Genomic DNA, 288,358 nt, shown 5'->3' on the forward strand with positions numbered 1-288,358 from the left:
CACATGTAATAGAAGTTGTTTGTGATACTACTCAGCTGTAAAAATCTAGTCTTTTTCTATCTCAATTAACAGAGATGGTACACCTAAAGCCACTGGGGAAGCCCCCTGACATTACTTGGGTGGTCCTTTCACATTAGTGTGGTGTTATCACCCACATCTCTAGGGTGGGTTAATTTATTATTATTAGTGGCCACCCCCTGGCTCCGCCCCTGGTGATAACACTGGTGTCACGGATGTGATACCCCTCATTTTACCCGGATAGTACCCCTAAGATCACTGGAGGTATACTCTTGTCCCTGGGGTGGTCTCCTCGCATTACTGGAATGGTAGCACATATTTTGGATAGTACACTCCATATCACTTTGGTGGTATGCTCAAGGGTATATCCACAGTAGCATTCTTTTATATTTATTTGGTTATGGGATGTTTATAATATTCTGTTGCAATTTATATTGATTATGTAATCTCACAGCTTTGAATCTACACTATATGTTATTCTTCTGTTTAAATATTATGCTAAATTTCTACACTTTACATTAACAGTGTTTTTGGGCTATACTGCTGCTTGCATTGTCTACTTGCAGGATCAGATGTTCTCCCTGAGGAATTTACAGCCTTTGTTTACTTCATGATTTGAAGTTCCTACAGACAGCAGTACTGCAGTAGCAGAGCTGAAAAGAAACAGATACACAAACAGTATATCCTTTTGTTTATCATAGGGAATATATGTTGCTGGCAAGAAAAAAAAATGACTTATAGTCTGATTCAGACACTGAGGGAGTACCATGAGTGCATTATAGTGTGCTATGGTGTTTAAGGAGTCATGGCTGATCATGAACCAAAACAATCTGAAATCTCATGTTCACAGGAACAGAACTAATGTGAAGGCAGACAATAAGACCTGTAAAAAAGATAGAAGGGCTTGCTGTGTTTGTGAACAACTGTTGTAACCCTTGTCAAATTATATTTGAAGACATGATCTGTAAATTAGCCATTGAACTATGTGTGGTGATGTCTTCCATGTTATTTTCAGCAAGAATGTATGCATATATGTATGCTATCTATATATCTTCTTTCGCTAACTTCTATCTATACAACCACTGTGAGAATGCAGAAGCAAAGCCCCAGTGCATACATTGAAGTGTCTGGAGATTTCAACCTACATTCAACCAGTACTAACCAGTAGTAACCAGTACTAACAGGACAGAGAATAAAGGCATAAAATGTCCAGGGTGTGTGATCATAGATTAGGAAAACAGACTAAGCTAAAACACTGCTGCCTCTCATAGCACTGCTGAAGCAGTATATTAGTTTTGAGAAGTGCCAAGCCCAGAGCCGAGGTCCTGCCTGTCATCCCGCCTTCTGTCCTATCATTTCACCAACCCACAGCTGCCAGGTCTACAAACTTAGTGTCTTGCAACAATGAAATGACCAAGTGAACAGAGTTAGTATTATATTTTACCTGAACCAAAAAGCCCCACTGCCCTTCTAAAAATCTCCATGACCAAAGATGGAGTAAAATGAGAGGAAATATTGGCCTTGTGTTTGAAATGTGGAGGCAGTATAGAAGTAGCAACACTACATACAGAACAGTCCTGGGTATTGTCTTTCTTTGTTTTGAATCTTGTTCATTTTATTAAAAATCTTCTGCATCTACCTCTGCCTCCTCATGCTCAACATGACAGGTGGCAGTAAATTCATGACAAAGGATTTCCTCAGACATTGGTTTGGACATCACAGAATGAATAAAATGTGGAACAACCATGTAAGAATTAAATGCAGACATTGCTTTTGTTTCTTTCCTAGAAATAAGAAACTATGCTCTGTTTGAATAGCACCCTACTTCCTACATAGTGCACAATGCACAATGGTGTCGGGCACATGCTACAATAGAACAGAAGGATAAATCAGCACTTAGGCTGTATAATCATTGCATTGCTGTTTTGAGGCCACCCAGTCTGTTCAAATGGGTTTTTTTTTAAAGACTACATAAATATGCTTGTGAATTTTTGTACCCTCATACACTATTCAGTGCTGTCCCAGGAACAAGCAATAGGTTACAATCTCCTGAACCTGAACAAAAGGTCCTGAAGGACCGGGAACAAAGATGAACTGAAGATGGTACAAAACATTCCCACAATGAAAAGGAGTAAGGAAGCCAAGGAGGAGGATAAGATTAAGCTGAAGGAAAAACTAGAGGACAGGAATGTGCTGGATGTGTAGACCATCTTGAATGACATTACAAGGTTTAGGCAGTGTAGCCCTAGAACAAAATCTGAGGAAACCACAGCGATCCCCCTGCCCCATTGTCCTCTTTCTTCATCAGCCTTATTTAAAGGGCATCGCCCCATTTATGTGAGGCGATGCATTAATGCAGTATTTAGGAAGCACACTGGCTTAGTCATTAGTGCATTCACCTCTCAGCGCTGAGATCTTGGCTTCAAGTCCCATCTGGGTGGAATTTCTGTGTTCTTCCCGTGTCTGTGTGGGTTTTCACCGGGGTCTCAGGATTCCCGCCACAGTCCAAAAAACATGAAGGTTAGGTGAATCGGCTTCTCTCATAAATGTCCTAGTGTGTATGTGAATGTCTGTATGTGCGTGAGTGAATGTATGTGCCCAGATATGGATTGGTGCTCTATCCTGGGTGAAACCCTAGTGCCAGATGCAGTGTTCCTGGTTGAGAGTACACCGTGCGCATTTGACTGCCACTTCTCGCCAATGTGTGTGTGGATTGAATGTTGAGTGTCGATTGTAAAGTGTCCTTGGGTTACTAGAAAGGCGCTATATAAGTGTAACATTAAAAATAAAGCATTCAGATGACATCTCAAAAACCACCTTCACACTCAAGATCAGTCCAAAATGCACCGTTTGACCAGGTGAAGTCACTAAAACTGTATGATTTGCAGCTGTGTGGATTTCTTTAGGGGCGGCACTGGAGTGCAGCAGGTAGTGTCGCAGTCACACAGCTCCAGGGACCTGGAGGTTGTGGGTTCGAGTCCCGCTCCAGGTGATTGCCTCTGAGGAGTGTAGTGTGTTCTCCCTGTGTCAGCGTGGGTTTACTCTGGGTGACGGTCTGTGAGGAGTTTTGTGTGTTCTCTCTGTGTCTGCGTGGGTTTCCTCCAGGTGACTCTCTGTGAGGAGTGTGGTGTGTTCTCTCTGTGTCTGTGTGGGTTTCCTCCGGGTGCTCCGGTTTCCTCCCACAGTCCAAAAACACGGGTTGGTGACTCAAAAAAAGTGTCTGCAGTTGTGGATGTGTGAGTGTTGCCCTGTGAAGGACTTGCGCCCCCTCCAGGGTGTATTCCCGCCTTGCACCCAATGATTCCAGGTAGGCTCTGGACCCACCGAGACCCTGAACTGGATAAGCAGTTACAGATAATGAATGAATGGATTTCTTTAGCACATCTTCAACCTGAGCTGCAAGTTAAAATGTGTTTCCTGTCCCCAAGAAGAAGCAATTAGGGCTTCTGATGAAGACATTGGAAAGATTGATCCTGGCTCACACAAGACCACTAGTTACACCAGCCCTGGACCACAACAGTTTTCATATCAGGCTTGCTTTGGAGTAGATGATGATTATCTACTTGCTGGTCAAGTTACACTCTCAAATGGATACAGTTGGCTGCACTAAAAGGATCATGTTTTTTATTTATTTATTTACGTTTTGCATTCATCTCCATTAAGACCGTGTTACCAGCAATTAAGCTTTCGTGGCTGCAGGTGGAGGAACCTGTCATCTCATAGACAATAGACATGACCAGTCAACTGTGCGGTTGCCTAGCTGTACTTCAGACATGGCCATGTGGAACAGTGGGGCTCCCCAGGGCACTATAGCAATTTTTCATTTTTTTATACATTAAATCATGTTACTGACCTGTTGCTAATTAACCTTAAGTTGTGAGATTGTCCACTAGATATGGGTTGTTTTTCACTTGTGCAAAAAAACTGCTAAAAATGTTTCTGGAGGCAACGCTGACTTTGAGGCAAAAATAATATAATTGGTTATCATCCAAAAGGCAGGGATAAACCTGATTGCTTACCAAACGTTGGGCAGAGATTTTCAAATACAATGGCATAAACCAAAAAAAGCTCTGCCTAGTCCAACCTGTTTGCCTGCTCTAACAGCCAGAAATAGCGCTGAAAGAAATGTGTACAATATTCATTTTTGTGACTGTAGGCTTCTGTTTTATAATTTGTTGGTAGTGTTACAAAAAGCTCAGCATTTTGTTTTGCTTGAATTGAGGATAATACTGTAGCTTGCTGTCTACGAGGCAGGTTCTGAAGTACATACCTGAGTCAAGACTGCTGCCTCTGAAAGAATAATAAAAATCTTTCTTTGTTATGTGCTTATTTAAACTCTGTGATAGAACAGCAGGGCATTGTAATATTTTGCAGCATTCTCAGAGGCATTGACATGATTCTCCATTCTGCCATACTAAGTATCATGAGGCAGAGGTAAACATGGGGAAGTTTTATTTTAACCCTTTAAAGCCAAACGTATCAAATATGGCTCTTTCATCATATAATGAAAAGAAATATCTAAACAAACTTTTATCCTTTTAAGACAAGTGTTCTTAGTTTTCTACTGAACGATGAATGAAGTGGAAGTATTTCCATGCATTTACCAAAGCATTACAAAATTTGTTGCTATCTTCATGGCAACACAGGTGAAAATTTCAGAATTTTCTGAAGAATTACTGAAGCATTTTCAGGTATGACTTGAATGATGTTACTTGTAGTAAAACTAAGCATTTTTGTTCAATTTCATAGGTGTAGTGTATCTATCTGTCAAATGCTAATTAATTATAATAAATATTCTGAAACTTCCAACTGTTCTTTACAGCAGCAAAATGCATTTAGACAATTTAAAAAAGTATTTTTTTTTAAACAAAAATGTATTTTTAGTTTTCCAAAAGCCTTTTTGTTCAATATGTGTTGGCTCAGTTGATGACATTTTGTGAGACAGATTTAGAGGAAGATGATGATGATGATACAGGTGAGTGTGGGAGGTCTGTTGAATGACTTCATTCCTCAAGTCAAGGTTCAGACAGTAAAAGAAACACCTGTAGTTTCTCGAAATATGTAAACACAGTTGTGCAGATCAACAAAAAAGAGCCTTTGTGGTTTTGGTGTTTTTATTACCACCAGTATATGAAATGTTAAAAGGTCAAAGAGAAGAAGAGTACTCATAGGTCAAGGACTTCTGGAGCAGTGTTTCACATTGGCTCAGTGTAATGTTTTCCTGATAATTTCTGAAGAACAGAGACAGTAATTTGCTCTTCATTGTTTGATTGAAATCAATCAACATTAATGAGGACCCAATGAGCCAACAGGGAAAAGGAAACAAAGGAACCATGTGGGGAGCAAAACAGGAAATAAGATGGAAAGAGAACTAAACAGGAACATGGTAGGGCAGACACATTCTGACATATTCAAGCGAAACAAGACAAAGTTTGCAACACTTTTACAAATTATGAAACAGAACTAAGTCTACAATAAAATTAATAAATTATATTGCACATATTTGTTCTTCCAAAGACATTTCTGACAGACAGAGCAGGAAAACCACTGAGGTCTTTACCGGTTTATGACATGGTGTTTGACAGGCTCCGCCTAATTAACATATAATGAATTATATTATATAACATTATATAATTTTGTCCCAACATTTTTAAAAATGTGTTGCTGGCATCAAATCTCAGTTTCAACATTTATGTTTTCTTTGTATTTTCAACTAAACATAGGGGTTTAAATTATTTGTGTATAGTTGCATTGTTTTTACTGACCTTTTGTCGACTATCTCTAATTTTTTTAAAACAGGGTAATATATGTATTTATAGAGAATATATTTATATTATGAGTATTTCACTTGTTGTTTGACCTGTTTCATTTCCAGTTTTTTTGCTGATCAGGCTGCATTCATGCTTTTGTGGTAACTAAATTGTCTTACCTGTGATAAAATTACTGCAGTGCATGGCATATGGCTATAATGGGTGAGGAGCTGTAGGCCCAGCCAAATACACAAAGGAGCAGATAGAACCGTGAGGGAAAGGTCTTTGTTTGTTTCTCTTTCTCTTCAGTGTGATGTATGTTTCTCCAATACTTCACCTTCATCTCAGCAACTGGGTTCCAGTGTGACAATCCTATCAGATGGGCAATGAAGAGAAGACTCTCTCTCCTCTCTCTCTCTCTCTCCTCTCACCTCGCACTCTCTCTCTCTCTAGGTGATGAGACAGGCAGGTGGATTACCCAGAGCTCCTGAAACTCACTCTAAGTTTCTCCTAGATTGCTATCAGACACGCGCGCACACACACACACACACACACACACACACACATATTCTTCATTCAGTCTCACTGTGTTATCTAATCCATGGGTAATCTGCCTCTGGTCTCTGTGGCGACATGACAAATGATTATCAAATGCGTATTTTATGACTGCTCAAAGCAGGAGAAGAAAAAAGTACTGTTTTGCAGAGTCAAGCGTTTTTGTTTACACAGTTGCAAGACACTAGAAAGAATGTAAAAATGAAAATAACATAAGAAAAAGCCACCAGAGTTCACATTAATCAAGCTACGGACACAGGCTCATATCAAACACACTTCAGCCCACAGCCCAAAGAAGTGAAGGATTTACTTTCACAGTAAAAACATTTAATCAGTTCAAACTCATGTGGTAACATGCATATGAATGTGTTTATTGTTATTATTATTATTATCTCACAATGCCTCTTCCCATAACTCATGAACAGACCCAAAGATACATGAATACTTTTACTTGGGTTAGGTTATTAGCCCCTACCTGAACAATGCATGTCATCTTTGTTTTTTTTTTCTGTCAGATAACCATGGATTCAATCTTGATGTTGATCTGCATGCTGACCACTTCACACTCTGCTGCACTCAAGTACACACTGGAGACCTCCATAATTAAAAGGCAGAAGGACAATACAACCTCCTGAACACCACAAAAGCAGTCCTCCTGTCCCAGACTGTCTATCAATATCATGAACATGAACATTTACAGGTGAGAATGTGAACACAGCTCACATTCTGAGATTAAGAGTAAAATTACACATCTCAGTGTGCCTGGCACCATGTATTCCTGGGGCACGTCCTAGCAATGTGTCGGAGTATCAAACACTCATGCCCCCTCCATTATCTTGGTTAAAAGGTAGTAAAATGTCCACAACCAGGAAAAACCCACATGTTCTTCTGATGTCGATTGGATTCTCCTTTCCAGATTTTCCCAAGAAGGCAGAAATGTGTACTGACCTGACAAAAGGCATGAACACTCCAGGCCCTTTTTCTAAATTGGGAACCATCCCTTTGGTTTGTCAATCCAAAGGCACTGTTCCCAATGTCTATGAAATATTGAAGAAGCTCTAGATATAAGACAGCCCTCTGTTTGGTTAAAAAATTGAACTAACAACCTCAAAAGTGTTTTAAGGCTATTACAAATTCTTGTAAATATCCTGACTATAAAAACACTACATACCAACCCTGTCATACAAAAATACCATCCATGGTAATAATAATTTGAAAAACCGGCCTTTACACTCTGTCAAAATTCTATAAAGAAGGGGCCAGTAAAATGCTCCACAATTACTTGGAATGGAGAATGCAATGATTAACAAATTACCAAAAAAAAAACTACAAAGAGTTCAGATGTTGAAAAGTATGGCAACGTTTAAATAGATACTGTCACATTGTGCTCTTGTCCTGTGCTTTGTTTCGTTTTTGCCTTGATTTAACTTTGTGCTTGTTCTGTCCATGGCATGTGTTGTTAGTTGGTAATATTCCATGTGCTCTGTTTGTCTAGTCTGGCGATGTTCTCGTGTGATCTCTTGCCACACCCCCTCTAAGTGACCACTTACAAGTGTTGCCCATTTGCTAGTAGTTTATAAGCTCAGTTACTTTTCTGAATAGATGTTGCTTATTTGTGGCTCATATGTTACATTTTCCTCAGTCTGTGTCTCCTTCGGTCTTTGTTTCAGATTTAGTTTACTTTGTTTCAGATTTAGGTCTTTGTTACTGTTTCTGCCTTTGTCACAGTCTCTGTATTAGCCATAGGTCTTTTATGGTTTTAGTTCAGTGTTTGTCTCTTGGTTTATCATTGTTAGTTCTACTATTTAAGTCTTGGATGTTCCCTGTCTTAGACAAATATTATTTTCTTGTATCTGTTAGATTTCTGTCTTTATTTCATCCATCCATCCATTATCTGTAACCGCTTATCCAATTTAGGGTCGCGGGGGGTCCAGAGCCTACCTGGAATCATTGGGCGTAAGGCGGGAATACACCCTGGAGGGGACGCCAGTCCTTCACAGGGCAACACAGACACACACACATTCACTCACACACTCACACCTACGGACACTTTCAAGTCGCCAATCCACCTGCAATGTGTGTTTTTGGACTGTGGGAGGAAACCGGAGCACCCGGAGGAAACCCACGCGGACACGGGGAGAGCACACCAACTCCTCACAGACAGTCACCCGGAGCTGGAATCAAACCCACAACCTCCAGGCCCCTGGAGCTGTGTGACTGCGACACTACCTGCTGCGCCACCGTGCCGCCGTCTTTATTTCAATGTTAGTTATTTTGTCGTTAACTCGCTAGTCTCTGCACTATTGTTTATATCAGTCTTAGTCTCTGTTTTATTCCTTCTTGTTCTGTTCCCTACCTGGTTTATTTGATTCATTTCATTTTTGTTATTCTTTTTGTTAGTAAATGTGTATCTTCGCATCTACAACTGCCTCCTAGATTCCTCACTTGTTATAAAAGCTAGCAACACATTTCAAAACACTTTGGACAGTAGCATGTTCATCACTCTATTGCATTACATTTGAAAATATCTGTATATATTTGGGACCTGAGGAGACCAATATGTATTTTATTAGCATTAGCAGTTCACAAGGTAAATATTTTCTCCAAGTAAAGAAGGAAATGTTGAATATATTTCTTAAAGAAACATGTGTAACCCTGCTGTGTAGAAACATTTGAAATATGTCTGCAACGTTTATGCCATTTAGTGGATGCTTTAATCCAGAGCATCTTTTCACAAAATTTTAAAGTAGGTAGTGTCGCAGTCGCACAACCCCAGGGACCTGGAGGTTGTGGATTCAAGTCTCGCTCCGGGTGACTGTCTCCCTGTGTCCACGCGGGTTTCCTCCCACGGTCCAAAAACACACGTTGGTAGGTGGATTGGCGACTCAAAAAGTGTCCATAGGTGTGAGTGTGTCTTCCTGTGGAGGACTGGTGCCCCTTTCAGGGTGTGTTCCTGCCTTGCGACCAAAGATTCTGTGTAGGCTCCAGACCCACCCTTAACTGGATAAAAGGTTGCAGACAACAAATGAATGAATGAATCCTCACCAGTACAAATAGGATTGCTGCCCAAACACTGGATTGAATTTTGAATGCATAAACTGTATGGACATCCAGTTGATGTTCTAAAACTGGAAAGCACGACAAGGTTGCTTGTCTCCCAATAAAATAAACATGTGACAAAGCAATATTTACAGTTTCTGTCTGAATTATGAGGCTATCGGTTGTAGTTAAACAGACAAACCAATCAACCACTCATGCTGGTTAGGCCTTCAGGAGCTGGACTGAAGTCCTTTGGAAGTTAACTGGTTGCTGGTTCTGATAGATTGGCTTGAGTTGAAGGCCTTACTTTTATAGTTACTCCTAAAAACCCATTTCCTAAAAAGTCGGGATATTTGGAAAGAAGCACTAAAAACAGAATGTTATTTGATCATTTTTTGAACATTTATTTTACTGAAAAATGTACAAAGAAAATATTTCCAATGTTTACTTACAAACTATCCTAAGTCACATATGGGTATTAAGTAATTTAGTATTTGATGTAATTGTGCTGTTGTTTTTTGGGAATGAACACAGCTCTCCACCCCAGTTCAGACAGATCAGTGTAGTTTTTCCATTAATTTTTTTTTGCACGATCCATCACTGGATTCTTTCTTTGACCAACAATCCTAGGAATTTCGGACCACAACATAATTTTACAAGCTGGCATTCAGAGTTGGATAAATATAAATGTGAAAAAAATATTTTACAAATGTTGAATTTGTGCTGGGTGTCTGCATGTTGTAACTGACAATTCTCTCTGGCCAATTAGCACTCTGCAAAGTTGTCTGGATAAATCCCTATTCAACTTGCTTGGAACCAGGAGTGAGCAGGGACTAAAAAATGGCTGAATCCATGTATCAGGTACCAAATTTTCCTAATGGAAAAGCAAAAAGAGTTGAGTAGTTGGAAAAAGTATCATTTGATAGACAAAAGCTGCCATAATGTTAACTTCTTCTCCTGGGCAACTTATGGTTATTTCACCAAGAAAATGCTAGGCTTCATTCTACATTTGCTACAACAGTGTGGTTTCATAGACACAGAGTATATGTGTGTTTGACTAGCCTGCTTGTAGCCTTGATCTGTCTCCTGTATACTGCATCATGAAAAGAAGAATCAGACAGTAACAACAAATTGTCAAACAGCTGAAATCTTGTATCAAAATTTTTACTTTATGTTTATATTTAATATTTTTCAAAAGCATTAGAAGCATCAAATTCTAAATTTGTATTTGTTTACAAAACACATCAAGTTGGTTTGTGAAATATTGGAAAAATTTCTTTATGTGATCAAATCACAGATTCTTCTTTTTCATTGCATTATCAAAATGTCCCACTATTTTGGAAAATAGGTTTGTAAGAATTAAAGGACAAAGAAGAAGAAGCAAAAAGAAACAGATTGCACAGTAAACAGATTGCACTAACAGTAACCACAACAGTGTAGTGTTTCTCGAAGCTGCTATTTCTGGTATCCATTCTGGGAACGAAAGCAGAAAACTACTTTGAGCATTTCAAACAGAATAATTCCTCCTGTTGGTTCCTCTTACAGGATATGAACACAAACAACAGGAAACACACTGCAGACGAGAAATAACCATGCTTTTCTCTTTTGCATCCATTTATAACCTTTTTGAAGGCGTGTCTTTACTTGCTCGTCTATAAATATTAATGTCATTCCAAATATAGAAATGCTCCAGCTCATTCATTTTTCTTTTTTAAGCAATTCCTTTGGATATGAGGTTTTAAAATGGTGAATAAAGGATGTGAAGTGATACTCTTAGGATTTTAAACAGTTTGAATTGCTGGTAAAAGGCAATGTGATATCTGTGACAGAGGATATTGCTTTTATTTAAATATCTTCTCCTCATTGGCCCTGCCATGATAATGTTTTTTTTTTAACTTAAAGGCATTTAAGAGGAATATTCCCAAATGTTGCTGGAATTCATAGCCAAATTTTCTTCTCTGCGGAGAAGAGTAAAAGGTTAGCACAGCATTAATGTAAATGCAAAAAATGTGTGTGTGTGTTAGTTTGTTTTCATGCATTTTCAGGACTTTGTTTTTTAGCAAACCAGACTACTGAGGCTATTGAGAAAGTAGTTTTAGATTTAAAACATTCCATTACTTAAAAGCATGTATTTACTGTATAATAACTATAAATATGTTTCTTTTTTGTAGGTTTGTGTAAGCACTGGGCTGTGGAGCAGTGGAACATCATTCTATGGATTTTTCATTTTCATTCCATTTTTTGGGATTGGATACATTTTACTGTTTGTGAATTAATAATACTAATAATCAATACCTGACCTCACTAATGCTCTTGTGGCTGAATGCAATCAAATTCTCAATGCAGCGGTCCAATGTAGTGTGTGCCTTCCAAGAAGGTATGAATTTGAATCCGCAGCAAAGGGAACAAATTTACTAAAAATATCACAGATTTCAGTAAACATATTCAATGAGCAGTGTATTTGCAAACTTTTTAATTTATGTACTTACATTAATAATATATACAGACACTAAAATAATTATAAGTAATTACACAAACAATACATAAATGTGTTTTTGTCACCTCATGTCTAATCGGTTCATCTTTGTTGGAAGATGAACATCTAGTGTTAGAGAAACAAACATTTTGTCTTTGTGAAAACATCTTCCTCAAATATGTAGCTTTTATTCAAGTAAGTAAACATAAACCCAAGTTGATGTTTTGGTTAATATATTTTATGGTTAGAGTTGAGTAGGTTAAGGTAGAGCACCACTTTCCAAGCAGAAGAGCATGGAAACACCCACAAAGACAGGAATACACACTTAGGCCTCTGTGTGAGTGTGTGTGCTGGCCCAAATGAGAGCCAGAAGTGCTGGTGCGTTTCCTCTGGAGTTTGTGGAGGCTGGGAGCAGGAGGTTAGGAGTCAGCCGGAGGACAGTATGACAGATCGAGGAGAGGTGAAGCAGGGGTCAGCACAGCAATGGCCATTTCCTCCCTGATCCCTATCTCTTTCTCCATTACGCTACACAACACCTGGCACTAATACACATACATAGATGTAAGCTTGTTTTTATACCTTGTCTTGGCAGGTATATATATATATATATATATATATATATATATATATATATATATATATATGGTGTTTGTTAATATACATACATATATGTATATATGTATGTATGTATGCATGAATGTATAACAACATTTCCAGAAAATGCATTTGGGAACTGAGGAGACCGCTTGCTGTAGTTTAGAAAGTGAATAGATGTAAGCTTGTTTATATACCTTGTCTTGACATGGCAGGTGTATGTGTCAAGACATACACCTGGACTCTTTTACTAAGGGGCCATGCTGTTGTAATCTATGCAAAAAGTGATTTGGCATTGTCTCATTGAAATAAGAAAGAACATCCTAGGAAAATGATGGTAGCATGTTGCTCCAAAACCTGTGTGTATCACAGCCTTCTCCATTCCTCAAAGGAGCGCCAGCTAACACGGCCAACCCCCCGTACAGGTCAGTCGAGGCTATTCTCATCTCTGGTACCACACTGGTGGAACGAGCTTCCAAACATTATCAGAGCAACAGAAACCCTCTCCGCATTCAAGAAATCTTTGAAAACCCAACTCTTCCGAGAGTATCTTTTGCACTGAAAGTCTTTCTTTAATGCACTTATTACTTCCTGGCATATTGCACTCAATGTAAGGTATTTTGTATAAATTGTGCTGTAGTTTGAATGTTAGATCCTCTTTTGTAAGTCACTTTGGGTAAAAGCGTCTGCCAAATGCATAAATAAAAATTTAAAAATATCATTCAGCATTAACAGTGCCTTTTCAAATGTGCAAGATACCCATGTGATTTGCATTAATGCAGCCCAGATACCATCATTTGCGTATAAAAAGCAAAATGGTCCCTGACCTCTTTAGCCTGGAGGATTTGGCATCCATGATTTGAAAAAAAGAGAACATTTCCAAATGTTATTGGTCAGCCCACAGATTACTTTGCCACTTTGCCTCCATCCATTTTAAATGAGCTCAGTCCTAAAGAAAGCAGCAGAATTTCTGGATCCTGTTAATATAGTGTACCTTCTTTGCATTTGCGTGTTTTAATTACGATTTGTAGATGAAGCAATGAACTGTGTGGACTTGCATATAGAGAATTCTCACTGTGCTTTGAATCTTTTAATGATCCCCAAGTTATTTACTATTTTAAATTGAGAAACGTGATTCTGTAATTGTTTCATTATTTGCCTACAATCTTTCATGGTGCTGAACTATCTTTATTTCTGAATAACCGATTTTTCTCTTCTTTTATTAAAATACATTTATCTGTTTTGATGTTTGAAATGTCTTTATATTATTACTTTTTGGATAAAATATGAAAAATAATTCAAGTTTGTCCAATACATCAATAATGTTGAGTAAAAAGTAAATACGTTTTTCTCATGTATTAGTCTGTGGACGGTTTAACTAACCAAAATGGCAGCTAAAAGCATTAAAAATCTGCTCATTCTCATATCTCTAAATTTTTCTGTAGTGTAACTCTATGTAAGATTATATGGCTGTAGTGTGTCCCTCAATATTTCAGTGTGTTGTAATGACAGAAATGAATAATCATTTTTTCAAAAGGACTGCTGTGTAAACAGATATCCTTATTGCTTTAGGGCTGTTTTTGTGTAATTACTAAAAGTAATAAATACATTCTGAGGAGGCTCATTTTTATCACCCTGATGTCTTTAATTAAATGCATTTTTTAAAAACAGAAATATATTGCATTTAACTACAAGGAGGGATTAAATTAATTGCTGGCTCACCAGATCCCTTTAGACTAAGAGCTGATATAATGGACCCCAAACAGCCAGACAAAGTGCTAAATAAATAACACAGTTATATTTACAAGAGGGAAATTAAGAAAAGACAAAGTTACCAAGGGTGAAAATAGCAAAGCAGCTGTCAGTCAGTCATAGCAGTGGAACACAGAGGTTCTTTTGGTCTCCTTCTCCAATGAAGCCCCTTGCGGTGCATTTATTATTCAAATTCTAAAGGCAGTCCTGTTAAATTTTGGCTCATGATTTGTTAGACATTTCTATTAGGTAATTAGATCATATTCTCACAGGCTAAAGAAATTATGATCCTTTTTCATTGGAAAAAACATACAGACCCTAGTGGAAATTAAGAAATTATTTTAAAATGAGTGCATAAAAATGATATCAGCCTGAAAATGATTTTTGTTAGAAAATAGGAACAGTTGGCACCACTTAATGTTGATGTTTAAAACTGCAGATAAAAGAAGTGAGATGTTCCAGCATCACTCGATAGCTATAGACAAAGAAAAACTCAAAAGTTTGCTTATTAACAGCACAAAGCACTAATATAAAGAATAAAGTCAAACTATAATCGTAACATATTGATTAGCATCTTTGTTTAAATGACATATCTACAGAGGCTTCTTAAAATAGGAGTTTCTGATTAATAATTTCATAGAATGAAAGCAACAATAAAATTCCAGTAAAATATCCCTCTAGAATGACCCTAGATATTCTTGCTGATTGAGTCCAAGAGGATTTTACTGTGATTTTAACCTTATACAGTATGTATACATAGTGAAATAAAACATGCATATGCATGGTGTGTTGTTATTGTCAGTGATGGAGGGGAGCAATACAATTTTGAAACCAAAGAATTCAATCAGCAATATGTAACACTCCTCTTGTCTAACCTGGTAATCTGTGTACTATACAGCAACAATTAAGCTCAGTAGACACAGGAAATATAGGAGTTTGCTACTCTAAGGACCAGTATGTCTAGGCTTGTTAAGGAGGTGGGGGTGTGTGTCAGCATGAACCACAAACAAGAAAAAGTAAAAGTAAATGATTGGCTTTACTAAAAAAACATACATATACTATTAAACATACAAAACACTAGTATTGGCTTGTGAGATATTATTGTTGTTGTGAGATATGTTGTTTACACCTTTAAATATCAATAACCCAACAAATAACAACTAATCAAGTAATATAAAAAATAATAAAATAAAATAAAATTGTTAAACCATTAGGTGCAATGAGGAAAGAAAAAATAAATGTGTCTCAGTCTCTCAATTGTAGCCCTACCACGTAACCAGGTAGTTCAGCACAACACAAGAGTGGTCAGATCTGTCAGTTCTTTTGGGTGGCTCGCCATCAATTTCACAGAAGGGTTCCAAGATGAAAGGGGAAATCCACTCTCCAGGACTTCCAATGCCCTCTAAAAACCTGACCTGCTTAAGCAAAACAGGTACAGTAAACTTATCTAAATCACACTGACCTTCACTCTTAGTTATATTCAATCTCTTGTGATTACATCACGTAATAATAACATTACAATACACAAAGTTTCTTACTAACTAAAACAACTTTTCTATTACAGGTCTTCAGAACCATAACATACAAGGTAAGTATTTCACATTTTCCATGTACTTTCCCCATACAATAAAGTTAACATATTTTCTCTTTTCTTTGCAGATATAAAACCCAAAAAGATACTTCATACACAACATATATTACATTCAATAAAATTTTCTATATCCAACCAATACAGTGATTTCTCTTTAATTATGCACAAACCCAATTTAAGATTTAAATGGAATATACCTCTGGGATGAATGTACAGCTGTTAGTCAGCTTTCCTCAAAAGCTCTAGAACCAGCAACTGCTATGAGAAGAAAACATTGATTTATTTGACATTTATTAATTTAATTTTGCTTTAAACCGAGTTAAAACCAACAGTTTTACTATATTTTATCTTTATTTAAACTTATATCCAGTTTTTATTAAGTAATCTTGTCCATGTATATTACTGAACTGAGTATTATATTAGACCATGCGGTCTTGTAGCATAGCTAGCGAGAACGCCGTTAAACTCACCAAAAACTGTGTTTATAAGTCAGTTATAAACCACAGAGAGTCTTCTTGACACTGTTTCAACTATTGGTAGCTGTATCTTCAACCAGGTACTTTTTTAACAACAAGGAACTGTGATTTTAATTGTTATCTAGGCTAACTGGGAGCTACAGCTCCTTCCTCCAGGGCATGAAGAGAGAAAAGAACAAAAAAAAAAAAACGCTATTTGCTGGATTAGCTATCACCAATAAGCAGCAGCTGAGGCGGGACAAACTAAATTGTCCAATATGATTGGCCACATCTTAGTGCATCACTCAGCTCAACCAAATTAACCCCTAAACTGCTGAGCAGCTTTAACTGTGAGTTATCTGTATCTCACATGAAATGGGGGTTACACTCTCCCCGACTAAATATATGCACGTCCCGTTGCATATGTCATGGGCTGAGATGTTACTGGTACTTCTAACTGCATTACCATCCTTGGGTCAAAGTCATTAGCCTCAAAGCCATTTAAAGATCTTGTAATAGCAGTATTTAACCCCTGAAACAATGAGGTTACTACTGAAACTAGGGGGTTCCCTAACTCTGGATAATGAAATTTTCTAGCCGGTACTCTGTCTCTATTTGATCTCCTAACATGGTCTTCTGTTTCCGCTTGGGACTCAGTATTGTCAGTATTACCCTGTTCAGGGTTCTTCTGTTCAACGGATGAACTTCTTTCCCCTGCAGATGAAGCGTAAGTAATTTCTGGTCTCTCACTACTCTGTATTACATCTGCATTATCACATTCAGGTTCTACTGTGTTACAGACCATGGACATTTCTTCTTCACTAATGCAAGAATTCTTCATTGGACATTCAAAAACAGGTGAGTGCTCTATATCTTCTGGTCCAGGTAAGTTCTCAGGTAAATGTGTGACTCTTTCTTTCACATGATCTCCCTCAGGTAAGTCTGCGACTCTTCTTTCTTCACCAGGGGTCTCCACAGGTAAGTATTGTGATGTTGGGACATTCTGCAACTTTGGTGAGCTGCTTTTCCCTTGTTTATCTCCAGTGCAAGGAGCATCATACTCATATATAATCCTCATAGTTTCCGAAGGCTGAAAATGACTAAAGTGGTAAGTTGGCATCTGGTCATCCGTCTCATCCTCCAGATCACTCATGTCATCATTGGTGTCGTCACACGGGTTTTGTCGTGTTCTTGGTTTCTTGGGTTTTACCGATGAGTTAGGAGGGTCCACCTCTGTAGCTGGAAGAAATCCACAGGGAAGCAGCAAATCTCTGTGTAGAGTGCGAAGAGGTCCTTCGTCATTCTCAGGCTTCACGGTATAAACTGGGAGTTCACCAGCTTGTCTAACAACAACATACACAGTAGGTTCCCACTTGTCAGAGAGTTTGTGCTTTCCTCTGATTCGAACATTCCTCACCAGGACCCTATCACCTACATCAAGTGTAGATTCTGTAACCAGTTTGTCAAACCTCACTTTGTTCTTTTGAGCAGTTTTCATGGTTGCTTGGGAGGCTAATTTATAGCTTTCTTCTAGGTGGGCTTTTAAAGTGGTCATGTACTGTGAATGGGATTGGTTCCGATTGTTCTTCACAGGTAGTCCAAAAGCAAGGTCAATTGGTAATCGAGGCTGTCTTCCAAACATTAGCTCATAGGGGGTGAAACCCGTGACTTCATTCCTAGTACAGTTATATGCATGAACTAAAGATTTCACATAGTCACTCCAGTGGGATTTTTCTTTGTCTTTTAATGTACCAAGCATGTTCAATAAAGTACGATTAAACCGCTCGACAGGATTGCCTCTTGGATGGTATGGACTTGTCCTGCATTTCTGAATTCCCACTAAGTTGCAAAGCTCTTTGATGAGGATGGACTCAAAATCAGTGCCTTGGTCGCTGTGCAGGCGTTCAGGTAGACCATAATGGACTATAAAAGTATCCAACAGACATTTCGCTACTGTGCGGGCCTTTTGATTTGGTGTCGGCACGGCCACAGCATATTTTGTGAAATGGTCTGTGATAACAAGGACATCCTTTGTGTTCTTACTGTCAGGCTCGATGGAAAGGAAATCCATACAAACCAATTCAAGTGGTCTTGTGGTCAGAATATTTACAAGGGGGGCCGCTTTATCAGGAAAAACCTTCCGACGGACACACCTGCCACATGTTCGTATCTTCTTCTCGACATCAGTGGCCATTCTAGGCCAATAGAACCTGGATCTAACAAGGTCTAAAGTGCGTTCTACACCCATGTGTCCCATTTCATCGTGTAAGCTCTGTAGAACTATAGGCCTTAATTCTGAAGGCAGCACCAATTGATAGTGGGTCTGGGTCTCTTCCCGTCTACTTCTATACAGAACACCATCTCTCAGCTCTAACTTGTTCCACTCCCTTAACAGTAAAGAGATATCTGGCAGCTCTTGGCGTAATGTAGGGGGTGGTCTCTCTCCCGTCTCTAACTGACAGATTACTGGTGCAAGCGTTTGATCAGCTCTTTGTTTTTCAGCTAACTCTGCGTTGGAGAACTTGGGAAAAGTATTGTATCCTGGAAGGACTGGTTCCTCTACTAAATCCTTAGGAATGGCATGTGCACCTAGTGCAAGTGACTCCACTAAAGCGATGCCATTCTGTCTTGTGGCCAGATGCTTCTCACAAATAGCTTTTACTACCTCAAGGTCAGACTTCTGATTAAGTAGCTCTTTTTGGTGGTACTGAGTGAATTGTCTAATACGCTCATACTCTTTCTGAGAAGCAGGATCATCAATGAGCTCCCCATGAGGTCTTCTTGACAAGCCATCAGCATCTAGGTTTTGCTTGCCTCTCCGGTACTGCAAGTCAAATGAGAATGTTGAGAGTGCAGAAAGCCACCTGTAGCTAGTAGCATCTAGCTTTGCTGAGGTCAGAATATAGGTCAGTGGATTACTGTCAGTAACCACAGTGAAGGTGTTTCCATACAGGTAATCACTGAATTTATCCACCACTGCCCATTTTAATGCAAGAAACTCTAACTTATGAGCAGGATATCTGGCTTCACTGTGAGTAAGGCCCCTGCTTGCAAAATCAATAACTCTCTTTTGACCACCTTGATCTTGATACAAGGCTGCACCTAGCCCAGTTGTACTTGCATCCGTGTGGAGGATGTATGGTAGCTTAGGGTCTGCAAAGCCAAGTACTGGTGCTGTGGTGAGTTTCTCAATAATGGATTCAAAGGCTTGCTGACATACCTCTGTCCATCTACCCTGAAAAGGTTCTTTGGGGTTCCGATAGTTCTTGTATGTGTCTGGTTTCTTGGCTCCTTTTCTTTTTGGAGGGTACCCAGATGTCAGGTCATTTAGAGGCTTTACTATCTTGGAATAATCTTTAACAAATCTCCTATAGTATCCTGAAAATCCTAAAAATGATCTGAGCTCTTTGAGATTTTTAGGGTTTGGCCAGGTTTTCAGAGCAGCTATTTTATCAGGATCCGTCTTGACACTATTCTCAGAAACTATATGACCTAGGTAGCGAACAGAGGTCTGGAAGAATTTGCATTTTTCAGGTGACAGCTTTAGTCCATATTCCTTTAGACGATTTAAGACCTTGAGTAGTCTTTCCTCATGTTCTTCTAGAGACTTGGAAAAAATAATAAGATCATCCAGGAATACTAATACTTCTTTCAAGTTCATCTCCCCCACACATCGCTCCATCAGGCGCTGGAAGGTACTGGGAGCATTTGTGATACCCTGTGGCATACGATTGAACTCCCAGAAACCTAGGGGGCAGACAAATGCAGTCTTAGCCTTATCATCCTCTTCCATTTCAACTTGATAGTAGCCTGACTTTAAGTCAAGTACAGAAAACCATTTTGATCCAGTGAGGTTGGCAAAAGTTTCCTCTAAATTAGGGAGTGCATATGCGTCTTTGATCGTCTGGAGATTAAGTTTTCTATAATCAATGCACAGTCTTACATCTCCATTCTTTTTGCGTACCACTACAATGGGTGATGAGAAGGGGGATTCTGACTCTCGAATGACACCACCATCTGCCAATTCTCTAAGATGTTTGCGAACTGCTTCAAGATCTTGTGGATGGATGGGTCTAGCAGGGTGCTTAAAGGGAGTTTCATCATGAAGTTTAATGTAGTGTTTCACAGCTGTTGTATGACCAAAATCCAGGTCATGCAAAGCAAACACTTCAGGCATGCTGTTCAATTTCTTCGAGATTCTTTCACACCATTCCTCAGGTAAGGAATCACCAAATTTAAAAGAGAAATCAGTACTTTTACTTTTCTCCTCCCTAGCACTGGCATCTTTTGGCAATGTAGGTTCAGAAATAATGCTTGTAATGGAATGTAGCTCAGCTATTATACTGTTATTTGGTATTGTGATGTCATGACTAGTTTCGTTCTTCAGTATTACCGGTAACTTATAAGAAGCACGTGAAGGACTGGTCAACACACAACTGGACACAAGAATGCCTCCAGGTAAAGAAGAAGTTGGGGGTGCTTCGATTATTGCCCACTGTTCGGCATTGACTCTGCTACGAACAACTCCTTTAAGGCAGATGCTTTGATGGGCAGGTATGACTTGTGTTTTTTTACTCTTCCACATAACTAACCCGATTCGACCACTTGCAGCTTGCTTCTCGCGAAGGGAAAGTGCCTTTAACACAGTCTTATATCCATAAAGGCTAGGACAGTGATCGGGGTTCCTTAGCTGATAGTACTGACTGTACAAAACATCAAGGGTGTTTGTTCCTATGAGCACCTGAGAATGCTCATTAAAGCGGAAATCTGGGACTCTAAGTGCTAAGGTTGGAACTTCAATTTCTCTTCCAGAAAGCTCTCTAGGGAATGTGATGTTGACTTCAATAAAGCCTTCATATGGGACAGGCTGTCCATTGGCTCCTTCAACCTCAAGCAGGTTAGTCAGTGGTTGAATAGGCTGTTCTGACAGATGAGCTTCATAAAAAGAATGTGGTATCGTGGTGACTTGCGAACCTGTGTCTAAAAGACAATTACAACTTCTCCCAGCTATGAGGAGTTTGGCTGTGCACTTTGTTCCTACAAGTCTATTTGGTAAAATGACCTTTTCATTCTTCCTTTGTGTCTTTCTATTCAGATTGGGACATTTGTTATTCTTAGTCCCTGTCAGTCCCGCGACAAGGACTGCCTTAAGTTTAACGGATGCTTGCTCTGTTCCTCCCACTGCTGCTGCTTTTCCTTGAGTTCTTTTCTTTTTGCATTGACTAAAGATGGATTGGGCGCATTCATGCAAGACCTAGCAACATGCCCATCTTCTCCACAGGAAAAACAATACCATGGCTTTGGCTTGGCAGCAGGGTTCGTGCTACTTACAGATGTTAAAGTTGCTTGGGGTTGGTTTGTGTTAGAACTGGAAGACTCATTATATTTAGGTGGAACATTTTTAACTTTGTGGGATTTGGATGGAGTCAACTTGGCTAACTGAGCTTTGAGCTGAGCAACCTGTGCTTTAAGCTGTTGCGTTTCTGCAGAAAGTTCAACATGGCTAGGTAGCTGACTGTCACTAGGTGGGCTAATATAATTTACCTGTGCACTGGTCACAACTTTCTGCCGGGGCATACCAAGATGTTGCTTCATTCGTCTTGCTTTGGCAGCCTGTCTGTCCTCCTCTGTACGCAACATCAAGAGTAGCTTTGGGAAAGATGGTGGACTAGCCCTTTTCTGCTCTAACTGGAGCTCTGTAAGAATGGACTGATCCCAACAGCCACGACAGAACTGCTTTAAAAGCTGATCTTCAGGCTTGTTAGCTGTAATTCCTCCTCTTTTTGTGGCTTTCACTAGTGCGACCTGAAGTCTGTGAAGGTATGATGAGGGTCTTTCACCTGCATTCTGAAACATGTTTAAGAACTTGGCAAAAAGCTCATCACCATCCTCAACTGCTCCAAATGCTGAGTCAAGCAATTCCAGGTAAGTATTGGGTAAAGCAGAAGGACCTAAAGGTTTGACTACAGTTGCAGCTGGTGGTGATAGGCTGTCAATGATCCTTCTGGATCGGTCTAGGTCTGAAATGGATGGATCTTGAAGCAACAACTCAACATTTGTTCTCCATGTGTCATAGTCTATTTCATTAGAAGGACAAGGAAATCTCCCTGAAAAAGTTTTAAGTCTGCTGTAAGCATGTGACTGTGATGCCACGTCTCCAGTTTTCACTATATGCTCTACTATCACTCTTTGGACTTCTGGTGGATAGACATTAGCAGGCTTTGGACTAGCTTCACTTGCTTTGTTCAGTGGATCGAAAGTGAATGTGTCTGTAATAGGGCTCTCCTTGTTAGGGGAAGTGGACTGAGAGAACATGATAGGAGTAAACTGGTGAGTACTGTCAACGTTAACCATGGATTCTAACTTATTAGCATTGTCATCTTCACTAGTGCCCAGTACTTCCTCTAGGGTTTGAACCTGGGCTGCTTGAGCAATGGACTCATTAACTCTTGTTAATTCTTCCTGCAGTACTGCAGTAAGGCTCTTGCCACTCAATTTGGCAACACTCTGAAGTTCCTCGAGATAAGACTTGGTTGCTTTATTCCCTGCCTTGACTGCATATACAGAGGAAAGGGCTTTAATCTGTTAAGTAATCTCGGAATTGGAAGTACTTTTATACTCAAGGGGCAGCAAAGGCTCTAACGACTTTATTGCTGTATTGAAGTTGTACTCTACAATTACCTGCTGGTAATACTCAGATACTGTGTTTTCAATTGGTACTAGTCTAGCAACTGACCCATATTCTTTCAGATAGTCAAAGAGTTCCTCATCTACACTAGTATGAGTTAAACCACTAACTATGAGGGAGTTTGGAATATTCACATTTTCTGTCTGTATTATCTCCATTTTGCAATTGTATTGTGTCACAAAATTGTTTCTATAAATTCAAGATTTGAGAATCACAAGATGTATTGTTATGCTGACAACAGCGCCACCTCCTGGCTGGCTCGCCACAATTTGTAACACTCCTCTTGTCTAACCTGGTAATCTGTGTACTATACAGCAACAATTAAGCTCAGTAGACACAGGAAATATAGGAGTTTGCTACTCTAAGGACCAGTATGTCTAGGCTTGTTAAGGAGGTGGGGGTGTGTGTCAGCATGAACCACAAACAAGAAAAAGTAAAAGTAAATGATTGGCTTTACTAAAAAAACATACATATACTATTAAACATACAAAACACTAGTATTGGCTTGTGAGATATTATTGTTGTTGTGAGATATGTTGTTTACACCTTTAAATATCAATAACCCAACAAATAACAACTAATCAAGTAATATAAAAAATAATAAAATAAAATAAAATTGTTAAACCATTAGGTGCAATGAGGAAAGAAAAAATAAATGTGTCTCAGTCTCTCAATTGTAGCCCTACCACGTAACCAGGTAGTTCAGCACAACACAAGAGTGGTCAGATCTGTCAGTTCTTTTGGGTGGCTCGCCATCAATTTCACAGAAGGGTTCCAAGATGAAAGGGGAAATCCACTCTCCAGGACTTCCAATGCCCTCTAAAAACCTGACCTGCTTAAGCAAAACAGGTACAGTAAACTTATCTAAATCACACTGACCTTCACTCTTAGTTATATTCAATCTCTTGTGATTACATCACGTAATAATAACATTACAATACACAAAGTTTCTTACTAACTAAAACAACTTTTCTATTACAGGTCTTCAGAACCATAACATACAAGGTAAGTATTTCACATTTTCCATGTACTTTCCCCATACAATAAAGTTAACATATTTTCTCTTTTCTTTGCAGATATAAAACCCAAAAAGATACTTCATACACAACATATATTACATTCAATAAAATTTTCTATATCCAACCAATACAGTGATTTCTCTTTAATTATGCACAAACCCAATTTAAGATTTAAATGGAATATACCTCTGGGATGAATGTACAGCTGTTAGTCAGCTTTCCTCAAAAGCTCTAGAACCAGCAACTGCTATGAGAAGAAAACATTGATTTATTTGACATTTATTAATTTAATTTTGCTTTAAACCGAGTTAAAACCAACAGTTTTACTATATTTTATCTTTATTTAAACTTATATCCAGTTTTTATTAAGTAATCTTGTCCATGTATATTACTGAACTGAGTATTATATTAGACCATGCGGTCTTGTAGCATAGCTAGCGAGAACGCCGTTAAACTCACCAAAAACTGTGTTTATAAGTCAGTTATAAACCACAGAGAGTCTTCTTGACACTGTTTCAACTATTGGTAGCTGTATCTTCAACCAGGTACTTTTTTAACAACAAGGAACTGTGATTTTAATTGTTATCTAGGCTAACTGGGAGCTACAGCTCCTTCCTCCAGGGCATGAAGAGAGAAAAGAACAAAAAAAAAAAAACGCTATTTGCTGGATTAGCTATCACCAATAAGCAGCAGCTGAGGCGGGACAAACTAAATTGTCCAATATGATTGGCCACATCTTAGTGCATCACTCAGCTCAACCAAATTAACCCCTAAACTGCTGAGCAGCTTTAACTGTGAGTTATCTGTATCTCACATGAAATGGGGGTTACAAATAGTAAACCCAATAGATGATATTCTTCAAAATGGATACTATCTATATGAATCTAGACATTCTTTTGAGTGTTCTCAACTCTCTCATTTAGCCTCAGTGTCACAGGTTAGAAATGCAGGAATAAGTCTAATTTAAGCCCATATACAGAAGGATGTATAATAAAATGATAAACAATGAGAGGATGTGTGTTACTGCAGTTATATCACAGGGAAGGTTGTTTTAGGCAAAACACAAAGCAGAGTGTATATAACTCCATTCAGCATAATAAAATCACTATAAAGCATGATTTTTAGTGGTTTATTACTTTTATAAAATGATATATAAATATTGTAAAGTGCATCTGTGTTCAATTCATAGATGTATTTATTTACAGAAAACATAATTGCTGTCCGATTAAAAAATCGATTTTTGTCGATCTTTAGTTTACTCATTGGTCCTTTACATCGTGTGAAAATTTCATAATAAATGAACCAGTAGAAGAATGTTAGGCAAAGTGTGAAGGTTTAAATATATTAAAGTGGCATAGCAACCCCATGAAACAAAAATCTGTTCATTTGTATTGAAGATTTTTATGTTGAGTAGAAAGCATAGACTTTTGACCTCTTGCTAAAAGGACTCTCATAATGCCCATATGAATGATTAATGAAAACATTTCAAATCGATTAATTACCTTATTTACTGGTCTACATTTAGTTTCCTAGTAGCTGGTTCTGCATATACTAATTATGATTAATAATTAACACCCCTACTGAACATACATTTAGCCTCCATGCGTCTACACTCAATGGCAATTTTACATTGTAGTTCCACAATTATATTCTGTAGTCTGCCTGATGTTTTAACACTTTGTTAACCCCCTCTTATTGTATTTCAATGGTCAGGACCCTATAAGATCACTCCAGCGTAGGTATTGTTTGGGTGATGTGAACATTGTCAGCACCTGCAGGCTTCTGCTGATGTTCTTAAACAGTTCAGTGTCACTGCTGAGAACAGTACACCGGCCAAAACTGTTCAGTCACCACTGATGTTCTAACACAAACTGTGCAATAGCATATGACCTACTGTCTCTGACTTTGCAACAACAAGTTGGACCAACATGGTAGGTGTTTAATACAGTGGACAGTTGGTGGGCACAGTTTTTAAAAACTGCAGCAGCACTGCAGTGTCTGATCTACTCATACCAGCCCAACAAATTATAACACACATTGCTGCAATGGTGAAAAATACCCCATATGCAAATAATATCTATTCTGTGGTGGTGCTATGGGAGTCCTGACCATTGAAGAGCATTGAAGATTCTTGACTTGGGTTACAGCATGTTTGGTGTGGGCCAGGCATGGGCCAAATGTGAAAACCAGACACTTGGCCCATATAAGGTGGACTTGCGGCTGAGTTGAGACAACCAGATTCACCCTGAATCAACCCTGTCTGTCATTCAAGGGCTTCATAAGAGAATTGCATATGTGCCTTATTTGAGCCAACCATTCATTGCTATCTGGAATCCCATATGTAACATGTATGTATTATTGATTTGTAATAATACTAAGCCTAAGCATAACCATAACCATACCTGATTTTAAAGTCACAACTAATAAAGAAATAAGACTGTGCTCTTTGGGCTATTGTAAACGCTGTTTGATAGCCCTGTTTTCCTCTTCTTTTTTTTCCAAATATTTCTTCCCCCTACTCTTAAAGTCAGAATATATTTACTGCAAATATATAACAGTGGAAAGGCATAATAACACAGTGTTATTTTAAATACCTGGAACCTTAACAACATACCAAAAACATTGTGGCTTTTTTAAATTTATGAAAAGAAACATTCAGCTGTTCTACCATCATGGATTATTTATGGCCTGTAAACACACACAAATACAGAAAAACAAGAGCGCACACACACAAACACACTTCCCTCAAACCCTCGATCCCTTGATCCTCCAGCCCCCTTATCAACACAATACACATTCTCTCATGCATCATACATCACACAGTTTGAAATAACAACTCACACTATGAATGAACGTGGCCACTCATTTTAAAAATTGTGTGTGTATATGTGTGTGTATTTATGTGTGTGTCTTCTCATAACCTTCCTCTGATTGCGTTGATGTGTGTGCTTTTTTTCATCTCTTCAGTTTAATCAGGCTAGAACTCTCTAAAGACAGATTCAATTATCCTCCACACCTGAACACACAAAGCCCTGGCCGGTGGATTGTTGCTGTAAGCATCAGGCAGGCTAATGGGAAATATTGATTTAAATTTTCTCTCCTTTAGTTGCTCACGTTCCCCCCTCTCTCTCTCTCTCTCTCTCTCTCTCTCTCTCTCTCTCTCTCTCTCTCTCTCTCTCAGCTATGGGCTCCTTTGGATTGTAATCAGAAGTGGAATGGGCATTTATTTCATACCAAGTTTATTTCCCTGCGGATTGGCGGTGGATGATGTGAGCTGATGTTTAGAACGGATTCATGTTCACTCACTCACTCACTCACTCACACACACACACACACACACACACACACACACACACACACACACACTTGTGCACACAAATTCAAAGAAATCTAACTCTGGACTATCCATGACCATGATACATGCTCAATACTCATAGTAAACCACATCAATAATTCACACAGCTCACAGAGAAAATGTCTTCAATTAACAAGGCAAGCTGATCCAAAAATGACATATAAAGTGCAGAAAAAAACGGCAAAACATGTCTAAAATCAATCCTGTGTTCATTCTGTCTTTCTTGGCTTTACTCCCTTTAGTACTCCATTGCCTTTCTATTTGCCTTCACTCTGTCCTTCTTATTACTACAATATTCCTATGACGTTTTTACACACAGTAGTGTTCAGTGTCCTATTTTATTATTAATCAAGTATGTTTTTATATCTATTCATCTTTTTACCCAATTTGACTTTGTCTTAACACTTTCATACTTTCTGTATCTCTTTTTTCTTTTTTTTTTCCTTTTAATTTCTCTGTCATTTTTTTGCACTATGCTTTCTATCCTTTGTATCTGTTTGGTTTATTTTTTCTTGCTCTCTCTCTCTCTCTCTCTCTCTCTCTCTCTCACTCTCTCAATATGTGGATATTAGGCTTCAGCAGTCCAGCCAGTGGAGAGTTGAGTAGATTCATCATAATCCTGCCCTACACTGCTACTGTCCACACAAATGAGTGCAGAGGAGATCAGTCCATAAATCTGACCTTCACTCGTTTAATGAAGCTCAGATTCCACAGCCAGAAGAGGCATCTACTTCTACACACATTTTCAATTCACACATTTAACAACTGTCGCTCATGTACGAACAAACACTGGACGTGTGTCTGTGAGCATGGGCCATGACAATCCATTTTTAGATTAAAGTCTTTTTAAACATAAAATCCTGTCTCTTTTACACACACACAAACAGCCTATCTCTCTCTCTCTCTCTCTCTCTCTCTCTCTCTCTCTCTCTCTCTCTCTTTCTCTCTCTCTCTCTCTCTCTCTCTCTCTCTCTCTCTCTCTCTCTCTCTCTCACACACACACACACATCAGATAGAATCTTTACAGCTTCCCACTGCACATTTGTTTACTGCACCTCATCATACTACCATACTAAGGGAAAGTCTACAATTGTGGGGAACTGCAGTTCTCTCTGGTTTGTTTACATTCAGAAGCTATTAAGCTTTAAATGTGGAACGATATGTTTGAAGAGAACAGCGACTGTTGGTTGTATATGTCTGAAGATTATCTTGTCTGGAAGTTTTATTTCACAGTTTGAATTACCACAGAAATTTGTAAATCTTGTTGTTTAGTTTTTTAGTTCTTTTGGTCTGTGTTTACTTTCGTGCAGTTAGCAGTCTTTTGAATTTAGAGTTCCTACCTAAATAATCTGAAACAGCAAAGGTAAGTCAATATTACCCACATATGGAGCAGGAATACAGCAATATCCTCATCTATTTTTCATGATTTTCAACATTTGGATGGCTCTTTGCCATATCTCTGCTGTGAGTAGAAAGAGGGGAATTATTGCATTCATTTTTTTTATCATTTACTGACACCAGGGTATTTTAAACACATTAGACTGGTTTCCAGCAAGCAGGCAAACTGGAGAGCTAGCCTGAATCTTATAGACTCTTTTTAAAATTGTTTTTGTTTATTACAATTGTGAACATTGCCTTTAAGGCACAATAGCAGTACACAGGTAACATATCAGATGCATACACAGGTTAAAAATAAAGATAATACTAACAAAAATGAATAATAAACATAACATAGCAAAATACAATTGGACATAATGTTTCTGGTAAGAAATGTACAGATTCTCCTAATAACTCCTCCCTGATTGCTTGCCTAAATTTGCTTATTATTGAGATATCCCATCTGAGCTTATTTTAGGCCTAAATGAATTACTTAAGCTAATTATGCATTATACATTCAAAAAATCCTATGACACCAGAGTATAACTCTATAATATACTCAGACTTTGAGCTATGTAACAACCTGTTGTACAACTAACGCTAATGCTAAACTAAAACTAAACATACACTAAATTCTGCACCATATTCTAATCTTATCCTGTACTACACCTGAATGAAAAACTGCATTAATGATTTAAACCTTATATTTAATTGTATATGGACAATAATTCAAATGTTGAAAAAAATCAGTTTTATTAATTTTGAAAAATACATGTCCATTTGGAATTTGCTAAAGTTATTTGAAAACAGGTCAGTGTATTTCTTAGATTTGTTCCGTGTGTTATTTTTGTTTTTATTCCTGGTTCCTTGTCTCTGTGCTAGGCTGCCATTTGTGGTATCTCTGTTGCTAAAATATTAGTAATTCTCTGGTTCTTTGTGGCAGTTTATATATGTGAGTTTTTTTTGTTTAGGTTTTTTTTTTTCATTTGTATTTGATGTTAGTGTTGTGGTTGTTTTCCTGTTTTCAATGTATCTCTAGCTCTTTTAGTATTCTCCTGGTTTACTTCCTACTTTTCTTTCTCTTTCTCTCTCTCTCTCTCTCTCTCTCACACACACACACACATTCTGTTTTTCTCTGTTTCTTCTCTACAAGTATCGTTGTTTTGTGGTTTATGAATATGTCCATTTCATTTTCTATTTATTATATTTTCCTTTTTGTTACTGTTAATATTGGTGTATTAAATGGTGTATTACTTCTGCCTCCTCATCACCTTGCGTGACAGTCAGCAACATGAATTATTATTATTATTATTTTTTGTTTTCTCTGAGCATCTCAGAGAGGCTGAGTATTTCAGACGTAAAGGGGTTCACCATTCTGTGAAAGACTGCAGGTGCAAACAGTGCAACAATTCAAAAATGATTCTCAACATGAAATGGTAAAGAATTATAATTTATTTATCTCTGGTACATAATATCAATAAAAGATTTCAGATATTCCTGAGAAATCTCTATCTATAATGGACAAGGCCCAAAACCAATATTGGCTGACTGTGATCTTCAGCCCCTAAGGTAGCACTGCATAAAAAAACCTTTCTGTAGTGAAAACCACTGTATGTGCTCAGAAACTCCACACAGTTTGTCACTTCATCCACAAATGCAGCTTTAAACTCTATCATGCAAATAAAAAAAAATGGACTGAGATAAAGTGGAAAAGTGTCCTTGATTAAACAAATAAAAATTTGAATATCTTTTTGGAAATTATGAGTGCTGTGTTCTCTGTGCTAAAACCAATTAAATGGATGCACATAGTGCATATGATATGGCTGACTTGCACATCTGTGAAGGCACCATTAATGCTGAATGATATATAAAGATTTGCAGCAAAATGCTGCCATTGTGACATCATCTTTTTTTCTGGGAAGGCCTTGTTTATTTCAGTAAGACGAAGCCAGTCCACACTGTGCATAGATTACAACAGCACGGCTCTTGATTAAAAGGGTCCGGGTGGCAAATTTACTCGAGACCTGCCACCCATTGAAAAACATCTGGTGCATTATGAAATTAAAAAATATTATAATGGAGACCGTAAGCTGTAGTGTAGCCAATACCAATCAAGAATAGGAAAACATTTCACTTTCAAAACTACAGCAAATGGTCTCCTCAGTTCCCAAATGTTTACACACAGCACATTTGCTAGTGTTAAATCAACTGTTAATGTTAAATCACCATTAGTGTTAAATTAACACGGTAAGAGTTACAACTAACTTTGCAATCCTTAACATTCAGTGTTATCACTAACAGTGTTGATTTAATACTGGCTAATTTGCTGTGCTGAGTGTAGTTAAAAGTTGAGTTGATGCAACACAGTGATAAATATGCTGCTTTAATTATTTTTTTGGAACGTGTTTTACATTCACCTGTTTATAGTGTGATATTAATTGTCTTTAAACTTTAAAAATTATTTTTCCCCGTCCCTAAATTAGGGCGTTGCAGATATAACATTTAAAAAAGAATTATGTTTACAATACACTAGCATGAAGTATGTCACTGAAAATTTGGAAATCTTTTCTTTGTATGTTTGTCAGTTAAATAAATGATCAAAAAGGAAAAGAAGATTCTTGGTTTTATTTCATTTTGCGTAGTCTTTTCTGGAATTGGGGTTTGTAAATTAACTCAAATCTTTACTGAGGTTTCATGAAAGGGAAAATAATTTAATGCAATAACTGATCAAGGTAACAGCTCTTATAAAGGTTATTTAATATAATAACTTACTATGATGCATAGTATTAATTACATACTGTTCTCATGTAAATATTAATGCACTATTATATGAATATGATTAATCATTATTTCACTTTTACATATTTACATGATCTTCCTTAAAAATGAATCAGTACATTTTCTTGTTTCTAAGATGCATATTCTCTCTCTCTCTCTCTCTCTCTCTCTCTCTCTCTCATTCAGTGGTGCATGCAAGCTCCTTGGACTGCTATCGTACCTGCCAGAGAGAGAGAGAGAGAGGGAGAGACACATACAGAGAAAGACACAGAGGAAGGAGGGAGAAATGGAGGGAAGGAGCGAGGGAGGAGTGGCTGATCTCCTATCACGGGTTCAGAAGAGCGGAGCGGGGGAAGATTGATGACACCCTCCGGAAGAAACAAAAGATGGGCGCGTGGCGGGCAACCGCTCATGAGCCCTGATAGACTCGTCTCTTAATAAACATCACTGATATGTCAGCCACGCCATGTTTCACCCAAAGCAGCTTCCCGCACTGGGGAGAGAGCTAGAAACACTATCTCTTTCTCTCACACACACATACACACACACACACACACACAAACGCACACACACACAACACAGTCCAATATACACCACAGCATGGGCCAGGCATACATTTCCAGGTCTTTTGCAAACCCCATATTTACAGCATGTAAAGTAGTGAAGTACAGTTGCATACAGAAATATACAGCCATAGACAAATTACATGGTGTCGATTTTTTTTAAGTGAAATTTAATTAACACATGAGCTCCTGAGTGGTATAGCATGCGGAGCGCAATCATTACACCATCATCTGGAGATATTCAGATCAAAACCTGCTGAGGCCTTGCTCTGAATATTCTGGACATTTCAGTTAGTGTTCTCCTCAAAGTGCGTAGAGCTTTCTAGTGGTAGTGTGTTTGCAGCATACTGAAAGAATGTGTGGTTGCTTTCACATGTCTCATAGTAAACATGTGTTTTCCTCAACTTGTGTGTCCAAGTCCATGTCCAAGTTGAATTGATGACAGCAGAAGAGGTAAAAAATAAAATAACCCAAAGAAAATAATTGCTCCAGGTGTCTGTCTGTGAGGAGTTTTGTGTGTTCTTCCAGTGTCCGCGTGGGTTTTCTCTGGGTCAAAAACCACACGCTGGTAGGAGGATTGGCTACTCAAAAGTGTCCATATGTGTGAGTGAATGTGTGAATGTGTCACCCTGTAAAGGACTGGCACCCCCTCCAGGGTGTGTTCCCAAGGTGTTCCTAGAGAGTGCACCCAGTGATTCTGGGTAGGACCCACCGTGACCCTGAACTGGAAAAGCAGTTATGGACAATGAATGAATGAGTGAATATAAATAATTGCCTTACATTTTTAAGTTAAGTGAATCTTAATAATAAATTGGTAGCGCAAAAGGACACAGATTTTTTTTTATTGTTGTTGTTGTTTGTTTGATTTTATACTATTATATTTGCTATAGTTCAATTCATTTACAATATTAAGGCAGTCCAGCTTTGTTTTGTTTTGATTTTTTTTAAAGTTAACACATCTGTTATACAGTGTATAAATATCTTCAAATCAGCCAACTTCTGCAAACATTACTGCACGATTCTATATATTTGCTGACTTTTACTTACTAAAAATACTTTTAAAAATGACACAGCATTTGTCTATATGCCACACTGTATAGTTAATTTCTCACTATGTTAAATTCATTTAAAAAATAGTGATTGTGCTTCACACGTGTAGAAGTGTGTTCTCGGTAGTAAAGAGGGGGCAATCGTTTGCATAGCAATAAGTATGAAAAAAATAAATAAACAAATACATGAACAGGGACTGTGTATTCTTTCTTCCTTTCGCTCAGTGTGCACTAAATACCATATACAAAGTGGTTCCGATGATAAAATGCGCCATCTACAGGCAGTAATATGTAACCACTACACTACTGAAGGTGAAACTGGATATAGTGATACGCCAACTTTACCCTTCCATGGCTCTGTCGTGACTGACGTGCTTGATGACTTCCAGGTCTACGTTGTTGGGAGCTGTGGGCTGAACTGGAAAAGTCTGGAGTGAAGACCCAAACACAATCTAAAACATAATACAAAATAAACCTTTATGATTGGCATAAGAAAGAAAAATACAGTGTACTCTGAATGAAAAATGTGTTTTCTGGGACATATCCCAAGAACCCGATCTGGGGTAGTGTCAGAGTGTGAGTATAGTGGCTGGGCAGCCCTTGTAACTTGGCTAAAAGGCAACATGGGAGCATACAGTGGATCCACCACCCATAAGACCCTCAGTCTTATGCAGTGTGGTGCCCATCAAGCACAGGGCCTGGGAGAAGTCGACTCTGGCAGCAAGGACCTTAGGGGCAGAAACTGGCTCTTGGTACATTGAATGCAACCTCACCGGGGGTGGGTGGGGGTAGGAGCATGAGCTGGTGCAGGACAGTCAGAGAAATCAACTAGACATAGTTGTGCTTACCTATATGCAGAGTGGGCTGTGAATGGTGGAATCCAGGTTTGTTGTCCCAGTAAATAAGAGGGCCACAGGAATATCAACTGAGGTCATTGATTGACCTTGAGGTTGTGTAATCTGGCCTGAGCCTGTATGTTTTGAACCCTCATGTAAAGAGGGGCGCTGAGCTGTCAACTGATCACCATCTCGATCAGTATAGGTGTAACATATGGCAAAACTGTCCAAAAAAACGACATTGCAGGTATACATATGTACATACACATATAAACATACATATACAGTATATACACACACACGTGTGTGTGTGTGTGTGTGTGTGTGTGTGTACACCTGGTATTATCTTTAAAGAATGTTATTATTATGAAGTGGGATGCTCTGGAAGTTAAAGTTGACAGATGCAATGCCATGTACCTGTCAGAGGGGTATAAACCTGTGCCTCACTGGGAAGTATTGGAGTGGCATTTGTTTATTCAGAGCTAATTATCAAAAATCACTAATTTGCTTATAGTTAAATGCAATCAAGTCTGCACAGAAATGTCTCAGCATCTACTGTAAAACTTGCCAGAGGAGCAGAAATTATTACTGCAGAATAGGGGCACAAATTCACTATTAGTACCCTTATAAATGTTTGATAATATACTGTATATCGTTGGAGTAAATATGAATATAATAACAGTATAACAATGCATACCTTTTTTTATTTTTATTTTTTTAATAGAAGGAACTTGATTAGAAGAACACAGAAAACACTGGTTTAGTTCCTCACTCCTTTCTGCACTCCAGACATAGTATAGATTCTTTCAATTTCATCAGCAGCTCCTGAATTAATGTAATCAAGGACTGATTTGCTGAAGTAAGTATTGGATTGGAAATGTAAATACTGGACTTCCTCCAAATTTGGAAATAGTTCAGCCAATACAGTGGCACGCATAGCATCACTGTCAACTGTTTATGTGTATTATTCATTCATTCATCCATTAGAAACATTTTTCCCTAAAGAAATGAACATTTACAGACTAACGATTATTATTTTCTGCATAGAGATATATGCACAGGTTTGAACACGCTAGTACCAGTGACATTTGATTACCAATGAAGTGAAAATAACCTGTGTAAGGTTTCTTTAATAAATTAGTCAATATATAAATACATTTTAAAAACAGTTAATAAATACCTCTTAAGCAAATGTATATGGAACTATAGCACAAAAGACTACTGTGTGTAGCATTGATAGAGCATTTTAGATACGTTTTAAGTGTTACGTTATTAACACATATAAGAATAGTTTATTACCATAGATGTTTTCACACCAAGTGTCATTCATGCACACACAATAGCACCCACTGGTGGAGCAACCCCTGTGTGTGAATGAGTATGTGCAAAACAATGACTCTTGAGTGAGTGAGTGAGTGAGTGAGTGAGTGAGTGAGTGAGTGAATTGCAAGAAAATTAAATGAAAAACAGCAAAGAATAACATTCTTTTTCATTTAAAAATGTAGATTTCTCCTAAATACCGCATCCATATTTGTTATGCACAGAAATAAAAAAATATTTTTAAATTTAGCACAAATGTGTGCCATTAAAATTTTATTGTGTTAATGTTCCAAGCTTGTTTGTGATTAATTGCAATTGTTTTATTTGCTCATATTTGATATCAGTTAATTTAATTGTAGATATAAGGTTTTATCAGAATCTTCTGAATTACTGCTTAATTAATGTCTGTAAAGTGAGAATGTGCTTTTAATCATTCAAATACTGTTTGTAAATGCATGCAGGTATTTACTGTAGTTCAGCTGTCCAATGAGACTGGGTGAGAAAAACACAACACAGCATAACATAAAATTAACTTTGGAAAAAAAACAGTATACATGTGTGATAGCTATTGATTCCTTCACTTCCTTTAACATCCATGAGCCTTGGTTGCTGGTCGTTCTTCCTTGGACCAATTTTGGTCAGTACTATCAACTGCAAACCAGTAACTCACCACAGGACCTGCCATTTGTAAGATGCTCTGACAAAAACAAAATTACTATCACAATTTAGTCTTTGTCAAAATCAGTTTTTTTCTACTACCAACATATCAACTGCTGTACATTACGTAATAAATAAAAGATTATTAATCTTTATTAATGTTTTAAAGTGAGTAAGGTGCCCACACACCTCCCAGGTGTTTTTTTTTCTTTTTTCTTTTTGGTGTTTTAGTGATATTCCGTTCGGTTCAATTCAGTTCAAGGTGTAATTTAGGATGAGTCAGATCACATTATTTGAAAAATTAGATTAAATCATTTTTTTCCAACTGGAGTGTTCAGGGTTTGTGGGGAATCCCTGTACACGTTTGACTCTATAAACATAGTTGAAATAAATCAGGCCCGGAGGCAGTTGTTTTTAATACAGCTATTCTATGAGTATTCACACCAGAGGCCAAGGCTCGTCAAGTTTCATGATAGAAATAAAGTTTAACGGTACAGAGGATCCTTCTTTCTGTACCTCATTAACATGCCTAACAACAGACATGTGGTATTTGCTGTGTAAGATCAAAGAAAGATTAAAAGAGTGTTGTACACTGTTAATATCTGCAGGTAGGAAAGAGAGGTTACATCAGTATGAATCCAGAAGCCACAGTATAAATGGAGTGAAATACGTAGATTGCTCATTTTTAGGGAAATAAATGTGAGGAATTCATGGTGGAGGATGGCATATATGTGATATTATTTCAAAGGGAGAGAGAGAGAGAGTGAGAGAGAGAGATGGTAAAATCCACAGAGAAACCAAATAGGCTGCAAAAGAGGAGAAGAAAAAGACGGGGGGTAAAAATGAAAACATTTTACTGCAAACTCTGCCAGTTTTATGGAGTCTACTATTTACAATATTCTGTATTTTCATGGTGCAAAAAAAAAAGGTTGTATCTGTCACAATTCTATCTCCCAGACTCGCCCTCTACACTGTATAATGCCTTGTTAAAGCCAGCCGTGTGTGAAATGGTGTTTTGAAATAAATGAAACCGACCAGGAAGAGCCGGAGAGGGGGAATATTGCCGTGTCAAACTGACAGGCAAGCAGGGAGAATGTAACAAGTGCCATCATCTTAAGGAAAAAGCGGATTAAATAAAAAACCCAGCGCATCTCTCCCTGGCTCATATTGACACGCCGGTGCTGGGGCCATTCTTCATTGTCTCATCAAGACGAGGCATTATGGCGGAGCATCAGATATTGAGGCCCTAGCGTAAAAAGTGTTGGGTGAAGATTTTTATCCCCCCCTCGTTTCCTTTCCCCTTTCTTTTCCTTTCTGTGGATTTCCCACAAAAACCCCCAGCAACCCAGCAACACATAGAGAGCGAGGAGCTGTCAGGTTTGAGTTTGAAGAGGATGATTCGGAAAAAGTTTTACAGCTACCCCTCCACAAAAAAAAAAAAAATGGAACAACAACAAAAAAAAGGAAAAAAATATCTAAAAATCTAGACTGACGCTGTCTTTCCAATTCTCTTTTCTGATCCCCCCTTCCCCCACCCACACTGCCAAGACTGCTCTGATGTCTGTCCTTCCACTGACCCCCTGACCTATGTATTGTTAATCAGTGAAATTTGTCGGCAGCTCAGATGGAGCTGTGATCAACGTTTTAGCACAAATTCTCCAAAGGCGAAGTGCTGTGTTTGACACCCCCCTTTCATCCCTCATCTGTTAAATATCACACCGCCGGCAAATGTGACAGTATTGTGAATCGATGCCACGAGAGACAGAATAATTGGACCTCTTCTCTTTAAAAGGCTCTGTTTTTTCTGTGCTTTTTCTTCTTTCTTTCATTTCACACAAATGCAAGGCGACCTTCTTCATCTGTCTGCAACCACACACACACACACACATACACATACACATACACACACACATACAAAAACACCCAAGCCTAGGAAAACAAAGCCTAAACGTTATTCTTTTCATATGTGGGAGCTGGTTGGAAGCAAGCAGCCAGCCGGCCGGCTGGTAATTAGACGAGCAGAATCATAGATCATGTCTTTAACCTGGAGAGCTTGTATATCTTTAGGGGTCATTAATTTTAAAAGAGTGCCATTAACCTGGGGTGAGGTGGAGAAAAAATAAAAAAGAGTGGGAGAGGGCAGAGCTTTATAAAACAAACGCATGCAGATGTGACCAGAGGGACAGGAGAGAGAGAGAGAGAGAGAGAGAGAGAGAGAGAGAGAGAGAGAGGGAGGGAGAAAGAGAGGGAAAAAGACGGATGGCTGGCCGTGTGTTTGCTTTCCTCTCCTGCTCTCTGACTGGGCCCTGATCCCTTGTTAGGTGTGAGTGTAAATCATTAAAAATCCCCAGCTGTGGGAATGGTGCAGTGATGTAAAGCAGTTGTTTAAACCACGTACCCCTCGGCTTGAGTGTAAGGCGTCAGCAACGATGCTGTCACATCAAAGGCCTTCTCCCAAATTTAACATCCCACTCACACCTCCAAAAACAAGATGCATTTTGTCTTGTGAAAAGACTGGGAGTGAGAGACTGAAGTGAGGGAAATTAAAACTTGAATCAAAATGATTTCAATGAAGAGGCATCTCTGTTTTAGGGGCCAGTGGGGCCTGGGCTGTTTAGATGTGGCTGTGCGGCATTGCACGACATGATCTATAATTAATTGTAACAAGTTATATATAGTTATTTCTTTTAAGGCTAACAATGTTGCATGTTTAGTGTATATGCAAACTGCACCACTGCCTGTTATGTTCCTATACATTTCTGCTTCCCCTAGCAGGCTTTGTTTGGGCATAGAGCCGGCCCATTAGCATTCAGCTAATTTAGTGAGTAGTCGTAATTACTGTGTGTATGTTTAACACCATTTCTCCATTTCTCTAATGAGCAGTGATCATGCTAAGATCCGATAATAAAAAATAATATAATGGTATGCATCATGACATCATGGTATTTTGGAAACATACTTTAGGCTATTGTATTGCTACACAGCTAAGCTTTGTTAGAGATACCCCTGACAATAGCCTGAAATTCTTTCTGAAAATATTTTTTCACCCCTCTTTTTGGCAGAGAACAGGACATGAGGCTAATTTTTGTTGCTTGAAAACAACTTCAGTGAATGCCTTTGGGTAATGGTCAGTTATTTCTGCCATTTCTCATATTTACTGTAGTTAACAACAGGAAATTAAAAGAGGTTTGATAAATATTAACCAAAAAGGTGCAATCAATTTTTTCCAATGACTTTTCCTTTTCAAGCATTGAACCTGTTGTGATTTGTTTGGATTTATTCAGCCATTTAGGTTGATATCACTAACGAGTCAGTTGCCGCTCATGCATATTCTAACTCACAGGAAGTTCCAAGGAAGAGATGCCACTTGTTGATTGTGATAATCGCTTTCTATGTTCTTGTCTATGTGGCGCTAACTTGCACAAAAGAAAAACAAAAAGAAAAAAGGTTCTTATAAAATCCGGCAGACCAAGCATCAGGGTCATCAGCAAATTCTTTGAGATCTTGTGTACATTCCCCTTCCAAATCATCAATTTGCAAGTGGTATTTCTAGGCCTGTAGAGTCAGAGCTGTGGTTTAATGCTTTGAATTAAGTCTACTTGGCCAAGCTATATTAGTGTCAGTAAATGAGAAAAGACCCAAAGAGTCTCTGTCCTGTATGCTAGGCTTTTTGTATCTTGAGACCTCCAAATACTGAAAAGCAGGAACCAAGATGAAGACATTGCTCTGTTCCTGCTGGGTGGGAAAATATGACTTATTTTTGCTGTAGAGTTAACGGACTCTAATTTTGGGTGAGCGCTAAATGCATGAAAGTAAACACAGACTTAAAGTGCTACAAATGAAAAAACTTGATGTGTTTCTGTGGTAATTCAAACAGTGAATAAAACTGTATGGAATACTTCAACTTCAGCCACGTACAAACAACCGTCATTTTTTCCCCCTCAAAACATTATTCCACCTTAAAAGACAATGAACGTAAACAAACCAAAGAGAACAGCAGTTTCCCACAATCGTAGACATTGCCATTAACTAACAAGCTCAGTTATTGTTCTTTTCCAAGTGTACTAAGCTGTCTTGGTGGTATCATGTGATTGATGGAGACCTAGCAAATGGGTGAACTTGACAAAACTAACTGAAACTAAAAATAAAAATGGTGGATAGCAAAATGTGTAAAAGCATCAGATAGCAAGAAATAAACCCTGAAATTAACTTAGAATTACCCATAAGTTTGTAGATGAGTGATCTTAAGTAGTTGAAAAGAATTTGTTATCTACTCTATAGCCCTGAAAAAGTTATTGGATCAGTAACTTGATATTCACCTCTGGAATTACCCCTGAAATGTACCTGGACTAGCTGTATGTGTGAATGCAAACACCTGCAATATTTGCCACAGACCGTACATGAAGTTTATCCTCCTAGACTCTGGGTAATCCAGAATAGATCAGGGAACGTTCTGAAAAATCGCATTGGTATCTCATGCACACACTGCACACATCCCATGCCTACAGTATGCAGAACCTTTGCCGCTGCAAGAACGTGTCTGACACTAAAAATTTCCTGCTGTGTGCTACTACAAGAGATATCAAGACCTGATACCAGTGTTTCTCTAGAGTTCATAAGTGAAAAGTCCAAATTAGTTAGATATCATTATGGCTGCAGGACCTCATCTCCTAAGTTGCTGCATTCTTATATCTTCCTAGCGCCTAAAAATGCCACCAACAGTATAGGGTAATCAGAACCTTTCAAATCCATTTTTGGCATACACTTGATTATGTAAACAGAAGCAGTTTCAATTTCCTAAGTATTGCTAACATAGGAAAAGCATGGATTCCCAATTGTTTCATGTCTATGAATGGATTATTTATTTATTTAATTTGTTTCCCCCGTATAGAAAACAGAAATTCAGGAGAGTCCAAGCAAATCTTGCATGAGTGGCAACCCCTAAATAAACAATTTTAATTGGCTTCATTTCCCTAGAAAACCACTCTAAGTCTATTAAGCAATGTCACAACAGCAACACATCACATATTATACAATGACACAATATGTTAGTGGGCCACTACATGCCCTCATATTGCAGGTCAAACTGCAGGCTTAGAGCAGCTGCTGGCTTGCTGCAGATGGATCGATCTCCAAACATGTCTTGCTGAAGAATTGGACGTCTGCTGGAAGATCCCAGACCTTTCTTTAAAGGAGTAGTCCTCATTGCTGTGTTTCTGGGGGAATATAAATATTTTTCTCTGTGTCCCTGCTCAGTGTTTGATTCTTCCCCCGAGTCTGTGGCCCAGCAGTCCAGCAGAGAGAACCCAATAGCCCCAGAGGGAGGTAGTGCAGGAGGCTGCTGATTGCTGTTTGGCCTTTCCTGTCCTCCAGCCAGGCCAGCATGTCACACTGAAGAGGTTTATTTTCCTACATCAGAGACCAGCGGGATCATTCCTCACCCAGCCATCACAAGCCTGGCGTCAGGGGGTCATTTAGAGGGGCAATGCCCCACCACCTCCATCATCATGCCCCAATAAACACTGCTGATTTTACTCGTCTTATTATAACTTTTATGGAATTTGACAGACTAACAATTTTTTATTACATTACAGACATGTGCAAATGAAGCCTTAGGTTACTTGTGCATGGACTCTTATTGGTGTAGCGTGCTGTTGCTGCCTAAACCTGTAGAAACTGAATGCATAAGTTTGAGAGAAAGCCATAAATTTACCCGCAGATGTATACAAACTGCGTTTGCTCAACTAAGCTCTGCAAGCTTAAGCCCACGCCATTTTGAGCATTTATACTTCTGCGGTGTCTGCGTCGCTCTGCAATTACACCACCACAAGACTAGGGATGAATCTCAAACGTACACAGTGTAGTAGTGGAGCAGAATTACTTCTATTAATTTTAAAGTGCATCATTTTGGGTGTAGGTCGTTGTACGGACTGAGCTGTGTTTACATGAGGTGCCAGAAAAGTAACTAATACGAAGTCGGCACGATTTTCCCCACGTAGCATTGCTTCTCGTTGATTTTTTTTTATTTTTTATTTTTCCCGGAGACCTCTGTGTTTTTCCATTGTTCAACACTTTAATTCATCCATGAAGCCCACACCATGTCTGAGGAAATATGCGTCTCTGTTTGTGGAGGAGAGGAGTTCCTGTCTCTGTACTACTTCGGTTCGTCATAAACAATGTCGGTCCGATTCTGACCAATCGCGTTCGTTGCGCGACGCGTAGTTACATGTTTTGGGGGAGGGGCGCGTCAGGGCGTAGGGTCGACGCAGAAGTATAAATTGGGCTTTAGTTTATTTTTCTGTCATGGTGGGTACCACTGGTCTGCTTTTATACAACTACAGACCCAGACACCCAGTCTCCCAGGTACTGTGAAACTCAGGAATTTGAAGACTGGTACATCCTGGCAACGGAAAACTCCAACCTGGAGGAAGAAGGCCGCTTTAACCCTAAGTGAGAGGACGACTCCCTTAGCAATTTAAGGGAGGCATTTTTAAACCAAGTTTGCTCAAATGGTAGAGCATTAATTATCAGCGTAAAGCGAATGTGACCAGCAAATTCGCCAGTGTTAAATCAACACTACTAGTGTTAACTAAACACAGAGAGTGTTAAATTATTACACTAACAGTGTTCATTTAACACTAATAGTGTTAAATTTGCTTGTTTTAATTTGCTTTAGTTTGTATGCAGCCTCCAGCACGTCGATGGGTGTACACAGAACCTCTGAGCACAGCAACTTCAACTTTTGATTTTGGGAACTTTTTGGAATTAGGATTTATTTATTTATTTATTTATTTGTTGGTTGGTTGGTTCATTATTAATGCAGGGACACTGAGGCCACAGTTATGAAGGCCAGACTATATAAAACAGCATTAAGAAGCACCATTTAAAAACAATACATTATTTTTGCATTCAAATGATGCTTTGTTCAGAGTTCGGTATCATTAGTGTTGGAATATAACCCTTGATTTCATTTTCAGCCACTTTTTTATTATTATATTATTTTATAATATAATAAATATATTTATTATATATTTTTTATATTTTCCTTTTCTTTGTGTTTAAATTTCATGATTAAATGGTCTGAGTTAAGAAAGTATTTTTTTTCCTTTTTCCAAATAACATTTTATGTTATTCAACACTCTTTAGCAAGCTAACATTGGTTCTACGGCCTAATGCATACATTGAATGAATGAATATATGAACGGATTAATGAATAGCCCCACCATTTTTGAGCTGGAGGTAAACAACAAATGTTTTGTAGCCAAATCAATTAACGTTATAAGATGTTGTACTTAAAAAGATAAAAAAAAAACTTCAACCATCACATGTGCTTAAAGGTAAGAGTAATTAACAAAGTAAAATCTTAGGAATAAGAAAATGTTCTCCAAATATGAGTTTAATGTGAATTCCCATGCATTTGTAGTGTAGGATCTTGTGACAGCTCATAAAGGCTACTTTAAAAGTTTCTAATATACACTGTGAGTGAATCCTACTCTTTCCAGCTGGGTTTCTATGGATCTAGCAGGAGAATTGATGCGCTTGGCCAAAGCACCATGTCATAGAGGTACAAGACAAAGCAGCCCAGAGGAGGTTGGACAGGATTAAGTTGTTTGAAGAGCGAAGCCCCTGACCGAGACGCTTTCTGACCACAATAAACACTGGCCTGGACTCACACACTCGCAGCCCCCATACAGAGGATAGAGCACAGCATCAATCACATACACATACGTGGCCAACAGTCCCTTAGGCATACACACACACTCACAATGCTGTGATACATGCATGCCAAAAATACAACACAAGCCAGCAAAACCATCACAATAAGATTTTACACGCATGCACAAACACAATTCCATCATACATTCATGCACATACACAATACCACCCTGCGTAACACATATCTTATACAGGCACAAAATATGGCATAAATTGCTTTAACATATGCGTACACAACCCACACAACCAGGGATTCACATTTAAAGGGACAGAGTGTAGCTTAAATATTCAGTAAATATATATTTTACACATTTATTGCCTTGCAGGTGTTATGTCTTCTGTTTAGTGTCTTACTTGTTCCTATTTATTGCTTGTTTTCATAAGATTTATGTATATTTTAAAGCACCTAAGGTTAGAAACTGCAATCTCTTTATATGTATCAAATAATGATTTTTTTTTTTTTTTCGTGAATCACAATTAATAATGTCTCTTAGAAAATATTAATACTGGTGCATGAAGACAGATGTGGATTTCAGATGCTGACACACACAAACACATTTGTCTTGATGCACCACTATTAATATTTTCTAATAGACCTTATTAATAGTTATTCATGAACAAAATATTTGTGTGTGAAAAAAATTTCCAGGAGTCATTTTAATAGCTTAACAAATGCAATTGATACTTTTATTACTTATATTTTATTCTCATCTATAAGCTACCTTTTCAGTTGACTATTATGGAAAAAAAGGCATATTTTTTAGCATAAATGTCCCCCATCAGTAATACTGAGGTCCTCTGGCTTTTTAAAGCCTGTTTACCCATTGTTCACAACATTTACCACACTACCCCCTGCTGATCAGGACCTGCATCAACACCAACACAATCCATTGTAAGCTGAGAGCAAAATAAGTATGATTTGTGTTATTTAAAAATCAAGCTACGATGTGATTATTAAGTCAAATCTCAAGTGTTAAAATCAGCTAGTTTAGTTCAGGTTTATTTACACACAAAGGTAGGTACATTAGCATAAATATATATCTAAGAAAAAATTACATGGGGAAAGTAATAAATGAATTTACTATACCCTCCCAAACAACAGCTGGTGTAGAAGTATAAAAATGCAGCTAATTTATTTTCCTGAAGGACAGAGTAACATAAAGGACTGCAGGAGAAATTAGTCCATACCAGCACAAGAACGCAAGTTTTCTCTTTTTAAGAATGTTGACAAAGTTTTTTATTTTGGTAGGGATTATATATTTTAATCAATTTTTTTTAACAGTTAAGCGACACTCTCATCTCTTATTTCATTAATGACAGATAGTGATGCATCATATTAAAGCTGGGGATAGACTACATATTGCAGTTTGCAGATAACTCAGTTCCTTTAATTGTACTACACCGTGGAAAGACAGCATACTCACAAAATTACAGTGAGGAAAAACTAAAAGATGTGTTGAACTTGGATGAATGAACTTTGTTATAACTATAAAGCGATACAAACAAGTGAAGGCCGTCAAAAGTGGAGGAACAAGGCAGTTGAACCTTGATGAAAAAGACTTTTGAGGACATTAAATTGATGGCTGAAAATCATTTTTTTCCCCCTAAAGGATTTTGTAAAAATAAAATGCTTTCATATTATCATACTATTGTTCAAACACTGTGGAAGAGCTGTATGATCAAACTAAAGTTTCAATTTTAAGCCTTCAACTCTGTACCAACTCAGAAAAAAATATCTCTTCAGAAGAACAAAAAGATGGAGATTAGTCAAAATGAATGAGATTCACCAGGAGTTTGTAGATCTGACCGGAAGTGAGACTGAGACTGATGAAGGTACTTTAAAAACTGATATGCATGAAACTTTAAAAATAACAGTTCAAGGGGCGAACGTGGAAGTTGTGTCAGTGCAGAAATCAGTGAGAGATCTTTTCCAGTCCCTAGATAAAATGACACCACCCTAGACAGCAGTTGTCCGAACTGCTTGATTTTGAAAAGACTTTGAAATGTCATCTGTGTTGACCAGCACACCCTGCAAATTCTCATGTGAGTTTGCACAGGATCAGGGTTTGTTAGGCACATGTTCTGATGAAAGTTTTGTTTTATTAGTTCATTAAGTTTGACAGTAACATGATAGTTTGTTGTTTGATAAGTTGGTTGTTTTTCGGTGTGCTAAACTTGGATCAGAAAACATTTTGATTATATTACATTTTAGAACCTTAGACATTTATACATTTTACATTGTTTAATGTAAATGTGATTAGGTCTTAAAAATGTTTAAAATGTGTAAGCAAATATGCAAAGACAACAGTAACTTGTTATTTCTGAGGCTGAGTAAACTCTCACAACAATATATGAAATATCTGAGGTCAAATAAGATCTCTAAAAGGTACATGCAGTGCTTTGAAAATGTATTTGCTTCCTTCTCCATTTTTCTTTTTGCATATTTTTCACACTCGAAGACAACACGAGTAAAAACAAAATGCTGCTTTTAAATGATCATTCCATTTAGAGAATAAAGATTTATTCAAAATGTTTATTATTAAGGAAAAAAAATTAACCTAACTTTGTGTAGTTAAATGTTTGCAATGAGTTACATTTTATTTTATTTACATTGCTGTGAGGATCTTATTATAGAAAATTGGTGTTAGATTTACATCAGTTGTAATCTCTTCCAAAAAGTTTCACCTTTGACTTGTTAGTCCACAGAATACTGTAGCGGTTACCAGAGGCTGGGCGGGGTTGTGACTCTCAGGGGAGGTCCCAGCATGCCCCACAGCTCCTCCTGTTTACTGTTTTGACCGTATCCACTGTCAGGGAGACTTATGTGTTGGTGGATAAGGCTCTGTCAGTCGTTGTCCCACACAAAGCCCAAAGCTTTGTTCACTTGCTCCTTTTCCATAACAGTGCCCTTCTTAAAACAGTGTCTCAATTCGCATATTCAGAGGCTATTACAGTGGTGTCAGGAATGGAAGGTACAGGGGCGTAGTCACGAGAGGGCCTGGTCCTACCCAAATTGCGGACACACTCTTTTCTCTTTGTTCAGCACAATTAAGCCAATCAGAAGCCAGATTTTGCTGTCCATCATTTAGTGCTGCAGCCAATGGAGTCACAGTCCCGCCTACAGGGTTGTGTTTTACCGCGGCTGAAGTAAGTGCTGAAACACCAGAAGTTACAGCTCTGCTTTTAGTCAGAACTAAAGTGTCTTGGAGAAACTACATTTAATACGCCCTCGACACATCTGTGATGACAACAGAGCTGACAGAATTTTAGGATCAAGTCATTCTCTATCCATAAATATTAAATTAGAATTTCATATAAGAATATTCTTTCTTTGCAGTGGCATTATAAGGAGAGCAAAAAGGTAGCTAGACACTGATGATGGTGCCACGAGGAGCATGAAGGCAGTGGCCAGCAGCAGATACAGCTGTGACACTTTGGGGCCGGCCAGGAGATCAGCGGCAGCACACGCTTTGATGGCAAAAGTGACTGTGAGGCCTACGAAGCACAGTTCCAGGTTAGCATTACACATGGACAGAGGCTGTCTCAGCGACACACACCTGTACAGTGTTACAAGGAAAAGTCTTGAGAGTGTTAGTGGTATTATAGCCACACATGCAAGGTAATTGGACAGAGCTGACTAGAGATTTGTGGGGGCATTTTGAACAGAGCTTCACTGACTTCACAGTTAGAGAAGTGCTATGGCTAAGAGGTGAGGGTGGTGGAGTGCTAGCTACAGAGATGGCTCTTGTATTCCGACATGCATTCCCTACTTTCCAATGGGTAGCATGGTGGCGTAACAGGTAGTGTTGCCTCCTGGGGTTGTGGGTTTGAGCCCTGCTCCAGGTGACTGTGAGGAGTTTGGTGTGTTTTCCCAATGTCCACGTAGGTTTCCACCTGGCCTATTTTAAAAGTAAAACCAATCACAATATGGACGTATGATATCTGTGTGTTTTCTGAGAGTCTTTGTTAGTTTTTTTTTTTTGTTTTTTTCAATTCTCCTTGTCTCCTCCCTTGTCTGTACCTTAGCTCATCTTTGCCCACGTCTTGTCATTAGTGCCTCCTGTGACTCATTTGTGGTCCTGCCTTCTCGTTATGTTCCTAGTCTGTGGTCCTGTGTAAATATTGTGTCTCGGTTTCAGTGTTCCTTTGGGTGATCTTGTATGCCTCTGACTGTTTGCTCATTCCCATATTCTTGATTGTTTTCTGTTAGTTTCTGTCCAGTTTTGTGAAGTTTGTTTTAGTTTGTGTATTCCGTGTCCTGCTCGTGTTTATTTTCTGATTCTGATATGTGTTTGGTTTTGTTTGTTTGAATAAGTTGGTTACTCAACCTTATGTACTCCTCCTCCTCATCCCTTATCTGACTGTGACAAAGCCATGAATGTCTATATAGATATTTGGCAGAATAGAAGCCTGGTTTTAGCTGCAGTATACATATAAATATTTCACAATACAGAAGACATACTGCACCATCACTGATTCTTCCATCAATGCAGTCTGAAAGTGCTGCCCAACAAAACAGGCAAGTTATATCATGAGCTACTGTGCAATGATCATATATGTTCATAGATCAACCCAAGCAAGAAACACATTTTCTGTGGTAAATTGGTAAGTTCATCCATTACAAGACTGCCCTATAAGATGATCCTGACTCTTGAAAGTTTCAGTTAAGGGGATGCCTGGTTTTGGGGCCCATTGTCCTCAAATCAGAGAAACCCCAATGGAATGTCCAGGAAGTCTGCATCATCATCATCAAAATCCAAGAGAGTGAAAAAAAAAAGTCAATGTCAGTTACAACTTGTCTCAAAATATTTGTAAGGCCTGCGTGTAACTTTCAGAAAGGATATGGTTAAATCATTCATGGAGAACTGCAACATCTCCCTGCTCTTTTCCGAAGTCCTGATACTAAGTCTTTCCTTTGGTTTTGTGCTGAGGAGTTTTACTCCCTCTAGAGAGGACAGTCATCAGATCATAGCTTATTTGTCATTTGTCCTTTTAGACATGTGTTTTCATCTTGATACGGTACATCCCATTTGTCTTTCTCATGCAGGTTCATCAGTCATCTAAGGTAAAATAATTCCAGCTGTTGCCATTCTGTCACTGCTGCTTCCATGACAGCAATAAAGTGGTATTATTTTAGTTTTAGTTTAGCACATAAAGTTTTTTTTCTTCTGTAATATTGAGAAAGTAGATACAAGTAAATAAATAGATGAAAAGACCACTGTAGATGGACAGATAATATCCAAAATATCCAAAAAGTTGCTGTCCTAGTCAAACTGGAAAATATAATGTTTTATATTTATTTGAGTTCATTTTAAATGTTTAAATTAAAAAAGAAAATATAATTTTCACTTGTGTACACCTTATATATTTTATCTTTCCTTAAAATACACACACACACACACACATATATATATATATATATATGTGCAGATAAAATATTATTTTAGAATAAACCATTATAAGGTTAAACAAATACATAAATAATTAATAGGACAGTTAATGACACACAGACACAGTTATAGATATAACCTTTCATGGTGCTCCCTCAGAGAAATCTGACTTAGGTGGTTGAAATAAGATATTGTTTGATGACTTAAATGTCACTTTCAATGAACGGCTCCTACTTTTGACCTAGAAATTTGACTCACTAGAGCTAATTAAGGTCTAAAATGAAAACTGGTCAGGCCGCATTAATTAGGTGACCCCCCCTCCACATCCATACGTCTCTCCATCATTAAGATTGTCCATTCAAAGCTTATCATGTAATTGATATTGTGAAACATTATCTGCTCTATCTAAATCAAATGAAAACAGTTAATTGCTAGAGTTATTGCACTGGAGGTCCATCATTAAGAATTTCATTTGGAAAAAAAACTCTTTATTCATTTCTTCCCTGCTGAGGTAATTGAATTCCTGATGAGGAATTTGCGTTTTCTTTTTCCAATTACAGCCCCTTTAATTGAAAAAAAATATATATTTTTTTCTCTCCACCTTCATCTAATAGGTCTTTACACTGAAGGAGAATAGCTCAGTGTAAGGCAGTATTGACTCCTGACACATGTCAGACATGTTCCCTTCACACACGGCTCTATGTCAGCAGAATCGCAGTCCAAGCCATTTAATATGACTGACTCTGACAGTGTCAAAACAGAAGGGTGAAAGGAGCTGTGCTGTTATGGCATCTGAGTCGATTTTAGCAGACATGTGGCTAATATGGCTGTACGCGTAATGTTCACGTCAAGGAGCAAACAGTTCAAATTCAATAAGACCAATTGAATGATGTGTGATAGAAACATGTAAGGACATGCGCTGTGAATGTAGCCAATGAAATATTCATTGAGGAAAAAAGAGGCAATATTCATATAAATGAGTTGTGTATTCCTCTGTGTATTTAAAAGCTGTTGTACATACAGAATAAACCTAATATCAAGTGTCATAGGGTCCAAATGTTCACAACATTCACTATTCTACTGAAAATTTGAAAATTTGGAGGGGCATGTTTCTAAAAACTTTATTAATGGAACAAAAGTAAAATAAATTAAAAAAAGATATTATACAATTATGTTGCCTTACCAAAGTTACGTTGGAAGCACCTCAGTATTGAAATTGAATAAAAATGTAATGTAAATTTAATTTTCCCATTAATACATGCAAGTAATTTAATAGACATCTAATGATATTTCATTTACATTGAGATTTGAATGCTTTATGAGGATCTTTATTAGAATGAAAATGTAGTTCCCAATTTGAATTAACATGTTACATGTGTTCATGAAACAACGCTTTCAAAATGATAATTAAAATGTTATATGCGTAATATGCACACAGTGACTGTGAATAGTTATAATAATAATAATAATAATAATAACTACAACAAAAAACGACTTTATGTAGAAAGAAAACCCTCTATAACACTAAATCACTTAAATAAGAATTTCTAGGGTTTTTAAATTCTATTTTATTTTATTTATTTATTATTCTTTTTTTTTAACTGCTTGGGAAATTACCTTCTGTTTAGTAGAAAAAAACAATGTGCAATTTCCACATTTAAAAAGTGTTTTCTGCATTTTTATTAAATAAATACATTTCTCCCATATTACATGAGGCTACATGATGCAAGCTGGTAGAATTGCGTCTAGCTCATGGATTATCTGATACATGCCAGCCATCACATCTTTTCAAAATATTGCCAAAGCAAATTCATTAGATAGTGCAGTACACTAAAAAAAAGTCAATTGCACAACTTGTACACCACATCTTTTTTCATTCCTAAACCCCTGATATGCTAAAACACACACAACCACCTACATGTTTAGAGAGAAAAAGAGAGAGAGAGAGAGAGAGAGAGAGAATGTCAAAAAAACAGGACAAAATACACATACAGGAATACTGTCACTCTGTGTGGGTGTCCTTGGCAGTGGGCTGTGGAGGATCTATTATAGCTGACCTCACTATACGCATCTTCATTAGCTCAGTGGTTAAAAGCTATTAGTGAACAAGGTCAGGTGTCACTAGCCACTCAAAACTCATGATAAAGAACCATGAAAAAAAGCCACCAGCTAATGGAAGCAAACAGAAGCTCACACATCACACCTCGAACAAAATACAGTGAAGAAAAACGTTCCTTATCATCTTTATCTGAGTTCTTGGTTTATGGTTATACAGCATTTGATTTTATTTGTCTGTTTGTTTTGCACTAAGGTTTATGCAAATAATTATAATTGCACAATATAAGTAATAAGCATTGGCGGTGTTTTCAAGATTGCTGCTACTTTTTAATGAATAACTTTGTCATTGTGTCAGAAACCGCACAAGCAACCCTGTTCAAAACTTAAAGAAACCAATAAGTCTCTTCTTAAAAATACATGTGTTGTGCTTTAACGTCTGGTTGCAGTCAACAGAGATTATTATGTCCCAGTACAGGTGATTATGAATATATTTATGTTTACCAGTTCAAATGGGAATTAAGTGCTCCTGCTGGTGTGAAGTCCTGATCACACTGGAATTAGACACTGACTTACAGACAGTCATAAAGTTTCAGCTTGAGGACCCCATCAATAGTGACAAACAAATATCAAACCTGCGCAGGAACCATCTTCACATCCGTGTCTTTTTCAGTTCTCCCACTCTCCCCCTTCTGCCTTTGCTTCTTTCCATTTTCTGGGCCATCTGGTGGCAGATAAGCTATATGCTCTGCATTTGTGTGTAAAGTGCTGGGTGCAGAGTGTTCTGACAGTGTGAGATAGACACTTCAGAGACTAAGCTGCTTCTAATGAGGAATATGTGAGCCAGATTTTGTGATGAATGCCAAAATATCATATATCATATGCTTGCTTAAAAAAAAAAAAGCTAACTGTTTGAACCAGTAAGTAGCCCCAGATGTGATAATACAGTTTCTGAAATAATTTTACATTCTTTATTCTTTAGTTATTTATGCAAAATACACAAAGGTATGTCACCTGGCTATAAACAATACAGAAGCCAACTTGAAGCTTGAATTCTATTAGTAAATTTCCTGTCTTTTGCCCAAAGCTGGTTATGATTTTATTACCACACATTATACCACTTATCTGTTATATGCTTTGGGGAAAATACTACAAGGATCAAACAAGGTGTAACTGTTTATACCCTGTCTAAACAGCCCTACTCAAAACAACCAGATTCAGTAACTGTTCCTTTAAATTAACCACAGCGCAGTTCACAGGGAGTGAAGAGAGAGGAGCAGAAACTGTTTTTACAGTCTGTTTTTCATTTGATTCCCTTTCTTCTCTATTCTCATTTTCGCCTTATTTAATCAGTACATTTCTTCCTCTGCGCTCCAGCATTCTGATTGGATTTACTCAGAAGAGGTAGCAGGATAATTGGCAGGACAGTAATAAAGAATCTGAACTATATGTATAAAGCAGCACAAAATCAGGACTCATTTCATCCCATGTTTGCAATCTTAGCCAGCCCACAAAAAAATATTAACTGAGTGAATTTATTTTACAGTTTGTGGGGTGATAGGCTCCAGATGTCACTTCAGAAGGCTACACCTATAAAGCTTTATATTAAAATATGTTTAGGTTGTTAATAGGTATTAGGTTGTAAACACATTAAAAGTGATTAATAATCATTTATGACACATAGATAGAAAGGGTTTTCCTTTTCCAAATCCAGATCCATCTACACTGTTAAACCTCCGATCATGCAAAATATTGACCTTGCATTGTCTTCTCCATCGGTCGACATTAACCCTGTCAAGTTCAGCACGTATTTGTTAATAGGTTTAAGTAACCATTTAACCACCAAGTTTAATCAATAAACCAATGACAGTCCAATTAAAAACTTGTATTACCATTTTGTCCATTTTATGTTATTACATTTGAGCACAGCATCTGCCCTTCACATTTTTCCCTTGAAAGGTTTTTCCCTTCACCTGTAAATTTGCTATTTTGGGAGATGCATGTGACAATATGAAATGACTACATTATAAGTTATATAACACTTTCAATATTAGACAAAAAAGAGGTCACTATTGCTCTTTAATCTCTGTGTTAAAAAACTTGAAAGGAGGATATAGTCCAGGACTATCCCTGTCTGGCAAACCACTCCAATGTCCAACTGTTACTCTCTTACATACATTTTAGTATAAATAGGAACTGTTCAGGGTGGCACGGTGATGCAGTCACACAGCTCCAGGGACCTGGAGGTTGTGGGTTTGAGTCCCACTCCTGGTGACTGTCTGTGAGGAGTGTGGTGTGTTCTCCCTGTGTCTGCGTGGGTTTCCTCCGGGTGACTGTCTGTGAGGAGTTTGGTGCGTTCTCCCTGTGTCTGCGTGGGTTTCCTTCGGGTGACTGTTTGTGAGGAGTGTGGTGTGTTCTCCTTGTGTCTGTGTGGGTTTCCTCCGGGTAACTGTCTGTGAGGATTTTCCACTGGAAAATTAAATAAGTTAAGGGTGACTGGTGCAAGAGTGCTGTCTCCTCCCTCAACACCCATGGCTGATTTGCCCTTGAGCAAGGCTCCGTGTGTGTGTGTGAACAGGTAGTGTCGCAGTCACACAGCTCCAGAGACCTGGAGGTTGTGGGTTCGATTCCCGCTCCGGGTGACTGTCTGTGAGGAGTGTGGTGTGTTCTCTCTGTGTCTGCGTGGGTTTCCTCCGGGTGACTGTCTGTGAGGAGTTTGGTGTGTTCTCCCTGTGTCTGCATGGGTTTCCTCCCACAGTCCAAAAACACGTTTGTAGGTGAATTGGTGAATCAAAAAAAGTATCTGTAGTTGTGAGTGTGTGTCACCCTGTGAAGGACTGGCGTCCCCTGCAGGGTGTGTTCCCGCCTTGCACCCAGTGATTCCGGGGTGGCTCCAGACCCACCGCGACCCTGAACTGGATAAGCGGTTTCAGACAATGAATGAATGAATGCGGAACTGTTCAGTAATATGTACTGATTCTTATGGAGAGGTTACACCGTATGTTCTGGGAAAGGACAATGTCTAACACAGCATGTTATACTGTAAATACAGGGGAAATACAATGTAAATACAGTGATAGTGCACTCTAAAACACAGGCTGTATTACATTGTTATCATTGTTTTACGATTATATCCCATTTTAGTTGTGGAGGTTTTCCTTTAGCATCTTTCTTCATGAGTGTTGCTCAAGAATTTTTGCTTTTGAGTCTTGGCTCTCCTCAGCATTTTTTTTCCTCACTCTCTTTCTGACTTTTACCTTTTGTGTGTATTTCACATGGTCTAAGGGAATTTCTCCTAGTCTTGACCCTTCAGTGATGCTCATTAGGGAGCTGCTTTGGGACATTGTGTATTGTACAGAGCATAATACAAGTAAAATTGAATTGATCTCTCATGATTTTAGTGACAGTTATAGTGTGTTTGGGAGATGCGGCCTGGGAAATGAATAATAAGGCCTTTCGTAGCCATTTGTACACGTATAGAGTACGCACTCCAAGCCTTACTCTCTACTTGTTTCTCCAATTAAGTCGATAAAGTGGAAGCACGTTTCTCCAAGCCGAGCCAAGATGAGATGTGAAATGGGAGGGGATGTTTATTTGTTGCTCGATGGCCAGGCGGTCCAGCTGGAGCAACGTCAGGATGGGAATCAGCTTAATAAAGTGGGCCCGCCAGTGCTCTGCTGAGGGATTTATGTCAACCTGGGGGTGTGACCTCCAGCGGCGTGCCTCTGAGGACGTGTGACAGCAGCAACCGGAGTGTCAGTCGCTCGGTCACAGCAGGGAGGGGAGAGGGAGGCGGGCAGACTCAAGCCCACAGCCACAGTGCACTGTCTCTCCCAAACACAAACCACACACACAGCATGCTCACATCTGAACTGACACCGCCACTGCTATTCTTAACCACACACTCCTGTGGCACTTCTCCACCGGCAATGCATGTTGGGGGGGAGGGGGGTTGGGGACAGAGAGAAAGAAAGAAACAAAGGAAGCAGGGGAGATAGAGAGAGAGTGGGAGTGAAAGAGCAAGAAAGGAGGAAGAGAACGAGAGAGAGTGAAGAGGCAGACCAAGTGTATGTATGTGTGTATATGTCAGTAAGAGAGACAGTGAGAGAGAGAAAGAAGGATGGAAAGAGCAAACAGAGGTCTAAGAGCCTTTTGTGGCTTATGGCCGTTGCCTGACGAAGACACATCTGACATTCTCAATGGCAAGAAAGAGCTCTCTCTCTCTCTCTCTCTCTCTCTCTCTCTCTCTCTCATTCTCTCTGTCCCTTTGGCTGTGTTTTTCAGAATCTATACATCTGTGAGAGCTCTTCCCCTCTGAGAAACAGATGTTTACAAAGCCAGCATCATCATCAGTATCACAATTAGGAACAGCATTTAACATCACAGCACCTACTATACCACTATCTGCCTCACTACCAACATCCATATTTCCATCTTACACAAGATCTGTATCTAATCGCTATAAGTATCACTTAAACTCATTATACGAATTGGGTACAAATGTGGACATCCATGCTAAAAACAATTAGCAACACAGATTCATCAACAGCAGTTTTTTCTCTTTGAAAAGCATGTATTCAAAAGAAATTTGAAAGACTTTAGACTTTTAGATTGCTCTCAGGCAGCTGGTTCTTTGGGTATAGAACTAGAACAACAGAGGAGACTAAGACTTATAGAAAACAGCGTGGACTTGAGTATACCTATAAATCTAAGCTAGCTGAATGAAAGATATCAATTACCATGACAGAAATAATTTTTTATATATTTTTTACTGAAATGCTAAACAAAATTATACTTAAGTGTTCTTGGTTTATATTGACAATTATACAGAGTATTCTTGATTGAAGTTACATATTATTGCCTTATACATAAAGTTTAAGCCTATTTGGCTTGTAGTTTAGGGTGGAATAGCTTAGATCAAAGAGTATGGGATGAAACTGTACACAATGTTAATCAATTAACACAGAAACAAATAAATCTTTAGCTGATTATACTGACAATATACTTCCAGGGTTGGAGTAGCATGATTCACTAAGTGAGGCCCCCATCCACTGATGGCGCTGTTTCACTGCATACATTCACGGTCTCTTATGTACCCAAAGAAGAGTAATGAAATCATTTTTCTGTCAGCAACTGCATTACACAAACACAACACACTGCTTTTCTGGACACTGGAATTAAATCTTCAGGATAAGTTTAGAGTTAGGTTTAAGTTTAGGCTCACGGTTAGAGATAGGCAAAATTTTAAGGCTGGTTTTTCACTCGTGGTTGCCAGATATTTACATCTGTTCCATACACAATTTAGAAACACTGGGAATGGTCATTTAGTTCAATATGTACATTTTCACCATGATACCTTGTTGGATTTTAGAGACAAGGTTAATTCATATTATTATCCATTACAATTAGAAATGGGATAGATCTATATAACTAGTAAAGTATACATTTAGTATAGATGCAGTACAAAAAAGTTGTATATGCAAAGTTTAGTAAGCTTACACCTAAAGTACACTTGGAGTACACGTTTATAAACTTAAAAAGTGGGTAATTTATGTATACTACTAGGGCAACACGGTGGCGCAGCAGGTAGTGTCACACAGCTCCAAGTCCCACTCCGGCTGACTGTCTGTGAGGAGTTTGGTGTGTTTTCCCTGTGTCCGTGTGGGTTTCCTCTGGGTGCTCTGGTTTGCTCCCACAGTCCAAAAACACACACTGGTAGGTGGATTAGCGACTCAAAAGTGTCCAAAGGCGTGAATTTGTTTGTCGCCCTCCAGGGTGTGGTCCCGCCTTGCGCCCAGTGATTCCAGGTAGGCTTTCAGAAAATGAATGAATGTATACTACTAGTACACTGGTAGTATACTTGGGAAATGTACTTCATATTAAAGTCTACTTAATAAAATAATGAATTTTAGGATTTTGTTTGTTTTGTAAGGGTGTGTCTCACTACTAGCATCACCACCATCAGCATCCTTTCAAAATATTACTCTCAGCATAAGTTATTACTATCATTATTGCATTAGCATCACTTTTGCCATCACTATCTGCATCAGTACTACTGATTTTATCACCAACACTATCAGCATCACCATCACATCACCATTATTTTAACTATCAACATCAGTATCTTTCAACCTCCTTTACTCAGTGCCACTCATACCACTTTCCTTTTAGCTTTGTGAGTTGATTAATGGTAAATGTAGCATGTAAGAACCGGATGCTTGAATGTGTTTATGTGCAATGATGTGTGTGTGGATGTGTGTGAAATATAGAATTTGTGTAATTGTGTGTGTGAAGCTGATGTGCACTGACACTCGACAGACAGCTGTTGTAGCTGAAGGCCAGCTGCCCACTGCAGGCTTAAAATGTGAGAGAAACCGCAGGCCTCCTGCAAACTGTGAGACAAAGAAGCTTCCAGGACAGCAACACACCAACTACCAAACTGCAGGACTTATTAAAGCCTGTGATTCAAGGATTCAAGACACACCACAATCTTCTACAAATCCCTGCCATACCACAAGAGGAACGGGAGATCCATTTGCTACGTTTTACCGGTGTTTAGCTTGTTTTCTTTGAAGTAATAATCAGAATTAGAATCATTACCTTTACGTTCATGTTCAAATATCTGACATCATTTGACATTAACAGTTCATGTTATTTTATTAAAATGTAATTTACATTGTTTATATTGAAATGCTATTAATTACAGCCAGAAGGCGAGTCAAGGTGTTTTATATTTGAAGATTTTTGAAGAAAATAACAGTAAATTAACGATACAAATAAATACAGTTCAGAGCTAAACTCTATGGATGTCAGCAGTGTGATTAAATAAAATCAGGTTATACTGAACATTTTATAGAGTATATAAAGCTTTCAATATGTCTTAAAATCTCTTTAATAAACTATAAATCTATAACCCACAATCCAGACAGCAAAGAAGGATCAATGAGTTCATTAATTTGATCAAATTTAAATAGGATTTTTAATACAGGTGTGTATGTGTATGTGTTTCTTTGTAAGACAGAGAGAGAGAGCATAGGGAACTGTAGAAACAGGCACCTCTGCCTGGATATTTGTGTGTGTGTAAGGTAAGACTTAGTGTACTGTACAGGCACCTCTGCATCGGTCTGCAACAGAATTGTGTGTGTGTGTGTGTGTGCATTTGTGTGAGAGAGATGCAGTAGAGAGAAATGTTTGTGTGAGTGTGTGAGAGAGATGCAGTAGAGAAGTGTGTGTGTGTGTGTGTGTGTGTGTGTGTTAACCCGCAGGCCCTGTGAACATTAATGAACTCTACATATGGGAATCGCGCCACTATCTCTGTGTCGCCATTTTGCAGGCCCACTTGTTTTAATTAAAAGAGCACATTTTAGAGAAATAAACTGTCAGTCTCTTGCCCCTGGGTCAGTTCACACTCAAGCTGGGGTCAAATGACATTTGGTTGATGCGTGTGTGCATGTCTGTGTGTCTGTTTACGGGGACAACAACTCTGATAAGTTAGAGACAAAATGATTGTCTTTAAAATATCAATAATGGTATTGCAAGTTATATTTCAATCAACATCCCTTAACTCACATTCAGAGCTTTAACAAACTGAAATCTGGAGAGCATAATTATTACATTATTATTATTATTATTATTATTGAGCCAATATTTATGCTGCAGTCAATATATGTAATTGCAGGTGAAAATAATTTCTCATTTTAATTTACAATTTTAAACCTTTGAAATAAACAATATGGCATTCATCTTAGCATATACGCAGTCTATATTTAAATCACAAATATGATTGAGGATAACAATCTCAGAACTATCACAAAACAGGTGGAAGCCCCACACAACATTTTTTTCTGTCTCTTTGTGTAGCAGATGACAGATATCATAGAGCTCTGATTAAGCAATTCAAATTCAAAAGAAACCACAGGGATAAAGTGCTGGCCTCTGTAAAGTTATATGTAAATAAGATTGTTTAGTCAAACATTTTTTTATTAAAAAATACAGGGGTTGGATTGAGAGAGAAAAGGTACATTGTTTTTACATTATCCCTCAGAACTTCTGTAGGATTTCTGTAAAAGCTCATGAGGCAGCTTTTCACCCCAATAAATACCTCAAATATCTGGTTCTGACTGGTATCACGACTATGACCATGAGTAGTATGATCATTTCATGTCAAATCACTCTGAACAACTTCGTTTACATCTTACTATTTGAACCATGCTGAAATTTAGAAAAACCTGGAGCTTCCATTTAATTTGGCAACATTTAGTATAGTGAAGCTCTGATTAGCTACTGGAAATACCAGGCATCTATAAGGAGACGTCTGTAATTGATTAAACTAATACACTTAAACAAATCAGAATACAGTATATTGCTTACTTTGATCTATTCTAAGGTCGGTTATTATGGGATTTTCCATTACATTTTCTTTGCATTTTTCCTATCATTGTAATGTATACAATATTACAATATTAAAATAATGTTTTTCAGTTTCTGGGTTATTTGTTGTTGTTGTTGTTGTTTGACAGAATATGAAACTTTGTAGTAAAATATGAAAAATATGAAAATATGTAACTACTTTGGATATACAAATATTTTGTCTGACTGTCTAATTGTCTTTGTCTAACTGGTGTATTTAGATATTATACCAATATTATACTATTTCCTGTGTGATGTAGGATTGTTATTTACTTAAAACTGTGGTATTTCACATACCTCCAAGTGCATACCCTGACCTACCTCAGCAGTGACTTCTCCCAAAAAAAAGGGGCTAATTTTGCCGCAAAAGTGATGTCTGCGCCTGAAAAGATCAGCTTCACAGTGCTGATAGAGACAGGGCCTACGGCAAGCAGCTTCACACTGCAGAGCGTCATTTTTAATAACTCTGACAAGTTATCACATACACTTAACTTCTCCCTAATAATAACGCAGATAAACAGGGATTTCCATCCAGAGGAATTAGTGCTGAAAGGCCACAGTGCTTTCTTGCTCTGAAACCATTCTCTCTCTCACACACACACACACACACACAATGACACACACAGCAGGCAATCGTATTCACATAGGGGACACATTCACACACACACACTCACACACACCCTGCTCATTCACAGCCACCTTTTCTCCCAAAGTGCTGCAGAGCTGACAATTTTTAGAGAATAGAAACACACACTCAAACATTTTTAATTGCCTTCCATTGGTAGTAACAAAGGGGGCAGGAGGGGGTAATTTTAAAGGGAGTAAAATGAACCAGTCCACATAGTAAAAGAAAAAAAACGATTCTCTACAGAACTGTCCTACTTATTCAGTGTTGGAAAACTTTTAATTCAAATTATCAGTGTAGATTAATTTTCTGATACATAAAGAATTGTTCTGCATACTAATTTGACACATTTTTTTCTATTGTGCTATGCCTGTCTATTCACAAGGCTATAATTAAAGGGGGAAGTTAAGTCTTTTTATTACATGTAACTGCTTGAAGTGATGTAATTATGATTTCTGAATGCCAAAGCAAATGGCCTTCTCTTAAAAAGGTCTTCTCTCCACTTTAAAAGACAGACTGCTGTTGGATTACATTGACCCTAGTTGAAGTAGTTCACTTTTGGAGAGGCCAATACCTGACGTATATGATAAGTTTTAAATATGAGAGTTTGAGTCTAGGCTGAAAGATAAGAAACGTACCAATTATTAATAATAACCTGTAATAATATCTATTTCAATACAGTTAACCGTAGTAGGTCATGAGAGGTAGGCAAATGCAACATAAGGAGTCTTATTCAAGAACTTGTACACTTGGTATAGTGTTGTTCCTGTCCTAGCTGGGAATTGATCACTAACCTGCATGTAGAAAGTAACTGCATTACCCATTGCATAATTGTTTTCACAGAAAATACACTGTGTAGTCTTGTAGAACTTAGGTAGTCTTTAACTGTCTTTGTGTTTACCCTGCACACTGTAGGATAGAATATATTAGGAAGCATACAGTGGCCCTATGTTAACACAGAAAATGAAAGTTTGTGAATTATGTTTTCAATTAACTAATTCAACTGAACGGTTCAAACGGCCTCAGTACTTAGGAGATGATGACCTCTGTTGTTCAGGGCGAGTATGGCACATGAGATTCCAATAATAGTGATATGGTTATAAATGCTTCCTAAAATCATCTCAGGAATCTGCTGAATGGAGAATGGACATCTGAAACTCAACCTCTTTCTTTTACTGCATTTGCTTGTATTTAATTTTACGTAAAAGCATGTTTTTACAAGCAGAAACCAGATAAATAAGAATTATTCGCATAGGTAACCACGATTTTGCACAGCGCTGTATAATATATATATATATATTAATTCATTGACTTTTCCAGTTCAGGGCTGCAGTTGGTTCAGAGTCTAACCGGAATCACTGGGCGCAAAGCGGAAACAAGAGGGGGCGCCAGTCCTCCACATGGCGACACACTCACACATACAATCGCCCCTATGGAGATTTTTGAGTAGCCCATCCACCTACTAACACGTGTTTTTGGACCGTGGGAGGAAACACAAAAGTATAATAAATTTCACTAACATTTAAATTGATATTTGATGTATTCAGATATTCAGAATTTTAGACAATGGAGAGAACTCCAAACATTCAAAAGCATCTTCAGGAGATGGCTAACTGCATTACTGACAGTGCTCCACAACTAAACAACTCGAGTTACAAATGAGGTTCTTTGATAATTCAAACTTACTGTGAACAAAAAATTTACAGACAGGTTAAACTTTTCAAACATAGCATTCACCTTAAAAGACAGCGATCCTGAATGTAAACAACCTAGAGAGATTGCATTTCCCCATAATCTTTTACGTCCCCTTTAAATATCTGTTAATCTAAATATCTAAAGATCAATTTTAGTAGATTTTCATAAATAACTTTAGTAAATAAAATAGGGACCTGGAGGTTGTGGGTTCGATTCCCGCTCCAGGTGACGGTCTGTTGGTGTGTTCTCCATGTGTCCAAGTGGGTTTCCTCTGGGTGCTCCGGTTTCCTCCCACAGTCCAAAAACAAAAGTGTCCGTAGGTGTGAATGTGTGTGTGTCTGCGTTGCCCTGTGAAGGACTGGCGCCCCCTCCATGTTGTGTTCCTGCCTTGTGCCCATTAATGATTCCAGGTAGGCTCTGGACTCACCGCGACCCTGAACTGGATAAGGGTTGCATATAATCAACGGATGTTGCTACTTGCATACACAAACAGAAAGGTGAAAAAGTACACAGAAATAAACTTGATTTAAGCATATTTTGTATATATTGTATTAAATGTATTTATGAGTAATATCTAGGTATTTTGGTTGTATTATAAATAGATTTTCTATATTTTATTAATATATTAACAATTATCTGAAAGCTGAATTTATATACTTCAAGTTGAAAGAAAGTATATATTTTTGTTTAATTCAGATTGAATAGAAAAAGATGCACTTAAGCATATTTAAATGCATCTTAATTGTGTCTCAAAATAGTACAGTATGTAAAAATAGTTGTATAAGTTGTATGACCTTGACTTGCTGAGATAGTGTTTTTGATTTTCTAGTACTTCACTCATTGTGCATGCTCTGAGCCCAAATGACTATTTCAGCACCCCCTTTTAATTAATGTCAACCAAAGTTTGCAAGCTGTTTTAGGACGTTTACATTTGTAGCAAGTTTATTATTAATAATGTAATGTATACTTATTATGAAAGTTTACATTGCATTAGGGCTGTGCAATATCATATTGTGTGCAATAATATCGCAAAAATGTTTTAAACGATAAAAAAAATCAAAATCATTATTATCGAGATATTCTGACTTGTCTACTTAATGACGTCATGCAGTTGCACATAATATGGCGCACACTCATTACGTGAGTAATTAAGGCACAGAGACAGGTTCGGTGGAAATTTGCTCTGCGTTCAAAGATTTGCTCTATAAGACGAGTGTGGAGGTGGTTTAGAAATAAAATATAAATTCATTCATTCATTATCTGTAACCACTTATCCAGTTCAGGGTCGCGGTGGGTCCAGAGCCTATCTGGAATCATTGGGCGCAAGGCGGGAACACACCCTGGAGGGGGCGCCAGTCCTTCACAGGGCAACGCACACTCACACATTCGAAATAAAATATCAATATTCAAAATATTTTTTATACAATGTCAGAATCTTGGTAAGGTATGATTTTATTATATGATTTTATTTACTGTAGTGCCACAGGAGGCAGATGAAAGCAAATGAGGCACAGGAGGCTACTGAATCATCTGCAATCCTTCAATCGTTGATACGATTTTTAGACTCATTTTAAATATTTCATTATACATTGTTTAAAGCATCTGTTTGATATTCATTACAGCACATGTGCAAAATCACTACTCAAAATGTTTCTGGAGGTAGCCCTGCCTTTGAGGCAGAAGGAAAATAATTTGTTAACAGCCAACAGGCATCAGGGATGAATGTGATTGGATAAAGGCATTGGTCATTTCAAATGCTGTGGCATAAACCAGTAAAGCTCCACCTAGGCCCGTGTGTTTGCCTGCTCTGACTGTCAGAAATAACTTTGGAAAATATAAAAGCAATATAGAGTAGACTTGCTTCTGTTTCAAAATTTGTTAGAAGAATTGCAAATCATTCAGTATTTTGTGGAGGATGATATTACTGTGCCAGAGAGGAAGCTGGAGAATGTAATAATAATTTTAAAAAATGGTTCTAAGTTGAGATTTTCTGGTTTATGGTGCAGTAATTGAAAATCTCCACCCAATGCATTTTAACAAATCACATTAATGATGTGTTTGCTAGTAACCAAATATGTTCCTTCTGACTCAAAGGAAGTGCTGCCCCAGAACCATTTTGAGTAGTGATTTTGCACAAATGGTTCATTGCAGGGAGCTGCTGTCAGGTCTTTGCATTCAAATTTAAAGTTTTAAAATGTTAATATTCACAAAGCCAAAAGGTTCATGTTTCTCTGGTGATGTCTTTTCTTTTTCAACCAAAACTTTATATATTGATATTTAAATTTTGGCCATATTGTCCTGCCCTAGATTTTGTGGTGTGTGAAATGGACTAACTATCATTTCTGCAAGTTAAAATGAGATATGCATCTTTTTCTTGTTGTAAAAATCAGTAGTGCCAGTCTTTATGAATCTGAGGTACAATTGTATTTGTGCTATTTTTGGAATCAAAGCTCTGTGTGTTTTTCAGGCTGGAATTATTCTAAATCTCTAAGTGGGTTGAGCTTACGTGTTCCATTGATTTATTTGAGGAACATGAGACAAGGATTGAGGAGTGAGAATTGTCTTACATGAAATGAACCAAAAGCCATTAAGCATAACTCTAACCCCACCACTGTCCCCACTAAACTAAGCTCAAGTGCAGTAAGTAGCAGAAAGGGCTAATGCCAGTAGAACACATTTCCTGTTAGTAGATCTGCAAATTTAGTTTTAAAAGAAGAACAAACAGAAGCACTACAAACGTGGATCCCTAAAAAACGTTATGTTCTGCTGTCATCTGGAGGTCAGAGCTGGAAACTACAAGACAACTTAAAATGATGCACACTACATCATATTCCCTAAAGAACGTCTGCATTTGTCTTACTATATATTACTATACATTTGTCTTTACTGTACTCAGTGTTTGCTATAAAAGCTGAAAATGTATTTTACACATTGAAAGGACAGCTTCTGTTAATCTTCAGCAAAATATTCAGACTTGGTAATTAACACATTCCTGTAGTGTACAAGCTCTGTTTTCACAGTTTTAGTCTACACACACACACATATACACACACACAGGATTCCAAAAAAGTTGGAACACTAAACAAATTGTGAATAAAAACTGAATGCAATGATGTGGAGATGGCAAATGTCAATATTTTATTCGTAATAGAACATAGATGACAGATAAAAAAAGTTTAATCTGAGTAAATGTAACATTTTAAAGGAAAAATATGTTTATTCAAAATTTCACAGTGTCAACAAATCCCAAAAAAAAGTAAAAAAAAAAAAGGCAATTTTTTAACACTGTGTGGCATCCCACCCCCCCTTCTTCTTACAACACTCAGACGTCTGGAGACAGAGGAGACCAGTTTCTCAAGTTTAGAAATAGGAATGCTCTCCCATTCATGTCTAATACAGGCCTCTAACTGTTCAATCGTCTTGGCCCTTTTGTTGCACCTTCCTCTTTATGATGCGCCAAATGTTCTCTACAGGTGAAAGATCTGGACTGCAGGCTGGCCATTTCAGTACCCGGATCCTTCTCTTACGTAGCCATGATGATGTGATTGCTGCAGAATGTGGTCTGTCATTATCTTGTTGAAAAATGCAGGGTCTTCCCTGAAAGAGATGACATCTAGATGGGAGCATATATTGTTCTTGAACCTGAACATTCTCTGCATTAATGGTGCCTTTCCAGACATGAAAGCTGCCCATGCCACAAGCACTCATGCAACCCCATACCATCAGTGATGCAGGCTTCTGAACGGAGCGTTGATAACAACTTGGGTTATCCTTGTCCTCTCTGGTCCGGATGACATGGCGTCCCAGTGTTCCATAAAGAACTTCAAATCGTGACTCATCTGACCACAGAACAGTCTTCCATTTTGCCACACTCCATTTTAAAAGACCCCTGGCCCAGTGCAAACGTCTGAGCTTGTGGAGCTTGCTTAGAAATGGCTTCCTCTTTGCATTGTAGAGTTTCAGCTGGCAACAGCGGATGGCACGGTGGATTGTGTTCACTGACAATGCTTTCTGGAAGTATTCCTGAGCCCATTCTGTTATTTCCTTGACAGTGGCATTCCTGTTTGAGGTGCAGTGACGTTTAAGCGCCCGGAAATCACGAGCATCCAGTACAGTTTTGACCCTTACGCACAGCAATTGTTCCAAATTCTCTGAATCTTTTAATGATGTTATGCACGGTTTATGATGATAACTTTGCTATTTTATGCTGGGTAACACCATTCTGGTATTGCTGCACTATCTTTCTGTGCAACATTTGCGGAAATGGTGATCCTCTTACCTTCTTGGCTTTAGCGAGACACTGACACTCTGAGAAGCTCTTTTTATACCCAATCATGTTGTCAATTGACCTAATTAGTGTTAATTGGTCTTCCAGCTGTTCGTTATATGCTCAATTTCATTCTTCCAGCCACTTATTGCTACTTGTCCTAACTTTTTTGGGATTTGTTGACACTGTGAAATTTTGAATCAACATATTTTTCCTTTAAAATGTTACATTTACTCAGATTAAACTTTTGATCGGTCATCTATGTTTTATTACAAATAAAATATTGACATTTGCCATCTCCACATCATTGCATTCAGTTTTTATTTACAATTTGTTTAGTGTCCCAACTCTTTTGGAATCCGGTTTGTATATACACACACACACACACACACACACACACACACAGGGGTTGGACAATGAAACTGAAACACCTGGTTTTAGACCACAAAAATTTATTAGTATGGTGTAGGGCCTCCTTTTGCGGTCAGTACAGCGTCAATTCGTCTTGGGAATGGCATATACAAGTCCTGCACAGTGGTCAGAGGGATTGTAAGCCATTCTTCTTGCAGGATAGTGGCCAGGTCACTGCGTGATGCTGGTGGAAGAAAACGTTTCCTGACTCGCTCCTCCAAAACACCCCAAAGTGGCTCAATAATATTTAGATCTGGTGACTGTGCAGGCCATGGGAGATGTTAAACTTCATTTTCATGTTCATCAAACCAATCTTTCACCAGTCTTGCTGTGTGTATTGGTGCATTGTCGTCCTGATACACGGCACCGCCTTCAGGACACAATGTTTGAACCATTGGATGCACATGGTCCTCCAGAATGGTTCGGTAGTCCTTGGCAGTGACGCGCCCATCTAGCACAAGTATTGGGCCAAGGGAATGCCATGATATGGCAGCCCAAACCATCACTGATCCACCCCCATGCTTCACTCTGGGCATGCAACAGTCTGGGTGGTACGCTTCTTTGGGGCTTCTCCACACTGTAACTCTGTGGGATGTGGGCAAAACAGTAAAGGTGGATTCATCAGAGAACAATACATGTTTCACATTGTCCACAGCCTAAGATTTGCGCTCCTTGCAACATTGAATCTGACGTTTGGCATTGGCATGAGAGACCAAAGGTTTGGCTATAGCAGCCCGGCCGTGTACATTGACCCTGTGGAGCTCCCGACGGACAATTCTGGTGGAAACAGGAGAGTTGAGGTGCACATTTAATTCTGCCGTGATTTGGCCAGCCGTGGTTTTATGTTTTTTGGATACAATCCGGGTCAGCACCCGAACATCCCTTTCAGACAGCTTCCTCTTGCGTCCACAGTTAATCCTGTTGGATGTGTTTCGTCCTTCTTGGTGGTATGCTGACATTACCCTGGATACCGTGGTTCTTGATACATCACAAAGACTTGCTGTCTTGGTCACAGATGTGGCAGCAAGACGTGCACCAACAATTTGTCCTCTTTTGAACTCTGGAATGTCACCCATAATGTTGTGTGCATTGCAATATTTTGAGCAGAACTGTGCTCTTACCCTCTGCTAATTGAACCTTCACACTCTGCTCTTACTGGTGCAATGTGCAATTAATGAAGATTGGCCACTAGGCTGGTCCAATTTAGCCATGAAACATCCCACACTTAAATGGTGTTTCAGTTTCATTGTCCAATCCGTATATATATATATATATATATGCTGCAGGTATTCTGAATAGGTTCTGTTTATCAAGGTCATAGTTCCTGTTTGTGAAGCTCACTTGGCACTAGTGTCTGTTTCAGTTGTCAAATCCTCACCAGTCTGTATTTAATTATTTTCCCCCAAGTTGTAGTCACATATTACCCACTTAAAACAACTGAAATAATGTGAGTTTATGGCAAACCACAAACAGCTGCACTGTTAAAAATGATACCATTCAGTACTGATTGTCTTTTTCTCTGCCAAGTTGAAATGTTCAAAATCTACACAGGTATCAAAATGATAACTGAATTTCCCACTAGAAATTAACCTAATTCTGATAGCATGTGAAGGTAGCATCAATCCCAAGGGACCCAATCTCCAGCTAGCAGAGTGCTAGCGGTTGGTAATATCAATTCTATCTCCAGCTAGCTGCCTGCTAACACTGCTACTTCTGTTAAAATTGATTAAGGGAGCTCCTCTTTGTGATTGTTATAGTGATTGGTAATTTAATGAGCCTGTACTACATTGTTAACCTAATTTCATGAGAGTGATGTAAATATAAATTACACTCAGCAACTGTAGGGGGAATCCAAAAGCAAAAATGCCAATTATGATGTAGTGGTACTTTAAAAGCAAATTTGCCGCAAAACTGGGCATAGCCCAGTTGAGCTAATTTATTATAATATCTTATTCACTAAATAAAAAGATAGATGTGCACATGAAAACTGCAACTGCTATCACTGGATAAACATATTTGCATATGGGACTCAGTTCTCCTCAATGTTCCGACCACCGTTTTATATAAATGAATGTTTTAACACCAATACACTGGACTAATTTGACTCTGTATGCCTTTTTAAAAAGTTTATCTGCACAGCTTTTCTGTGTAATTTTCACAAAATCAAACAAAATCTTGGTTCTCATTAAAACCAGAACACCAAACGGTGTAGTTTGCTCAATAATTTAAACCACGCTGTGGCTAGACCTACATTTCATACAGCACCAATCACATAAATGACATATACTGTATGTTACTGCTGGTTAAAATAAAGGTTTAAAGTACAGTTAAATGTAATTTCCTGTCATGATCATTTAAGGTTTGTTGTGTAAATTAGTTGAATGAATGTCATTTCAATATAGCGATTTTAATATTGTATATTTGTAAAAACGGTATTTTCATGACCATGCACTTTCCTAATCTGCCTGCTTTATATACTTTTATATAACTATGACAAGTTAAATAGGGTTTTCCCATAATTTCTGCAATTTTTTAAAAACATTATTCAAACCAGGATGGCACAGTGGCGCAGCAGGTAGTGTCGCAGTCACACAGCTCCAGGGACCTGGAGGTTGTGGGTTTAAGTTTAAGTGTGAGGAGTTGGTGTGTTCTTCACATGTTCGTGTGGGTTTCCGGTTTCTCTGGTTTCTTCCCAACACACGTTGGTAAGTGGATTGGTGACTCAAAAGTGTCCCTAGGAGTGAGTGTGTGAGTGAATGTGTCGCCATGGGAAGGACTAGAGCCCGCTTAAAGGTGTGTTCCTGCTGTGTGCCCATTGATTCCAAGTTGGCTCCGGACCCTGAACAAGATAAGCAGATATAGACAATGAATGAATGAATGAATGAATTATTCAAACCATTCATTCATTCATTATCTGTAACCGCTTATCCAGTTCAGGGTCGCGGCGGGTCCAGAGCCTACCTGGAATCATTGGGAGCAAGGCGGGAATACACCCTGGAGGGGGCGCCAGTCCTTCTCAGGGCAACACACACACTCACACATTCACTCACACCTATGGACACTTTTGAGTCGCCAATCCACCTACCAACGTGTGTTTTTGGACTGTGGGAGGAAACCAGAGCACCTGGAGGAAACCCACACGGACACGGGGAGAACACACCAATTTATTCAAACCATGTCAGTCTTAATAAAGAATAAGTTAAAAGATCCCAACTACACTTAACACTTTATTGTTTTCTTGTTATTGTTTTATGTGACGAATGTCACAGGCTCACAGTGGAACATTGGTACTTTTCATTCATTCATTCATTCATTCATTCATTCATTATCTTTAACCGCTTATCCAGTTCAGGGTCGCTGTGGGTCCAGAGCCTACCTGGAATCATTGGGCGCAAGGCGGGAATACACCCTGGAGGGGGCACCAGTCCTTCACAGGGCAACACAGACACACACACACACACATTCACTCACACACTCACACCTACGGACACTGTTGCGTCGCCAATCCACCTACCAACGTGTGTTTTTGGACTGTAAGAGGAAACCGGAGCACCAGGAGGAAACCCACGTGGACACGGGGAGAACACACCAACTTATTCAAACCAAGTCAGTCTTAATAAAGAATAAGTTAAAAGATCCCAATTACACTTAACACTTTATTGTTTTCTTGTTATTGTTTTATGTGAGGAAGGTCACAGGCTCACAGTGGAACATTGGTATTTGCCTTATTGAAACTAGGGGTGGGTGATATTGCCATAAAAAAATATGATATTTCAGGGTATTTTGGAGATAACGATTTTTTTATTTGGTGATATAAACAAAACACTGAAAATGTTTTTTATTAATTTCAAAAACACACTATTGCAACAAAACAAATGCTATATTACTATTAATTATATACAATAAAATATATTTTTACACAATACCACGGTTATTTTGCCACTTTCCACCGTACTTCATTGTGTCTAAATCACTCATGTACAGAATGTAGGCCATATTATGGGTAACTGCATGATGCCATTTCCTAAACAATTCAGAAGATCACTATTATCACAATATAGATTTTTTATAGATCGTTTTAAAAATGATGATGATATTATCATGAACAATATGATATGGCACAGCCCTAATTGAAACTGTCATCCGATGTGGACTTACGAGAGTGATGCATCAAGTACCCATAGGGGACACTCTTGAGAATCTTTGTTGGGGGTGCAAGTGCAAGTATTGTGATGAGGGCATTTTTGGAATACAGAATTAAATGTAATTTCATATTCAACTTATAGAATACAAATTCAAAACTTCAAATACATAATTCAGAACTGGGGGTGGGGGCAGATTTGCAAAATTTTGTTTTAAATCCTAATAGTACACAAATCACAGAAAAGACACAAACTAGTGGGTCAAACTCTCCATTCCTGCATCTGACAAAATTAAATGGTAAATGTCCCATGCTGTTTAATTTTGCAGCACTCCAGGCTGCACTTAGCATTGAGTATAACTCTAATTTATATATAAGGTCAATAAATAAGTAATACATGACTGTCTTGAAATGTGACAAATGTTCACTTACTGCACATTGTATTTAAAAGTATGGGTTTTAAATATTTAAAGGCAACATAAATATCATTTCTGGGGAACTGCTGTTCTCTCTTGTTTGTTTATGTTCAGAAGCTCTGCATCTTTAACACTACTATTGTTTGTATTGTGTTGTTTGGCTGAAGTTTACTTGTCTGTAAATTTTTATTCACTGTTTGTATTACCACATACAATAATTTGTAACTGGAGTTGTTTCATTTTGTTGCATTTTTTGGCCTGTGATTACCTTCATGCAGTTAGGGCCCTTACAAATATAGAGTCAGTTCTCTTAAATAAATCTGAAACATCAAACATAAGTCAATATTACCCACCTGTGGAACAGGAATAGAGCTATATCCTAAACTCAGTTCATGCTTGTCAACATTTGGATGTATCTCCAAATGTATAATAATGTATGTAAATGTATCTCTTTATTGTATGATAAATTACAGATTTTCTCTGACGTGAGCAGAGAGAAAGAAAGCCTGGCATATTGGACAGAGAACCTTTTTTTAGCCCTTTACTGACACCAATCTACAATCTTGAATAGCCAATTCACCTACCTGCATGTCTTTTTTGGCATCTGACACCTGTTATATATTGCATAGATTCACAGCAAAAACTCTGTACTTACAGATTGGATGTGTGAAACATATCTGCAAACAAGAACACTAGAAAACTTTGTCTACATGGAGCCAAATATGGGCCAAAATATTTGTTAAATGAATAGCAAGGTTTAGATTTTTTTTTTCCGTATGTATATAATTTTGATTAATTCAGTTTGATTAATAAAGGAAGTCTTTTGAATAAATTATAAATTGATTATTTTCATGCGGCATGATGGCGTAGCCGGTAGTGTCGCAGTCACACAGCTCCAGGGATCTGGAGGTTTGTGGGTTGAAGTCTTGCTCCAGGTGACTGTCTGTGGGGAGTTTGGTGTGTTCTCCCCGTGTCTGCGTGGGTTTCCTCTGGGTGCTCTGGTTTCTCCCATGATCCAAAATCACACGTTGGTTTATTGGTGACTCAAGTGTGTGTGTGTGTGTGTGTGTGTGTCACCCTTCTTGGCATTTTAATATCTACACACACACACACATTGCAAAGCTAAATGTGAACAAATAAGACTTGAATCTGTCAATAATAAATAATTATAAATAGATAAAATAGATAAATAATAAAATACAAATTTACAACAGAAGTAATTTCTTAAATTCAAAATAAATGATGTATTCAAAATAATCTCTTTAACTGTCAGTTTCAAATGATACATTTTTAATTACAATGATTTGTTTTGTTTTGTTTTGTTTTTTTCAAATGGATAAATCCTTTGGCCCGGATTTTGCTCCACATGCCTGGTGCTTACGTAATGCGGTCTGGCTCGAAGCCCCGCCCCCTGGTCCAGCCCACTTGGACTTGAATGAGGTGAGCGCAGAAGTGCCCCAGTCAGTCAGACAGTCAGCCAGACGGGCGGAATGTAGAAAGCACCGCCTGCTAATAACATCAGGAAACACTGTAGATCCGAGGCCAGACTGCGGCCCGGGGGGTGGGTGGGGGTCAGCGACGCCAGCTTCGAAAAGATTCTTCTTTACACTGGGGAAGAAGAAAAGTATTCGCTTTTTTTCGGGGAAGACAAAAATAGAACCACACATCATCCATGTTTTCGTTTGATAGCGACCTCTCTGAAACAAGTGAAGTGATCATTGAACTGCTGTGTGGACCTAAAGCGGCGTTCCTTCAACTGATCTTCACTACATCTCCCGATTTTAAATGTTCAGCTTCATGGGTCTAATAAACGGGACCGTGGACATTCAGACCAATGTGTCCTGTACGTGTAACTGCAAGCGCTCGACTTCCTACCAAAGTATGGCGATCAGTAAGTATTCAAATTTACTTTTGTATTTTCCCAAGCTCAAATCTCCAGTGTCTGCTGCTACGGTCTGTAACTTGTAACGTTAAGTTAGCTGTCTCGTTCAAGTTGGCTAGCTGGTTTGCTAGCTTTAACCTACATCTGAGGCTTCTCGCTCAGCTAGCTAAAGCCAAACTTGAACATTGAAGGCTCTTTTGTAGTTTGTAAAGCAATATTAGTCAGGGGCACGTCACTGGCCACTTTTGTTTGTTCACAGGCGTTGTTTGGGTTTCGTGAAAGTCGTTTTGTAACCCAGCGGTCAGCGAGATCTAGTTTTTTTTTTTTTTTGGTCCACTTGACGTCGTCACAACAAAGTTGACTGCGGGCCAGACGGACAGACAGCTCTCAGACTGTGTTCAGCTGATCATTAGCTCAGATTAGGACACGCCAGACTTGTTGCAGTTTAACAGTGGTTTGTAGATAACCGAGTGGCATATATTTAAAACTAACCAGCTCCTGACGTTACGTGTTCTCGTTAAGACACCGTTAGGATTTTGTGAATTCTCCCACTCTGTCTTCTTTACATTTCGACCGATTACAAGGGCTGTAACTGCGAATTATTATTATTATTTTCCCATTTTAAAAATGTCATGTGTTTGTGGAGTTGTCAGACTCATCAGCTGACTGTATGTGACGTGCTGTCTGCTCTCAAATCCTCGACTGCTGGGAGTTGTCTGGGTAAAAGCTTGCCTTAATCTGCACTGACTCATTTGTCGCTCAGACGGTATCTTGCGGTGACTCGCGAAGCTATTGAACAAATACAAAAAGGTTATGTACTCGGATACTGATAAGGTTAAAGGAGCTCGAGATCGTGTACCTGCTCATACTAGTTTCTTTTCAGATGAGAATTTTCGTTCTCGCTTCTTTTCCTTATCTGATTGATAGCATGGAATATATACGTGTACAAACATGTAAATAAGCGCCCCTCTCTGTTCTTTTCACCTAAAGTTGTTTACTCTGTCCTACCCTGTGCCATTTTCCTTCCTCTGAAACTGTGTTTAATAGGAACCACACGCTGTAAAATGTGAGGACAGGAGGGTTAAATGATGACTACTCTTTTTGTTTTTGGTTTGACTAGACATCCTTAAATATGCTATGACATTTCCCTTAAGGTGAAGCAGCCGTATTCAAATACAGTTTACTTACCTGACAAGTTTTTAATAAATAATAAATTGAGCAGTTTGGAGTATACATCACTAATGAATGTTTCGGTGTTGATGGTGATTTAATGGGGTGCTACAAGGAGACTGTAGTTTCCTTTTTAAAATAAAAAACCTCTAAACCAAGGCCAATAGTTTAATTAATTTTGGGAGACACGTAAAACATCGTAGAGAAAGTTTATACAAACTAAAAGCAAATTTATTTTCTGGTATTTCTTGAAAAAATATTAATTATAATTTTTTTTCCTTTTCTTAAATATTGTACTATTTGAGGGATTTATTTTTTGTTTGTTTCAGAACTTTTGTTTTCATTTTGTGTATTTGTATTTGTTTGTTTTTGTGATTGTTTTATTATTATTATTATTTTGGCAATACTGTACTTCCAGTCATCTTGGGTTTCCTGGAACAAGAGCTTCCAACTTATCTGTTTTATTAGGTTTACCAGTTTAGTTCAACAGTGACTAACCAATTGGATGTCAAAACATTTGTCTTGTTTCTTCCTGTTTGGGAAACACTCATTCTTTGCAAGCAGGTATATCCAGAAGTAGTGTAGCTTTGAGGAAATGCAAAATAAAGTCAATAATATGTAACAGACAACCGTCCCAACCCCCCAAAATCTTGATACTAGGAGCTACATGTTGTAACAGGAGATTTATTAGGGGGATATAGACTTAAGAATACTTTAAAGACTACTCCAGAGGATTATGTTTAAGGGCAGTGAGAAGCCCAGTGGATTTGTAAGTTTCTGAGTACTAAAGCCTTTGGCAAGGTTTTGTTGTACACTGTTATAAATAATAGGAAACTCTAGTAAAAATATCATTTTGTTAATAAACATGCACATTATAAATGTTTGATACATGACAGCAAAAGAAATGCTAGCTCCTGTTCAGGAATGTGTACCACATTTGATCTACTGTATTCAACACTTACAGCATTTTCCCAGGGTTTACAGGCACAGAATCAGAATCACTGCTGTTGGAAATGGCTCGGTCATTGAAGATGCCCTGGCTACTATGTACAAGCCATAGCATGTTTTATAGTAATATCCTGGTCTATAAGATGGTCTATACCTGTTTGTTTTCTAGTAAAGAAGTGAGAAACCAATTCATGTACATTTGGTGAAGTGGAGGAGCAGGGCTTTGTGGTTTATGAGTCTTCTGTTTTTGAACTTCCCTGTGGCTTTCTCACATGGTCCCTAGATAATGGTGCATGGGGGTGGGGTTGGGGATATGGCAAGACCCATGAGAGCCCTGACACTCCTGACCCTGGTTAAAACCACCCCCTCTTTCACATACACTTTCAGACATACATTTCATTACGCATTCGCCATGCCATATGCTGGACAGGGAGAAGGAGGGGGTGAATGCCAAACACTGCAGACTTTTTCTGTCAAATTGTCTTAGGTTTTTAATTTTCCATTCATTGTATATATCTCCAATGTAAGACTTCTGCTTAAAAATGGTCTTTTTGTTCTTCAACGACCTACTGCTGAAAGATGCATCAAAGCATACATTAGCTGTACTGGAAAGAGTTGTAAACAGTGTCTTGAATTGTTGTTGTGGATATGTATGGTCTTATTCACATCAGTGAAAACCCCTTTGGACTTGGGTGTTCTGGACTTAAATTGAGATATTTCTTCTGTTTTTTTTCTTAACTGCTGTAGGAAATATTGATAAAGCAGCAGATTATTAGAAATCCATTTCAGAATTCCTTGTAGTTTAAGATATGAGTTCATGCTTGAGGTTCTTGCATTGTTAACACATTTACTAGTAATCACAGAGTAATTAAGGCACAGAACAGTATTATTATAAAAATGTAGTTGCAATCAGGTTAGATTCTTTAAGACATTCTTGTATCACTTAGAGAAGGCAAGACAGAAAGTATTTCTGACCTCTGCAGATGAACATTAGATTCCCACATTTCTCTTGCTCTAATGATGCACTGGCACTTCTCCCCCCCTGTCTAGACATGATGCAAAGGGGAATACTGTGAACAGCTGACTCCAGAAGGCAGTCAAGCAGCAGGGGGAGTGCATTTAGAAAATGTCTGTGGCTGTGCTCATACAATTTTGCTTGTAGTGGATCATATGTCCTGCCATTTCAAACAAACTAATTTGCTTTGTTGGGAAACTAAAAAGTAAACATAAAATAATTTATAAACTTTTGATTACTGCTTCTTTTTTTTGTAGACATAATGAAATAGTTCCACATTTTGACATCACTGATGCTGTTTACGCTTATATATCTCTTATTGTTTTTACATATTATAATTGCTGAACAGCCAAAATGTTAACAAAAAGTAATTTAAAGTAAATTTATCAAGAATTTTGAAACAGATGGCCTCTTGATTTTGGACCTGGGATATGATTTGTCTTTAGTCTATGTGATATTTCCCTGTCTAGCAGTCTCAGTCAGTGTATAATTATTTAAATTCAGATTTATGTTAATTGAAGTTTTGCATATGAAACAGTACTCGTCTGCATGGGTGTAGAGTGTGAGGAGGGGGTCTCCATGGTTACTGTGCTCTGTCTGTGACACCAAGGTCAGAGACCAGAGGTCAGCAACTCCTACCCAGGGTGGAGCTCCAGCTGAAAGATTCATTGTCATTTCTAGATGGGGGCTTTTTTTTGTGGTGTTTGGGGTTTACTGTCATCCTTCAGACAACAGATCTGACTCTATTGGGATCTGCCAGAATTGCCTGGCTGTACATTCGTATATCTACAATTAAGTGCTATAGTTTCAAACAAGCTACTTTTTTTTTTCTGAACATCTTTAGTTCAATGCTGGCTGCTGTATTTAATAGTCCTGCAGATGCCTATGTAATAAATGCGGTTCAAAGACTTTACAAGGCACATCCTTTATGCTTACTTCTATGCAGAGTTTAGTTGTGCTCTTTTGTGCCTTGTATTTATGTTCAGCTGTGGCCAACTTCTTCATTTCTTTTGTTGTTGTTTTTCTCTCTCTCTCTCTCTCTCTCTCTCTCTCTCTCTCTCTCTCTCTCTCTCTCTTTGTATTAAACACTTTATCATATTTATAAAAACAGATTTTAACCATTGCATTCTAACTTTTTATTATTATTATTATTATCTCTTGAGAATGGTACTATTTCAATATTGTGACACTGCAACTTTCCTTTTGTTTTTTAAAGTTTTGACTTATGTAAGATATTTAATTCTGAGGTTAGGGTTATCAGGTTATTTTTGTTTCACATATCTCATACCTTTTTAAGGTGAAGAGCAAACAAGTAGAAGATGATAAATGTCCTACTCAAAATGTTTGAGTCACAGTCATAGTCCAAAAATATACAGCTACTGGTACCTGCATAAAAAGTGCAACTATCATAAGTTTTGTCAGGTAACTAGTGTGTTAGTGTGTGCCCGTTTGGAGATTACGAACAATTTGAAGATTAGAGGTCTGTAAATTAGCCTTAACTATAGAAGCAGGCTGTAATAGGTTCCTCCATGCAGCACAGTGACAAACCAGCAGGAGGTTGTTGCTGAATGAGTGGTTGTCCAAGAAGTAGCCAGGCAACATTATGTGCTTTATTGATTATTTATCTGCCCTGGAGGGAATGCCTGATATATTTTTCCACATTTTTAGTAATACAACACATGAGAAGAGACTTCTCATGCAATTGGTATTTGCTAGGGGATGGTTTTTTTAAGCCGAGCTTTATATCTGGTTAGAGAAGTCACTGCTGCTGTCAAGATGTATGTGGTTTGTGCATGCATGTTTGTCTCCTTGCTTGTGTGGTTTTATTGTCTAAATACAGGCTGTAGTACATTATTACCAACCCTTCACTGTCTGAACATGTAGCGAAGGCCCAGGGAATTTGTTCTTTTCAAGATACTGATTATAAGAGTTGCAAGCTACCAAAGTAAAATATGGTGTCATATGTGATTCAACCCGTTTAAAAAGTTGTAATGTTTGAATGAAATAAGCTAAGTTGTTGATAATTATTAGTTGTGTGTATGGATGTCCAGATGTATCATAAGGCTGTAGTGTACTGATAATATCGTCAAGTCATCTAGTGGTTAACGTGAAGGCAGGTAGTGAAGTATTTTCATGACAATCATTTATAACCTTGCTGACAGTAGTATTTTGAGTTTGCATATTTGCCTTAAGCCAAAACTTCCTTTTGGTTTCTAGATAAAGTTTAAGTAGCAAACATGCTCATCTTGTTCCTTGTTGACAATATTGGCCTCTCTTTTTCTTACCTCTTAAATGGCTCTATCCTATCCTCTGTCATTTTTCATTAATCTGAGAAAAATAAATTTTCTCACAAGGACTGTTTTACACATCGTTTTTCCTTCAATTGCATTTTTCACCATTATGCTCAGGGGGCGTGTACCTCAGCGGATTAATGAGTCAATATGGCACCGGCTGGAAATTGAGTCACAGTATCGTGGCCTTATTTGTATGTACCTCCAGGGCTCAATAATAACGATTGCTTGAATGCCTAAAGTAAGTAAAATGCAATGTTTGAATTGCAAAAAAATGTTTGAAAAAAAAAAAAAAAAAACTTTATCCAGATGGTTTGTAGCTGATTCCAAGTTAACCAAGTTAGTCACAGACTCGATTAAGAGAGAAGAAAGACCTTTTACAGGAAAATGATGACATACCATTTACCAATGAGTCAATTTAGTATGTAAAGCCATTCATGGTGACTTTTGCGTTTATAATGAAACTGTTCTTACTTATCCAAAAAAAAAGGAAATAGTTCAAGGTATATTATACAAATCTGTACTAGAGAATAAATAACATTAACAAAATGCATTAGCATATGTTTGCTTATTCGTCCTTCAATTATACATTAAAATACAAAGACGTTAAGCATTCATCTGATAGGACAAGTTGGACAAAAGTTTATGCCAAAGCCTGACCTAAACAAAGAGATTCTGAACCTGGCCCTGAACCTCAAAATAGCAGCTTTGTAATAGCTATACACTGGTATTGTTTGGTTAAGGCCTGATCCTACCTGCTACTTACACAGTGCTCTCCATGAGTCTTAAAATACTGGCTCCTTCACCCAGACAACTTATGATTTCTGTGTCTAACAAAGAGACATTAGGGAATCATTAACTCTACAGTAGACATAATGCTATATGTGGTGGAATAAGGCAAGAAATTATAACTCATGTAGTACACTATGTAGGGACTAAGGAGAGATTTGGGATACCACCCGAGTCATATTACAACAAGAGGCAAATATTCACAGTTTGAATTACAAGCTGTATGCAGTTAATTTTGTAAGCCGACGAAACGTTGGAGCAAACTGTAAACAGATTTAGAGTTCAAAACAGTTCAGAAGCTCACACATGTAAAATAAAGTAGTAACTTACAGAAGATTACATGCACAAATTCAGCATTTGTTTAATATGGGACATCAAATATCACTCTAAATGAGCAGGAAAAAGTAGGCTAATATAACATTTACAGAAAGAAGGAAAAAGTACTTGTGTGTTCTACAGATCTGTATTTGTACGATGTTCATATCCTTTGCTATGTTTAACCCATTTTAGTTCTTTTTGTTTTTGTTCTAAGATTAAAAGGTCTCAGTCTGTTTGCCTTTATAGTTCACCATGGACTGAATGCCATGGGAAAATAAAACTCAGATGCTATTCAGCAAGTAGTTTGGGTTTTATTGGGCTTGTTTGCATTTGGTGTCAATTTGTTTTGTCTGACCTCCTTCCCTGAGCAGCAGGCAGGCTTTTGCTGTCAGACAGGTTGGGCCATGTCCATATGACACACAGACACTTGTATCTGTAGAAACAAAGAAGGGCATGGAGGGAGGAGTGGTTTCAACTTTGTTGTGTCTAGAGCCGCAGCTGCTGGGAACAAGTATGACCACTTCTCAGGACTTGAGCAGAGGACTGGAGGCAATATTCACAGTGGAACAGTGGCAAAAATCTTCAAGGCTTTATGCATATTTGCAACTGCTGTAATGCCAAACACAGGCATCAAATGTAAAGGTTGCATTTATAGTTCTGTATATATTCTGTAAAAACATACGACTTTTACTTGAACATGTAAAAAAGTTGTAACTGTTTTTCATGGGGCTTAACGCTGAGACAGTATAGTAAATGTCTATTTAACAGTGAAATAATTGTATTTAACTACATATATTTTTAATACTGTACACAAATATGGCAGAAGTTAAAATGATGCTAGGTCACAATTCTAAAGTCTAGGTGTGTTGTATGTTATAGGTCATATTAGGTTTAATATCAATCATTATTATTTAAAGATGACATGTCATAGTGATGGACCCAGGTTTATGTGAGAATACAAAAATTAGGTTAAATGAAATAAATCCGAAGGAAATTAACTGATTAAATACGATGAGAACAGAGAAGAAACATAATCAAGGGAGCATTCCTAAAACCCAGTGATTCTGCTTGCGTGCCTCTCACTCTTGAGCTGTTTTCACACACAAAATTCACCACTGTGCTTTCAAACACTCTACTTTCAAGGGGATGCATAGTGCAGACATGGATTTTCACTTCATGGACCTCAGAGGCAAGGGCAGTGCTAAACAGTGCGGGGTCAAATAAAGTGCAAATGTTTTCGGCTTGGGTGAGATGCAGCGCATACCGAGTTGAGTGTTGAAAGCAGCTTTAGGCACTGACAGTGAAGTGATCTGTGCCTCAATCTCATTTTAAAGGAACAGGCACTGAAACCGTTAGTTTTAAACAGGGCTTTCTTTCATTAATGCCTCTGGGAATGGATTTAACTTGTGAAAAAGGTGTATATGTTAATATCAGAAGTTCATATACCTTTAAATGGCATTGTATTATCCTTTAAAATAATTGTTTTATGATTCAGCTTAGCTTAGCTTTTTAATGATATATTGATATACTTTCAAAAACATAGCAATATAGAATAATACAATGCCATTTCAAGTGATATGAACTTCCAAGGGTGTTGTATAGAAGTGAGTTTAATTAACTCCCAGCTCTGTTATCTCCTGCCTGGGTTGAAGACAGCTTCGGGTACAGTTCATTTTGAAGCCCAAGTTGGAGATGTGGGGCATGAGCATGTCTGTTTCTCACTCTGGCTCTTTCAGAGTGGTTATAATTGTCTCTATAGACAGAAATATTGAGGACTGCTCCCTAGAGCTGCTTCCACACACTCCTTGAAGACCTGTGGGGTGAGTACTCACCTGAAAGGCAACCCATGTTACTTTAGCCTTCCATCAGGCTGGGCAAGTATGACACACAGATTTTCTAGTTCAAAAGAGGAGGCAAAGTGCTTAAACTGAGGTGGAATGATTTGAAACACGGGATGCCAGACAGAAAGCTCAAGGCATTCTAGAGGTTGCAAGGCAGTGATTGCATTTATCTGGGTTGGCTAAAGTGATATTGTTACCTGCCTTAACACAATAGCAACAGAAATTAGCTTGTAGTTATATATAGTTAAACCAAGTGTTCCTGACAACAGGTGGGAAGCCAACATCCACGTTCCATGACGAGTAACTTGTCTGTGAACAGTAAGTTGGAGCTAGCCAGATTCTGTGAGGAAAGCTTTCAGTTTTGGTCTTCATGGGGAAGTGTATAAGTGAGTCAGTTCTGAAGAAGCTGAGCAGTGTGTGTATGGGGGTAGGCACTCCCAGATCACCCCTGTGTTTGGCCTGTGAGTCACCTGCCGACACTGTAACTTTGGTACTTCTATGATCGCTCATAGAGAGATAATGTGTCACCAAATACAATGGAAGAAAACCCTGTTTAGATCACAGTCTGTAATAAAAATGCTTGGGACTTCTCACAAAGTCATGACTTTAACTGAACACTAGGGGCAAGAGCATACACCTGGAGTGGTGGGCAGCCATGTCAGCACCAGGGAGCAGTTGGGAGTTAGGTACCTTGCATTAAAACCACTGCAGCCATGGTTACAATACATTTTTCCTGTCAAATAAATTAACACCCTTAATATCTGGTAGCACACACAATGACTGAAATCAGTAGCTTCCTGTAAACCGGAAAAGGTTTCTTACACTTGTAATTCTACTGGAAATTTGGACCAGCTACTTCTACCAATTGCTATTTTCAGATCTCTCCAAAAAGGTTCTGTATGATTAAGATCTGAACTCAATGCTGGCCACTTATGAACTCTCCAGCTTTGTCCTAAACCATTTCTGGGTGCTTTCTGAAGTGCACTTTGGATTTTCCTCCTGAAAAGCCCCTTACAATTTTTCAAAAGGTGTCAATAATTTTATCCAATTTAATACTGGAATTCTGTGTATAATATATATTTTAGTGGGAATTAAATCTGTGATTTGCTGATTGCAGACTAGATATTTGCAGTCTATTTGCTCAAGACTTGTAAGCATTTAAAGGCTTTAAATTTTGGGAAACTGCAGTTCTCTCCACTTTGTTTACGTTCGGAAGCTCCATGTCTTTTTAAGGTGGAACAGTGTGTTTTAAAAAAAAAAAACAGTTTGTACATAGCTGATTTTTAACATGTCTGTATATTTGTTGTTTGTTTGTTTAGTTAGATGTTGTTTTTTGCCATTGTAATCCATATATTTCTTGCAATTTTGAAAAGGTGTCATTTTCTGAGCATTTTTCTCATTGTTTTTCCAATGTAAACAAAAGCAGTAAAAGTGAATACTAAACCATTTGTAATTGCACGTTTGCACATTTTGTAATTCTTGCAAAGAATTGGTGCATTTTCTGAAGGAAGTGCAGGGGTTACAATATTTCTGGGCTTTACCACCATTCAGCCTATAAATACAGTTTTGTATGCAGTGTAGGATAGTACAGTTTTTCAACTGTGAAAATTGCTGACAAAGTTTTAAGGTTTCTGAGTGTATCTCAGACCAAGACATGAACCCATCTTTTTCTTGAATGTCAGCCAGTTCCGTTTCTTTATTATACAGACCCCTGAATGCTACTTAGCTCTAGAGCCTGAAGGTACAGCTTTGAAATTTCCAGAACTTTCTCAGTATCAACAAAAGTGTTTCACATCAATGTTTTTTTGTTGTTTTTTTTTAAATATACTGTACGATTGCAGCAGCTGTTGGTCCATCAACTCATGGGTGAGCAATGGGAATAATTGTGGTTCAGAGGTTTATATTTTGTTATTTCATTCAAGACATGCTTGATCTAATACCTGCATGCACACACTTGCAGGATTTGTTTCAGAAATGGCCAGCATCCTTCTTTTCTGTGGACAACTGAGCAGGGTGGCAGCATATTACAGTTCTATGCGGGGGGAAAAAAATCATATATCTTTGCACAAACTGTATTTATGAATGTTTAGCCATATTATGTGTGGATAAAATATCTTAGTATATAGACCAGACCATGAATTGCCTATAACTTGTGTAATCCTGTTTGTCCTCCACACGTCTTAAATGACTTATTTGCCAGACAGATTTTTTTTTCTCTCTCTCAATGAAGTCTCCATTCAGAAGATTCTGTAGTCTAGATCTAGGTTTAATCTCAGTCCAGGAAACTAGACTGTAATGTACTAATCTGCAGTTAGTCTAGACTAATTGTGCCATTTAAAGGCATTAATGTATAATGGATGATAACTGGGGGATTGTTAGCATTTTTAACATTTATAGCCCCACCAACCTGTTACTGAATAATTTGCATACACTAGCTTGTAAAAACTTTTTTTCCCACCAGCTGACGGGGCAGACACCCCAAAAGTTCCCACGCTTGTCCCTGTGACTTAGGGCTGTGAGTGCCCCACTCTCAACCCCCACCAAAAAAAGAGGAAGAATCATCATTCTCTCTTGCAACCTCTTTTTTCTGCCCTGGGTCATTCTTATGGAAATGTGCTCAAAGTCTGTACTTGGCCAATTACAATGAAACCAAATTTGATTGCACAGTTGTGTTATTGTACTATTGTCTTGCCATGACAAGGGACAGTCTTTACTGAATTTGTGTAGTCACTTGAAATGAAATCTACATGATTCAGTGGTCCTGTGTGTTAGCATTTAAAAGCAACATTTATGATTGTGGGGAACTGCAGTTCTTTCTGGTTTGTTTACATTCAGAAGCTCAGGGCCTTTTAATGTGGAACGGTGTGTTTTAAGAAAAACAAAAGACTGCTGTTTGTATGTAGCTAATATTTAACTTTTATATAAGTTTATTTTTTTATCACTGTTTGAATTACCCCAGAAACTCATTTGTAACTGTAAGTCAGTTCCAACATAAATAACCTGAAACCACAAAAATAAATCAATATGTAGAAAGAATAAAGCAATATCCTCATCTCTTCATAATTTTCAACATTTGGAGGTCTCTCCACGGTTATTCTGCAGAGAGGGAGGAAGTTTAGCATGGCTGACTGAGCCCCTTTGTTTATATTTACTCCTTGACACTGACAGTAGGGATTCTTGAACACATTAGACTGGTTTCTAGCATGCAAACAAACTGGAGAGCTAGTAAAAGGTGAGGAAACATCTTCCGAACGTGATAAAAAGTATTTTTTGATTAAAGTCATGAATATCACCTTTAAACTATAAATATTATGGAAATTATGGGCTCTGTTAAATTCACATTAATGCAGAATGGGAACAGTCCTCAATAAAATCAGCAGACCTAATTAGGAGAGATAATCTTTTAAATCTGCTATATCTATTTAGTCTGTGAGCCATAAACTCATAATGCACTTAGTGAAAAAAAAAATGTCTTTTAGCTTGACATTCTTTTTATTGGCATGAAGAATTTTACTACATTTTTAAAGAAATATTTTACCAGTAGATCAAAAATGAGAAATTGTATGTTTATCATTTTTTTAGGCTTAGGAATCTAGCAATATGATTTTTAATAGCTTCTTCGCATGTATGTTGTAAAATATTTGTCTGTATATACGATGAGAGAGCTGCTGAGGGTTAAGATGTTTAAAGTATCAAGGAAAAAAGGGTTTCCAAACAGACTTAAGTGCAAGATATATACACACGTAGCGAGTACACACTGTGTGTGTGTTTGTGAGAGAGAGTAATTAAGCTCCTCCCTCAGTGTCTGCATGTTTTCTGCTGTCTGGTTTATCTGTGACCGGGAGTGACCTTGGGTTGGGGGAGAGGGTTCAGTAAAGGCCATGTCACTGCTTTCAAAAGAAACCCCTTTGTCTCCTGCTTCCCCTTCTTTAAGGGGAGTATCACAGTATAGTGAAATGGCAGAGTGCGTCATGATTGTGGGAAGCCCCTCAACACACACTGTGATAATGGCATAATGCCCAGTGCGGTATAGCTGACCTTGCCAGTTACAACCATCAGCTGTGTCTGTGTGTGTGTGTCTGTGTGTGTGTCGGTGCTGCCTATCAAAAAAAATTGTTTCTTTTTAAAATTGAATTCCCTTGGTTATTTTTCAATTAATTTTTAAAAATACTTGGAAATAAAGAAAATTGGAGATTTTCTTTATTTGAAACAGCTGTATTGTATTGAGTATGCAATCATTTCATTTAGAAGAACTCCCAGTGAATTATATTAATTCAGTCTTTAATGAATGTATATTACATGTAAATGGTCCCCAATAAAATTATTGCACAGTCAATTATTTTTTCAGTCATTACTTTAAAAATGGCCAAATGCAATTCCTTCTGATTTTTTTCTTAGCTCTCAGTGCATCTCCCAATGTCAAGGCTCACACACAAACAAACACACAAACTGACAGAGAACATGCGCTTTCTTTATGGTTTTAGAAAATATTTCATAGAACAGCATTTTGCAGAGACTTACATTAACTTTAACCATATCTAATACAAACTAATCCCAACCTTACTTTTACACTATTCCTAACACTTCTGACTAAAAAAATACAATCAATTAGGTTGTAAGTGACATTATATATATATATATTTTAAACATACAGGGATTACAAATACACAAATTTGAGTGTGTAAATAGATTTTGACTGAACAAACTTATACATACTTGGAGTACACACACGCACACATACATAAAGACAAACATACACACACACAAACAGCTTGGCACGCCAGCACTAGAAGACTTCATGTCCAAAACCGTTCATCTGTCTCAGATGCTTTTTTTGTTCTCTTATGCAAACTGATTGACTCAGACAATTCAGTCTAGACTGACTTGGGCCCCATGTGGAAGCTGCCCCCTTCCCTCCCCCTCTGCAGGGAGGGGTGTGAGTGGTGGGTTGGAAAAGTAGAAGGTAGTTGGTTCCCACTGTTGTAAATGTGGTGCTTTGTGTGCACTCCGGAGCAGATTTTTGGAGTGGGTTTTTAATACTTTGGATGTATTTTGGTACTGTGCCATGCAGCCACATCCTGGAAAAGGTGAATACTGCAGACAACCATGCACTGGTGAGCCTCAGCACTTACACTGCACAATCCACCTTCAGTAACTGGTTGTGATGTCTATTTTTTTATTGAATTCTTGACTGTGAAATCTTAGAAAGTGGAAACGTCTTTACGATGTATTTATGATGCTACAAAATATTGTTATATAAATTATAATTAAAATAAATTGTTCTTGGGACGTTGTAGAAGTTGTTGAAAACAAACAGACAAATGCGCCTGAAGAAAAAAGTTGGACTTATTGGAAGTAATAGACGATAAGGTCTTATAGAGATGTTAGCACATCACAGAGATCTGTTGCAAAATGCATTTTGAACCTAGGTTTTCTTATGGCTTTTCAATTTATAAATTGAAGTGTGTTATGGTTTTGTTGTGGGATTGAATTGGGCTCAAAGCTTATTATTGTTATAGGTAATGTTACATCAGCTTATGTGTAGACATTACATTCATTTTGGTCATTGTCAGTTGGTTTCTGTGAGAAAGTAAGCAAGGAATTGTTTAAATGTAGTTTGTTTTGCTGTTTTAATAAACACATAGTATATTGTAATCTGTCTCACTGCTTTTAAATAGAGGATGCTTCCTTAAATAGTGAAATTGTATGTGGCTGTATCCAACAGAGTTGGATTTAATGCAGTTACATTAAATGCATGTTCAAGTCGAGTCTAGTGATTAATGGTGAATTGTGTTTAAATAGCAAATGCTTTCTTTATTCTAACTTTTTCTACACACCATTTATCTTCAGCTTTGTAGACTGAAGCTTTGACAATGATCAGCACTTGCTATTGTTTTTACAAATATATATTGCCACAGGCTTAATTGTGCATTGCGCTATGCAGAAAGTCTGGCCTACATATGGCTATTTTGAATATAGACAATGTGCAGTCTATATATGTGAGGGGGGTGAGGTGGTGGTTGGGGTGGTTCACACGAGAGAATGTTGATCTGCCCCTTAAAGGAAAAAAAACAAAGGATGGTGTGTGTCTGTGCGCACTCTGACTGATGACCTTGCCCATCACAACACAGCTGCTGAGACTGCTAAGGCTTCTGCTGAGAATGTGGGGGTTGATATTTCTTGAAAAGAAGCACACTCCTTGGCCATTTACAGCTTGAAGGCTGCACATTTAGCCCAAACTCCAGCACAGTCTTATCTTGGTTTTGTAATGTTTTGTGTTCATTTTAAGAATATTAACATTGCTGCATGCTTGTTCTCAAATTCTAAACGAATACAAAATTTGTGCTTTCCTTTAGTCTTTAAATGAAATGCAATGGCTCCAAAAACATTGCACCAGTGGGTGCAAAAACATTTATTTTCCAATAATATCCTCCTCCAGCCACCCCAGCAAAATGCTCAGCTAGGTTATTCAGCTGTCACGACACAATCACCTTCTTGTTCTTCTTCTTCTTTCGGCTGCTCCCTCCCATCAGGGGTCGCCACAGCGGATCAACCACGATCCGCACCATCAATCTGGCACTGTTTTTAGGCTGGATACCCTTCCTGACGCAACCCTGCCTATTCACCCGGGCTTTGGGACCAGAGTTGTAATGAAGTGGCTAGGTACACACATTCACACCTACGGACAATCTTCCAAGTCGCCAATATGTGTCTTTGGCCCATGGGAGGAAACCGGAGCACCCGGAGGAAACCCACACCGACACTGGGAGAACACACCAAACTCCTCACAGACAGTCACCCGGAGTACTACTTGAACCCACAACCTCCAGGTCCCTGGAGCTGTGTAACTGCGACACTACCTGATGCGCCACAAACATAATTATAGTCAAACACACACTTGACTCATTTGTGTTCTCTCTGTCCCTCTGTCTCTTTTTAGCCCAGCTGGAATTTGTGCAGATCCTGGTGATTGTCGTTGTGATGATGATGATGGTGGTTGTGATCACGTGCCTGTTGAACCACTACAGACTCTCAGCTCGGTCCCTTATTTCACGACATGGACAGACTCGCCGTCGCCATCAACCTCTAACCTCAGTGAGTGTTAAACCCACACAAACACGTTTACACACACACACAAACACACTCCGATCTGCAATAACATTACAACCACCACATTGTTTCTACATTTACTGTTAATTCTCTCCGCTCCACTGAGCAGTTTGTAGTTCTGCAAATACAGACTGTAGTCCATCTGTTGCTCTGCATACCCCCCCCCCCCCTTCACCCTGTTTCTTCAGTGGTGTAGTCCACAAACCAATATTATCCAGCCAACAGCATCCCGTGGGCAGCATTAAGTAGCCACTGATAAAGGACTAGAGGATGACCAATAGTTTATGAACTCTGAAGTGTCTGAACCACTCTTACTAGCACAGCACACACACACCACCCCCACCGTATCAGTGTCAGTGCAGCACTGAAAATGGTCATATTACCGCCAAATCATACCTGTTCTGTGGTGGTCCTGTGGAGGTCCTAACCATTGAAGAACAGGGTGAAAGGGTTACAAACAAAGGACGCGTTACAGTCTGTAATTGTAGAATTATAAAAGTGCTAATGTAGGGTGAGAGATTGTACAGTGAGATTAGATTAGATTGAACAGTGTATAGGCCAATAAAATACATCAGCTGATTTGTGGGGAGCCCAGAGCCACACACATTCCAACTTTGTTGTGGTTATGTAGACTAATTACATTTCTGTGTGTGTTTTTTTTTTTTCTTTAAAGAATCTTCCTTTGAAGGGAATTGTGTGAAATATTATTATAATATTTATTATAATATGAGTATTAGATGAGACAACAAAAATTTGTGGGATTGAGCTGAGCATGCAATATGTAATTTCTTTTCAGCTTTATAATGGCAATTTGACTTTCTAGTCCATATATACCTTCCCTTTGTTGTTAAAAAGATTGAAAGATTCAGACTGAATAATCAAAAACTGGCCAGAGACTAATTGTGGATCAGAATTTAACTTCTGTTTTCTTTCTCTTTGATAGGAGGGGAGTTTGTGGTCATCAGAGGGGCCAGGGTCATTTAGTGGAGTGAGTGAGGTAAAGTAGATTGCCTATTTTGTATTCCTATTTTGAGCATGTCTCTGTCATTTTCTCATTCCTAATCGTATCTTTTTTGTACTAACTTCAGCAGGTCTATGCTTCTCGGCCACCAGATCGAGTTCCACCGTACAGCCAGCGTGAGCGCATGGCCCGTTTTCAGCCCACCTACCCTTACCTGTCTGACACCATCATTGACCTGCCCCCAAACATTCCCCTGTCAGATGGGGAAGAGCCCCCTCCATACCAGGGTCCCTGCACCCTCCAACTCCGAGACCCTGAGCAACAGCTGGAGCTGAATAGAGAGTCAGTCCGTGCCCCTCCTAACCGCACTATATTTGACAGTCCCCTTATTGACACTTCCCTTTGCCCTCCGAGTATAAACGCTGGCATAAGCGCTACCAGCTTGGAAAGTGCCCCGCCGGCCTACAGTGAGGTCATCGGCCACTACTTCCACCCTTCATCCATGCCCCACCACACACAGACTGCCCCAGGAACAGGCATGGGGCCTCTTCCTTTGATCCAGGGGGATCTGCAGCCAGTGTTACCCCAAATCAACATCTCACACAGCCAAAACAACCGAAACAAGGAGAAGCACAAAGCACAGCAAGTCTGACCATTAACTCTGCCTAGCAGTAGTAAGTCTTCGTCTACACAGCCTGCACAGGATTCTGGGAGTTCTAGCTGGCGTGAATGGTTGTGTAGCCAGGCGTCATTGCCGGTTAGTGTGATACTGCATTAACATTAGTGGCCTTGCTTCTTCCCTTCTCCTTATGGACTATAAGGGTAAGTGAAGAAGGGGGGGGATGAAAACAGCACGGTATGGCTAATGCACAATATACTCAAGAAATCATGAAATATACCCTCTAACTGTAGCCCTGTTTTCCTCTGTTGCTTCAGACATATTTGTTTGAGAGCGAGAGCAGTTAAGCAGTAAACTGTTCATGTGTAAATACTTACTTGGTATATGTACCACAGACCTCTATACCCAAACCTTGAAACCCATAAACAAGAAACACACTTTCTTTTATGAGCATAATGCTTCATAGTTTGTTGTTTGCCTTCTGATAGATTTTTCTGAAGGACAGTTCTGGAATATTGAAAGTCTACACAATGACCAGGAATATAGTAATGGTGTCTAAAGTGTCTTGTTTTGGTCCGTTGCTGACATGACAAGTTGATTCCCCTGGTTTCAATTCTGTATGTTTTGGTCACTGATTAGATACTTGTCAGTTATCACTACCAACAACAAGCCAGAAACATGCTTTTCCATCCAGTGTTTAAGCTGTAGACAAGAATTTATAATACATTAAGGAGACAGAAGTTGGAGTGGGGCGGTGGCTTGGAAAAAAAAAACACTTATCCCTTCGAGTGCCAACACACAATGTATTTGATATTGAGCTAAACTTATACTACGTGTGTGAGTATATGTTTTAAGGTGTGTGTGTGTGTGTATATGTGTGTAATTATATAAACTAAAATATACACATGCCGTATATATTTTATATATAATATATATTTATTTACACACACACACACATACAGCATATGTTTATGACAACAACTGAAAAAAACTTAAAAAGCACCATTTTAGTTAGTTATTTATATAAATGTCTAAAAATTGCACTATTTTTTAAAAAGGTAACTGAATGGTAAGCCAAGGCTTGTGAGAAGTGTGAGAGAACTATTGAAATGATTTGAGTTTGTGTGTATGTATGTAACAGAGAAACCATTTAGCCCTTAACCCCAAAGTCTTTCTTTCATAGAAAGACCACAAAGACCGAGGAGAGTGATCAAACGCCTGCACGTCACAGCCATGCTGAAGAAATCTAGAACTTGAGTTGAGTTGATTCTCTCACCTTATATAGACTTAACCCGACTCCTCGGTGCATTTCTTCGGTTTTGCTGTTGAGCACAGGCTTGGGTTCTCACTCTCTGAGTTGCAGAAATGGGCATCTCTTATGGCACTTTATGGATAAAGGGAGAGACACAATCCTACCCGTCAGCTCTGGTATCATTGAGAAAAGATAAGACAAAGAACTTTTATGCAAATCCGCCCTCATTGGTTTGTAATTGCAAATGGACCTTCATAAAAAATAAATAAATAAACATGAAAGGATGTGGAGAAAAACACATAGGGATGTCATGATTTTGTGATATTTCGGAACATAAACATTGGCACTTAACACATGTTTCCTTGTAGTTTATTTATTTGCTATTTGCTTTAATGTATTCCTGTAAAACCATACATTATTTTGAAGATCAGGGTTTGTTTTTCCTAAAGTAAAATAATATAATCACACCATGACATCCCTTAAATATGTGGATCGTTTCTATAACAAACAGTCCATCCAAAGAGGTTCTACTGTTTGTGTTCCCACTGTAACATAATCTGAGCATCAGAAGTCACTCCATCAATCATTATTGAGCACAATCCTCTTCAAAATGCTGCCAAATAGTGACTTACCGTATGACTCCAAGTACAAGATTTTTTCCCCCATCTGATTAGCACTTGCTGCCATGTCTCAAAAGAATCACAAAACAACATCAATCATAAAATGTGTTTGTATTTAAAAATTTCTGACCAATGTGGGTATAGGGTATTTTTAAAACTTTTTTTTTTTAAACTGGATTTGTCCAGTCTTACTTCAGGGAAACCAGAGCTTACTGGGGCTTTAGTTTGAAAGATGGAGAGAGAAGGGCTTTTCTGGAGCCAAATCACAGAGAGGGGAACAATATACAAATATCCATAGTATGGCTCCAAATCTAATATTCAAGTGCATTCTCTCATGACTTTCTTTCATGTACTTCATGACCGGTTTGTCTAAATTTTTAAATTCAGCTTATAATTAAGCAAATATTCAGCTCTGGAGCTCAACCTTTTGGGATCTTGAGATTTATATAAAATTTGGAGTTGTATATTTCACATGGAGCGTTGAAAACTGTGCCCCTTTCTGCTATTCTTTTTTTTTCTCCCTAGCAAGAGCTCTCCCTGTTCTAGAGATGCCTATTTTCTGCTTTCTAAAATGCCAGCGTGGCCTGATCCTACTGTCACTGACCTGGGCATACAATCTGCCAATCAGAAAGGCCAGTGGTAGACATATTGTTAGGAGGAGGAAAAGGGGGAGGATGATAAAAGCAACAACAACAAAAAATGGTAATGTGGTACAGGTGTTGTGGAGAGTGTTGCAATATACTTACTATTTGCCTTTTGATAATAATTGTAGTTTCTTATTGAACCTAGAGTATACATGTAATGGATGTTTTGTTCTTGTTATAATTGCTGTTGTTTATGTTGTTGTTTTTGTTATTATATTTGCTTTGATAAATGTATTTTTCTTTGCTTATCCTGAAACACCTATCCAAGGTATTTATGCAGAAGTCACAGGGCAAACAATATCACTTGATTTTTTGCTTTTCAATTCTTTGCTTCACACTGTCCTTTGACGGGTCCCCTTCTTTTTGTTTTTAAGAAAGTATTCATCAGTGGGGGGAGAAAAATAATTTTCTTTTCTAGTTATTTCTAGGCCTAATTTAAGGTTTAGCTTTAGAATATTTGTTGTTATAAATGTTTATTCTTATTTCTTTTCTAATCAGAAAATTAAAGTAACTTATCATTGTAAAGAAAACAAATTCTTTCATATACTACTCGATTTATGACGCGTGCCTTGGAGTAGTCTGTGTGATTGCTCTTCTTTCTGTTGCCTTCTCGCATGAAGACTGACTCCTATTTTTTCCCCCTGTTTGAATCCCATACCAAAAATAAACACATCTTGGTGATCACATAAAACACACAAAGCCACACATGGTTTGAGTGATAACACTTGGCTTGAATGCATGCAAATTTGAAGGAACTGAACTTGAAGATTAAACCAATGAGATTACATGGATAAGTACTGTTCTCAGCCCTGTAAAGGGGATCTGAAGTACCAATAATAGATTCCAGACTATACTGTCATCATTTTCCAGAGTTTTCCTGCATTAAGCAAGCATTCCAAAACTCGTCTGATCAGTATTTGAATCTTCAAACTCCAAGAACACCAGGGGTATTCTGGATTACTCTAGTACAGCTTTTTATGCAGTTGAAAGTAGGCTGAGACATTCTCTGCCTAATGAGTCAGTCATCTGAATGTTTTTCCATGTGCAAATAGACACTTCCAAAGAAGGACTCAATCTTTTAAACATTTTCAGGTCAAGATCAGCTTGAAACAGATCCATTTATTAGTTTTATTTCATACATGCATTGTTTTTTTTTTTTTAACCTGTCAATGGGAATAGACAGTAAAGATTACTTTAAGGTTGCAATATGAACTTTATGATCTGATTTTGAAGTCTTTTGCCATTTGTGAATTGTGTAGTAAAAGAGACTCGGTCTTTCCTATTTAAGGTCATTACTCTCACAATACTTCAAGCATGACTCAAGCTCAAACATTGCAGTGAACGTAGAGACCCCTTTGTCTGTTGACTATGACATACATTGTGACAACTTTTGTTTTTTATTTATATCAGATATTTAAGTGTTATAAGAAGTGTATATCTTATTTGACAAATGAGCAGGGGACAGTGCCCATAACACATGCTGTAAAAGACATTTCAATTAAACAAATAAAGCATTTTATATAGTACTCTCTGATTTAGTGTCTGTTCATTCTTCATAATATACTGTCGTGTGTGTGTGTGGCAGTCACACAGCTCCAGGGACCTGGAGCTTGTGGGTTCGATGGGTGACTGTCTATGAGGAGTTTGCTGTGTTCTCCCGGTGTCTGCGTAGGTTTCCTCGGGGTGCTCTGGTTTCCTCTCACAGTTCAAAAACACACGTTGGTAGGTGGATTGGCGACTCAAAAGTGTGAATGTGTGTGTTACAGATTTTTGTGACTGAATGCTATTAAATCTTACAGAAATGTTCCAACATTTCCTGGATATACGAATATTTCATCAAATTCATAATGACTGCATTATACTGCATTTTTTTACCACTAGGTGGAGGTAAACCTCAGCAATTGAGGGTCCAATATCCAAGCTACAGTATATGAGAAGAAATATTTATGGCTAACAAGAAGTAGACAAATATTAAACCCTATACTGGTGATGCTGGCCGGTTAACCCGCTCTTGACCAGCATGTTTGTTTTGCATTGTTCTTGGTCATGCTGGTCAAGCTGTTTTGTCACACTGTTGCTAAGCTTGACCAGGTTGATCATGCCCATAGAGCTAGTCTAAGTCATCAAACTCAAACAAAAACATGGCCAACAGGTATTTTTATTTATTTATTTATTTATTTGTGACAAGTATAATATATAAAAGATGCTATGAAGGATGAAAGTTATATACATTAAATCATAAAAACGGAGCTGATAAAAATACATGTGCATTAAAAATAGTCAATAATGACGCACGTGAATTAAAATTCCAGAGATAAATAGATATTTGACCAAGTCATCTTTAATTTTGCATGACTGATTTAGTTTTAAACAGTGATTTGATAAAATACTTGTTATCAACTCTCATGTTCTATCATTATTGACCAAGTTGGTTTTTGTATGAGAATGGAAGTAATGCAAAATTGAATGTAATATGAAAACAAGATTGTAAACAAGTTTTATGCATTAAAAGTAGGGTCATGGGTCATTTTCGTCAATCCACATTTTGCTTAATTTACCTTTCAGATCAATAAAGTATTTGTCAGAATAGTTTTCAATTTACATTTTTGAAAACTAACTTAAATGAATACATAAATTATTACAAAATTCCTCTGTTTCATCAGATAAATTGTTTTTATATATATATTATAAATTAGTTCATTTATAGTTTGTTACTTCCAGCTGTTTTAGATTAGATGACTCAGAGGACAATGCTTTTATTCACAGAAAATTATGTCATTTAAAAAAAAAAAAAAAAGTATTGACAGCTCTAAAATAACGACATATATTATACATACATACATTTTCTTTTCCGCTTCTCCACTTCAGGGTCGCGGTGTCTTTATATATAAATTATCTTTATATATAAATTATAAATGACATATATAACTTATTTTGTAGTTGTAGCATAGTAATTTAATCTTTAATCTTTAATTGTGACGCTTCATGCTCGATTTGAACAATCTAAAATTATTTCTGGAAATTTGAGGGTCAGCGTTGGATTATTTTTTTCAACCAGTAGATGGCACTGTTAATAAAAATATTCACATATTACACGTAGTGAAAAGTTCCTTCAGTTATAGAAATATGGAAAAGTTGTAATTCCATTTGCTTTGCAAATTACCCCACATATATATTTTTAAGCATTGATACTCAAAACAACCAATCCATAGTCTCAGACTCTGCCAGTTATTCTGCCACTTTAAACATCTTTAAACACGTTTCCCAAATTGCAAATTTCCATACATTTTTGTACAGTGCTTTACACAGGTTGATTTGTGCATACGCATGTTTGTGTGTAGTTTTTTTGCCACTGAAAGCCATTTAATGAAGCTGATAATAAAGCTCCAAACACTTTTCTTTTTGGGAGTTATTGCTGCTCATGTCCACTTCCATTTCACAATAACAGTTTCTTGCTTATTCCTTGTTTGACTTCCCCTCTGGTCAGCGTGTATATAATATATATAATATATATATATATTTTAATTCAATCAATTATTCATTGTCCAGTCCAGTGTCTCGGTGGGTCCAGAGCTTACCCGGAATCACAAGGCGGGTCCGGAATCCCACAAGGCTGGAATACACCTTGGAGGTGGCGGATCATTAATGACCATCCCCTTTTTTACATTCAGCCTACTGTCAATTTTCTCTGCTCCACAGACCATACTGGAGTACTCTACTCTTTTGTACTTCATACTTTATAAGCACCCTTTTACCCTACCCTTCAATGATCAGAACCCCTTGGGCACAAGAAGGTTTCTGTCTTTTTGACATAGTCACTATGTTCTTGTAGTTAATACAGATTTATATTTTCACCCACAGGTACAGAGTTATGCCACACGCAGCAGCATCACACAAAGAAAATATTAGGGCTTACATATTAACTATAAAGTTATGAATTTGTGGGTTTATTGTATTATGTAGAATTTTAAAAATCTTAAATATATTACTGAAAGGAAAAGTTTTTTTATTAGTTATTAGTATTTGTGGATATCATATTTTACATTCTGTTTAATTTATTACATGCTGCCTGAATGAGTGTGATGACTGAATAAAGTAATTCACTACTTTTTTCTGTGTGTGTGTGTGTGTGTGTGTGTGTGCTAGATATCTTCATTTTACTAAAGCAGTAATTTAAATTACTACTGTTACTACTGTTCAAGGTATTGTTTTAATGTAACGATAATCCTACTTGAGAACAGAATTTGGCAAATCTACCCACCTCTTCATTTTGTCATTAATAGGTGTAAGCCTTTGTATTTTCATTTCATCAATTGCATATGTACAGCAAATAGCATGTGAGAGAAGTGCTCACTGAATTCATGTTGGTGCATAAATGATAGCTGTGATGTACTCTTACTGTTTGTGTTTAGAAATACTATAATGTAGCTTATGTGCTATTATTGGCTGTGTTCCACTGTCAGCAGTTTTTTTTTAATTAATATATTGTAACACCGAAAGGTCACATGTACTCCTCTGATCTCTGCACTTTTGAAATATTTGAACCCCATTCCTGCATATTCTGGGCCAGGGATTTCCTAGGGCTCCAATTTGGTCAGGGTCATCAGACTCACTGTAACAATTTGGCTGACGCATTTAAGCGTTGGGAAACATCACACTGGTTCAGAGTTTGTGTCTCTTGGCATAAGGTCAATGTGTTCTGTCACTGGTTTGAGCTAGCACCAAGTTTTGACGTTACATGGAGGCCGTTGGCCAACCGGCTGTGTCCAGCGCATGCTCAATTGAGCTAGTGTGGCCCAGCTGATAAGCGCTCACCTTTGAAAAGCAGGTTTTCAACACTGGGCAATGTCCAAGGGAAGATACACTTTGGAATCCTACTTGCTGATATTACATAATTTTGCAAAGAATGTCATTCATGATTAAAATGAATGAACTTGATCAAGGCTTTCGATTGCAAGAGTGATTGCAAGGGTTATAGTCCTCAACTGTCTCAACAATGATTCAGCTGTTATCAAACGTTAATATCACTGGCCAAGAATATAAATGTTCTTTAGTCAGATAAGCTATTGGTATATATTTTAATGGCATACACTATACAGACATATGATTCTTTGAAAATGAAAGGTGTTGATAAGGTGTTGGTTGTCAGTTTGTTGCAGCAACTGTGTCTGAGAAGTCATTTTATTAGATACTGTTCCATAGTAGTACTTCTGTGAGGATTTGATGGCCTTCAGTCACAAGAGCCTTAGCAAGTTCAAATACTGATATTTGGTGATTATTCTGGAACCCCGACTCCTGAAAATGCAGTTCCACAATTTTACAGGCCAATCCCTTTCTATGGAGATAATACAGGCTATGTCAGTGCAGCTGAATAATTGTCAGTTCAGCTGCGTGAGCAATGGATTTAACTTAAAATGACAGAGTACCCAAATTTCTAATTCATTAGTATGAACGTCCAGATATATATATAGTGATATACAATATTGCTGCACCTGCTTTATGTCCAGTTATGTCCAAGAAATACTGTGTGAACTTTTATTTTATAATGCTAATAAATCTAAGAAATAAAATGTAATCAAAGCCTGTGTAATAAAAGCTATCAAATAGACTGCAAAAACTGTGCTCTGAATTTCCACTTGTTTCCAAATAGTACAAAGTTACTGAATAAACAGTATATTATTAGTACATCATAGTGTGCAATCAAATTTGTGCATGTTTTTTTTATGCAGCTTTAATCAATAAGGGCCACTATCTGTGGTATAATAAAGTATGCCAATTGTACAACAAGAATAAAATCACAGAACAGGACACAGAAATATATTTTTAACCATGAGTAGTGTAAGGAAGGCAAATATAACAAAGAAAATTGAAAGTATTCTCTATGAAATCTTTAATGAATCCGGCTCTGAGCAGACACAGTGAGGATCTCTTATATCACAGTAGAGGAGTAAGGTCCAGAGTGTAAAAATGGGTATCAGCTTGACGTCAGGAGATTGAATACTGGCCAAGTTTAGAGTTTAATCGTCATCAAAAATCTAATTCAATAGTTCCAGTTCCACATGCCATACACAGCACTGTGGGGATACATCAGAGGAATAGGCACTCAGTAGGAATAAGGTTCTACAAATGACTTTTCCTGTTTATTCAACCAGTCATATTTCTTAAGTCCCTTTCACACATGCACAGCAACCCAAAATGTTCTGAAGTATACCAGAGGAGCTGTGTGTGAATGCAAACACCCGTAGCAGTTGTCCAGGGCTTTACGTGGACTTTATCCTCCTAGCACCTTAGTCAAAGCTTTGGACAAGTGTCAGTGCAAGTGTGAACATGGCCGCTAATGTCCCAGAGAATTTGTATGAATCTCCTGCACATGCTGCACAAGGAGAGCATGTGGTCGACAGCATTTCCCACTGCAAATTCAGACACAGAAACTCTCCCGCTGTGCATTGCATGTGTGAAAGGACCGCTCTGGAACATTTCCAGACCTGATACTCTGGAGTTTCTTTGTGAAAGGGGCTTATGTGAAAGAACTTTCATTATAATTTGAGAAATGAGCCAAACTGAACAGAAAAATAAAGGAGTAATTAATCATTGGATCTAATCATTTTTCTTCATGTTATAATACATGTTTTATACTGACAACTAGTGGTCTGGAGCTGTTAGAAATTCTGTACTAAACATTTTAAATATTGGCAATTTGATGTTGGGGAACAAGTTCTGTGGAGAGTTAATTCCTTCACAGACTACAAAGCAATTTTTCATCTCACATGAGTTGCCATTCATGGAAATTATGTATAATTTATAAACAATCACTTTTTTGTTTTTGTGATAAAATTGACCTAACATAATTTACTGCTCATTTATGGAAGGACTTTTTGCTGAATAAGGCAACTCTAAAAGCAGCTCCATTTGTGCAAGAAATACAAACCCTATTTTCATAAACATAGGAACACTTCCTAAAGATGCAAGAAAAACTATAATCTGTCATTTTTAATTCCCTTATTTTTTTAAACAAAACATAAGTATAAAGAAAATTGTTTTCAAATATGAACTATGAATTCTGTTTGTTAAGTATAAAAAAATTTAACTTTACACCTGGAACACACTCAAAAAGCTGAGACAGAGGCATGTTTAACACTGGGCCACATCATCGTGAAGATACTAATTGTTGCAGTTTTGCAAATGGACTTTTTGCCTTTTTTCACTTCTTTATCCATTTTACCACCTCTGTGTTGTGTTTTCAGTTGGTAAAAATACCTCCAGGTAAAAACACACACTACCCAGATAAGTGAATTAAGCCCAGTTGATGACAAAATAAAAGCCATATGTGCATCATACGTCAAATTTTTATTTACTTTGATTCAATTGTGTTTGATTGTGTCTTCAACCAAACCAGGACTAAAATGTAACAATATAATTTTCTTGTTAGGTCCGGACCAAGGGAACCAAACTACAAGCCTGAACACAACTTTATTCACTTATTCACAATTATTTTTACAGTGTTCAATTTAACCAGAAACAAAATAAAGAATGAAATATCTGCATGTTTTTCTGCAAAGCTAGACAACTGCCAAACCTGCCAATCTGACCTGTCTGCTGGAGAATGATTGTATGAATTATTGTGTTCCCAGCTGCCTGATTTTTCCTCAGAATATGCTTCATTGCAGTATTTAGCATATGCTTTACATTTGTGCTTTGTGTATAATTGAAGTTTGTATTTCAGCATGTACAAATAGGTTAGCGTGCAAAATATCTCTGAGCTCAGATACTGCCAGGGCAAGGGCAATGCTGACACAGAAAAAAAATTAAATGCGACGTTCAAAATCATAATCAAAAAACACTTTTTAAAAAATTCAGAAGATGTTTCCTCACCAATTGCTAGCTCTCCAATCTGTTTGTGTGCTCAAACCCGGTCTAATGTGTTTACAAAGCCCCAGTGTCTACTACTATTATAATATTGCTCTATTCCTGATCATATGTGGGTAATATTGACTTATTTTTGTTGCTTCTGATTACTTAAGGTGGAAAATTCTCTAAATTCGGGTGACGGCTAACTGCATTACCGAAAATGCTTCAAGAGTATACAACTCAAGTTACAAATGGGCTTCTGTGGTAATTCAAATAGTGAACTTGCAGACAGCCCTGAACTGGAGAAGCGGTTACAGAAAATGAATGAATGAACTTACAGACAAGTTCAAATTCAGCCAGATAACAAATAACAGGCACTGTTTTGCCTTCAACCATACCATTCCACCTTAAAAGACATGGATCTTTGAACATACACAAACCAGAGAGCTGCATTTTTCCACAATCGTAGACGTTCCCCTTAATATCCCCTGTCACATTTAACAATAATGATTTTTCAAGGGTTCTTTAGTAAAGAAAAAATGATTTATATAGAACCATGGACACTTAAAGAACCACTTGCATTATTCAAGGTTTTTTGCACAGTGAAGGGGTCCTTTATATCGATAGAGAATGTGCTATAGATGGTTCTGTTTAGCACCTTTTAGACAAGAGTTCTGTGGCTTGACATAACTATAGAAGAACCTTTTTTTGGTGCAATATAGAACCCTTAACACATTTTGCATGAATACAGAGAAGGCTTTCACAATAAGGCTTTTGCAATAACGCAAAGGGATATTTAAGTGTTCATGGTTCTATATAGATCCACTTTTTTACTTAAGAAATTTAAGTAAATTTAAGATTTAATCTATCATTTTTAAGAGTATAGTCAAAAGCAGATGAATTCAAAAAACATGTTGAAAGTACAAACCAGGGTCAGTGAAAAACAGGATAAATTTGAGTTCTGAGTCAAAATCCAGGAAAGCAGGCCAACATGAGAAACCATTTGTTAACAATAAGCTAAAGGCATAAACAGGGAAACTAGGGTAAGGGTGAAAACCAGAATAACTGAGAATGCTGAAAATGCCAAATTGTGGTGCTGAAATACATTGTATAATAATAGCTAAAACAAGAAAATGTGAGCTAATCAGATATAAACCTGAAATTCTGAAAGCTCTAGTAGCTCAGTGGGGAACCACCCTGGGCAGACTTCACAGTTTTTTTATTGTATGCTTTCCTTGATATAGTTCATGTAGTGCATAGTGCATGCATATTTAAGTTTTTTTTCCAAAGGTTGCACGTTAAAACACAAACCCAGTTCCCAAAAAGTTGAGGCAGTAGGAAAATGTGAATGACAAAATATAACAATGACTCATCAATTCTTTTTGGAAAGATGGGCAAGTGTGGCAAGTTTGTGGGCACAGATTTTTAAAACTTTAGCGACACTGCTGTGTCTGATCCAACCATAACAGTGCCACACAAATTAACATATCACTACAACATCAGTGTCACTGCAGTGCTGAGAATGAGTGGGGAAGGAATGCTATAACTCTAGCAGATTATTTGGCATGTGAATAGAGATTTCTTGTGTATTTTATGACATGTCCTGTGTCTAAGAGTGAAAACCACACTTACTCTACTGTACCCAGTAGGTAGATACTGTCTGAGGCTTTAAAATAAATTTCTGAAATTTGAGATCAGACAGATATATAGATATGCAATTTATGTAATATGGGATATGTATGGTTTTGTGTATGAACTGATATTCGAATGAATGTCGCGTTACGCAACTGCATAAATGAAAAGTAGTTGAAGTGTCCTTTAGTAACCATGTGGACTTGGGCAGTGTTATCAGAATGGATAAGTAATTACTCTTCCCAGCAATGCCAACAATGGTGATAAAATAAAACTCCCAGAGAGTAGAATAGTCACTGAACATAAAACGGAAGAAGGGAGAGTTTGGGAGGCCAGGTATATGCAAAAATAAGCCATGATAGATGCCTCTGGATCCAACAGAAGGAGCTATGTCAATGAAAAGCTGCAGATCCTTGATGTCAAGTGGCATCAAAATCATGTTTTTCGGTCCATGCCCTGGCATCCCGACATATCTGAAATATTTACATTTGTCCAGTATTTAAAAAGCAACAACAAACTACGAAAGATCAACAGAAAAATAGCCAGAAATTATTTCATTCATGCAAATATTTCACAAGAAAGACCGAGCTAATCAACGCATAATGATGAATCACAGGCCTTACAAATCCAATGACACTGTAGACGCAATCTACAGCAGGATTTGGGGAGATACCTGCTGACAGAAAAGAGAATCAGAAATGGAGGAGTTGGCGCTTATGGGTAGAAGCAGGGTTGCAGTAGAATGTTACAGAGATTGAATGACAGACACTTGGCGCTTCCAAATGTTTCATCTCATTTGTATATTTTTTTACATACATATTCTGTGATTGAACTGAAATGCACAATATTTTTAAAGCAATTATTCAGGCCCTAATTCTCAAGTTTTCGTTGTCAACTCTTGAGAAATATACGACAATAAAATATTTGACATCCAATACTGCATTTTGTTTTCTTGTGGACCATTATGCTTTCTAGTTATAAACATTATGAAGAATGAAATGCTGATAATCTCTGCTCTACAACAAACACCTAGGCTACACTGATATTAGCATTTACTGATTTAGAAAACTGTGTCCCTTATTCCGACATCAGAAATCTGGTCACCCTAATGATGAGGAAGTTAACAAGAAGGCAAAGAACTAAGGGCAGCCTGTAGACATTGTGAAATATCTGACACAGAGTCTCAGTTAGGCTGTCAAAAATCTCCAGGGCACTTGGAGCAACTGGAAAGAGAATGAACCTAACCATAGTTGGAGCAGACATTGAGGAACATGCATGACGATGCAAAAGTTCCAGGTCCAAGCCCTTGTCCAATGGGTAGAGATGTTGCATTGTTGAAGCAAAGCAGAAACATTGGCAGATAACAAGAAATGGCTATCCGTGGAAGGAAGAACATGGGATGTCAAAATACAGCGAGGAAGTGACTGCAAAATCAGGAACAGTCTAGGCAGGTCAGGGCATCACTTTCAGGGTGAGAGAGATGTCACTGTCTATGGTGTGGAGGGCACTGGAACTGCTGGAGCACTGTTGGAGAATTTGCCTACAGGCAGTACGGGAGGTGGAGGGTTGATATGGTGGGTGGTTGCAGGTGGAATTGTCAGAGAAGTGGTGCAAACCAGGTAGGAGGCAACACAGTCAGGAGACATAGAAAAGAAAGGATGATAAAGGAGGTTTTGGGGTTGTAAGAGAGAGGGATTCGGATGATAAAGAGAGGATGTAGACTGGGTGACTGTCTGTGAGGAGTGTGGTGTGTTCTCTCTGTGTCTGTGTGGGTTTCCTCCGGGTGACTGTCTGTGAGGAGTGTGGTGTGTTCTCTCTGTGTCTGTGTGGGTTTCCTCCAGGTGACTGTCTGTGAGGAGTGTGGTGTGTTCACCCTGTGTCTGCGTGCGTTTCCTCTGGGTGCTCCAGTTTTCTCTCATGGTCCAAGATCACATGTTGGTAGGTGGATTGGCAACTCAAAAGTGTCCGTAGGTGTGAGTGCGTTGCCCTGTGAAGGACTGAGCCCCCTCCAATGATTCTGTGTAGGCTTCCGACCCACTGCACCCATGAACTGGATAAGAATGTAAGGGTTCAGACAGGGACCCAGTTGCCCACTAGGCCACCCCCAGTCACCAGAGGGAGACATGGAGCTGCCACACCTTTATTAAGAGGAATCAGCAGCACCTGTTCCTCTCCTACTTAAGGGAAGTCATCACACACCTCAGTGCCCAGTCTTGGGTTTAACTTTTCAAGAGTGCCACATAAGCCTGGCTGGTAATTTTGGGAAATCTCCCAGAGTTTTCTTCTGGGTCTCTTTCCTGTGAACTCTTTTATTACACCATTTCCCTCTTATTCTTCTTGAGCCTTTTGTTCATCTGTTTTTAAATCTCTTCTTAAAAACTAATTTTCCTCAGTTTTATAATTTTCCTTCTTTTCACAAATTATTGTTGGGCATCTTTTGCTTTTTGTTTATTTAGTTGTCTCCTTCCCTCTCTTAGTCCTCACCAGCACCTTGTTGGTACCTTTTTATTAATCTTTAGTTTTCTGTTTATTCTGAATTTGACTCCATTAACAACCAACTCTATGGGTAGCTCACTCAGTTAATATTCTCCTCTTACATAAAGTGTTCCTGGTTCAAATCCACCCCTGTGCAAGCTACCACATTACAAGTGGTTACAGACAATGAGTGAAAGAATGAATATTATAGTTAATTGTGAGTGAACAAATTTTTATTGCTTTTGTACATCTATAAATTAAGTAGGGGTTGGGGAGGGCAAAACTAACACAGTTAAAAGTCTTGGATAGATCTGTATACGTTTGTACACATTAATTTTGGCTGTCAGGTATTCCTTCCTGTTTTTAAAATTAGTAATCCAGAATTTCATAGTTGAAAATGAGGTGAAATCCGGTCTTTTTGTAACTGTAATACCTGACATTAACATTGTTTGGTGAATCAAAGAGAACTGAAAACTGTTTTATCATATAGAAAACAGATATGCAGGGAAAGCGATAATATAGATTATATAGACGTCTATACATCTGCTACTTTAGGATATTCCCAGAACAGATATTACAAACCTAAACAGAAATGGTTGCAGGTTCTCTTTGAATCATTAAATAATGGATTAAACAATGTGCTAGATATTTAGACGTTTGGGTCAAGTTAGAAAATAGTGTTTCTCAGTCCAGATATTGACCAGTCGATAAGAGCTCTCCATCCTTCATTAAGATGATCTGCCAAAGTTGTAAAACGTATCCAAATCTGTCTATTTCAAACCAGTGTTTCTCCACATTTCAGGTTACAGTCTACATACAGCAAGTAATAGTAGGCTAAGGTTAACTATATTTCCAGATAAAAACATAAAGGAACGACATTTTTTAAGTAACAGTTTATTAGCAAAACAACATACAATAAATAAGTTATTCCTTTGTCTTATTTAAATTTATACTCACAAAATTAAATGGTGCTACAATGTTGAGTTATATTCATTGATCTCATTGACAAATGTTTTTTTTTTCTTAAAAACATTGTGATAACAATACAAAAATAATGAAAGATATCTTTAGAAGCAAAGACAGGAAAAAGTCACAGTGATACAATACAATAAAGTTATGTAACTAAGGTAACTTGGATTTGAAAAAAAATTAGGAACTTCATGAATAACTTAATGTTTCATTTCCTGCAGTAATAGAAATTCAATGTCATAACACTTAGTGAACACCAATTACAAAGTGTAAAAGACAGCTAAGCAACATTAATCACTAAATATTAACGTATAACCGTCTCCTTTTTCTTCCATTTTGTTGGCTATTTTGTGAGCTATTGTCTGTATAACATGGTACAGACGTCTTTTTGTTCTTTTCATAATTTTCACAATTAATATCCCAGTCAATTTCATCTCACAAATGTCTTACTCTTTGCGAGAGCATTTCTAGCTGTCTCTGCATCTCTATGGGCAAGTCATTGTTAATCTCTCGATCAAAGTACGACCTAATTTCCTCCACTTCTTTCTCCCAGAAATCTCTACTAATGTCAAAGAGCTCATCTAGTTTAACCCTCTCTTTTAGACCACTCAGGTTCAAGGAGCCATTAGCAGGGATGTAGCCAACTGCAGAAGGCTTGGCCCCGGTCTCGCCATTTAGCCTGTGGAATATCCACTCCAGAACTCGAATGTTCTCTCCATAGCCAGGCCAGAGATATTCTCCAGAAGTACTCTTGCGAAACCAGTTGACATGAAAGATCTTGGGAAGCTTGGTGTTGGCCCGCTGTTCCATGCTCAGCCAATGGGTCAGGTAGTGGCCAAAGTTGTAGCCAAAGAAAGGACGCATCGCAAAGGGGTCGTGCATGATGACCTTGTCTTTACAAAACACAGAAAAAAGAGCAAAAATAAGAACATTTATATTGTTACCCTTCACATGCATTACACAACTAAACACTAAAGATATCAAACATTTCTTTTGAAATTAGGGATAAATAGGTTGTTTTGCCATATTTTCTGCAATGTTTTATACTAGTTTTTGGATTATTGCTGTAATTTGATGCCATTTGATCACAAGAGCCTTAGTATAGTCTTATTGTTGAATGAATAGTACAGGCTCATAAACACCCCTCCAACTAGTCTTTAGCATATTGGATTGGATAATTCCAGAGAACAGTTTTACATCTCCACAGCCCAGTGCTGTGGGGCTTTATAGCACTGTAGCTGACACTTGGTATGGATGCAACCTCAAGCTGAATTCACCCATTTGTAGGAGTGCCCACAAACCCTTAGACACAAAATATGTAATTCTGTTTACAGTATCTGCACTTACTTTTGTGCTCAGCAGCAGCTGTTGCCTCAGATCTCATAGTGGCACCTACGAAAACCCCATGGGACCAGTTGAAACTTTCATAGACCAGGGGCACACCTTCAGGCCTGCGCCCTCCAAATATAATGGCTTCGATGGGCACACCTTCAGGAGATTCCCACTGTGGGTCAATGATGGGGCACTGAGACGCTGGAGTGCAGAATCGGGAGTTGGGATGGGCACAAGGTTCACCTGCAATAGTGATTGGTAAAAATGTTATAGCATTTTACAGGAAGGATAGAAAATTAATACTTGCAAATAAGTGCATGCAGAAGACACTTGCCGGTTTCTGGCATCCATAATTTGTTCTTCCAAGAGGTGATGGTCACTCCTTCTGACAGCTTCTCGTCTATGCCCTCCCAGTAAATTCCCCCATCGCTGGTCTCTGCGACGTTAGTGAATATGGTGTTGCTAGAAATTGTCTTCATTGCATTAGGATTGCTTTTTGTGGACGTTCCTGGTGCAACGCCAAAGAAGCCATTCTCTGGGTTAATGGCTCTTAGGTTACCTGTGCAAAATTAAAAAAAAATAAAGTTAGTGGGACATGATTTGCAAGGTGTATTTTTTTTATTAATCATTACAGGATGTATACGTTATATGAATGACTAAATCTGTAAACATAGGAATATAAGAAATGATTTGTTCTTTACCTTCTTTGTCAAACTTCATCCAAGCAATGTCATCACCTACACATTCCACTTTCCATCCAGGCAGTGTGGGACTCAGCATAGCCAGGTTTGTCTTCCCACAAGCGCTTGGGAATGCAGCTGCGATGTACTTCTTCTCACCAGCAGGGTTAGTGACTCCCAGGATCTGCATTAAAAAAGAGAATATCAAAAACTGAGAAATGAGGAATACTTTTTAATAATCACTTTTAACCCTTCAGCCTTTTTTATAAAAATACTGCATAACAGATACATTTTGATACAACAGAACTCATTTGCTAAGGCATTTTACAAGATGTTCTATTCTTAAATGCATTTTTAAACCCGTTTGGGCTGAATTCTAGAAGTGACATATAATTATTTGAAGCCCTTACAAGCATGTGTTCAGCCAGCCAGCCTTCTTCTTTAGCGATGCGGGAGGCAATACGGAGAGCAAAGCACTTTTTCCCAAGCAGCGAGTTTCCACCATACCCACTGCCAAAAGAAACTATCTTCCGTTGGTCAGGGATATGAGCGATCAGGGTGAGGTCAGGATTACATGGCCAGTTGTTAACAAGTGGTTCTATAAAAGGAGACAAAGCATTTGACTGATTTTTATACATTCCCTGGAGCAAAAGATATTCCTAAAATAACTTGTGTGAAAGGATAAGAAATAATAATGGAGGTGTTTCCTTACTTTTAAGAGGTAAGGGACAACCGACGGAGTGCAGGCAACGGACAAAATCTCCATTCCCAAGTGCATTCAGTACAGGTTTTCCCATTCGGGTCATCACTCTCATACTGGCCACAACATACGGAGAGTCTGTCAGTTCTACTCCGATTTTAGACAGAGGTGAGTTAATTGGACCCATGCTGAAGGGGATCACATACATGGTACGACCTGTGGGGGAAAAAAATCAAATTATTAAGTAAGATATAATCATAGTAAGATAATAATATATTTTGTTTCCCTTTTTTTTTGAATGAAAAAGCATACACACAAACTCCTAGGCACAGTTCAACTGGTCTTGCAATAGTTAAATATAGTATGAAAATGTCCTCTTTTAAATCTAGAGTGTGTGGGTTCTCTGTTCAGCATGATACCTTTCATGCAGCCAGGGAATCTCTCATTCATAGATTTGTCCCACTCTTCCTGGGACATCCATCGTCCCAGCTGACTGACACCACCTCCACGGGGTGAGGGAACAGTGTCACTCTGTTCCTGAGTAACGATCACAGTCCTGCTCTCCACTCGAGCCACGTCACGAGGATCAGTACGGGCCAGCCAGCTGTAAACCATTAAATCAAGAAAATTCAAGTTATTGGCTGTTTTAACATACTAGATCTTCTTACATCTGTGACATGTAGGTTAGGTATTCACTACAATTAAATCTCTTCTATTAAAGCATCACCCGTACTGGAATGTTGTACTATTTAAATACTATGGACTTAATTCCTAAAGTCTCACCAGTTCTCGTATTTGGGAAGCTTCTTGATTATGCCCTGCTCCTGCAAATGAGCCAAAATGGCATTGTTCTCTTCCTCTGAGCCATCACAAATGTGAAGAGCATCTGGCTGGCACAGGTTCATGCTGCTCTCAATGAACTCTTTGAGAGCTGGGCTTAAAGAGCCCAAGTCTCCCTGGAGGACACGAGGGCTGGACTGGTTCTGAGACTGCAGCTGTGGAGGCATGGTGCTAGAGACGTATAGCTTTCACAACGAGGTGCAATGAAGGTCCGCACAATTGGTGTCACAGGAGTCTTAGAGAAAGGGAGAGAGAGAGCAATAAATGTTAAATGATGTACTCAATAAATAGCTAAAAAAAACAGCCATCAGATTATCATTTAAAGCATTCATTAAAAAATTGCCAATACTTGAAGAAAATTACCTTTTCCCTCCGGGACTGGGAGTCAACAATGGTTCATTTGCTTGTCGATGATGCCCAGGTAATTTCTGGATGCTTGTCATCCTGTGCTGGGGCCTTTTCATAGTCTTGGAGAAAATTGGGGGCGGGAACAAAATTACAGCTATGTGCCAGAATGCACCCATACAAGCATCGAAAAAACACTTTGAAGGTAAATGATTAGCCCGCATAGTCGGTTTAGTTAATTATTTCACAGGCCACCATGTTCTTTGAAAAGAGAAAATACTAGATAGTACATCACCTTGTTACGGCCCTTCAGCTCCTCTCTAAAACTTTGACCCACATTAACATATGATGCAAGAGCCTTCTTTGGAGCGTCACCAGATGATATGCTGTCCACTTGATCACATGTAACGATTGGCTGCTCGGTTGGAGGCTCGCCCCAACAGCGCAGAGCCGAAGGTTGTTTTCTTTCTGCTGACGATTGTTAAACGTGATAATACTGTGGTCTTGCACCAGTTCTGTGATTGTGACATGGGATTTAACTGGAATTTCAAGATAACCAGGGTACTGTAGGTACAAGACAAATTTAATTTAAAGAAAATATATTTAAAATATGCAAACTCTCAGTGACAATTATTTTATCAGTGCATATTTTCTTGTAATAAAAAAATTACATTTAGTCAACAGCAATGTCGTTTATGAATCCAAATTTCACAAACAATTTTACAGTGATTGCATTCAGATACTTCAGATATATACATTGCAATTTCTGAGCATATGAACAACAAGTTTTAAAGTCACTAGTGATTTTATAAAAGAATAATGTAGGTTAATTTAAAAAAATTATATAAATATTTTAAAAAATCATTCATTGTCTGTAACCACTTAACCAGTTCAGGGTCTCGGTAGGTCCGAAGCCCCCCTGGAATCATTGGGCGCAAGGCGGGAATACACCCTGGAAGGGGCGCCAGTCCTTCACAGGGCAACACACACATTCACTCACACCTACGGACACTTTTGAGTCACCAATCCACCTACCAACGTGTATATTTTCGACCGTGGGAGGAAACCCGAGGAAACTCACATGGACACGGTGAGTTTCCACATTGTTTTCCCCATTGTTTTGCATTTGAAGTTTCATTATTTTTTTTTTATTATTCACGGTGGGTCCGGAGCCTACCCGGAATCATTGGGCGCAAGGCGGGAATACACCCCAGAAGGGGTGCCAGTCCTTTACAGGGCGACACACACACAAAAACATTCAAATCACTGGCCGCAAAGTGGGAAAACACCCTGGCCAGAGCAGCAGTCCTTGCACACTCACAACTTATGGACACTCTTGAGTCGCCAATCCAACTACCAGCATGTGTTTTTGGAACGTGGGAGGAAACCCATGGGGTGAACACACTACATGCCTCAAAGTCCCGGAGCGGGACTTTAGCCCACAACCCTAGGACCCTGGAGTTTGTGACACTACATGCTGCGAGACCATTTATAAAATTATTATTCATTCATTCTCTGTAACCGCTTATCCAGTTCAGGGTCGCGGTGGGTCCAGAGCCTACCTGGAATCATTGGGCGCAAGGCGGGAATACACCTTGGAGGGGGCGCCAGTCCTTCACAGGGCAAAACACACACTCACACATTCACTCACCCTTTTTGTCGCCAATCCACCTACCAACGTGTGTTTTTGGACTGTAGGAGGAAACCGGAGCACCCAGAGGAAACCCACGTGGACACGGGGAGAACACACCAACTCCTCACAGACAGTCACCCGGTGCAGGACTCGAACACACAACCTCCAGGTCCCTGGAGCTGTGTGACTGCGACACTACCTGCTGCGCCACCGTGCATTGTTGTTATTATTATTATTATTGTTATTAAATATATTAATTTATTCATTATCTCTAACCACTTATCCAGTTCAACATCTATTAAATTGAAACAAAGACGGGAATTTGACTATATTTATTTTGGCATATATATATTAATTGTCCATTTTTATCAGCTCCACCAACCATACAGGCATATTTTGTAGTTCTACAATTACAGACTGTAGTCCACCTCTGAATACTTTGTTATCCCGATTTCACCCTGCTCTTCATTGGTCAGGACCACGACAGAGCAGGTATGATTTTGATCGTAGATTTTTCTCAGTGCTGCAGTGACACTGATGTGGAGTTTGCAAAGCCTTCAGTGCCACAGTTCTTGAGGGATCATGTGTAGCAGGACGTTTGTGAATTGGCAAGTTATGTGTTCGGGCAAAATTAGTCTATGCACGAGAACTAGCTGATATGGAATTTATTCTAGGCATGCCATTTACATCTGGAATGTTTTGCTGTTGTCTCAAAACATAACATCCAAAGAAATCTTTGGGTATATTCCAGTAAAGCAGGCAACAATGAGGATGAAATTGAAAACCTGAATAATTTAATAACAAAACATTAGGAGCCTCAAAATCATCAATTTGGCACACTTCATAGAATATATGAACCATGAAATCAAGAATATTAATGGATAGTTGTTCCTACTTTGCCATGGTAACCCCCTCACTCCTTTGTAAAGGTATTGGACACAAACATTATTTAAACTCAGTGTGACCCAGAAGAAATTAGTGTTATTTTATAATTTCCACCCTACCCCTTTCCTAAAGCAGAAAATGGAGAACAAGCAAATCACTGGTTTTAAGCAAATTCAGTTTGCCTAAAAATACACAAATTATCCTGTAGTGTTATGGGACAAATGAACAGATGATGATTAACTTTTACCAGACTGATGAAATGTAAAATGATAAAGTGAAGTGCATGACTACAGTTACTGTTAAACCCCACAAATGTACATTTTATACCATAAACACCAAAACAACTACAATTGTGTTCCCATCCAAATGTTTGTTGTGCCTGCATAGTTTGTCCTACTTGATAAATCATGTAGTAATATAAGCTTAAAAGCTCAAGATACACAGAGTACAGGAGATAACATTGAATGAGTTTACTGATAGTGAAGTTCCTTTGTGATTTTATGACTTAAAGTCAGTAAATATTTTGAATGTAAAGAAAGTTCATTTAATCTGACTGATTTTTGATATGATAAATCATTGTGTAGAGTTTTAATGAATTCTTTTTTTTCTTTGTAAAAGTCTTTCTGCTGAGGTATTCTTCTGTTCTGCTGTTTAATAAAGGCCTTAGTTACGAGGATGTAAGGGCGCCCTCTGCTGATCACTGTCAAAAACACACTTAGTTTTGTTAAACGAATAGTTTGGTAAAATACAATTTTACAGTTTTTTAATTATACCCCAGATGCAGTAGATTGTCCAAAACTTATTTGGAGACCAAATTTAGCTTCTTCGTCTTAGAGTTAGAGCTATGAGGCTTGCGTTGCTAACAAACACAGGAAGTTACAAAGCTTCCATAAATATATGTCCACAAATGTCTCAGAACCTTCTTAAACCAAGTCCAAGTCTTATCTAAGGCATAACAGATCTGTCGAGTGAGTTTTAGGATGCAGTATGACTAACTATATAACCAATGTTTGCCATATAGTTGAAAACAGAGAAGGCCAATTTGGATTTAGCAGAATTATCTTGGCTTAGCACAATTTACTATCATTCCATGCACAGTATGTTATGTAGTGCGATTTATAGTTTGAACGTATTAATAAGATCAGTCTGTGTGATTTTACAAAAACATTATTTTTAAAAACAGGTTTAGATAGATTACTGGTGTATTTTGAAGTAAATATATAAGCATTTTTGTATGTATTTTAAGAAGGCTGCATTGATTAATATTCCCTTCTTGGGTTTGTTAGCAATGTTAGTAGTTGGTAGATCACCAAATACATTTTGGTTAAATGACTGCAACTGATGTAACTGGAAATGCATGTAAAATTCTTTGGGTTTTTTTTTCACCAACCTTTTGCTTTAAAATGCTACTTTTCACCTTAGTCCTAATAACCCTTACCACATATTACAAAGGTGTACTGTTCCAAAACAGGCTCCTAACATGATGCTTATCCATTAAGTAAAATTAAGCCAAGTGAGCTCCTATTACTTAATTAATTGCTTGACTTGTCAATGTTTTATCTAGCAGAGACCACAACAGCTGATTACAGATTAGCTGAATGGACTCCAAAAATAACCTTGGCTGGAAAGTAAATGAATAAAAATAAATGAAAGAAAATTTAAAAACCAAAAGAACAAAAAAATTCCCATATGTGTCCATTGATTTGATATAGTGTAGTAGGAGACATCACTACCCACCACAAGACAGGCAGGGACCCGCAATTCTGCATGAGCCTAAGTAGTCAGCAGGGTTTAACTACAGACCTTCAAATGCAGGCCCACCTCTTACTGTTTCAAAGTTATCTTGATGTTAAAACTCTGCAGCACATTTTTTCTAGCTGTTTTCTATTAACTTTGTCTACTGCATATTTAAGTGTTTTGATGTTGTTAACTTATCACTTTCATTCGTTCATTCATTGTCTGTAACACCTTGTCCAGTTCATGGTAGCAGTGTATCCGGAGCCTACACAGAATAACTGGGTGCAAGGTGGGAACACACCCTAGACCGGCCGCTAGTCCATAACCGGGCACCATACACTCACATATTCACTCACACCTATGGATATTTTTTTTTTTTATAGCTGGTCTGCCTACTAGCATGTGTTATCCAGAACAACTGAAGGAAACCCACCAACATGGGGAACACACCAAACTCCTCAATGTCAGTCACCCGTGGCTGGGCTTGAAAACCGTGGCCTGAGGCTGTGTGATAGCAACATTACATATTCTGCAACGGTGCCACTGTTAACACTAAGTAATGCAAATTTATTGAATAGACACTACCCTCCTCCAAAATTACGTAGTACAGTTTCTGAAGTGCTAAGCCCAGAGTAGCAATGTCATAGGCTCCATTCCTCCTATTACTGGTCAGTGGAGCATCACAATTATTTAGAAACTGTAATTTAAGGTAAAATGTTTTTGTAGTGTTCCTTGCCCGTGTGTGCCGCATGTATGGAACATATGCTCAGTTTAAGGCTGAGTGGCCAATTTAATTGGTTCTGTTCATAAACCAAAATAATTTTCAGCTATGTAAATTGTGAATTTATTTACTTTTGATTTTTTTTTTTTGGGGGGGGGGACCATTTTCCCCTCCCTTGCCTCTTTAACATTAAAAATGTAAAGAATTTTCTGGATATAAATCTGCCATATGACTAAAATCAATGCATAGATGTGCACTACAGTACACATTCATTTACCTCATGCTCAATGAAAAGCTGTTTGTCTTACTTGTACTGATTGACTGTTCTGTACAAGAGTCTCTAATATACTCAGAAGAAAAGATAACCCCAACTCATTGGTTCACAGTTATAGGTGACGAGCACTTTAAACATTGACTACACCGCATCTGATAACCTCTTTCACAGACTTGTTATTGTCACGTAGAGCCTAACTCGTTGCGTTTCTATGGGCGGTTTAGAGGTTATTTGTGTAGCCCCTTTGAAACAAACAAATCCTGTGGGAGGGACACATTGTCAAAGAGCAAATTACGTCAGAGTTCTTTAGTTTAAAGAATGACTGTGATATCCACCAAAGCAACAACCAAGGCTACACATTATACACATTTTGTGCGTTTCCCACCTTTTTGCACATATACAGTTATGTCAAGTCAACTGTATAAAAAATCCAGAGGTTAGTGTGTTTTTATTTTTTATTAATTAATTTAATTTTACTATATTGTGTCTGATTTGGTCACGGGTACTTTTTATAACTGTTATAAATTATTAAGTTAATGTGACAACCAATCACAATTTACACTTCGCCCATACACGCGATGCCGGGATCATAGCGAACAGTTCCGTGGGAATACGGCCCTGTGAAGCTATTTCCGCCGACCACGCGGCAGAAAGCTAGAAGTAACCCACGCGTCAAACACTGTTTGGAGCAGACTAACTGTTGCTATGTGGAAAATGTTACACTGATTATTCTCACTATATAATGTAGTGTAAGCCAAAAAGTTAAACACGAGAGCTCAGCATTTCTTTAAGGCGAATATTCATCCAAAAACATTTCAGTGCAAAAGTTGGGGATACTTGAAAAATGCCGTTTCCAGTCGAGACATCAAACCATTTGTTTAACGTAAAATAATTTTAGTTGCACGTACAATTGGGTGAAAGTTTTTATTAGACAATTGGCATTACAGCAGATAAAAATATGAGAAAATGATTTAGTGATGCCTCTAATCCTAAAACAAAGAACTGCTTAAAGACTGCCTTTCAGAGTCTTTGTTTTAATATAACTGACACAGAATATTTGTTAGGTGAATATTTACCCTTGTAATCTGTGGCATGGGGGGCACAACAGGTTCTAGACGTGCCTCGAGTGTCCAGGTGTGAGTATGTGTGTTTGGTGGCCTGTCCAGGTGTGTTCCTGTGTTGTGACCCGTGATTCCAGGTAGGCTCCGCACACACAGCAACCCTGAATTGGATAAGCAGTTACAAACAATGCATGAATGTAATCTAAATGGATATTGTCTCTGATTCAACATTTTCAGGACAAGAAAGCTATATATTTTATTTTATTATTAATGTATCTTATGTCCAAAGGAACCAGTAAGTAGCGCATGGGTTTAAACTCCCATTCTTAATAGCAAGCTTGAGCAAAAGGAGCACAAAATCCTCCAGCACTGGTCTGCTGAGTAGTGGAGCTGTGAACTCTGAAGTGTTGGATTTCCATCCATTACCACTGGGATGAGTTGGAGAGGCATTTGAGATTCATAACTGATCATATAAGGATGGTTATAGTGTTAGCAATGCAGTGAAACATTGGTGCTTTAACTGTGCTTTCCATGTAAGTACTCCATATCCTGTCCTTTTAACTTTGTAGTCATAATATATTATCTTACTGTTACTGTCTTATATACATTATATATGAATATGCTTATTTATACAATTTTGAACTTAGAAACAATACGTATGTAAATTGTCCCAGATTATTTAAAGATGCCATTACACTAAAATATATCCTACTTTGTGGAGAAGAATAGGAAATATATTTGTTTAATTTTGTCTTTTTTAACACTCCTGTTCTGAGTTAACCAGGAATGCTGAAAATAATGGACCTCTCTGAATGGAATGACACTGAAATTTCTTTCTCAACATCCAGCCTGATCACTTTATAAAGTAAATCAATTTAACATACCTGCACTTAATATTTTATCAGGTCCACTCAGTACATAAATACCTTAGATAGTGGTATTACAGGAGAGCTGGTCATGGTCAAATGTCTGTATTATTCCTCCAGTAAAGCCAGGGGTTTGGCAAAATTGCTTGTAAGGACAATAAGTGGCACAGTAGCTCTTGTGCCGGAACAGTAAACAGCAGAGTGGGGCATGTGCAGACACAGTGGCTTGTGTAGTAGCACAGCACAGTTACGTAAGTGTATGTAAACCAGAAAATATATTATTTGACTTATGTGCTATTCAAAAATGTATAACTTTTTATGATTCTTCTCTCCATGACTTTGTAAACTCTGGGGAGCTGATTTTGCAGCTGTTACATCAGAATTGGGCAGTGCTTTTTCAGATGTAGACGCCCTTTTCAAATGCTCTGTTTTCAGTGTAGGAATATTTGTCTCTATCTCTCTCATCGTCGCTGAATTGGCTCTGAGTCTCACCATAATGAGAAAGTAGAGGAGTAGGACGGAGCTACTTGGAGGAAGGAAGGGGAACATGAAGAAACATGCAGACCACTGGACCCAGGTTCTCGCTGCTGACACCAGCAAGAAGCAGAGGATGTAGTTGTTAACAGAATCCCAGAAAGCTTAAAGGGTTGATAGTCAATCTGACCAGAATTCAAACGTGTATATACAGCATATTTGTATAAACAGTCAATGACATTAAAAAAAAGACAACCAAACAGCAAAACAAAAACAAACAAACAAAAAAAAAAAACACAGCTACCCTGAACTGGGTAAGCTGTTACAGATAATGAATGAATGTTTTTATCTTCATCACTCTAAGCATTTTGTGAGCACACAGCACTTTATATAACTTTACACCTTTTATGATATATGCATGTGTTCATACTTAGAGGTGTGTGTGTGTGTGTGTGTGTACTTTAAAAACAAAATGGCATTGGATAATTGGTAACCTTGTAATGCACAGGTGTTCAAACTTTTTCCTCCTGAGCCCACCTTGGCACTTTTTTGAGAACTTGGGACCCTCCTCAACTAAAATATGTGTCAATATGGGGACTATTACATTATGTACTCTATATAAAAATAACAAGAAGTTATCCCATTTGTCCAGAACCTTTATATACAAGAGTAAAACATTAATTAAAAAATAGCACATATTATCTCTTCTATTTAACACAGAAGAGCACAACTATTTCATTCTCAATCCGTCTTAATTACATTTCAGTCCTTTTAGGTTTTTATCTTGCTTGTTGCTCTCTCTTACACGTTCAATATATGGCCTTTGAAGCTGTGGTGGGGTGAAGGCCAAACTAAAAAGAATATTACTGAATTGGGTTGTGGAAAAAAATTAAAAGAATTTTGTAACAGAATCGTTCATTATATATATATATATATATATATATATATATATATATATATATATATATATATATTTAATTTTTTTTTTTTTTCCTTTACATTTTTTATTTCTGCTCTCACCCCGTCACCGGCCACTAGAGGGGGCAGGGCGCCATAGTAATCAGACTCAACGACACACGCCTGAGCAGAGAGCTTTATAATTTCATAGAAGACGCCGCTCAGTGTTGGGTCCTTGTCTCAACCTGAGCAGAAAGAAACTGCTGGTAATGGCAGAGACTTGAGTGTTTCGCAGTCCTCCTCATATTTTTTTTTAGTGCCCAAAACCTAATCCATGTAACCTGGACGGGATTAGCCTGGAAAAACATGAGGGTCATGTGAACCCACCACCAACAAGGGCCAAAGCAGTGGTGTAGTCAATAGACAGCATGGTCCTTAAATAGACTCTTAGCAGGTGGGACTATGCCTGCATGTGTTTCTTCCCACAGTCCAAAAGCACAAAAGCTGTGTGAACCTGTCCACTGTATGTGAGGGCATGTGTGTAGACTGGTTCCAAGTCAATGATTCTGCTCATATCCCTGCCTATAATTTTGCCTACATCAATGCACAAATATATGTAACACACAGTATCCAAATAGATCCAGTATGTAAAGGATCTTAATTAATAAGGAAAGTCATAGTGGTAATTAGCAGACTGAATTAACAAGATATTGATATTTAATGTTTACCTTTGTTAATGGCTATTTACGACTAACGTGGTCATTAATATATATCCTTTGTTATTTCCTGATATATTAAGCATTAATATATGTATTTAGTCACTATTAATGACGTATTAATATATGCCTATTTGTGCACCAGTATTGTGAAGTGTTACCAATATTATTTCAAAAATGATTTTAAACAAAATAAACTCAAAGATGAAAAGGAATATATACATTTGTTTAAAAGGCAGCTGTTAAGTAATGGATCATATTGACATGACATCTTGTGTCAGACTTAAGTTTTAATAAGTCTCATAATTTGCATGTATGAGCTTTATTATAATATAACATGTACCGTCCCTATTTATTAAGCCTATCCAGAATTACTTAATTAAACGTAAAAGATGTAAAGATTACATTTACTCTGCTACGTTCTCACGGCTCCCTGCTCTTTAAAATGTATATTCAAGCAAAATAAGTGTCAATTTTTTTGTCATTAACTTGATATGTTTCAAGTTTCATATATACAAATGTAAAGTTTCTAACAAAAGGCTATTTTCCTCAGTCTACATGTTGGAGTTGAAACGATCTCCTATCTGTAATACTTAAAACGTCTTCACTTAAAGCATTTGTTATTATTTGACCCACCTTCGTCAGTTTTATAAATGTATCTGATTAATAATACATGTCCCTAAAACACCAAAATGCCGGAAATGAGGCGGGATCAGAGGAAGGGCCTCCTTCAATCGAGAGCGACCTCTACAGGCTGCATATATTTTTCCCATTATCAGCGTTGTTTTATTTTGCTACTATTTGTTGATAATGTCTTAAATACGTTGATACTTGCGGAATAATCACAGATTTTATATTTTTTTAATATTACGTTTAATTTTTATTTTAAGCTTCACTGTTATCGCGTCCCATCCTTAAGTCATTACGACGAAAAAATACCCGACAGCACGACTGAAGTCAAGCCAGCCTCCACTTGGAAAAGCTTGGTCAAGCCAGCCCCCACTTAGATTTGGTGGAACGTCGTATTCTGAACATTACGGTAATAGCGTGCAGAGGAACAAATTTCTAAATAAAAGCCAAAAGTCAATGACAGGAAATGTATGTAATAATAAATAATTTTCTAAACAAATTATAAATGGATAAACAACAAATATTTGCTATTTTGTGGAAATGATGAAGATTTTAGGACATGACTCTCAAGTCACTCTGATGTGCCATTTATAAAAAAGGCCCTTTGTGTAGTCCTGTCTGTAAATTTATTTCCAAATTTAAATAATTATTAAAAAGAAACCTTTAGTTTGCACAGAACAATTACACTTCATAATCATAGTACAACACCTGATTATGTCACTCAATTAATATAAAGTCATTCTGATGTGTCATTTCAAAATAAAGGCCCTTTGAATTGTCCCATTTCTGTAAATTAATTTCCAAATTTAAATAATTATTAAAAGGAAACCTTTAGTTTGCACAGAACAATTTCACTTCATAATCATAGTACCACATCTGATTATGTCACTCACTGAATATCAAGTCATTCTGATGTGTCATTTCAAAATAAAGGCCCTTTGAATTGTCCCATTTCTGTAAATTTATTTCCAAATTTAAATAATTATTAAAAAGAAACCTTTAGTTTGCACAGAACAATTTCACTTCATAATCATAGTACCACACCTGATTATGTCACTCACTTCATATGAAGTCATTCTGATGTGTCATTTCAAAATAAAAGCCCATTGAATTGTCCAATTTCTGTACATTTATTTCCAAATTTAAATAATTATTAAAAGGAAACCTTTAGTTTGCACAGAACAATTTCACTTCATAATCATAGTACCACACCTGATTATGTCACTCACTTCATATGAAGTCATTCTGATGTGTCATTTCAAAATAAAAGCTCTTTGAATTGTCCCATTTCTGTAAATTTAATTCCAAAATTTAGATCATTATTAAAAAGAAACCTTTAGTTTGCACAGAACAACTTCACTTCATAATCATAGTACCACACCTGATTATGTCACTTACTTCATATGAAGTCATTCTGATGTGTCATTTCAAAATAAAAGCCCATTGAATTGTCCCATATCTGTAAATTTAATTCCACATTTAAATAATTATTAAAAGGAAACCTTTAGTTTGCACAGAACAATTTCACTTCATAATCATAGTACCACACCTGATTATGTCACTCACTTCATATGAAGTCATTCTGATGTGTCATTTCAAAATAAAAGCTCTTTGAATTGTCCCATTTCTGTAAATTTAATTCCAAAATTTAGATCATTATTAAAAAGAAACCTTTAGATTGCACAGAACAATTTCACTTCATAGTCATAGTACAACACCTGATTATGTCACTCATGTAATATGAAGTCATTCTGATGTGTCATTTCAAAATAAAGGCCCTTTGAATTGTCCCATTTCTGTAAATTTATTTCCAAATTTAAATAATTATTAAAAAGAAACCTTTAGTTTGCACAGAACAATTTCACTTCATAGTCATAGTACAACACCTGATTATGTCACTCATGTAATATGAAGTCATTCTGATGTGTCATTTCAAAATAAAGGCCCTTTGAATTGTCCCATTTCTGTAAATTAATTTCCAAATTTAGATAATTATTAAAAAGAAACCTTTAGTTTGCACAGAACAATTTCACTTCATAATCATAGTACCACACCTGATTATGTCACTCATGTAATATGAAGTCATTCTGATGTGTCATTTCAAAATAAAGGCCCTTTGAATTGTCCCATTTCTGTAAATTTATTTCCAAATTTAAATAATTATTAAAAGGAAACCTTTAGTTTGCACAGAACAATTTCACTTCATAATCATAGTACCACACCTGAATATGTCACTCATGTAATATGAAGTCATTCTGATGTGTCATTTCAAAATAAAGGCCATTTGAATTGTCCAATTTCTGTACATTTATTTCCAAATTTAAATAATTATTAAAAGGAAACCTTTAGTTTGCACAGAACAATTTCACTTCATAATCATAGTACCACACCTGATTATGTCACTCACTTCATATGAAGTCATTCTGATGTGTCATTTCAAAATAAAAGCTCTTTGAATTGTCCCATTTCTGTAAATTTAATTCCAAAATTTAGATCATTATTAAAAAGAAACCTTTAGTTTGCACAGAACAACTTCACTTCATAATCATAGTACCACACCTGATTATGTCACTTACTTCATATGAAGTCATTCTGATGTGTCATTTCAAAATAAAAGCCCATTGAATTGTCCCATATCTGTAAATTTAATTCCACATTTAAATAATTATTAAAAGGAAACCTTTAGTTTGCACAGAACAATTTCACTTCATAATCATAGTACCACACCTGATTATGTCACTCACTTCATATGAAGTCATTCTGATGTGTCATTTCAAAATAAAAGCTCTTTGAATTGTCCCATTTCTGTAAATTTAATTCCAAAATTTAGATCATTATTAAAAAGAAACCTTTAGATTGCACAGAACAATTTTACTTCATAGTCATAGTACAACACCTGATTATGTCACTCATGTAATATGAAGTCATTCTGATGTGTCATTTCAAAATAAAAGCTCTTTGAATTGTCCCATTTCTGTAAATTTAATTCCAAAATTTAGATAATTATTAAAAAGAAACCTTTAGATTGCACAGAACAATTTCACTTCATAATCATAGTACCACACCTGATTATGTCACTCATTAAATATAAAGTCATTCTGATGTGTCATTTCAAAATAAAAGCTCTTTGAATTGTCCCATTTCTGTAAATTTAATTTCAAATGTAAATAATTATTAAAAAGAAACCTTTAGTTTGCACAGAACAACTTCACTTCATAATCATAGTACCACACCTGATTATGTCACTCACTTCATATGAAGTCATTCTGATGTGTCATTTCAAAATAAAAGCCCATTGAATTGTCCCATATCTGTAAATTTAATTCCACATTTAAATAATTATTAAAAGGAAACCTTTAGTTTGCACAGAACAATTTCACTTCATAATCATAGTACCACACCTGATTATGTCATTCATGTAATATGAAGTCATTCTGATGTGTCATTTCAAAATAAAGGCCCTTTGAATTGTCCCATTTCTGTAAATTTATTTCCAAATTTAAATAATTATTAAAAGGAAACCTTTAGTTTGCACAGATTAATTTCACTTCATAATCATAGTACCACACCTGATTATGTCACTCATTAAATATCAAGTCATTCTGATGTGTCATTTTAAAATAAAAGCTCTTTGAATTGTCCCATTTCTGTAAATTTATTTCCAAATTTAAATAATTATTAAAAGGAAACCTTTAGTTTGCACAGAACAATTTCACTTCATAATCATAGTACCACACCTGATTATGTCACTCACTTCATATGAAGTCATTCTGATGTGTCATTTCAAAATAAAAGCCCATTGAATTGTCCCATTTCTGTAAATTTAATTTCAAATGTAAATAATTATTAAAAAGAAACCTTTAGATTGCACAGAACAATTTCACTTCATAATCATAGTACCACACCTGATTATGTCACTCACTGAATATGAAGTCATTCTGGTGTGCCATTTTAAAAAAGAACTATTGTAAATGATCACATTTCAGCTATATTCACTCCGGATGTTGGAATTGTTATTAAAAGGAATCCTCCAGTTTGCACACACCACTTTCACTTTATAATGAAAGTACACCCCCTAAATATATGTCTCTCACTTAATATCAAGTCATTCTTGTGTGCCATTTCAGATTAGGACCACTGTAATCAATCAGATTTAAATTATATTCACTGTAGATGTTGAGATTGTTAATAAAAGGAATCCTCCAGTTTGTAAACACTACTTTCACTTCATAATGATAGTACAGCACATGCAAGCATCAATCATTTAATGTCATACTATTGTAGTGTGTCTAATTTGTTCATCCACTCATTACATCCAGATCACATTACTGATATAATGCACGACGCGGTTCCTCAGCGCCTTCAAGAGTAGTCGACTCATGTACCGAGTGATTACTCCAGTGTGAATCGAAGGAGCTGGCGTTAGAAGCATGCTGGAGTCACTCCCTCGCTGGTGGATTACCCCTTCAGGTCCGGGGAATTTTTTTTGGGGGGGTTAAGGGTGGGGGCTGTTAGCCTCCGACTTCAGGACAAGGGAAGTGAGGCTAACAGGGGCGCACCTCTGGGAGATCCATGGTTAAAGAAATCCCTCAAGAGTTCGCCCATCAGACCCCCTAAACCCTTAACAGTTCCAGTACAGGACGTCGTTGCAGGGCCCCCTGCCTCCGTGGACGTTGTCGCAGGGCCCCCTGCCTCCGTGGCGTCGTCGCAGGGCCCCCTGCCTCCGTGGACGTCGTCGCAGGGCCCCCTGCCTCCGTGGACATCGTCGCAGGGCCTCCTGCCTCCGTGGACGTCGTCGCAGGGCCTCCTGTCTCTGTGGACGTCGTCGCAGGGCCTCTCGTCTCCGTGGACGTCGTCGCAGGGCCCTCTGCTCCCAAGGATGTCGCTGCACTCCCTCCTGATCTCCAGGAGAAGCTTGCAAGCCTCTTGGCACGTCTGGAGGTCTCCGTGAAGGCGGCACCCGCCGCTCCTGTCTCCGTGAAGGTGGCACCAGCCGCTCCTGGACTCGTGACTGTGGCTCCGGCCGCTTCTGCACCCGTGACTGTGGCTCCGGCCGCTTCTCCACCCGTGACTGTGGCTTTTTTACACATTTAAAATATTCCGAAAGATGGTTCTTCATGGAACCAATAGTACTTCTCCTATGGCGTCACTCAGTGAATGTCACGATTAGCGGGGCAGACTGACGGAGGCGGACGCACTTGCTAAAACACAGTAATTTTAATGAAACAAAAGATACAACAAAACAAAGACTGGCAACTACGGAAACAACTAGACATATGAAATGAATTGAGGAAAACAACAGAGACAGACCAAACTAAGAAACAAGACACAGATACACTGGAGGCGAAACAACGATACTTAGAGGAAAGAAATGACAAGGCTTGGGGAGAAAAACAAAATGACATGACTACAAATGAGAATTGCACAAACCGACATGACTTTGGAATCAAAATGAAACGACTAGGAAACAAAAACAACCTGACTTTAAGTGGGAGAGAAACAACACCATATGACTATGAAAAAGGAAGAAACAACATGACTGGGAAACTAAACGAAACGTCTTGACTAGGAAGTTAACAACACAAAACGAAACGACATGACTTGACTGGGAAAGAGCAAAACAAATGACCGATAACAGGAAGTGACACAAGGAAACTTAAATACTACATACAAACGAGACACACCTGAGACAGATAACGAGGACAGCGGACAAGGAGGCGGAACAAAGGCGGGACATGGGCGGAGACAAGGACAACAGACACAACAGAACAGACACAGGAGCTGGGGACATGACCGGACCGGATATAGGAGACTGGACACAGGACAGGACAGGAGGCTGACAAAGGGAGGCTACAGGAGAAGAGACTTGGGACAAGACAGAGGACAGAAACGGGACAAGACAGAACTAGAGACGGGTGATGAAATACTGGAATGAAGAGGGGGACGGACTGGAGACAAAACTGGAGAGCAGACGGGACTGAACGGGTGACTGAAAAAAGGGAAAAGGAGACAGGACTTGAGACTGGAAAGGACTAGACAGGACACATGAGACTGGACCGGAGCAGGAAACTGGACAGGGTGCTTGACATTGGATAGGACAATGGATGGGAACGGGGATTGGACGAGACTAGGAACTGGAGACAGAAGCAGGTGACTGAACAGGTTTAGGGACAGAAGACTGGACATGGGCAGGTGACAGGACAGGGGACTGGAATGGAGACAGAACATGTGGCAGAACTGGGTAATGGGACTGGACAGGAGCAGAGACTGGTGACGAGACAGGGGACATAACTGAGGACAGGACAGAACCAGAGACAGAAGATTGGACAGGAGCAGGGGACAGGACAGTGGACTGGAAGGGAGACAAGACAAGTGACTGAACAGGGGACAGGACATTTGATTGAACACTGGATGTATACGGGGACTGGACATGAGGCAGGACAGGTGACGGGACTGGGTGTTGGGAATGGACAGGAGACTGGACTTGAGACAGGACAGAGGGTTGAAATGGAGACTGGACTGAAGACAAGACAGGTGAAGAGACAGGTGATAAGACATAAGACTGAAATGTGGACTGGACTGGATTAACAGGGGACTGGATAAGACTTGGCAGGGGAACAGGGACCAGGACGTTTACCGGGACTGACACGAACACAGTGACAGGGACGGGAACAGAGACAAAGGCAGACACAGGTACAGGGACGAGGACTAAGACAGGAACCAGGACAGGAACAGACATGGGAATCAAAACAACTGGGGGATGCCCAGGACTGGCAAATGTCTGAGGGGAAGTCTGAGGAACCAGCCTGGGCACAGTTATGGGGACACGACCTGAAGCGACCAGAGCCACAGTCACGGGTGCAGAAGCGGCCGGAGCCACAGTCACGGGTCCAGGAGCGGCTGGTGCCACCTTCACGGAGACAGGAGCGGCTGGTGCCGCCTTCACAGAGACAGGAGCGGCTGGTGCCGCCTTCACGGAGACAGGAGCGGCGGGTGCCGCCTTCACGGAGACCTCCAGACGTGCCAAGAGGCTTGCAAGCTTCTCCTGGAGATCAGGAGGGAGTGCAGCGACATCCTTGGGAGCAGAGGGCCCTGCGACGACGTCCACGGAGACGAGAGGCCCTGCGACGACGTCCACAGAGACAGGAGGCCCTGCGACGACGTCCACGGAGGCAGGAGGCCCTGCGACGATGTCCACGGAGGCAGGGGGCCCTGCGACAACGTCCACGGAGGCAGGGGGCCCTGCGACGACGCCACGGAGGCAGGGGGCCCTGCGACAACGTCCACGGAGGCAGGGGGCCCTGCAACGACGTCCTGTACTGGAACTGTTAAGGGTTTAGGGGGTCTGATGGGCGAACTCTTGAGGGATTTCTTTAACCATGGATCCCCCAGAGGTGCGCCCCTGTTAGCCTCACTTCCCTTGTCCTGAAGTCGGAGGCTAACAGCCCCCACCCTTAACCCCCCCCAAAAAAATTCCCCGGACCTGAAGGGGTAATCCACCAGCGAGGGAGTGACTCCAGCACGCTTCTAACGCCAGTTCCTTCGATTCACACTGGAGTAATCACTCGGTACATGAGTCGACTACTCTTGAAGGCGCTGAGGAACCGCGTCGTGCATTATATCAGTAATGTGATCTGGATGTATTGAGTGGATGAACAAATTAGACACACTACAATAGTATGACATTAAATGATTGATGCTTGCATGTGCTGTACTATCATTATGAAGTGAAAGTAGTGTTTACAAACTGGAGGATTCCTTTTATTAACAATCTCAACATCTACAGTGAATATAATTTAAATCTGATTGATTACAGTGGTCCTAATCTGAAATGGCACACAAGAATGACTTGATATTAAGTGAGAGACATATATTTAGGGGGTGTACTTTCATTATAAAGTGAAAGTGGTGTGTGCAAACTGGAGGATTCCTTTTAATAACAATTCCAACATCCGGAGTGAATATAGCTGAAATGTGATCATTTACAATAGTTCTTTTTTAAAATGGCACACCAGAATGACTTCATATTCAGTGAGTGACATAATCAGGTGTGGTACTATGATTATGAAGTGAAATTGTTCTGTGCAAACTAATGGTTCACATTTAATAATGATATAAATTTGGAATTAAATTTACAGAAATGGGACAATTCAAATGGCCTTTATTTTGAAATGACACATCAGAATGACTTCATATTACATGAGTGACATAATCAGGTGTGGTACTATGATTATGAAGTGAAATTGTTCTGTGCAAACTAAAGGTTTCCTTTTAATAATTATTTACATTTGAAATTAAATTTACAGAAATGGGACAATTCAATGGGCTTTTATTTTGAAATGACACATCAGAATGACTTTATATTTAATGAGTGACATAATCAGGTGTGGTACTATGATTATGAAGTGAAATTGTTCTGTGCAAACTAAAGGTTTCTTTTTAATAATTATTTAAATTTGGAAATTAATTTACAGAAATGGGACAATTCAAAGGGCCTTTATTTTGAAATGACACATCAGAATGACTTTATATTAATTGAGTGACATAATCAGGTGTTGTACTATGATTATGAAGTGTAATTGTTCTGTGCAAACTAAAGGTTTCTTTTTAATAATTATTTAAATTTGGAAATAAATTTACAGACATAGGACTACACAAAGGGCCTTTTTTATAAATGGCACATCAGAGTGACTTGAGAGTCATGTCCTAAAATCTTCATCATTTCCACAAAATAGCAAATATTTGTTGTTTATCCATTTATTATTTGTTTAGAAAATTATTTATTATTACATACATTTCCTGTCATTGACTTTTGGCTTTTATTTAGAAATTTGTTCCTCTGCACGCTATTACCGTAATGTTCAGAATACGACGTTCCACCAAATCTAAGTGGGGGCTGGCTTGACCAAGCTTTTCCAAGTGGAGGCTGGCTTGACTTCAGTACAGCACGTTGGTTCCCCCAAAGAATCAGTTGTACAGAGTTGTGTAAAGTTGTCATGAGTGCGGATTTTTCGGATAACTCATGCGCAGATGCTCTGCTCCCTTTACGAAATGTGTCCAACGCAGTCAAATGTATTCGAGAGCGGGTGAAAGGTAAGGTGTTTGTCCACGTTATTACGGGTTTGTTTACCTTTTTGACTGCTAATAAAAGATAGCTTCTCACGTCTCAGAAATGTAAATAAATTTGGCGTATTTAAACTCTGATTTTGGTTTTAGTTGTCCGGTACACGGTTACAATGTATTGCAGAGTGTCACTTAATAAATTTCTAGGATAAACCTACATTTATTTCGTTTGCTTTACCACAAAACACGCTGCCTATCGATATATAGCTATGTAGCGACTGTGCGCATGCGCAGATAAACGTTTTTAATGTGTTTACCATAATTCTGTTTTCATCGTCTGTATTATACAATTTTGACGAGTGATCTAGACCTGTACATTGTGAATCAAATACATAAAGAAACAAAACATATAAAAATGTCCAGATCAGGGTAATTACTTAATTTAGGTTATAGTCAGGTCCTGTTTATGTTTCTGTTGGGAATATTTTAGTTTATTAAAATGTTCTGTCATTTAATTTAGGCGGCTTTACTAAAACTATGGTAGCACACTTCAACACTAGCAAAACTCGTCAGAACACATTGCTATTAAAGAGCTGCACTTGAGAGTTGGTCAGAGAGCCTGTTAATTTATGATAACGATAAGAAGGAGGGTCGACAGTGTCATGTTTTATTTTCAATGTAGTTTCTGCAGGGTAAGGGAAAGACGACTGAACTGAAAAGTGCAGATAATTAATTTAATGAGTTCTAACACCTAATTGCAGATACTTTACTGCCTTATAATAACAAAATCAAACCTGACTGGATGGAGTGGTGTGGTTTATTAATTTAATATTTATTATAATTTAAAAAAAAAATAAAACCCTTAAAAGAGAGAAAATACCATCATTTGGAGGAAATTGTTACCCTGAAATAAAAAATTAAAATGTCATTTTTAGACTAAACATATCAGGATAGGCCACAGCAGCTGTCCTCAAGTACAGGGTATATTTCTTTTAATGTACGCTATATTGCCAAAAAATATATGCTCATGTGCCTTTGTAAGCATATGAATTTGAGTGACATCCCATTCTTAATCCATAGAGTTTAATATGATGTCTGCCCACTCTTTGCGACTATGACAGCTTCAGCTAATCTGGGATGGCTTTCCACAAAGTTTAAGAGTGCTTAATTTTCCACCATTCTTCCAGCATTGGTGAGGGCAGACACTGAGGTTGAACGAGAAGGCCTGGCTCACATTCTTCGCTCTAATTCATTCCAAAGGTTGAGGTCAGGACTCTGTGCAGGCCAGTCAGGTTCTTCCACACCAAATTCACTCATCCTGGTCTTTATGCTTTATTGATCCTGCTTGGTGCACTGGTGCACAGTCATGTTGGAACAGGTAGGGGCCATCCCCAAACTGTTCCCACAAATTTGGGAGCATGAAATTGTCCAAAATGTCTTGGAGTTCCTTTCACTGGAACTAAGGGGCTGAACCCAACTCCTGAAAAACAAACCCAAACCGTAATACCCCCTCCATCAAATTTTACATTTTGCACAATTCAGTCAGACAAGTACCATTCTCCTGGCAGCCACCAAACCTAGACGCCCAGATAACACCGATGACAGACAGCTGTGTCAGTCTAAAGAGGCATACAGCTGTTTATCTGTCAGCATCTGGTGAAACTGTGAAAACAAATTAAACATCTCTTTTTAGAAAGTTAAATTGCTTTAAGTTTTATTTTTGAATGTGTAGCTGGTTTGAAAAATGCTGATCTATATTTAGAACCTTACAAGTTTTTATGTAGAGTCAGCAATGATGCACAAGACTGCCTAATTTTGTTTTGATGTTTTTTCAGATGGAGAATCAAATGAGTCAAATGGGGCCTTTAATTTGTCAAACTTCTGGGAGATTCTGAGTTGAGTGTTTTCATGTTCTGAATATCTGGGAATATTTCTATACCAGTGTTTTTGCTTGACTAGTGAGTACAACACATGTAAAGTTTTGTTGTCCTCTTTCCCAGCTCAGGCAGTGAAGGCTTTATCACAGGATGCAACTAAACTCAGTCTAGCCTTCTCCAAACCACCGCTCCCGTCAGAAGAAGTGAGTCTGATTTTATTGCTGTTATATTTCATACAATCTTTAGATTCTGTTCAAGTGAAAAGATGGATTTTAATATGGTTATGTAATTATTTATTGCTTTCTCAAATCCTTATATACTGTCTACATACACCTGTAATCATTGTAGCAGAAAAGATTACAGATTAATCTTTTTCACGATTACAGCTTTAAATGAGGAGGAAGTGCTGTGAGTTTGTCTCCAGTGATATTTCAGAGATTCTCTATCTGGCTCAGAAAAGGATGTTCTGATAAACATTAGCATTCACATTGCCCCCTTGTCATTGGCCAATCTTCTGCTAAGAAACATGCAGCAAAACATTTTTTATTGATTGCTTCACACACTTTCTGTTCTGTCTGACAACAAACTTTCTCTCATACTTAAAGTAAACTTTGGATGAATTCTTTCATCCAAATAAAATGCTCCTTAGCAAAATGTAGTCTATCCTTATGATTCTTTCTGATGAGAGGCTTAGTTACTGTGGAGTAAATGAGTTTTAAGCCTGAATTCTCTTGCACGGTGACACACTATGGCTAGACAGAACCTTGCTTGTTCAGCATAGAATAGGCAAGAAATTTCAACTGCTGTGTTGAATAAATTCCCAATTGAGTGTCTCTGTATCATTTGTTTTCTAGTGCATTTGTCTTACATGGATAATATACGGAATGGATAATATATGGAAGTCTAGTTTTAATTTAAACACAATGTCAACCCTCTTGACAGTGTTAGTGCAGTCCTCTAAATGGCAGCAAATATAAACTGACTTTATTTGTAACCCTAGAATATAATAATTTTGTTTTGATGGAAATGACATACCAAGCAAAATCATATGACAATATATAATTATCGTAATTTAGATTTAGAAATTATATGGTTTTCTGAGTACAACAGGGATACTGTAACCAAAAAGAAAGTGCCTGACACTGATAACTGGATTTTGCCTGAGACGTTTTTACACCAGGGTTTTCTCTATGCTCTTATTCACAGAATGGTTTTATTTGACATTGAATGATATGCTGCCTGTGTTCTCAATTCTATTTAATACTAAACCCCTCTCTCCCATTTTTAAGGGCTGTGCAAATCTAGCGGAGTCTATTCAGAAGAGTGTATTGTCACTTTCCACAGTTTATTACTGGTTACCAAAGAGTGAAGGTGAGTTGCTTGAAGCTGGATTAGCCTTTTCTTATTTTTTCATTGTCTTGAAAAGAACTAGCGAGATAAGGACACACTATGTAATCTTTTCCGTTTACCATCTTCCCTTAAAATTTATTTGCCCATATTCTGGTGTATCTATTGTCCCATCAAACATCATGCTGAACACATTATATAGGAAATTATTTACAGACATTCTGATATTAAACTAAGTTTTATAAGGCCTCTATGTAGAGTTAATGCTTGTGTTATCACACCTTTTTATTTAAGTGTATTGAGTGTATTAAATCGCTTCTGTTGCAAATATCAAATTTGATGCCTGAATTTTTTAAATAAAAAAAAAATCTAAATTCATATTTTAAAAGCATGTGTTTTATGATATATGACTATTTTAAAATCTAAAAGAACAAAGAAAACCCGTTTCCTGTATAGGTGTGTTGACACATTTGAAACCTGTTGCTGTACTATTTTTGCATGTTCATGATGAGTTCTGAAGACCTCTGGTGACATACAAAGTTTACATGTTGACTAGATCTATAATGAACATTTGATTTATGGAATGAATGTAAACTATACCTGAATTCATATCAGTGATAACCTAAGAGCATGAAAATAATTTCATATTTAAACAGGCTCACTTGCTTCCTGTAGGTATCACTTTGCGTAAGTTAGTCAGAGAAGCCACTGTGGAAGTTCTGAATGGTGTAGTTCAGCTGCTGGACATCCTCCTGACCTCTCCCTTACAGAGGTATCTACAGCTCTGTTTTATTCACCTTCCAATTACATAGCACAGCATCTGTAGGATAAACACATCAGGGGCACTCAGTGAAACAGTTGTACTTCTGAAGTTGCAATACTGCATAGTGAGATTTCAAGTTGATAAATGGTCTACATTTCTGGATAAAAAAGAATTAGTTGCAATCATTGAACAAAGTGACCATGCCTTTTGAATAAATGGTTGACACAATGCACTCTTGATGAAGTGCAGTTATCGAAGCACTTAGTGTCCCTGACTTCAATAAAGGTCCTAAGACTCCAGATTCTGAGTCAACGCCAACTCTCAATTTCAGTGGAAATGACTCGTGAACTCCATTTTATTTTTAACCAAGAACATAGCACAGATATAGCAAACAAGAAAATATCCTAAACATAATTCATTCAATCATTGTCTTTAACCACTTATCCAGTTCAGGGTGGGTCCAGAGCCTACCCGAAATCACAGGGCGCAAGACAGGAACACACCCTGGAGGGGGCACCAGTCCTTTGCAAGGCGACACACACTCACTCACATTTATGGACACTTTTGAGTCACCAATCCACAACTTTTGTTTTTGGACCATGGGAGGATACCGGAGCACCCAGAGGAAACCCACGCAGACACAGGGAGAACACACCAAACTCCTCACAGACAGTCACCCTGAGCGGGACTTGAACCCACAGTCTCCAAGTTGCTGGAGCTGTGTGACTGCGACACTTCCTGCTGCGCCACCATGCCACCCCTAAACATTTCAACTCTTGGTCACCAAGACACATTAGAGTAAAAAACATCAATTCCATTTCACAAAGGAAAGGTATCAAACTGGAACCCATACTCTTTTCTTTAAGGATAATAAGGAGTTAAGCAAAGCACAGATGACAAAGGTTCACTTGGATCAAGTTACTTTAAACAGTATTTATCACAGTTTTTGATTGTTGAATTTGCTTCTCTCTGCTCCCATCCACAGCACTATTTCCTCTGTCTTTTGGAGCATCTTAGATAATTAGGTGCCAGTGAACCTTGTGGGGTTTGTTCTATGGCTTTCTTAGTGCATAAGTGGTTTAATTCCCTGATTCCGCTGCAGATAGTGACTGCAGATCCCAAGCCCATGTGGCTATAGCTATTAGAGTGGGCTGATGTCTTCTTGTGCCTTGTTGACTGAGTGCTCGATACTCTTCCATGTTCAACAGTGGTTTCTGGCCTTTTTCCCTATACTGAGATTTCTCTGGATTTCCAGAACTGAGCAAACAGTTATTAGGTTATTGTTTGTTTGTTTGTTTTTTTAATAATAGTCTTCACAGTATTCATCTTTCTCAGTCATTATGTAATGCTAGTGCTAATGTCATTAGAATAAGATACATGTATACAAAAATGTTTTTATATGCTGTTGAATAAACAGCAATTCAGACATTTTGAATGGTATTTCTAAACTTTTTAAGCAAGCGTATAAACTGCTTGTTCTTTTTTTATATTTTATTTCTGTAGTTTATCTCCAGAACAGCTAACATCTACAGGTGGTGTCTGGGCATCGTGTGATCAGTTCGACCAGCTGCCAAGAGGTGGGTAAGCTGCAGTAACAATTTGCCACTTTAATTTGTATTTAATTTGTCTTGTTATTAAGCTGATGTATTATGGGTGAAAACCTTTTTGAGTGCAGTACACATTAATTTGAGGATCTGGATCTTCGAAATCATGTATTTTAAAAAATCTGGCTAAGGCTGCAAACTAGTTCTGATACTGTGCTTTGTCTTACATAGATGAGAGGCACTTCAGAATTGTCTGAGTTCCTTGCGTTTATGTAAGAGCACAAAGACTAGTTCAAATGGAGCAAAACAAACAACAAGCAGAGAAAAAATCATTTTTTACTGATTTTTACTAAAAATGAAATTCTGAACAGGGTTATTTAGACAGGACATGAATAGAGCTGTGTTCCTTGTCAAATTCTAACCAAAGCAAGTCAAGGATTTTTTATTTATTCACGTTTTATCTTATAAAAAATATATAATTTGTTCCTTTTAGGGTAAGTTTATCATTCTTAAAGCTAATATGTCCCTTTTTTAAACTAGTTTGACCATTGTATCTGTTTCATGTGAGTTCTTGTACCAAAAACAATTTTATAGTTTAAAGTTTTTTGGTGTCCACTTCACTTATAAACAAGCTGTCAGAGGCCACAACAACCCCTGAGAAATCATCAGGAAAGTGGCATTTTTGTGAATTCTCAGTTCTCAAAGACTCATTTCAGCATTGCCCTTTATATAGTTTAAAACCAAGAAATCATTCTTCCTCAATGAGAGCCTCTTTAATTCTTGACTATGACTCTAATAACATGTATTTGCTTCTACACAGATATTGTAAGTGCAGAGCTCTCAGCTTGCATTCAGTTTAACAGAGTCATCATTGCAGCCATGTGAACTCCTAGTAGTAAATGTTTTTTTTTTCTTCCTTGGAAATAATAAAGCAGTGATTTCTGATTGGGCCACACGGTGGTGCAGCAGGTAGTGTTGCAGTCACACAGTTCCAGGGACCTGGAGGTTGTGGGTTAAAGTCCTGCTCCGTGTGACTGTCTGTGAGGAGTTTAGTTTGTTCTCCCTGTGTCCATGTGGGTTTCCTCCCACGGTCCAAAAACAAATGTTGGTTGGTGGTTTGGCGACTCAAATGTGTCTGTGAATGTGATTTTGGTACAAAAGCAGTACCCAGGAAAGGCCTAGATATTTAGGAGCACAAATGGGCAGAGCACTACCACTTATTACTGAAACTTTTGAACACATGTTTTCCTTTAAAGAAATATATAAAGTTATTAAATATTCATCATTTAATTTGCATAACGTATTTAAGTGTCAAGCAATCTCAAGGAATTTTAGTGTCTTTTTCTATTTATATTTTTATGTGTACAAAATATGTCTATTTCTTTCACAGATAATTGTGCTGCAGTGTTACAGATGGTAGCTTCTTGCACTGGGATGGTCAAAGATGCTCAAGAGGAGATAGCTCAAGTAGGTAGCCAAATGGAGCCCTGTTACAGCAGTGAATATGAATTGTTCTTTCTCAGCAAAGCAAATGCTAATATCACAGTTTTTTTTGCACACTCTTGATCATGGAATTGTTTTAGTTTCGTTCTAATTTTGGTCCTTGAGTTTTTGTAGGGCATAATATATAATTTATACATTTATTATCTGTAACCCTTAGTTCAGGGTCGCGGTGGGTCCAGAGCCTACCTGGAATCATTGGGCACAAGGCAGGAATACACTCTGGAGGGGGTGCCAGTCCTTCACAGGGCAACACACACTCAAACATTCACTCACACCTACGGACATTTTTGATTCGCCACTCCACCTACCAACATGTGAGTTTGGACTGTGTGAGGAAACCGGAGCACCCAGAGGAAACCCACGCAGACACAGGGAGAACACACCACACTCCTCACAGACAGTCACCCGGAGAAAACCCACATGGACACAGGGAGAACACACCACACTCCTCACAGACAGTCACCCGTATATAATTTATACCATGTTTAAGTGGGAGAAGCAGAAGATGGTTCAATAGGTTTTCAGCATTTTCTGTTAGGAGCTGTAGTTTATGCAGCATCAAATCCGAACAATGAAATGTATTAATTATTATCTTCATTCCTGATCTCCATATCTCGTGTTCCTTCTATAGGCACTAGCTGAAAGCCTGGACCCTTTCAGCGATGTCCTAGACGACGATGATGATGAGCTTGAAGCCCGTGGAAACCAGGACACATACTGGTCCGAGAGTGACCGCCAGCTCATATGTAAATGTCAGGGCCTCATTAAGGCATCAGGAGCAACTCTGCGTAAATTAGCTCTTGCTGTTAAAAAAAATGGAAAAGTAGATACAGCTGAAAACATTACACAAATGGATGATCTTGCTGACACTGTGAGAGAAATCAGCCCAAGGTTAGTTCATCTTAAACTGCCATTTGTTTTCTTTTTTTAACTACCATCTTAACTACCAACTACAGTCTACATTAATAAAATTAACAAGCCAGTTTAACTGAGGTCAGGAAAATAACATTTCTGTCCAAAAAACATTAAAATAAATAACTTGTAAAAAGTTTCTGATTTTAAAAGTTTACTGTGATTTCTAATACCAAAGAGCAATGCACAGCTTACGATTTTTGGCAAGTGTCATAGTTTCAATATCACTTTCTACACACACTAATGCTCCTTACCAAGTTAATTCATTTGCACAAGTGTGTAATAAACCATATGTAGTCAGAATGTCAGGCAGCTCTAAAGGTCTTGTCTGATCTCTGCACATTCCGTTGTAACAGAAGACCATGATGAAATAGTTTGACAGATTATATCTCTTCTGCTTTTTGTCTCCAGTGTTGATGACCTGATACTGACTCTTTATCCACCAGTAGAGTGCGCTACTGTTGACCAAAATGTAAGATATATTTACATATAATTATAAAAATGGCACAATTTTCCACTTCAAACATATATATACACACTCAGAGTAATTTGCAAAAGGTTTAGCCACCTGCAAAAAATGTTGGAAAGAAAAGATGGCTTCAAAAATATTATTTTTAATATAATTAATATAATTACTTATTTATTACTTGTAAAAAAAAGACAACAATATGATGTGAACAAAAAATAGGGTGCCAAAAACTTTTGCCCAGTACTATAAATAGTATATAAATACTACCTATCTATCTATCTATCTATCTATCTAAATAATTCCTCACATTTTTTGGTTGATCTTTAAACTATGTTTAATTGTTTTGTCACTGTTATTTCAGGCATCTAAACTAGCAGCCATATTAAAGAAAACACTAGAGATCATCAGGTAATACTGCATACATTTTTTGTAGACTTTCGTTGCACAATTGTGAAAATATAATCCATTTAAATATTCAAGGCAAATCATATTTCAACTCTTTATTATCTATCAATTAAGAAAAGTAGAAATCTGTATTATAGCTGGGAAGTGAGAAATATGTTTAATGAAGACATTTCTAGAAGGCATCCTATGCCTTGTGGTTCTTCTATAAGTCCACATTCTGTGATGCCATTCTGTGTAGACGACAACAACAGGAATTTATGTAAAAAATTTGCTTTAGTGAAATCTATAACGCAATTGCAAGCACCAGATTTAAATGCCAGTAATGCACACTACAGGTTTTTAGGTTTTTGCACTAGAAGTGCTGATGAGGATTGTAGGTGCTGTACATGTGCAAATAGGACAAGGCTTTGCAAATGTCCGTTCCTTCTCTGAGTTTCATTTCTGTTGCAGGTCATCCCATGTGTGTTTGGAAGATGATTTGCTGTGGGTGCAGTTTCTAGAGGGAGCTGTGGATCATAACTTGCAAGAAGTGAAATCTCTGTCTCAAAACTCCAGCTAAGAGCAAAATTGAAAAACAGACATATTTAAGACATTTGTGTGCATCTGTAGGTCCAGTCTTCCCCTTTTTGGATCATTTTGATCTAAGATAAAATAACAAAACCTTCTTTGAGCAGAATACATGTTGTTGCCAGCAAGGTGGAAATAATTTTGGATTGCCAAAATGTTGACACAAATTCACTCAAATCTATCAAATATATCTGAATAAATGTCAAGCATTGGTATTTTAATATACAATACTCATTAAAAATTGTTATTAACATTCTTTGGTGCATGTTATTACATGCCTCTGGGCACAGTGTGTGAAGAAAGCTGTTTTTGTGCCAGCCATATTATACTGCAGCTTGTGGCACGGCATTTTAAGCATCAGCTCTATATTCTCAGCTCTCTATATTCACAGCTCTATATTCAGGAGGTCTCTAGTTTCACCCCTGGTGGTTCCTCAGCCATTAGAGTCCAAAATCTATGAAAGCATAGTTAGCCTTGCTTTCTCTGGCTGGTCAAGGTGGCTCTCCTTCTTCATCAGTCAGCATGGTGCCAGCAAATTTTAGTGTTTGTTACCTAACATACCAGAACTGAGCAGTTAATGTTTTCTTCTCAGTAGCCCATTGAACAACCCACTGAAAGAAACAGTGACTTGCTTATACCCTCCCGGCTTGGCAGTATTGGTTGTTAGTGTTTTTGGGGAGACTTGGGTAACAGCAGGAAATGTTGATGACTTTGGCAGAAAAAAAAATTGCACAATTTCAAAACATGAAATAAGTTTTTTGCAACAATGGATAACTCAAACCCATATGTGGTTTCTTCTCTTGAATGCTTTGCTTTTTGGAATTGTATGATTTAATGATATTTACATTTATTCAACTTTAAAGTTTTCAAATTATATAAAGTAAATTCATTGTTCCATTCCACTTCTGTTTACTTTGCCCTCATACAATAAATGTCAGTTTTCATGTTTTTATTATCTGCATATTCAGATCAATAAAACTGCTCTATACCAGATTTTATTATGACTATGGCTCAAGTAATTTAAAATGTTTAGTTCATAATGTAACCTACTCTAAGACAAGCTAATCTAAATATTACAAGCAAATTTAATGTCCTATTACTACATATAAGTTTACAAAAGACCCAGAAGGCCACACCAACAGCATGTGAATTTAGTGGACAAATGCCTCTCATGTTCCATATCATCTTTTTTAAACACTAATTATTACACTTTTATTAAACTTTTATTTAACACCAGTTATCAAAAAATGAACGAAAAATATTTGAAAAGGATGACAGTCACAGAACAAATATTATTTCTCCAAACATTTGGAGATACATTTTTGATATGTGAATGTTGAGCAGTGCAACTGAGTTCTCTGGACTGATGGACCACCATTGAAATTTGGATACGTTTAGACTCAGTTAAAGCCAGGCTCAGTAGCACATGTGGGATAGAAGGTTTTCTGGAGTGATGGCTGGAGTGTTCCTGTACCTGTTGGATGAACGGGTATGTGTGATCTAGAACTTCCCAAGTTCTCTTAGGGCTGAATACCATCAAATCATAGAAATATTACAAAGTGTAATGTAAAACCTTCCCAAAAGTTATAGGTTAATATTGTTATTGCAGTTTAATACACTTCATGTATTTGTTCATTCAGCTTCACAATATTATTGAATGAGCCACAAGTCATTTGCCATTTTTTGTAGTTCATAAAACTATAAGCAGCCTACAAATTTATGTGTAATAATTAAATATACAACATAGTACAAACCCTATTTCAAGATTTCAAGAACACTGGGGACATTTTAAAATGCAATAAAAAAAATAAGCCTTGATTTGATCATCCATTTAACTGACAAAAAAAATCCAATATCTTCACTGAACAACATGGCTGTGTTCTGTAAATAAAGACGTTAATGCCTGCAACACACCCAAAAAACGTTAAGACAGATGAATTTTTACTACTGTATTACTTCATCTTTCCTTTTTAATCATTTTGGAAGTGAGGACATTAATTGTTAAAGTTTGCAAGTGGAATCTTTTCCCACTTTTGTCTTGATAAGACTTCAAAAGTCCATGGTCATCTTTGCCTGATTCTCCTCTGTATGGTGAGCAATAGAAGACATCTGGACTGCAGGCTAATTCCACATTGGTGTCCAGCATTGCCCTACATGGACAGGTATTTAACCAGCTTTCCTGAATCATTTCAGTAGATAATAAAAGACCACAATTCTTTGAAACTTTGCAAAAAAAAAAAAGTTTGAGCTATTTGACAGTTCTCTCATGACCTATTTTTACTTGCAGAGTTTTTGGTGAATGTTTTTGCTTCTGCCCCACTTTTTTTTGGAATGTGTTACAGCCATTAAATTCAGAATTTGTTCATATTTACAAAAGTCAAGTTATAGACTGAGAAATATGTCCCAATCTTTTTGTAAATGGTGTTGTATATTTAATTTAGGACTGGACCTTGACCACGTTTGAGGACCACTGATCCAGGCCAGCTGACCGCTTGCTTACCTGCCTACTGGAGTTGCAGGAGTTAATTTGCTTAGTGTAGTGTGATTGTAGCCATTTGCTGATGGCTTTTCTTAGCAGCTTGTTGTTCTGACTTCCCATGCGACTCTAATCCCTTTCAACCCAAAGGTCTTTTTTTTTTCTCAGTAGACTCCAAATAGATTACTTTCAACAGGCTTACGTAATGCACATGCACTGTTATTGACCCACACAACCTTAAACTTGCAGTTAACGATATTACATAAAAGTAATGTGATCGCAAACAATTTTAACTTACTACAGGGTGAGTCAAAAGTCGCAGGACACCCTTTTATTTTTTTATATGCTGCATGACCACCTTCCCACTGAAAAAAACCATGATCCAATATGGTGGTTTTCAAGATGGCAGTCATGTTCCGGACATAGCCTAAAAGATAGGCCCCCTTACCAATTACCTTCTGGGGTATGCAGATCAAAGTTTGTCCTGCAACTTTTGATTCACCCTGTACATTTGGCGGCAGCTGTTTTTTCCACAGCACACGTGTTTTTATTTCACTTAGCCCCAATAAATTCTGACCCAGCTGCACAAATGATTACATCAGTTTTCACTTTGTTGCTCCTAGTGTGAAAAAGTGCCTGAATTCTCAGTGAATTAACTTCTTTAATGTGACATACATTCTAAGAAAACACGATGGTTGGACAGGTAACATGGGCAGGGAATGACTTAATGACTCAGTGGCTCAATACGTAGTGTCACTCTCACACAACTGCAGGTTGTGGGTTTAAATCTTGCTGTGTCTGTGAGGAGTTTGGTGTGTTTGCCCTGTGTCTGTACAGGTTTCCACAGTTCTTTGGTTTCATGATTATTGGTGCAAAGAACCAAATACATATTTTCTGACTTTAAGGCAGTGAGTTGAATATGGAATTACTGTATTGATTGTAAACTAATGCATTTTTCTTGCTGATTGGTTTGAGAGAGTACATGTGATGTTATATCATTGTTCTTATTGATTTCCTCAACCTCAGATGTTTGTGTATGGCCTCACATCATGGTGCATTTAAAGGAAAGAAAAAGAAATCACTACACGGAGCAAAGATTACAAAAGATGGAAGAATTTCATATTTTAAAATCATTGCACAATGAATTTTACTTAATATAAACAAGATGGATAAAACAAATAATTTTTCTTAAAGCTAGACTTTAAGACATTTTAAGGCCTAAATTGATTTTTTTAAGACTTTTTAAGGATCTGGAGAGACCCTGAATATATACATACATATACATACAAATGTTAGCCCATCTGGTGAAAATATCAGTATCAAAAACATCTGAAAAAGTTTATCCTGGCTAATGATAGAATGTTGTTAGAACAAACAGTGAATCACAATTTGTGCTACAGTAGCTCTTCTGTGAGGTCAGACCAGACCGGCTAGCCTTGAGTATCCATAACCCTGTCACTGGTTGACCAGTTGTCCTTCCTTAGACCACATTTGGTAGGTATTAACCACTGCATACTGGGAACAGCCAATAAAAGCTACTATTTTGGAGCTGTTCTAATCAAATCATTATGATCTTCATAATTTGGCCCTTGTTGTTTTGGCCAAAATCACTAAGAACATTATGCTTGCCCACATTCCATGCTTCAAAAATTTACGGCCTAATGTATCCCACCCCTTGACAATTGCTATTGTAACGAGATAATCCATGTTATTCACTTCCTCTGTAAGTGGTTTAAACAGCTTTATCATATCTCAGAATATTAGTGGAGGATTACTTATTCAGACAGGGACATGTCTGTGCCTCACTAAAAGCAAGTTTCTGCACACTGAGTAAAATGAACAAAGAAGAATCTCAAACTTTACAGAATGTAGATAAGATTAATCATATGTACCCCAGTGTTAGCATGGTCCACAAGATGAAACATAACAATGGTAATATACACACACATACAAAGTGGAAATAATATATATTTAAAAAAAAAAAAAAAAAGACAAGTGACTTGGTATCTACTCCCAATTTAAATCCAGTGCTAAATCCCACAGACTGGCCGTAATTTCAATCAGAATAAAAATATTGAACTTAATAAGAGTCACATGCCTTAATTACATTCTAGGTTCCAAACACAAGAAGTCAGCTTAAAGTTATACAAAATATGATAATACAGAACTGTTGCATTGAACCGAGATGTTTAATACAACTCTGAAAAAAGGGTCATATTAAAATAGTTCAGTTCAGTTCAGTTCAGAAATAGTTCAGAGAAAAATCTGATTTACATTAGTTTTCCCCTCACACCAGATGCAGTCGATCGGCCAAGACGTTTGGAGTCATTATAGTTTTTCATTAGTTTAAAACAAAACCTGATATGCTAACATTGTCACCTAAATAGCTCAAATAAGTTTGGTAAATATCCACCACCCAATTTTCTATGATACCGCACACATGTTTTAGGTTGAACAGAGTAATCATTGTGTTTAAAAACACATTGACTTATAATGTTGGAAATAAAACCCCTATGTACCTGAAATCTATGTTTACCATTTTAGATAATGCATTCAACATATTCACAAACTATTTTGGGAGGTTTTCTTGCAAGCAAAATCACCTGAGTAAAGTAGCCACGGTGATTGCTTTTGGGTTTGGTTGTTGACAAGCGTTACTATGGAGCCTTAAGGCTTAAGAAAGGATGATTTGTGCTAAACAAATGCTGATGTAAGTCCCTGTGCAATGACACAATCATTCAATAAATAAGTAAAAATGATTCATTCTTCCGAAGTAGAGTGTTCCTGTTTTTTTTGTTTTCCATATATAAAAAAGCAAAACTTTACACAATGCATTCAATGACAAGTCCTCTAACTTATGACAGCTTTGTGAATACCAGTCCTGCTGTCAACTAGAATCTTTGTGCATAAGGTGAAGTCAGGTTTACTTTGAGCTCAGTGAGGTGTAATGTGTATTTAAGTGATGAATATAGTCTGTGAAAAGTTTTGGAAATGCATTATTACATAAAGTATTTGGTCTATTTGTGTGAATGTTGCCTTCCAGTGTTTGTTAGCAACATTAGCCTTGCCATTTTGTTTGCAAAGCAAAATTCTGACTCCAAACAAGTCTTGGCCATTTGACTGTGTTTAGGTTAATCAAAAATAATGTGAATTAGATTTTTCACTGACCTATTCCTTTAAGGAGAACCAAGCTTTTCTCATTCAGCTTAGAAAAGCTAAATGGTCGGTGTAACCGCAACAGCTACTGGCAAGTTTGCCTACAAGTGCAGTGCAATGAATTATTCAAAATGTTAAAATGATCCTGATTTAAAACCAACAAAGTGATTAAAATACCATTGTTTAGTAAATACTTGATTAAAGAGTTCACTCTTTTCTCCTTTCTTTGGACACAAGAATCAGTCTTCTGGTTACAGGGCATTTAGACTGCAAAACAACATAGAAATCCAGTCATCTTAAAAAAAAACCCTATTAATGCTTAACCAGGAGGTGATGCCTGAGCTCTTGCTGGTTTCAAAGCTACAGAAGATTTGCAGATTTTGTGACAGTATTTACGAACAGAGTGTAGTTCATTTTCATCTGGTCAACATGGTTTTCCCTCTTTCTCTAAAACTGCACTCAGTAACAAACACAAATAAGAGGATACCCATTATGATTTTACATTTGTACACAAAACAGTAGACACTACTAAAAGATGTCTGTCCATATTCCATATTTCCAAAACAATATTGCTACAAAAATGAGCAAGAGAAAAGGACATTGGCATTTTAAATCCTGAGTTGTAGTGGTATGAAAAAAAAGAAAAGAAAAGAAAAGATGTTTCCCCACAGCTACATGTGCAATTCTCTGTGGAACAAGTAAACAGGTGATTGGTAGATGCAGAAACTCTACATGAGTATCACCAAGGCTCAGCTTGATGCCAATTTCTGGCATTTGAGCTACAAAAAAAGAAAAAAAAAATCTGCTCTTTAGATCAGGTCCCCCCTGAGCTAGGTAGTACTCATCCTAAAGATGTAGTCGGCTTAAATAAGCTAAGAAAGTCTTTGTCTCATAAGAAATCCATGCAGAAGGTAACAAGACCGTCGCAAATATACAATTAATTTGGAGAGGCAGCTTGAAGCTTTGCACCAGTTTTCAGTTTTCTGTGGAGGAGAGAATTTTAAAAATGCAAAGTCACCATGGTTTCCAGGTCTGGCTTCTGTGCCCATACACTTTTGTGGGTCCACTGGGGTGTTGCTCTGAATATGCTGGTTTAGGGGATGGTCCACAAATGAGATTTTCTGTGTCTGTGTGTTTTCTTTTTTAAAATAGAAAAAAAATGAAAACAAATACAAACACCCACGTGCGCGCGCACACACACACACACACACACACACACACACAGAGGTCTGCTGGACTTGATCATGGTCCATGCTGGTGTTTATTTGGTGAATGCAGCGAGAAATAGACTCTACATCAGTGCTGCAGTGTCCAGGACATTCTGATTGGGGTCCAGGGTGGCAAAGAAACGCACATCTCTGTCTTTATCCATCCTCAGCTCAGAGAGAGTTTCCTCAAGCTCATCCGAGTAAGAACTGCCTGGCTCCTTAAAGTATGCTGAGGAGGGGGCGGGGGACACATTTATTAGCACTCCAAAATATATATATATAACAATGTCAACATCAAAAATTCATGCAATATCAACTCAACTTAGTGTCCTGTACTAAAGGACTGTAATGTTAAATTGTTTTGCAGTATTCTGACAATGAGGTAATGTTCACAATTAACTAACTTAAGGTGAATCCATTTTCACCCCTTATTTCTAACCCCCCGTTTTGCCTAAGAGTAGGGGTAGTCTCTTCATTAGGAAGGAGGGGTAGGGCCTAGTGGGAGGGTTATATACGCCTTGATACTGATTTTTCAGGGGCACACTTCAAACAAAGAGCTATGAAGGGCTAAGGAAGCCACAAATATTAGTATTTTCTATTTCAATTAATCATGATAAGCACTGCATTCACTTAATTTCATTGCATTATGTCCCTCTACTTCTTAACATGAATAAAACATTGCTAATATTTTGCTGATGTCTCAATTACCAGTTCTACCTTAAATGGCGAAGCAATTACGTCCTAGTGCCTGTGGCTTCTGCAAAGTTTAAGGTGGAGATGAACAACAAAGAAAACAGACCCCAGTAGTGTAGAAGGTAAAGTTCAGGTAGGTGTGGTTTGGGACACAGCAGTAATCAGCCAGCGCAATGAGTTCAAGGTGGAATGGAAAAGGCAAATAAGTAGCTGCTAAATAAGTAAGCACTGCAAATGTACCACTGCAGCATCTGCAATAGGTATGAACCAGCCTTAAGCCAATAAGCCAATCTCAAGGCTGCTGGCCACAACAGTCAAAGTCATACAATCTTCTATTTGTGCAATTTTCTTTTAACGTCCTTCTTAAGATATTCACAAAATAACAGCACAGCGGGAGAGTTTTATGTAGACAGCTCTTAATTGTGTGAGAGATTGCCTTACGTTTTTCCAACACGCTTTGGCGAAGTGCTTTGGCAACGAGCACGCGCACATTGGGGACAGGGTCAGAGGAAAGACTGAGCAGACAGGGAAGCAAATGCTGGGCAAACTGATCCATGGGCATACAGTCCTCCTCCACAATTGCCTGCACACACACCAGAAAAACAATGTGATATACAATGTGTATTAATGGATAACTTAATACACACAATAAGAAAATATATTAATCTATCTATCGATCCTCATTGTCCTTTTTATCAGCTCCAGTTACCATATAGGATCACTTTGCAGTCCTACAATTAAACACTGCAGTCCCTCTGTGTCTCTGCACATTTCTTTACACCATTTTCACCCTGCTCTTCAAATTGTTAGCACTCATACAGGACCACCACTAAAGAACAGGGTGGAAGGGGACAAACAAATTTGAAAACCAAAAGACTGAATTGAGACTGTAGAAACACAGTCTTTGGGCTTCCATAAAGTGTTATATTTTCTTAACAGTACAATTAACATTACCATATTCCTCATTTGTCACATGGCAGTAAATCCCCACCTGTGTAGTACGTACAGTAGAGTTGAATATTGTGGGTTTTTTTTTTTTTTACTTAGAAGAAACTCGTAAATAATTTTCAGCTCACCTGACATATAAAGGCAAACGCTTGTCGTCCAACCCATTTCGGACAGTGGCAGAATCTCACTACCAGCTCATTAATAAAGTTCAGACTGAGGTCATGAGCTCCACAGGAGTACAGCTTTTGCAAGATCACCACCACCTACAAACACACATTTTCCTCATTCAAACACTGTAATAAAATTATCTATCCCTTTTAACTGTCTTTAGACATACTGCACAGAGTCAACATTATTTGCTCAAACATAAACATAATTTATTGAAGTTTAATGGCTTACTGCATTATTAAGGAACTACACTAACACATGTACTTTAGATAAATTTGAGATTATGTTAAAATAGATTCCCCCAACATGTTCATTTTTTTGGAGGCTGTATATTTAACATCTTTAAACGTCTTTAAAATTCCATCTTGACCCAAAGTGTGACACATGGAGAGATGACTCACCAATTTGTAGGAAATCCACCGTACTTCTGAGACTTTGTCAGAGCAAAGGTTGAGTGCTATTTGTCTGAGGTAGTCATACACGTCATAATGGCTATACAGTTCAATAATCAGGATCAACTGCCTAGATAGAGGCAAGCAAAAAAAAAACACAAGGCCATAAAATTAACATGAATAACTGAGGGAAAATAGAACTAATTACCACAAAAATAAGCAAAGAGATATAAGTCAGCAAGGACTCAAATAACTGATATGTTGCATACTCAGCTAACTCATAGCGGAACCTCCAGTTTCGACTGTTGTCAGTCACCATGAACTCCTGCAGCTGATACAGATATTCCCTACGCTTTTCAGCATGTAGCAGCTGGAGAGACAAAGACAAATTGTCTATGGGTATACATTCATCACAGATGGAATTATTAGTTTGTGAGTTGTTTATAGTCCTAAACTACTTTATTATTTTGTTCATATATATTTGTGTTTAACAACAAGCAATCAACCAGCTACTTAAATAATAAACACAAACACCCCAACCAGATTCACATTTGTTGTGTTAATATAATAAAATAAAAACAAAATCAAAATCAGGATTCCTCTACTGTACTCAGTGTGATGTTCACATATTGTCGCTGTCCAATAAAAACATGTATCTCAAATAGCAACTTTACAGGAGAAAGAAAAGCCTTCATTTTCAATGGAAGTCAATAAAAATACTTTATTCCAAGTAGTTCTGGAGAATTTCTATTGGTCCATTCATCATGAATTTTTTTACAAAATTTGAAGTACAAATGATATAGTAAATTGGAAATTGACAAATGGAGTTACTTGTTTTTAAATCAGACAGCCATGATATACAAAATCTTTAGATATCTGCAAGATATTTATTCATTACTTAAGTAATCTATTAAAACAGAATATCTGAGTATACATTTATTTAAAATCACTAGATTTCTTTCTAAATATGTGACTTGTACATGTACAGTTGCTTTACATCATGCCAAGTCCTCAAAAAAAGTAGTTCTTAGTATCATTATGAAACCTATAACTATTAGTCATTGTTTTCTTAATCCCTTGTATTTTATTTGACCTGCTGGTGTAAATGCAGCAGGCAACTTAAAAAATTCCAGACATGTACCATTAGTGTGTCATTTGACTACTTAATTACCCTATTAAAATGCATACAAACACACAATATGGAATTTAACAAAATAGAAAAACTGCAACTTTAGAGTCTCACCTTGAGGAAATCGTACAGGTGCTTGAGAACTCCAATTCGCACCTCATCCAAGTCTTTGAGAAAACCATTAAAAATGGGCACCAGATCTGCAGCTGTGAGCTGATCTCCTAGAATCACTGCCAGCTCATGGATTGAGAACGCCAGCGTCCGACGCACTTTCCACTGTCAAAAGTTCAGTGTATTTTCAATGCCCCATCAAGGTAATGTTATGCATTTAAAGCCCCTGGGAACCCATTTTGAAATTGCTGAACATTTCACATAACACCCAAGTTTAGAATTATACAAAAAAAAAAAACAAAGTTTAAATAAAAAACACAAAACAGAAATATGATCAATCTCTCCTCAAATATGTCTAATATATACTAATGACCATGTGTGACTCACATGGAGAAAAAAAATGCTGTTTACGTTACCATGGCAACAAACAGCCTTGAGAACGGACAGTCACTGGGTTTTTACTATGAACTGCCGTTGTCATTTTACACAAGATAACATTACACAATAAAATGGATCAAAATAGGCAATAGAATTGGCATTATACAGACGTTCATATATGAACATATGGATGTCTTTTGTCTTTTATGTGTCTGTGGCCAGTGTGGCCGCTATCTTCCCTGTACTGCCGACCGAATGGGTCTGCCTTCCATGCCATTACTCTGCTCTGCGCGCCAGCCAATTGCGGCTGATATCTCTGGTGATACGCCATTAAACACGCCAACCAAATGTTGCTGCTATCTCTGCTGTACTCAGACTTAATTCATTCAGGCTCGTTCAGTACTATTTTGTGTTCTGTTTGCTCTGTTTATGTCTTTCACTCTCTCCAGCTAAGCTTTAGCTCACCAGTCTCTTCAACTCAGAGAGGAGGCATGGCTATGGTAGTCTGGTGATTGGTCAGGGTAATGGTGACATAAGCATTACCCACTTTTAGGACTGCCAACTCTACATTAAGAGGAAAGCAGTAATGGCCATTTTTGATGAGAGATTTATCATATTTCTTTTTTTTTTGTGTTTTTTTTGCTGAACATTTCACATAACACCTACAATTTACAAGTATACAAAAAAACCCCACAAAATTTCAAAATGGGTTCCCAGGGGCTTTAAGAGAGCAATAATTCATATTTTACTACAAATGTGTAGCAAACAGTGAGTGAGTAATTAATAGCATTGTAGGCATCATTGAGTCAGAAGAGTCAGTGTAATGGTTATTTTATAACATGAAAATGAAGAAAATAGCTGATAATTTATTTTACATGGTCTACAGACCTGAGAGTCATGTGGATATATTATACACTGTAAATAAACACACTCACCTGTACATCAGTTGCAAGGGTTTCATAGGTGTCCTTGAGGCAGTGCCAGTTCTGTCTGCCCAGTGTTAGGGCCACTCCTGGAAGGCTAAATGCACAATGCTTGGCTATTTCTGTGTCCACTGTCTGAGCCCGGGCTGGATCAGTCATGGACAAGTATTGATCTAACAACTGCTGAGGAATGACATCCTGCCAGTTTGAAGGAGAGCGGGAAATAAATGTAGCGTGACATTGATATATAAGTCTGACAAACCAAATGCAAGTGTAGTGTATTTTTATATATTTATTTGTATTGTATTTAATATATAACATACAAATAAATTGTAACTAAAATAGTATTTCTCTCTTTTTTAGCATATTTTTGTTTTTAAATCACGTTATAAGCATATACACAACATCAGAAAAAGCTGCCACACTATGGAACCTAGTTTTGTACAAAAGCAATACCCAGTCTTTGTGTTTGTTTGACAAAATGGAAGTCCTTTGCCCATCTTTGCTGCACAATGCTCCTCAAAGGAATATTGGAAGAGATTTGCATATTTCGCTCTCTACAGTGCATAATATCTTTAAACCATTTAAGTCATCTCAAACCACTGTAACTTCTTCTACCTCCTTCTGGGCTATCCCCAGGCATTCCCAGGACAGCCAAGAGATATGTTCCCTCCAGCAAGTCCTAGGCGTACCCCTGTGTCTCCTCCCTATTGGTTATACTTCCAGTGGGAGGCATCCAGGGGCATCTTCATTGGATGCCTGAACTACCTCAAATGATTCCCCTCAGTGGGAAGGAGCAGTGGCTCAACTCTGAACTCCCCCTGAATTGCTGAGCTCCTCACAGGGACTATGCCAACAAACTGCAGGAGAAAACTCATTTTGGCCAGTTGTATCTGTGATCTCGTCCTTTCAGTTATTATCCAAAGTTCTTGACCATAGGTGAGGGCAAAGATGTAGACTGACTGGGAAACGGAGAGCTTTTCTTTATGGCTCAGTTCTCTCTTTACAACTCAGGTCTGGTACAGTGGCTACAATGCAGCCGCCACACCTAACCTATGGACAATCTTATGATCCCTCTCAAAACCCTGAGATAGTCGAACTCTAACACTTGAGGTTGGTTTCCACCCCCTATCTGAAGGGAGGATGCCATCTTTTTTAGGAGATGGCCATGGCCTTACGCTTGGAGGTGCTGATCCACATACTCAGCTGCAAACTGCTCAAGTGCATGCTGGAGGCAAATAGCAAAAATGACACTTCACGAGACAACTGACAAAAGCCCCCCTGTCCCAGACTAGGCCTTGCCATACTGTCTATGAAAAACAGAAACAGGAGTGGAGAAAAGACACAGCTCTGATGGAGTCAAACACCCACACTGACCAAGTGTGACATACTGCAGAGAATGTGAAAACAAAGCACACTCAAATTTCAAGACAAAAGAGATCACTTTACGCCACATACTCCCAGAGCACCCCCACTGAATATGTTGGAGTCATGCGCCTTCTCCAGACCTACAAAATGTGTAGAATGGAGTAGCAAACTCCCATGCTCCTTCAATTATCTGCAATAGAGCAAAAAGTTGATCCATTCCACAGCCAGAGCAAAATCCTCACTGTTCCTTTGTCTATCGGGTGGATTATCCTATCCAGAGCTTTGGATAGCATATACTTTCTCTGGGAAGTGTCATGCCCCGATAAGTGGCACACAATTGTTTTCCAAAACCTCTGAGGCCACCCAAGAGTCATTCTCCATAGCCTGTCCAAAATCCTCCTATGCTCTAGATTTAGCTTCAGCAGCTGCCAAAGCCACAGCCTTTTTGACTTGCCAGTACCCATCAGCTGAATTAGGAGTTCCCTGATGCAGCCAAGCTTGAAAAACCTCCTTCTTCCCCTTTAGAGCTGGTTATGGAATGCTGCTATAGTAGGCAGCAACAAGTTTTTGACCATAGCTTTGTGCAGCCGCTTCAACAATGGAGGTCTTAAACAGGGTCCATTTAGACTCCATGTGTTCTACCTCCTCCAGAACATGTGAAAATTCTCTTGAACATGGGAGTTAAAGTCAATCTGGACAAAGTCCTCTGCCAGCTTCCCCCAGCAAACCCTAACTATACACTTGGGCCTACCGGGTCTATGTTTTCCCTGACATCTGATCCAACTCATCACCAGCTGGTGATGAGTTGATAGCTCAGCCCCACTTTTTACCTTAACTTTGTGCAAAACACAAAACCTCAGGTCAGAAGACACAACCACCAAGTCGAATGCTGACCTTGAGCCCAAGGTGCTCTGGTATCAAGAACACTTATGAGGACCCTCGTGTTTGAACAAAGTTTTTGTTATGGATAAACCATAGCCATCATTTACCTGGACTTTTGTCTTCTCCTCCTCACATGTTTCATTTTTGTCAGGGTCCTTAACTTCTTCAATGTTCACCATCAGCCTAGACTCCTGTGCAGACAAGCAAAAATCAATATAAGCTAATACTCAACCTTGTTTTGAAGGCTGTAACATGTACAGGGCCAAGGGAAACTGTAATATAATCTTCGACACTGAACAATAACAGAACTGTGTAAAACAATCCATTGCAGCTCTTCCCCTTACCACACAGCTTGGTCCAGTCTCCTCTTTAAGCACTGGTGAGGTAGATGGAGAGGTTAAGAGGTGCTTATCCATGTCTGTTTGCTGTTCTGTGGTGCTGGGATTCACAGTGCTCCCACCTTCTGACACTGAGACATCTTGATCCACATCATCTGTGTGAACCTCTAACTGAACAGCCTTGAGTGCAGCTGACAAGACCTGCACTTGAGCTGAGAAGCAAAATAACAACAATAACTCAATGCTACTATTTATAAACATAAACAATCTATAATCTGACATGTTCACAAACAAGTACAGACCAATCCACTGGTGGCACTACAGGAATAATAATATATTAGTAGTCCATTATAAAACAAACATATTTATTGGCGCTGAAACAATTTTCAATTTACTTTAAAAATAGAAAAGCATCAGATTTTGAGATTTAAATGAATGAAGCAGAGCAACAAATTGGACATTTTTAAAAGGGTATGGCGAGGCTGGGTGGGTTTTGTGTGTCATAATTGTTGGCATTATTTCATATTAATTTGTGTGGCCTCCCTTGCAAAGAAAACAAAATATTCTCCTATCGAGCTTAATGAGACTGAAGAACACATGGCAAGTGATCTGATGCATTCCCCCAAAGAAAATCTCTCAGGTTCCTTCAAATGCTTGTAGAGTATTCTCTTCTACTCATCCCACACTCTCTTTTCTTTGGGGGTTCTTTGGGGTCAAAGGATTGGAATGGCATGGCAAAACCTTGTTTTAGAGAACACCTTTCTTGCCTGTGGTCTATTCACACTCAGTTACACACCCACAAGCACAAACACATAAATTCTTTCATCAGCTGTAGCCGCTTATCCAGTTCAGGGTCACGGTGGGTCCAGAGCCTACCTGGAATCACTGGGCACAAGGAGGGGACACACCCTGGAGGGGGTGCCAGTTCTTTACAGGGCGACACACATTCACACATTCTCTCACACCTATGGATACTTTTGAGTCACCAATCCACCTACCAACATGTTTTTTGGACTGTGGGAGCAAACCGGAGCACCCGGGGGAAACCCATGGGGACACGGAGAGAACACACCAAACTCCTCACAGACAGTCACCCGGAGCAGGATCGGATCCCACAACCCCAGTATCCTGGAGCTGTATGACTGCGACACTACCTGCTCCGCCACCGTGCCGCCCAGCACAAACACATACAACCTTAATATATGATCATTACAAATCATCTTTAATATTTTAAATCACCTTGTACATCGGGGTCATCCAGATGAGGCTGCAGGCAATCTAGAACTTTCTGAATCTGGGAGCTTGTGGCTGGTCCCTCAGAGTCTAAATCTGGAACTGCTTCTTTCTCCTTTACCATTTCCTGTCCTTGCTCCTCCTCTTTTCCCCCTCCCTGTAGTAGTTCCAAGTCCTGGCTGATGTCAGGGAGTAGTGGTCTCCAGTAGTGGAAGGAGTTATAGATGTCACCTGTCTGTGGGTCCAGGTTGGGAGTTAATCTCTCAGAGTGTCTCAGATCACAATCAACTGTCTCTGTCTTGACTGAAGATGGAAGCGAGGAACTGACTTTGTCCTGTGTAGCTTGAGCTGGTAAACCGATAGTGTTTGAGCATTGGTTTGACTTGCCAGGGCTGTCACATGATGCAGCACGACAGCCTCCTTTGTACTCATTGCTGTAGAGACAAAAATCACAATCAGAAACCTTTCTTTCCAAGGGCAATATGCATAAGACGGTGCATATGACACTTTCCTTGATGCAGCTTTCCTTAGAATCACACAGGTTATATAATTTTTTTCAATAGGACTGCTACTGATGTGAAATGTTCAATTCCAGTCACATGCTTAAATGCTCAGCTTAGCTGAATGAATGACAGAAAGTAACCACATGCTTAATTACACCAAAATGTTTCAATTATAAATGCTCTGACTAGATTTTGTTCCAATGAGCTCATGCTATCTGAACATGATATTTTGACTAATAAATACAATTAAACAAATATAATTTTATTCCTTAAATAACTACCATGTGTAAACACTTACAATGATACACTAGGCTCTTAAATGTAACCACATGTAGAAAATACTTCACTGTAAAACACTGTAAAAGTATCATAGCTATCATTATTATTTTGATTATATTTATTCAACAGCGCACACCCCCAAAAAAAACCCAACAACAAGCAACACAAACACTAGAATAAATTCACAGGAAAACTTTGCATGTGTGGTCAATTGTCAATAAATAAGGGCTTTTTAGATGAATCAATCAATCTGTATTTTATTGACCTGCTCTTAAATCACAATCTTGTTTAGAATATAATGTAAAAACCTTTTCCTGATCATTAACATTAGGATAATTTATGTTTATTCTTTTGCCTTGCACTATTTATACCTGTCTGAGTGCAGTTTTGGGATTTCGTGCAGTGTTCCATCTTCACGGCAGTGGACTGCAACACTGGAGGGATTCGCAAACGTGGAGATAAAACGACCGAGAGACTGGAATGCAGCCTGGCGGACCTGAACACAGCAGAGAAAAGCTGTGAGGCTATAAACAGTCAAAGGATCTAATAATGGAACAAAGTTTATCAGTTACTAGACAATATGTTCTCCTTATCTCATTTTTGTGCATTCAATCATGTATTGCCTCACACATACCCAGCGGGACTGGTCACTGATGAGATTGATGAACAGAGGGGACAGCTGAGTGCGACGCACCTCTGGAGATGTACAGTTGGAAACGACCATGAAACATTCAGCACAGGCTTTACGAATGCCCCATAGACTGTCTGAACACAGGTCAAAAAACTTCGGCATCTGGGACCACAATCAAAAGTTCAGGGAAAACAGTGATCAGAGAGAGAAACACCGAGGTTCGTAGATAATAGGTTTTATACAAAAATAAAATCAGGGTTCCTGTGTCAAACAGTTACAAACTATATTTCTGATACATTATGTAATAACAGATCTAAATAAATTACCAGTAAGTAAATTTTCTGTCCTTACCAATATTTTCTCTGTGGCTTCTTGGCCAACAATGGAACAGAACTCGCCAAAATTGGCTGCACAAACCTAGTTGGAATAAAGTTGGTGGATAAGTATGTGCCAAAGTTTATAATTTAAGCTTACTTGTCAATCTTGGCCAAACATACATAAGTTATCATACATAACATATCAACATATACAAACATACATAAGATATCAGCATTATTCACTGAGAACAAATACTTAAGACTTATACTTACTTATAAATACTTACTTTCATTCAGTAACAAGAAAACCACAGTTCTTAACAGTGGATAGGCAACACAATGCTAATTATAAATTATCCAAATTAAAACAAATAATTAACTATATATATTTTTGCATTGTACAGGATTTTTGGGGTTCACTTAAAAAAAACTATTTTTTAAAAATACATCTAAGCTATTATTCACTATCAACAAATTGCAGACACAGCTTGTAACTATTAAATTCTTGTACATCCATTGCTGTCTAGCATTCAGAACACTTTATAGTAGTGACCCTAAGGTCCCATTCCCAATGCCAAGTATCAGTTAAAGAGGCATAAAGCCCCCAATATTAGGTTGTGGCACAGTGAAACTGCATTCTCTGGAGTGATGAGGAGAGAAGCATTTGTGATCCAGTACTAATCATCTAACATCAATAAGTTTCTGATGTGCTTGTGGCTGAATGCCACCAGCTCCTCACAGAAATGTTCCAACAAACCGCACAAAACATTCCCAGAAGAGTAGAGGCTTGGTTGAGTAAGGAGTTCCTATTTTTATAATTAATTTTAGTAGAAAGCAAACAGGTTAGAGACTGAGGATGAATGATGGCTGAGAACAATTTGAAATTAAATTTAACCGAATGGTGAAGATTATAGTGGAAGGATTGAAATGTATGCTGTGTCACAAAACAGAGCTTCAGATGCAACAGCTCTTACTGGTTTAACAAACATGCTGCACGGATGCTATTTATTATCATGAAAAATGAATCTTAAGTTCAAAACATAAGTACCTTGCGGACTTGAAAGAGCCTGGCATCACTGCAGAGCTCACAGAAGCGTAATAACAGCAGGTGCTCCACTGTGTCCTTACTTAGCATAGTTACCAGCTTACACATGACCTGGTATTGAAATGGAAAGAAAAAAACCCTATATATTAGAACCTAACAAATATATATTTATAGAGCAGTGTATTGGCCTACAGTAATCAAAAGTAACTTATGCAACCAAAGTTTGATCGTGCCAGTGTGCAGTGCATTATTTCTTTCAATATAACACTTTTCAGTACAATGAAAATCTGGACTATAACTATATGCAAAAATAAGAAAATATCTTCTACAGAGAACACATATACATCTTTTAACATTGACTGTTTATTTAATATTAAATATTATATAACATACTAGAAATTAAGGCTTTTGCACAATTATAGCCCATTTCAACTGTAATTATTTTACTGTAATTATTTAGCACCTTCCCAAAATAAATAAATAAATAAATACGTTTATTAAACGTGGAATTCAAACATTTGCATTTGATTGCATATCTACAGACTACCATTTTCTCAGGCCTTTTAAAACAATTATTAAACACAACTGAAATGTATATTTGCTCTGATAACGTAATATCACTCTTACCGCCACAGCCTCAATCTTATAGTCATCATCACTCCTTGGTTCAGTGAGCTCCAAAAGTACAGGGCAAACTTTCCCCTCCATGTCAGTTTTAGAAACAAGATCCTGTTCCAGCAGCACCAGCAGAGCTGCCTGGCTTGTCTTTCGCACCTAGAACAAGATTATCATGACTGAAACTCCTCTTAACCAAAATATACTGACATTTCTGATGTGTAGAAATGTAGCACCAAGAAATGATTGATTTTATTGCATAACAGGAAACAATTCTAGAAAATACATACCTGATTATTAGGGTCAGTGAGATAGCGTACAACAATGGGCACCAAGTATCGTGAGAAAGCTGCTGGGAAGTTAGGTCGATTTTCATGAAGGAACATGGCAATGTTTGGTACCTGTTCCATTAGCTCAGCTCGTACCGTTGGCTCTGAAACACGCAACACACAAACATTTTCCAACATTTCCATTTCCACGCCATCTGGGAGAGTATTAATTTCAAAAGTGCCGTTTCTGCAGTGCTGGGCCTGGAGTAACAATGACTGAGGCTCAATTCTCCTTATTGTAAGTCAGTGCCCCTTTAGAACCAAAACAGAGGAGGTATTATTTGAGTGCAGTATCATTCTTAGCACTGTAGTGACATTGGGATTTTCGAGTAGATCAGAATTTATCAAACATTGTGTCCACTCGCTGGCCACTCTAATAGACACACCTACCATAGTCACAGGGCATTCTCCATCCAGCAGTGACACTTAAATGCGTGGAAAAACTCCAGGAGCATTGCTGTCTGATCCACTCCTACCAGTGTAACAAACACTAACATGGCCCACCATTTTATGTTAGTACTGCTGAGAATAATTTCTCACTCAAATAATACCTTAACTGTCATGGTCCAGTGGTGGTTCTGACCAGAAAAACTGTGCCAAAGGGGGTTAACAATGTGTACAGAGGAACAGTTGGTCTACAGTGTGTAAATGCAGAACTAAAAGGTACCACTAATGGAAAGTGGATCTGTCAAAATGAACAATGACTGTACAAACAAGAAGGTCATTTGAATGTTTTAGCTCATCTGTGAATTCTGAACTTTAACATTACAGAAACACTAGCTACCTTGTTAGTCTTTTCACTGTAATTTGAGTATGAGTACTCAGAGTAAAAAAAGTTTAGAATTACAAACGCTTAACACATACCTGCATCTTCAGACATTCTAGCAACTGTCTCCATGACACTGATGAAGTCATTCTCATTGTCGCTGAACTCTCGTAGAACATCTAATAACCCACGTGCAACGATTTGTCTAAAAAAAACAATAAAAGTATGTTTTGAGGTCTCTCGTTTTACATCATAAGTAAGAGAGAGCATTCCATTCATTTGCTTTTATTGGTTAAGTGTTTACACAGCTGTGCTGTGAGTATAAATTCTAGGTTGTTGGGCTTTTGTCTGCCTAAAGAGTCAACAGTCATGAACATTAATCTAGTGAGGCAGAAAGTGTGCTACCGAGTACCAAAATTCCAAACCATAATATATTTCTTATAATATCATCAACATATAGGCTTTATGTGCATATGTGGCTAATACACACTATATGAGCATATGTTAAAAACATTTTTACACTATGGAAATTATGTGAAACATTTCTTTCTGAAAAAAATTATATCTTCACTGAGGTCCTTTAAGCAAAAAAAAGGGCACTGCCAATTTCTTGCAGCTTAGAATTATTATCAGAATTATTCCATGTGACTTAAAATTAGAGCATGTAACTTTTACAGAAGTGAATTAAAATTTAAATGATGTTAGGATGGATATATCTTAAGGTGTCTTGCTCATTCAATCATACTAGTGAGTATCGTGTGGCTACCTGGGCTGAAAACTCATACCCTAGTGCTCCATATAGTATACAGTAGTACTGCTCACTATATTACAGTCTAAAACCTAAAATCTACAGATGTGCTCTGAGGAGGGGAGGAGGAAAAAAAAGAAACAACTTACTTAAAAGTACTTATTGCTTATTTCCAAATCCATATTGCCTCAGCAGCGATAATATGTTAAATCTGACATTAGCATATGAAAAAAAAATCCTCAATCATTATTTATTTTTGTGCTGTTTTTTTAAATTGCGGCCCACTGAACATGTAGTATGACAATAAAGATTTCCTGTTCCTTCAGTTTTAAATAGCCTGTTAAATCTGACACTAGCATGTAAAAATAGATCTAAATAACTAACATAGTTTTGGAGTAAATGTAATTTTACTATACATTTTTTTTTCCTGGATCATCTTTTGTTCTGAATGTGTCTCATAACAAAATTGAAAAATGTACTTGTTATATTTCCTGGATTCCTGTTTCCTCAATACATTTTCATCTCATTTAAAAGACAAATTTCACAAAGAAAAATTTGTACAGTAAAATTACATGCAATTCAGGAATAAATTTTTTACTTTTTAAAATTGAGAAAGCAAGACTCTAGGAAATAAACTTTAGTTTTTTTTTAATTCTCAGAGTTAAAAATGGTACTGGGCAGTTAATGATAATTAAGGATTTTGGTAGACAGATCATTCTATCATTTTTTCATGGCCCTGTAGCTTTTCATGTGTTTTTTACTGTAGGTATTTGGCAGGGGAAAAAAACAAAATCCAGAAATAAAATTTTAAATATCCTATTAGTTTTAAATAACAAAGTGTTTAAGCAAGTTTCACTGTATATTTGGGGAAAAAATTGGGTGAACAGGGTATGATTCTCTAGCGTTTTTACAGTAGGAATTTGTAGTAGAGGATTTTAAACACAAACTCCTGCAAAATGTCTACATGGTGATATATCCCTCTGCGAAGCTCTATATGAGAGGGCAAATCACTTTCGCAAGAACACAAAACTACAATTACAAAACATAAATATTTTTATTTTTCCCTGCATCCACATAGATGTTTCATACAGCTAAATAGTGCCACCCCTAGAGGTCTGAATGCTCAAAAATAAATCATTACTGTTGCTCACCTGTTGAAGACATTCTCACTGAAGGCATATTTCTCTAGGCGTCCCAGAGGAGTCAAGTTATCTTGCCCTGCGTCCAGGAATGCTGTGATCCGTATGCCATCACATTCTGAACCATAATCATCAAATCCGACTGGAAATAAAATAGACAATAAAGTTTGTGGAACAAGGGCCACTTCTTGACTAAATTTTAGAGGTACTAATGAAACCCTAACTCTAGTCCTGATGTCCCGCTGCTCACTTTTCCTTGATTTACCACATGAATATATTTCTTATTCATTTATCATTTCTTTTTTTCCAAAGCAACTTATAATAATACATTTTACCACTTTGCAAAATAAATTTCTTCAAGCCTGCATACTCAAAAATTATCCACTCCAGTATGGCTGCCACTGAATTCCCTTTCAATTTCAATAAATCCCTCACATTCCGATAAATAACCACAAACATACAGAAGTATGAATACTCACAGTCATCTAGATCATCATGACCATCTTCAAAATATAAAGATAGACCTGTAAAGATTAAACAATGTTTAATACTTCATGAGGAGCATTTTTATTCATGGGACAGTGTGAATACCACACTGCACAAATAAAAGGTAGACACTGGCTACAACAGCCTTTATTCATAAGTTTATTAGCAGTGTACAGCATTCTGGATATCTGCCAAACGTCATACATCTTTAACTGTCTAGCCTACTGATACTGTAATCATGTTAATTTCTATTGAATTAAAATATAAAGATCAGATCCTCATTTCTTTAACTGCTTAAGGGACTTGCACCAAAACCTTTTTATGCTTCAGTGAAAAACCTGAAATATGGCTTTTCTGATTTTTACAGCATCAGATGAAGGTAAATATCACAATCACCAATTGTATGTAAACCGTTAAGAAGGTTGATAAAGACTGAACCTTTCTGAATACTTTAGCATTTGCTAAATATGATCAAAGGTCATGGAAAATGTATTTGGAAGCTTGCCAGTGGTTTTTCATCATGTCATGGATAGGGAGCACCTGGAATTTGAAAAATATTATGGGAAGATTATCAGTGGATCTTCCACAGAGACAAAGACCCTACAGATTCAAGATGGCCCAGACCACAAAAACGAGTTGTTACAAAGGCCATAAAATCCCAGCCTACACCACATTCCAGCTTTAAAAACCTGTGAGAAGAACCAAATAGAGATAGACGAGAACAATCTTAGAGATGCCTAAAAATTCACTGTGACAAAATGTTTGTGGACACACAAGATTTTGGTTGTGCTGTGCTCATAAAGATTATCAATAGGAAGTTTGTACCCAGATACACTGTCTCAGATAGTTTTAGATGTTGGAATATTTTTTGGGAGGATTTACTGGATTCAGCTACAAGAACATTAGTGGATTCAGGCCCAGATGTTGGATGATAAGCTTTCGATCCCTAAGCCACCCCACAAGCCAACTCTTGGCACTAAGTATGGTGGACTTAGGCTCATGTTCATTTTGTTCCCCAATTCACCCTTATTGCTTCATGGTTTCTTAGAGATTACACAAACTGTGCATGAAATATTGAACACCTACATCTACAATAGGTAAGAAGTTGAATCCAATTTTATCTGGTCTCTACAAACGTTTTTATGTGTGTGGTGCATGCTATTTCAAGAACAGGTACCAAATTCGTAGTTGTACATTCTCTGTGCCAGAGAAAACCTGTCTGAAAAAAAAACATGTTCTGGGAATTCAAATTATAAGCCACTTTACTGTAGATTAAGGGTTTACTGGGTATAGTCAATGTGGAATGTTGTGGTGAACTCGATGTTTGTAACAGCAGACCAGGTAAACATAACATAAATATAACACAACAAGCCTCTTCCTTTTGCTAAATTAACCATTTATTCAGTGCTACCTGTTTACACTTTTGAATGTACAAACTATCAAACTGCCTTCAGTACAGATATTTTTTAGACTGTAGAGTGTTTGTTAAATAAAAACATTGTTGTATTTTCACCTACTTTGCCACCAAAGGTCACTCATACTAAATCTCATCCAGTACACCTTTATAGGCAGTGTTCTAAAAACACTTTTTAAAAGAATTCTGAGGACGCTCCGTGCTTCAAACCTGTTTGAGGTTTTTATCTGACAACAAAAATTCCTCCAAATGTTGAAAAGCACAAACCGAGATGAGGATATTTATCTTTTCCTGCTCCATAGGTGAGTAATAATGAGTTATTTTTGCTGTCGATGGAACAGAAAAATTTCAAGAAACACTAACTGAATGAAAGTAAACACACCGAAAGTTCTACAAAACTAAACAACTCGAGTAACAAATGAGTTTCTGTGGTAGTTTAAACAGTGAATACCATCTTAGACAATTTAAACTTTAGCCATGTACAAACAGTTGTTTTTTTCCTCATAAATTCAGATCCACCTTAAAAGACGCTGTACTCCTGAATGTAAACAAACCAGAGAGAACAGCATTTCCCCACAAACGTAGATGTTCCTTTTAAACGTGCAATCAATGATTTATGAAACCTGACACCTCGTTGCCTGTGTGTATCATTCATTCATTCATTCATTATCTGTAACCAATTGTCCAGTTCAGGTTCACGGTGGGTCCGGGGCCTACCTGGAATCACTGAGCGCAAGGAAGGAACACACCCTGGAGGGGGTTCCAGACCTTCGCAGTGTGATACACACACTCACATTCACTCACACCTATGGACACTTTTGAATCGCCAATCCACCTGCCAACCTATGGTTTTGGACCGGAGCAGGACCCTGGAGCTGTGGAACTGTGACACTACATGCTGCACCACCGTGCAGTGATTCTGCCATGAACCTATTTTAAATATGGCTGACTCCATGCAAGGGGCCAAGTCTATGTATCAGAAACTGGTTCAACCAGGGACTGCAAAGCAATTTGATTCTTCTTCTATCCTCATGTGAGATACACTTCATAAATAAATATTTACAAAAAAATATTTCTTTTAAAAACATTGTTTGCTACTTTATTATAATAAGGAGGCTAAAAACATCAAATAATAACACACATTTTCAGTGCTTTGAGTTTGATTATCTTTCCTATTTACAAAGACCACGGAAAGCATTTTACACACACACACACACACACACACACACAAATACTAATTTTATACACACTCACACACACATATACACTCAGCAGCCGTTCGCCATTCACTAAACAAACAAAACAAACAAACAAACTACATTTATGATTTCACATTAACTCTACAGCATTGACAGGACATATACGTCTATTCCAAATGACACAATATTAACGTTAACTACGAGCTAACGTTAGCTGCCGTTGTGCTGTTATCCTGAAACGACACAGGCCGGGTTTAGCTCACGTTAAGCACATAGATCATCAATAATAGGAACATTACGTATAAGACTTAATGTGGATGAACACGAGAGAAATTTCAAAGCCCATTTTATAGAGAAGGATGTAGAGATAATCAATTCAGAACTACGCTGTCTCCCACTGACCTTAACTACCGTGTTGGCTTCTGCTAATCCGCCCAAAACACAATAACCTTATGACAATTCGCCCACTTTATGTGATAAATGAGTGTGGTACGTATCACATGTCGATTTTCGGTGACAGCAAAAGACATTGAAAATAACCTGTAAAGTTAGAAATGAAAAGAAATGTTTCTAGTTACCTGCCATTTTACTGTTCACGGCGGAGCTGTCACTAAAGCCTGTATCTGGACACTTCCTATTTCCCTTGTTTCTCTTTCACCATCAACAAGACTCCGCTCCGCGCTAGAGGGCGCCCCACAGAAAGACCTTGGTCAATGGGCGTAAATTGAACTAAACGGCTAAAAACTAAACCACACACATGCAACATTCATGAATACATTTAATACACTTAAAAGTCAGAAAAGGCCTACAAAGGTTCATCCACGGCAGACCGATATTCCTGCTACTCACTGACTGACTGTCGAGATAAGGCATCCACTGATGTTAAGTCGACATGAGACGCTCTTAGTATGTCTTACAAGTGATGTGTACGACACTTGAGAATGTTTTTTGTCCTTTGTAAATGAAAACTGTTCATTAATTGATATTACAGATGAAACATATACCAAACGGCGTGCCTATATATATGGACTCTCTCTCAGGCGCGCCGTCTAGTGTCAGAAAAGAGAAAGTAGAAGGCATGAGGTCATCATTGAGTGAGAGATCTTCTCTGCCGAAATACCAAAATCTCTGAGAAATGCCCCGCAGCACTAATCACTTCCTCAAAATATTTCCCGTTCATATTTTCGCAGAATACTATTCCTGGTATGAGATCAAGACGATAACATGCTAAATATCTTCTTCAGAGGCGCACAGAAGAAAGAAAAAATGTGCTAAATTCCATTTTGTAATGGAAGGAAATAAGGCCAGCCAGGTCACGTGACATTCCAGCCAAAATTCAAGATGGCGTGTCCGGGGCAGTAGAGTGAACGCCTCAGATTCTACCCTGTCTTAATATTATACACCGTTTAGCAGTTAAATCTCTTTTTTACATAAAGGATATATTCTGACAACCCCAGGAGAGTAGTGTTCAGCTCTTAGCGTAGAGGCAATAACAGAAAGACCCGCAGTCGTTGACTTTTGGAAAGCGCTCTGTAATGTTTTGGGACGTTGCAGTGTTTTGGAGATCGATATGTCGCTCAGAGAGTTGAAAGTCTGTCTGCTCGGGGTAAGACACATTTAACCCTATTTTATTCTGATAATGCAGCCTTTGTTGTACTCTATTAATGTTGAGCGTTGTATGAGCAGTAGGTTTATTTGCTGACGTTAATTAACAGAAACTAATCATTGATATATTTGTATGACTTAAATGAAATGCAAGAAATTCAGGCGTCAACATAAAATCAAGCAAACTGCAAGGAAAAATAAAAAGTGCTCTTCCTAGTGGCCTGGAAGTAACAGGGATTCTGTACTAAACATGATACTGAAACCAGGCTTTTCCCAGGTGGGGGACACACAGTGCGTAGTATTACGTTGATCATTTGTGGATTACAAAGCAATTTGATATTTTATGGCAGCCATATTTATAGGGAAAATGTAAAAAACAGTAATCGTAACATGTAACATTTTGACAAATCTTAATGCAGATCAAAAGCATAAATTTGTCCTGTTCAAAAGAGTGGACACCCTAAGTGTTTCAAAGGCTTAACTGCTTTTTAACTGCTTTTGTAGGCCTTTTCTGACTTTTATGCAGACTTCTACATTCCAAACTGAAGTTAAATCTATTCATGAATTTTGCATGTGTTTGTTTTAGTTTTTAACCGTTTAGTTCAATTTACGCCCATTGACCAATGTCTTTCTGTGGGGATTTATTTAATAATAATTTTTTATATTTATATTTATATTTAATAATTTATTGACAATACCTCTGACTTAGTGTTCCACTATCAAGAAACCAACCTAAACCAGCAAGAAATTATTACATTTTGGTTGGTGCTACCAACACAAAGAAAGCTATTTTGATAAACTGAATATCAAGGAACAATACTACTATATATCAATGGGAAAATGCACTGTATAACATGTATCAATGGACAAAATCTTAGCATCTATCAAAAACTAAACTCATGAAAACAAAAAAACAGTCAGCACCTAAGATCCTTTTAGATCAATTAATTCTTTCATCAGTTAAATAAGACAAGATTTTAAGAGAAGACATAAATAAGATAAGACACACATACACACACAAAAAAAATGTGGACACTCAGTTTTCCAAAGGCTTTGATTTTTATACTTTGGATAATGTCTCAGACATTGATTAGCAAATCAGGCCTGAATCATGTCCCCAGCTTCAATTTTAGAATCTCTAGACTGTTTCCAAAGATGATAAATTCTCAAAATTTCTTACTAACATTCAACAACCATGGACTCCTCTAAGCAAATTAAGTTTTGAAAAATGAAAGTATTAGATGCTCACAAGACAGGCGAAAACTATAAGTAAATAGCGAAACATTTTGAGCTTGTGGTTTCTACAGTGCAGAATGCTATCCAGAAATAGCAGTTTAGGGAAGTGTGTAGTTCAAAATGAGATTAGAAAGACCAGAAGAGCAGTTTTTATATTTGTAAGAAATACACATTAATACCTAGATGGGATTACCAAGAAGCTGCAGGGAGGTAACCAGAGTTGCTTTAACAAAGAAAATCTTAATGGAGGAGTCATAAGAAGGAAACCTTACCTGCGACTTTGTAGCAAAACTCTGTGTATGCAGTATGCTACACAATAGGACTGGGCAATTAATAAAAAATTAATTTAAATTGACATTCAGAATTTCTAATTGACATAATTTTGTCTATATAGATTTTTATTTGTTTGTGTCCCCACTGTGTGTTCATGTACTGTCCCTTTATAACCACGCTACCAAGCTGTAGTCACGTGATTCTGCCACATGGAAGCAACCTGAATGCCGAGGCCGACCAAGCAACTTGAGCAGCTCGTTCCAAAGAAAAACACAGTGCCTGTGGTCTGGATGTGTTTTGCTTTGGCTTTGACTTTAATTAAGACAACACTGAACAAAAAGAAATCAAATGTAAACATTGAGAAAAAACTATTTCAGCAACCCAAGCACAATCACACACCAAATATAAACAGTGCTCAAAAAAAACAAAGAGGAACAAGCTCCTAGCAACATTAGAGAAAATAATATCCCAGCTTTAATACTGGAGCATATTTACAGCACAAGCCTCATCACTGAACTGTGAGGGTCAAAAATACGAAAACAAAATTATCGTTCATTTATCATAATAATGGTAATTATTTACAGTTAATCGTGATATTGTTTTGCGCTAATATCGCCCAGTACTACTACACAACATCTAGAAAAGTCAGATGAGCTTTTCAAACAAGATACATTTGGAGAAAAAAAAGGAACTTGCATTTCAAGAACAGGACACTTTGCCAACTGTGAGTTCTCTATAAGGCTGAAACTGAAAATGAGTAGCTTCTGCAACATGATTAATGGTTCAAAACCCACCTCAAAATCCACCATTGACTACCTGAAAAGACAGAAACGGAACTTTTTCAGTTGGCCTCAGAGTACATCAAGCCACACTGCTGTGTCTGATCCACAACACGCAATAACATGCTTCCACAACCAAGTCAGTGTCACTGCGGTGCTGAGAATTATCCACCTGTCAAATAATACCTGCTCTGTGGTGGTCTTGGGGGAGGTCCTAACCATTTAAGAACAAAATGAAAGGGGGATGATAAAGTATGCAGAGAAAGATTAATTGCTGTGTGTAACTTTAGAATTACAAATTGCTCCTTAAGGTAATTGAAGCTGAAATAGATAGGAAATCTGTGTAATAAGGAAATCTGTGTAATATGTAATAAAAACAATAGATTTATTTATGGATTTTTTCAATCCCTTTGAAATTTTATTAAACTAACCTGTACAAATAAAAAATATTACATTGTTTTCGCTGACAAAATTGATTGTTTTGTAAATGCAAACGAATTAAAATTTGATGCCTTTGACACACTCAAAAAGTTGGGACAGGGGCAGAATAAGTCATGTCACACTGTTTTGAAACATTACATTATAAACAAGTTAATATTAAAAGCATTTTCATCAATGGCCCAGCCTTCACAAGTAAAAAATAAGTTGTTTCATGCCAATTTTAATGAGAGAAATTCAAACAGAATGTTGTTCAGTGCAAGATTGCAGAGAATTTCAATCTTTTATCCTGCCAGCCACTTACAAATTCTAGGTATGTAGCATTCTGGAGAATGACACTGAATTCATGCCTTGCTTCCAGCATGTGTTGATGGCTGATGCAACACAAAATCATAAAAACACCACAAAAAAAACTCACTGGGTTGTTTTATTTCATAGTCTGTGGCTATTTGGTAAATGGTACTTTCTTAATGTGATAATACACTTAAAAAGTGATTTTTAAAATAATAATATATTTTTCAAACATTTTTGAATGCTGAGAAAAACAGTTAAAAAAAAAAAAAAAAAATATATATATATATATATATATATATATATATATATATATATATATATATATATATATATATACACACACACACACACACACACATACATACAGGGGTTGGACAATGAAACTGAAACCTGTCATTTTAGTGTGGGAGGTTTCATGGCTAAATTGGACCAGCCTGGAGGCCAATCTTCATTAATTGCACATTGCACCAGTAAGAGCAGAGGGTGAAGGTTCAATTAGCAGAGGGTAAGAGCTGCTCAAAATATTGCAATGCACACAACATTATGGGTGACATTCCAGAGTTCAAAAGAGGACAAATTGTTGGTGCACGTCTTGCTGGCGCATCTGTGACCAAGACAGCAAGTCTTTGTGATGTATCAAGAGCCACGGTATCCGGGGTAATGTCAGCATACCACCAAGAAGGACAAAAGACATCCAACAGGATTAACTGTGGACACAAGAGGAATCTGTCTGAAAGGGATGTTCGGGTGCTGACCCAAATTGTATCCAAAAAACATAAAATCACGGCTGCCCAAATCACTGCAGAATTAAATGTGCACTCTCCTGTTTCCACCAGAATTGTCCGTCGGGAGCTCCACAGGGTCAACATACACGGCTGGGCTGCTAAAGCCAAACTTTTGGTCACTCATGCCAATGCCAAACGTCGGTTTCAATGGTGCAAGGAGCGCAAACCTTGGGCTGTGGACAATGTGAAACATGTATTGTTCTCTGAGTCCACCTTTACTGTTTTCCCCACATCCGGGAGAGTTACGGTGTGGAGATGCCCCAAAGAAGCGTACCACCAGACTGTTGCATGCCCAGAGTGAAGCATGGGGGTGGATCAGTGATGGTTTGGGCTGCCATATCATGGCATTCTCTTGGCCCAATACTTGTGCTAGATGGGCGCGTCACTGCAAAGGCCTACCGAACCATTCTGGAGGACCATGTGCATCCAATGATTCAAACATTGTATCCTGAAGGCGGTGCCGTGTATCAGGATGACAATGCACCAATACACACAACAAGACTGGTGAAAGATTGGTTTGATGAACATGAAAGTGAAGTTGAACATCTCCCATGGCCTGCACAGTCACCAGATCTAAATATTATTGAGCCACTTTGGGGTGTTTTGGAGGAGCATGTCAGGAAACGTTTTCCCCCACCAGCATCACGTAGTGATCTGGCCACTATCCTGCAAGAAGAATGGCTTACAATCCCTCTGACCACTGTGCAGGACTTGTATATGTCATTCCCAAGACGAATTGACGCTGTACTGACCGCAAAAGGAGGCCCTACACCATACTAATAAATTATTGTGGTCTAAAACCAGGTGTTTCAGTTTCATTGTCCAAACCCCTGTGTGTGTGTGTGTGTGTGTATATATTTTTTAGTTTTTATTTTTTTTAGTTCAAAATTCATTCAAAATTGTCTGTGTTTTGAAGAATACATAATTATTACATTAAGTAATAAAATACCATTTACCAAATACCCACAGACTATGAAATAAAACAACCCAATGAGGTTTTTTTGTGGTCAGCTCTAATCTGAATGCCTGGGATAAAGCAAGTTTTTATGATTCTGTGTTGCATCATTTATAGAGGGTTATTAGTAGGTTGTTTATATTTGTCCTCCCTCCTTGTCTGTGTTTCATCACAGAGCTCGCTGTGCGTTTATCCGAGAGCATAAAGGCAAGGTTAAATGGAGTAAAACTAAAAAAATGAGCAAGAAAATGAGAATGGAGTGGAGGGAGAACGAAGCAAATATTGCTAAAAACCAGTATTTGTGGTGACTTACTCCTTCCACCTGGGCTTATGCCTTCAGGTGTAGCTCATTCTCAATTAAGGAATAGGCACTGACCTGGCTGGTTAGACCATAGATCACAAAATACAAGTCTGAGTCAAGAGTTTTTAATCAAGAGTCTTTATGCTAGAGTCTGAGTCAAGTCATGTTTTCTTTTACACGCAAAAACATTACAGTATCTCTTTGGTCTTTTGAAACTTTTTTTCTTGTTATCTTTGGCTGATGATAATAAAATGTGATAACTTTCAAATAGAGCAAGCTAGAAGCAATATCACTTTTTTGTTTTGTATAGTGTATAAACATTTCACAAATTATTTTGTATAATAACTATGTAAAGCTAAAGTAAGCAGAGAATAAGGAAATGGAAAATAACTATTGTTTATAGAGCTGGAACGAAGGCTGTACTCCTAGTGTAAACTAAACATACCTCTCTGGGTATGCTTACAGACATCTTATGAAATTTGATATGGTCAATGTCTTTAATCTGTTTCCCACGTTGGTTGCACATTGCCAGTCACGCTCATAGGTGGGGATTCATCAAAAAGGGGCTGTTTTCCAAATCAGTGAAGTAAAGTGAATACAGAGAGAGATTTCAAGCGCCATGTGTCACACCTGCATGATGGTGGAAAGATGTTTATTTTTCACGTTACTTTTCGAGTGCAAGTTGATTCTAGGCATTAGGGATGAGTTACAAGTCGATTTTGATGTCACCTTGTATGCGACTTAAAGGCGACTTCCATGAGTGTATATAAAAAAAAAAAATAAAGTAATAAAAAGTGTTTCCTCACCATATGCTAGCTCTCCAGTCTGCTTGGTCTAATATGTTTACCAATCCCCGAGGTGAGTAAATGAGTAGAAAAACTAAGTGACTTAGTCAGTCATGCTTGGCTTCCTCTCTCTCTACTCATGGCAGAAAAAAGGCAGAGCCCTCCAAACGTTGAAAATCATGAGGATATTGTGTTGTTCCTGCTTTATAGGTGGGTGATATTGACTTTTTCTTTTATGTTTCAGATTATTTAAGTAGGAACCCACAAATTTGGCAGACTGCTAAATGCATGGAAGTAAACAATCTGGAAGTGCTTAAAAAAACCGAAACAATTCGAGTTATAATCGAGATTCTGTCGTATTTCAAACAGTGAATAAAGACTTACAGACAAGTTCAAATTCAGCCATGTACAACCAACAATCCTTTTTCTCCTCAAGCTTACCATTCTGTGTTTCAGACGTGGAGTTTCTGAATGTAAACAAACCAGAGAGAACTGCAGTTCCCCACAAGCATAGACGTTCTCTTTAAGTGCAACTCGAACATAAGTGTCCATCTCTGGTTTAGACAAAGTGGTGCTGTTTTATTTGATCCTTGTGGTGACCAGAAACATGTCACAGACATTTTGTTAAGACCCTTGGAAAATGTGTTGAAGTTTTAGCAGTGATAGTAGCTAGTAGTGCGGTGGGGAGAGCACACATCCTTGGGAGTGCCTGTATTAAAGTTCCTGATGATTGTTAAAGTTCCTGGGGAGACAAGTGCCTGGCATGCTGACAGGGGAGAGTTTATTTCGGAGAAGCTCTGAAACAATTGAGTTGAATGCAGCTTAATCCCTTAAGGGGATTGCTTCTCTGTATTTTGTCCATCCATGGTAGTCAATACACGTACTCGCGAAAGTGAGCAAATCTTCTCACACTAGGAGCAGTAAACACAACCAACACACAACTGGATCATGGCAACCACCTTTTGCACCTGGGGAACAGTTTGGGCGTTAGGTGCCTTGCTCAAGGGTACTTCAGCCATGAATGAATTTTCCCTTGCCGGTCCCTGGAATTCAATGGGTGACACTCAGGCCTTAAGTTTGCTTCTCTAACCTCAAGGCCACGGCTGCCTTATATTTTAGCATACCTCCTTATCTGGTAGGGGTGATGGAATTTAACCTGCCATATTCACATATTTTATTTAGGTCCCATATTTACTGCATCATGTAAGCAACAAGTACATATACACAAACGTGCATGCACAAGTCTCAGGATTTTGTGACTGTAGACATCATGACAATGATCGTGGCCTAGTGATTTGTTGAAAAAAAAGTTGATAAAATAACTGAATATATCAGCATTTATTACATTCTTTACAATAAATGTAGTTTAATTTAGATTAATTTTAGAACAGAGCGACTTTGTAGTTTCAGTCATTTTAACTAGGAATTGTCAAGTTTTTCAAGGAAAAAAAAAGGCAAACAAATTCAATACAATCTGAAACAGATGAAAACATTGTTTCTTCATAGGCTGGGCAATGCAAACAAGAACTCAGCAAAATAGAGTATAGCACTTGAAAACATATTTCTTTTCTTCAGGGAAAAAAACACTACTTGGTATCTTCTAACCAAATAAAGTCCATTCCTAAAAACAGTTACTGAAAGCCCAGAGATTTGAGCCTTCAAGACATCTTCATTTAACTCAAGAAATGAAGAACATGTTATATTTCAGTACCGAGGCATTGCTTAAATTTAGAGCATATGAGAAGCTAACAGCCATGGGCAAGACTAGGTAACGTCTTTGCATTTGACAACAATGCCAACATTAATGGAGCATTTATTGCTGGAAGTCATGCTGAAGAGGGCTGTCATTTGTCATACATACCAATATCCTATAAATACAAATAAACAGTGCAGCAATTCAAGGCTAGGCACCGCCTAATGGATCTCCCTGAAGATTTCCCATTGTTTTAGCATATGAAATAATGTGAATTGTGCAAGCCAAAGTTTGACAAGGAAAACCTCCCTCAAAACTGAAGGAAGGAACCTTGGGGGGAGTTAAGACACACAAGTGGGGACTCATCCTCCTCTGATCAACCCCTTTAGAAGATTATGAATAAAAGGGGAATTTGTGAATATGAGGTGCCTACCAAACCAAAAACTGTGAAAGAGAATAAAAAAGCGCTCCTGACACTGATAGGAACTGGTGCTGAAATGGGTCATTCTGAATCGTGCTGTTTAGACAGAGTCAGACTGGTGCTGGGTTGTTTGACCTTTGTGATCCTTTGATCAAAGCATGTCACAAACATTTCTTTAAGACCCCATGGAACTTTGTTAACATCTGGAAAAGGGATATAATATGTCCCCTTTAAGCATGATGCCATAATGGCATACTTTTGCTAATATTTTATGTACTAGCCTGTTTTGCATGTTTAAAGTTAGTACAGGGTGGGTCATTTATATGGATACACCTTAATAAAATGGGAAAGGTTGGTGATATTAACTTCCTGTTTGTGGCACAACAGTATATGGGAGGGGGGGAAACTTTTCAAGATGGGTGGTGACCATGGTGGCCATTTTGAAGTCGGCCATTTTGGATCCAACTTTTGTTTTTTCAATGGGAAGAGCGTCATGTGACACAAACCTATTGGGAATTTCACAAGAAAAATTTAACTTTATTCTTTTATGAGTTATTTACAAGTTTCTGACCACTTATAAAATGTGTTCAAAGTGCTGCCCTTTGTGTTGGATTGTCAATGCAACCCTCTTCTCCCACTCTTCACACACTGATAGCAACACCGCAGGAGAAATGCTAGCACAGGCTTCCAGTATCCTGTACATATTATATACGCTGTATACTCTCAGAATAAAAGGTATGATATAGGTAGATTATTGGTCACTAAGAATACAAACAATGTAAATGTAAATTTAATGATACAACAGTGGTTTTAAAATCCATGAATGTAAAAGTAAATTACATTCTCTTTTCCAGAAGGTGAGGTGAATATTAGTAAGGCTTAATTATGGAACTGTGTAAAACAAAAGAACATAAGTCCTGGAGATGGAATGGGATGTATGAAATCAATTTTCAACTTTAAATTCAACAATTGTAATAGAATAAGGTACAGTTCCTTAATTAATTAGGGTACCACTACAGTGACAGTTTTTCTAACAATGTAGTATTAGTGTGTAGCACACAATAGGGTCATTTTTCCTTTTTTGGATGTTCTGCACACATTTCTGCAAGTCAGATTTAGATCTGGAGACTGAGAGGAACATGAGGCTAATGGGAGCAGTTTTTATTGTTTGAGAACTGAGTATAAAAATGATTGATGTTTTGTCCATTGAGATGAGACTCCAGCTGCTCAACCTTTCATGCTGGTTCCAAAGTTGTCTGACACACCACATTTTCAATAAGACAAATATATCTACTGCAGGCAGACCAGCCAAACACACACACACATGCACACACAGTATCTAAAAGCCACACCTTTGTGGAATAAGCTTAATGACGCCTGGCATTGTTGCTGAAATAACTATAGACTTCCTAAGATACATCTCCACATCAATTGTACATTCACTTAGATGCAAGTCACCCATGCTGTGGTTGTGTTTGTAATTTTTTTCTCCCGAGCCCTTGTGGCTGTGTTCATCACAGTAGCTTGATGGTTTCTCATTAAGCGCCATCTGAGAGCTTGAAGGTCATGTGCATTCTTCAGTGGATTCCTGCCTTGAGATTTTTATTTGTATTCCCTGAAACATTTCATGGCATTATGTAGTAGTTGTAGTAGTAGTTATTTACTCTAGATGGTGAGAGTCCTAAATATTCTTTTTGAGCTGTTTGTCAATTCTTGGTGAGCCATGTTTGCTTGCAATGCCTGACTGTTAGCTTGATGTTCCTGTTATACCCAATTATTTGGTTATTGTTGAATGTATTAAAACTTGAATACTTTACATAATTTTTCCCCTCTTGGTTTGCCAGTACCAAGCTTTTCCAAGTGTGGCAGGCATCAAATAAAAATGTTTTACAAATGCAATTGAGTTGATCAGTCAAAGCTGTAAAGCTTGTTTTTGTAAATTACATATGTTTCAAGAGAATTTACAAATCTCACATTCCTTTGAGGTAATGGTGTTTGTAAATCAATACATTATAAGTAACATTTCTGTTGATATGTTGATAAAATTATTTATGTATTTCAACAAATTTTGCTTACACCATGTATTGTTGACTGATTATATAATAAAAGGCACTGCTAACTAATGTTATGGTCTAATATTCATTTAACATAGATATGTTATGTGAAAATGAGCAAGAATACAATTCTTATGTATTTATATTCAGCTTTTAAAACATTTGGAACTGTTGGTGTTAAAATATTCCACCATGTTGCTTTTACAAACAGATTTGCGATTTGAAACAGCGAGCATCCGTATAAAGTGAAAACAATATTTCTGTAGATTTAAATGCTCAGGAGAAACCAAATCTTACTATGAATCACTGTAAAATCTAAAAAAACAAAAAACCTAGAGATAACCCTATACTTAATTTTCCACGTGTAACTGAAGTGTTGAGCCAGTCACATCATGAATAAATAAACACAGATATGAAAGGTTCTATGCAACAGCTTGATTAAAGAATTCTAAAAATGTAATGAGAAGTGGATATTTGGGGAGTGTGATACCTTGAATTGCCGGAAAATGATTCATGAAGTGAAAGCTCAGTTCTGAATTTAATGTGTTGCACTGTGTTACAGGACACTGGAGTTGGAAAATCAAGTATTGTGTGCAGATTCGTGGAGGACAGCTTTGATCCCAATATTAATCCTACCATTGGGTAAGCTCGCAGACTTTTGCACTGATCATAAGTGCGATTACAAAGTAATTTTTCTTAGAGGATGGTAGTGGTGTGGGTTAATGGAGATGTTTATATGCTCAAACAAATTTCCTTTAAATGGAAAAAAAACATTGATTTGTTTAATGTATGAATTAAAAAATACATCATTTTTAAGATGTTAAGACTTAGCAGGTGTCTGGCCTGTTTTGTTGGGCAGTTTTAAACAGTATTTCACTTTTACATTTTTATCTTTATTTTCCAGAGCATCATTTATGACAAAGACAGTGCAATACCAAAATGAGCTCCATAAATTTCTCATCTGGGACACAGCAGGACAAGAGAGGGTAAACATCACTGCATCACTACTGGACCCTAACTTTCTATCCTTGTCACATTCTTCAGACAGGGGGCACTGTTTCTCTATTTTCTGAGTTATACTTCTTTTACAGGGAACTGGGAAATGCACCTCTTAATAGCCAGTCCCTGCTCATGTATTACTCTGGATGAACCTTTGGATAAAATAATTATTATTTATGCCATTTTAGCACACTGAAATACTACAGCCATATACTCCTACACATCATGGGTGTATCTGTTTATCAAACAAAGATTGTGAAATCAAATGAAATGAGCAGATCCTTTCACAGTCAAATGAGGGAAAAGGACAATAGTATCACAAATACTGACCAGCCACAAAATAAAAAAACAAATGACAATGGATAACATTGATTGTACTGTTACAGTTGCACATATCAAGTGATGGAATAAAGCACTGCAGCTAATGATTTTTAGATTTTATTTATTTAAATTTAAAATTTTAAAACAATTTTTTTAAAAGTAAAATGTTTAAATAAAATAATCAGTAATTGTAAATAAATGAAAAGACAATGCAAAATGCATCTGGATAATGTGAGAATAAAGTCAGAATATTTCACTGCAAGTATAAGGGGACAGTGTCTGTGTGGGTTTCCTCCGGGTGGTCCGGTTTCGTCCCATGGCCCACGGATAGCATGTTGCCCTATGAAGGACTGGCGCCCCCTTCAGGGTGTGTTTCTGCCTTGCCCCCTGTGATTCCAGGTAGTCTCCGGACCCATCGCGACCTTAAACTGGACAAACGGTTACAGACAATAAATGAGTGAATATAAAGGGACAGATACAAATATATGGAGTGAAAATGAGGAATGTTGGGGATTTTTTAAGTTATACTTTTGTACTGGTTTAATGAATAATGGAATCTGGCACATCACAATCTGATTGTTAGTAGTACTAGAATGCTGAAATGGTTGTGCAAGAAACTGCGCTTAATCAGAAGAAATAACCAGAAATCGCAGGCAGTGTTTGTTTACAAAGATATCATGGGTTACATTTCTGTGCCATTCAAAGAGGACATGTAGTTTTACAGGACATAGTGATAATGATCATGAAAATTATCAATCCAGAGGGTATGATATGGCCATATGGGCACCGCAGTCAGTGGTTGCATTGACTGGCTTGCTTGTCTTGTTATCTGGATGGAAGTGTATTATAGAAAATTCTGTTCACTGGTTCTTCACTTGCCACATTTTTTCACTCACTCTAAACTGGTGCACCCAATGGGAAATTAATGGTTATCAGCATATTTATACAAATCTTAAAGTCTAAATAATGTTGTCTCTAAATATTCTGACTTTTTTCTCTTAATATACTGACTTTTTTCATAGAATATTTTGACTTTATTCTTGAATTCTCCCCCACAACAGTGTATTGGTCCTTAAATGCTGTCGTACAAGTGACATAGACCAAAAACAAAATCTCTACATTTCTCTGTGCTGTGAATCATTCTACAGCTTTTTACAAATGCCAGATGACACGTTCAATTCTTTCAAAATAACAAGCTCCTTTTCCAGGATAAACCACTGGTGCATTTGTAATGTTTTTTCCCAAAATTGCAGCATGTTCTTGCATCCAAAGTTTGGTTCTAAAGCTTAAGATAACTTTAACGCACAAGTTTGGATTTGTAATTGTGTTCATAGTGCCGGGAAGGCCTGATTAAGATAGAATATTTTGGTTTTCTGAGGATTGTTATTTAAATAAATTCAATTCTGGACTTCTCATGCTTTTTCATTATACCACTTAATTTGAGTCCAAATAAATGCATTTGTCAATCTGTTAGTATACATTATCACATAATGGGAGTGTGGGGATAATGTCATCTTATGGCTTTCCTGTGCTTCAACAAACCATTTAGCTAGATACTGAAATCCTCTCTGTTCAGTGTGCCTTTAACGGAATATAAACAGACACTGGTGAACTGTCCATGGCAGTTACGAACAGCTTTAGGCACATTGCACTCCTGTTTCTCCTGATGGCTCGCACATATGTTGGTGGCGGGCCTTGGTGAGCTGTCATGCCTTTGCAGCCATTTCTAATGCAAGCCCTCCTGGCAGGACTAACTGAAACACAAAACCCCTCTGGGCTTTTACGGTGGCTATAGTTTGGCTCTTTTCCCAGTGTGGTTTCCTCTCCAGCTCTCCAGAGTTCTGTTTAAAAGCTGGAAGAAACAACACGGAGAGTAATGTCTGACTGTTTGTGTTGGAACGGTTACTGTTTCAGGATTGCAGGATGTTTAAAGGGATGTTTCACCGTGTTATGAAATTTTTCCTTTGGACTTTCATCTTCTTCATGTGGGGTGTTGCCCTTCAGGTGTATTTGCAGATAAATGTGACTTGCCTACTTTTAAAAGGAATAATATCAAAACCATCTTTTTCTCTATTCACCCACAGTTCCGTGCTCTTGCCCCTATGTACTACAGAGGCTCAGCAGCAGCCATCATTGTGTATGACATCACTAAAGAGGTACTGTAGAATTGAACTACTTTTACATATGATGTCTTCTATATATCTTTAAATTGTGTGGGTTTTTTCCCTGCTTTGAAAGCCATCATTCAAAACAAAGTTTTGCTGTCAGCAAAGAAAAGAAAGATTTCATGATGTGGAAAACCAGGCTTTTGTCTTAAGACTTTTGTGCCTCCTGTATCGGCTGCAGAGATGTCCCGGAACGGCAAACTTGTTTTAGCAGTAGTAGATGAATTGTGTGCTTTAGGTATGGAGCAGCACCTACATGAGCAGCTCCTGAACATTTCCCTGCGCCGTTCTCACATGTTACAAGGATAATGTCCGGGACGTGTACGAATATTACGTGTGGTTGCTTTCATGCATACAGCTCCTCCGAGTAAAGCCAGAATGTTTTTGGATTACCATGCATGTGTGAAAGAGGAATATATGTTTAAATAATTTCTTCAGTTATGCCATTCACAGTCATAATATAGAGTAGTGGATAAATGGTGCTAAATGAATTTTGCATGAGCAGCACAATGTATTAATGATTATGTCTTGTCTCACGCTCATGACTGAAATGCCTTATATAGATTAATTGTCTAAAAGATTATGAACACTGTTTCTTCCCGTGTTTATTCTCAAATCATTAACATTATTAGGGAATTTGTTCACAGTTTCCTGCAGTAACAGCTTTTAATACTGGGAAAACTGGGAAAGCTTAACACTAAATGTTGGAAAACCCGATTTGATTGCATTCAGGTCCAGGACGTTTAGTGATGCTATGTGATGAGAAAACATATTCAACTTATCATGTAGGCCTTGTATTGTACTTTGTCATAACAGAGAAGTATCCTTTTAATACATAAGGTGATACGAAAGTGCTACAAAACCAAACTGCTTGAGTGACAAATGAGTTTCTGTGGTAATTTAAACAATGAACTAAAAAAAAGTGGCTAAACTTCAGCCACAAACAAACAACAGTCATTTTTCTGTTCCTCAGACATACCATTCCAGAGTTTCTGAATGTAAATAGAGAGAGAACAGCAGTTCCCCAGAATTGTCTTAAGTGTTTCCTTTAAGACTGTGAAGTCAATGAGTGCACATATTTCACAACTTCACTGTCTGAATAATTATCACTAGCACAAATATTTCTGTATGTAGTGTAATGAAATCTAATTTTATAAATAAAGAAATATATTGCCATTTCCTGACAACTGGATTTTTGTTGCTTTGCTGAAGTAACCATTTTCAGCACATGTTCAGTGTCCTCAATCGTGAGTTACCAATATGACCATAACAATATTATTCTGTGTTTCTATAATTCTGTGTTTCCCTCTCTCTCAGGAATCCTTCCAGACTCTAAAAAACTGGGTAAAGGAGCTTCGCCAGCATGGACCTCCCAACATAGTGGTGGCTATCGCTGGAAACAAATGTGATCTCTCTGATGCCAGGTTCATTACTCCGCCACATTCTTTCCCTAAACACAATCCATTTTATCTGTCTACGCACATACATATTAACAGCAGCATAGATTAATTTTTATCTAATCAACTGGATCATCTTTTGTTTTCTTCGTTCATGTGTCAGTATCGACACAGCTCATAGAAAAAAATGTGTTTTTTAATGATGCATGATCTTTCCAGTTAAAGATAATGGCTTCAGTCTTCTCACAGTACAAGCAATATGCCTTGGTATGTTGTTGCTTTGTTTGGCAGACTTCGATGTCTGACAGTGTGGTCCTATTTTCCTTTCCCAAAACCATAATAGCCAGAACTAGAGATGGAGTCGTTCCAGTTGTATTGCAAATCTTCAGAAGAAACACTGACTATGAAAGCAAATGCTCCTCAAGCTGTTGTAAAATCAGACAAAATTTTATACACCAGCACAAGGGACTGCATTTGGTGCTCAGTTATTTAAAACTATGCATGTGCAAAATTGATTCTGCAATATTTGCAAAACACCGCATGGCTGATACATGGGAGAAAGCAGAAGACTGGCATGTTATTGTGTGAGACTCAATAGAAAATGTATGAAATCACTGTGACTGCTGAAAGCCTGCAGTGTGATTCAAGTACCAGTTTTCATGTGATGTGTGTGAAACAGAACATGTGATTGTACGCATTACAGCATTGTTTTATGCTGCTGATTCATTTTCAATAAAAAATGGTTAAACATGTTCCTTGTTTGCCAGAATTTGTCCAAAAATTAACTGAAGCTATAATTTTGCTTTACAGAGAGGTATCAGAGAAAGATGCCAAGGACTATGCTGATTCAATCCATGCTATTTTTGTTGAAACTAGTGCCAAGAACGCTATTAACATTAATGAAATCTTCACTGAGATAAGTAAGTAGACTTTACCAATCACCATTTTGTCGTTGATACTCTTGTAAAGAATGGTCCTCTATCAAATGAACTAGAATTTTACTAGAGTTTAATTCTGTAGAATAAATTAAATGAATGATTTAGTGAAATATCAAATATACTCTTTTTTATTTATTTATTTATTTATTTTAAATTTGGCTTATTTGTAGAACTAACAAATTAAGAGTAGCCCCTTCCACATAGGCCCTGTAACCCAGAAATTTTGTGAACTTCACCTGGAGGAGCTTTGTCTTTAACATTTGTACCGGATCTTACCCGGACTTTTTCCTACTAGCCCCCTAGTAAATATCCAGCTAATGTCTGCGTGTGAGTGCATCCATAAATAGACCCAATTATGTTCAGGGGAATCCTGCTCTATCTCCTGCATGTACTGCATAGGTGCTGCCCCATGTCTAAAGCACGCAGAACATTTTGTGCTGTGAGATTTTGTCAGGCACAGAAAATCTCTGGCTAAATGCTACATTTGTGAAAGGGCAACTTTGGAAAAGGTCTGGGCCTAATTCCCTGGACTTTTTCTGGAGTTCTTATTTGAAAACAACTTTTGATTACAAATACCACAATTCACTGGTAGGCTGTTTTTCTTTCAACATTTTTTTTATTTATTAAGATAGAGTTTTTAAAATTATTATTTTATTATTATTACTGTGAGCTATAAAATTTAACTTCACTCTGGAGCTGAAAGCTGGGGCAACCATTTATAGGCGTTTGGCCAAAGTCATATTTTCCTTTATAGTCCAACTCTTCTTCATGTTTACATGCGTACTTGGGTTTGTGATTTCTTTTTTTTTCTAACGAAAATGTAATGGCTAAATGGTTAAAATTGCTGCCCACAGTGTTCAGATTAACAGTGAGATTTTAGTCACTTCAAGTTCACAGCAAGCTATACTGCTTCGTAATCCACACTGATAGGTCTGCACAAATGTAAAGCAGACCTGGAATCAATTTGAGTGTGTTGTGAGAAGTTTTTTAAGAAGAATTTACAAAGAACTATTAAGGTCTGCTCAGTCAGAGTAGTATGTATAGTAGTCATGTATAACTTATAAATATAATTTATATAAAAAAAACAGGATATATCAAATCAATGCAGCTTATAAATCTACAGTTAAAATAGAATATGGTACATTTATTTTCCTTTGTAATAGGTATTGAAGATGTTCACTTAAAGAACCAGTCAATTTTTGGGACCAGTCAGTTTTTGGGTTTTTTTTTGGGGGGGGGGGGGGGCAAGTGGACCATTAAAGTAAAAAATTTTTCCACACCATTTCTTTAACATCTAAATATTCTGGCTATTCTGCAGACAATCCGTCAGGACTGGGTTTAATAACATCTTTGGAACATAACTCATTCTTTTACTATCTAAATTGACATCTCTTAGGCTACTTCCCTGCCTGCAATATGAACTTGCTTTTTTTTTTCTTCCAGGTCAAAGGATTCCGGTTTTAGACACAAGTAACAACTCAGGAGTTCGAGGCTTCAAGCTGCGTCGTGAACCCTCTGACACAACTAGAGAACGAGCCTGCTGCTGATGCAGTTATTCACAGTTTCACCAAATCTCCCAAACATTCTCCTGCTCCTCACTCTCTTGTTCCGTTGGAGTACACAATAGAGGACATTACAGAGTAAGCGCTCAAAAAATGTTACAATGACAAAACTTTGGAACCTTGGTCATTTTCAGCCTGAGTCAGACCCTCTTATGGGTCCATTTCTGTCTAAGGTATCGCTGCTTACACAACCTGTTACAGCACAATTGGCTGTAGATTCGGTCAAATGTACACCCCTCCACCTGCTATGAATCTGCCTCTTTTCAGTGTCTGCTGTGGGCTGCTTTCCTGTATGCCACTAAATCTTTCTTGTTTTACTAAAGGCTTTTACTATTACACCACTACATGTTGCTTGCTGTCCATATGAAATCATGTACAGCACTCTATCCAAGTACTCAGCTCTCACTAGACTTCATGTCCATTTTTGTAAACTTCACGTTTATGCAACAAAGTGGACTTTGAAGTCTTCCTGTGGAGATCTGTCTTATATTTTCAAAATCCCGTCAACAAACACATTTATGTGCCTCTGTGAGGTCCTTATCGTGTAATTTCTAGACAAATGTAAAATGGCAGTTAAATGATCTCACAAGCGCTCATTTTTGAGGACTAGCATCCAAGAAGAATATTCAGAGAAGGAAACCTTATTTCTGTCCAGTTCTTTGAAAATAGCTCTCTGAAGAATCTGTGCCAAATTTCATGTGCATGATCGAATGATAGTTACTTATATTGCGCTTTTCACGTTACACACACAGTGCTGTACATTCTTTGGAATATTTGGGAGTCGCCTCAGCCCCCACCATTGTGAAGAACACTTTTATTATTTGTTGTTTGAGGTTTTAGTATCTGCTATCAATAAAGGACTCTTTTGCCTGCCACAGAAACCTAACATTTTTATGCTTTGCATAGTCTGAACATTTTATTTAGGATTATATACAAAATTGAATATACCTTCTTTTCTTTTTTTTCTCAGATTAATAATTTTTAGATCTGATCTGCCATTTCCACTGGTAGGTGTGTTTGGTTAATTAATGGCTGACATCACCATTATGTAAATGAAGGAATCACAACAATGAGTTTTTTGAGCTCATGCTCTCATCCAGTCCCTGTTAATGTGGTTTTGCAGCAGACCACCTTTTAAAATTATTATATTGGAATATAATACTAATTCCGTTTACATTTATTAGACTTGTTATGAGGCAACAGGAACAAAATTCAGGTCGAGGTTTTCATTAAAATTACATTTGAAGTGAGGGTTTTTTTTTTTGTTTGTTTTTTTTTTTTGTTTTTTTTAAATGTAATCTAAATAATATTTAAAAGCTTTCAAAAAGTTAAATGGGTCATTGCAGGTAGGAATTATTACAGAGTTTGTTTTTACTGTGAACATACCCCTTTATACTACATTTAAATTTTGTTTTCTAGCAGATTGAGGGTTACCTTGCCAGTATACTGCATTTTCTTTTACAAAAGATCTTTTTGTGAGCTTGTTCTCTCATTCCTTTTTGCTTGTTTTTGCTTTTTACAGATATGCACACATGACCTTTCTAAAGACCTTTTTGTTATGGTCAATACAGTTGTAAACTTGGCATGCACTTGCAAACTTTCTTTTAGTAATTATGCTAATGGTTTCCTATCACCAAGGAATTTCAGACATTCTCTTTGCCTCTTTTCCTTTAGTTTTTTCTGTTACAGTAATCAGTTTTTTTTAGTGAGCATTTATATTTAAGTTATAACTTATTCAGGCTTTTTTATTCTTGTCCATGCACATTGTAAGAATATCCATTGTCCCTGTAACCAAACATACTATTTCTAAATGTTATATACACTCATTGACAAAAAATAATAATAATGCACTCTGAATGCAGTTTTTACTCAGGCCGATATGTAAATGATTACAGGTGTGACCTGATTTAGACACTGGGTCTTGCCACAAGATCACATAAAACTGCTCTCCCTTTCTGCCCTGTATAAAGTCTCTCTTGGCTTGTAGACTCCTTGGCAAGAGATTGATAACTGCTAGTCATGCCTCTATGACACTCAAAAACATTTTGCCCAGTTAAAAGACTTTGCTAGGTGACACATCATTAGACTAGGAGTAGCAGGATGGTAGTTTTGAAGAATTACCTGCCTTCTAGCCCATTCTGGCGACGCTATTAGGTGTTGGGAGCTGTGGTGTCATGATTGAGAAGGCTGGAATGCTATGAAACCATGTCGTCTTTAGCAGCAGATAAAGGTTCTGTTTGGGATCTGATGATGGTCAGGTTAGAATAAGTAGGCCTCATGGTGAGAGCTTCAATCTTTATTTTGCTGTGGAGCAATACACTGCCCCAAATGTTGGTGTGATGATCTGGGGAGCAATCGCATCTGATAGTGTTCCTCGTAACCCAGCTAGGGATGATTGATCAACAGCTCAGTGGTATGACCTGGACATCCTCTTGGCAGGGCTTCCAACTGCCACTATTCAACAGGATAATACTTGCCCAAATGCAGCAAGGATTTCCCAGGAATGTCTTCACCAGATTGCAACACTTCCTTGGCCTGTCCTGTCACCAGATTAGCTGCCTATGAATGTGCAGGATCAACAGGCCCAGCTGCAACATCTGTGGGCAAATGTGCCTGCCTAGTATCCAAGCTAGAGGCAGCCCAACAGGATACTTGAGTGTCCTTTAAGTTGTACAGTCCCACCCCCTGCCCCCGCAAAAAAAAAAAGAAAAACAACAACAGATCCTTGTCACTTATATGTATCAGCATTACATTCTCACACACAAAGTTTCATTGGATTCCAACAAATCTTCTATTTCTTTAATTTTATTTCATATATATATATATATATATATATATATATATATATATAATAGTTTTATTTTCTTTTATTTTTTTGTCAATGAGTGTAACACATCATGTGGTCTAGCTCCCCAAAATAGACCACAAAATGTTTTTACCACGTACCACTCACGTTACATGAATTACATGGCTGCCATCCACATGGCAGATCATGGGTTGATTCCTAGCTTGGGGAGCAACACGACTATTCCAATTAGACTTTGAGCAAGACTCAAAAAAAAAACTTTTTAATATGATTACCTTTGTAAATCATTCTGTATAAATGTGTCTACCCTGGCTTGTTGGCCTGTGTGCAACCATACAAGATATGACCTCTGAGTTGCAAACATTCAGTCAGTAGTTCAGGCAAGTTTTATGCTCTAGGTAATGCTAATTTGCCTGGGACCAAAATCATGAACATGAACTTTTATTATTACTACAGCTATTACTGTGGTTATTAGTTTGAAAAGAGGGACACTTAAAATCGAACCCATTTCCTTAGGTCATTATCAGCTGAAAATGTTTAAAAGAAATAAATTAATAAATAAATAAACAAACTAAAAGTATGATCCACTAATGAGCACCTTTGAATCCCATCATCTTTAGCTGTGATGGAGAGTATGTGCCTTCAGTTTTCTTCTTGTTTTTTTTTTTTAACCCTATATGTAGTATGAATCTTAAACCTGTATGTGGCATTCTTAAAGCCACATAAACTTTGTGTATATAAACCGAACTATGGCTATGGAATGTGACAATAGATATTTGGGCATTGTTGCAGTTTAGAATTATAATTTATCTAGCATTTTCGCCAATACATTGTTACAAAAAAAGTATGACAATTTAATTTGATTAGATTTCAATTCAAATGGCTTTTTTTCTATTTTCTTTTTTTTTAAATAATTGTTTTATTCAAAAAGGGAATTGTATGGTACCTTTTTTGTAAATATGTAGTTATGATGCATTTATTGGCTTGGTTACGGTGAATTTGTACACTGTGCAGAAATGGAATGATAAAGGGGCACTTTAGTGCAACAAAATATAGATTCTTGCTACATAAATTAGTCCCATGTGAAGTGTATTGTCTAGTTGTAAAACTATTTGTCTTGCACTCAGCTCAGAATCTGTTAACATTTTATAACTGCATATCCTTTTATCATGTACCATGTAATAAAACTATTTTATTATTTGTAGGTCAAATAAGTGTCTGATTTATTGTGTATGTAGATGTGATTTATTTAGTTATATTGTGTACTCTTCAATTTGTGGTAGTCTTGCTATATATTCCAAAACCTGTACACCTCGGCCAGACTACACAACATTGATATTAAACTGATGTTCTTAAAGGCTTGAATGACTTTGAATAGAATATCATATCACACATGAATCTGAGTTTTGGTGTTTCTTCACTTGGTCAGCTGTCCAGTATGAACTGCTTTTGTTTTGGACATTACCAACAAATCTTGGGCTGGTCCTGGGAATGTGTTTTGTGTTATTCTTAGAAGAGGGGTGTGTGTGTGTTTGTTTGTACGTACATATGTATGGTTGGTAAGGTTGTGTAATTTACATATGTTTACGATTTACTGAAATATTTACAAAGCACACTAATTAAACCCCATCCATTTAACCAATATTTTGTATTGTTCAGGCTGTTTAATTTTTATTATAATAATAATAATTATTATTATGTCTTTGTTCTTATTGATTTGCAAACAAATGGCTTGGAAACATCACTTGCACAAAAAAAGGAATATGCTGAGCTGTGTAATACGAATAAAATTGCACAAAACCACTGTTCTGTCTGAAGCTTTTTTCCCATCACACAACAGTTGAAGAAATGTGGGCTACAAATGTTAGTAACAATGTAATAAACAAACTAAATTCATCTAGAAGCATCCATTTTTGTTAACTGAAAAGGATTGAGTAACAGTGAAGTGTGTATGTGCGTTTGTGCGCACAACTCCTTGCCTCCACATAGTAATATACACTTATCATAGCATTATGACCTCTCTACAATTACAGGTTGTAGTCCCAACTGTTTCTCTATACTTTACTTGCCCCTTTCACTGTTTTTCAATGGTAAGGACTCCCACAGGTACACCACAGAGCAAGTATTATTTGGATGGTGGATCATTTTCAGTGCTGAAATGATACTGGACACTGATGCCATGATGGTGTGTAAGTGTGGCACTGGTATAAGTGGATCAGAGACAGCAGTGCTGCTGGAGTTTATGTATTTAAGCTATTATCCAGACTGATATGTAAAGGACATGATTAAACAGTTTATATTTTTACATTTATTAGGTATCTCAGCATTTTACAACAGTAAGGGGGCTCAAATCGGTTTGCTTCCTCATTTAATCTGTGTTGCAAATTTGAGCAAAAAAAGAAACCATCATAAATGTTTCACAGCTTTTATAAATATTGCTAACTTGCTTTTGAAAATGTTGCTTTTGCTTCTATTAATAAATCTCTTAACTTCACAGTAAATTCACCAGTGTTAAATCAACACTATTAGGGTTATCTTAACACTGAGAGTGTTAAATTATTACACTAAACAGTGTTGATTTAACACTAGATGTTAGTAGTTTGCTGTTACCAGTTTATTAATAAATTATTTAATTAAATAAACCAATTAAATGTTTACAGAGGTTATCGACCAATAATGGTAGCTCTACAGTCAGACCGTCCAATCAGAAGATTTTAGGCTACTTCACCACGCCCCCTTCTCACTCAAGCGAACCAATCGGAGTAGGGGAGGGCGGGACTAGTCTGTGAACGAAACGCTTCTCCAAATTCAATGTAAGCTCTAGAAAAATCCCGGACGTTTGTGAAATTCCGCCCGGACATTTTAAGTCTAAAAAAGAGGACATGTCCGGGTAAAAGAGGACGTCTGGTCACCCTACATGTGTCCGTTTACTAGTCCTAATGGCGTTATCCGCCAGCTTCTTGAATTCTCTGTTCCACCTTAAGAGCTGAAGCTAGCTTTATAGGTTTTGAAACTTTTGGGAGCACCTGTTATTCCATTTTATTCATTTAAAACACACAAACCAATTGTATTATTCAACCAATTATTACCAATTTTCGTATTCAAGCATTTGGTTCCACCATAAATTGGTCTATTTAAGAGTCTTATTTGCTTTGTTCTTTAGCTTCTTATTGAATACCCATTTCCACATTAAATAGCTATGCGAAGCTATGTCTATATTTTTTCAGAAATAATTTGCTGTTACCTGTTCAGGCGAAAGTCAGCTCTTTCTCTGTTCTGTAGTGTTGCTGCTGGTAAACTGCCTCCACTTTTCGAACACAGGACCGATTTCCTCTCATTTTACTCTGTCTCTGGTCATAGAGAGAGGCAGTGGGGCTTATTGGGTCTGGTAAAATATAACATTAGGTCAGTTCACTTGGTCATTTCATGGCTGTGAGACACTGCTTGTAGACCTGGCCACACGGTGGACTGTAAAATGATTAGACAGAGGGCGGGATGACAGGCAGGACCTTGGAGGGTGGGATCACAGGAGTTCCGCACCAGACTGGGCACTTCTCCAGGAGAATATACTGCTTTACCAATGCTGTGAGAGGCAGCAGTGTTTTAGCTTTGACTGTTTCCATAATCTATGATCACAAACCCTGGACATTTTATGACTAAATACAGTAAATATCCTACAGATTGCTCCTTTAATGTGTCATTAAATCATGTGCTGGCCTATGGAAGCCCGCTGTGGGAGGTAAAACTTGACAAAATTTAAATGAATATGCAAATACCTTTTTGGCATTTCTTTTTGCATAAATATCATGACAAAATAAAAAAATCAAATGAAATACCTTCATTTGCAATTTTATTTGTTTCCCCCTCAAACATGTGTCAGCACTGACACAAATAACATGAATAAAAAAGCTTTTTGTCATTTTATTATCAAAACTATGCTTATATGTCATGGTCTATCCATCCATTATCTGTAACCGCCTATCCAATTTAGGGTCGCGGGAGGTCCAGAGCCTACCTGGAATCATTGGGCGCAAGGAGGGGACGCCAGTCCTTCACAGGGCAACACAGACACACACACATTCACTCACACACTCACACCTATGGACACTTTCGAGTCGCCAATCCACCTGCAACGTGTGTTTTTGGACTGTGGGAGGAAACCGGAGCACCTGGAGGAAACCCACGCAGACACGGGAAGAACACACCAACTCCTCACAGACAGTCACCCGGAGCAGGCCCCTGGAGCTGTGTGACTGCGACACTACCTGCTGCGCCACCGTGCCGCCCATTATGTCATGGTCAAATCTACAATTATATAAAATAATAAGGAAAAGACAATTCAAACACCTCTTTGGCATGAACTGCATAATACGTGTCAAAATGAAAATGAAAAATGTATTTAGCTTTTCATTTTCAACTGCAATATGCAAGAAAAGGGAGAAAATGAAAATTAAATCGAAAAATGTATAAACAAAAATCAAAGTGAGCGTTTAAGATTCCTTTTTCAGCTCTGTAGGTTTTAAGTAACAAAAAAGAACATGAAAACAAAAAGCACCACCTAATGCTAATTTCCTTTTCATTTTCCACATTGGTTTTTCATTTTCGGGCTGAAAAACATGCAAATTTATGTTGATTAGCAATGGGCGATGTTGGCAGGGCTACTCTCTCTTCTTCTCGTGTGACTCTGAACTGTTGGGCAAAGCCTCAGTGATAGCAGACCCCTGGGACACGGCAGTCAGCTGCGGGTGTCTGCTTTACTCAGCAAGATGTTGCAGTCTGCTTTACCCAGTGAGCCTCCCAAAAAGCCAATTTCTACCATAGGCCATACATTTAATCATAATTAGTCATATTAGTATCTCGTTATTATAAATTTGTATCTCATAATTATGACTTGCTCTCTCATTTTTATAACATAGTATCTGATTATTATGACATTGTATCTCATAATTATGACGTACTATCTCATAATTATAACTTAGAATCTCATTATTATGATTTAGCAGCTCATAATTATGACATATTATCTCGTAATTATGACTTAGCATATAGCTTCAGGCTCCCATACCGTCCAGCTAGCAGTGATTTCAGAGTTATTTTTAGTTTACTCCTTAAGTTTGATAGTAATCCCTGTATGTTATGAGGACCACCATCTTTCAAGTTCTCAAGACCTCAACCATTACAAAGTATTTTGAACACACACCCATCTGTACTTCCCAAATGCACCGTCTTCAATTTGCATACAGCTTTAACAGAGGTACAATTGATGCCATTGACCTGACAAAATACTCACACATGGATGAAATGTACAGGTGATTCTGAAAGAATGGACAGCGAGTTTAGCTACAGGTACAAGGTAAACTGACCCAAGATTTGGGCTGTAGTGGAATAGGGATGTGTCAGTGGTGCTTGTGATGCAGAACAAATCATTCAATATGATGTCTCATGGTGAAACGCCATTAGATATTGACGGCAAAAGGTGAGTAAAAGTTTAAACAGAAGCAAAGAGAAACAATTTCCTTCTGAGAAATATTAAATAATCAGGGCCAAGACACCATTTGTAGTGCATATTGTATGCGCAACCTTGTACAATTCAACAGGAATTTTGGTGGCTGCAGGTAGGAAGAGAGTGTGGTGGGCCCTATGTGAAGCTCTAATGGGCTGGCCTTTTACATCTTATCTTTTGTATGATTATAATTGAAAATAAGCATACATGTACCCTGTCCCAATTCTTACCCATTTTCTCAAGGTTACTTTTGCATACTTTAGCATGTTGGAGAGCTGAGAGCAGAAATGGGACAAACTCACCTCATGTCCTGAGTGTGTTCACCTCATGCATCACTACTGCTTAAAAATGTATAGTGTTTGCCACCATGCTGCACATAATATTAAATTGTTATATTAGACGCTTGAACAGAAATTTTTAGAAATGTAGTTCAGTTTTAGAAATGTAATTTCATGAATACAGGCTAATTATCCGTATTTACTGAAGCTACAACACAAGAGAGCAAGTTGCTTGCTCAGTATAATAAACACAGGGGTTAACTGGGCTTACTAGATTACCTATAAAAAATTATATGGGAGATATAACAGCAATGTCTTGTTCCTTTATCAAGTATATTTTACACATTAAATGTATAGATGCTTGCAAGTAAGCATCAAAGGTACCATTAATACCCTAAATTGTTACTGAATTAGGAACTCCTCTTTGTATCCATTTTATCAGCTCCACTGTTCATACAAGAACACTTTGTATTACAGACTGTAGTCCACCTGTTTCTCTACATACCTTCTATGTGTCTAACCCACTTGCACCAGCACAACACACACTAACACACCATCACATCAGCGTCACTGCAGCACTGAGAATGACCCACCACCCAAATCATACCTTCTCTGAGGTGGTCCTCACCATTTAAGGGTAGAGTAAAATGGGGATAATGCATCCAGAGGTACAGGTGGACTACAGTCTGTAATTATAGAACTACAAAGTGCTCCTCTATGGTCAGTCAAGTTGATAATTGTAAGCAGGAAGTGAGGAAAATTAAGTGCAAGTGTGAGTGCAAGTGTGAGTACTGGGACATTTCCATAAATATCAATCTAAATGAATTAATTTACTTTCTGTGAGTGCTTCATCCAGAGCAGTGGGTCAGAATGTTGGGCGCAAGTCTGGAACACACCTTGGAAAAGGTCCATCACACTCACACTTATGGGCCATTTCAGACAGTCAAATCCACCGACGTGTTTTTGGATTGTGGAAAGATACTGGAGCACCCAGAGGAAACCTATGCGGACACGGGGAAAACACATGAAAAACTCCTCACAGACAGTAATCCGAGGCAGGGACTGAACCCTGAAGCTGTGTGACAGCGACACCTGTTGCCCCACCCTGCTGCCTTTATAGATTCATCCTTGCTTAAAATATCACATGACTTTTGGTGTTGTTCAAGGCACGGCAAATATGGTTAGGCCGTCCAGATGTTCAGAGTCTGCTCTGTTTAAACAACAGGCTTGTTGTCCTTTAAACTTCAGCTTCTAACCTTATTACTGATCCATCATCTTCAAGCATTCATATATTTTTTCTCAAATGTGTTACTATATCAATTCAATCTGAAGGTAAGCTTGTCTCTACGCATGGAATAAAGTATGGCCCAGACTCATTTTCAGTTGCCAAAACATTCTGACAACCCGATCCATGTGTCTGCAGCGGTGTAAGATTAATGAGACCGTTGGCATGGGCTTGAATGTCCACAGCAGAGAGACATCCACTCCGTGGCTATTGCAGGCAGCGTGACGTCACGCCAAGCCCCTCTCAGCCGCTTTCCTGCTGCATCACAAACAGTGAGAGGATCGGGTAGCGCTGGAGCGCTATTAGTAGAGTTTTTTTTGGGAGCAGGAATTATAAAGTATCGTCTTTTGCTGTTGCAATAAATAGACAAAATTCACACTTGCTCCCTGTAAAGAGAGTGTCAGCGAGGGCCGGTGTGTGTGTCTCAGAAATAACAAAATAACGACGTGAGAAACGCTGGGACATGGCCAGGCCAGAGCAAGTCCTGCTTCTAGAGCCTCAACACGAGCTGAAATTCAGAGGTGAGTTCAGCAGATAAACGCAGGAATGGAGGGATACTCACAGGCTACACAAGTAATTGCATGGCTAAGGAGGAGAGGAGGCATTTTTCAGAGGAGAGGGTCTGTGAGATGGCGTTCTCGATAGGCCTCAGTGTGTGATAAATGTGGGACATTAATGTCGCTGCTGGTTAGCTTCCCTTCGAGGTTAACTTCAAACGCCCTTCACTTCACGCGGTATAACGGTCAGCTCAGCTAAGCGGCGGTGGCTAATGTTAGCTTTCTCAGCAGTCGGTTCGGTTACACAGCTGGGCAGCTAACGTTAGCTTCACTTGGCTTGCCTTGCCTATTTTGGTTAGTGTGTCTATAGCAGCGTAGGCTAACGTTAGCAGGCCCTCCATTCTAAATACATAACCCTTCTGTTCTAATAAAGATTATAATGTACACGGGTCCAAACAAGTCAGTGCTGTCAGCTCAATTCTTGGAGGACTGTTTTCATTCAGCAGGTTATAGAGTACGCCTGCCTGGTCCCCTGATTTGGACTACGCAGGTTCTACCTTACACTGTACTAGCGCTTAGTCAAAATTACAGCCTTGACGTGCTGAGGAACTTTGAGCTAATATAAACATCGTTTTCAGATGAGGTTACTTTATCACCTCACATCATCTAACGGCCACTGGTGCAAAGACGCTCTGTTTCTGTTGTGTGGAATTTGCCTGATGCCACTTGTGATGTTTGCACCTAGTCTAATCCTCTTTTAACAACAAATGTACTTATTATTCACTATTTCCATAATCTGGAGCAGTGGACATTACAAGTGTGGGGATGTAAAGAAACACCACATTTGAGCAAAGTTAGTGGAGCCTGGTCTTTTTCTCCTCCCCTCCACTGCCACGCCTAAGTCATGATGACTGAGGGGTAACGTTATCACTCAGTATGTCTTGAGAGCAAGCACCATAACAGTACTATTACAGATTGAAATCAATTCTCTGTCTGTGCAATATAAAGGAAACATATGAAGCAACCTATTTTCACAGTAATATCACAAAGTTAATGTGAACTATTAGATTGCTTGGCAGTGCATAGCGGTGTATTGCACCCCACATAAACAATGCAGGGGATATCCTTTGATTATACACAGCACTGTGTGTAAATTTTGCAGAAGTTTTTTTTTATGCTAGATGATTACTGCAGCAGTGTATTTAAATGCATTTGGATAGTTATACATCTGGAATTAGCTAGGCCTTACTGGGTTTTAGTCCTTGCACAGTGGATTCTTGCTCATTGTAAATGATCTGAAGGCTTACGTCTTGGTTTTTGTGGATGCTTGACCTTTCATGCATAGTGTAGGGATGGAAATAAACAAGCACACCAAGTGCTGGTATTCCTTGAGTTCAGATTGTCCATATAATATGACAGTGTTTCTCAGTTGAAGCTGTCTGAATTTTTTGCAGATTGTTCCATGCTTATATAATTTTTTTTTGTCATATTTACTTAACACAGTGCATTGGTCCACACAAAACAAGAAACTTAAGAGCTGAACCAAGGCAGGAGAAAGATAGCACATGTAAGCATGCATTTTAAGCATGACATGCTTGATTAAGTCTTCATATGGTTTATAGCATTTTGTGGTGTTATCTTTTTTTCTTCTTCTTCTTCTTCTTGCAGATATGGGTTTTGTTTGTTTTAATTCAGCATGGATAAAATTACAAATTCCAAACACAGTATCCAAGAAATGCCTCTCGTGTACTTCGAGGGATGTATATACTCATAAATAAGAATGCCAGTCTAATCTTGTTTGAATTTTTTTTTACCTTGGCAGTGCAACAATATATTTACCGAATGATTATGTTCTTAGTCACCTCCATGTAATGTGTGTGTGTCTGTGTCTGTGTGTGTGTGTATGTATGCGTGGTTTAATAGTGTAACTGATTGCTGTAAGAATGTATGTGCAATTTAACTTTTTGCAGCTAGAAATATTGTGTCATGCATTGACAAGTGGTCTGTTTAATGTAGTGACTTGTAGCCTATATTTTAGTGAGCTCAACATGGGGTGTACTTCAGTAACCCATGGTTAACTATTAGCTATGGCTAACAATATGCTAGATTAGTTTCTTTATAAATAAGTAAGAAAACGAGGTTATATTTAAGAATGACAAAATTCAAAACACAACATGCTCAGTGAAACACCTCAGTATAAAAATATGTAAAATAATAAAAATCCAATAGAGGAATCCTATTGCATAGTATTTAGTTAAAAGATTAGTAATAGAATTATTGAATCCTATTTTCAATTCCTTGTATCAAGAGTTGGCACAATACCCCATATTTAATTTCTGATAAATAAATTCAAACATTGATTTTTTTGAAACAACGTCAATATACAGAATTATGCTATTTTAAATGCTACTCAAACTGAACATTCATTGTAAACACTAATCCAGTTCAGGGTCACACAGGGTCTGGAGCCTACCTGAACATTATTGGTCACTAAAGGTTCAAACAGTGCAAATATACCTTTTAAAGGTACAACAGTGGTTTTAAAGTCCAGTCTTGTTACCTAAAAGTTCATTAAATTCTGTTCTACAGAAGAAGAGGTGAATATTTTTAACATGTGTAAGATAAAAAAAAAAAACACAACATTAGTCCTGGAGATGAAGGGGATGTATAAAATCAACACAATTTTTTTTAATCTACACTCATAATTGAATTAGATACAATAATGTTTCCTAAATAAAGGTACAGGATATGTACACTTGAGGGTACCACCTCAGTGACAGTTTTTTGGTGGACAGTATCTCAAAATGAGGGAGTTTTTTTCTATATGACTACACGTGTGGTATGTCAAATTTCTGTCAAAGTACAAGGCCAGTATCCCGCATCAGTTGTGAGTTTAGTGCTGAGTTTGGGATTAAATGAGAGAGGAATGAAACTGAAAGCAGGAAAAATACTCAGAGGACACTTCAATCAACATATGTGTTATTTCACTTAATTTCAAACGTTCCTCTAGTATCAGTTTCTCAGAAACAGGTTTTCATCATCCAAAATTGTTTTGGTGTGCATTGTGGGGATGTGCTGCACAATGCAAAAACACTTCACTTGACTTTGTGCTCACAAATATGAGGCTTACGCAGCCCGACAGTGCCTCCTTCCCCATGGTTATACTGTGTTAATATTATTAATATTTTGAGACTGTATGATGGTATGAACAATTTAGATACTGCCCATCCCTACTGTAGGAGATGCTGTAGCCTTTCATTTGACAAACCTCCTCTCCAGTCAGAGTTGTTTTATTGCTGAAGTGCCATGCTCGCAACAGGAGCTGATTGGAATCACAAGTATAAGCTCCACAACAATCTTTGTGTTAGCGTTGGTTTGATCTGACAACAAAGCCCTGAAAAACTTGTGATTGTAGGTGGTTGTAGTGTTAGGTAACCACCACCAGTGCCTGAAGTTGGGCATTAAAATGTAGCTCCATGAAGTCTTCAAAGCTCACTGTGGCTAAAAGTGTCCAGTTCAGTAGTGTTCTCTGGCAGCTGGAGGTGTCATAGGATGCATGCTGATTTGATTCCTGTATCAGGGTTCTTGAAACAAGTTGAGTTAATTTCACAGTTACTGATGAGCTTTGTCTTAATGGAAGTGAAGACCTTAAAGTGAAGTGTATTAAACCTAAATATATAAAACACAAATAAAAGAAAAACACTGCCAGTGTTGTCATTTAAGGTGGAATGGAATTAGAATGCAGTTGAAAAAAAGTCTGTAACAGCGTGTTTTGTGGCTCACTATGTTCTCCTAAAGGTAATACTCGTTATCTAGTTTTCATACTCGTTTCATAGTTTAACCATTTAATCCGTCCTCCACTGTAGAGCTCCACTGCTCGCACCTGTGTTTATTTTCTGTGCCCTGTCCTCATTGGCTGCTGAAGGGATTCGTTCAGCCTTGAGTTGGTGGAGAGTTTACACTACGCAGCTATGTCCAAAGTTGTTTTGAAAAGAAATCAAACGTTTGATATGCTGAGACTGGTCTGAAACGCGATTTCGAGGCAAGAATATTTTGAATCGGGCTAAAAGTTGTGTAGTGTGACCCCAGCTTAAGGCATGGCACAGCAGCAATCCTTAAAGCGTGTTTCACAGTTTTGACAAATATCCCCATGAGAGCGTAAAAAGCTTTTCAGTCGGGCTATACTATGTCTTCATATTTATACTTGTTACTGAATTGTGGAAATATTTATTTTTACATGGCTCTGAAACTTTAAATTTTTTATCATGCTGTTAATAAAAAGTAAATGTTGTTCATTCAAGCTTATTATATCTGATTAGCGATACAGAACACTGCTTTAACAAAATCAAATCTGTAAGTATAGCAATATAATTAGCTGGATTTATAGGCATTTGTGTAGTAGTTAAGATAGATAGAGTTGGTATTGGTACTCTGTATCGGCATGAAATATCGGTATAGGTATCAGTATCGGAAGGGAATAATGGTAGTGAAGCTGTTACAGGCATTTGGACAAAACCATGTATGATTTAAGGTGACACAAAGCAGCAAGCTGGACAATAAGAAACTACCTTTGCTTCTTTTTCTTCTATTTTACCTTAAGGACTGCAGCTGTAACAGAATCAGAGAAATGCTGACTTGGATGCTGGAGGGTTGATTACAAAGTTAATTATACTAAAACTGTTTATTTATATATTGTTTTTTGTATAAATATTGTTGGTTTACACCTCAGTATATTCTTAAGCCAAAAAAAGGAGGGAGAGTACTAGGGGAGGGTCAGGTACAACTGTCAAAAAAGTTCACATTTTGGCTCAGAGTTCAAAATTTTGCTTAGGGCCCCAGGAAAGACTGGACTGGCTCTGTGCGCAGGTGGCTCCTCTTCGTCTTGCTCTGGGGCCTACTCGTGGTCGAACATATAGGGTTGGATAGTGTCTCTGTTTTCTGTCATTGTCACATGTGGTAATCTCTCAGCATAAACATGGGATAGTTGGGGTGTGGCCAGCAACAGCTTATTTGCATAAAAGTGACAAATAGGGTTGCAAAATTCCAGGAATTTTTTTAAGTTGGGAAATTTACCATAGGAATTAACGGAAATTAACAGCAATTAATGGGAATATTCAAAGCTAAAGGTGGGAAATTTGCATATAGCTGGTAAAAAAATATGCTAAAGCATAATCTTGGCTAAAATAATTAGATATGATACCAAAACAGTTGAACAGCAAAGCTGCTCCTCAATCCCAGGCACATGGCACATTACCCACTGAAGGGCTATTGAGACCACATCCCCTGTATGCACTGTACATTCCTCCATCACATGTACAGCATATGCTTGGATGATTTTTAGAAACCTGACACTCACCACTACTGAAAGCACACATTTGGACCAAAGGACTACCTAAAGTCAGGTAAGTTTTGACGAGGTTCATATTTGCACTGACAGTAAAAGCACTGAAAAATGTATGCAACTATTAAATCAAAGTGTAAGCTCACAGTTGCTTGCTATCTGGCAAAAAACAAAAAAAAAAGTTTACCCAGGCTAGCAAGAGGTTAGCTAACCAAGGCTAGCTTTTTGCCTCAACGGGTTTCTGTAACCAAGAATTAATACTTATTAATTATTTAACTATTTGAAATTAAAATTATTTAATTATTTAACATTTTGAAGACATTCAAAAATATTTCTATTGTTACAAATAATATTCATGTATGCTGTTGACAAAAAAGGGTATATTGATGATAGTTTATGATTATAGTTCCTTTAATTATTCAATATTTCCTATTAATTCCAATAAATTCCCAGAGTTCCCAACATTTTAATGGAACGTTTATGTTTTGGAATATTTCAAAAGTTCCCAAGCTAAAGTTCCCATGGAAAGTTACTGGTAATTTACTGGAACCCTAGTGACAGAGCTCTTAAATGGCTCATTCTGAAAGGGACAGATACTGGCAAGAATAAAGCTGGTGATATATCTTTATGTGAACATGAGCATGTTTTGTATAGACCATAGGCCTATTCTAACTTGTTTACAAAGAGATATAATATGTCCCCTTTAAGAAATGCTTCATCATTTCAATGCATAGTATTTTCCAGAAATATTTTATTTGTGTAGTTTAAGGCAATCAATTTTGTAAATGTGACATTCCTGGGGGAAGCCATGACCTTAAAGTTAGTAAGGCAGGTTTTGGGACCAGCAGGAATAATTCATCCATGCCTGAAGTGCTTTTGAGCAAGGCACCTAAACCCCAACTGCTCTCTATGGCTGGCAGCCCCCTCCTCCAGTTGTGTGTATGCTCACTGCCCTGTGGCTAAAAATATTGCTCATCAGTGCGTGTTTGTATGTTGACTTACATGGATTGGTTAAGTGCAGGATTAACAAAGCATCTCTTTGTCTTAGCCTCTTCCTCAACAATGAAATAAGTTCTTTTAAAAAGCTTCACCATCTGTGATTATGTTTTCCATCATCTAAAAAGCCAAAACAAATTATGTAGCTTCTGGGTGATCATATGCTTAAAGGTGCTTTCTGTTTTTGTGTACAACCGTGGTTATATGTTCTTGGAAAGTCCTGATACCCACACTTTCACCTCTAATCCCATGAATGAAACTGTTGCCTTGGGTCTGATTGGAAACAGTCGCATTTCTTGCAGTGCATGATCTCGGAAGATGTTCAGTTCTTAACATAGTTAGGAAGTCCCATTCCCTTCCTGTCCATATTAATTGTGTGAAGGCGACACTGAACATGAAGTCAAATAAACCAAAAAGCAACCAGAGTTAATCCCACCAGCTTTTTTCAAGACTTGAAGCAAAATCACATCATCAAATGGCTCAAAAAAGATTGAGAAGCTCCCAGCAACATTAGAAAAACATGTTTCAGCTTTAATACTTCAGCTTATTTGCAGTATAAGCCTTGTCAGTAAACCATGAGGGTAAAAACAAAAAAACTAATTATCATTCATTAATGGCATTAGAAGCAAATTGATAAATAAATCATGACATTGTGGTTATATCACTCAGCACAATTTTTTTGTATCACTTTTCTTTATTTGTGAGCTTATACAAAAGCAAGCACAATAGTACTTTAACCTTAAGTGTTTATAGGAGCGGCGTTTTTATAGTTAATACAAGGGTATATAAATTGCAATGTAGTAATCTATGCTTGGCTGCAGTTTACCTTAAAACTCTCTTTTTTTTTGCTTGTGCATTCAGCTGAGAGATAAATGTCTATGTCTCTGTGTGTTAGTAGGCTGTCTATGCTGTAAGTCTGTTACATGAAGTATTCACTGTATTCTTAGGACCCCTGGCAGCTGTTTCCACATGCCAGCTCAAAAACACACAGCTACTTACATAACAGACTAAAACTAATTTTAGAACCACAAGTTTTTCATTGACATTTGTTAGGCTGAAAAAAAAAGAAAAAAGAAAACGCTGTGATCAGATCCTGAATTAATGACAGGGTGTTTTCCATGGCTGCCAGAAGATCTGTTCCTTTTCTGATAATGTGAACAGTTTCCATAAGAAAAATATGAAAATACACCTGCCAGAGCTTAAATACAGTGCAGGTTAATGACATTGAAATGCAGTGCTGTTTTTAGTGCTGTAGTACTCACTGAATTCTGAGGTTTTGCTTTTCAGTCTATGGTTTATTTTGCTTTTAAAAAATGTTACTATGAGCCAAAATAATACGTGTCTTGAACACACATGCAACATGTAATTTGTTCACCATTCTTATATTTGAGAAATATTTTATTTGTCAGTTTTAGGAAACAGAAAAGAAATTGCAAAATGAAACCAAAAATATGTTGTTAGGAGGATTAGATATGCAAAGTTGAGTGTGTGTTATCCCCTGTGGTGTGTTAGAAAACCTATCACCCTGATGGTATCTTTTGCTGTCACTGGTGGTACCCTCAAGGGTATAGATTCAGTACCTTAAGTTAGGGAGCGTAATTGTATCTTATACCCTATTTTATCTCCAGACTTGTATTATTTTCTTTTATTTTACACAGTTCGAATGAAATCTTACAAATATTCACCTCTCCTGCTGGAGAAGAGAATGTAACATATATTAGGGAACATAACTGGACTTTAAAACTACGGTTGCACCTTTTGTAGGTACATTTAGTGACCTATAATGTACCTCTGCCTTTTTTCTTTCTTTCTTCTCCTGAGAGTAAACCATGTGTCCAATGATTCAATGTAGGCTCTGGACCACCTACCAAACATAATACTGGGATAAGATTCAGTCTTGAAAAATCATTTAGAGCAAAGGTAAACAACTTTTGTGTTGTTTGTGTGTGGAAGTTGAGCCGTCAGATGGCACTGTAAGTGAAAACTTTATGCTAATATGATAAATATACTCACTTGGGCTCAAACGTAATTCAGAAAACCTTTTTCACTTAACACAGTCCACCAAGAAGTGATGCATCAGGCTACCTCATGAAATGCTTGAAACTGAATTAGGCAAGAGTATGCTATACTGTTAAAGTGTATTAGGACATTCTGGTAAAAACAGTTCTGAGGGAGTTCTGGAGCCATTATGGTAGGGGAAACTGAGCTTTAAAAAAAAAAAAGCTGTCAGTTTACCAGTCGATTTATGCCTCCATCCTTACTTATGGTCATGAGCTTTTGAGTTATGACTGAAAGAATGAGCTAGTAGATAATGAAAATGAGTTTTCTCTGATGGGTTGCTGAACGTACTCTCTATGATCAGTTGAGGAATGCTGATCCTGGATAGAGGCACAGCCAACTTGGAGGAGGCCCCGGGATAGACCCAGGACCTGCTGGAGAAATTATATCTTCCGGCTGGCCTCTGAGTGCCTGAGTTTCCCATAGGAATAGTTAGAGGATGTTGTGGATGCTAAGGATTTTTTTATATGCCCTGTTGCTACTGTGACCCTGAAATGGATAAAGTTTAAAAGAAGATGATGATGATGATGATGATGATAAAGATGATATCCATTCAAATGCAGAAATGCTACAGAGCTTACTTGTGCCAGATGTCGTCTTGATGGTCTGAAACCTGTGCTTTGTTCATATGTGTCCAAATTTAGTTTTTCAAATGCTTGCCGAATTTGAGTGAGCATATAGGTATTTTGCACAAGATCAAAACACGTTTGGCTCCTCCTTGAATACTGAACTCGTATTTCAAAATATGTTATAATATTTTGACATTATAATAAAGTTATGTGTCTGCAGTATAGAGTCAGTTAAATGCCAATGACAGATTCTTGTTTTAATTGCTTATTACAAGATGTTCCTTTTTAACAGTATCTACACATTATTAAAAAAATAATGATGGACTTGAATGTGGCCAAGAGTGAAAGCAAAAGCAAAGAATTGCATTTGTTGTCTTTAGATAAAAGATTCCGCTCAAAGATTGCAAAAAGGTTTGCAAAATAATTTTATTCAACATTGTGTTTGTATTTCAAATTACATTTGGTCCCTTAGATATTACAAATCTGGCCCAACTACATTGAACATTTTGTGGCTGATATCCAGGCAATAATTTATATAAATTTAAAAAGATGTTTTAAAATGGACCAAATTTCCAGAAAAATGATTGATTGATTGATTGATTTAGTTATTAATTCGTTTTATTTATTTATTTGTCTTTTTATTTCATTTGTTTTTGTTTGCCTACTGGGCCGGCCTAGTAGAGGCATTTTCCCTTACTGACTGACTGACTCCTAATGTTCCGCATTTCCGCCGACAAAAACTGGTTCGCAAACCAGAACAATTAGTTCACAGCTAGAACCAAAGGACAGTAGGTTCTTCTCAAGAAAGAGCTCAGAGTCTCAAATACAGCATTATCGCCCAGCGGAGCTGGATGGTGCCATTTAGAAAGCTAGATATAAATAAATAATAGGAAATAAAACAGGAACATGCTCTGTTTGTGTGTGTTTCTGGGGCTGTGTTTGGCTCTGCATTAGTTATGTTACTCCGCTGTTCACAATCTCAGCAGGACTACTTGGCAAACACGTTTCATATCTCACAGAGAGAGGAGTTCTGCTGAATTTGTCTTATTTCAGTGTGTGTCTTTGCCTGAAATATTGTAAAGGGAAGTGGTGGGGAGACATTTTGTAGTGTTAATGTGTTTATATAAAGCCATATAGCAGCGCAAAGCCACATTACATTTCACATGCTTTACTCTAACCAGCTACGTTGAATAAATAAGTAATTGTAATTCTTATATTATGAATTACTATATATTATAAACAAATCTTTGTGCTCTTTTTTCATTTTTTGCATTCATTAGTCCTTATTTTCTGTACAGCACAATCACATAATAAAAAAACACATGTAAACAAAGACATTGATATGAAGCACCAATGCTTCTCCAGACTTTCTAAGGACAAGGGTATGTATTTTGGGCTTTCCAGGTTTGAAATGCCAGAAACACCTCTGTGACAATGGCTAATAGCGGTCCGGATAAACTAGGCTTGCGTAGTTTTCTATTTTCTTGTTTTTGAAAATGCAGTAAAACAGCTGAGGACAAGCAGTTTCTGGCCTTGCCCTACACTTATGCATTTCTCCAGATTTCTTGAATTGCTTTAAAATATTATGTTAGGTATTTTAAAGTGTTTTTGTGTAATGTAAAATTGTATTTCAAAATTCAAACATTTTGATTTTAGGTTGGTTTCTCTCTTAAATAATATGATTTAATTATCATTTTTAAGACTATGCAACAATTAACCTAAAGTGACAAAAGTCCAGGAAAATGTTAAAATTTGACTTAAAAAATTTAACTGTAAAACAGTTAACTGTTGAACAATTCTATTATGAACTTTGGACCAAAGTAGTCAGCCATGATCCTTATTTGCAGAATATTCATGTTTTAAAATATTTACTTCTTTACAAGCAAACTTTTTACTCCTGTTTTGCCTGTCCCACACGTGTCATACATGCAATCAGTGTGAACTTTTTGTTCCCCATATTCACAACTGTATAAAGCGTAACTAATGAGTTTGAGATTATTTTTGCAGATGGAAATAATACTCTTGATTAAAAAGAGACATTATTATTATATTAAAGAGAGGTCTATGACTTCAACACAACACATTTTTTCTATTATGTGAGAATAAACTGCCAACACGAGAAAAAAAATGTAGTTGCTTACTGCACATCAAGCTGGTGCTGAAGGCACAAGAAAATGCACCAGTACCTCTGTCTTTTATCTGCTCTAAATTATATGCCCTAGATAGATTTGCAATACTTAGGAGCTAGGAATTTATGCCATTTAGGCATTTTTTTTAGTTTAATATTTCTAAAGGATCAAAATTTTCTGTCCTTTGTTTTAGGTCCATTTACGGATGTGGTGACCACAACTCTAAAGCTTGCTAACCCCACAGACAGAAATGTGTGTTTTAAAGTGAAGACAACTGCTCCACGCCGCTACTGTGTGCGGCCAAACAGTGGAGTGATTGATGCTGGAACCTCAATTAATGTATCTGGTAAATACAAGTTTGATCAACACCTCTTTAACTTACTTCACATAACAAGCATAGCGTAGGGAGCTAAATATTTGAGATCACAAAGCTAATCCTTTTGGTTGAAGTGTATAAAAATTTTTAATCTTAAAGATATTCACACAATAAGAAGTAAACAGTATTATACTCTAGTAATATCTCCTGTAAACCCTATCCTTGCAAACACTTGTGTCTTTTACAGTCAGTGATGTAAACATAGTGAGTGACACTGACAAGGTGGTGATGTGTTAGAATGTGTTGTTGGTATGAGTGGATCAGACACAACAGTACCTCTAGAGATTTTTTAAATTCAGACACACCTTCCTGACTTGTATTATAGCATCAGGAGTTTTTAAACCCCTCAGTTTTACTGCTGGACTGAGAATAGTCCACACAAACTGTGCAGCCACAGTAGATAGAAGGTAGGGGTGTCTAATAGACACAGTAATTAATAACTCCAGCATCACTGTGTCTGATCCATTCTTTCCAATGTAGCACACACATACACCATTACCATGTCAGTGTCACTGCAGTGATGAGAATGATCTGATTATGCGCAGTTATCGGTTTATGATGCATTTAAACACACTCAATATTATTTTATTTGTATGTGTGTGTCATTAATAAGCTGTGAAGAATGTTCTGATTTTTAAAGAGTGTTTGTTTATTTTGCAGTGATGCTGCAGCCCTTTGATTATGACCCTAATGAGAAGAGCAAACACAAATTTATGGTACAGTCTTTAATCGCTCCACCTGACATGACTGACATGGAAGGAGTGGTAAGTGACTATTTAGCAAAATTAAAAAGATTATATTCTTGACTTTCTTGTATGTGTACAAGGAAACTGAAATGCAATGTAAGAATTTGTAGTTAATTTTTACCATCAGTTTGGTCAGTGGACATCTTAATTTTTCAGTTAAATAAAGGTTCAAAGGAATGAATAAATCAAAGATTCCTGTATTTGTTGCATTTTACACAATGTCTCTTCTTGTCCAGAAAACATTATTATCCTGTTCTTCACTAATGATATTTTTTTTTTCTTTTCTTTGTCTGCCTGTACAGTGGAAGGAGGCCAAGCCTGAGGAGTTGATGGACTCCAAGCTGCGGTGTGTCTTTGAGATGCCAATTGAGAATGAGAAAACGGTACTATGCCATACCTGTCCACATCTCATTATTAGATTTTCTATTTTCTATTCATCAAAGAAAAATAATAAATTATGGACATAAATATTTATATTATATATACTCAGTGTATTTTTAAATGCCAGGCTTTTCAGGTTTAGGCTGAGGGCCACATTATGTAATACTGGGCAATATTGATAATAAAATTCAGTAGTATTTTTTTTAATGGATTTTATACTAGAGCAACATGTATTTCAGAAGGTAGATCTTTCTGTATTACAATATTCTAAAGCACCAAAGAAATAACATAGATAATAACAATAGAGAATGGGGACCATGCATATTTACTGTATATAGGCTGATTTTTATAGGATCCATGTGTAGCTTTATGCAACAGTTATTTTTTTGTTGTGTGGGTCTGACCAAAGACAAGGCTATGTGGCACTAGGGATGGCCGGTATCCACATTTTTAATACTGTCATACCTCCCTGTTTTGGCATTATATTAATTTAAATACAATTTCTGGAGTGGTCCAAAAGGTTTTGTTGCTCTCTTGCAAAATATATGTGCTCATGTGGGCCATATGTGGGCCCCCAGTGGACAAAACATTCTCCAACCATGCTTTAGGCTCAAGCCAAGGCCAGTCTAGTTAAGTCAAAGTATGTGCTAGATGAATATAAAGAGTTTTCATGTTATATTTTTCTTATATTTCTCATGATTATATCAACATGAAATTGCTATATATGTATTAGGGAATATTATTTTTGTGTAATTATTTGATTTATCTCATGACGTGTGCGTGTGTGTGTGTGTCTGTAAAAACATGGCGAATTTATCAACAGCATGACATAGACAGCAATAAGATGATGTCCTCTAGTCTTTTGAAATCGGAGTCATCCACAATGTCCATGAAGTCAATGGTGTCCAGTCTGGATGATGGAGAGGTGAAGAGGATTATGGAGGAGTGTAAGAGACTTCAGATGGAGGTGCAACGACTACGGGAAGAAAACAAACAAATTAGGGTAAACTTTGTTCCAAAGTCAATGCTCTAAAATACATTTTCTGAAATATATTAAGCCACTGCACAATTTTTAGCCCCTTTTTGTCAACAATTCTAATTGAAGTTGAGCCTGCTATTTTTGGACAATCTGAAAACAGTTGAAAGGAAAGTTCAAGTAATATGCGAGGAGCATAAGACTCCTATTTGGAGCATATCAGATATGTTTGAATTTTCTACCAGACTTAGTCTAGTAGACTAGTATTTTATATTGTTCTGACTAAAGTCTGAATGGATCACTTCAATAGCCAGTTAAATGAGACCACACAAATATAAACACGAGATAGATAAATAAAACCAGCACTGTTTAAAGTGGTGCTAAATTCACACAAGGAGACAACAGTCTTTCTTTGGGTCAGTTAAAATGGGGATGCAAACAATAACAGCAGCAAGCTGTTGTACTTTCATTTTTCTGTCTGCATCTCCTAGGCAAGAGAGACGTATTTTATTTAAAGCATGTTCAATTCAGTGTGACTGACATTTTTAAGTCAATATAAAAATCAGTCTGGATGTGTGCCTTTGTATAATCTGCTACGAAGGTTTTAAGAAGACAAATATGGGAACATAAGAAAGGGCTTTTTTTTCTACTGCCCGATGTGCTAAAACCTCTGAATACATGTTCAGATGGTGTATTTTTGTGGTTCCAACTGAAAATGGTATCAGAATCCCAATAATTGTAGCCAAAGCCTGTATAGAAATGTCCGTGTACCAGCATTGCAAAAATAGAAATTTTATTTGCATGCATCAGTTATTATCACATGAATTATCACAATATAAAGAGTTTGTTTAGCAACATTAGCCAGAGAAGCGTAATATTCAGAGTACTTATGCTGCAGCCATGGGGTGTTCTTTGAAAATATTTTTATGCTCGACAGTAAAACATCAGCCTTGCTTGATTCTGTGTTTGTCTGTGTAATTGTACCCTGAGCTTATTCATAGAGCAGTATATTGTTTATTATCAGCTACTATGTTAATATAACTAGAAAATGGCCAAATGTAATTGCTAAATGATTATTGATTACAATTCATTTAATATGTTTCCATGGTTCCAAATGTCACAACACTGCAGAGCATAAGATGATATATATTTTCCCCCTTCCTATCTCTTCCAATATCCCCACAGCAGGAGGACGATGGTCTGCGAATGAGGAAGAGTCCTTTGATGGCAGCTCAGCAGTCCTCATCCTCATCAGTTACAGTGAAGGAGGAAGGCTTGAGCATCAGGGTGATTGCTCTTATCGTGCTGTTTTTTGTCATTGGTGTCATTGTTGGCAAATTGCTCTTGTAAGGATTAAGAAGGGAGCAGCAACAGCATGCATTTTGGATGAATCAAAACAAAAACGGATGCAGAATTTGTGCGATTGAAATGCCATGTCCTTTGGGTAATGTTGGATTACTGCATTATTTAAAATGAAAAGAAATTTGACTAATATTTTCATCTTATGTGCAAGGAATCATTCAAGGGAAAAAATAAATAAATAAATGGACTGTCTCTGCTGTGAGAAATTGGCATTTTGGCCCTCTTTCAAACCTATATTAGTCTCAATTTGAAACAAATGAATAAAATAATAATAATAATAATAAAAATTTAAATGTACCGTCAACCCCAGATGTGCAACAAAGATAAACTGCAGTCGGCTGAATATTTATGATTCTTTATTTTATTTTTTTCATGGAGGCCAGAGTTTTGCTAGCCCATAATCTGTAGAAACACTAAAAAACTCTGTGAAAAGTGTTAATATATGCGTCCGTCCTTGAAATCAAACCTCATTTTATGAAGTAATTTACGTCAGAGGGGTGTGGTTTGGAGTAGTGCAGGGCTAATGTATTTAAAAAACAAATAAATAAAAAAAAGAAAAACCCAAACGCTTCCAATGAGCTTTGCACAGACCGAATTCCCTGTTGTAACGATCAAGGTAGTGTTACATGTAATATTTCTTTATCTTCTTCCTTTTGACAGTTGATAGATATTTGATTGCATGTCTCCGACAAAAAAAGAAAAACCGTTTTACTTTGTTGAGTTGTAACTGAAGTTTTGCTTCATTTCAGCCCTTTGGCACTGCTCAGATTCATTTATGCAAAAATGTAAATTTAAATGTTGATATTTGTTTTTATTGCTTTAACTATATTATAATAATAATGCAGATACACAGACTAAGCTCGGGCAAAGCTCTAGGTTTCCGATTCGATGAAAGCGATCCCGTTCTGGACGTCATTGCCTTGTTACGCGCATCAGAAAACGCATTATGAGGCCAAAAGGTGACCTATCTTTCTTCCAACATTATGTGCAATACTGGACAAATCAAATTGCAGTTTTGTGCTACAGCGTTCACAATACACACTAAACCTTCTAAGGGCCTGTCCCCTGTGTTGCTCATGTGTTTATAAGCCATGCCACCTTAGTTCTGTTTTCAAACAAATGCATGGCTCCAATTTGCCTTGAGTCCTTTTTATTGTATGTTATACACTGGTTTATCCTGCTGTTAGGCTTTAAAGACTGTAACTAAAGACTCTACCATTTTACTCAACACCTTTATTTTTCATTTCATGCCCTGTTTTGTTTTTAAGATTTTTGAATTAAGTTATGAATAAAGCTTTTATTGCACAGCACTGTTTCTATGAAAGAAATGCACTGCATCTGAAGAATGTTTTCTAAGTATCTTCTCACCAAACCTGTTTGTTCTTTCACCTTCTCACAGTATTTGAGACACAAACGATGAAAGCTAAAAAGAAACTCTAAATCTGTACAAGGGACCATTTTGTGACCTGGTGTTTTTTTTTGTCTCATGGGTTTTTATGTTTTAATGGTGCCCCTTTACTCTTTGTTTCTTCTTTTACCCCAAAAAGGCAATTATTTCAGTCTGTATCATCTCATTTATTCAAGTTACTGAGTACTAAGAACAGAGAAGCTGAAAACTTTAACACTTTGTTTGTTTTGAGAGGTTTTCAGGGAGTAGTAATAGAATAGTAGTAATGAATTTATGACTGCAGTTTACTGTAGAACTATGGAATAGGAGGGCTTTGGAGGCTGAGAAGCCAGTGGACTGGCTCATGAAATCTCTTTTAAAATAATTATGAAGAATCTGTCCTAGTGCCCCTGACCTTCACCATGATATAAACCAGAAGGTGTCGTTTTGTATGTATATAAATAAATACTTAAGTCTATCTAAGATGAAAATAAAGATTGATAATCCTAGTCATGTAGTCTATTATGGTGTACAAAACAAACTTCCAACTTTGTTGGACTATGTAGCATCTTAATAAATTCAATCAGTAAAGCCCCAGACGCAACTCTGTGATGTCCTTTCTTCTTCCAAGATAGTCAGCGATTTTTATGGTCTGTTTTAGATCTTCAGTTTTTCTGTTGAAACATCAGTTTCAATTATATGTATGACTTTTTTCATAGTTTCTGCATAATCATATTGTAAACAAATGCAACATTATAAAGAAGCAACTAATCAGAGGTTTTCAAAATTGTGGTAATTGGAAAGAAGATATCTGAACCAGGTATCTACCAAGTGAGATTATAACACTAAATCTTTGCAAATCGTTTGCATGTTGTCTAAGACCTATTTGATAATTAATTCTGTAATGCCTCTCAGATACCAACAGTTTGTAGCAGAAATGATTTTATTATTTGATTTTCAATAATAAAGTGTTTAGGCAAAAATTACTTAATAATTCAAAGCTTTATGCAGCCAGTACAGATCATGAATGGAATGCAACTACAACGCAAACTAACTGCTTTAGTCTTCAGGAAATTAATTCATTCTTTGTCTGTAACCACTTATCCAGTTCAGGGTCGTGGTGGGTAAGGAGCCTACCAGGAATCGCTTTGCGCAAGGCTGGAACACCCTGGAGGGGGTGCCAGTCCTTCACTGGGTGACACACTGACACTTAGGAACACTTTGAGCCTTGAACAATTTTGAAACCTACCAATGTGAGTTTTTGGACTGTGGGAGGAAACCAGAGCACCCGGAGGAACCCTACACGGACACGGGAGAACACACCAAACTCCTCACAGTCATCCGGAGCGTTGCTTGAAACCACGATCCCAAGACCCTGGAGCTGTGTCATAGAGAAACTACCTGCTGCACCACCATGTCACCCCATTTCAGGAAACTGACCTAGTTAAACTTGTCCTCAAAATCCTCATTATGTATATTAGACCATAGTCATATAAGTTTACTCAGGGATGTTACCACAAATAACTTTTCCTCTACTGACAATACTAAACTCTTCTCCCAGTCTTTTATAAGTAGTGAGGGAAGCCTTTGATTAAAAAAATAAATAGTCCCTGTGAGCGCTCAAAGCACGTGTGCAAAAGCACTAATAAAAATGGTTCTGCAGGTAACGCTGCCTTTGAGGCTGAAAGCAATGAATGTGATTGGTTAAAACGGACTGGGCGGAGTTGCTGTTATCAGGGCTGTCTATTAGTAGTAGTCACATTTACTAGGCTGGTTAGTGCAAATAGTCAGGCTGTGGAGGGCGTGCTATTTTCAATTTGCACAAATAGACACTCTTATAGCTCCATGAGCTCAATAAAAGGGTGGCACAGCAGGTAGTGTCACAGTCACACAGCTCCAGAGTCCCGCTTCGGGTGACTGTCTGTGAGGAGTGTGGTGTGTTCTCCACATGTCCACGTGGGTTTCCTTCGGGTGCTCCAGTTTCCTCCCACAGTCCAAAAACACATTGGTAGGTGGATTGGTGACTCAGAAGTGTCCATAGGTCTGAGTGAACGTGTGAGTGTGTGTCGCCCTGTGAAGGACTGCCCCCCCCCCCTCCAGTGTGTGTTTTTGCCTTGCGCCCAATGATTATGGATAGGCTCCGGACCCACAGTGACCCTGAACTGGATAAGTGGTTAAAGACAATGAATGAATGACTGAATGATCACACCATTTTTACTAGACCAGGGGTAGGAAAACTTTGGCCTGCGGGGCATAAACAGCCATTTGTTCCACTCTGTATGATCCACCAGATAATAACAAGCGTCTTATCATTTAAGGCAAAGAGTTTGCTTTTTGACGGATGTGAAAGTAAAGCCAGTGACCTTTGTGTGTAGAGAAGCCCTTGCAGATCTCCAAAGAAGGCTGAAGGAAAGCACAATCCTCAGGAATAATCTGACCACACAGCTAGCTTATTTCCAGTGAGCTAAACAGAGCTGGACAGTGCAACAGAGGCAAGTGTGTGATGAGTTGAGGTCAGGTTTGTGAAGCACTATGTCCAGATTAGCTGGCTCTGTTTCTCTCTGATTTTTGTTTCAACATTTGGCTGCAACTAGATCTGTAAATATTAATGTGGCCCCCAGGGGGAAAAGGTTTCCTCACCCCTGTACTACACAGATGTATCTATGCAGGTGTGTCCAGGGTATTTCTGTATGTAAAAAAAAGGACATTTGGATGCTTGCCTCGCATACCTACTCCTGCCTGATTGGTAAACTGCTGAACATATTTCACTACTCCATGTTAGGACACTGTCAGCCATGTCAGACTAGGAAAGTTCCTGTATCCAGAAAAAAGGTGATCTTTAATAATTTTTAATTTATACAGATTTGCAGTGGATCCTGATATGCAGGCACATGAACCAGCGTAAAATAGAATGGGCTGGCACAGGCAGAAAGGCCATGGTGGAGGAAGGTGCGGTGAGTTCCTACCTGGTTCTGTATGATGCCAATTGGCAAAATAATTAAAAAATCAGTTTGTTTTGTTGTAGCACAGTGTGTCTTTGTATTCTGGTGTTTCAGATTAGTGTTAGTTGAGCTGCATGCATTGTTTAGGCACTGGTGCCTAAACACTAGAGAACGCAAGAGTGCATATGCATGCAAAACTTGTCCATCTAGAACGTGTGTATATTGCTAAACCAGGGATGTGTGTAGTGTTAGAAGTCCAACTAACAAATGAGAAAACTGACACTAACCTGACAAACCAGAATACAAAGGCATTCTGTGCCAGGGTTCCATATTCAGACAATCTGGCAGCATACAGATTTGGGAACAATTCATCACACCAATTAGCCTGTCCACCATCTTGGATTTTCATGCTTCCTCTGTCTGTGCCTGCCCACACTTTTTTATTGGTTGACATGCCTACACGTTGAAGCAAGGCACGAATACACCCTGGAGGGGGCGCTAGTCCTTCACAGGGCAACACACACACTCACACATTCACTCACACACTCTGATACTTTTGAGTCGCCAATCCACCTACCAACTTGTGTTTTTAACCACGGGAGGAAACCGGAGCACCCAGAGGAAACCCACGCGGACACAGGGAGAACACACCAAACTCCTCACAGACAGTCACCCGGAGCGGGAATCAAACTCACAACCTCTTTTCTATAAAGGTCATTTCACATGAGATGAAAAGTCAATGTGAATAAACCTATTTTTGCTCCACAAGGGCATCCACATGGGGGCAGCCATTTAAAATTTTTTTTACAACAGATTCTCTGATACATCCAGGATGCACGGTGTCAGTCTAACTGGAATAATTTCAGCATTGTGATGGTTTCTTTTTATTGCCACTTGTGGTAATGCAATGTGTATGCATTTCCTCCTATGTTAGCATTTTCCGTTGTGGATGGATCTGTTGTTGTGGTGGTGTATATTCAGCTGGACACTAATCTTCAGCGGTGACACTCTGAGTGTCACTGTGGAGATAAATGCGGCACATTTTCCCTCATTGCTCTTCCAGCCTCACTGTCCTTTCCAAACCTCAGCTTTCAGTTCACTTGCTGTTACTTGAAGCCATTACGTCATACGACTCACCACCACTATTGCCAGGATTTCACGATTTAATGGGAACAATGTGCTGGATTTTGGATAGGACTATATATTTTTTCTCCAATCTTCATTTTCTCTTCCTCCTCTGCAAGCATGATTTAATTAATTTTAGCTCAAAAATGTTTCTTTATGCTGATAAAGCAAACCCCATTTCCAAAAGAGTTTGAACCTTATATGAAAGTAGTACAAAGGCAATATTTCAAATGATGGAAACAGTATTGTTTTTAAATTTAGAATTTGGGCGAGGGTGGCACAGTGGCGCAGCAGGTAGTGTCGCAATCACACAGCTCCACACACAGCTCTCACAGTGACTGTGAGGAGTTGGTGTGTTCTCCCTGTGTCTGCGTGGGTGTGCTCCGGTTTCCTCCCACAGTCCAAAAACACACATTAGTAGGTGGATTGGTGACTCGAAAGTGTCCGTAGGTGTGAGTGTGTGTGTTGCCCTGTGAAGGACTGGTGCCCCCTCCAGGGTGTGTTCCCGCCTTGTGCCCAATGATTCCAGGTAGGCTCTGGACCCACCGTGACTCTGAACTGGATAAGCGGTTACAGACAATGAATGAATAAATTAATGAATTTAGAATTTGATGCCAACAACAAGGTTGAGATGGGGGCAACAAAAAATTGATCAAGTCCTGTAATCTTACAAAAAACTAATTAGGTTAATCAGCAATAAGTATGTAACATTATTATGTTTAAAAGGAGTGTCTTAGAGAGGCTGAGTCTTTCAGAAGCAAAGAAGAGAATGGGTTCACTACTCAGAAAAACTGCATGTCCAAATATTGTAACAAATAAGGAATGTTTCTTAGTTTATAATTGTAAAGCCTCATTCTGAACAATCATTGATATATTTGCTTATATGTACATCACCCATACCACCATGGGCTGGTTTTTGCACCTTTCGTTGGTAATAGTTTGGATGTTTTTTCAACTTGGCATATAGAATCTGATGTCAGTTTTTCCCCAAAACAAGCCGAAACGTGCACTTGTTGGACCCCAGAAAACATGTGCACTGTCATATGGTCCATCTCAGATGATTTCGGGCCCAGAGAACTTTCCAGCATTTCTGTGCAAAAGTAATAGGCCTATATGACTTCCTCTCTGCATCATACAGTTGCAGGTTACATTTCTTGCAGCAACACACTGTGTTAAGTGTCAATGAATTTCCAAAGTACTCTTGAGCCCATGTGTCCAAGCCCAGGCATCACATTGTGTGTATATATATATATATATATATATATATATATATATATATATATATACAAAATACAATTAATTAGGTTTGTTAATAAAAACATTGGCAATGTTAAATAAATGTTCATGAAACTTAACAAATACATTTACATTTTATTGCATATTTAGAAAGTTTCCTAACTTTCCTGAAAATGGGATCCTATGAACATTCTTCAGGAATTTCACAGGAAACAAATAGGTATAATACTTTTGTCTTTTTGACAACACAATTGAAAGCATACATGCTGGATGTTTGCCAACATAATCAAGACATACAAGGTCAGGAATGGTGGTGTCCAGATGCCAGAACTGACTGGAAACTTCCTCAGACCATGTACGGAAAAGTCTTTGGTCAGCTGTTCGGATGGCCTTATCCCTTTTGGTTTGTTTGACTTCACTGTGCATTCATCTTTGAAATGTTAACAGATCAGTTTCAACAGCAAAGCCTGGTTTTCAATGGACAGTGTTACATCCCAGACAACTGTTTTTTCACTGCCAATCTTATGAATATGGTGCATAGAACCTGGTGAGAGATTACAGAATGCAACATTATTGAGACACTGTCCTCAGCGTTTGTTGTTCTGATGTCACACATTATTCTATGTGTCCAATGCCAGATGTGGGCCAAAATATGGAAAAAAAAACCTCAAACTGGGAACAAAAATTTGAAAATTAAAAAAATAATCCCAAATCTGAAAACAGAACATATGCAGCTGATAATAAAAAATATAAGTAAGCAAATATCAAAATATACATAACATATATTAAAGTAAAAAAAAGTTTAATTTTGTTTAATTATTTTTAGAGGGTGTCAAAATAAAAACAAAATGACATTCATATTTTATATACATGGTTTTAGTTTTCAAAGTTGAAGAAGTTTTAAATTAACTCATTTTTAAATTGTAGCCTTTTAGGATTTTTACCCCAAATATTTTAAACAGTTGGCCCAAATTTTACAGTACAAAATTAAAATATCAAACTTTAGAAAGCAAACATGTGGGCTACTTGTAATATTACATATTTTACTATTCCACAAATAAAACTTAACTGGTTAGCTTGAGAACTGCATGTACCAGAACCACAAACTGAGCAGATACACTGACAAAAGGACAAAACTTGTAGGTTGTACCATTGCAGAGCTGACCCCACTTGTTGTACCACTGTAAGGGCTGTAGCGTGGTGGTGCTCGTGCCCTTGCACTGCAATGGACCATGGGAGTCTGAAAGGATGTGGGTCTTTTCACTGGACGGTCAGGGTTGCCTCCATCTGGGGGCCTTTCTCCAATGAACAGCAGGTGTCTGCCTTTGTGATCCCTCTCCATTTTAAATAGCTCGTACTCTGTGTGTGGGAGTAAGATCCCTAGCACTTTGCAGCCTGCTGTCCAAGTGACATCCTGTTCCGTGCCCGGTTCCCAGCGTCCTGCCTGCCCACAGCTTCCCTCCTCTGAGGAGTTTAATAATTGCACCAAACTCAAATCAACCACGGTCACTTTGGTGTGCGTCACTGTAAACACCAGCTCAGTGGCTCCTCTCACTTTAGCAGAAGGTTCCATGTGAGAATAGCGCCCAGAAGCCACTATTGAGAAAGTGCGATGACGACAGTTGGGGTCAGAGTAGTGATGGTAGGTTCCCTCCCAGCTGCGCCGCTCCTTATCAAAGATGAAGAGGCGGGTCAGGAACAGCACGGCTGGACGGGCTTCACAACGCTGGCTCACCCAGTGGCCGTTTAGGTCCAGAGGAAATGACCAGGACGGAGGCAAAACAGGAGGGTGTTTTTCAGAGGAGTGGTACACTAGTGCACACACTGGGCATGGGTGAATATGATGCTGAGGAGAGAGAACTTTGTTTATTGTACATTCTTTATAATGATATGCAGTATTTAAAAATCAATAAGTCATTTCTTATTCACCAAATATAGCAACAGTATGTATGTTATTGTTTATTAATTTTACATTTCATGCTATAAAATGCAATTCACATGATAATGCTTTGTAGTCTCTCAATGAACCAGATTTGCCCAAAGAAATCAGCCCATATTCTACACAGAACTATATGTTCGTCTAAAACAACACACATCAGTTAATCTAATAAACCCTATATCAGTGAAATATATTCATATGGTTATTTTTTAAAACTCAGATTAAATTTCATTAAAGACTTTAAAAGTGCTACTTTAATTGTCAAAATGTGCCATGGCATTCCTTGAAACAATATAATAATAAAAGTTTAGGTTTGAAGTTGGAATCACAGTTTAAGATTTACATTTAATCCATGTTTAAAAGCTAACAGTGCAACAGAGCTAGATTTATAAAAGAAAATCTAGATTAATAATTCATCATTCATTCATTCATTGTCTGAAACTGCGCATCTAGTTCAGGGTCGCGGTGGGTCCGGAGCCTACCCGGAATCACTGGATGCAAGGCGGGAACACACACTTCAATTCTTCACAGGGTGACACACACTCACACATACGGACACTTTTGAGTCGCCAATCGACCTACCAACGTGTGTGTGTTTTTTTTGGACTGTGGGAGGAAACCGGAGCACCCGGAAGAAACCCACGCAGACCACACCAAACTCCTTACCTGCTCATCCGGAGCAGGACTTGAACACACTAACTCAAGGTCCCTGGAGCTGGGTGACAGCGACACTACCTGCTGCACTACATCATCAGTCAGCTTTAAATTCTGTGTAAGTAAATCTTGTAAATTAGTCATACAGTTTACTCTTAGTTTTCCACTGTAAACATTTAGTCCTAGTTAGGATGTTTTAGGAATGTTTTAGAGTATGCAAAATGTCATAAAAGAAAATGCGGCTGTTATAGCCCTTTGAAGTCATGTCATTTTGTAGTCAAAATTATTTTAGGATCCAGGTCTAATCTATTTGTTCCTATGGGAATTTTTTACAATCATTCTTTTTGGTACAAAAAAAATCTATACCCATTACACATTCAGATATAAAACTTTCACCTGAATATTACTTGATGTTCTGAATTATGAGGTAAAGAAATATGAATATGTGTGCAATAGTTGATTTTGGCAGTACTTATCTATAGTAAGTACTGATTGATTATGTTGATATATAAAAGTATTGAAGCTTAATATTACACTAACTTTCAAGCAGTGTCATTTCAATGTGCAGGAATTGAAAGTCTGATCTAAACCTAACTCTTTATGTCAGAAGGCACTGAATTCGACTGCAAACTGTGAGTGATAGGAGTCAAACCCATTTGGCTTGATTTATTAAATTTGCAAGATGGTTGCTAATGCAGTGCTGTCTGAGGGCTCAAACTAACACACATTTTACCATGGGTTCCACCCTTGACATACTCAAAAAGATTTCTCCAGATTCCTAAAGCTACATAATTTTCAGTATTATGTATCAAAAACCTAATATATATGGTGATAAAACCTACATTATTTGCAATCTTGCATTGAGTTCTTTTTCAACCGTTTAACATGTTGCTTATGAAATCTGGCACAAAATGGTGAGTCAAGATCCCTCTTTGACTGCAAAGATAGGGCCTTTTGGTGTATCTCATCCTCAAGTGTTTTAAATTCCCCTGCTTATAATGTAATGTGTTAAAATGGTGTAAATTGAATATTAAATATAAATTTTTCATTGTTTTTTTGAAGGTTCAAAAAAACGAACAAATCACAGATTCTTGTTTTTATTACATTTTACACAATATCCCAACTTTTCTGGAAATGAGGTTTGTAAATTGGACATCATATTTAAATAAAACATATTTACATTTATAACATTTTTTTAACACAGGTTGGGAATGGAGCTAGAAATATTTTTTTTCATTATAGGTCTAAATTATTTGGCATCTAAGAAATCCACTACATACCATATGAGCCTTGTGGCACACATGCCATGCTTATTATCATCTGTGAAATTTGTAGGCTTGTTAAAGGTCTATTTATGTAACAAGACATGAAAATCAAATACTTTCCCGATGGTTATTCTGCATTAGAATTCTAACGAGGTTAGCCTTGGACTCACGTTATTTCTCAAATGCTGACATTGGAAATGGAGACATGAGGAGTAAACTTTTTGCGCTATTATGTCTTCTTTCAGAACACCGTATCCTTTAGTAGCCTAGTAACAAAGCATTGAAATGACCCAGTAAAGTTCAGTAGAACAATTTTATCTTTTAGGGCGGCACGGTGGCGCAGCAGGTAGTGTCGCAGTCACACAGCTCCTGGAGGTTGTGGGTTCAAGTCCCGCTCCGGGTGACTGTCTGTGAGGAGTTGGTGTGTTCTCCCCGTGTCCGCGTGGGTTTCCTCCGGGTGCTCCGGTTTCCTCCCACAGTCCAAAAACAAACGTTGGTAGGTGGATTGGAGACTCAAAAGTGTGTGAGTGAATGTGTGTGTGTGTCTGTGTTGCCCTGTGAAGGACTGGTGCCCCCTCCAGGGTGTATTCCCGCCTTGTGCCCAATGATTCCAGGTAGGCTCTGGACCCACTGCGACCCTGAACTGGATAAGCAGTTACAGATAATGAATGAATTTTATCTTTTACATGCTATAAATGTAATCATTTTAAGATAGCAAATGAGACATATGGAAAGCATGTGACCCATGAACACTTATAGTGATATTCATATTTGACTAAATGTTGATTCTCACCATGGCATTCTGTAAAGGTTCTTGATAACCTGTTGGTCTGTAGTGGACTCTCTGGTTCCAGTCTGTGTGCACATCCCCCAGGAAAAGTTCTTTAGACAGCTGCCCATGAGCATGATAATGCGTTTCCACCCTCAGCAGCTGCAGCTCCATCATGGAGAAGTGTAAAGTGCCCAGACAGTCTTTCTCAGCCTTGACATTGAAGAGCTCATACTGGTGGTGAGGGAGCAGGTGACCTTCAGGCCCAAGGTCCAGGCAAGCTGAGGGAACTTGGACAGTGAGCCGATAGGCACTTTGCTGGTTGTGAATCACCAAAGAAACCTTATGGAGTGTGTATTCTGCTTCTGTGGCTCCTCGTGTGATCCAGGAGGCCTGGCGCATGTTCAGTTTTCCTTGGATTAGTAGAGAGTAGGCTGGCACCTGGCAGTCACTGTCCAGGTAGTAGTGCTGCAGGGCTTTGAAAAGCTGCATAGGCCTTGGGTAAAAGATGTACGAACGAGTGAGGAACTCTGGCCCAGTCCTCACCTCACACCTAAAAAACAAAGTGTAGAAATGGCTGTAGAAGAACTGTATGCTGCACATAATTAAGAGCCACAATTTTTCACTCAAAGGGGTATTCTAGTGTTTTTTCAAAATGTCTGCAGAATAAAATGTTTAACATGTAAAGGTTGTAAGAGTAACTAGTTCCCAGCAACATTCTAACAACCCCAAATAAATAAATATCAACCAGTTAGCAATGGTATAGCGACCATCTGGGATATCACAGCAAACCCCCAGCAACACCGTAGCAACCAATTAACAGCACCATAACAACCAATAGGTAAATTATAGCCATCACTAGGGAATAGTTTAACCTGTGTTATCGTTGTAGAGAAACACACATTTTTTGCAGCTGTAGTTCTAGTAAACAAATATTCAGGTCATAAAATGCCATATAAAAATAATAGTAGCATTCCTTTTCAAAATAGATAGCTTTGAACTAATATGTTCCCTATAATAAAAATAAATAAAACAAATATAAGATAAACTATCTTTTACTATGTTTTTAGATAAAATAAAATAAGAAATACATTCCCATAAAAATAAATTTTGCACTCATTAGACACAATGGGTAGGCTACTTATTTCCAAGGCAGTATCCCCGTGTAAACAAGTGAAACAGCACCAGATTTTTTAGATTGTAATTCAAATGAAGTGAATGTGTTGGGGATGTCATACGTACCTGGATGAGACCCATTGACCATCAAGCCGTGGTGGAATGGATGCTGTGATTTTGGTCCCATCCTGAAGGTAGCGCAGATGAGTCTGACACTGGGGCTCCCAAAGCAGCTTGGAGCTAATATTGGCAGGTGGAGTGAGCTTGCCAGTGGGAACCTCCCAAGGGTTGCTCCCCTTCACACACAAAGCTGTTGAAACAAGGTCGAAATAGTCATGTAACACATCTGGACAGTCCTGTTTCTGTTTTAAATTTTGGTGTCTTCAGACCGAACAATTTTACATGAATTCACATACTGCCACTCTCATAACAAATGCTTATTTCTGAAAAACAAAAATGAGGAGAACATTCATGTGTACTCATATAACTTTTTAACTGATTTTTTTTTTATTAAAATGTGATTAATTAAACATAAAATTCAACAACACATCAAACCCACAACATTTAGATGAAAATCATATTTTTAATTAGTGAATATTATTTCATATTTACTTTCATTTGAAAATTTCAAAGATTGAAGCTGTCCATGTCATGTATAACAAATCACTGTATTAAAAAGTCTCTGGATGAATATTAGCATATTAAATGTATTAAGTCTTTACTAAGACTTTTATTAAGAATGTTCTTTAACCTCTGGGGAAACTGGGGTAAAAATATATAGTATGAATTCCCAATATATATACATTTTCTTGGGAAACCAATGACGTTTATTGATGGATGTTTACATCTGTCCATTGTCTGTAACTGCTTATAAAGTTATGGGTTTTATGGGGTTGCTTCGACAAAGGTTGTATGTGGGGGTGGGGGAGTGAAGGAACAGTGTGTGTGTGTGTGTGTGTGTGTGTGTGTGTGTGTGTGTGTGTGTGTAAGTGTTAGACAGTGTGTATATTCACTGCCTTGGACAAACTATTGCAAATATTGTTATAGAACTTCAATAAATTAATGTTATAATTACAATAAAAAATAGAAGAAACTGTGTCACAATTATAAGAATAATTCTTGTTGTTTTTACATTAACAAGCTATACATTTTTGACAGAAGGTCTACTTGAACACAACAAATTTAATAATCCTAGCATTTCACTTTGAATTCCACTTCAAAGACACATTCACGGTATCCTTGTTCACCACAACAACAGTGAAATAATGACAATGGAGATTCCATTCAGCCAAATTCATCAACATTTCAAAGCTTGTCATTTCGCACGGTTCCCATTCTGACTTTGGAGCTAGTCCTGTCATATTTTCCTCCTGAATTAATACTCATACATATACAACAACACACATCAAAGCTCTGGTTTCCCTTCACCACCAGGAGCAATTAAAATCCAAGTGAAAATTTCTCTCCATGTTGTTTTACAGTTAAAAGGCAGTATTTCAGTCAGCTGGGCACAGTTCCAAAATTATTTCACTTTTCTGTAATTTTCCAAGTAATGGGAAGTGATGGAAACTATTAGAGCCATATATAGATCTGAAACCCACTCTGACCACATGTGGTGGAGGGTTTGGGCAGGGGGAGCTGGGTCAGAGGTTTGGCTTGTTATTTCAATCACATGGCATCTGTAACTCACATATACACTTCTTTATGAATCTTCTCATGGGAGAGGAATGATCTGGCCTTTTTTTTAAAAAACCCAAGCAGAAAAGCAAACACCGTTCCAGTAAGTGAAATCAGTCAGCGTGGCAGAAGGCATCTCTGTTTCATCAGAAATTCTACTCCATGTAGGCTTGACCACAGAACTGTCAGAGTTGGAGTTCTGATATATGCTAGTAAGGATTGGCAACTTGAGAGAGATGGGTGCTAAGATGTCCTCATGTTACAGTCTTTTACAGACTGGGTTTCACATATTTATATAGACTAACTAGACATTTACTTGGATTTTATGTTGGGTAAAGTAGCCTTAATCTTATGTCTGGTAACAGAATTGTCACTTGGTTAAAACTAAACTTAAATTACTTTCACAAAAAAGAGTCCTGGGTAGAGTATTTATGTGGCAATGTTCCCAAGTTCCCAAGAGCTAAACCAAGTGAGGAGAATCATACAGCAGCAGGTATAATGGGAAGCTCTGTAGCAGCTGCATATGAGCAAAAGCTTACCATGTCCAAAGCAAACTGTGGGCTAGAGTGGACTAAAGCCCCACCACAAAGTGTTCTTGAGCAGTGTTACAGCTTCATCCAATACCTGTTGGAAGGGTGTGTTCCTGCCTTGCGCCGAGTGGTAGGCTCCGGACTACCGCGACCCTGAACTGGATAAGCATTGACAGACAATGAATGAATAAATGATAAATCTTGTAATCTGGGTGATGTTCTGGGATGATCTTGTAACCCTGAGTGATGTTCGTAATCCAGAAGTAATCATTAAACATTGCTACTATGAGAACATGGCTGAAAGTCAATGACAGGTGGAGCCATTAATTTTTGGATATATATATTGTAGGTATGGCAGATCCAATGCTAGAGAAACATAAATTTGACTTTTAATGAATGGTTAATTTTATTTATTTATTTATTTATTTTTAAATAAACACAATCTTCTAATTCTATAGCAATCTAATGTTTGGAACAATCTATAGGGAGCCGAGTTAGGAAAAAATGGCAGAAACTGATAAAAAGAAAAAAAAAAGCTTTCCCCTTAGTTCCCTTTTAAACTGTTCTGACTGGATGATTACAGAGCATTTATAGACTATGAGAGAAAGTGCCACCAGCTGTTTGTTCCCTAAATGTGGAAATTATTTCCTTATGACATTTGGAAGTCATCCAGTTTCTCTGCAGCATGACTGAACTATTTTGAATTCGAAAAACAGAAGATGGGATTTTTACAGTAAAATAAGTTGATTTCTCAACTAAAACATAAGCATTAAAGGAAAATGCGAGTCACCATCAAACACTTAGCCATTGCTATGTCTCTAATATAAAATTTTCTGGCTGAAAATGTAGTGGCTAAGCTAGCTATCCCAATTCAATGGCATCACATAGATTCTCAATGCTTGTATAATATGTGTACTACATGCTGGGTATTGTAGCACACTGATTAATTTATTGTAAAATTAGACACAACTAAGTGTCTCAGTCCAGTATGCTAGGCATTCTCTCTCTGACCACGGCACAGAAAAGGCATCTAAAGATTTTCCGACAATTCAGAGACCTTCAAACATTGAAAAGCACAAATCGAGAGGAGGATATTCCTCTATTTCTGCTCCATAGTTGGGTGTTATTGACTGAAAAACAAGGTGAAAGGGGAAAATAAACAATGGACTATAGTTTGTAATTGTAGAACTACAGAGTGCTCCTGTATGGTCAATGGAAATAGAGAATGGAGAGTGACTAGAAACAAGAAACATAATTTTCTTATTGATTGGTGTAAAAACATTGGTTTGCCAGAACATACCTAAAAAATCCAACAGCCCTCAGGGAGAATGTCCTGTGGACACATGAGACACAAATGGAGCTTTTTGGTCAAGCAGGTCATTGTAATGTTTATGGAAATTAAACATGTGGGTTCTTTAAAGAAAAAGATCCCTAGGATCAGACATGATCAGATAGTCTAAAGACAATCTTATAACTTGGGTGCACTATGTAGGGCCCATTGTCAGAAACCAGGGACTCTGTCAGCGATTATGGGTCTTCCAGCAGTATAATGACATACCACATACTTCAAAAGTACCCAGAAATGTTTTAAGAGACAGCCATGGAGAGCTCTGAAGTTGCCAGCCATCCTTATGCCTACACTTTCAGTATGCCTGCACTCCCAGAAAAAAGGTGCATTATAGTCAATAAAGGTCAAAACAGTGTAAATGTACCTTTAAAGATAAAGCAGTGGTTTTAGAGTCCAGTTTTGTTCCTTAAAGATAGATTACATTCTGAATGTTTGTAACATTTCATTATAGAACTGTGTAAAATAAAAGAACAGAACATAAGAGATGAAACGGGGCTTAAAAATCTACAATTATAATAGAATAAGGCACAGTTATGCTCCCTAATTAAAGGTAACTAATATGTACCCTTGAGGGCACCACCACAGTGACAGCAAAAAGGTACCTCCACAGTGACAGTTTGTCAAATTTATTCATTCTATTACTGGAGTCCGTGACCCTGAAATGGATAAGTGGAAAAGATAATGCTAATGATGATGATGATTTCTGGAGTTCTGTGTGGAATGAGATCAGATTAGATGGACAAAATTTTCGGATTATTAAAGCCAGAACACCAGGGCGAGGTGTTACTCAAAATAAACGAGGCTTTGAACTTGTTACCGCTTTGTTTTATCAGTCAGTCACTTATAGAAATGTATGTCAATAATAAATATATAGTTCCCAGCGATGCCCTGTTCCTTTATCAAGTGTAGATTACTTTGTTGATAAAATGTTAAGGTGCTTGGTTTTAGAAATTTTCAAAAACTTAAATGTTTTCTTGTTGCTTTCTCATTAACGAGTTGCTTTAATGTCATCTCAACACGGTTTTGTACTTCGGTTTTGTAGCTTTGTATGAACAGATAATAACAGGCTTTCCATGATCATACGCACACTATCAGCAATGGAAAAGATAAACCATTTTATAGTGTGTTATTATTTGTTATTATTGTAAACAAAGTCATTGATATGAAGCACCAAAATGTTCATGTTTTGAAATGCCAGAAAAACTGACTATATGGCAAATGGCGGTCCAGGTAAACTAGGCTTACCTAGTTTCTCTTTGCTCTTGATTTTTCTCAGATTATTTGTGTTGTTCTAATGCAATAAACATGCAAATACCAAAGCATTTGTAACTGCACAAATTTTCTGAGAGGAGAAGTACTGCATTTTCTGAAAGAAGTGCAGGTGGGCCAAACACACACACACACACACACACGCCCTCTCTCTCTTTTCTATCTCTGTTTCTGGGCTGGCCTTGTGATGCAGCGCCAAGGTAATCTACCTGCAGCTAAATCCACACATACTCAAACAACCACACTGAGGACATTGATTTATATGAGATGAATAATTTTCAGAAAATTCAGGACTGGTGTTTATTTGTTTTCGTTTGCGTCTACAGTTTGGGCAGCTGTATTCCATAGTGTCTCACTGTGAAGGTGGTGATAAAAATAAAGTGTTTGCACATCTCTTTCTACCCATACCTCGCTCCCTCCCACACTTTCTTCAGATTTTTCCACCTCTCTCCCATTTTTGCCCACGGCTTCTAATTGAAGAGGCATCTTATAGCAAAGAAATTGATGATCTGCTTGGAACCCCCAAAAAACACGAGGCTTTGGGTTTGAGCTGCTGGTCTTTTTTTTTCTTGTCTTTTTTCTTTTCTTTATGTATAACCTCTATTTTTCTTTGACTCCACCCTTTCATCTTCTCTCTCCCTCTCTCTCTTGATTACATCTCCCTGATGAGAAACGTTTACACCCAGTTGGTTTACACCCAATTTACTTTGAATAGAGATCAGATTTCTTTTTTCAGAACACATTCATTTTTATTATCTCTCTCTCTCTCTCTCTTCCTCTGTCTGTCTCTCTCTCTCTCTCTTCATCTGGCTTAAATTAAGCTAGCTTTTGCACTTGGTGCAGTTCACCACACAGACCCAATGTTCAGAGAATGCACCAATATCCAATCCTGGCTTTAATTAACTTCTGGTTTTAATAAAGCAGCCAAATATTTCACTTATTTTAACTTAGTTTGATCATACTCTGGCTTTTGTCTTCTCAGAACTAAATTAGACTCCTTAACATAACACACCCAAAGTATATAGATTAAAAGTACATTTCTGTTTACTGGATTACTTTAACTTAAAAGGGCAACACATCATTATTACCATCACAAGTAGTAAACATTCATTGATTGATTCATTCATTCATCCATTCATTCATTGTCTGTAACCACTTATCCAGTTCAGGGTCGCGGTGGGTCCGGAGCCTACCCGGAATCATTGAGCGCAAGGCAGGAAAGCACCCTGAGGGGGCGCCAGTCCTTCACAGGGCAAGTAGTAAACAATATTAATGAAAAATTACTTAACAACTTTACATTTTAATAAAGTGCAAAAAAATGCAGATTTCACACTTTATATAAACCATAAATATATGTTATGTAAAGCACAGTATGTCTATGAATAAATATCAGTTGTACAGTTTGCATGTACGCAGATCACCCATGCTGTAGGCAGGTCTTTTTAATCTCTGGACTGTAGTCCGGTGTTGTTTGGATGAACTCATCAGCCTACAGCACACTGAACACATTTCCACTGTCGTTCGCTTCATGTCAAATGAATCTGCGCCCAAAGAATTCATGTTTATTTATCGTTTTTTAAAAAATGTCCCAACATTTCTGGAAATGGGGTTTGTAGGTTTGGTACAGAGTCTGTGCCACTTTCAGGCTTTTAGTTGTCTCTATAATGGCTGTTTCAAAATATGAGGAAGAATCATAGGAGAAAATGAATTGTTGTAGCTTTAAGCACTGTACCTGCCCATTGGCTTCTACAACATGTGTGTTTTAAGCCAACTGCTTATTATCTTATTAATAAATACAAAGAAATGTGTTGACATGTGTCTGTGGTAATGGATCATAGGAATGAGGGCATTATTAATAATAAAGTTAGCTAAATTGTTCTTGGCTTGGACTCACAGTTCGGATGTTTGATCTAAATTTCCTCGACATTTAACAGTGGGAGAATAAAGGATTAGATATGTGTTAATACCTCAAGACATTTTCATAACATAATTCATTCATTCATTATCTGTAACTGCTTATCCAGTTCAGGGTCGCGGTGTGTCCAGAGCCTACCTGGAATCATTGGGCGCAAGGCGGGAATACACCCTGGAGGGGGTTCATAACATAATATTTCATAATATTTTTCTGTGGTCATAATTTCCAGTTTTAAGTGTTACCAGAAAAAGTTTGAGTACAGCCATGTTTAAAAAAAAAGTAGACAGAACTAAAGTAAATGTAATTAAATAAGATAAATTGGGCACTATTTGACAATAGTGGAGTCAAAATAAAGGCAGAAACTAATTATTATGCTATAATTCCAAAGCTTCTTCAGACCTTCTAAGGACAAGGGTTTGTATTTTGGGCATTCCTGTTTTTGAAAATCCAGAAAAAACCTCTGTGACAATGGCTATATTGCAAATTTCTGTCCGGCTAAACTAGGCTTGCCTAGTTTCTCTTTGCTCTTGTTTTATAAGCTTTATATAAGCCCTCTCTCTTTAGCTGAACCACACCAAACCGGAGGTAACACCCAAACTAACCCCTTTTATCCAGCATGAGTGGAGGATGGGCCAGGGCAGGTGTACCCTCTCCATCAGTTTGTTTTTAATCATGTTACAGATATTGATGTAGTCTTAAGAAACTCGCCTAAAACACTTTGGTGTAGCATGGTGTTCCAGGACAAGCTGTGAACTGAAACCTGTTTGTAATATGGAAGGCCACCCTGCTGCATGAATAATACCTTTTGAAACAATAATTCTCTTTGTGGAAGTGTGAGGTCAGCGAGGCAGGATCACTGCTGAGATGTTGTTTGGCTTTTGCATTGATGGGAAGGAGAGTTTTGATGAAGGTTCTGTGTTAGTACTGGACTCCTATGAAGCTTTTTATCAACACTGTGGCATAGTTTCTTGTAAAGTCCCTTTCTGTGTTTTACTCCCACTCTTAAATCACGTGGGTGACGCAAAGTTCCTGCCAAATGCTGTACAGCATCCCTCACATTGTGGCGTCTGGCAGCACATGAAAAAGACTTAAAGTAAATGGTGAAATTCATTGTTCTGATTTCTTGCTCTAGCAAACGTGAGAAATAACAGCATTACAGATATGTGAAAGATTATCTCACACGTGCGCACCCATCCACCCACCCATCCACCCACACACATACACACACACAAGTCCTTTACGCTTGCATCATGCCTCAAACAAATACTATTTGTTTTTATACATTAAGCATGTGTATGTGGCTCTAATGCAGAGGTCTTCAAATCTGGATCTTGGATCCAGGTTCCACAAAATTATAGCATTGTTTTTTGTTGTAATCTAAGTTTATTTCAGAATGAATAATGCTCTTGTGAAAAGCTAAATGCACATTATCTAACCCAAATTCAGATTATTTATAAATAATAAATAAGGCCTAAAGAACCATTCAAAATATATAACACAACAGGCTAAAATATGAACCTACTCTACGATCACGCTCTTATGAAGAGCCATGACTTCATTGCTTAATAGTTCTTTTTATGAGTAGCTGGTTCTTCGCTATAATGCAATTTGTACTGTTCCTTTTACAATGCAACCGTGAATGCACACACAAGGTTGTGTTCAGACTTGTAGTTCAGTTCCCTGGGTCCGGAACAAACAAGGAAATGATATAGTATTACATTTTGGTCCTGGTTTGTTGTGAGTTCACACTGACACTTTTACAATCTGACCCAAGTAAATAAAAAGGTGATATATGATTGTATGTATGACTTTTATTTTGTGAGCCAGTTAGAGTCATCAGCTGGGTTTAATACACCTATCAAAGTGTGCGTTTGCAAAAAGGTAGTTTAACCAGAGCAGCAGGTCTGGGTTTACCAACTTGAAACACGGCAAGAGGTGACAAATTGAATAAATGGTCACACTGTCTCCAGGGTACTGTTTGCTTCTATCACACGCTGTTCCCTCACGGCTCGATTATTGTTCATCTTGGGACTTCACATCCTGTGTTTGGTTCGTTAGAATGCCTTTTGCATTCATACTTGAAATGAACCGCACCAAAATACATTTACAAATAAATGCTTGTTTGGAAGGCACCACAGTTCATAAGGCAGCGTCCTCGAATGAACCGCACTAACAGAGCAATTGCATCAAAGTTATTTTAATTGAACCAAAGATGACAAGTCTGAGCACACCCTAATGCTAAAGATATACTTGCTCTCAACTACGTGTTGACGTACGCATGATGGCTGAATCACCTATGCTGTGTAGGTTTGGTGCGTAGGTTGTGCTTGTCCTCAGAAATTAAACACTATGCATACGCAAGGTGCAGTACAGGCGTAAAGTGGTAGGGTCATGCAAACCTGTGTCAGAGCCAAGTCAACAAGTACCCGCATTTTTCTATGGTCTGCCCTCTAGTGGAAGCTTCCAGTTACAAGCAAAACACATAGACAGTTACGTTTATGACGCAGACGGCTGTCTCTGGGCATGTATGGCCAAACAGCAAGTATATCTCTACCTTAAGATAATTCTCACAGAAGTGCATTTGTTCCCAAATTAAATACAAGCTTATCAATATCAATGAATATATTAAAAATAACAATATAAAACATACCAATAAACAAGTCTTATGTAGACACAATAGAGATCAGTGGTCTGTTCTCTGAAGCCTGTGCATGCTTTCTGATTAATGATGAATGACAGTCCATAAAATGGGTTGCCATTTGTCCGGGGAGGGTCAGTTATAATCAACAAAACACAAGGTGGACAGACTTTTGGTTCAAGGGCAAGCCCTGGCTTGCCTGTCTATGAGATTGCATACTGTAAGTCTTCTTTTAAATTCTGAAGAGGCTGGGTGAATTCTACAGATTGTATATTGTCTCTGTGTAGCATCTATTTAGCCATTACATCCCTTGATGCCACATAACAATCAAAATCATCTCTTTCTTTAGTCCAGTGGTGCTTGCGTTAGATATTTGAACTGAAGCACTAACTCAGAATCTGGTATAATTTTAATCAAGTTATCAATGACAGAACGGTAGAACTGCAGACTCTATATCTTTCCACTGCTCTTTGTAAAACTGTCAGACTGGCCTCAGGCGATTTCTTGCTCAGTCTTAGCTGTGGTTTTCCCCTTTGTCTTTCATGAGTCTCAGAACATCAGTTATCTGAGTAATGTGACAGCTCGTATCCGCCGGAGACGTTTCGTGTTGCTGTAACTTTAGGGAAAGGCTGCAGAGTTCACGCAACATGTCTTTTGTGCATGACAAACCTGAGAATCCCTGAAGAGTTGAGATGAGTGAGCAGGCAGCTGTATTTGGCTCTTTCCATACTTGTGTGAGGCATCTTCACTTGCTGTTTAAGTGCCTTTAGAGCTTATGTACTGTACCAAAGCTTGTTGTAAAGCATCTTATAATTAATGCAATAGAATGCAAAAAAGTGTATACAACAGATGAACAGTGAACAAGATTGCAAGAGAAAACTTCAAGTTTTTATACTCTAAGAAAAAGAGTTTCATTTGATTTTCAAAAATGTTTTTAATAGCAGAAATCAGTTCTATTTCTATCCAATGAGCAATGCATCCATCATAACTACTTTTCATGAACACAGTTTATCCAGTAGGGTTCCACGTTCATAGGAGGGATGCTAAACATTGTTAACCATACAGAACCGGAAAAGTGGCATGTAGGGCACCAGCAGATGGCTGAAAATCCTCTTTCTTAAAAGGCCACAATTATTACAAACAATCTGTAAACATTATGTTTAATAAGCCAGAGAGCTTGTTGATCAAAATGTACATACTGTACAACTTATTTCTTTGAGATCTTTTAGGTATCTCAGAAGTCAAGGGGTTCATTAGAACTCATGGATTAACATATTTTTCTTAATAGAGACATGGTTAACATGTAGAGCTGCACCATTTTTACAGCTTCAATCAACTACAGCATTATAAATGTCTTAAAGGTATGCAGGCAAGTTGGAGCTGCTATATTACTTTTTTTTTTTACTGCAAGCAATTATCATTTGATGATTTGGCCCCCCTTCAATGTCTCTTTGTAGTTCTGAACACAATATTAGTGACTATTTAAAGATCTCTTCAGTATAATTCAAATTTTATGGATTCATTTTCAGACCAGTTGGCTCTAATTTGCCCTGATTTTGACCACTTTAGAATTGCTGAGCTTTGTGCGCAGGTAGGTTCCAGGCCCCTGTGACCCTGAATTGGTTATGTGGTTCCAGACAATTAATGAATGATTGAACAAATGCAATTTGTGGTGGCTGTAATACACATATTGACCATCCCTATAGGACAGCTATGCCAAGGAATTCTGTGCAACATTTACTACATTGCTTTCACAGCATGCACCTGGGAGCACACATTGTCATGGCCATATTCTGGATCTGATTTCAAAGCGTCTAGACTTTTCTGCCACTGTCAATGATGCTACCCATATCACCCATTAAAGTCTTATTAATGATAATACAGATGCTATTTTTTTTATGAGCAGAATGTCCAATGCACCAAGCAAACATTCTGATTCTGTAGATGCTCTGATGGATAGCTTCAATACCGAATGTTTTTAGTGTTATTAATGAGATTGTACCCATTAAAGCTGTGAACAGTTGGTGTAAAACCATATTCATGCAGAAATTTGAGGAAGAGCTTGCTTAACAACACTTCAAAGACGTGTGTGTGCACGTACATTTGGGTATTTGAAGGACCAACCCACAAATATTGGAATAAGATAACCTGGACAGTATTGTTCCCTTGTTTGTTTTGATCAAAGCATGAGAACTGTGTTCTCTTGTGCAAAATGAGTATGTCGCTTTCAAACTTTCAAATATATGTTACAAATATTATCAATATTTAATGTAAGGGCATGAAAGTATTTAGACATTATATATATATATATATATGCACATTTCAAAATGACATTCCGGTTAAAATATAGGTGCCATTTTTATCTCTCTCATACACACGCACATGTGCATTAAACATAAAATAAAATTTAACAGAGAAAACATCTTATAAATCTTTCTCAGTGCTATCTTTGCTTATACTCCTACAGGACCTACAAACCATATTCAGACACAACCCGTAAAATAAGAATGAGCAGATTTTTCTCGTTCTTAACGTGCCAAAATAAAACAAGCAGCGAAAGGGAGGAGAAAAACTTGACAACTGTAAAAAGACCTGAAGGCTTGTTAAATTTTCCTTATAAATGTGTGTCTCTTGGCTGCTATGTAATCTCAGGCTCTTTTTGAAATATTCCCTTCTCCCTTTGGTTTAACACATCTAGTGTCTCTTGCTGTAATGTAAGAAGGAATGCTCTAAAAGAAAATTAAAAGCATAAATACAGGTGGCTTTGCTGGTCTCCTGTGGCAAAATAGAACAAAACCACATGCACATGCAATTCTGCATGTCAAATCTTTCAGAACTCTTACACATACGTAACAATTGTGGGTGTGTGCAAAAGTTTGGCTACGCCTGTTGATGATCTTAGTTAAAAAATTACACTTCTTCCACAGAAAACATTTTTTCTTGTGGTATAATCTGCTGAAACATGCAATATATGTGTAGAAGAATTTTAAATATAAACATCCCCCTAACACATTGCATTAGAAAGCTCATATTTCAGTTTAACTACAGTATAAATACATTTTAAATAATTGCTGAACAGTAATCACAGTTTGGAAAATGAAAATTATAACCATGGGGAGCTGATTTCCAAATGTTCCCATATGGATAGATACTTTCCCTGAACTTTGGATCTACACCCTAGGTAAGCAGAAGGAAGGAGAGAGAGAGAGAGAGAGAGAGAGAGAGAGAGAGAGAGAGAGAGAGAGAGAGAGAGAGAGAGAGAGAGAATTAACTCTACTCACCTTGCCAGAAGCACATCATCCACACAATCTCCAGCAGGTAAATGAGTGCTGTTCCATACATTATTAGAGTAGCACACACAAATACTGCAGATCTAAGATTGATCTAAGATCAATCACAAAGTCCACTCTTCAGAAACGTCCCTTAGTCCAGAAGACCACATCAATTAATCCTTCTCATAGAAGTTAATGAAGAGAGTAGGTAGGCAAGTGAAATATTTCCTCTGTATGTTCTCCATAAAAGCACTTCCAAGACTTTGTCTTTGCACACTCACTCTCTCTCTCTCTTTCTCTCACTCTGTCTCTCTCTCTTTTCTCTCTCTGAGATAAAGCAGTGCAGTGTTTGCTGCTGGCTCTGAAAGCACAGAGTGAGGAGTGTGTGGTGTGAGAAAGAGTGAGAGAGAAAGACAGAGAGAGAGCAGGAAAGGAGGAGGGAGTGTGTATAAGGAGGAGGGGTCTCATAACCTTAAAACTTAACCCTCTAGGGAACATTCAAAATCAAGTGAGCGGGTGAGAGAGAGAGTAACTGGTTATGCCTGGTTTGTGCATTTGACTGGACACTGTACAAGGCCACCCTGCTGCCTGTCTGAGACTTGTGTGTATACAGGTGAAGTGACCAGTACAAGTGGAAATGGGTGGAAATGGCTCCAGTGGGTTTTTCTTTCTCTCTCGCTCTTTCGCTCAATGAACAGTTTTACTCTTTATTGTACAATAAGAATTTGATTTTTTTTTAAAAAGCAGAAACTATATAAATACATCAACAATAGTTCATGATAGCCAGGTACAGAGGGATTCAGAATGTTTTGCAGACATTTGAGGAATGAAATGAAACAGGAATGTTTGAAAAAGAACAAAGAAAAGTGTCCAATGTTTTCACTGACAAATTTCATTGTATTTTTTAAAACAAAGGTATAATCTCATGCTTGATACATGAAAAACTATAAAAACTGAGACAGACGCATATTTACCACTGTGTTAAGTCACCCTTTCTTTTTTAAAATTACATTTTTTAAGCATTAGGGAACTGAGGACACAAAATTTTGCAGTTTTGCAAATTGAATTTTTGGCAATTCTTGCTTAATACAAGACTTTAGCTGCTAAAACAGGGGGCGGCAACCCGCGGCTCCAGAGCCGCATGCGGCTCTTTGATTCCTCTGATGCGGGATCTCATTTAATTAATGAGTATTTAATTAAAATGTATCTTATTTTAGTTCGTTCATTTTCAAAATGTAATTCTATGAAGATTATGGCGATCTTGTAACATCTAAAATATTTTAACATTTAAAATATTTTGTCGCTCTTAATACACGTCACAACTTCCAACGTGCGACACCCGTCAGTGTGCGGTTTCTTGAACTGTTTGACCGCTGACTGCACGGACCCAGTAAAAGGATGACGGCACGCAGAGAGAGGACAGCATTTTTGTTTGCTACCAGTGGATAATTTAAGTTCGGCATTTTTTTTCATTACTACAAGGACTCAAATAGACATTGAGTGTTTTACTTAACCGTCAACACAACGTCTTTTTTTCGAAGTTAAAAATATTTTGTTGCATGCAGAAATGTTATTTCATTTTTCTGCAGTCGTTCATTAATTTCATAAATGTAAGACAGTATAGTCTGTTTATACATAGCACAAAGGCAAAAAAAAAAAACCTGTTATATGCAGTGTTATTTCATGTAAAATTTCAAAAGGGTTTTGTGGCTCCCAGTGTTTTCTTTGCTGTGTGAAACGGGTCCAAATGGCTCTTTGAGTGGTAAAGGTTGCCGACCCCTGTGCTAAACAGTCAGTGGTTGTAATCTTCAAGTTGGGCAATATATTTTTGATAGGAATCAAATCTTGCACATACAAGTCAAGCACATACAGTCTGTGTCTACAATGCCACACAGATGAAGCCAATGAGAAATGAGGCGTTTCATTTCTTGTTGATTTCTCTTTATTCCTTGAACCTTTTCACAATATTGTGCATGGTATATTATGAAAGCCCTACATTTCTTGCAATATTGCACTGGGAACTGTTCTGTTTTTACTGTTTGTCAGTATGAATCAGTAATGAATGTTTGGCACAACAATTTTATTTATATTGCATTGTACACAAAATATACGTATACAAGCTTATAAAAATATTCATTAATTCATTTCTGCAGCTGCATTTTGTCATGATTACATGTAGGTTCTTATTATAATTTTCATATGAATGATTATGAGAAAACTGAGTACATATTCTTCTCATTTGAAAGGCTTTTTCTTTGCATGAAGGATCCAGGTACTAGTACAATTTACAGACTTTTTACTTTGTTCCTTTGTGGCTATGGAACTACACAATCTCACAATCTATAGTGCTTTTACTGCAATTGGTGTCGAATGTTGTGCAAAAGAGTTCACTATAAGTCAATGTTTTACACTGAATATTGTGTTTAGTGTTCAGTGATATTTCTCATAGTCAACAGTGAGGAAGGTCCTCCAACTTTATTGTTATGCTGTCAATCATTATACCACACCCCTCTCCGCTGATGTCCCGCCTCGCACGCCAGATCAGGGTCAAAACTCTGAAAAACAAGGATCCGAAAGTGAAAAATAAGTTCTTAAAGTGAAATAGAAAAAAAGATCTGAAACTAAAAACAATAAGATCGGAATCTGAAAATATCAAATTTGCAACTGAAAAATATCCATCCATCCATTATCTGTAACCGCTTATCCAATTTAGGGTCGCGGGGGGTCCAGAGCCTACCTGGAATCATCGGGCGCAAGGCGGGAATACACCCTGGAGGGGACGCACTGAAAAATATAAGACTTCAAATATCAAAATATATAGAAAAATGAAAAATAAATTATTTATTCATAATAATTTCATAATTGAATCAAAATTCTATTTAACTGAAAAACAAAATTATCCTATGCTTATTTTGAATACATTGTTGAATTTTTCAAAGTTCAATCTCAATACTTTCAGTTTCAGTTGTTTTTATTTTTTTTTTTTCAAATGAACGAAACTTTTGACCTTAATTTAGCTCCATATTCCTGCAGTTCCTTCTTTCTGTCAAACTATATAACACACAGAGATGAGATAACTTTTGTTGGAGATTCTAATATTTATCTTAACACAGGATCCACTGAGAAAATCATTATATATTATAGACTCTTTCATCATTTCTCATGTTATACTCACTCCAGGCACTACAACCACACATGTATACTTTGGTGTAGATATAGATAATATAGATATACTCCCACAGAGCCCGGCCACATCAGACTATTTTCTCATCTCATAGGAACTTTATTTATGTAAGAATATGTGCATATGACTACAATATCATGTCCAGCCTCTTATAGCATCCTCCACAACTAGTTGGTTAATAGTATTGGTTAATTTTTTTTAATCTTATTACACTGATATGGTATAATTGGAATATCAGAGCACTCTATAATATAAAATAATTAGGTTAATATGATCACACTTAAGTCCTGAAACAAAATGTTCAAAGGTTAGAGCGTAAACGTTGGTAACTAAACTCAAAGTATTCCAGTCTGCTTGAAAGTATAGACACAGAATACAGAAAGACACAGGCCTCACCATGTTCAACTTATCTCTGATTGAAAGTAAAAAGAATAGTTCTAGGGTACAGTTTAGTACAATTTCTAAACTAATTAAGAACCAAACCATGCCTGAACCTCAGATAACACCAGTTTGTAGCAGTAATGAGTTTATATATTTTTTTTCAGTAGTATAGTTGCCAGTTTAGAAAAAAGAAACCTAACCACATAGTTAAAACCAGCTAATCCAAATTTTATTTAGCCAAAATATATCCAAAATAAGGCGAACTGTAGCATGGGGATTAGACACCTATAGTCTAACCTATAGTTCAGGAAATGGAGCTAGTGAAATTTATTTCTTCCTCAAAATATTTGATGCACCTATTACACCCTATCCCAACATGTTTTCTCAAGAAACTTTTTTACCAGAAATAATTTAGCGTTTACTGACAATAATTAACTCATATCTCAGCCATGGCTATGTACAAAACATACAAAAATTCAGACAAAACGGAGAGGTTCTTGGTTCAGATGTCCCTAGAAATAAACTAACTGCTAATTAATTCATTCTTAGTCTGTAAAAAGGTAAATTCAGGGTCATGGTGGGTCTGGAGCCTACCCGGAATCACTGGGTGCAAGGCAGTAACACACCCTGGAGGGGGTGCCAGTCGTTCACACACACACACACACTTTTCAGTTGCCAATCCACCATATCAAAGTGTGTTTTTGGACCTTGGGAGGAAACCGGAGCACTCTGATGACCCAGAAGAAACCCACGCGGGCACGGGGAGAACACACCAAACTCCTCACTGACAGTCACCCAGAGTGGGACTCAAACCCACAACCTCCAGGTCCCTGGAGCCGTCTGACTGCGAAACTACCTGCTGCCTCCCTGTGCAGCCCCCTGCTAAATGCTAATTTGGAATAGTTCCTCTGTTATCAGGGACATCCATGAAAAATCCTTGGTGGCGCAATTGATTCTGGTCTTTCATGTAATGAACATAAGAGTAATATTACTAAAATACCTTTCTTCATGTTGGATAGCTATTTTTGCACTGAAATATTGTTAAGAAATGCACTATAAATGCAAGGTGAGGACAAATTTGTTCATGCGTTTTTCACTACTATTAAGAAATATAGTAATGCCTTGCTGCCTGAGTGTTCCAGTAAAAGTCTGAATAAGCTTTGGTTGGTTCAGAATGCTGCATCTAGAGTTCTAACATTAACTAAGAAGTTTGACCATTATTAGACTGTACTACACTGATCAGTACTACATTGGCTTGCCCATCAATTCCAGAATTCAAATGTTCTGTTGTACTACAGTACTTCAGAATACTTTCATATTATTAACCATCAGACCTGCTTAGATTACAATGTGCTCTGTGCCTGCTTGTTCCTAGAATTATTACTTCAGGGGCAGAGCATAGAATTTTGTATAGCTGTTTGTGACAACACCATCTGTAAAAAGTGCTCTATAAATAAAACTGAATTGATTTGACTGCCAGTATAAATCAAAGACTGTCACTTTCTCCCCTGATTTACCTCTTCCTTTGTTGCCTTTTTTCTCCTCTGCTACACAGGGACAAATCAAAGTGGCAAGACATCAACCCCCAACCCCCATACAGCCACTCCCTACCCTCTACACACACATGAATGCACACAGACACACACCAGTATCATTCACTTGCATGAGGCTTATATTGTAACAGTTAAAGTTGTGTTGCTGTGCTGCTCTGTGTTGATGCTGTACAATATGAAATATATATTTATAATTTGTATATACATATATTACAATACAGATGCCACGGCTGTTATAAACCATTGAAGTCTAACAGTGGCAAGTGTCCAAGCCGCAGCAGGCCAAGCCAAATGTGTTGAAAAGCCACCTGGGACAGGGGTTTGACACAGAACAAAACTCAATGTCATGCCTCCTGTTTTGGAGATAAGATCCAGCCTTTAATTATCTCACATTCAAATCCACCTCTGCATGTAGTATTCAACATAAACACCTGCAAACATACAAGCCCTGATATCTATAGCCCTCTGCTTTTTTGTGGCAAAAGCTTAGTGCATCTAGCAGTATGCTCTTAAAGTCTCAACAAAATAACATTTTTATTGATTTCAGTTATTAAACTATTTTATATTTTCCTCACTTCATTTACCTTCCATTTTTTTTTCAAAATGGCCTAAAACATATATATATGAGCTATATTCAATAACATTGAATATACCTCATGTTTGAAATAAATTGAAATGTGCATTCACCCTTTATTCATTTGTGTACATACAGTATATACCTCATCATTTTTATCATCTAATATAAGTGGAAGATTATGATGATAATAATAAAACACTTAAACTCAGAGGTTATAGATATTTAATCATAATTTAATAATGATATATAATGGGGTGGCACAGTGGGCAGCAGGTAGTGTCGCAGTCACATGCAGTCCCGCTCTGGTTGACTGTCTTTGAGGAGTTTGTGTGTTCTCCCCGTGACGGCATGGGTTTCCTCCAGGTGTTCCCATTTCCTCCCACAGTCCAAAAACACACGTTGGTAGGTAGATTGGTGACTCAAAAGTGTCCATAGGTATGAATGTGTGAGTGTTTGTCATATGCCACTCAAGGGTGTGCTCCCACCATCCGACCAGTGACTTTGGGTAGGCTCTGGACCCACTGCAACCCTGAACTCAATAAGCGGTTACAGACAATGAATGAATAATGTTATATAATGAAATTGCTATATGAAAGAATATATATTCTGTTTTTGTGCTATAGGGGTAAAAAAAGGGATCTTCACTTACTCCCGATCCATTCCTCTTGAGAAAGGTAAACATTTAGTGGATTAAAAAGATACAAAAGTATTTTTATATAAACACTGCAGCAGGTTTAAGCCAAATCTTGTCTGCAGGTCTTATAATAGATTGTATAAAGGAATTTGTATTTTGAGTTAGGTAATACATACAGGGTTTAATGTAAATGAAATGAAAAATTATAATAAAGTGGCTGATTCTGTCACCCTCAATATATAATGCACTGCTGGCTTAGAACACATTGCCATAGAGAAAGTTTGCTATAACCTGTTCTCTTTCTCCCTTTTGATGCTTATCTCTGGCTCTTTCATCTAGAGGTGGAATGTATTAGAAGCCCAAACATGTCACAGCATTGTGTGAGTGTTTGCAAGGTAAAAGTGGTTTTACATTATATATGGGGGGGAAAGAGTATTTCACTATTGTAGGAAATATAGAAGATGCATTGACCAACTGAGAGCTTTCAAGATGCCATCTGTTTGTTTAACTTTCTCTGACACAAACACACATGCCTGAACACATAGACATACATAAGCACAAAATAGCAGTCATTTACGTCTACATATAATGTGAAACCATTTTTTACATTGGAAACAAACAAACACACACAGAGAAACTGCCAAAGAAGAAGCTAACTTATATTCAGGGATCATATTTACTTGCACATACAAAAATTCAATCTTAAACATATGCACAATAGAGTTAACATATAATTATATATATATATATATATATATATATATATATATATATATATATAATATTAATTAATTAATTTAATTTATTTCACCTTAAATAATGCAGCAGTTAACTAATGTTACATGTAATATTTTGTAACAAACCAAATAATGATTTAAGGACAATACACGTTTACTGAGATCCATCTTGTATCATAACTGACATTATACACTACAGTAAACAGAGTAAAACATTAAAATACCAGTTGTTAAAACCAATGCCAGTGTTGTTGGTGCAGAACTGATAATATCAAAGCTAACTGGATACTCCTCTTTGTCTCTGGTATTTCAGTGTTGATTGTCATAACATCAGAACGCAGAGGCATCCTAGTTGGTGCATTATTCATGTAAAAATATCATTTTACTTTTCACAGGCTAAAGTGACATTTGACTTTTTCTATCATTTCTGTACATTTGACATGTATAAAGGAAACAAATGCATTAGCATTTTATTAGCCGGCTTTCACCCTGTTCTTCAATGGTCAGGACCCCCAAAGTATTATTTGGATAGTGGATCTTTCTCAACCCTTCAGTGACACTGACATTTTGGGCTTGTGATAGTGTTTGTTGCACTGGTACGAGTAGATCAGGAGTTCGTTTTAATGATATTATTCGTGAATATATTTTATTAGTTTTGGTGCTAAAAATGACTGCTCCTTTGAAAAACAAAACATCATTAATTGAAATTATTTGTTTGTTTGTAACCATTACTTCAGTGTCATACACATTTAGGTGTTTTAAACAGTTAAGTTTTTCCTTAAAATACAATACACATTGTTCTGCCTCAGCATTACAATCAGCTGACAGCTAAAGTGAACATTGATTATCTTTTTACAATGACGGCTGTCAATGAGTGGGATGCATTTGACAGCAAGTGAAAAATGATTTCCTGAAGATGTTTTGTTAGAAGCAGGAAAAATATTGGCAAGCATAAAGAACAGAGCAGCTTTAACAAGAGCAGGGGTGGGCGATATGGCCCTAAAAGTATATTACAATATTTTAGAGGATTTTCACGATTACATCATGTGCAGATATGATGAAACAATGAAAAGTACTTTTATTAATTTCAAGAACACACTGCTGCAACAAAAAAAAATATATTAATATTAATTTAATTAAATATATGTCATACATATCAAAAGTATTACATGGTTTTATTTATTAAAAATATTTATTTTACTACAAATATAATTTTAATCATTCAGAGCCACTTTTCACCGTACTGCACTGTGCCTAAACGACTAATGTAAAGAATGTATGCCATATTATGACTAATTGCATGACGTTGTTAGGTAAACATGTTGGAACATCACGATATTAACTTTTTTAATAGTTTTAAAAATTATGACGATATTGTTTTGAATGATATGATGCTCTGGTCAATGTTCTTGGATATTTGGGTTCTGGCTATCATGTGAATATTACTTTGATATGCAAGTAATGATGAGCTCTCGCCCCTCACTGCTGTTGTATGCTTAGCTGAACCTATGTGTGCTTTTAGGTTCTTTACACCTTTAAATACCAATCGGAGTAGGGGAGGGCGGGACTAGTTTGTGAAAGAAACGCTTCTCGAAGTTCTATGTAAGCACTAGAAAAACAAAATCCCGGACGTTTGTGAAATTCAGAGGACATGTCCGGGTAAAAGAGGAAGTCTGGTCACCCTAGACAAACATAAAAAAATGGATGTATATCTGCCAAGGGGGTGGTATGGTGGCGCAGCAGGTAGTGTTGCTGTCACACAGCTCCAGGGTCCTTGGGTTGTGTGTTCGAGCCCCACTCCGGGTGAAACTCCATGTCCATGTGGGTTTCCTCCAAGTTAACACACATCGGTAGGTGGATTGGTGACTTAAAAGTGTCAATAGATGTGATTATGTAAGTGAATGTGTGAGTGTGTGTTGGCCTGTACAGGACTGGCGCCCCCAGAGGGCAGGCTCCGGACCCACCACAGCCCTGAACCGGATAAGTGGTTACATACAATGAATGAATAAATTCATTGGACATAATTTGTGATAAGGAATGTATAACTCAGTTTGCAAGTTTAAAAGACATTCAAAAATACGGCGCTAAGCATTTATAATATTGAGAAATGATTATTATTATGTTTTTAAAATATGTGTGTGAATTGTTGTTTTTCCACCTGTTGTTTTTGCATTGTCTAAAAATGGAGGTAAAATGGTTGTTTATTAAATAGTTAAAAAGGGTACGTTTAATAAGTTAATACTTCTGCCTAAACCTTTAAGTGTGTATTTGTTTTGTTTTGATTGTCATTTCTACTCATTTTATATTTGTCACCTTTATTGTTTTTTCTTTTTTTGTATTTCTATTAGTTTTTATTATTAAAAAACAAAACATTACTAACACTTACCCAAATAGTGCAGACCAATTACATTAAATTTTATTCATATATTTAGTGATTTTCAAAACTGATATTCCAAATTATGAATCTTAGTGAGAAAGCTGAAGCAGTGGTAAGGAAAATCTCCCTCAGAGCAAAAGAGGAAAAATCTTGACGGGAACCAAGTCTCAAAAGGGAGACAGATCCTCTATTGTTTGAGACTGGAGCAAAACAGCAAACAAAGAGCAGATTAAATTATATGAGAGGGATATGTTTATTTCTGAATTACACTGACATTCCTTTTAATTACACTTTTTAATTGTCTCCGTATTGAGTACAAATTGTTGAAGTTTTGCAAGAGGAATATTTTACTATACTTGCCTGACAAAATACTCAGCTGCTCAACAGTTAGTGGGCATAGCATTGCTTTGAATGGTGCTGGGGACAAGAATGTAGACCACAAAATGCAGACGGGCTTCTTAAAGGAACATGAACCCATTTTCCCAACAACACACAACAGCAAGCTTTAATACATTGTATTTTTAAAGCACACTTTCAAAAAGTGGTGTGAACAAAACCTTTTTAAAGGTGATGGGGAAATGTTCCTGGCATCCCCAGCAAACATATTTATAATAAAATATATGCAGAATATAAGTTATAATAAATAACTGCAGGCACGCCAGACAAACACATGCACTCTAAAAAATGTAAAGTTTTCTCAAACAAGATGGAAACTTAACTCATCTGATCAAATATAAAATGCAAGAAAACAGTATTTTTATTGTTGAACCCTCTGATGAACAAGCTGAACCAGTGATGACACAATATGGAGGTTCCCCATAACCACATCTAGACCACCTACAAATTTCTGTAACTTTGAATTAGCCAATAGCTTAATCCCAAAATGCAGCAGAATATTTTTTGTGGACAGCTCTACTTTTCAGGAAGTCAACCACGTATACTCAATATATGCTTTGATCATGAATGATCAACACATCAGTAGCTTCAAAGTAGTCATATCTGTACAACTCCCTCAATCATCATCAGTTTATTCCTACAGTGTGTGTCGTATTTGTGCTGAGGTAAGACCATCAAAAGGATTGTGTGCTATATAAGACAAAGCAATCACCCACCTGAATTATATCCAAGAACTGCTTTAAGCCATTCATGCACAGCTAACAATAGTGAGGTGTGCAGACTGAACTGGAGCAGACATGACCACAAGGGGTAATAATTCAGGAGACTAAGCTTCTCTTATACTCACCTGTTTGTCCAGGAGTTTCTCAACCAAAAGGAATTGGCTAGCCCAGATGTGAGATGCGAGGGGTGGCCTTGAACAAACAATCAGGCCAGTGTCAAAGCCCAATCAATGGGAAAATGTCAGCACCAGTCAGATTGCTGACTTTTGCTCACTGGGCCACTCATTCTGCAAGACCCTGAATTGGATAAGCGGTTACAGATAATGAATGAATTAATGAATAATAATTATATATATATTTAACAATAATATTTATTAATAACAATTTAAACATGTCATTCTGTTGTTTAAAGAATTACAGGAAATGTACACACAAACTTGTGTGTATGTAAAGTTGTGAATCACTCCCCACACAGTCAGTAATAATCATTGTCTTATCAGTTATACACTAAATGGCTAAAGCCTGCTACTGCCTAAAGGTTAAAAGTGGCTGTCTGCTACTTACAGCATTCCTTTGTGTTGGTGGCAGCAGAGGGAGAAGGAGGAAAGAAACTTAATCCATCTTCAACCATCTGAAATATTGATATTGATGTATCGCTCCACATATCCCTAGTTTTCACTGTAGTTGCAACCATAAGCAAATTCGTTCAAAAATAGTAACTGTGACATTTGCAGACTTTTGTGCTATGAGCACATTTACTTGGAAGTTATTGACAGGACAGAAAAAAAGACGAAAACAGAAAGATTTACCTTACGAATGAAGGTTTTTCCATCAAACAGCAGCAACAACAATAATAATAATTTTGTCACGCCTTCGTCCTGTCATGTCTGTTGTCCCCGCCATGTGCTTTATTTGCACATGGCTATGTTTTGTTTATGTTCTAGTCTCCGCCTTTGTCCCGCCTCCTCGTCTGTCATCTGTTAACCCGTCCTCCTTGTTATCTGTCCAGGTGTGTCTCGTTTGTGTGAGTATTTAAGCCCTCTTGTTTCACGTCCTGTTTGTCGTTCATTTCATTCCCATTCTCTTTTCTCTTTTGTCATGTCAGTCATGTTATCTGTCTGTCTCCGTAGTTTCTCTCATCGTCGTTTCGCTCCCCAGTCTAGTCTGTCTAAGTGTTAGTCTAGTTTCATTTCGTGTTGTGTTGTAACTACTGTTTCCTGTCGTTGTTTTGTTATTTCTTTCATTATAATTAAAATACCGTGTTTTAGCAAATGCGTCCGCCTCCGTCAGTCCGCTCCGTGAATCCTGACAAATTTAGTATTTTTTATTAGCAATAGCAAGACAAAGAAAACACTGGACAAACAAAATGACATAGTAACAAAACCATCCACACTTCTAAAAAAACAGCACAATTACAAACAACAGAAAAAGGCTTGCAATAGTGTATTTTGTGCAATACTATATTCATGCTCATCTTTTCTCTCATTCTTTCTCACAATTCACTGCGAAATTCTACACTTGTCCTTTTGACTTCACCAAAGCACACACACACTGACCCAGGCAGAAGCATTCATCATCATCTATTGGTTCATTCACCACATCCCTTGGAGCCACACTGTACCTTTGACATACAAGCACAGTCTTAGCAAACACAGCTAGGAATTTAGGACTGTGGTCAGACTGTTAATGCTGTACAGCAACCACAAACACTGTATTACTCACCAGAAAACCTTATAACATTGATCATACTTTCAACAATTTTCAGGTGGCATTTCTAAATACAAACTGAGCTCAGAATGCTTTCTTACAGATAATCCACGAGTTGTTAATTGTGTTCCATTAAAAATGTTCCATAAGCGTTGACTCTGTCTGTGGCTACAGTTCACTGAAGTAGACTAACTGTGGAGCAAAGGGCCTCACCGGCACTGCACCTTTCTCAAAGCATACACACACACCAGCTTCTTCAAACATTCTTTCCACCTTGGCCATAAATCACCATTACTACCTCACTCAGACGAACCAGCAGGACATCCGGCACTTTCAATGAAAAAGAGGTCTGAAAAAGAGTTTTTCACAAGTACTTAAAGTTCAACCTTGATTAATATCATTTCTGGGCAAAAACAAGAATGTAGGAGGTCTGCAGGGAATCACAAAAAATACAAGTGCTCCTTGGGCATGGCTAACGAGTATATAAAGAAATGTTTCACACTAGGTATAGCAGAGGTAGAGCAATACATGTACATTAAAGAATATAACAATAACATACAATAACCTTCACACTAATATTTCCCTTTATGATGAATAAGAATATTATAAGATTCTTCAACCTATTTCTACACAGTTTATTTCTTTCTTTGAAGGGTTTTATCATGGTTTAAGTGGGAACTTGTCAGCTTGAACTCCTACTGGAGAATGTTTAACTGAAATGTTTAAGTGTGATTAATGATGTCGAGAAGAAAGACAGAGAATTGTGTTACTATAACCAACATGGCAAATGAAACCTGACACACCTGCTGCTCAACATCTATAAATCATTTCTCAGTCCACGTTGTCACTGTAATACAAGAGGACTGTTAGGAGTTATATGGTTTTCTTGTGACACCTGATTATATACACAATGTTATGTTGTGAAAGGTTGTAGATTTAGATTATTTTTTACGGTGTATTATGTATATATCTGTGGCGTTCCTTGAAAATCTTGAGTGTGTGTATGTGAGGGTTGGAGGGAGAGAAGAAATGAGAGCAGTAAACACCATTATGATTTCCACTATCTATTATTTAGAAGGATTTTATGTGTTAACAGTAATTTTCAGCAGATTCCTGAGTGCCCTTTAAAAAAAAAAAAAAAAAAAATCTGTGTTTTTTAGTTGAGTTCATGTCTGTCCCCCTGCTTTTGTTTTACCTACCCTCATGCTACCCTCATCTACCCCAAGTGTTGATAGTTAGCATTAAGTGGTCCTCAGTGCTGTAAGAGTAGCTATACTTCCTACTAACATTTAAATATATACATAAAGTGTCTAAAATAATAATAATATTATGAAATATATAATAACATTAATTAAAAGCTAAAATAAATGGGGAATAAATGCCCACCTTTTTTTATTATTTCTTTTTTGTTCTCCACCTCTAGAGACCTTTGGCAAAAGATATATAGACAGAGAGAGAGAGAGAGAGAGAGAGAGAGAAAGAGAGAGAGAGAGAGAGAGAGAAAGAGAGGATGTTCTACCAAGCAGAATGATGTATTTGAATAGCCACCTGTTTTCTTATCATTCATCAGTGTTAAAGACAAAAGGCTTAAAACAACACCCACACATACACACGTTTGCTTTTGTACTTGCTTTTGTATATGAAAGAACATATAGTTGCTGTCAAAAACAAATAAAAAACATATAAAAATATATGAGTAAGTACTGAGTAAGTAAAGGGCATGATACTTGAAATATGTGGTTATTACTGGGTCTCTTACAATTAATTTCATATTTTCCTCATTAGTCAGCTATTGTCACAAGTGTGGGACAAACAGAGAATAGGAAGCAAATTCTGAGGTGAATAGATGTTTTAATAAATAAAACCTGTGAACATAAAGGTTCAAAGACACAGGGAATGACTGAAAACTCAAGAGCTAAAATTAACCACGACAAACAGACACCTAGACAAACCTTAAATAGACAGGAAGGATAAGGATCACCTGTAAACCGAGTCATATGACCCTACCCGGCCACAGGTGGAGGCATGACAAAGAGTAACATGATGGAGAGAGAAAACCTAAACAATACAAAATGGAGAAGACCCTGATAGCTGTGTACATATAATGCCTCAATACTTATAGGTTAAACAGTGTAAAATATCTCCGAAGTATGTGATGAAGATTATTGTAGTAAATCGCATGTCCTTTATCTGAATGAGTACAAAGCACTTTGTAAAGTGTTTGTTAGATATACCAAGTAATAGCCACATATTTCTAGTATCATACTCTTTACTTACTCTGTACTTACATTTTCTTACTCCTTACTTAACAGGTACTTACTCTGTACTTACCCAGTAATTAGTGGGCTGTAATTTAAAGTGTTTCTATTAAAAAAATGTAGATGATGTTACATATAATGTGCATATTTGCTATACAAAGGAAAATTCAGTGACCATAATTTTATTTATTTAATTTTCCAGAGGAAAGAGATCGGGTTTAAAGACAACGGAGACTAACATAAGTCTTTAACTGCTCAGATATGTCTCCTGAGACCAACCGGTCAGTAAACTTTAAAAATGTCTCCTCTGGAGTTTTAGTGGAGATCTCATTGAAGTCTCAGATTTGCCAGATGGACTATGCCCTACTTTCTGTTTTATCTCTCCTTTTTCTCCTTTATATGTCTATTGTGTCCCATGTCTCCTATTTGTCTCATTCTTTTTCTCCTAAGAAACATTATAAGTCTCCAAAGCCATAAAGTGCATCCTATAACATTTTGCTCTGGGTTCCAGTCAAGTTTCTAACTGTGCTCAATGATTCAAAGTAGGCTCCGGACCCCACCGTCTCAGAATTCTGCCCTGTTATTTGGGTCTTCTTTTAGTCATGTACTGGGCAGTCATGGCTCTAAGCACATAGGTGTGTTCTCTTGCCTTTTATTATATAAATCCTGTCCATTTGGTCTCTGTTCAAATTTTGTGTATCTATATTCATTCATTCATTCATTATCTGTAACCGCTTATCCAGTTCAGGGTCGCGGTGGGTCCAGAGCCTACCTGGAATCATTGGGCGCAACGCAGGAATACACCCTGAAGGCGCCAGTCCTTCACAGGGCAACACGCACACTCACGCACACACCTATGGACACTTTTGAGTCGCCAATCCACCTACCAACGTGTGTTTTTGGACCGTGGGAGGAAACCGGAGCATCCAGAGGAAACCCACGCAGACACGGGGAGAACACACCAAACTCCTCACAGACAGTCACCCGGAGTGGGGACCAAACCCACAACCTCCAGAGTTGTGTGACTGTGACACTACCTGCTGCACCTGTATCTGTATTCTTGTGTTGTAATGCTTAGAATCTAGCTGTGTCCCAATTGCACACTTAATATTAATCATAACAAGTGTCTGAGCATGTACATGTAGTAGAGTTACAAGAGTCTAAGATCAATTTTTTGAATATGGTAGTGATGGACACTATTATCCCACAATCCAATGGGAAATGGTAAGGGATAACTTTATAAATAGTACTTTATTTACTACATAGTGCTATTCACAGATTATAAAACTAACACTAGTACCCTCAGACAATGGGACGTGAAGCGCAGGTAGAATATAAAAGGTTTCATTAACTGACAAATGAACTATATTAGTGTAGAAATGGCTATTTTTATAATCTATGTTATACACTACACATCATCTCATATTTGAACTTCACCCTTTGTCATATTAACAGTTCATCATGTGCTGTTAATAGAAAATACTGTAGTATGTAAATATTTTGTATACTAGCCTGATGAACATACACTTTTATGGTTAGCATACAGTCGATAGCCTTAGTGTGTAGTGCACTACAAGACTCATGTACACCAGATTCATGTTGGAATCATTCTTAGAGGATAACTGTTTCACTTTCTTCCAGATACTTTGGGCTCCAATCAGGACCAAGATTAGATAAGTGTTACAGTGACACATATGACAGCTTGAAAATCTGGGATAAATTTTGGGGGGAGCTGAGGGGTAGGAAGCCATAGCACTGCACCAAGTGCCACACAGGAACACAGGGGATGAGCCTCACACCTCAAAAATCCTTCATTTTGCCAGATGTGTCTGTCATCATCAGCAAGGAAGATAGCACTAAGCCAAAGCCAAAGTCCCTGAGAACACTGGAGGGTCCACCTCTTGTCTGAAGCTTCAACTCTTGGACAAGATGTCCAGTATATTAAAAGGCAGAATTGCAGAGTGAAATGAAAAAGGATTTCTATCTGAGCTCTGTGTGCTTTCTGTGTTCCAGATGGCAGCAGGGAAGTGCCGACCTTCATAGACATTACTACAGGGCCACCTGTTTCCATGGACATTCTCCCAGACAGCCAGCGGCATGTGCATCTGATCAGCCTGTGCCAATGTAGCATACATTTTATCCACCTGTGCTAACTCTGTGCACCTGATCCACCTGTACATTTGCCCTGGGTTCAGCAGTGCATCAACCTTTGTATTCTCCCTGTGTGTTTTGCAAATTGCTTTTTATTTCCTTGCTTTTTTTTGTGAACTGGATAAGCAGTTACAGACAATGAATGATTAAGTGAAATCTACTGAGGAAAAACCTTTTCATATAAAGACCATAGCTTTGGACGTTCAGGTCTCTGATAGTGTCTGAATCCCAGTAACACAGATTAAGTCTAAAAATCTTGGTTAAAATCCAAAAAAGTTAGCATGATGTGAAAAATATAAATAAAAACAATATTCAGTGATGTGCAAATCATTTAAATCATATATTTAATTGAAAATGGCACAATATTATCATTTTAATGCTGAAACTGAGAACGCTTAATATTTTTTAATGCCTGCAACATGTTCCCAAAATGTTGTGACAGATGCATGTTTATCACTCAGATTTGGGATAATCTGATTTGATCCAGAGACAAATTGCTATAGTTTTAAAAGTGAAATGTTTTCACATTCTTGCTTGATATAGGATTTCCACCACTCAACACCTCATGGACTCCATCACAGAGTTTTTCTTTTCATAATGTACCGGTTGCTTTCAGTGGGTGACAGATCTGTACTAGTTGTCTGTACAGATCTGTACTAGCACCCACATACATTTGCTAAGAAGCCATGAATCCATGCAGAAAGATCGCAGACTGAAACATTATTCTTGATTTGTTGCACTATTTGCCTGCATGGACTTTCACAGTGTGGAGACCCTCTCCCCATCTTAACTTGTGAAAGATTAAGCGTCTCTGAGATATTCTTTTAATACCCAGTCATGATACTGAGCTGTTTTCTTGTGGTCTAGTTATCATATGTTCCCTCAGGTTCGTTGGCGGCGAAGTAGTGGGACACTGGTGTATCTCATCTAAATATTTGTATCTGTTTCTCTACCAACTGCCCGTTCTGTCTAACCTGATGCTGGACAGCCTTTGGCGCACAGCACACAACAGGATAAAATCGTCTGTAGCTATGAATAACATGGTTTGGAAATTAACTGCAAAATAAACTGCCAACTGTCAGTCCCTTAGAGTCTTCTAGAATAGCACGTCGAACTTTGGTTGAAATTCCTTTGGTTGAAATTCTCTATGTCAGAGAAAACCGCAGCCTTGTGCAAGGATATTATTAGCCTACCGAGGCTGACATCCATCCATTATCTGTAACCGCTTATCCAATTTAGGGTCACGGGGGGTCCAGAGCCTACCTGGAATCATCGGGCGCAAGGCGGGAATACACCCTGGAGGGGACACCAGTCCTTCACAGGGCAACACAGACACACACATTCACACCTACGGACACTTTCGAGTCGCCAATCTACCTGCAACATGTGTTTTTTGGACTGTGGGAGGAAACCGGAGCACCCGGAGGAAACCCGAGCACCCAGAGGAAACCCACGCGGACATGGGGAGAACACACCAACTCCTCACAGACAGTCACCCGGAGCGGGAATCGAACCCACAACCTCCAGGCCCCTGGAGCTGTGTGACTGCGACACTACCTGCTGCGCCACCGTGCCGCCCACCGAGGCTGACATGTCTAACGTTAAAATTATGGTGACACACTTGGTACATCTTTGACACACTTGTTAAGTGTGACGCCACGCGTGACGTTTCGCCGTTTCTGGATCCAATCGCATATCATATATTCATACGATGTGTGTTTACTGTTTGAATAAAGCTGAATGTCGCAATCAATTCTGTGGTCTCTGTTCAGGAGTTCAGAATAAGGTGTAAATTAAAGGTAAACAGAAGCATACGTATGCCTTTGGCCGCACAATTTGTACATTCACAGCTCATTCTGATGTGTTTGAGCTGCTCATGTTTCTGGTTTGAGCACCAGAAACATGGAGACCGTTTATCCCGCTCACGGTCAGAACAGGTGTTTTGTAACGAGCTGTGCTACCGGAGATAATCTGCTATAAGAAGTGGTTAAGATTTGTACAGAAAGTCAATAGATATAATACCTCAGCAGAAGGTCTGAAAAGTTGCTAAATCTAGTGGCAAAATTATGGAGTAAAATCACTGAGTTGGCCATACGGAGCAGTGCTTTTGACCTGAATATGGCGTTTCACAAGGTTGAAACGTAACGACTTAACAAGCGGATAACATTTCATTCTAATGGTACTGACATGTTCATTCGGTTCTATACAGTTCTATTTTCTAATTGGCATGCATGTCCTATTTTGTCAGGTGACAGAACCAAAACAACTATGCTGTAGCTCAGACAGCAATTGAGAGAAAGGGTCATAGGTGAAGCTGAATGATGACTTGGGAATGTAGTTATCCTGTAACATTGTGACCAACGACCAACGTTGTGACCACCAGCGATGATGATGGTTCATCACTGTATTTGAAGTAAATGCTGTGTGACTGGTCATATGGAACAATGGCTGAAGTAAAGTTAATAAGTCTTTAGATGTAAACTCACTGCTTACTGGTTTGAAAGTGGCAAAACTATCTAGATGAAAATATGTCTTGTTAATTAAATTATGAATGTTTATTCAGAGTAGTTTAAAATAGCCTGTGTAGTAGTGCTGGGCAATATGAGCACAAATCAATATCACGATTAATTGTACATTTTACCACAATTACAATTAATGAATTTTTTTTTTTTGACCCTCATAGTTCTGTGACGAGGCTTGTACGGTAAATATGATCCAGTATTAAATTGGGAATATTTTTTTCTCTAATGTTTCTGTGAGCTCGTTCCTCTCTTGTTTTCTGAGCACTTTATATTTGCTGTGTGATTGTGCTTTGCTCGCTGAAATTAAAGTCAAACACAGCTCATCCAAACCACAGATACTGTGTTTTTCTTTGGTCTGAGCTCAGGTTTAGGTTTCTTCCGTGTTGCAGATAGCAGCAGAATCACACGAGTACAGCTTGGTAGCATGGTTTTAAAGGGACAGTATATGAACACAGAGTGGGGACGTAATAATAATCTATATAATCAATATTGACAACACTATGTAGAAGTTCTGAATGTCGATTTCGATTAATTGTCTATTAATTGCCCAGCCCTCTTATGTAGTATATCTGTCCTTTGTACAAAAACAAAAAGAACAGGCACGTGTGTGTGTGTGTCTGTCTGTCTGTCTGATTTGAATTCAGTTTTGAACTTCAAAGTATTATATGTGTCTACAGGGAGTAAAATTGTAAAAGAGTAATAAATGTAGTAAGTTAAATTAATAGAACAGATTATATACAATGTTGCAGTATCTACAGTATTAGCCAGAGTGGAGATCATTGGTGTGGAGGGTCAAATGTGCAATAGGGCAAGCAAAAGTTCTCAATGTCTCTGTCTCCACAAATTTCACTGGCTCCTCCTGGAGAATCCCCAGGCTAGCTGAGAGATACAGTCACTCCAGGAAGCCCTGAGTCCATCTCAGGTCCTTTTGGGGAAAGAAGAGGTACATTCCTGCACACTTGATGTATGTCTGCTGTCTCAGAGGAAACTGCAGAATGTGGCTTCCTATAAAGCAGATTCTAAAGAAGTACATTTTGTACAGGCATTATGATTGCTGCCTCTGAGGAAGCTCCAGAATTACTTATAATAATGCTTTGCTTCTTCAGAGCATTATTTTAGGTCATTCTGTCTTCTCTCACATTCCCACCTTCTGCCTTTGCCAAGCAGCTATCAGCAGGTATGAAATGAGAGCAATTGATGGTATATTACTTTTGGCTCTGATCCTCTGCCACACAGCAGCTGTCTGCCTCACCTGACCCCTTCTGACATCTTTCTTCCCTCTTTTAACTTCTGTTCATCCCTGCCATATCCATTCCATCACATATTGTGTTCAATAATGATAAGAGGAATAAATGTGCTCTGGGAATTATTGTAAGATTTAAGCAAAGAACAAACAACCAAAAAAAATGTGCTCTTTATAAAAATTTGCAAAGAAATGATTTCCAATGTCCCGCCTTGCGCCCAATGATTCCAGGTAGGCTCTGGACCCACCGCGACCCTGAACTGGATAAGCGGTTACAGATATTGAATGAATGAATGAATGAATGAATGAATGAATGAATGAATGATTTCCAATATTTATTAAAGATGACGTTCAGTAGGAAGGGTAAGGGGAGGTCAGGACAAGTAGCAAGATTTTCCGAAAGCACCCTCTGTAATGACAGATGGATCTTTTCTTGAAGAGAGGGGATTCTTATGGTGCTTTTCCACTGCATGGAGCCTACTCAGCTCAGCTTGGCTTTTTTGCTTATCCACTAGGCAAATCTGGTACCTGGTCCCTGAAAGCCAGTACTTTTTCAGCACCTGCTCACACCTGTTTTGAAGTGAGTTGAGTAGGTACTAAAACTGATGTGTAAACTTTTCAGAGCCCGGATTGGCCAGAGAGATATGCCAATCATCACAAAATGCAGACCTCCAGCACAATCTGTAAAAGTTACAACAGCACTCACGTTTGTTTTTATCTGACTCACAACAACAGCTCGTAAAATTATGCCATGGTCTTTTGAAGTGGTTCAAACACTCCTTGGATTGGTGGCTGATGAAAAACTCCAACAAGAGCCAGAGATGCAAGAATGAAAGAAAAAAGCAAGCAAATACACAGCAAGTAAACAGTGCCTAACTTTACAGTGGCAGTTGTGTTTTTTAAGCACTGTGTTCCCGTTAGAGACTGGGGAGCTATGGTAGTGGAAAAGCTACAAGGAAAAAAGTGCGTAGAGTCATGTTGAGGCAAGTTGAGTGGAGCCAAGCCGATACCATGCAGTAGAAACGCATCTTGAGCTGTTTATAATATCCAGTTGGACTGTCTCATAGAGACATTGCCTTGATTATATTTGTGTGCTGGTCTAATCCATGTTTCTGTGATTCATATTGCATAAAACTCATGATCCATCATAATTTAATTTACAAGAATAGTGTTAGACATAAACAATTTTATGCATACCTTTTAGATCAATAGTGCAGGCACTGTGAACTTGTAAATCTGCTTTGATACTAATCCAGTGCATAATTCAAATTTCCTGTGGCTTTTGAGAATTTTGCTTAATTCAGGGAACACTTATTCAATAGTCAATTTGATCTGCCGTCTTCGTTTGTGCTTCAGCCAAAGTCATGCATGAGATTAAAGATGAAGAATGCATTGTCTATGGCGGTGCTTCCTTGGGTGTGGATATAATAAATATTACTGATGACATGTTTATGCACATTTTCTGTCGCACCTTAAAATGACACTGAATGCTGACATATGTGAAGTATCAAAGCATTTAGTCCTCTTTCTAGGTCACATAATATCTGCTGAAGGCATCATGTCTGATCGAAGGAAACAGAGACCATACTAAGAAATAGCCCCCCCCCCTCCCCAAATATTAACGAGATGGGGAATTTTCTTAGCATGGTCAACTAGCTGGGGAGGTAGATATGGGGGAGGTAACAGAGTATTTAGGAATGGTGGACCTGTACACCATTCCACAACAGCCATACATGGCGGTTGTGTTAAAGACTCACTCTTTACAAACCAGATATGCTGCCTGATCTTAGTTCTGGTTTCAGCTGCTATCTATCATATTCTTGTAAGCAGGATATTCCCACCACATTTATACCACCACTATTGAAATAGACCAACTTGATTAAAAAAGTAGACCAATTGTCAAAATTTACAAACTGGTTTGCACAACTGGGCTGGCTCTGCTGCTATAAGTGGGGGACTGTTGACTGCCTGTGAGGCACCAAGAGGTTCTGTGGAGATTCTGAAACTTTCCACATATGCAACCCTAGTTATGTTTTCTTTTCCAACAATCTAGAAACTGATTTCTTCAATATAAATATATCACTATCATTTCTGATAGTAAAGGAAGAGTAACTAAATATTTCACATTCACAGAGAAGAGGCTTGTGTTCTGCCATAATTATACTCTCGTTATTTCAGCTGTTCTGAGTACAGTCCAAATGTGTCTTGAGATACATTGTGGCTGAAATTTGATTCATGATGTGTGACCGCAACTGGAAAATATGTCAAAATTGACTACATGCTACTGAAGTTTGAGTGTTGAAACAGCAACATACCCACCAAGTGAGATAAATAAATAGGAGCTGACATCTTGTTTCAATACCCATCTTGACAGTTCACCATTAATTTATATCTAATCATAAAAGACCAGGCTCATATCTGGTCTGAAGAGGTAAACATAAAAACTCCAACGTAATATTTCACCAACCAAAAATATCTGAATATAACATCTGGTTTAAAATTAACAGAAGTTTATTTTCATACTACTTTATAAGCAAGGCACCATTTTGAGCATTAGAATTAGTCCTCTTCCTGTTAGTCCTCTGTTATGTCTGTGCAGCCGATTTCAGTCCTCATTGTTTTGGGAAACCTCAACTTACTTGCAGCTGACCCTGATGTGCTTTTCTCAGGTATATGGGCTCTTGTCTTACCTTGCTAAGCTACCTGAGATGCTTTGCGGTGTCGATGAATGTTTTGGGCACAAAATGCAGGTGCTTCAGTGTGACTGGGGGCAGTCACCCATTTGCATATAGCTCAGGTTTCTGAGGCTCCTGAAGATTAACAATGGTTTTCTACCTTTGGAAAGACCAGGCCCCAGGACGAGACCAAGGTTGATATAAGTTTAATTAACAGAAATAATGTGAATGTTAGGGCGGCACGGTGGCGCAGCAGGTAGTGTCACACAGCTCCAGGGACCTAGAGGTTGTGGGTTCGATTCCCGCTCCGCGTGACTGTCTGTGAGGAGTTAGTGTGTTCTCCCCGTGTACGCGTGGGTTTCCTCCGGGTGCTCCGGTTTCCTCCCGCAGTCCAAAAACACACGTTGCCGGTGGATTGGCGACTCAAAAGTGTCCGTAGGTGTGAGTGAATGTGTGTCTGTGTTGCCCTGTGAAGGACTGGCGCCTCCTCCAGGGTGTATTCCCGCCAGGTAGGCTCTGGACCCACCGCGACCCTGAATTGGATAAGTGGTTACAGATAATGACTGACTGAATGTTCCATAATTTCTCTACTTTTTGCATGATTTATTTTCACCAAGCAAATGACATTCCCTTGATGTTAAACATTCATTCATTCATTATTCATAACTGCTTTTCCAGTGCAGGGTTGCAGTGAGTCTGGAGCCTAACTGAAATCACTGGGAACAAGGCACACCTTGGAGGGGGTTCAAGCCCATTGCAAGGCAACACACACTCACACATTGACTCACATACTCACACCTACAAACACTTTTTAGTAACCTATCCTCCTACCAACATATTTTTTTGGACTGTGTGTGGAAACAGGAGCACCCGGAAGAAAACCCACACAGATACAGGGAGAACACAACAAACTCTTCACGGAGAGTCACCCAGAGCAGGGCTCGAACACAACCCCAGCAGCTGTGTGTCAGTGATGCTACCTGTTGTGCCACCGAGTTGTTAATCACTTTATTGTAAAGTGAACAGGTATCTATCCAAATTTTTCTATCGGGTGGAAATGTTTTACTTATAACATATTTTAACATTTTTCACAAGAGGTTCAGCACAATCTGCTGATTTCTTGGCTCAGACACCACCTGATTCACGCATTTGTGAATATCTGTGCTAACTGGTGTGTGCCTCCATAGTAGAACATTGCTCTTCTTTATATATATATATATAAAAATATATATATATATAAAGAATACAGAATTATAGTATATATATATATATATATATATATATATATATATATATATATATATATATATATATACTATAATTCTGTTGCTTATATTTGAAGCTTCATAATTTTTTATAAATTATTTTTATGTTTATTGTTAAAAAATATTACCATTACCTAATAATTTAATAAACTAATATATATATATACTAATAAACTATAAACTATATATATATATATATACTAATAATAATAATAGTAGAATAATAGTTATATACTGCTCTTAATTTAAACAAAAAAACAAAGATGATTTAAGTCTAGTATCTAAATGCAATATACAGTAAAAATATTGCTATATATAAAACCCAGTGAGAGTGGCTGGTGGCCAGGTAGCCCACATAATCTGGCCAGGGTCAGCCACAAAAGGCAACTTGTGAAGATCATGTGCTCTCACCATCTGCAAGATCCTGATTAACAGTGCAATGCAATGCCTAATAGGTTAAGCGTGCGGGTGGGGTGGGGCTGGCAGCATGGCCCTTGGCACTGAAAACTTTCTCTTGGCACATGGAATGTAACCTCATAGTGGGGGAGACGTGGAGCTGGTGTAAAAGCTTCAGAGGTACCAGCTGGATAGGTGTAGGCCCACCTCTATGTGGAGTGGGTTCTGGAACCCCTCAGTAGAGAGGTCTGGAATGCTGGAGATTTTAAACACTGTGCCCACTCACTGTCCCTTCTATTAGACTCCCATATATTGCTGGTCCACCTTGTAGATGTAAAGTCAAGGAGAGCAGCTCATCTGTCACTGCACAGTTTGTGTTGGTTGTCTACTAGCCCCTTATCAGTGAACAAAGGATGCCACCCACAGGACACTGTGGCTGGATATTTGTGTTGGCTGGATATTTTTGTTTGGTGCACTTTTCTCAATCTAGCAGTGACACTTATGGGTTTAAACTCCAACAGCATGTCTATCCATCTGTCTGATCCACTGGTATCAGCACAACACACCACCACCTCTATGCTACAGTGTGACTGTAGCATAGAGAATGATCAGCCGTCCAAATTACAACTGCCCTGTGGTAAATTTTATAGAAAACTGCAGGGGAGGTAATCAGGTTTTTTTACTATTTGATTTTACCTTCATAAACATTGCTGTGTTACTATGTACATCTAATTCTAATGCACTTTTTTAATGCTAAATTGTGTGTTTATTGCTAAATAAACAGCATAGAAAGACATTATAAACATTTGAGTGTATAATTGTTTAAAAACTTTACTCATCAGTGGGTTCAAAATTGCATTTCACTGTGATGGTACTATATATCTCATGCTGGTACATATTGTGCCATTGTTTGATGGTACAGTTTATCCCCTTGGGGTAAGTAAAAAAAAAAAAAAAAAAAAATATATATATATATATATATATATATATATATATATATATATATATATATATATATATATATATATATACTGCATATATATATATTGTATTTTTGTTATTTACATTTTTCACATGTGTAATTTAATATTTATATTTTAATTATATTTTATAGGAATATTTTTTTAATTATATTTGAATCATATTTACATGTTTAAAAATATTTAAATTATACTTATAATTTATAAATATATAATTTAAATGCATTTTTATTATATTACTTTTCCATATAGGTGGTCTGTACTGCTGCCAGTGTTGTATCAGATGAATACAGTTACTAACAGCACAATACCATATCAAATATTGAAATAAATAAAAAGATCGGATGAGTGTTGTCAATGGTGATAGAACACCGTCGTCAGTGCGATGGTGTGGGTCCTGGGTTGTGTGGCTAATACTACTCAATCGCTAATACTACTCAATGTACTGCTTTAATGACTGAGTACTACCTACTGTGTCAAATCTAGTATTGAGTAAATTTGCCATTTCGGACGCAGTTTTCAGAGAATACTCCCAAATGGCTGAACTTCAATTTAGTGCACTATATAGTGAATAGGGTACTGTTTGGGACACAGCCTTAATCACAATAATGTGGCGGTTTCTCGTCGCTGTGGTGATGGTAAACAGATCTCTCGGAGTAGTTTACACAATGTGCAGTTTTGAAGTGTGAATCCCTCAGTGGGAAACTATGGCAGCTCCGAATGTACCAAGCAAGACCTATAATTATGTGGACAGGGATGAAATATGGTAAGAGCTGTGTTGTATTTTACAGTGGGGTTTTTTAATAGAAAACACAATTAGATATTTAATGAAAAACATTCTGTATATATCGCTGATATGTTAATATTATATTATCTGGTAACGTTAGGTTAAAAAAAGTTTACGTTTTAAAGACGTGGTTATAACCCCAAACATATAAACCAGAACACGACATTTTTCACACCGCTGTTTTGGTTTGCAACACTGGGCCATGCATCTGAATATGGAAGCCTATCAGCCTAAAATTGAAAACTGAAATGCTATACGCTTAAAGGGATTTTTCAGGCATATGTGCACTTTTGGTCTCAAAATGATTACATACATTTTTACAAACTCTATCGTGGTGCTCATGTGTTCATTACTCAATACAGAAATATCCGCACACACGTGCAGAATTGTGACACAAATTACGCCATAACGGTGACATCGACATCACACTAAACATTAGGGTGAGAGCGTGGAACTGATTTCAAAAGAAAAGCCGCACGTCATGAGGATATCGAGACATTGTGGCATTTCATAATAAATGCTCTTAACATATTAAATTAATTCATTCATTCATCGTCTATAATCGCCTATCCAGTTCAGGGTCGCGGTGGGTCCGGAGCCTACCCGGAATCACTGGGTGCAAGGCACGAACACACCCTGGAGGGGGTGCCAGTCCTTCACAGGGCGACATACACACGCACATATTTAACATCAATAGACACTTTATGACACGCCAGTCCACCTACCAACGTGTGTTTTTGGACCGTGGGAGGAAACCAGAGCACACGGAGGAAACACTGGGAGAATGCACCAAGCTCCTCACCAACAGTCACCTGGACAGTCCCTGGAGCTGTGTGACTGCAGCACTACCTGCTACGCCACTGTGGCACCCATTAAATGGATTTCTTTTGATTTTTATATTAAATTTATTAAAAAGGAATGCTTCACCGATTTCATATACAAATGATAGTACAGCATCTGAATGTGTCAATCATTTAATACCAAGGCATTCTTTATGTCATTTTAAAATAAAGGCCCTTGAAGTTATCACCTTTCTAACACTTTAAATTCAAATATAGTTAATTATTAAAAGGACAATTTTAAAGAACTATGAAAAACAGCACCACCTATACAGAGAAAAAAAACTTTAAATATTGTATTTTTTTAAGGTTTAGTGATCTGTTCATTTTTATTAACTTTTTTAAAAATAAAAATATTGAATGTGCCAGGCCACGTTTAACTTTTTTTTCTGCAAGTTCAATTAATTGAAATGAGCAGAAGTTTGTTCCCTATATAGAGGCTATTAATTTATCGTCACTTAGAAAACCATTAAGGCAACTTATTAAGAGGTGTCCAAACTTTGCATAAGACTGACAAAAAATATTTAGGGGCAATCTGGATTATGTATGGTGATATGTTATGGAGTCTAGTTCAGAAAGTCATCATGTCTTGGTTGAAATGTCAGCTTTCAAGTACCTGATATGCAGTGTTGTAAATTGTGTTAATGCAATGTACCACCTACCTTGCCAGTAGATACTAGCACCTATAAATGACTTCTCGTTCTCTGCTTTTAGTGCTGACACAGACATTTATCGTGATACTAGCATGGGAACAACTTGTAGTTCAGTGGCACCTATGTTTAGCTAGCATAGGGATGTTTGGCACCAACTTTAGCTAGGTGTCTATATAAACATTCAAGTTCTTGTTAAACGTAGGCTATTGGCACAATGGAATATATGCCAGTGTCACAAAAACAAATGTCAATGACATCAGCATATGCCACTTTCACCAAAACGATACATTTCAATGCTATTGGCATATGTCACTTTCACCCATACATAATATGCGTTTGTCAATGGCATATACCACTTTCACCCGTACTTGAGGTGTCAATGCCACTGGCATGCCACTGTCATCCAGGTGCTAGGCAGGAACACACCCTGGACAGAACACCAGTCCATCACATGGCACTCACTCACACTCACAACACCAGACACTTTTGCGTAGCTAATCCACCTACCAACATTTATTTTTGGACTGTGGGAAACCAGAGCACCTGGAGGAAACCCACATCGATATGGGGAGAACACCAAACAGACAGTGACCTTTGGGATTGAAAGCATAACCCCAGGACCCGGAAGCTGTATGGCAGCAACACTAGCTGCAGCGCCCCCATGCGGCCCTGTAATGAATTTGCCTTTTTCTAAAAGTGTGTAGGAAATTAGTTATATCCTCAGCTTGCATTTTCCCATATTGAATTTTTATTCTCATTTTGTGAATTACATGCTACCATATATAAGCATATAAACACGTGAGATGTAATCTTTGGTAGTGACTAGGTTGCCTTGCTTGCTGTAAATAAATCCAAACTACTTGAACATACTGTCTTAATGTTTAGAGCTCATTGATTTCTATATATATTATATTCAGACTCTAGTCTGTTGTAAAAGCATACCACAGCTTACAGTGTTTCCTTGGGTCTTCTGCCCCCTTGTTCCCTGAATTCATATTGCTATGAGCAGGATGTTGCAACAGGTAGGTAATTTCTTTTGAAAAGGAAAAAAAAGCTTATTTCTGCGCAGTTTCAGAAAGTTTAAACCTGATAAAATATCAGTCAATTTTGGGTTAAAATCATAACGATGCCTCTATTGAGTAGATAAAGTACAAAAGTTTGGGATAATTCCCAGAAAGACTGCAAATTTACAATATGCCATCAGGTTTTCTTTTGTTTTTAGTATAATCATGATTTGTCTTCTTTTCACATTACATTTTTTGTGTATTTGTATGATGTTTGTGTCTGTGTCTTTTTTTTTTGCATCATTATGCATACATTGTTAAAAAATCAATATACAATATTAGCCTGAACATGTGTAAGTGTATGCCTATGTCTGTCTCAGGAAAGTTCATGTTAACGTAGAACTGGAATCTGCCAAAGTCTGGTACAGCAAGTGGGGTTTCCTTACAGACTCCTACAAAGAGGTGAGATAAAGTGTTATGAAAGTGCTAAAACAATCACAATTTAAAACCGAACTGATTGCCTCTAATTTCCATTATTCCCACCCTGTCTTGCCTCATCTTTTCATAGCCACTCTGTTCAAAATGAACAAGAGAGAATGCAGTGTATGGGCATGGTGTAAGGACGCTCTGGGTTTTGCAAGGAGTCATAATGATTAAGATTTAACATTAAAGAGGATGTCTATGATTGTGGGGAACTGCAGTTCTCTCTGGTTTGTTTATGTTCAGAAGCTCAGTGTTTTTAAGGTGGAATGATATGTTTGAGGAAAAACTCTTGCTTGTATATGGCTGAAGTTTCACTTGTCTGTAATTTTTTATTTCCTCTTTGAATTACAACAGAAATTCATTTGTAACTTGAGTTGTTTTGTTTTGTAGCACTTTCGCTGTGTTCACTTTCATGCAGTTTGGAGATATATCCCCCTTAAGTAATCAAAACAGCAAAAAATAAGTCAGTATTGCCCACCTATGGAGCAAGAGCAAAGCAATATCCTCATCTTGGTTTGTAGTTTTCTATTGTCTAAAAAGCTCCAGATGCCTTTTCACTATTGTGAGCAGAGAGAGAGAGAGAGAATGAGAGAGAGAATGCATACCGGACTGAAACATTTTGTTTTTGTAGCCATTTACCCACACCCAGGCTTCATAAAAACATTAAACCAGTTTCAAGCATGCAAAGATACCTAAGAGCTTGCAAATGTTGAGGAGATATCTTCTGAATTAAAAAAAAACTGTTTCGATTACAATCGTAAACATCGCTTTCAAGGATATGATATGGCTAGGCTAATGCAATGCTACATGCCGCGTTATTCACAGGTAGGTACAATGCCTTCTTGTCTTGACTGTGTTAATTTTGATACACCTTGTAATTTGTTTTTTCATTATTTTGTAAAACCTGGGGCAGCAGAATGTTTTCCTCGGAGCATGTATGGTAATGACAGTGCTGTATCGATTGGAGAATGTCATAAAATATTTTAAACCATTCTAGGGTTTCTCCTTAAATCAATGCTACCTTATCCAGATTTCCTTTCCTCCTTATTCCTAGACACGATGTCTTTAGCTCCTATACCAACCATAAGCTCCCAGTTAATATTTCTTTTTAAATTTACTAGGGCAGCAAATGTAGGGTTTTTTCTAATATATTGTGTCTTTGATCTTGTGTAGACTATGATGGAGAGTAAGAGATTAAAGGACTCAATGATGAAACTGGAGCTTCCTCAGCATCTGAAAACACGCCCACCAACTCCACCAGAGAAATACATACAGGTTATCTCACGCTGTGTTGCACAGGCTTAAGATTAATTAACAGAGGCCTTTTAAGGTGGCGCAGCAGTAGTGTTGCAATCACACAGCTCCAGGGACCTGGAGGTTGTGGGTTCGATTCCCGCTCCAGGTGACTGTCTGTGAGCAGTTGGTGTGTTCTCCCCGTGTAAAGGACTGGCGCCCCCTCCAGGCTCTAGACCCACCGGGACCCTGAACTGGATAAACGCTTACAGATAATGAACGGGCATATCTTTACAGTTAACTGATAAAAGTGCATGTGTGTAACAGTTGAGGGTAGCAGCTGTAACAAAATTATTTGCAGTTATTTTTGCATTTTGCATTTCAAAATATCTACATTTTTATAATAACTATTATAATGATCCATCAACAACAAAAAGAAACATTAACACCAGTTGTGCTGGTAAAACATTTAATACACCGCAATAACATTATTTAAAAATATTATTTTGGGACAATATTTACACAAATCACATCATTCCACCATCTTTAAGGGATAAAGTTGTGATTTGTGTGAATATTTGATTCCAGGCACTGAGGCTGATTCACAAATTGTGCTTATATCTCTGCTTTGATCTTTTCAGTTCAACATTTGATTTGAATTTTTATGCAAATTTGATGAATAAGTGTCAGTATCCCAAATCAAAGAACAGAAGTGTTACCTACACATTAAATTTGCCAGTGTTAAATCAAAACTTTTACTGTTAAATTAAGTTTTTAGGAAATATAATTTGAACATTCTCTGTGTTAATTTAACAATAATAGTGTTAAACACTGGTGAATTTGCTGTTTATGTTTTGCTTGAAGGTGGATCACTCTCCCCCTGTCCCACAGACAACTCAGGCTCTGATTGGTTGGCGTTCTACAGTGCCAGAGTTACAACTGGAGCGCTTTGGTAAAGTAAACTGTGGAAAGAAGAGCTTTTTAAAAGAGTTGGGTTGGACTTTTGAGGCATGCAGCTGATTCTCGAGAAGCACCAAACTTCTTCACCCTTATTAACAACTTATCCACTGACAGCTACTATTAAAAAATATTTCACATATTCTTAATTGTCTCATGCTTATTTTTAAATTATATACCATGACTAAAACAACAGGTAGTGGCGCTGTCACACAGCTGCGATTGTGGGTCTGAGCCTACATATGTGTTTACAAACAAAATTCCATCAGCACTGTAACACTGTTATGTATCGATTTGTACCAGCACTACACACACTAACACACCACAACCATGTCAGCGTGACTGCAGTGTTGATTCACCACCCAAATCATACCTGCTCTGTGGAGTGGTCCTGACAATTGAAGAACAGGATGAAAGGGTGCTAACAAAGTATGCAGAGCAACAGACGGACAACAGTCTTTAATTGTAGAACTACAAAGTAATTGGTGTGGTATGCATATACAAATATATATATATATTTATACTTCCAAATAAGGTTTAATGTGGTGCAAAATTTTAATAAAAACAGAATGCAATGATGTGCAAATTATTTAAAGCCTATAATAATTATAACTTATAACCCTATATGTATTTGTATCATATATCAATAGCATTTGTATGAAAAAACAACTTTTGCAGAAGATCACACTGACAGATGATATTCTAACATGTATTGTAGCATGAATGGCTCCTTACATGTAAACAGCATGAGCAGCTAGACTAAGTTCATTTACAAAAATTACACTAAAGTGTAATTATACATGGGAATCTAGTAATATTAAAATTTAGGGAGATTGAGTAAATTGTTCTAGCATGTTTACATGTTTGTAGTTATGTTTAAAAAAATAATTAATAAATAAAAAATTCAGCACCATATCCATCAAGCCGAAGAACCACTTCACCATGCTTATGACTCTTTTGCTACTTTTGGTTCTTCTGAAAAAGCTGGTTTGTCATGCTAAGACAATATATGATACTACATGCTATGCATCACTTGATAAAAAAAAAATTAATTATACCAGATCACGTTTTGTCTTTCCAATAATGAGACTGATATAGTAAGGTGTACATGCAAAAGAATAGATAATAATAAGACATTCATAAATACATGATTATATAATGTAAAGTCAGGTAGGATTGTGTGTCCCAAAATTCATAAATATAATTATCTAAATATTATCTTATAAACTGCACAAGAAGATGATTTGAAGAGGTTTGTTTAGAAATATATGCCTTGAGTGATAATTCATCTTGATATGAACCTAAGCCAAAATTCATTTTTGTTTATTGATGAAACAGCATCCTGTGTTTAGCTTTTGTTCATAAAAACATGTTTGTTCATTCCCTTTCCTGGAAAAACTTGCTTCTCCTTTAAATGCGGCGAGATATGTTGAAAAGCTATTCTAAGTGAGATTTGAAAGTAAAGTGTTGCCCTGCATTTGCTTCATATGAATTTAAAAAAAAACATTAAAAAAAAACCTCTCACGGTCGCCATTGAATTAGCAATCGAATACATATACATTTACCGTGGTCTCAAACAGTGTTTAGTTTTCCTGTAAGTTTGTACTTGCTGAATATAGAACTCGTTCATTCATTCATCTTCTGTAACCTTAAGACCCCATTGGGCGCAAGGCAAGGACACGGCCTAATTCTCAGACATTTCTTATAAATGGTTTATAAAATTAATGTACTGAGCTGAACATAGTGTACCACACCACTCTCACATTACTGGGAACATTAGGAAATCCTTCAAGTGTCATTTTGCCCTTCCTTTTCTGGCTCCTTACTGCACATGAGAGTAAAATACATTCACTGATGTAAGGCAGCATGTGATGGGCGGAGGATTTTTTTCCGTAGAACATTCTCGTCTGATTCGCTGCCTGCAGTGGAAGTACGCAGAGTCCGTCGTGACCCCTGTCGGAGGGACGTACGATAAATGCACTTTGAGGAAGAGGTTGAAAGCGGTAACATCAGCGCTTTGCCGGTCAGCATTCCGACTTTAAAGCCATGAAGATCTGGACGTCCGAGCACATTTTCAAGTGAGTGTTGAATGCTTAGCAGTTTCCTCTTAACGGCAAAGTGGCGTTAGCCGGCGTCGTTTGTGATACTGAATTTGTTTCGCTAAGTCGTTTTAAGTTGCAAAGAATATTGTCACGTGTTAACGTACTTAAAGCAGACTATATAGCTTTACTTTGATAAATCGCTATTTGATGCGTTAATTAGGTTTAGCACGTTTGCCTATGCCAGTTAATACTTGAATTATATTAACTACATTTATTAAAAACGCAAGCCAGGGAGTTAGCAAGGGAGCTGCCTCTAGCCGCGCATTAGCTTGGTGGCTAACCAGCTAGCTTTAAACTTCGACCTTGGCTACCCCTGTATCTAATATTAGTAACGTTACATTTGATTTAAGATGTTTGTTAACCGGACACTAAATTGTTATATAGCTAGTAATCTGGCTGTGAAAAAATATAAATGTTAGTATAGATGCATGTGAAGGGTTTATGTTTAAGCTTTAGTTAAATATTCGTGTTATTTTACAGTGAATCGTATTAGAAACTGGCTGGATATCTAAATGAGCCAATTTGGGATACTTTTAGATATCATTAATGTGCTGTTTTATGTCTTACATGTGTATATACGTTACATTTATTCAAAGCAACTTGGGCTGGCGCTTTTCAATGGAAATGCTTCAATAATCGTTGAAACATACGGGTGTGGTAACGGTACTGTAAATTACACATTGAAACAAAGACAGGGGCTGTTAGTTTCTGGTCTTTCTAACTAATTTCTCAGTCTTTTACAAAAAATAAATTCAGTCTCGGTGTTCCGAGTTAGCGGCGTCCCTACGACGTTTGCATTTGTCTCATTATATCATTATATAGACTGCGTAGAGATCAGTTTACATGTTTGAACACGATGTACAATAAATGGTACAAGCTGGAGCTGAACTCTCAACTCTGGACCTGCTCCACAGTTCGCTTTTAGACTATTGCATTCCAGCTCTACTGCATGGCATTGCGTAACTATCCTTGACAGTAGTGTAACCTTTCACCTACATGATGACGCTGTAAGACGTCACTTTTCAATGCCTTGAATGGCCATGGAGACATAAATGCCTGAGACAATAAGCTGACTGATAACATTTTTTACATTCATATTATTTCGTTTTTATTGATCCCCTTTCATTGATATTGTACAGGGTCCTGGGTGTCTGGGAAGATGCAAATTAAATAAATAATTTTTTATGTGTCATAATAACTATAATTATGTCCTTATTATCCATTGTGGTTGGATAGAGCTGAGCCATGCCTGTAGTCTTGGTACAGAGCGTTCTAACTCTGCTCATGTGAGCAGTTAAAGAGATTATATTCAGTGAAGTCATGCTTCTTGGGTCAGAAGGGCACAGCAGTACAGTGCACACAAACCAGCACACATTTGCCAGACTTTTAAAATTACATGGCATGCAAGTCCTGATATCTTGTCCTCATATTAAAACACTGTTGTGATCATATTTATTCATTTTCTTTTTTTAAGTCACCCATGGGAAACTGTGACTAAGGCAGCAATGCAGAAGTATCCTAATCCAATGAACCCCAGTGTATTTGGGGTGGATGTACTAGACCGCAATGTGGACCAGCAAGGACGCCTTCACAGCAAACGGCTTCTCAGCACGGAATGGGGCCTTCCTTCTATTGTTAAAGCAGTAAGAGCCACGTTTTCTTTGTAAAGTAATTCAGCCAGTTTTGTACCATACCAGAGCATCTCATACTAGGACATGCCCAGCACAAGCTATTCTGTTCACACACTTGGTGTCTTGTTTCATGCTGTAAACATTTGCAGCCAAGTGCACTGGTATGATTTAACTACTCCACTTGTGCTCATCAGCTGAAATGCAGACCTACTAGTAGTGTTATATTCATTTGCTAGTATTTGCATACTCTGAACTATGTGGTGTTCAACACGCATACCATTTCTTAAAGGAGACATAGTATAACTCTTTTATCACATTAACTCATGACGATCCTGGGGTTTTAATGAAATGTCTGTTACACGTATTTGTTAAAATACCACAAGGATCAGTCATCACTGCATCTTTCTACCCATGTCTAAACAGCCCTTCAGAACTGTCAGGTTAAGTGCCTTTACCTTTAAATGAGAAAGATCTGCAGCTGTGTTCAGCACACAGGAGTGAGGAGCATGTGATCAGAAGCAATGTTTTTTCACCCTGTTTAACCAGTACATTTATTTCTCCATGTGCTTTTTATTTTTTTTTTATTTTTTGGGCTCCATTTATTCTCACCTTTGTTTTCTTATATGGACACAGTTCCTGCACTGTGAATAGCGAGATTTATGTTGCTTTTCCACTGCATGGTACCTACTTGACTCTGGCACCTGGAGTGGGTACTTTTTTACCCTTGCTTGCCTGCTCTTCCAAGGGAACAGAGTAGGCCTAAACGTGAAGTGGCTCTCTGGCCCTGACTGGCCAGAGAGACTTTTCAGTCACCACGAAATGCAAGCATCCAGAACAAACTCATTCATTCATTATCTGTAACTGCTTTTCCAGTTCAAGGTCGCGGTGGGTCCAGACCCTAACTGGAATCATTGGGCGCAGGCAGGAATACACAATGGAGGGGACGCCAGTCCTTCAAAGGGCAACACAGACACACACACACCTACGGACACTTTTGAGTCGCCAATTCACCTACCAGTGTGTGATTTTGGACTGTGGGACGATACCGGAGCGACCGGAGGAAGCCCACGCGGACACAGGGAGAACACACCAACTCCTCACAGACAGTCACCCGGTGCAGGAATCCGCTCCATGTCCCTGGAGCTGTGTGACTGCGACACTACCTGCTGCGCCACCGTGCCGCCCCAGAACAAACTCACCATCTGTAAAATCTCTAATTTACAGCAGCAATCCCATTTCGTTTTATCCAACCCACAACAGCAGCTCATAAATCACACTGTGGTCTTTTGAAGAGGTTGAAACGCTCCTTGGGCTGGTGGCCGACAAAAAACCTCAGTGAGAGGCAGATGTGCAACAAGGAACGAAAAAACTGTTGATCCATGAGAAATGGGGTGAGGAGCCCCCAAAAAACAAATTCTCCAATAAAAACCTAACATGCTGATACACGACAAGTAAACAGCGATTAACATTATTGTCGCCATTGTGGTTTTCAAACCTGTGGTTCCTGTTAGAGACAGGGTTTTGTGAGGTAACCAGCTACATTTCACATGGCAGCTGTGCTAATTGAAAAGTGACCATATTTCTTTAAAACTGTTTGATCAGGTTTTGCTGCATCTTGTGAAGACTGCAGACACTTTAAAATTGTTTATTATTCATACACAATCACTCTTTTAATGTTAACTGTTAGTGATAGATAATAAATATCATATCTGTATCTTTGTTCCCACAGATAATTGGTAATACACGAACATGTACATACGTTCAAGAGCACTCAGTTGTGGATCCCAAAGAGAAAACGTTGGAACTACAGTCATCAAATGTAAGGATTCCATTTTTAACTAATGATCTGCGTGTATGATGTGTGTTATTGAAACAAAAGCAAGGTGTCGCTGCAGAGTTGCAGCTGTCTCTGATGCTGTGATCTTTTTAAGGCAGTGTTCCTTTTTGTTTTGATATTAGCTTTATTCTTGTTAAGTGAGATTTGGAAGTTTAATTATTTAACCAAATTGCACTTATTATTATTATTATTTTTTTTTTTTAAACAGAATTGTAAAGGGTGTTTAGTTTCCAAGCTGATAATTCAGTGCTAAGTTTTTTGGCAGTGGTTCAGTTATAAATTCTGTTGAGTACAACAAATGTTTAAAAACCTGAAACTGTTAATATGCTGAAACTCCTCTATTCCAGAAAACACTTGTGTGACACTGAACAAAATCACAAAGTGTAATTGATCATAGAGTAAACGGTGCCACATTTAAAGCTGGAGACTAATGTTTGTCCTTTTTACATGTTGTTAAGTGGTTTGGAATGAGACAGCCTGTTTGCATAAGCACACACTGCCCTGTTTTATTTTAAAATGTGCAATATTTTTTTGTGGAAAGTTTAAAGAGGACAAGTGTCATGTAAAAACTTGTATTTTCATAGATCACATTTACCAACATGGTCTCTGTGGATGAAAGACTTATTTACAGACCACATCCCAAAAACCCAGAACAGTAAGTACTGCATTTTGCCTATTGTCATATGAATATATTTCCCTATGGGATGTGGATATCTATAATGTATAAACTGTGTAGACAGAGTTTAAAAAGTTTGGGTATCTTGTGTCAAAATGCATGTATGTTTGTTTGATATTATTATTATTGGTGAAACAATAAATCATAAAACAAAATCTGATGTGACTTTTGCACTGGACACTTTTTTCTCAACATTCAGCAAGGAGCAGTTATGCATTAAATGTTCTCCTTATAGAAATGTGTGCTTACTGTTATTTAGAAAAATAGCTAAATTAGCTGTCTATGAATGTATAATGAAATAATCTTGCAGATTTTATACAATACCTTGTGGTTATTTTTTTAGTAAAGGCAAAGCTTTTCATTGGTAACATTAGGAAGGTTTGTTCAAAATGCCTTCTGGGAATTTTTTTGGGGAACAATTTACTTTTTTTTTTAAATACCTTTTAGTAGTTTACAGTAGTTCTCAGTTTACAATCTTATGTCCAAGACTAATGACTAGACATGTAAATGTATTGGATTTTGGGCTTTTGCACATATGATCACTGCTGATTGTTTTTATTTTTGTTTCTTCCCGCCCCAAAGGACTGTGTTGACACAAGAGGCCATTATCTCTGTCAAGGGAGTCAGTTTGAGCAGCTATCTGGAGGGGCTTATGGCAAGCACAATCTCAACCAATGCAGGAAAGGTGGGAATATTTTAAAAACAGGCCTCTTAAGTTTAAGCTATTGTTGCTCTTAGGAAAAATATTTTGTGTTGTCTTTTTGCTTATTTATTGGCATAAATATTTTTCCTTTAACCAGGAACATTTTTCCCATATTTAAAATGATCCACTGTCCCCTTCCATCATTTCCTCTTGAATTATGAAATACATCTCTCATCTTTTTTTTTTTTTTTTTTTTTTTTTTTTTTGCGCCTGCTTTCAGGGTCGTGAAGCAATGGAGTGGGTTATAAGGCGTCTTAATGCAGAGATAGAAGAACTGGCCATTACAGCGAGAGGCACCATACGGACACCCATGGCTGCAGCTGTCACAGAAAAATGACATTTAGATGTGTTTTCATTCTCCCTTAATTATATATTGTTTTGTTTTATTTTTTTAAGTGACTCTCTCTCTCTGTCACTGTGATTTTACACATTTACAACATTTTCCAGTTTCTGGAACAATGTTACCTCCGTCTCCCTCATGTTGTAGCGTCTATATTAGAGGCTAGAGGGATGGTAAATGTCAGAGAGTATGTCTACTTTACAAAAAAACAAACATACAAAAAAAAATTGGCAGAAGCTGACTGACTGTTCATTTGGGAACAGCCAACTTACTGAATGGCCGGGTGTGTTGAACAGCAATCTCATCTCTTAGGTTTTCATAGTTACTTTTTTACCACCATAGCATTTATTTCTTATTACATGCTGAATATGTGTAACATGTAAATTTGCCAGAATCGGGAAGTATACTACAAAGCAGGCTTTTTCAGTTTAGACAGGTAAAGAAAACCCAAATCCAAGCCTTTTCTTAGGAAAAGAGCTGAGGAACAGCCCTATCATCTACTGTTTAGGATTTAATGTACTTGGCTAGCACAAATTCTTGTGTGTGGGGAGTTATCTGTCACATAGCCAGAAGATAACTGAAATCCAAAGTTGAGTCTTTTTCAACAAGAATGTCATTCAGCTCTTTTGCTTTTAGACAGGCTCCACATTGAAATTGATGTTATCTGGCTAATCTGAGAAATACTTGTTTGGGTTACTGTCCCTAACCCCCCCCAATAGGGCTTTATGGAACAACCCTACTCAAAACAGATTGTTACACAATCCAAACTAATGACTTATGTTCATTTATAAAAGGTGCCATTTTTTGCCCAAGCACGTAGCTTTTACCTGAACTGCAGTGCAATTAATCTGGCTATTAATTTTCTTTTTCTTTTCGAAATTTCATCTGTTCAGCATGGACTGAGCTGTTTAGTGCAGCCTCAGCAATGCCCACACTTGAATAATTAACTACATATTATTGTTGTTGTTATAATTATTATTATTATTACTAATATTAGTACCATGTATTAAAATAGTTTGTATTGTTAAGTTAAATGAAGGGAACAAGATAATTAAGATGGTTTCCAGTGTCATGCAAAAATGTTATCTGCAAAAAAAAAAAAAAGTATGTGTAACAAGCACTAATTACACAGATTTCAACTATGTATCAATTTATGACCATTGAGGATCATTCATTTTCAAGGGAATTTACATCCATTGACAAAATATTGAAACAGCATCTCAAAGCATCTCAAATCTGCACTTAATTCAGATCATTTGCACGCTTTCAGCAGAAAGTGATGCTCCTGTTGACACCAGAAAATTGAAATTAGTGGAATCAAAGTATAAAAATGATTAGATATCAAAATAAGCTTCTTTAGAAATTTTTTACTAGTTAAGCTGCAAGTTAGCAGGAAAGGTTAAGAGAACATTGCACTAATGTTACTCACTCCAGCTGTATGTGCATAGTTTCATTTGTCAGCATATATTTATTTGCTTTGCCATGTTTTGGTGGTGTCTTTTGTAGGCAACGTAAGGACCTTTGTGAAAGATGTTACAGTGATAATTTATGGTTTTCTAATAAGTGGGTAATATGGTATCAAGTTGTATTTATTTATAAATATCAGTTTTGTACTTGTGACTAAATAATTATTCAGTAATTGCAACTGTAACTTATTTATTGTGATCTTAAAGTCATAACACCCAAAATATAGACTTAAATTGGAATAAGCAAAGCAGAAACAAGTGAATTATATTTTACAGCAGTAATCCCATTATAAATTCAGCAGAACTCATTTTTTTGGGATATTAACCTTAGCATTATAAAAAATATGTTGGTGGTGCAATTACTCAGTAGTTGTTTAGTAGCAACTAGGGATTCTTCATATATAAATATACTTTAAAACGAATATTGTATTACCTTATTATTGCATATTATTACAGATCCATATGTTATGTCTCTGTAGCCACGTCACAGAAATTTGTGCATAATTACTAAAGTATTGAAATGAATTGACGTAGTGGTGAACCAAAATTGTCTATGAATAGTTTTGAGAGAAACTGGCAAAAAGAGGGTCACATCACATCATGGAATAAGTGCTATTGAAATTGTTGAATGAAGAGTGGAAAGGATGGGTGAATGCAAACTTAGAACAAACAGGAGAGTCTAAATGTATGCCTACTTTTCTGAGGCCAAACCGTGAAAAGGTGGTGGGAGGTGCATATTTTCCTGGATAAAATACTTATTTATGTATGTATATTATTCCATGCACTGTTCAGCTAAAAATCTGACTTGAGCATTCATTAAACAAATGCAGGTTGTTACAGTTTCCAGTGTTGCAAAGTGCAAAAACCAGTTTACAGCTGAGTGTCTGAATGGATATATACCTCTTTTTGAAAAAAAAAAGTAATTGCACTTAAACTTAAAACTAAAATTGTTAACTGTGGGCCACTTGGTGTTACAGTACACCAGCATATCTGATGGAAACATCATGATTGTACTTCATGTAGTTTGGATAAACTTTACCATTTTGTCTGAAATAAAATTTGACAATAAAAAGATTGTTCATATGTCATTTTTGAGGAACATGTTTATTCAATTTAATACACATTTTGCATATAATTCACAGTTTATTGGAACACCCTGATGATGGTAAGAATTGAGACCATTCAGATTTTGATTCAGATTTTTCATAAATCCTCTTTGGTGTGTTGTTTCATGTTGTTAATTATTGCTGTTGTATTTTGTGTTGTGCTTGGTTTCTGTGGAAGGACTGGTTTGTGGAGTTTGTTGTAGCCTAGCATCCTAATACATTCATTCATTCATTCTCTGTAACCGCTTATCCAATTCAGGGTCGCGGTGTGTCCAGAGCCTACCTGGAATCATTGGGCGCAAGGCGGGAATACACCCTGGAGGGGGCCATCCTAATACATCTCTTTTTAAATGGTTGCTGTTTGTGTTTTTATTAAGATTTTTTGCATTGTCATTCCCAAAATTGTACAACCCCATTTCCAGACAACTTAGGACACTGTGCAAAATGTAAATAAAAATGAAATAAGACAATATTTTAAATGTTGAAACTAAAAAATGATTTTTTTGAAAAAATATATTCATTCGTTCATTGTCTGTAACCGCTTATCCAGTTTACAGTTGCGGTGGGTCCGGAGCCTACTCAGAAGCCAGTGCTTCACAGGGCGGCACACACCTATGGACACTTTTGAGTAACCAAGTTTTTGGACTGTGGGAGGAAACTGGAGCACCCAGAGGAAACCCACGCAGACACGGGGAGAGCACACCATACTCCTCACAGTCACCCGGAGCAGGACTTGAACCCACACCCTCCAGGTCCCTGGAGCTGTGTGACTGCAACACTACCTGCTGCACCACCATGCCGCCTAATAGTGCAACAATTCAAGAATAATGTTTCTCAACTTAGAATAACAATGACTTCTTCCTCTACAGTACATAATATCATTTAAAGATTTAAAAATCTGTTTGTAAGGCCTAAAATCAATACACAGAATAATTGGGCACAAGGTTCATTGCAGGACATCGCACACTTCTTCTCAAACCTATGGACAACCAATATATCTACCCACATTCCTTTTGGACTGTCAGTAGAAACCCATGCAGACACCAAACCCCTCACAGAGGGTCACCTGAGGTGTGGTTTGAACCACCAAGATCCCAAGACTCCAAGATACCAGAGCTCTGTGGAAGAAACCTGAACTCTTGTGCCATTCACGTGTCTTATTAGTTTAGTAAATCATATGAATTATAATTCACAAAATAAAGATATTATCCATTCATCAATTTTCTGTAACTGCTTCAATCTGTTCAGGGTCACAGTGGGTTGTAAACCTAGCTGAAATCACTGGGCACAAGCCAAGAACACATCCTGGACAGGGAGCCGGTCCATTGCAGTTTCAAAATGGTTCTGGAGGCAGTGCTGCCTTTGAGGCAGAAGGAATGTAATTACTAGCAACAGGTGTGGATACATGTGATTAGTTAAAAGCAGTTGGGTGGAGATTTTGAAATTTTGTGCCATAAACCAGTAAAACTCTACCTAGACACTCGTGGTTGCCTGCTCTGACTGTTAGAAATAACTTTGGAAGAATATATATGCAGTATAACTTTGTTTTCTTTTTGTATAATTAGCTATTTTTAATAATTTGTTGGAAACGCTGCAAATATCTCAGTATTTTGTTTTGCTTGTTTGGAGGTTAATGTCAGATGAAGCTGTATAATGTTTTAATGCTCTGCTGCCTCTAAGGCAGTTTCTGAAGGAGTATTTTCCTGTATACTTGTGTTATAACTGCTACATCAGAGAAAGCAGCTGAATGTTATAAAATAAAATTTGGCTGCCTTTGAAGCAGATTCTAAAGAAATACACACTTTTTTATGTGTGTTTATGATTGCTGCCTCAGAAGAACCTGCAGAATGGAATGCCATACAATAGTGTCTGGCTTCTTCAGATGCAGTAGTCATGTACTATTAAACTTTTAGTACCTGCCTCAGAGGAAGCAGAGTATTATTGTATGACATTCTGTAGTTCCTTCAGAAACAGCAGTAAGAACTTACAGGAAAGTACTTCTACAGAATCTGCCTCAGACACAGCAAAGCATTAAAACATTGTGCAGCTTCCACTTAGGCAGCAAGTTACATTATCCTCCATTCAATAAAGCATGCTGAAATATGAAATACTGAGAAATCTAAAGTAACAAAAACGTTATATTGCACATTTATTCTTCCAGATTAATTTCTAGCAGACCAATCACATTCATCCCCACCTGTTGGCTGGTAACCAATAACGTTCCTTCTGCCTTGGGTGCCTCCAGAACCATTTTGAGTAATGCTTTTGCACACGTGCTCCCAGGTCATAATACATTAAAACAGTTACTCATACACTCACAGCTATGGGCAACACGCAGCCAGTACCTACTAGTGATGGGTCGGTCGCGACCGAACCGGTTCAAAGAGCCGGCTCTTGTAAGTGAACGATGAGAGCCGGTTCCCGTCTAAGACCGAGTCATTTTTTCTAAGGCTTGTCATTCAACCAATCAGAGAACAACAAGCAAGCTCCAACCCTTCAACCCTCCGAGCTGAGACACTTGGTTTTCCTGAATGCCCATCTGCCTTCCGAAAAATAGTTGAAGAAAATGTTAAATCAGTTAAATGTTTGTTGACAGTTGTGGTTCCTTTAATCACTACCGTTGAATGCTGCTGTTGTGCACTTTGCAGTCTATTTGTTTATTTTATTTCCCAGAAATGGATGATTGTTTAATTTAATAAGCTCTTTTGTAATACCTACCTTTTTGGTTCCATTGGCTGTATTTCAGAGTTTATAAGTGATTTTTTTAGGCGTTTAAATAAAAGTCCAGTTATTTATTCAATTGAATGTGTGAGTGCAATCAGTGAGTTATTACAAGACAGCCATAAAAACCATTTTAACAAACCATTGGCCATTTTAACACTATTTATTATTTTTAATATTGAACAATAATATTTTGTCCATATAGTCATGTAAAATGTAGGTAATATTGTTCTGTACCAGTGGAAATAAGTGGTAAAACAAAGAGCCATTTAGGAGCCGAAAGAGCCGGCTCCCCAAAAAGAGCCGAAAATCCCATCACTAGTACCTACCAGTATATGTTTTTGGATTGTGAGAGGAAAATGGAGCACCCAGAGGAAACCCACGCAGAAACAGGGAGAACACACAAACGTCCTCACAGACAGAATATAAAAAATTCTGCCAGAATATAAAAGGTTTTATTTTAAATATTAGAAAAAATGTTTTAAACATGAAAAATGTATGTCACGCGTGTCTGAAAATATTTAGGATTTAAGATTCAGTTGATTCTATGTATAAACAATATGTATTTTAAAAGCATGAAAATGGTGAGAGGGTGAACCAGTTATAATTATTAATAACTTGTCCCTGTATGGACCGTTACCACTAGGGTCGGTCTCTGAGGCTGTCATAAAGGCCTGTGATAAACTCAGTGGTCAATATGGGAATTTAGAGTTGGTCAAGATTCATGGACGGGGCACAACTCGTTTGTATATTATTTGGCGTCCATACTTTTGCACGTATCTGGAGGTGTGTCATATTTCGGCCGTTAGATGGCGCTTTAGCCTTGATCCTAAATTTCCCAATATTTTTTCCCCTTACACTTCTAAAATGGCTTCTAATTTTGTACTCAACTTCCCAGAGTCCTTGGAGTGTGTGCTTCGTGTCATAAAGTAGAAACACGAAAATATATGCTAATGACGTATTTGAATATCTGTATTTTTCCACCCTTAACGGTTTTCATACTTTGTCACTTACTTGTCGGATGCTACGTTTTGTAGTAAATTGATCTTTGTAGAAGTAAATTGCATATACAGTGTGAAAACAATGAAGCCCAGTTTATTCATCAATTCATTCATTCATTAGCCGTTTCATCCTGATCAGGTTCAGTGTGGGTCCGGATCCTTCACGGAATCATTTGGCAAGAAGCAAAAAATATATATATTTCTAAACAAATTCACCTTCGATATTTGCCATATTTTCTACATTATATTGTTTCTTATTGTAAAAGTAACATTAGTGTGTGTTCGTATACTTTAATATTCTCTCGGAATTTCACTGCGTGTTGACGCCTGAATTGTGAGTGCTCTGGAAAGGGAACTGGAGTTGGGGAAACATGAATGACCCAAAATGTTTTGAAAGTTTAAAAAAGGTAACTGCGTATTTTGTTGCTTGTTGCCTTCATAAAGTCTGTCCCTCCAGATGATCACATTTCAGGTGTGGCACAGGTTTTGCTGGAGTTCGAGCCCAGAGCAAATATCTTTTTTTTTTTTTTTCACTTTGTTTACGTGAGCTTCATGTTTCCGCTGCAAATTATTTGTCATATATTTAAATGTTTTCATTTATAACAGCAGGATAATCTAAGCATTTTTCGATAGATAGGTTTTCTTATCTTAGCTAACTACTGAGCTGTAATAAATTAATTACAAGGTCACCATAATATCGATTTTGAATCAGTTGTAATTGGATCTACATAAATATGATCAGGATGTTATTTAAAAATAATTTAAAAAACCGTCCGAATGATGTAGCAGATCATTATTTCTGTCTTAAATCTGTACAGTACGATCCACACAATAATTACACAAAAATAAATAATTTAAAGAAAGATCTGAGAGTGTGATACTCTTCTTGAGATTTTATTCTGTTTTCGAGGAAAATACATCTTTTTCGTTTCTGTTTTCACTCACATGAAGTCAAGCACATTTTTACAATATAAGTTCACGTATTTCTTTATTTTTTTTCTCAATATATTTATTTTCACAATATATGACAACGACTTTGTGATATACATTCCATCTTGTGAACCACAATAACACTACATACACGGTTTTATAACATTTCCACAGCACCCTTTAGATTGCACAAAATGAAATATGTCTTATGCAAGTCTTTAGAATATGTTCGTACACTTTAAGATCTTTCAAATAACATTTAAAAGGTTCTTTGAATAGGACATGTATATTAGTCTAAGGCGACGGTTTCCAGACTGTGGAGGCAAAAGCCAAACTTCATCTGATGTCTATCATTATATTTCTGATATCTGTAGCCTAATTTCTGTTCACCAGTATTTAATATTGTTCTTACATCTTTTATTTGTTCATTTTAAGTTGCGAAGAATGCACGTTGTGTATATTAAGTCCCGATTTATTAGAATGTTTGGGCTGCCGAGAGGAATTTCTGTTGTCTGTAACAGCTGTTCATGAACAAAACCCCTCCTTTTGAACTCTCAAAAATATATTTAATGCTGCATGAACGTCATACATTCAGAATGCATAGCTAAAGTAGACCTGTATTTACCTGTTTGCCGTCCAGTGTGGTCTAAACCTTCATAGAATATTTTTCTACATTCTAATAGATTTCATCTTTAACCGTATTTAAATTAGACATAGTAAAATACCAATTATTAATATTTCATATCGTTTTCAGTTTTCTCCAGCGAATTTTCAACAATTAAGATGCTCAGCTTATGGGTCAGAAACATAAACATATGAAATTACTTATTAGACCCCATGCATCCAACCTTTAAATCAAAATGTGACACTTTATGATATGAATCAGATTGCTTTCTGATTTATAACTAAGCAAAACTAGGAGTCCACAACTGCCTTCCTTTAGATATCTTTCCTGTAAACGTTTTCTTATTCAAAGAAACGGAAATGTCTTTTTTTCTGGTATATCTCTAGCTTTATAAACGCGCTTTCTTAATCCAAGGCATTTGTTTTGAATGTCAGCATATCTACTATGTATAAATTCATTTATTGGCTTGTAGGTGTATATGTTTATTGGTCTAACATCAAGTTGGTTCCCACAAGCAATGTGTGTGTGCTTTTTTGTCGCTTGAACATCAGTGAGAAAATGCGGCGGGTAGGTTCGGGTAAGTTCGCTTGTGTAAGTGTGGGGTACGTTGTAACATATCTTCGTACGACCGCTGACATTTCTCTGAGCTAATCTTGTATGTTATATTTGAACGCTTCAATGAGGCCTTCTGTAGAATGAATGAACCCGGAAATACTGCATATACCCCCGATAACAAATATAGCGACGTCGAAAAACACTTGGTGCCATAGCAGCCTCCTCCAAAGCAGCTTGAGGTGGAAGAGGCTTGGCAGGAGAAAGCACAAGCCCGCGCCCGTCAGGCTTCCCGTCAAGCCCATGAGGAGCGCGAAATGTGGCACGTAGATGGCCATTAACATTGTGAAGACAACAAGGCCACAGCGCAGCGACAGACCCCACGACTTGAGGCGCCCGTCCCCCCCGTAACAATCTGGGAAAAACGCACGTCCCCCGTCCTGGAAAAACGACTTCTCTAGCAATTCCACAGCCGCGAAAAACGGCAGCGGGTATGAGAGCAGCGCTTTGGACACAAGGAAAAGGTTGACAACAGCTCTGATCCCGGGAGGCAAGTTGTCTGTGATGACCTCCTTCGTTTCGTCTGCCCACGTCAGATATGCGACCAGAGCGAAGAGACCTTTGAGGATGCAAGCAGCAATGTGAGTCCAGTTCATCATGCAGTGGAACTCGCTGGGTTTCTGCATGTTCCCCTCCAGAGACGGCAGGAATATCTGCGAGGTGTAGCTGAACACAATGATACCAATGGAAATGGGGAACTTCTTCACGTCAATGTAGAATTTGACTTTGTCCCAGGCCCAGTCTCGTGCCCTGGAGAGGCAGTAGGCAATCACCAAGATGTTTATGACGAAGTGAGCGAGGGTGCAGAGCAAGCTAAACTTGGACACGGCCTTTAGGTTTTTTAAGAAGGCGCAAGGCAATAGGACGGCGGTGGCAATAATGGCCCAGGACCTCTGGGAAACGGGAAGGTTTGGGAAGCTGTTGTACATTAAGTTACCACTCACTACGACGTATAAAATGCAGGTCATCACAAGCTCGATGATCTGGGCAACATTCACGACGTGACCTCCGAGGGCGGTAAATCTGGGCGCGCAGCAAGCGTTGGCAATGTCAACATACGAGTCTCTCACACGCACAAGCTGTCCGTCTTCATTTTCTTCGTAGAGGCAAGCGATGAGAATTTTGCCCGTGTAGCAGCACACCACTGCAGCAAAAATGATGAGAAAAAGTCCGAGATATCCGCCGTGGAGAATGGCATATGGCAATCCCAACACGAACATTCCCTGTGAAAACACAAGTGGTCCAGTGTAAAGCGACGGTAAAATACATGCAAATATATGTAACACTTGATACGCATAGCATTATATTGAGCCTATTATGACGACATCATTATAATGAGCACATCATAATTATATCGTTATATTAAGCGATTAGCCTTTTAGCGTTGGTTACGCAAATGGCTTGATTGTGAGGTAGCTTTTAAGGCTCTTTCGTTTGTTACGAGTGTGAGAAAAGTATGTAACTAGGCTGCCATGTCACTGAGGGAAAAATCACTGGGCATTCCGTTTAGCTGTGAGCCACACTACAGAGGGTGACGTAACGGATGGCGACTTCTTTCAGGGGGTTCGTTACGCATGGTTAAAAATGTGTCCCTGTGCATATCAAACGTGTGTATCTTAATTGGAGTATATATATATATATATATATATATATATATATATATATATATATATATATATATATATACACCCATAAGAGAACAAATTTGACTTTTTCGACGACAGAGATGTATCGTCGAAAAACACAAAACATAAAAACATATTTTTATATACTCCCTTTGGAAAAAGAGATGCTTAGAATTAGAGAAACTGTTTAATGGAGATTGATCTGTGCCCCAGGAAACTCCCCTGACAGCGTTCAGAGCATTCGTTGACACGCATTGTCTCAGTGTCTACAAGAATGTTCACAATTAAATATTTATATTTCCCCTCGGGGCATTTTTTTCCTTAGGTCTACAACTACAACTATTTAGGCACTTTTACAGGTCCAAACTTTACTCGACCTTTTCTTTTCTCCTAAGCAACATACCACTTTATTGTTTTGATTCGTCTTACCTGGATGGCATTGGTGACGTTCCAGCCTGCTTCCCAAGCAGTGATTTTTGGCTTATCTTGAGAGGCAAGTTCGTTACACATGCCACTGTCTTTCGACGAGGATGGCGGCGGACCGGTGCCATCTCTCTGGTAGTGACTGTCTCCTTCCATAGTGCCATCTCCCACCAAGTCCCCTCCGCCTTCTCCCGCCATTTCCTCATTTTTAAGAATGTCCATCTGCAAGCCCTGTCTGTGGTCATAGTCCAAATCGTCGCAAGATGCGAAGCCCAACGCCTCCTCGTCAGTGGCGGCCTGGAAGCCCATTCTGGCGAACATCCCACTCACCTTCGCCTGCGATTTGTTGGTAACCGTCGTAGCAGCGTTGGACAGCTTGTTAGAAATCTTGCTTCGAATTAACGTGGCCATGGTTGTTCTGTTAGAGCAGTTTCCCACGCAACTCAATGAGTATATTCTAAGTATAATAGCCTTAGTTAAGGGCAAATGGTCTTTGTCTGCGCATTAAAATAAAACGTGCCAAATGATTGTTCTCGTTATCTTCCGTTTTCCTTGAGAGAGCGCGCAATGCTGTCGAATATCCAGTGGATCATGTCACCTTCAGAGGTCGGTACCTGCTGACTGCATCGTGCTTGCGCGCGTCTCTTTTTTTGTTGTCTGTGAGCGCTGGCACGTTTAGCCGGTGGAATCCACCCTCTCCAGGGCAGCCCGTGCGTAAAAACGATATATCAACGCACTTTTCTGTTGTAGTTTCGCCGCGCCACTGTCTCCACAGTCGTTTTTCGTGGTTGTTACTAAAGCTAATGCAGTACGCCAGAGCCTTCGGGCGGTGAGGAGGAGGCACGTGTCTTCATCAGCTTGCCAATACGAAGACGCGGCCGCGCAAAGCTAGTGTCTGCGTCTCCAGCGCGCGCCGCCACCCCGCAATAGGGAAAAAAAGGAAAAAGGGATTTGGTGCATTTCTGAGGGAGGTGCTTGCTGTGTCCCAACCTCCTCCCCTTCTGATCATACACAATGTACTTTATTGCAATAGCCAATGACAGCCTGGGTCTTGAAGGCTTGCATAACTTTACCTATATATAAACAGAATCCGTTTGTGCCATTCTCAACTCTAAACACATACAAGAAGACACCGATTAAAAACTCGTTTGGGAGCTAAGGATTTGTTTTATTTATTTATTTATTTTTTCATTTTGTTTGGGTCTTTTTTTTTTAGATTTACATAATGTTTTGTGGGACAAGATCTGAACTTTGTGCACCTCACTCAAAGCCAACAGCAGGATTCAACACTTCGCCAGCATCTAAAAACTGAACTTGGGATCTTAAGCAGTTTCGGAATCGGACAGAGATGTTCTCCAAAGGCCGTCATCTCAAATGTTTGCGGAGCCTGTTTCGCTGCAACGAAAAAAAAAACCCTTTTGGATTTTGGAATAAATATGCACAAAGCTGACATGTTTTCTGCGTTGTAGACACGAAAGTTGCTCATCAGCCTCCAATACACAATGTTGTGAACCAGGAAGAAACGCTGACTCAAACAAATTACAGCGGCCTCTAAATTAAATCCTTCAATTGCGGTCATAATATTTCATCCCAAAGACAGCTTTTATCCATGGAGAACAACGATGCCACAAAGAAAAGATATCTCTCATTCTGGCCATGCATTATGGCTGGTTTCGTGTTAACGGACTAAATCTAGCATTGGACTACAGTTCGATTATTTTTCTTCATTAAATATAGTAAGGTAACCTGGGCTAAGGCTTTGTCGGAGACACGAATATCGGCGGAAAAAATGTTTTATTCAAGTAACCAAACATTTGAGCACTTCTTTGCGTTTATTTATATAAACATTTAACCTATTTTAATTTCACGCAAGCACATTCATGTACATACATAATTACAAGGGGTATAATTACTATTATAAATATTTTTTAACATTTTTGGGGAAAACTTTTAGACTACGCATAAAAAAGACAAAAAATAGAACGACGAAAAATTACATTTGGAGGATCAAAAAATGTTTTAAAAGTCTTGCGTTTAGTAAACAAATTAGATTAGAATACCCTAAAGAATTAATTGAACGAATTTGTGTTTAGAGGTGAAGTATTTATTTATTTATTTATTTTTATTAAAGCATTGAGCATTTACGCTGAGCATTTAATTGAAAGTTGTTGTTTTTTTGTTTGTTTTTTTTGGTGTGCCTGTTACTTTTTCGCTAAACACAACAAGAGAAAGTGCTGTCTACACAATAAGAGTAGCAGAAATAACATACTTCGATGTGGATATCCGGCCCGTCTCACCTTTAGCCTGTAATAAAGTTTTTTAAAAAAAGATGATGTTCTTCCGGGTTCTGAAAAAATGACAAAAACATTCTAAGACCTATGTTAATTTGTTTCACTGGTTAGAAACTTTCATATAGAGATGTCTCCAAGTTCACTATGTTCGGCTTTTTGAAAATAAATGTATGCATTTTTTTTATACGCATAAGTAAATTTAAGAATTGCTCAACATAATCTTATCGTTTTCCCCAGTGGGTCTCATTTTTGTTTCTCGGGACTGGAAAGGGCCTGCGGCTTCATTCCCCCTTGGGAGCGGGGGTTAATCGCAGCGGTGTTATCAGCTTAGTGCAGACCTTCTCTGATATGGATTCGCGCCACTCTGATTTAATACTCTGTGGAAATACATAGCACTCGGGAGGGTGAAGGCCAGTTCACATTAAACTCCACGCGACAATCACATAGTTGTTATTATTATTATGATTATTATTATAGTATTTTCATTCAATTTAAAATATTTTTAAATTTACAGAAGCATTTTTATTCTATTCAGAATTTTGTTGGCTTTCTTGTCGGATCAGTGTTGGTTTTCAGCAGTAGCCTGTGTGCTATGCTGTGACTGTGATTTCAAAAACACGCAGTCTATCGGCAGTTTAATGCACAGGGTTCCACAAAATTCCACAAAACCCAAGATTGTAGCATTTTTACAGTGTGTAACTTGCCTGGAAGTCCCGATGTGTCCTTGGTGTAATATCATAAGAGAATCGTATGGGTTTTTTTTTTAATTTAGAACACTGCATAACGACATAACATTAAAATTACCTCCTTAACTTTACACGCATTGTTCTTTTGATATTTATAACCAAATCTCCCAGGTAAATACACTATGTAATTGGACTGTAGCCCCTGTGTGTCTCTACATACGCGGTAAGCCTCCTTTCACTCTTTCAGTTGTCAGGACGACCACAGCACTTCCAAAAAGCAGGTCGATGTTTTTGGTTAGTGGACTGTTGCAGTCCAGCGGTGACCTTGGTTTATTTAAAAACTCCAGAAGCACTGCTGTTTCTGATCCACTCGCCCACAACCAAGTTAGCGTCACTGCTGAGAATGACTCACCGCCCAAATTAATACCTCCCCTGGACATGTGGGGCTTCTGACCATCATTAGAAAACAGGGTGAAACGACTGACAAAGTATGCAGAGCAACAAATGGACAATCGTCTGTAAATGTACATACTTTAAAGATTATGGTTCTACAAGGCTATTTTAGTAAACAAAAGGGTTCTATAAAGAACATCCCAGTAAACAAGGAACGTCCCTGGACGTTCAAAATAGGTCTAAAAGTAGTCTGTCCGTCAAGGGCATATTTTAAACGTCAATGGACGTCCAAATTCCATCTTAATAAGTTAGTTAAGTGGTGGCCAATCGATAACGTCAGTGGACGTCCAAAATACGTCTAATAGTCGTATTTTCAATGTCTGTGTTTGGACGTCTTTTCAACTTTCATTTTCAACCTTAAGAGAACGTCGATTAGACGGCCGTCATTACGTTATTTCAACGTTGAATCAACGGCTAATTGTTTACTGGGATTGAACACCCGAATAACCTTTTGCATGATTAAAGGGTTCTTTGTGGTAAATGGGGTTTTCAGGTTGATGGAGAGTGTGTTATAGATGGTTCAATGTAGTAACATTGTTAAAACGGTTCCTCTATTGTAAGCAGCTTGACATCGTAACAAAAAAATGTTTGGTGCCATAAAAAACACCTTTAAAAAATGCTATAAAGAACCATCTATAGCACATTCTCCGTGAATCTAAAGAAACCATTTATGCTGCAAAGAATCCTTTAATCAGGCAAAAGTTTCGAGTGTTCAGTGTTCTTTACAGAACCATTTTGTTTAGTAAAGAACCCATGTAGTACCATACATTTGCGTTAACCTGATGTGTGTGTGTGTGTGTGTGTGAGAGAGAGAGAGAGAGAGAGAGAGAGAGAGAGAGGTGTACAATGGGAAAAAAGGGCAAGACGGTGGGGGGGGGTTGGAGGTTGTCTTCTTGTCTGTACGTCAAGCGTGACACGAAGCTGACAATTCAGTTCAGTGATGTCCCCTTCGCTCATCGCAGTCAGTTTATTAGCCATCAGAGAGATTATGGAGGACAATGAAGGGTCATGGTGTTTTTCCCAAGAGGCCTTGGTGCACATAATATCTTATCGGCTCTAGAACACTGACTGCAGCCTCTTTTGTAGCACGAAGCTAGAAATCCCACGTGCTTTCCCCAGAGAGAGCGAGAAATCTCAAATCAGTTATTGGGTATGTTTGTTGCTGTCATTCTTTTCGACTACACGGCGACGGTCTTTTGAATTGTTATGATCAGAGATCAGATAAATGGATAAATCGCAAAATAACGTATTAAGCTCGAATACCTCAAGTCCAAAATGTCAAATTCCAAGTCAAGATCCGGTCCGGAGATGGCCCCAAACAAGCGCGTGTACAAACTCTCTCTCTCTCTCTCTCTCTCTCTCTCTCTCTCTCTCTCTCTCTCTCTCTCAGTGTGTGTGTGTGTGTGTGTGTACCTGGCTCGCTCGCTCGCTGTCTCGCACACGCACAAAGGCATTATCCTTGCGGCAGTCTGCTTTTTCCTATTACACACATGACTGAATTGGCCTATAGTCAATTTGAGCTAAGCTAGTGTGGTGTAGTCCTCCTGCCTACATTAAAGCGAATCCATTAATTAGCTTGAACTGCAATGCCACAGGGACACGACAATATGATTTGTGGACACAGGAAATATATATGTATTTCACCTAGGGCTAACACCTCTATAACCGCACATTCTTATTATTTTTTGTGATAATACGAGTTATGTTTTATTATTAACAATATAAATATTTCCCAGTGATGCACTTATATAAAATGTTTAAAGCTTTAACAAAAATATTATGGCAATTTTTGTTGGAAAATATCAAATGTAATATAACCATGATCTTTGTCCTTTCTGCTTTTTTTCAGAATTCTTTTCTTTCCTCAACGACAACAATAGTCGACTGCTCTGGCTATCTCCTCGACAGTGCAGCGGAGCAGAAAATAACACATAACACGCTTCAATTAGAGAGAGAAGCTGAAAAGACACGTGTCTCTAGGGGATACGGTACTAGTGAATTAGCCAGTCACCACACATTCACCTATTGGCTGCTCTCTGAATCCATTACGATTTGCATTACAATCACATCTACATTACCCGGCTGATTAGCAAGTTAAAATTTCAGTGCTCTTCAGTATCACATTTTTACACAATATGACTAGCATTTTTTTTACTGTTTTGTATTTGGCATGAATTGTTTTCTATTCTTGTTGCGTTTTAGTTTTCCATTTTATTCCATTTAAAACATAAGTCTTTATATTTAAAATTCAACATTGTGTATGTGAGTAAATAATAGAAATATATTGTTAGTTACTGAGAGTATTAACATTGACTAAACCAGGAAGTGAGATTTCTGATAAGACTGAAATATAACATTCAGAAGTCAAGCCCTTTCAGTCAGAGCTATATTCCCTCAGACCAAATTGAGCTTTGATGCACACAAATACACACTCAAACACACAAAAACCCAGGAGAGTGAAATCCAGGTGGTCTTGTGGTAACCACTTAAAAGCCTTTTCATTTATCCTAATGTGCCTGTTTAATGGCCTATTATGGGCTCCCCAGAGAAATGCAGTTTAAATTAGCCCTGCTCAAGCTGGTCTTGCTACGCTGTGGGTATTTCACATGTAATACACAGTACTTGTAATATTGTCCTTGGGAGTTCCCCACTGAAAGCAATAGTCTATCCCTGTATCCACTCCTAATCCCAAAAATCAAGGACTGATATAAATATTTGAACACCCCCTTACAATACCACATACTTTAATATGAACTTAAATAGGTTCTTGTATGTGTGAGAAGGAGCTGCCCAATCTACTGTAGTCACAGAGATATTTGGTCCCCACAAAAAGAGCAAAGCATGACATTCACCCACAAACAGACATGCTTTCATCTTCTTTCTCTCTATTCTTTGATAACAGCAGACATGCTTTTTCTCCAGCATGACCTATATGTAATCATACTTGCGCCTTGGCTTGTCAAGATTCTTTGTGCCATTTTTATTTTTTCTCTGGTGACTAGCATTCTGCAGAGGTTATTATTTCAGCAGACTGGATTCCTTTCACTCCAACACCTTGTATGTTTCCCCCCAGATCACATGACTGCCGTGTCCCCCCCCTCCCGGCCTGGACACATTAACATTGTAATTGCCTTTTAGCCTTTCTTTTGAACACACAGCAAACTGGGCTGCTCCTTAGGGATCTGGAGCCTGAGGCCTACACAATCAACACAGCAATCTGTTTCCATTACAAAGGCCATACAGCTACATCTATCAAGCATACTAAACTAAAATCTGAGTTATAGTTTTTCCCACTGTTACATATTTTTCTACTAAATCGTATTTTTATTAATTAATAAAAAAAAAACCTAAAACCAATGGTCAACACAGATTGGAGAACAGAGCTGGCATGGCTGTGTGTTTTTTCTATAGGAGGTGTGCAAGTATGTCGTTGTGTTACAAAGTGTATTACAGTATTACAACAAGTATTACAGTCCCTGTCCTAGAAATAAAAATCTAGGAAATATATCACAGAATTTATTTTTGCACGTTGTA

General features: G+C 37.8%; 10 protein-coding genes and 1 long non-coding RNA gene across 19 annotated transcripts; 7 read left to right on the forward strand and 4 right to left on the reverse strand.

The window, feature by feature from the left end:
- The first annotated feature begins 42,191 nt into the window (after positions 1 to 42,191).
- Positions 42,192 to 57,551, forward strand: LOC136691132 (uncharacterized). The gene is made up of 3 exons (XR_010801837.1): positions 42,192 to 42,322; positions 46,926 to 47,102; positions 57,352 to 57,551. It is a non-coding gene; the product is annotated as an uncharacterized lncRNA (long non-coding RNA).
- A 14,928-nt stretch (positions 57,552 to 72,479) lies between these two features.
- Positions 72,480 to 93,964, forward strand: pmepa1 (prostate transmembrane protein, androgen induced 1). Of its 3 annotated transcripts, XR_010801952.1 has the most exons (5): positions 72,480 to 72,888; positions 88,192 to 88,346; positions 89,305 to 89,358; positions 89,450 to 90,079; positions 91,125 to 93,964. XR_010801952.1 is itself a non-coding variant. In XM_066666002.1 (4 exons), exons 1-4 carry the CDS (start codon positions 72,783 to 72,785, stop codon positions 89,972 to 89,974), a joined length of 840 nt encoding a protein of 279 aa, XP_066522099.1. In that variant the 5' UTR covers positions 72,480 to 72,782; the 3' UTR covers positions 89,975 to 93,964. The 3 variants fall into 3 exon arrangements, 2 of the variants coding, with proteins under 2 accessions (XP_066522099.1, XP_066522101.1); XM_066666002.1 differs by having other exon boundaries at positions 89,450 to 93,964; XM_066666004.1 differs by having other exon boundaries at positions 89,453 to 93,964.
- Positions 93,965 to 105,037: 11,073 nt separating this feature from the next.
- Positions 105,038 to 109,356, reverse strand: pck1 (phosphoenolpyruvate carboxykinase 1 (soluble)). Of its 2 annotated transcripts, XM_066665627.1 has the most exons (9): positions 109,297 to 109,356; positions 108,877 to 109,168; positions 108,513 to 108,697; positions 108,106 to 108,309; positions 107,804 to 107,991; positions 107,415 to 107,577; positions 107,048 to 107,272; positions 106,729 to 106,956; positions 105,038 to 106,274 (listed from the first exon to the last, which is right to left on the reverse strand). In XM_066665627.1, exons 2-9 carry the CDS (start codon positions 109,098 to 109,100, stop codon positions 105,817 to 105,819), a joined length of 1,875 nt encoding a protein of 624 aa, XP_066521724.1. In that variant the 5' UTR covers positions 109,101 to 109,168; positions 109,297 to 109,356; the 3' UTR covers positions 105,038 to 105,816. The 2 variants fall into 2 exon arrangements, with proteins under 2 accessions (XP_066521724.1, XP_066521725.1); XM_066665628.1 differs by having other exon boundaries at positions 108,877 to 109,346.
- A 10,047-nt stretch (positions 109,357 to 119,403) lies between these two features.
- ccndbp1 (cyclin D-type binding-protein 1) lies at positions 119,404 to 138,608 on the forward strand. Of its 2 annotated transcripts, XM_066665208.1 has the most exons (12): positions 119,404 to 119,484; positions 128,115 to 128,265; positions 130,071 to 130,130; positions 130,236 to 130,315; positions 131,402 to 131,483; positions 132,135 to 132,231; positions 133,726 to 133,799; positions 135,157 to 135,233; positions 135,901 to 136,160; positions 136,593 to 136,653; positions 137,012 to 137,058; positions 137,506 to 138,608. In XM_066665208.1, exons 2-12 carry the CDS (start codon positions 128,169 to 128,171, stop codon positions 137,612 to 137,614), a joined length of 1,044 nt encoding a protein of 347 aa, XP_066521305.1. In that variant the 5' UTR covers positions 119,404 to 119,484; positions 128,115 to 128,168; the 3' UTR covers positions 137,615 to 138,608. The 2 variants fall into 2 exon arrangements, with proteins under 2 accessions (XP_066521305.1, XP_066521304.1); XM_066665207.1 differs by lacking the exon at positions 119,404 to 119,484 and having other exon boundaries at positions 128,066 to 128,265.
- A 2,630-nt stretch (positions 138,609 to 141,238) lies between these two features.
- Positions 141,239 to 163,443, reverse strand: ppp4r1l (protein phosphatase 4, regulatory subunit 1-like). Its single transcript, XM_066666450.1, has 21 exons — positions 163,346 to 163,443; positions 163,075 to 163,177; positions 159,877 to 159,921; positions 159,410 to 159,539; positions 157,609 to 157,715; positions 156,706 to 156,848; positions 156,428 to 156,574; positions 155,804 to 155,911; positions 154,790 to 154,855; positions 154,442 to 154,600; positions 154,179 to 154,303; positions 153,032 to 153,459; positions 151,799 to 152,004; positions 151,562 to 151,645; positions 149,217 to 149,402; positions 147,907 to 148,068; positions 146,933 to 147,033; positions 146,673 to 146,793; positions 146,232 to 146,366; positions 145,597 to 145,738; positions 141,239 to 144,691 (listed from the first exon to the last, which is right to left on the reverse strand). The coding sequence occupies exons 2-21, from the start codon at positions 163,079 to 163,081 to the stop codon at positions 144,546 to 144,548; spliced, it is 2,748 nt and encodes a 915-aa protein (XP_066522547.1). The 5' UTR covers positions 163,082 to 163,177; positions 163,346 to 163,443; the 3' UTR covers positions 141,239 to 144,545.
- A 401-nt stretch (positions 163,444 to 163,844) lies between these two features.
- rab22a (RAB22A, member RAS oncogene family) lies at positions 163,845 to 184,275 on the forward strand. The gene is made up of 7 exons (XM_066664780.1): positions 163,845 to 164,102; positions 174,678 to 174,757; positions 175,020 to 175,101; positions 177,520 to 177,591; positions 178,918 to 179,024; positions 179,808 to 179,917; positions 181,379 to 184,275. The coding sequence occupies exons 1-7, from the start codon at positions 164,067 to 164,069 to the stop codon at positions 181,480 to 181,482; spliced, it is 591 nt and encodes a 196-aa protein (XP_066520877.1). The 5' UTR covers positions 163,845 to 164,066; the 3' UTR covers positions 181,483 to 184,275.
- A 7,245-nt stretch (positions 184,276 to 191,520) lies between these two features.
- On the forward strand, positions 191,521 to 207,503 carry vapb (VAMP (vesicle-associated membrane protein)-associated protein B and C). 2 transcript variants are annotated; one of them, XM_066664294.1, is made up of 6 exons: positions 191,521 to 191,890; positions 203,153 to 203,305; positions 203,996 to 204,099; positions 204,384 to 204,464; positions 205,286 to 205,465; positions 206,627 to 207,503. In XM_066664294.1, the coding sequence occupies exons 1-6, from the start codon at positions 191,833 to 191,835 to the stop codon at positions 206,786 to 206,788; spliced, it is 738 nt and encodes a 245-aa protein (XP_066520391.1). In that variant the 5' UTR covers positions 191,521 to 191,832; the 3' UTR covers positions 206,789 to 207,503. The 2 variants fall into 2 exon arrangements, with proteins under 2 accessions (XP_066520391.1, XP_066520390.1); XM_066664293.1 differs by having other exon boundaries at positions 191,526 to 191,890; positions 206,624 to 207,503.
- Positions 207,504 to 213,660: 6,157 nt separating this feature from the next.
- On the reverse strand, positions 213,661 to 232,296 carry apcdd1l (adenomatosis polyposis coli down-regulated 1-like). 4 transcript variants are annotated; one of them, XM_066664290.1, is made up of 5 exons: positions 231,892 to 232,296; positions 219,360 to 219,543; positions 218,142 to 218,670; positions 214,641 to 215,336; positions 213,661 to 214,034 (listed from the first exon to the last, which is right to left on the reverse strand). In XM_066664290.1, the coding sequence occupies exons 1-5, from the start codon at positions 231,950 to 231,952 to the stop codon at positions 213,978 to 213,980; spliced, it is 1,527 nt and encodes a 508-aa protein (XP_066520387.1). In that variant the 5' UTR covers positions 231,953 to 232,296; the 3' UTR covers positions 213,661 to 213,977. The 4 variants fall into 4 exon arrangements, with proteins under 4 accessions (XP_066520387.1, XP_066520389.1, XP_066520385.1 ...); XM_066664292.1 differs by lacking the exon at positions 213,661 to 214,034 and adding an exon at positions 222,741 to 222,773 and having other exon boundaries at positions 214,440 to 215,336; XM_066664288.1 differs by lacking the exon at positions 213,661 to 214,034 and having other exon boundaries at positions 214,440 to 215,336.
- Positions 232,297 to 258,097: 25,801 nt separating this feature from the next.
- On the forward strand, positions 258,098 to 263,711 carry LOC136690676 (ciliary microtubule inner protein 1-like). Its single transcript, XM_066662617.1, has 4 exons — positions 258,098 to 258,406; positions 261,304 to 261,385; positions 262,580 to 262,681; positions 263,504 to 263,711. Exons 1-4 carry the CDS (start codon positions 258,348 to 258,350, stop codon positions 263,657 to 263,659), a joined length of 399 nt encoding a protein of 132 aa, XP_066518714.1. The 5' UTR covers positions 258,098 to 258,347; the 3' UTR covers positions 263,660 to 263,711.
- Positions 263,712 to 265,531: 1,820 nt separating this feature from the next.
- On the forward strand, positions 265,532 to 273,391 carry prelid3b (PRELI domain containing 3). Its single transcript, XM_066666630.1, has 6 exons — positions 265,532 to 265,674; positions 267,173 to 267,341; positions 269,059 to 269,148; positions 269,751 to 269,821; positions 270,425 to 270,527; positions 270,766 to 273,391. Exons 1-6 carry the CDS (start codon positions 265,643 to 265,645, stop codon positions 270,880 to 270,882), a joined length of 582 nt encoding a protein of 193 aa, XP_066522727.1. The 5' UTR covers positions 265,532 to 265,642; the 3' UTR covers positions 270,883 to 273,391.
- A 4,691-nt stretch (positions 273,392 to 278,082) lies between these two features.
- slc32a1 (solute carrier family 32 member 1) lies at positions 278,083 to 282,339 on the reverse strand. Its single transcript, XM_066665800.1, has 2 exons — positions 281,401 to 282,339; positions 278,083 to 280,569 (listed from the first exon to the last, which is right to left on the reverse strand). Exons 1-2 carry the CDS (start codon positions 281,803 to 281,805, stop codon positions 279,382 to 279,384), a joined length of 1,593 nt encoding a protein of 530 aa, XP_066521897.1. The 5' UTR covers positions 281,806 to 282,339; the 3' UTR covers positions 278,083 to 279,381.
- Positions 282,340 to 288,358: the final 6,019 nt, after the last annotated feature.

Source organism: Hoplias malabaricus, chromosome 3, assembly GCF_029633855.1.
Source record: "Hoplias malabaricus isolate fHopMal1 chromosome 3, fHopMal1.hap1, whole genome shotgun sequence".
In the NCBI taxonomy this organism is placed as follows: domain Eukaryota; kingdom Metazoa; phylum Chordata; class Actinopteri; order Characiformes; family Erythrinidae; genus Hoplias; species Hoplias malabaricus.

Bases quoted from the DNA above. Each gene is read 5' to 3' on its own strand.
- pmepa1 (XM_066666002.1), top strand. From the start codon at position 72,783: ATGTTCAGCTTCATGGGTCTAATAAACGGGACCGTGGACATTCAGACC. The intron at 72,889-88,191 runs GTAAGTATTCAA...GTCTCTTTTTAG, and splicing joins CTACCAAAGTATGGCGATCA to CCCAGCTGGAATTTGTGCAG. The intron at 88,347-89,304 runs GTGAGTGTTAAA...TCTCTTTGATAG, and splicing joins GCCATCAACCTCTAACCTCA to GAGGGGAGTTTGTGGTCATC.
- pck1 (XM_066665627.1), bottom strand. From the start codon at position 109,100: ATGCCTCCACAGCTGCAGTCTCAGAACCAGTCCAGCCCTCGTGTCCTC. The intron at 108,698-108,876 runs GTGAGACTTTAG...AATGGTTTACAG, and splicing joins CTTCCCAAATACGAGAACTG to CTGGCTGGCCCGTACTGATC. The intron at 107,992-108,105 runs GTAAGGAAACAC...CTCCTTTTATAG, and splicing joins TTGTCCCTTACCTCTTAAAA to AACCACTTGTTAACAACTGG.
- ccndbp1 (XM_066665208.1), top strand. From the start codon at position 128,169: ATGAGTGCGGATTTTTCGGATAACTCATGCGCAGATGCTCTGCTCCCT. The intron at 130,131-130,235 runs GTTGAGTGTTTT...CCTCTTTCCCAG, and splicing joins AAACTTCTGGGAGATTCTGA to CTCAGGCAGTGAAGGCTTTA. The intron at 137,059-137,505 runs GTAATACTGCAT...TTTCTGTTGCAG, and splicing joins AAAACACTAGAGATCATCAG to GTCATCCCATGTGTGTTTGG.
- ppp4r1l (XM_066666450.1), bottom strand. The intron at 149,403-151,561 runs GTAAATGATGGC...TCAAACTGGCAG, and splicing joins AGGAGAAGACAAAAGTCCAG to GATGTCATTCCTCAGCAGTT. The intron at 146,794-146,932 runs GTATGCAACATA...GCCTCTATCTAG, and splicing joins TTCCGCTATGAGTTAGCTGA to GCAGTTGATCCTGATTATTG.
- rab22a (XM_066664780.1), top strand. From the start codon at position 164,067: ATGTCGCTCAGAGAGTTGAAAGTCTGTCTGCTCGGG. The intron at 164,103-174,677 runs GTAAGACACATT...ACTGTGTTACAG, and splicing joins TGAAAGTCTGTCTGCTCGGG to GACACTGGAGTTGGAAAATC. The intron at 179,025-179,807 runs GTTCATTACTCC...TTTGCTTTACAG, and splicing joins TGTGATCTCTCTGATGCCAG to AGAGGTATCAGAGAAAGATG.
- vapb (XM_066664293.1), top strand. From the start codon at position 191,833: ATGGCCAGGCCAGAGCAAGTCCTGCTTCTAGAGCCTCAACACGAGCTG. The intron at 204,100-204,383 runs GTAAGTGACTAT...CTGCCTGTACAG, and splicing joins TGACTGACATGGAAGGAGTG to TGGAAGGAGGCCAAGCCTGA. The intron at 205,466-206,623 runs GTAAACTTTGTT...ATATCCCCACAG, and splicing joins AAGAAAACAAACAAATTAGG to CAGGAGGACGATGGTCTGCG.
- apcdd1l (XM_066664288.1), bottom strand. From the start codon at position 231,952: ATGTATGGAACAGCACTCATTTACCTGCTGGAGATTGTGTGGATGATG. The intron at 219,544-231,891 runs GTGAGTAGAGTT...TTGTTTCAACAG, and splicing joins GATGATGTGCTTCTGGCAAG to CTTTGTGTGTGAAGGGGAGC. The intron at 215,337-218,141 runs GTGAGAATCAAC...CTCTCTCCTCAG, and splicing joins AACCTTTACAGAATGCCATG to CATCATATTCACCCATGCCC.
- LOC136690676 (XM_066662617.1), top strand. From the start codon at position 258,348: ATGGCAGCTCCGAATGTACCAAGCAAGACCTATAATTATGTGGACAGG. The intron at 258,407-261,303 runs GTAAGAGCTGTG...TGTCTGTCTCAG, and splicing joins GTGGACAGGGATGAAATATG to GAAAGTTCATGTTAACGTAG. The intron at 262,682-263,503 runs GTTATCTCACGC...TTTTGCTTGAAG, and splicing joins CACCAGAGAAATACATACAG to GTGGATCACTCTCCCCCTGT.
- prelid3b (XM_066666630.1), top strand. From the start codon at position 265,643: ATGAAGATCTGGACGTCCGAGCACATTTTCAA. The intron at 265,675-267,172 runs GTGAGTGTTGAA...TCTTTTTTTAAG, and splicing joins ACGTCCGAGCACATTTTCAA to TCACCCATGGGAAACTGTGA. The intron at 269,822-270,424 runs GTAAGTACTGCA...CCCGCCCCAAAG, and splicing joins CATCCCAAAAACCCAGAACA to GACTGTGTTGACACAAGAGG.
- slc32a1 (XM_066665800.1), bottom strand. From the start codon at position 281,805: ATGGCCACGTTAATTCGAAGCAAGATTTCTAACAAGCTGTCCAACGCT. The intron at 280,570-281,400 runs GTAAGACGAATC...GTGTTTTCACAG, and splicing joins ACGTCACCAATGCCATCCAG to GGAATGTTCGTGTTGGGATT.